Here is a 262,592-nt window from a genome sequence, read left to right as displayed (position 1 = left end):
ATTAACTTGTTTGTATAATATGATTTGAGAAATAATTAAATTTGGTTTCCTTTATCATGTCAATAATTTAAGAATTTAGTCGATTATAATATATTTATTTCCTAATGGGTGATGCAACTTTTAGTAAATAATTATTTCGAATTTCATTTTTTAAATGAAAACAAAATAAATAAATTAAGAATAAAAATTAAATTATTTTTACTTGTTGAAGTGGGTTAATCTCTTGAGTTACTTTTTACTCATTCCTCACCGAGGTAAGTGTTTAAAGGATTTAGGAGGGAACACCAAAGATACGTAGATTCCCTACTTTTCCTAAAAATAAAAATTTTATTTTTTAGTTATCTAAAGTTTTCTTTATTTAGATTTAAATCTAAATTATATTATAGTTGTTTTCATATTATTGATGTGGTGTTTAGTTTATGATGCTAATTTTTTGAAGCATTATTACTTGATTTCTTTTACATTTTAAGTCAATTAATTTATATGTTATTTCCTTTCTTAATATGCAATTTCACCATGTTTATCTACGACCATTAGTTATGTTCAATGATTTGATCTATATAAAACTAATTATTTAAAATTAAATTAAACATAAAGAGTTAGTTGGTTCTTAGTTCAACCCATAAGTCACGTCCAACCCGTAAACTGCAAGTAGGCCTTACTCGAGTTCGGCATACAAATCTCGTATGGTCATAAGCAATCCCAACTCATAAACTAATCATAACATAGCCCATGTCGTAGTCCCTTTGCCTAGCCAATTGCACCTCAACTTAGGCTACTATCAAGGCTATGAGGTGGACTGGTCCAATCTCAACTCATGAACTAATCATAACATAGCCAATGTCGTAGTCCCTTTGCCTAGTCTATTACACCTCAACTTAGGCTACTATAAGAGGTGGAGTGGTCCTATCTAGACTAGCATTATGCAATCTAATCTAATTTATTTTTATTTTATTAATTTAAACTCATTAGCTAATTAAACTAGGCTAGTTTTACTAGCTCAAATCGATTCAGAGCGATTTTGAATTAATTTGATCAATTCAAGCATATTTGATCAATTAAAGTTGATTAAATTCAAATTAGACTAGTCTATAATGATTTTAAACTAGTTTAATAAAAATTAAAAGTTGATTCGGTTAGGTTCTAGTTGAACTCAATCTTATTGAAGTCAATTGGCCTATTCAAATTAAGGTTCAGGTTGAGAGGTGTTAAAGATTGATACATAATTTTTTTATGATTTGATAAAAGTTAAAATCTTAATTCGAAGTTATGATTTAGACATAATTTGTGATTCTCTATTATTTTTTAGATTTAGTTGATGATACTAATATGGTAATTATCATATGTTATATATGACTATACTAAGTGGTCCACATTAAATAGTGTATCTTATCGAAAAGGAGATATAAGTCTATTATAATGAATATAGTCTAGCAAATTATATACTAAATATAGTCTCTCATGATATTTTATCATATTACTCTATTTTGATATATATATATATATATATATATATATATATATATATATATATATATATATATATATATATATATATGTGTGAATAAATAAATGGATAAATAAATATGAATGAATGATCATTGATAATTATGTATTCCTACCGAAGATAGGTCCGGTGATTTCCTTTGGGAATCAAAGGACCTTCAAAAATAATAACTAAAAGGTTCATTCATTTGTTGTTAAGATGAATTTGGTATTTGGAGGAATCTATCATATGAAGTATGCATCTTTGTTCATTTTTGAGAGAGTGTATCATTGTGATGTATGCTATTATTACTTTACTATAGTGTATGTCATCCAAATGCATCGCATAAGACTGATACATGAATTTATTTACTGTATAACACGTATCATTATTTATTTAATATATAAGTTCTATAATGAATTTAAATGTTGTCTTTGAATTATTAAATTTGAATATGTTTCTTGAATATAATTTTTATAATTTTTTTCAAAATTTTTATCAACTTGTAAAATTATTGATATGTTTTTATTTTATATTTGATTTTAGAGTGTCATACTAATTTGTAATAGTTTTAATGTCTAGATGGAGAATATTTTTTTATCATTTATGACATTCACAAAAGGTTAAATCTTTTTTCTAGATAAAAATGTTTAATATTGTAAAGGCATCAATTTTGAATTAAAAAACATTTTATAAATTATAGATTTTTAGATAATGATTTAATTTTTATAAATATGAGGTATGACAACTTATGTTTGACTAACAGATTGTCATAGTAGATGTATGGTGGCCTCATCTTTGGTCCACCCATACCTCACTTGAAATAGAAAAGGAAAAGAGATGAAACAACCAGCTTGTTTGATTTAGAATTCCAGTAACCTCCCAGCTTGTTTCTCATCCTTCTTCTCTTCACCTCTGTCAGTGTGCGTTTGTAGAACGAGTCCGTTGTGAATGTGTTTTGAGGTCAAGAATCGGCTTGTATTTAAGTTGAGAGGTTGGTGATTCTTCTGCATGCTCGGTTGGGGAAGAGATGACGAGAACCGGAAGGAGTGTCGCGCTTCTGTTCCTTGTGCTGATGGAATTCCTTGGTTGGAAATCCTGCGTGGTGGATGCGAATCCTCGCCGGATTCTCTTGGACACGGACGTGGATACCGATGACTTCTTTGCGCTTCTGTACCTGCTGAAGCAGAACCAATCGCAGTTCGACCTCAAGGTATGATTCCCGCCATTCATCCAGTAATGGCATTGCTTGTGTCAGTGATTTCCGATCAAAGGGACTGTTTTCTCATCCGTACCTGCAGCCGTGATCTCCATTTCCGCAGTGAAGAATAGAACTCATGAATCAAAAGGTTAAACCTAATCCTCATGGAGTTGTATTTGCTTGCATAATTCTGGGTGGCGTGCATGATCATTTCAGGCTATTACGATTAGCGCGAATGCATGGGCCGATGCAGGGCATGCTGTCAATCATGTGTACGACATCCTTTACATGATGAACCGGGACGACATTCCCGTCGGAGTCGGAGGTGATGGTGGAATACTGGACGACGGCACCATACTCCCACATGTTGGTGGCTATCTCCCTCTAATAGAACAGGTACATCTACATGGTTCTTCTTCATATATATTATCGGCTTCTGCGAAACCAGGCGCTAACCGTGGGCAAATCTCAGGGCATGTCGACGGCAGGCGACTGCCGTTATCGACAAGCGATTCCGGTAGGTGGTCATGGAAGATTAGATGTCAACACTAACTATGGCTTGCGTAGGAGCTTCCTCCCACAGGTACTCGATCCAACTAGTAATGGTTGAATTCTGATAGTTCATGATCATGCTCTTCGACCTTTCATGGTCTTCTCAATGATCTGATGCCTACATCCTGCTTGTGCCTGAAAACACCAGGGCAGAAGGCGTTACATTCCTCTTCAGCAACCCACAGCTCAAAAAGTTCTGATTGACACAGTCTCTGCTGGCCCTACTGTGCTCTTTGTTATTGGATCTCACACCAACATTGCTTTGTTTCTCATGACAAACCCACAACTGAAGAAGAACATCGAGCACATCTATATTATGGGAGGTGGTGTAAGGTCGAAGAACCCTTGCTGCACAAACAATGCAAGCACTTCTTGCGATCGTCAGCACTGTGACGATAAGGGGAACCTGTTTACAGGATACGCCAGCAATCCTTATGCAGAGTTCAATATATTTGGAGATCCTTTTGCTGCATACCAGGTGAATAGTCCGTCATACATGGATCTGTTTTGAGTTGAATACAGTTCTGCTAGAATCAATCATTACTGCTTGTGTGCAGTGCAAGTTCTAATTTAGTTTCCATAGACACAGAAAGATTAGTTCATTTGATGTCTACTGCATTGAGGCAGGTCTTTCATGCTGGGATTCCAGTTACTCTTGTTCCACTTGATTCAACCAACACTATCCCCGTCAATGAGGAATTCTTTGATGTGTTCCAACAGCAGCAAGAAACATTTGAGGCACAATACTGTTTCAAATCTCTAAAAATCATTCGGGATAACTGGTTCGACAACCAGTTCTACACAGTGAGTTCTTCATGAGGTTTCTATCAGTACTTGCCTGGTGCAATGCTTTCTGATCACGGGCAGCTTGTCATTTGGACTCTATTTGCAGAGCTACTTCATGTGGGACTCCTTCGCTTCTGGTGTGGCCATATCGATCATGAGCAAAGCGGACAACTATGATGGTGAGAATGAATTCGCAGAGATGAAATATCTGAACATAACAGTCGTTACTTCAAACGAACCGTATGGTGTGCGTGATGGCTCCAATCCCTTTTTTGATGGGCGTGCCGTTCCAAAGTTCAATCTGGAGAAAGGTGGAGTGCACAGTGGTCATGTTCAAACTGGCCTTCAAGATCCATTTTGCATTGTGAAGGGAAGTGACAGAGGGATATGCCAGGTAGCTCCAACCTTTACCAGTATGGGAATCCATATGCCGCATTCCATGGCTACAGTAAAACGTTTGCATGCCTCATTGTTTCTTATGTTGAACTACCACGACGAGAAGAAATACAGCTATCACACAAGCAAAAAGTAAAAATAAAATAAAATATTTTATATCTCACCCAAAACTTTTATTTCTTTCATGATCTAACACTTAGGGTTTACATAGTCCTCATGATACATTTCATTCATTACATTTAATATGAATTTTTAATTTTTTTTAAAAAAATCAATAGTCAATTTAATTTATTCTTTTATATATCATTAACGTATTTCACCTCTTGATATAATAAATATCTTTATAATGCCTTGACAAATTTAATTTCAATATTCTTTTCCCTTAAACTTATTTCATCTAACATATCAAGATTCTTTCGAAGTTATTGAAATAAGTCAAATTTGAGAGGTTTGTAAGTATATCAGCCACTTATTCATTTGTCTTATCATGAAATAACTTTATTTATTTGTTTTTGGCATGATCTTTTACAAAAAATCTTATGTCGTTATGCTTCAATTTTTCATAATAGACTGAATTCTTAGAAGGAAATAGTTGACTTATTATCAACATAAATCTTAATTAACTTCTCTTACGGCACACGAAGTTCATGGAGTAGTTTTCTTAGTTTATATCTCATAACAAACATAAGAAGATGTTCCTTCACAACTTGATACAACAATGATAGTTTTTTTATAGACCATATGAATACAGCTTCACCAAGATAAAATACAAATCCGATTATACATTTCCTACCATCATAGTTTTCGACCCAATTACTGTCATTATATCCAATGAGCTCTAACCTTTTAGATAATGAATATAATATATCATAATCAATTGTTCCTTTAATATATTATAAAAAATTTTTAGCGACCTTTAAATGAGATGTCTTAAGAGATTATATATATATATATATATATATATATATATAACTTATTAAACCAACTCCAAATAATATATCAAGTCGATCATAAGTTGGATTAAATAATTTACCTTTACTTTTGTTAGTCAATTTAGTGTCATATTCCATAAGTATATTTGTAGGGTGACAATCTTCTATAGAAATCTTCTTTAGAATCTCCTTTGCATAATTTTTTGTGTGATAAAAATTTCTTCATTATCTTTTATAGCTTCGATATCGAGAAAATAAATTATTAGTCTTAAGTCAATCATCTCAAACTCTTTCATAGATTATTTAAAATCTTTAATCATTAAAACAATACTACCTACAAAAATTACATCACCTACATACAAGCATATAAATACAATATCTCCATCAAAGTTAACTTTTGTATATAGAGCATGTTTATGTGGTAATTTAGAAAAAAAATATTTTTGAATAAAATAAGTCTATCTGAGAATTTCATAGGACTTGTCTAAGCCCATAAAGAGCTCTCTCCAACATGTATATCTTATTTTCTTAGTCATAAATAATTAAACTAAGGGATTTTGAACATATACCTCTTCTTCAAAAAAATTAATCAAGAAATACAGATTTGACATTCATTTATAATTTTTTTAAATTTTATTTAGGGAGATAAATAATTATATTATCTCTAGTCGAGCAACTAGTATAAATATTTTTTCATAGTTAATCTCATATTGTTGTTTGTATCTCTTTACAACATTTCTCCACCTCCCCTTATCGATTTCTTTTTATTTTAAATTCACTTAACAATGATCACTTGAAAGTCTTCTAGAGGTGACATTGCTTGCTCATATATATATATTTTTATTAATAGCATGAATTTTCTCATTCATAGCTTGTGGTCATTTTTCTTCTTTATTAATTTTTTCAAAAGTTAATGGATCATAAAGATAAAATAAAGAAAGCTTATCATTATTATTATCAATCCCCTGAGTTACATCATATAGTTCTTTAATCAATTTTGTTTTTCCTACAATTGGACTTAAATCATATGACCTAGTCAATCTAAGTGATGAATCAGACAAAGACTCTTTGGTACTTACTTATATTATATCATTCTCTTTTCAAGCTATACTTATTATTTTTCTTATTCTAAATCTATTGTTTATTAAACTTAACATCTCTTTTTTTTTCACAAAATTTATCTTATCACCTTTATTGTTAGGATTATAATAATATTCAAATGAGCACTATCCATATATTTTGCAAACAGACCTTTTATAATTTCTATCATGTTTTACAAATGAAGAGTAAGGATAAGATAAAATATTTTATGTTTTACTTAAAAACTTTATATCTTTCATAACCCAGATTTATATAATCCTCGTAGATATATTTTAATATGAAAATTTCTTTCTCAAGAAACTTTTCTCGATAATCAATAGTCAATTTGATTTATTTTATAAATTTTTAATATATTTAATTTTTTTGAAAGAATGAACATCCTTACGATGTCTTCACAAATTTAGTTCCAACATCTTCTTCCTTCCCGCACTATCTTCTGCACTTTCAATTAGTGATATTTGAGGGTGTTGCACATACAGGATGGGTATACCAAGGAAGTAGCCGGTCCAGATGCAGTTCAAGTACTTGTTGCACAGGAAGCAAAACCTAACCAAGATGTTCACAGTCCATTAAACAGGCAGTTCTTCAAAAGCTTTCTGGATGTAAGTGTTTGGAACCAGTGATTGTTCATGTTACATCGACCACCATGCGAATAAATGATCTGTATTCCAGATGCAAGAAAAGCTTCATTTCTACATGCTTTGAAATGCCAAATTTATCATGTCACAGACTTAAGATGATTCCATGTCTGCAATGAAGTATACCTGAAACATAACAGCGTGCTCACTTTGTAACGCAGGTTCTCAATGTCCACCACCCATCTGGACGTTTCAACTTCACAACAGAGTTCCCTTTTTACAGAGAAATCCTCTACAAGCCAAATCGTACAAGTCGAACGCGGGGAAGGCCGGTGGTGTTGGACATGGACATGAGCGCTGGAGACTTCATTGCACTCATCTATCTGCTCAAAGCTCCTGTGGAGATCGTAGACCTCAAGGTTGCAGTCTGATGCATGAACTTAAGGAAAACATGAATACCAATTCTAATCCTTGTTGCTGTCATCGTCTTTGTTCGTAGGGAATACTAGTGAGCGGCAATGGATGGGCAACCGCTGCCACCATAGACATCATCTACGATGTGCTGCACATGATGGGCCGTGATGATGTTCCGGTTGGTCTGGGAAATCTCACTGCTTTAGGCGCACCAAGTCTCGGATGCAAGTACGTGAAGGCCATTCCACAGGGCAGTGGTGGACTTCTCGACTCCGATACACTCTATGGACTTGGTCGAACACTGCCCCGGAGTCCCAGGAGGTACATTTTCTTGCATCCTGCAACGGCTGTTGGATCCAAAGGAAATATTTAGATCTTTATGTCGAGAAGGAAATGCATTACTAACTCTGATGTTTATTCTTTACTTGTGTCTTTCTAATGCCAAGTATGTTGCAATTTATTCCAGCTACACAGTTGAAAATCCTGTGAGGTTTGGAGCACTAGGAAACACTGATCAGCCTAAACTTAGACAGGCATTAGCTCTGGAAGTTTGGCAGTCCATCTCGAGGGCACTGCAGCCAGGGGAAAAGCTCACTGTACTGACAAATGGACCTCTTACTAACTTAGCCAACATTATTGATCTGGACAAAAGTGCAGCTGAAGTTATACAGGTCAGTCGAATCTGTTGATAAGTTTATAGCTTCTTGAATCGATCTGAAAGGAGAAAATCTTGAACTAGAGAGTTCTTGCACTTCTTCTCTGATTGCAGGATGTTTACGTAGTCGGTGGGCAAGTGATCGATGGGAAAAACAAGAGAGGAAACGTCTTCACGGTTCCTTCGAACGAGTTCGCTGAGTTCAACATGTTCCTTGACCCTTCAGCTGCGAAGAAGGTTATGGAGTCGAATCTTAGGATCACGCTTATTCCTCTCAGTGCTCAGCAGAAAGTGAGCTCCTTTAAGAGGACCTTACAAAACTTAAAGATTGCAGAGAAGACTCCTGAGTCCATTTTTGCACATAGCTTGCTGTCATTGCTCGACAAACTGCAGCAGAAGCAACCAAAACTATACAATCACATGGTAGTTTACCAGCATTTCTTTGCCGCTTGTATCCTATTGTGCGCTTACTGTTTGTTCTTTTTCTTGTGGTGCTGCAGGAAATATTTCTGGGGGAAGTCCTTGGTGCAGTTTTCTTGGTTGAACATTCTAAACTAAACGCAACGATGCAAACGGAGAAGATTACTGTTTTAACTGGGACCTTGAGCCTGGACGGGCAGATTACAGTAGACAAAAGATATGGAAAGTTAGTGAACATAGTGGATGAATTTGACAGCGAGGCATATTACAAGCTGTTTGCAGATTTGTTAGGTGATAAGCAGCAGTCTGCAGTGATTGGGAGCTTTGATGAACAGCAGAAGATATGGAGGACACCACCTAAATGAAGCGGTGGAACATAAGGCATGATACCCTATAGGAAGTTTCTTTTGCATGCAAATGCAACAGAAATGAAAGTTATACTATTTGTAAAATGCCTGTAGGCCATACTAAGATTCGTGTATTTGCTTCCAATGCAACACAAAACATCTACATAGTAATGTTTGTGATTTTATAAGCAATTGAATTCACTAATCCTTCTGGGACTAAATAAATAGCTAACAATAATCCTATTTTCTTTTCAGACATTTTTCTAAATTTATAAATGTTACCATAAACATTATTTTTTTTTCCCTAAGAAATTTACAACATTTGCCAATTAAAATACCCTAATTATATTGTTTAATTAAAATTTCATTGTCGATGTATTATTTACGGCTATATTTGTGTGTGTGTATGTATGTGTGTCCAACATAAAACCAAACACTAACCTTCCGCGTCCTCTCCCCCGAGGCTCCTGCAGTCTCCGCGCCTCCTGCTGATCCCCCCTCTACCACCGAAGTTCTTTATGTGGGATCGACGGAGGGGGAGGAAGAATTGGGCTGCGGGTTCTGCCTCTTCATGAAGGGCGACGGTTGCAAGTACGGCTTCATCGCCTGGGAGAAGTGCGTCATGGACGCCGAGAGGAGCGGTGCGGATACCTACGGCGAGTGCTCGGAGGTGACCCACTCGCTCAAGAAGTGTATGGCCGCCCGCGCCGACTACTACGAGCCCGTCCTCCGCGCGGAGCTAAGTCATGACCAAAGCCATCGCCGCTTCCACCGCTTAAGGCGATGATCCCTCCTCGGAAAAGAAAAGCGAAGAAGGATTCTTGAACTGCAACCGACTGTTCGTTTTCTTCGAGAGTGGATCGGTTAAGGATAGTGGTTAATGTCTGAAGCTCTCTTTTTGTTCCACAGCTTTCGTTTTGGAGATGCCATCGCCTGTTGAACAAAACACAAGATTTGGAATAGCAATGAACAATTTTGATTCTGAGACAGCTTCATGGCTTTCTGTACATGCTATTGACCCACCTATGGAGTTGGAAGTTATGAAGTGTTGGGAAGAAACCTGTTAATGCGGAATAATTCTTTTCCCTCTTTGTGTATCAAAATAGGTTCCTCATCAAAATACCAACTTGATATCAAAATACTAATATCAATCAGCACAACATAAACAATAGAGCAATAAATCAATCACACAGTGAGATCAAATCTTTTTAACGTGAAAAACCCAATGTGAGAAAAACCACGGGACCGTAGTCCACCTCAAACTTTCACTATTAATAATAATGATAACAGGTTTACAGTAGGTCTTCTCTAAAATAACTAGAGGATCAGAATAACATCAAGATCGTAGATCTTGGCTCAAGAATAGCATATCTTCATCATGTACGATGGATCTCCTCAAAAGAGAATTCTAGGTCTCACATAATGGATATCGTAGGAAAGTACCTTAGAGAGGGTAAACTGTAGATCAACACCGTTAGGATTGTAGAGTTTGCTGCAAGGATTCTCCACATAAAATTTGGGCCGAAACTGACAACGTTTGGCCACCGATCGTCAAGCAGAAAAACTCAGAAACCTTACTTTCTCTATCTATTTCTCTCTCCTTTTTTTCTGTGCACAATCTGATCTGTGCACACTGCCCTCTCACTCAATTTTACCTTTTCTCTCTTGATTTCTTTCATTTGGGCTGATGGACCATCCGGGCTGGACCCAATAATTCTCCCCCTCCAGCTCATATGGTGGATTATACCAAACCCGCTCTTCACCTACATGCTTCAAGCTTCTCCTTAGGCAAAGACTTTATCAACATATCTGAACCATTCTTATTGATATGCACCTTTTCCAACCCGCCTACGGAGTTGGAAGCTACGACAGCAACTATGTATTAAAGTTGATGGAAGACCTGAAGTACAATGATGTTTCATGATTTGCCATGCATGATGGTGTCATTTCTGTCACAGGTACGTTATATATGTGATACACACTGTAGACCTCATACACCTGATACTGGCAACATCATACCACCTTATATTTGGCATCAGATAGACATGTAGAGAGAATACTATCAGACACAACACCTATGTTGACAATAAACAAAAGAAACAAAATCTCCTATAAGTCAGTCAGGTGTAACTTCATGTCGCAAACCATACATAAGAAAGCTTCGCTAAGTAACGAGGAAAGAAAATCATATCACTAAAGATATCATCGTCTTGTCAACATGGTCTGCTATAAACTTTTCTATAGGATCTCCTTCAGACTCCTTTCTCGATGCTCTCCCTCGAACTACTCTTGCTTCGTCCATCAGTTGGGGGGCCGAGTCAGATTGGCAAAGGCTAAAGCAACAGCTGCACAATCTAAAGATGATATATGTTCGATAAACAAGTATTTTTGGAGACATTTTGTAAATCGCATGATGGCAAATCTTTCATTCAGATTTAAACAGAGCGAATATGCACAATCTAAAGATGAAAATGATTGTAAATATTATTTGAGACACATGAATATAAAAAGGTAAGAAACAAGAAACTAGTAACAAATAATAAAATTGGCATGACAAGTTCTAAAACAAAAAACAAGAGAAAATGTATGACACATCACCAGTCAATATTTACTATTAAACCTAGATACACCTTTCACTTTAAGCCAGCTATTGCTATTCTATGAGCAAAATCTTCTGTCCCATTTGTTGACCAGTAGAACCAAGATACCTGAAATTTTTATCCTTTTAATATCAATTTTTGATACTAACATTGCATAAAAAATATAGTCTATCTTGGTCATAATTATTCTAAAACCATTAACTTTCATCTTTTGCAGACTTATAAGATATACAGTAACCATACCTGACAAATATATTATCAAAACCAAATTTCATCTTTTAATAACATCTTTAAATGCACATCAATTCTTCTCAGAAATTTTCTTTGATCTCATTATCTTATACGACCACCAATTGTTCACCTTGTATGTATCCATCATCTATCCAGAAAATTTACTTCTGTTGTTTCAGATCACCTGCATATGCATTTATCTTCAAAACCTAATATAATTAAGCCTTAGGTGACCTCATTAAAATATTTGGCCTTTAGTCTCTTTCACAAGATATGACATGGCAATCAAAGTAATCAAAGTATTTTAGATTTTTTGGCCAAGCTTTATAGTAAGCTCACTATATATTTCTGGCCTCATTCTTATAGAGAAATATCTCCCAAAGGACAACTCAAGAATCAAAATCTAAGAACAAACAACTACAAGCAGAACTTGGAAACAAGAAATTGAAGACAAATATATTAATAATAGAATTGGCTGATGATGCACAGGACACATGAAATTTCAAATCTTTAGTTGGGGAAAAAATAGAAGAAAATAGATGATAAGTTCAAGCAATTTGTAAAATACCATACATTCCTGATGCGTGTAACCAAACGAGACACCTTCAGGTGTATATCTCTGAGAACCAAAATGATGCATCCCACAGTTCTTCCTTTAACCGCACAACTGTTGCACACCATAATGATCGGAAGGTTTCCATCTGGATAACTTGGGAGGAAGTCGGCGGAGATTATCTATAGAAACTTTGTAGCCAGGTAAATGGTAGAAGCTCTCTTCCAGGCAACATAAGAGTAAAACACAATAGAACCAAATCAGAACAGGAAAGCAGCAAACAGTGAACAAATATAAACAAAAAAGTTGACACTTTTTATCTTCCTTGGGTATATTTTAATCAGCAATGCAAATGGAGAAACAATTCCTAGCAAAGCAGTGCATGTTCTCCAACATGACAAGCATATTATAAGCTGGACTACTGGCAATTCAGTTGGTCCAAAGATGCTATAAATTCACAAAGACATCATAGAGAATCAGTTGAGCACTCATAGAGCTATAAACTTCCAACAGCAGAAAAGAATAGCATCCTTTGTACATGTCAATACAGAAACACTAGAATCCAGAGAGATCAATTTAGTTTAAGAAAAGAATCTTGAAAACAGCCTTTTTAATTATTTAAATCTAATAGTGTGTCTATTGACCCTCCCCATACCTTGCATTGGTGGGAGCCTTGTGCACTGAATCCACCCTTTTTTTTTTTAAATGACTGGAGATGAAACCAATTTGATATATCCTAGAAAGATTTAACTTCTGCCAAAAAAATGTGTGTGAAATCACCAAGAAAGCAACAAAAGATATCGAACCACATAAAACAAGAGTTTGAACTAGGAGAATACCTGCTCTTGTAGAGTAGTCCAATGGTCCGGTTATAGGCCACTGCCTGAGATACCTCCCAGACTAAATCAGATCCACAGTGGAGACCACCTATCAGGAATGGACAACCCTAGTGACCTCCTGTATCTCCATCAACATCCGCTTCATGAACTTCCAATGCAACAGCCACCTAAATAATCCTTGATAAGAAGAAGAGATGAAAATAGCACTGAAACAAACAAACAAACAGAATAGAAATCCCTAACAGAAGGGATGACAAATCAGGCACCTGTATTCATGAAGTGTTCATCCTGGAGGTCATTGAGCTTTTCAAGGGTGGAGTTGTCAATCCAGGCCTTGGATGGGGCAAGGTCAGGGTCGTGAGCACTCACTCGCATGCACATGCACATGTAGACGTAGATGCAGACACACACACACACACACTCTGACTATTGAGAATGGAGACTTTAGACAAGGGAGGTAAATTTACATCAGCTCAGCAACTAAAACTAAGAAATTAAATCTGAAACAAATATGAACCTGCAATTCAATGAGTTGGCAGTGGTATCTATTGTTGATATCAACAAAGTTTCATGGTATAACATGTAGTAGATACAATGATAGATACCCTTCAGCTGGAATTTCCTGGTATAACAGTTGGTATAACATTACCAAAAATATGGTATTCCAATCATATGGAATCAAACATATGATAGATACTTCAGCTACCACCATCAGAATCCAAGAACAGCTCAAGTAGACTTTAAATGCCAAAGAGGTCATAAACAATTCAACTGGCAACAAAGTATTATGAAACTGGCAATAGAAGATGTCTAGGGACTAGGATAACCAACATTTGGAATGAACAAGTTGTATCTCCAGACAGCATAAGGTACCATACTTCAGTTTATGAAGAAAATATTACAGTAGTCTGATGAGCAACAAAGGCCAGCTGATGGACACGTAAAACAAGTTTGAAAATAATTTCAACCATTGAAGACCAACAGAAAATAAAATCACCATGAATCAACCATAGAACCCATTAACAGTAAATAATTCTGTACAAGTAAAGATGAAACAGAGCTCTGCCTCTAGGAAGCATGTCCAACTTCATAAATTAAAATTCCAAATCTACAGAATGTACAATAATGGTGAAAGGACAGGTGACCCGATAAGCAGACTTTTAGCTTCCATCTCTCACACTTTCAGCATTGAGTTATGGTTCTCTCAATCAGCTGTGCCCAATCATAAGGTAAATACCTTTGATTGCCAAATGGGAATCAAATAGAAAGAGAGTTGTTACTCTAGTACATGATGACAGCTTCCAGTTCGTATGTAGAGTCAGCTATGAAAAATAGAAATTTACTCCTACAAAGGTTTTGAAGCCACTATCTTCTACAGTGCATTATTGAAGGGAGAGAACACAAACGTAAGAAGATAAATACAATGGTAAGCGCTCCATCTGGTATCAAGGCAAATGTACCAAGCGCCATCAACCTGTTTCACATCATAAGAAGATAAAATATTTGATGCTAACAGAAAATAGAAGAAAAAACAAAATCTATTGATGATTACAAAATTGTAATATAGAAATACAGGTCCACACCTTCTTCACTAAAGGCAAATACACCTCCCAGCATATTGAAATTGTCCCCATCTTCTTCGGTCTTTTCTATCTCGCAATGGCTGCTGTTGCTGTCTGCATCATTAACAGCTTCAGTTAACTCACAGCAGTCATCAAGTCCTGATACTTTACAAAAGCCCTCATCAAAATATTGACCAAACTCTTGGGAATCAGCACTTTCAGCTTGTTCCATATGGGTGTTGGTAATACATGTCTTTGGAATTTTTCTACTGCCATTATTGTTCAGAGAGTAATTATCTACAGCCAGTCTACCATTATATGACAGGCCACTTGATCTTGTTGACACACCATTGTTGACTGAGTCATTCTTGACAGGATAGTTATCAGTGTTTTTCAAATTAAGTTGGATGCAACTTTTGGCAGAGCACTTTCTTGGCATTACGGCTGATGCTTTAAATTCTGACAATGCATCAACGTCATTTCTGATAACTGAAGACAAACCATGACCAGATTCATTAGGAATAGACTTCTCCATCAACGGCAAGCTAACACGTTCATTAGGCCTTGTCTCACTTAAACCAAGCAAACCTTCTGTGGTTCTTGGCCCTAAAATAAACATATAGGCAAAAAAAATAGCTTCTGATTACCAAATTCCATATCAAAGTTTCAGCAAATTTAGAAATTTTTCTTAACAAAATATGATCCACATGCAAAAGAAGTAGGCTCAAAGTTACCATTGCTTGGATCAAGCAAACCTCCTGATGAAGTTTGGTATCTACCACCAACCCTGCAAAGATGTAACGGTCTGATTATACAACTATGATGGTTAGTGTCCGTTACTTATTCTGATGTTGCAACAGTTATTTCCCATTTTGCTGAGTCAATGTTCAACCCAGATTTCTCAGATGGTGTCAAACCAACAGATGCATGCATGCAAATAGTTTCCTACTATGGTTTATGGACTTTCCAGCATTCACATTCTGCAATTATTTTTGTATTGCTCACTAGCACTGTCCCAATGCTTTTAGGTTATACATTTCAAATACATCTTTCTCTTTCAGACATCAAATGTGAAGATGTCCGCATTACCCTATTGCACGACCATCTAATTGCAGCTAGAAAGGATGCAGCAGCTTCAGGTGCAATGTACTGCCTGTGTTAATGAGAAAAACAATATTTCAGATCTGAACCTTCGAAAATCTGGTTTCTAAAGACAACACTTTGTCTTTAAAGTGCTGCTGCAGAAGCAGACAGATATCACAAACTCAGAAAAGCCTCAATCGAATCCAAACTTCATATGCTCACAATATTTGAAGTGCTAAATAACATGCCCAGCATTAGATAAGTTTAAATTTTCATCTAGCCGTGATGCAACTGGATGACTGATCTCTACAGATATAGGGATCAAGAGTTTGCTTTAGTGGGCTTATGTCATAAATACCATGATTGAAACTGATGCATATTGTGGTAATCAACTAGTCATAATGAAAATTGTTACTATAAAACACCAAGAAGAGATGAGTGTAAGGAAAGAGATAAACCACCGCAATAATATGAAGGTTAGAAGAAGGATGAATTATTCAAGAAAGAGAAATTAATCCTTTTGAAATCAAATTTGAAGGACTTGAGAATAATAAACCCTCTCACATATTCTTGACGTATGAAGGATTGTCATTTACATTTTACAATACAAAAAGCAATGGGCTATTTCCTGTATTTGGATGGAACCAAATCCTAAGGACAAGATTTAATATAGAACTGTTTTTCACAGCTAGATTAGGACAGTATCTTCATTACTGTGAGACAGTATCTTCATTACTTTTAAAGTCCCTGGTAACATTTGGACTTTCAAAGTAATGAACTGAGAAATTAATCCTTTACAATACAAAAAACAATGGGCTATTTCCTGGTATCTTCATTACTTTTATAGTAATGAACTGGTAACAGTATATTCATTACTTTTAAAGTCCCTGGTATCTTCATTACTGTGAGACAATATCCTCTTGATGTATGAAGGATTGTCATTTACATTTTACAATACAAAAAGCAATGGGCTATTTCCTGTATTTGGATGGAACCAAATCCTAAGGACAAGATTTAATATAGAATTGTTTTTCACAGCTAGATTAGGACAGTATCTTCATTACTGTGAGACAGTATCTTCATTACTTTTAAAGTCCCTGGTAACATTTGGACTTTCAAAGTAATGAACGGAGAAATTAATCCTTTACAATACAAAAAACAATGGGCTATTTCCTGGTATCTTCATTACTTTTAAAGTCCCTGGTATCTTCATTACTTTTATAGTAATGAACTGGTAACAGTATATTCATTACTTTTAAAGTCCCTGGTATCTTCATTACTGTGAGACAGTATCCTCTTGATGTATGAAGGATTGTCATTTACATTTTACAATACAAAAAGCAATGGGCTATTTCCTGTATTTGGATGGAACCAAATCCTAAGGACAAGATTTAATATAGAACTGTTTTTCACAGCTAGATTAGGACAGTATCTTCATTACTTTTAAAGTCCCTGGTAACATTTGGACCATCTAACCAAGCCAAAATTCCTTGAGGCAGGATGAGGCAGCAAAAAAGGGTGCAAAATGAGGACTTCATAAGAAGAAAAAATATTTGAGGAAAGGTATTGCCTGGCTTCACTAGTAAAAACCTTTACATGTCATCGCAAGGTCCAGAGATTGAATTCTGTCTTTTATTGTAATATGCTGGTTAGCTTAACTTGTAAAGATCTTAATAGGTCATTGCAAGGGCCTGGGCTCAAAACTTGTCCTCATCACTTAACCTTTGCAAAAAAATAAAATTCCTCGAGAGAAGAAAAGCATAAACTCCCTTCATAACTTTCCTATTCATATTTCATCATGTTAATACTACCAAAGGTTTTTGTACATGTGAGAATGAGCTAATTCTATCAAATCTGTGCCACTTTGCAGAATTAAGAGAATTCATAATCCGAGCATCTTTAAATGATACATTACAAATTAGTTTATTAAATTGGTTTTGTCAATGCTTTTATTCTGGTCAAGATCAAGATGTACAAGAGCAAGCATATAGGTACAAAGTCCATGCTTCATTGCAGAACTCAGTATGTTCTTGATCAAGCATCCCAATATGAGACTTTGTCAAAAGTATAAACTATAGTAATTGATTCGTTCATACTTTAGTCTGGTCAGATTTGTGACTTTCATGTTGAATCTGTTCTTTTTTTTTTTACTCCTGCTGTGTTGTGGGAGCATTACTTTTGTGCTATACTACTCAATACAATAGAAACTGTGCTGCACTCCACTTCAGTTACATATATTTTGTGACATCCAATTTTACATAAAAGAGTAAAAAAACAATCAGGGCAAAGGCCCTTGAATTATGTCTATCGTGTTGTATTAAGTCTATAAGGATACTAGCAGAAGACAAGCCTTATAGTTTAATTAGTAACAGCAGTATTCTATAGAAAATACCTGTCATTCCAGTCTGACTGGAATCCATGAAATTGCTCAAAAACAGGAAGTAAATCCTTTTGCCTTATTTCCACCTCATTAAAAGATAATTTTTCAATCTCAATTTCTCCATGAGTAAGATCTTCTGCACAACCTTCAAAAGCTGGTAGTGGATCCAACAAACAGAAACAAGTCTACAATAAAAAATAAAATAGAAGATATATGTTATCCACCTTTAAGAATTGTCGTCTTTATGAACTGCTCAGGAACAAAAAAGATTAATACCTTTGATTTCTGCCACACTGGGACCTTTCCTGAGCTAATCTGTACTTCTGCATTTGAAAAGTACCAGGACCTTTCACTTCCCATTGACTCTGTTCCAGGTACACCATTGGCACTTGACAGGATACATGAACTTCCATTATCTTTACAATCTCCTGAATCGATGACAGTCTCACTATCTTGTTGATTATGAAAGATACTTATGGAAACATGTTCCTCTCTTTGAGGCCAATTTGATCTTCGACATGCATCCCACCACTGAACTGGCTCAGCATTTACATGTAATTCTTCATCTTGAAGTTGCAACAAAGGAGCAGGTAAAGCTTTCAAGCTGCTATCACAAGGCTCCACAAATGAAGATAAAAGAAGTTCATATTGTATGACAAGACCAGACGGAGAGTAAACTAGAAGATGTTCCAAAGAGTTGGCCTTGGGGGGAACCGGTGAAAGATCATGGTAAAGAGAATTATGAAACATAGCAGCAACAGCACCTGATGGTCCAAATGTCTTTCCTGCTGCAGAAGCAGCAACACTGCTAACAGTACTTAGCCAACTGGAATTAACATTTTTAATCCTACTAACTACAGAATAAGTAATTGGAGGTGGATGTGGAGGTGCATGTGACTGTTGATGCATCATGCAACATGCAGCTGACCACCATGGCGATGTTAGATTAGGAGTTAGAACCGGTCCTTCACCATTCACATTTTGTAGTTGAAGGCTAGCATCACCACCAAAAGGCGATAGAACATATATGTGGCAGGTACCCTTAGATGAAACAATTGAAATCCATTGACTATAATGGCTAAACGAGATATCCTGGATGACCTGGTACAAAAAGAAAAAACTATCAATCAAAGGTATCAAATAAATGATTTGCCTTAGAAATCATGGTAAAGAGCATCTTAGATTCATACAGCTGCTGTTATCCCACGACATAGTGTGTAAAGATGCACATGCGACGATGTCCAATTGTAACGTGCTGGGCCACAGCCATTTAGTACACGAGTTGGCATGATTCGGAAAATATTTATCTTGTGCCCGTGTACTGAAGCTGTGACCAAAAGAGTACCGCTTGGGTCAAAACATAGAGCAGATATCGGACTGGTATGGGCCCTAAATTGTGAAATGACATCCGTTGAAGTGAAATCTGTAACAACCACCTGCAGGGTCACAAAAAATCATCAATTTACCTTGTGAAAGACTAAATGCATTTAAGATCTGTAAATAATTAATTAAAAATATCTCATTTAAGAGTGTTTGCAAGTATTAGTTTGTAGGATGATGTGTCCAACTCTGGTAGTATACAGACCATTCCTGCATTATCAGATTCACTTGGATGTGAAGTTGGTGGATGTCTTCCAGATCTCCTGCTCAAATTTGATGACAAAGGAGAACTACAGCCATCAGGAAGTATCTCTTGGCAATATTTTGACCAAGTTTTGTGAGTCATATCTCCAAGATTTCGAATTCCAGCAGCCAATGTTTTACTAGATTCCATTGCATAACGAGCAACTAAGTTTCCACTGCTGGGTGAAGTTGATGGGCTGACACCTGGAGAGGGAGTAAGATTTTGTGGACTAAGGTGGCCTGAATTTGGTACAAGAGGGTTATCAGAAGCATAAGCTAACCACCTAGAGCCAACAGCCATTGGACCATAACCAATGTTAACACCAGGTGCTCCTTGTAATGGATAGGTAAGTACGCTGAACTTTTGCTTAAGAGTAACTGCATCGAAACACAATATCTGCCAAAACATAATTCAAGCAATCAGAAGGAAATTGTAATACCCCAAATCTACTGATGATCAAAATAAAATAACTTATCCTGCTTACTTGTGTAGCAAATAACACAGCAACAATTCGGGGACTGCTTCGAACCATATATACAGCAGACTTGAATTTCAGAACATGAACATAACTGTGAGATTTGAGTGAGTAGAACCAGACGGCTGTAGGAATTAAGATGCTGTTTTCTGCCCGAGGTTCACTTTTGTTCTCTCTCATTGATGCACTCAGATGACCACCTTGCACCACACCAGTGCCATTGGTTTCATCACCAGCAACAACCAAGAGCAAAGGATGTGATGCTCTGAGTCCTTCAATAGATTCAGTTTTGATCGGCATGGGCTGCATTTGTAAAAAAGTAGCTGGGCCATCACACTTGGAAACCAGTTCGCATACACTTGAAGCATTCTCCACGTCAAACACTTGAAATCCATTTGAATAACCAAGAAGTAGAACATGCTTGAAGGAAGATGGACCAAGCTCTATCTTATCAAAGCCAGCCCATAAAACCTGTTAGAGCAACAAAAATTTATTATCAAAATTTGTATTTTCTTAAACCAGAGATATTAAGTGTAGAAATGTAGCATACACGGAGATCTTCTGTGAATGACTGGTGAATACAAAAAGAGCAAGACAAGAAAGACTTGACCAAGGTTCTATCGAACCCATGTCGGTTCAAGCCGGATCGGTATGGGTCCAGCTTGTGTTGGCATTGTGACCCAATATGCCGATACATACCATCGTACAAAGAAGCGGGGAGGGGGTTAAAGAATTTTTTTTTTAAAATAACAAACAATAAGCCCTATACCGAATGTGGACCGTCCAAAGTTGGAGGTTTATGATGGTACATACTGGTCCAAGCAAGAGGCAATACCTTGGACTTAACAATACCCAATAAGCAAAATGTATACATTAACCAATATAAACACTAAAAAATGATTTAAGTCAAAGAGATGCTAGCATAGTAACATCCACCTCATGGAACATTTTCTTATGCATGAACCATATTGTTTATATAATAATAAAACTTTTATACTAAGTGAATTGCACCTTCATAAACCTCCCTGATATCTGTCACTCTCTTCACTTTCCAAAAAATCACAGGCACACAAATGTTCATTAATCTGCTTCTTTATCTTCTAATATCTCATAGCATTAACCAAGGACCACTATATCTATCTTTCAGTTACCAACTTAATGAAGCCCGCTGGCTCTGAAAATACACACGAAAAAGATATAGTGACACTTTTGCCCATTGACGCCATAGATAGAATTATAAAAAATCCAACTATTGGAGAAATGAAGAAAAATCAAGGGTGAAAAATGAAAATTGTGCAGGTGCATTTTGGATTGATTATCTACTGGCTTGAACCACTTGGCTAATAACTGCTCTTTATCTCCTCCTGTGGCTCACATACCAAATTTAATCATATGAAATTATTCCAGCCTCAATCAATTAACCTCTTCTAGCAGAATCTACAGCTTGTATGCAGAGAGTAATAGTTCTGATAAATTTTAGCATTTTCCAGTAAGATCAGTCAAAGATCTTTCTGTATAGTTTTGGCTCAATCACTAACTTTTTCATGTACATATGACAAAGGTAGGACCTTCCACTTACATAACTTATCCTAGGTCTTGTACCAGAGCCCATTCATTCTGAAATATAGACTGGCTAGGAAGCTAGCAGTAAATCTTAAAAAATCAATCATAAGTCAAAAGTGGATAATGTACATTTCTCCTTCAATTAACTTCTCAGCTTAGTATTCTTGTCCTCTATTAATGTACATTTCTCCTTCAATTAAGAGCCAGAAATTCCAAAGCGTAATAATTTGAAAAGAACATCAAGAATAACCAGAATGCAAGTGTTTTTTCTTCCCAGACATCAAATAAAATACCGTTTTTTTCAAGATAAATAACTATTTTCATTCTCTATAAATCTTCCAACCCCTGCATTCTTCCTAACCGAAATCTAGGTATTGAGGAAGAGCCTTTTTTTTTTTTCTTCTGAATAGCTAACAAGTACGTCAGTTGAAATTAAGTAGTCTGAGCCATAAATTTAGTCAATCAAGAAGCTCAAGAACCATGAACCTAAACACTGTCAACTACCTGGTATGCATCACAGTTCGTCCCCTCTTATAAGAGACAACACACAAATCAAATTGCAAACCAATCAAATTAAATGAACAGACTTCCATTTAACACCGATCTTCGGCCCAATAGCAAGAAAGGGGAGATTATTCTGTTTTTCCAAGAATAACCTGGTCCTTGTCATGTTCGGGCGGAGCGGCGATCGACGCGGCGATGGACGCCCCGGCGGATCGGACGCTGCTCACGACGGACCCCGCGTTTGACGAAACAGTCTTCAGGCAGGACGAAAAGATGCGCATCGACTTCGGGAGTAGCCCGTTCTGACCTTTCCCCTGCTCATCCTCCCCGACCCACCGCCCCCTGCCGCCCATCGCGGGATCCCACCGCAGCAAAATGACTTCCAACGTTCTTTTCGCCTACTTCAGCTCAGAAATAAAACCAAGCCAAGAACTCAATTTTACTCTTCTCTCCTCGCCGTTACCTTCGCGATCGCCTCACCCTCTCCCTTAAATAGGGATCGTGAAACCGGTTCTGCCGGGGCCACCAAATAAGCCAAGTGCACAGGATAAGCACCGTACAACCGCGGCTGACTGGAACGAGATTCCTTTTATGATTCGGTCCCAAGACACCATCTAATGCGAATCCAACACCTCCCTCTTTCTTATTGTGAATATTTATTCAAGAAAAATATTAGTAAGGAATTGATATGAAACATAAGGAATTAATTTTGTTTCTGTTAGACATAAAATGCATTGGATAAATGGTCTCATATTCGAATTATATTAAAACAAAAAACACATGGAATTGGGAGATCAAAGCGTGCTGATGATGCGTGGATGAGAAGGGTGCGGGGGTGGCTTGTGGGGTTCGTGTGCCGACAATTGGAGTGTCTTAAAAGAAAAAGAGTATGGGAGGGTAGGCCTAATAATTGCTTATTTTGATCAAAGATTAGCAGATGAAATAATACCTACCAGGCACTATAAGTGATAGATCATTTTTATTATTTAACATTTTAATATTATCTAGTTAAGTTCGAAATTTGTTTGTAAATTTAATATGTTGTCACGTAGTAACATTGGAAGATTCTAAATTTAGTTTCCTAGATTGCTTGAAGAGAAAAAAAAATAATAAACGCGGAAGCCAATTTCATAAGTTAGCACATGACAACACTTGACATTTTTAATTTAGCTTCCTGTAATTGCTAAATGAGAATAAAATGGAAACCAGTGCAGAAAAAAAATGAAAGAACAACTAAAAAATCACCTCTATAAATATGAGGACTTATCGATCAAGAATATACTATTTAAATCAAATAGTAAAGGCTATAAAAAAAGAAAGAACAAATGATTCATTTGATATTTTCCCTTCTTTTTTTTTTGTTACCTAGAGGTCCACAATAAAAGCAAATAGAATATAATAAAACATCATAATGGATAACGAATTAGCTTTGTTTCCCACACTATATGTTATTGGTTCAATGTCATATATGTTATGTTTTTGGATCATATGACTAGGCGTAGAGATAGTTATTTTTTCTACTATTATACTTTTATGGTTATTACCACTCTTGTTCACTTCATTTATATCCAAATGGACAGTTAAAACTCGTCCTACATTGATAAGTAATCCAAATATGGCAAGATTTGTACGAAAGGAGAACAAACTATAAAAATTAATATTTAATTATTCTATAAATATCATTTGTATCCTTGGTTTTCTTTTCTTTTTTTAATAGAGATATAGGAATATATTGCATGTTCTTAAGATTTTTCTCTGATAAATCTAGAGAGGTTGTGGGTGAATAAAGGAATCTATATTTGAGCCCATATTAACATAAGAAAACTTAGTCTCATCTTCAGGTTAAAAAAATAAATTTTTTTTTCTTTTCTATGGACATAGGTCAAGATTATTGGATCATGTGAATATCGCATCGATCATTTGATCTGTATTAGATTGTTGATCTCTGAATTTTTTTTTTTTACAATCATTATCTTCTCCCCATAACACTTACCTTTTATCAATGTAGAAATCATAAGTAGAATGTCGAGCAAAGTATTTATCAGTAACAAATAAAAATTGTTAATCCTATCATTATGATTAAAGAATAAAAATTTCTTGTATAGATTAAAAATATAGTCATAATTAATATATATATATATACATATATAAGTTTTAAGACATATATGTATTAGTGCGGTAATTAGAAGGGGACACTGTTGTGTGAATTCTCCTCCAATCCCAATATGGAATGACATTTGAGAATAATAAGATACCCTTAAAATGTAAAACGCTATACTTCTCTATCCAAAGCTTCACAAAGACTACTGTACTAATAAATATCACAAAACTAAACCTGTTAAGGAAGATACTGGATTAATGGAAGAATAAGAGAGAAAATGATGAGAAGTGGAAGAAAAATGATTGCATTTCTTGATAATTCTGCTCATATTATAATTTATAAGGTTGATAAATGTAGTACTATCAACTTCAACCTAAATATTATGACTAGAAAAGCCACCGTTGGATTGCGTCTTACATGTAGATTTGATCTGAATTAATCTGGGCTAGAGTGGGAGAAATTATAATGTCCCACTTAGGTTCACATTAAAAGTGGACAAAACTAAGGGTTTGATGAGTATACTATTATCAACTTTAGCTTAATTATTTTAACTAATAATTTAGACTTAATCCACCGAGACCAAGCCCGAATCATGATGGTGATCGACAGAATTGGCAGAACAAATGGTCAAAGTCAAAAAGACACAGTCAAAACGGACCTCACAAACCCATCATGTCAGTCACGATATAGCCCGCAGCCTGCAAATGGTTTGTAGATATGCCCCATAGACTGAAACTATTCAGGTATAGTTTGTAGCAATGATAAGAGAACCTAATACATACTGCCACCAGTTGCTCCCCCATAGTGAGTTATATTGCTGCCAGTAGAAACAACTTATTATTTGCAATTGCCCCAACTTGTTCTTCTGGGCTTTGAGGGTATCTGGGCCGGGCATGACAAACCTTTCGACATGTCCAATAACAACAAAACGTGCAACTAGCCTAATGCTCACTCGATCGCATGCTCATGTCGACGGACATCCAAGAAAGAGCACAGTTATCAGTCGATTAACTAATCCCAAATCGTAAACCAGTGAAAGATGAAAGGACGGACAAAGCTAGCGCACCGAATCTGTCACGCATTAACGCAAACAGGTTCCCGGCATCTTATTGCCCAACTTTATCTAAAGAAAAGAAGACTCACCATCCAATTAAAAGGTCTCCACCGGAGAAAGGCGTAGGTCCTCACAAGCAGTCGCATCAACCAGGGGTTAAAAGGTCCCGCTAGTGGAAGGTCACACTGCCATTTAATTAGCTGCACTTTCCGGTTGCGGGTCCTTTAAACGGGAAAACGCTAGCTCCGCAAACGTCCTCGAGCCCTTCAAACAGGGACCCTCCGTTTATAAATGCCGCAAGCTATGCGAAACAAACGGCGACCTAACGGTGCTATGGAGATAAAACCGAGCTAACCCTCTCATATCGAACAGCTGACGCGGATGCGGATCTTGCGGTACACGCGTCGCCCATCCAACGACCAGAAATGATGTGGGCCCGACGCATCGCTCGCCTTTCCCCTCCATAAATGAACGCCCTCCGGCGACCCCTTCCTTCACTCTTAATTGCCCGTCCAATAGGGACTAAATAGCAAAAGGGTTCGTCTTCCTGCCTGAGGAGGAAGAGCACGGAGAAAGACGTCCTTGATTCCGACTCGTTGCCAAAGATTAGAACTTTGCCAGCATCGAATCGGTCGATGCCATGGGAACCGAGGTGTTGCGCCCCCAAGACTGCCTCCTCCGCCCATCCCCTGGCCTTCGGAGCGCCAAACCCCTCCGCAGGAGGAGGGAGGGATCGCCCAAACAGCCCGCCAAGCCCCGTCTGGCCATGGGGCAGGTGACCATCCTCAGGCGAGGTGAGTCGCTGGAGGCCGCAAAGGCGAGGAAGGGCGGGCCGGGCACGGCGGCCATTCCCTCCGCCAGCGTCGGGTGGGATCCGGCGTTGTTCGGCATGGGGCGGCTAGGGCCGGACCCGGTCATGATCCCGAAGCAGATCCGGCTGAGATCGCCGGCGGCTGCGATGCCGCCGGACGTGTACGCGGGGTCGGCGTTCGATCTCTCGCCGTCGCCCCGGGCGCTGCCGCTGCCGAGCTTCTCAAGGAGGAAAGAGGATCTACCGCCGGCGGGGGCGAAGGCCGTCGTGGATTGTTCCGCCACCAAGGATCTGAGGCGATTGCTTCGGCTGGAATGATACGATCTGAAAGTTAAATAGTTTAAGCAAAGAAAAAGGGACGAATAATCCGAAAGATGGCTTCTTTCCCCTCTTCCTCTCTTTGATGGGATCAAATCCAACTTTTTCTTGTTTTCCGTGCGATTTTTGGAAGGACGGATGAATCACAAGAAGTTGGATATGATCTCTGCGATCAAAGGATGAACAGAGAGGGACAAAAAAAGGAAAGACTCAGATGAAAACAATGGGAATTGTGATATGTAATTGCTGTGAACTGATCTCAAATCCTATTCTTCTCTAGCATGGAGAAGTGGTTTCCAATCCAAACATAATATGATCACATGTATTAGCCAAATCTTTTCTCCTCTGTTCTTGTTCTCCTCATCTGTGTTCTTTGTTTTCCATACAAGTTTTTGGTCATGTGGCAGATGTGGAGCCATTCCTTTTCCTTGGAAGAGAGATGGGTTGCTGGCATATGCTCTTGGCATCTGCCAAGTTGCAGTTGTCGGTCTTCCTAATTCCTAATTATAATCAACTTTTTTTGGAACTTAATGGCAAGGATTGCAAAAGCGAAGCTTCCAAGCAAAGGATGTAAACAGTTTACACTGCTTATGTTTACTTCAACGAGATTTTATCTTCTTACTGCAAACTTTTAAGTTGTTGTTAGTTTGGCAAGTCCCATAGTCCCACATCGAGAAAATCAGACTTGTTGTCTCTTATGGTTTGAAGTCTTCTTGTTTAGGAAGCTGAAGGTGTTTTATGGCCTAGGAATATTTACTAAGGCATTTGTAAGTGTCCCTCTTTTATAATAGTAATTTGCTCCTCTTTCTTCCGTGGATGTAGGTCAAAGTCATTTGACCGAACCACGTATATCTGGTGTTCTGGTGTTTTGTTTGTTCTTGTCGCTTTATTCTTTCCGCTTTATTGTCTTTGTTGTGTTGCCAAAATTACCCTTTGGTAAATATCCTGGGGCTAGCTCTAACAAACTGGTATCAGAGCCTGGTTCTTGGATCTTTTGGCAACAATGACAATATCAAAGATCGTTGTCGAGAAATTCGACAGAAATGTCAACTTCGACATGTGGCAACTCAAGATGGAGGCCATTCTGGTTCAAGACGGAGTTGATTTGGCACTTCAGGTGCTGAGAACATTCCAGATGGTACGTCAAAGGAAGATCTTGCAGGTATGGATAAGAAGGCCCGATCCAGCATCATTCTAAACCTCTCTGACGAGGTTTTACGGGAGGTAGCTACGGAGACTACGGCTAAGAGCATGTGGGACAAACTTAAAACCTTGTACATGAAGAGGACAGTGGAGAATCGTCTTTACTTGAAGCAGAGTCTGTATATGCTTCGGATGGTTGAAGGTACATCTATACTCTCGCATCTTGATAAGTTTGATTCTTTGGTTATGGATTTGGAGAATATAGATGCAAAAATTGATGATGAGGATAAGGCTTTGTTGCTCTTGTGTTCTCTTCCCCAATCTTTTAAGCATTTCCGTGATACTTTGATTTATGGAAAAGAAACAGTTTCGTATCAGGAAATTAAATCTGCACTAAAATTTAAGGAGCAAATAGACAGAGATATCACTGGGGAAAGTAGAGGAAATCAGGTTGAGGGTCTGGTTGTCAGGGATAAAATGGATAAAAGAGAATTTGACAGTAGTAGATCTAAATCTAGATCTAAATCCAGACATAGAAATTTGGAATGCAAATATTGTCATAAAATGGGGCACATTAAATCTGATTGCTTTAAATTGAAAAATAAATTAAAGCAAAAGGAAAAATTTGTTGAGAAAACTATTGAATCCGCTGAAGCTAGTGTAGCATCTGATGAGAATTTTGGAAATATTTTCTTTGCTACTGATGACAGGACAAAGTCTAAAAATGAATGGATTTTAGATTCAGGTTGTTCTTATCACATGTGTCCCAATAGGGATTTGTTTTCCACATATGAATCTTGTAATGGTGGAATTGTTTTGATGGGCAATAATGCCGCATATGATGTTGTTGGTAGAGGAACAATCCGAATTAAAATGCATAATGGTATTGTGAGGACGCTCACTAATGTTAGACATGTTCCTGATTTGAAAAAGAATCTCATCTCTTTAGGCACCCTAGAGGCCCTTGGGTGTAAATACACAGCTGAAGGTGGAGTTATGAAAGTTTCTAGAAATGCCCTTGTTATTATGAAAGCTTGTAGGTCTGGTAGCTTGTATATTCTGCAGGGAACTACTGTCACAGGTTCAGTTGCAGTTTCGTCATCATCATTGTCTGATTCTGACATCACCAAATTATGGCATATGCGTTTGGGTCATATGAGCGAAAAAGGTTTGAGCATATTGAGCAAAAGAGGTCTACTTTGCGGACAGAGTACTGGGCCACTGGACTTTTGTGAACACTGCATTTTTGGAAAGCAGAAAAGATTCAGCTTCAATTCTCCGGCAGTTCACAAAACGAAAGGTACTCTTGACTATATTCATTCAGACCTTTGGGGTCCAGCTCAAGTTCAGTCTAAGGGTGGTGCCAGGTATATGTTGACTTTCATTGATGATTATTCCAGGAAAGTTTGAGTTTATTTTCTGAAGCATAAAAATAATGTTTTTCTAACCTTTAAACAATGGAAGGCTTTGATTAAGAAGCAAACATGTAAACAGATTAAGCGGCTTCGAACAGATAATGGCATGGAATTTTGTGAAGGTGAGTTTAATGAATTTTGCAAAAATGAAGGAATCGTTCGGCATCGCACTGTTAGGATGACGCCTCAACAAAATGGTGTGGCCGAACGTATGAACAGAACACTTTTGGAGAGAGCGAGGTGTATGATCTCAAATGCAGGGTTGACAAAGGACTTTTGGGCAGAGGCGATTAATATGGCCTGTTACGTTGTCAACCGCGCTCCTTCTGCAGCACTTGACTTTAAAACTCCGGAGGAAGTTTGGTCAGGTACTCCTGCTGATTATTCTGATTTTAAAATTTTTGGGTGCCCAGCATACATGCATGTAAATGAAGGAAAATTAGAGCCTCGGGCTAAAAAGTGCATTTTCCTTGGGTATGCTTCTGGGGTGAAAGGATACAGATTATGGTGTCCTGATCCCAAATCCCCAAAATTTATAATCAGTAGAGATGTTACTTTTGATGAATTATCTATGCTATCTTCTAAAGAGGAATCTACTAGTTGTACAAATGATAGTGCGCAGAAGTAGGTGGAGCTTGAGATTGGTAATTCAGATTCTTTTAAGTCGAACTCTTCTACTCAAAGAATGCCAGTAGGTGGTCCTGAGTCTACTGACGCAGATGATCCAGAGGAAGAGCAATATTCCATAGCCAAGGATAGACCACGGAGAGATATTCGACCACCACAAAGATATGCAAATTTGGTTGCATATGCTTTGTCTATTGCAAAAGAGACAAGTGAAGTTGGTGAGCCTACTACCTATTCAGATGCAGTTTCTTTTGATAATTCCGCTAAGTGGTTGATTGCTGAAGGAAAAGTCCTTGTTCAGAAAATTTATACGAAGGACAATCCAGTTGATATGCTTACGAAGCATGTTCCGATTTACAAGTTCAAGCAGTGCTTGGACTTGGTTGGTGTTCATTGTTGGTGATTGCCCGTTGGGGCTTTTGTGAAGAAGGTGGAGCAAGTTTTGTTGGGACATGCCAAGGTGGAGATTTGTTAGTTTGGCAAGTCTCATAGTCCCACATCGGAAAAATCAGACTTGTTGTCTCGTCTTGGAACTATAAATAAGGGCCTGGGCTTTGAAGTCAGAAGTACCACAGACACCACAAGAAGTACAGCAGGCATCACAAGAAAACCTGCTTATGGTTTGAAGTCTTCTTGTTTAGGAAGCTGAATGTGTTTTATAGCCTAGGAACATTTCCTAAGGCATTTGTAAGTATCCCTCTTTTATAGTAGTAATTTGCTCCTCTTTCTTCCGTGGATGTAGGTCAAAGTCAATTGACCGAACCACGTATATCTGGTGTTCTGGTGTTTTGTTTGTTCTTATCGCTTTATTCTTTCCGCTTTATTGTCTTTGTTGTGTTGCCAAAATTATCCTTTGGTAAATATCCTGGGGCTAGCTCTAACAGTTGTTTTGTTTCACTCATATAACTATCTGGTTTAACTCATTGACCCGAATGATGAATAAAAAATAAAATACCTATTCAATACATTACATTCAACTTCTTTCCTTTACCTTTGATGGGTTGGTTTGCTGTCAATGTAAGAGTAAAGGCGAGGTGACCATCCTCAGGCGAGGTGAGTCGCTGGAGGCCGCAAAGGCGAGGAAGGGCGGGCCGGGCACGGCGGCCATTCCCTCCGCCAACGTCGGGTGGGATCCGGCGTTGTTCGGCATGGGGCGGCTAGGGCCGGACCCGGTCATGATCCCGAAGCAGATCCGGCTGAGATCGCCGGCGGCTGCGATGCCGCCGGACGTGTACGCGGGGTCGGCGTTCGATCTCTCGCCGTCGCCCCGGGCGCTGCCGCTGCCGAGCTTCTCAAGGAGGAAAGAGGATCTACCGCCGGCGGGGGCGAAGGCCGTCGTGGATTGTTCCGCCACCAAGGATCTGAGGCGATTGCTTCGGCTGGAATGATACGATCTGAAAGTTAAAATAGTTTAAGCAAAGAAAAAGGGACGAATAATCCGAAAGATGGCTTCTTTCCCCTCTTCCTCTCTTTGATGGGATCAAATCCAACTTTTTCTTGTTTTCCGTGCGATTTTTGGAAGGACGGATGAATCACAAGAAGTTGGATATGATCTCTGCGATCAAAGGATGAACAGAGAGGGACAAAAAAAGGAAAGACTCAGATGAAAACAATGGGAATTGTGATATGTAATTGCTGTGAACTGATCTCAAATCCTATTCTTCTCTAGCATGGAGAAGTGGTTTCCAATCCAAACATAATATGATCACATGCATTAGCCAAATCTTTTCTCCTCTGTTCTTGTTCTCCTCATCTGTGTTCTTTGTTTTCCATACAAGTTTTTGGTCATGTGGCAGATGTGGAGCCATTCCTTTTCCTTGGAAGAGAGATGGGTTGCTAGCATATGCTCTTGGCATCTGCCAAGTTGCAGTTGTCGGTCTTCCTAATTCCTAATTATAATCAACTTTTTTTGGAACTTAATGGCAAGGATTGCAAAAGCGAAGCTTCCAAGCAAAGGATGTAAACAGTTTACACTGCTTATGTTTACTTCAACGAGATTTTATCTTCTTACTGCAAACTTCTAAGTTGTTTTGTTTCACTCATATAACTATCTGGTTTAACTCATTGACCCGAATGATGAATAAAAAATAAAATACCTATTCAATACATTACATTCAACTTCTTTCCTTTACCTTTGATGGGTTGGTCTGCTGTCAATGTAAGAGTAAAAAAAAAAGTACTCTTGATGATTGAATTTTCTTTGAGACGGGACCAAATTGAGCAAAATAATGTTCTTATAATATCGAATTGTTTTTGTTATTGCTTGGAAAAAGCATCTGAATAAATCCTTCCAACAATAATGTTGATAATGATTAAAAATTTATCACCTTCTTCCACCTCAAACCACCACCAATTAATGCGATTTAATTGCATTTCTCTCTTTGTCATCAGGGGATCCGACAAATAATGTGGGTCAAACATCGATTCGTCTCTAGTAAGGCTTAGTTCATCCCCATGATCACGTGCATAAGATTACATCTAGTAATGGAAGCATAATTCCATCATCTCTTGTACCACACCAAGACTTCTTTGCCTATTTCAAAATTCTAAATTAATCTTTCATTTTCCTTTTTCTACTTCTAAACTAAACAAATGTATTCTTTTGATTGATGTCTCAAAGTTATTTTTCTCTACCGAAATATTGATTATCAAATACGTTCAATGAAAATTTTGATAAATAAATTGAATTAAAAAGACTTTCCCGCAATAATACAACTTCAGTAGTAATAGAATGATAAGAGAATAGAAATAGCAGCAGAAAGAAAATTACACAAAAAGAACGTAGATTGACAGATGAAGTGTACATGCAGATTAAGAATTTGGTCCCAAGAAATATTATATAACGTCATAGAGATAAACTTAGTAGAACAAACTCATCAATGATTTAAATTAAATCCTAAAGTTTTGAATCACTTGCCAAAATATAGAAGTTGGTTCTTCCTTGAACAACAAAGACAAGACTAAAAGGGCAAAAAAATTGTTGAAGTCCCCCAGATAGAGATACCTTATTCATTCGTTCACAAATAAGTGGGGTGGTGACAACCAATTTATTGTCATTTCACTTTTCATTGTCAACTTCAATATAGCCAAGTGAAGCAAATTATGCAAGTCTCATTTCCGTTGCAATCAAAGTGTGCAAATGGTTTTCCCTTTGCTAATGAGAACTCATGAAACAAGCAAACAACTCAGTAGTGTTTCATGTGGTGAAGTCCTCGAAACAAAAATTCACAGAGAAATCTGCTGCGAGTCAGAAGAATAGAGCTTATTATAAGTCAGTTGTATGTTCATATTTGCGAGTGCTCATGATGTTGTGAGGCTGCAGCTGGGTTATTCACTATAGCTAGTCATCACTTCTGCTCACTAGGGTTTCTTCTTGTATGGCATGCTTTTAATGCTTGAACATCTGGTTTAAAAAAAATGAAAAAAGATACCTATTTAAAAACAAACTAATAAAACGTCTAGCAGCATATAATTTTTACCCCACTATTATCTCATCAAAGCACTGATGGAACACAAATTTGGCAGACAAACAACAACATCGTACATATTAATCATCTTGCATCCTTGATATGCTATGCGGCTTGGGAACATACTAGGTTTTACGCATAAAATAAGATTGCCTAATGAGAAAAAAAAATATCAAGTGCAACAGGCTCCAGATTTTTTGGTTTCTTTAAAAAAAAAAATCTATCGTCTGTAGAAACAAATGTAAAATAATCAAAATAGGAGAACTTACAGGTTAAACAGAAAAATTAGGAAACAAATAATACAATTCAATTGGACTAGAACTCCATTTTTTAGGTAACTAAAGGCAACACTTCTGATTTATCATCCTTACCAGGAATGTACAACGACCTATCTGACAAGATGTTATGCATGTTACACATCTCCAGAGTCTGCTGTTGTTTTCTGGATTTTCTACTATTTCCCTATCCAAAATCACATGATTGACTTTTTCTCTCCATTCCTGTCATGATTGACTCTAAATTAGTGTTGCATCTTCTGTCATCATTTCTAATATATTCTATAAACCACCTAGAGAATCCCCACTTAAACACCTTTATACAGTTCTTCCCATTCCCAGCATCCACTGGAAACAGATCATTTGACGTGGTCACCCTTCAGTTCTGAAATTGCTCATGACTAAATTTACCATCCATTCTGGAATCACATACACCAAAGACCAGCCCAACAAATTCAGAACATAATGCCCCCATCACATATTCTGATTAACTCTTTACTTCAAACAATTTCTCTCATTGTTAAATTTACACTCACCTACAAACCATGCTTTACAAGCCCATGTGACCAATGATCCAGCGAATACGGAAGTAAAAGAAAGCATTATTTTGTGATAAAAAAAACAAAAGACCAAAATCATTTTATTTGTCATATTTTTATTCTGGTTAGCAAGGTCTTTTCAATTTTTTTGATATTCCGTTAGGTGATCAGAAAGTATTATGCTTCAGGACTATAAATGATTGAAATAAAAAACTCTAACATAGTCCTATCTTGATATACTGATTTAGTTTTGCTTTGTCCCAATTCCCAAGTTCTTATGGACACATATTGACATTTAATGCAATTAATTTACAATTGAAACTAACATTTAAGCATTAGCATCACACTGTTGGCTATTATTTATAGCTTGCAGCATTCCGGCTAGTCAGGTCCTAATTGTCACCATGGCATGAGCTTTTAGGATAAGTATAGCAATAGTAGCAACCAGTATATTTCACGGAAGACGAAAACTGGCACCAAAGTGGAATTTTCGTAAGTCAAATTCCACGGAACTTAACTTCGACATGAGTGTTCAGTTATCCAAGGATTTCTCTGAATTCAACTTAAGTAACTGTCTTCCCTTCCAACTTTTCCGTAAGTAACCTTGGTGCTCTCCACCGAAGTCCACTTTCTTCAAGTTTGGGACCTTTTGGAACTCCACTTCAGAGTCGGCATCAATTCATGGTGAATCAAATATAGGCAAATTTTGCCGCAAGTACACTTCAGGTCACTTATAGTGAAACAAAATAACCCTTGATATATTTAACAGTTCATTAATGTCGAGTAATCCATGAGGCAAGACGTCATGTGTCTTGGCTATAGTAGAAGTTACGTGACTTCTCAGACTCTTAGGCTGAGAATGTCTCTCACCATTTGTTAGGGGCTGTTGCAGTCTTCTTAAATTCTATCAAGATCATGGTTGCTAAAGCATTGTCTTCCAACTGAAATTGGTAAATAAATATCTGGCGACCGAAATTGGTTGGAGACCTGCCTCTACAAGCGAATAACTCCTATGTGCCTGTAGATAAAAACCATTCCAAGGTATACTGCTTCTTATTACCATCTCGGCGATCGTTAGTTAGGTCAACATCTAACTTGAGCATTCGAAAGGACCCACCAGAGGCAAGTTTGGTTTCCTTCTGACTATGCTGATATTGCAGATTTGCACGCCTCATATCTTAGCAGACTTAAACCACTCCTCCCCCCACCCTCTAGCTACCGTTTAAGTTGACTTGTATGGAGAATCACAAATATGCAAGTCTTCCTTTACCACACTACCAAGGAGAAATACCTAACTACAACTAAATATCTCGATCAAAATGTGAAAATTGTTTTAGAGAGAGCAATAAGTAAATCAAACCAAAAGGAAAAGAACCAGGCACGTACAGGATTGGCAGGACTTCCAATTCCTGTTGGTCTCGGCGAGGCACTCCTGTTTCAGAAGACAACGAATGATATGGGTACCATCCAGATCAGAACAAAGCGGCAGCCTATTAGAAGCGAAGGAAGCCAGGAAAGAAGGAAGAAAGGAAGTGTTTGCCTGAAGGGACAAGTAGAGGGTGGCGCACTCCTTAAGTTGCTTCACGTTGTCGTCTTCCTCGTCGGCGTCCATGGCGTGGAGCGGAGGAGGAGAAGAAGCCGCCGGTGGGAGCTGCGCTGCGCCTGAATCTCTCGGAGATGCCATCAATCGATTTCGAATCCCTTTCTTCGTATGTCAAGGGGAAGAAGGAATCGGCAGGGTTTCGGGTTCTTAGCTCCGCCTGGGAACACCGAAACGCTCCGCCATGGCGTGAGCCACGAAGTGGGAACCAAGGGTTTTAGGGATTGGAACCCGAGATTCCGATCTCATCCGACACAGGAAGACTCAACCCCAATGACACGGTATGACTCGAGTCTCCTCTGAACTGGGCTCGGATTTGGTACAACCTGTTCAAAACAAGTGACATTGGCTTGGGTTGCTTAGCTCATTCATTTATTTTTTCTTTGTGGAAAATAATAATACATGAATGAGCTAAATTGTGCGATCATAACCATTGATTACTGGGTATTCCTCCAAAACATTGGTTATTTTTTCCACAAAAAATAAATTTTGTTCCTCCCTTAAGGCCTCATTGTCCTTTTTTTTAATTAAAAAATATCATTATGTAGCCACTACCGCTATTATACTGTTACCAGATACCAAGATAACAAGAGTCCTAGAAATATTTTCAAGTTTTTTGCTTCTCTCTGGTTCGATAAAAGATGGTAAAGCTCACATCCAGCCAGCCACCAAGCGATCAATTCAAACTCATATTTGCAACCCCATGACTTCGCCACATTCTTCTACGAATGCACCTTACCATATTGCAGGCCTCAGCTACCCGATCTGGCATCCTGCTATTTGTATCGCCTATGCTGACAGAATTAGCTGGTCATAGACAATGAAGATGCCAAAGCAAGTCCTTCTAAAGTTCAGGGAGTTTCATTTTGCTTGAAGTGGCTCTGCCTCATTTGCACAGTGGAAGAGATAGCAAAGTCCATATACAGAAGGGCCTAGAATGTCACTGAAAATGTCACCGACGAAAGAGTGTATGGGTCTTTTTTTGTGCATTCTGATGTAAGTGGAAGAACACATTTAATTATCCTGCACATTGTGAGGATTGGATAGAGTTAGCAATAGTATAGTAAACAAATTTCTCTGACAAATTCTAAAACTATGGATGTGCATGATTATGAAATAATCAGGTGGTATTTAACTCCTAACAATGAGATAAGGATGGCAATATAACCACTTACGTTTAAAATTTTACAAGTCATTAGTAGAGTAGTGCTTCCCAGTACCAAAATTGAAGCCATATATAAAGTACCATTTAACTCCAGTCAGTCCGAATTAATCGCTGCCATAACAAAAAAATATCACAACTGAAGTGTCGGAGAAAATAAGAGAATTACAGCAGAAAAACATAGGAAACAGAACGCGTACCATTTAAATGGAAAGACTGAGTTGAAGGGGCAGCACGTGCAGAACTTAGATCCACTGAGCAGTCAGGAAGGCACGACTGCAGCTCGAGACAGCTGCTTTTCCTTGAGAGATTAACTTCTGATCGTGAGACTATGTACCTCTCAACTTTTAATTTACCTGGATCTAGAGAAGCATTGTTGTTGTTGGTTTGGATAGCTCCATCATTTGCAGCAGCATATGACTGATACAATTATTTTTGAAATGTTGGAAGCTGTTACCAAAACAATGAAGAAAATGCAGCTAATGTTATCATCAGGTAATAAAAGGTTGAACTTACATCACTGATGTTTCTGATCTGCACAACAATAACTGTTATATCATCTGTCCGGTTTTCATTCTCTAACCACAATTTGTAAGATTCAGAAGCAATTTCCAAGCAGGCATCCTGAGGATCAGCAAACCTGGAAACCTGAAGCCAAAAACAGGTCTCTGAAAGCAGCAAAACTGGTGTAAACTTATTAAATAAATAGATTCAGCGCTCAAAATGTATAACAATCAGATATAGCAAAAGAGGATGTTGTGAGCAAATAAGATGAGTCAATCAGAATTAGAAGTGTGAAAAGAGGTAGAGTGAGACATTAAAAAATACTAAAAATAATATGAAAAGAGTGAAATACTCTTGATTTAACTAGAGATATTGCATGACACAAAATGATAGAAAAATATTCATATATCCAACTCCAAATAGTTGGGACATGAACCATTGTAATGCAAAACTTTTCATGTTTGTGAGAAAGAAAGAAACATGAGGAACTTGAAAGAATCAAAATATATATTTTTACATTATCTATAAAGAAAATATACAAGAAAAGTTTATGCCCAGAAGAAATTGCAAGTGTATATACCTGCACAAGATGAGCTGATATAATAAGGATTAATGGATGAACATATACAACTCAAAGAAAAAAAAAACAAGAGGTTAAATTGACCATTAAAGTCAACCAATTGATGTTGTTCCATCCCATCAAGTCTTCTAGTACAAAATAACATGAGATTGACAATCTCATGCCTAGTTCATTCTTTTATTCAACTATAAGATACTCCACAATGAACCAGGCTCTTAATTGTCACTGGCTCTTAAGAACCTCTTTCTGATTTAGAGTTTTCATATAGGGTGGATGGTTATTATCTTTGATGTCAGCATTACACAACCATGTTAGAAGTTGGACCCTTCATTGCCATCTTCTTGCCAACATCATGCTTTGCTTAATGAAGGCCAACAATATTGGAATTTGAAATCTTGTGCTTCCTATCCGAATAAAGTCCTCAGACACGAACATCTGATGCTCATATTATCTGGACTAAAGAGGCAGAATATAATTCTTTATTGTTTCTTTTTATCTCATTCCAATATGTGATAAGGAATTTACCCTCATACAACATCTCTAACAAAACCTCTCATACTTATTTCTTGTGTAGGAAACTCAACTTTCATCAGATAATCTACAGGACTGTAGCAATTATCCACTGGTGAAAGTCATTAAAGTCAATATCATCTTTAAAGAAAGTCTTTGTTCAAAATTATCAGAAGCAATATAAAGAAATTTGATTCAACTGTAGAAAATTACAGATCATAGTAGAAATCAAAGGATACAAACTTAGGAAGACATAATATCCAAACTCGACAGGGCACTGAGGAATTATTTGTATAGCCTAGTCTTCTATCAGACAAAGAGTCATGCCAGAAGAGTAAAAAAAACATTGAACTTGATTGCCAAAGTTCAATTACATTCACCTATTGCGTAACAGGAAAAAAGATCCACTAAAGAAGGAAGTTCACTAGAAAAATAACTTTAGGTGTATTCTAGAGAAGTGTCAACTGCAAATTCATTATTGGCCGTCTCTTTACTAATTCATACACTTATACTATCACATTCATTTTAGTATAGATCTGCAAAAGTGTATGTCAATTAGGTTTGGTAACAGTATAAGTAAAGAAATCACAAATGAATGCACTAAGCAAATATCAAACAAAGCAATCCTCTAGAGGAGAAATGGAGACTTACCATATCTACCACCGCTTGACTTGATAGAAACTCAAATATGCCATCACTTGCCACAACAAAGAAGAGATGGTTTGGTGTGATCTTCACAGTCTTAACCTCCGGATCAGCGATCACTCCTATACTCTCTGCCGTCGAGTCTCCCACACTCCTTGTGAAAGCCGTCCCTGGGTACATGCCATTTTGCACCCACAGCCTTGGTGGATCCCCGTCACCATCCTCCTCATCACCCCAGCTCTGTATATCAGGATCCACAATGCCCTCCACTTGATCAACACTCAACACTCTCGCCCCGCAGAGCTTCACCCTCTCGTACTCATCCTTCCTGTACGGCGTCTGATCACTCGATAAGTCCTCGGCCATGACACGATTACCATTCCAAACTCCGGCCACAGCCCGTGAATCCCCCACATTCGCAACATAGAGCGTGTTCCCATCTACAAGAACAGTGATCGCGGTCGTGCCGCTCATCGAATCATCGATCTCGCTGTCATGAATCGCCGAATTGGCTGCCAGGAAAGCGGAGTGATAGGCTTCTACGGGATCCTCCGACAGGTGAGCATCGCCGGACAAGATGTCTGCGAGCTTGTCACGGACGAACACGGAGCACTGGGTGCCGAACTGGCCGTGTCCATCGAAGACGCCAAAGAAGTGGAGATCGGGGTTGGCCTGGAAGCCGGTCTTCACGCAGAAGCTGTCCTGGTTAGCGCGGTCGGGCGAGTCAGGATAGTGGCCACGCTGCGTGAGGGAGGCGTACCGTAGGCAGATACCGGCGGAGGGGACGACCGCAAAGCCGCCGGAGAGTGCGTGGAGGGGGAGACCGCGCGAGGAGTCCGTTTCGTGGATCCTGAAGGGATCGGTGGCGTCGGTGGAGATGGAGGAGGGTTGGTAGTGGCAGCAGCTGCTGCTGCAGCGCTTCTTGTAGCGGCCACAGCGCTTGCCCTGGACACACCCCATTCAACCTTTCGTGTCCTGAACCTTTCGTGGGGGATGAGGGAAGCAAACGGGCGATCGCCTCTTCGGCTTCAGTGAGAAGCTGAGATCGTACAAAACCAAAAAAAAGTTCGATCAGATCGCCGAAGGAAGCAACGGCAGTAGCATTCGAGAGAGCAGAAGGATCGGAGAAGGGTTTGAAATGGAAAAGATGCGGCCGCCTCAAAGTGTGAAGTGGACGGAACGGGAGTACGGGGGACTCCTGCAGACCAAGCTATAATGACGGGTGGGTTCGCACCATAAAGGGGCAAGTCTACAGTGATGAACACAAAGGGGGAGGAGGGAATGGCCCAGAAAGCCAAGTGTGGGTGGAAAGACGATATCAAATACTTTTTGCGTGTCTTTTTTAGAACTTTTAAATTCATTTACTTTATCATAATTGTGAATGGTGAGATATTTATTTATAAATAATATAAAATTAAATTAAATTAAAATTATTTTATAATTATAAATTTAGGACAGAGGCAGCCAACGAGGCAGAGATTGACAATGTCCGAATGGGTAACGATGGCGAGAGATATTTAGGGTATTAGATAAAAAAAAATATTAAATAAAAAATTAAAACCCGGTGATACGTTAAAAAATCCAAAAGGAATGATTTTTTTTCAAGAAAATCGTCTAAATTTTTTTACCTCTAAAACATTAGTATAAGAACCGTGATTCCTCTTTGTATTGCAAACACCTAAAAAAATTAAAATATATTTTACTATTTACATTTCATCTATTGATGATCTTATCCTTTTTCCTTTTTCTCATAATCCCATTGTGTTTCTCATAATCCTTGACATTGCTTGTTGTCACTTCATTGTTATTGGTGGTCTTGATCCAATGTGAAGGCGAGTAAGTGTGTGGTCGTTGTCGTCACTTTCACTTGCTCGATCCATTCCTCCCCTCTTTGTCCTCCCTCCTCAATTACTCACTACATTATAAGCCACATCGACTTTATTATCAAAATATATATTTATCTGTTATGCTTCTTCTATAATCATTTTCTCTTATATTATATTATAGAAAAAATATAGAGACGACATCATATACGTAACGAAAAAATAAAAATCTCATATTTCTCAAAAAGATGCTTGGTGCGAAGATTCGTGCGTAAAAATTCGTAAAATTAAAAATCACATGTGAGATAGTTATGTTACATGGGGAGATCGTATATCCCTGAATTCCTACAGATCTATGAGAGAGATGAAAGAGGTCAAGTGTTCTCCTCTCTAGCGGTGATCCACACGGTAGGAGCTATGAAGGCGCTCCTCAAATCACTATCCAAATCTTTATACTTGCTGGCTTAAGAGGAGAAGGAGAGAGGAGAATAAGAGAGGTAGCCAAGAAGTCCCAACCTTTGACCCTTTAGTTCCCTCTTATTTATAAAGGTCCTCTGTCAACATAACCCTAATATATCATGTCCTATTGGGTATTGAATTTCTATCTAATTACCAAAGCCTCTTAGATTAGTGGGTCTCTATCCAATAATCTCTTATTAGCTTTTATTGGATCTCATCTATAGGATCCAATAATTCATAAGCTTAATGGATATTTAATAAAATAGGGGCTTCGGTGGATATCTCATATCTGAATCTCTACTCGTCGTAACATCTATCATATGTATATGACCCCCTAGGCCCAATATTGAGCCGGTCGTGAGTCATACATATCAAAACTCTTTCCAATTCAGTGAATTATTATCTCTATAATAATTCACTCGACTTATCAACTACAGACGTACTATGCCACTACGCCGTAGTCCCTATACGATATAGGGCAATTCAATCCTTTGGACCTATTTATCCTCAGTTATCATGTACATATAATCTCTCATTCATCTAATATCTCACAAACCGTACACCAGATATGGTATTGTTAGGCTCATACGATTTCTCCTCAAGTCTCGCTCTAATCAGATTCTTCTGAAGAACACTTTCTCTCTTAATCTGAATAACCTTGGCTAAGGATTTGTCTAAGCAAGAACACATATAATATTTGTCTTATGATACCGAGAGCGGATGATCCTCTATTAACACTCAATAGTCCTCATAAGGTTGGTTGCCACTCTCGATGACCGGTTGTGCTAGATCTAGAACTTTCAAACATATAAGTTTGTTATCAAAGAGTGGAGTACTCATATAAGACATTCTTGGTATCTTAAGTCTAAGAACCAAGTAAATCGTTAAGATGACGTAATCGTTATCTAACAATGAGGTATTATTAACCATCGAACATTTCGTGAGCGGACAATCAGTGAACTCATTCTCCAATGAGCACCTGCATTGTAGCCTACATTATAGCCCTAGTGTCCCCACATGAGTAGCTATGAGACCAACAGCTTCCATCATATGGACGGGTATACAGTGTTAGTCATAAGTGCCCAGCAAGCCAATCACGTGAGTGATGGCACGTGTGACTTGATACAGAATCTTTTTGCTTATTATATTTTTGGCGTATATCACTTTATAACTATTGCATAAATGCATATGTATTGTGATGTCCTTGGATTTGTGCAATGGGAATCGGATCGTGATGAGATCACGATAATGAGATCGATTCACCTTTAAACACATATCCTAAATAATCCCGGTCATAGGTTACTCGAGAGGGACATCGTGATAACCGGATAGACTGGTGTGCTGTATACCCGTCCATATGATGGATGCAGCTGGTCTCATAACTGCTCGTGTAGGGACACTAGGGATACAGTACAGGTGCTCATTGGAGAATGAGTTCACTGATTGATCCGCTTACGGAATGCTGGATGGTTGATGATGCCTTATTGTCAGACAACGATTCCGTAGTCCTAGTGGTGTATCTGGTTCTTAGACTTGAGACACCAAGGATGTCCTATATGAGTGCTCCACTCTTTGATACCAGACTTATAGGTTTGGCTGTTCCCAGATCTAGTACAGCTGGTCATTGGGAGTGGTAGTCGACCTTACGAGGGCTATTGAGTGTCGATAGAGGATCATCCACTCTCGGTATCATGAGAGGAATATCCCATGTGTTCTTACTCAGACAAATCCCTGGCTAGGGTCATTCGGGTTGAGAGAGAAAGAGTTCTCCGGGAGAATCCGATTAGAGCGAGACTCAAGTAGAAACCGTATGGGTCTGACAGCACCATGCTCGATATACGGTCTCTGGGATATTAGATGGATGAGGGACTATAGGTACATGGTAACTGAGGACAGACAGGTCCAATGGATTGGATTCCCCTGTATCGTCTGGGGACTACGGCGTAGTGGCCTAGTACTTCCGTAGTCGATGAGTCGAGTGAATTATTACAGAGATAATAATTCACTTAGTTAGAAGGAGTTCTGACAGGTATGACTCACGGCCAGCTCGATATTGGGCCTAGAGGGTCACACACATATGGTAGGCATTGCGATGAGTAGAGGTTCGGATATGAGATATCCGACGGAGCCCTTGTCTTATTGGATGCAGATCCAATACCCACTAGGGAAAGGACCCATTAGGGTTTTGACACGGGATCTCTATAAATAGGAGGGATTCACGGCCTCATAGGCTAGAGTCTTTGCTTGCCCTTCCTATTCTCCTCTCCCTCTCCACCTCAGAGTAGGCCTAGAGTTTTGAGGAGCGTCGTCGCAACCCTGCTGTGTGGATCACCGCTAGAGAGGAGGACGCTTGACCTCCTTCACCCTCTCCTGAGGATCTGCAAGGAAACAGGGATATACGATCTCCCTAGGTAACACAATCTCTATACGCAGTTTTGTGTTTTGCGGATTTTGCGCACCAATCTTCGCACGACGACGAACATCTTTTTGGGAATCGGGGATTTTTGTTTTCTTGTTCTTCCGCTGCGCATATGATGTCGCCCCCCCATGATTTCCCAACATACAGTATACTAATATGTCCGGTTATCTCGATGTCTCTCTTGAGTAACCTATGATTATGATTATTTAGGGTATGCGTTTAAATGTGAATCAATCTCATTATTATGATTTCATCACAATTTGATTCTCATTGCACAAATCTATGAACATCGTAATATATTTATGTATCAAGTAATATAAAGTGAGAAAAAATCATAATAATAATAATAATAAGCAAAAGGAGTGCATATCATGCCGCATATGTCATCACTTACGTGATTGGTTTACATGACAACTGTGACTAGCAATCTCTCACTTGATCTAAAGTCAATCACATATGTATCTAACCCCTATGACTAGCAATCTCTCTCTTGAGTAACCTATGATTATGATTATTTAGGGTATGCGTTTAAATGTGAATCAATCTCATTATTATGATTTCATCACAATTTGATTCTCATTGCACAAATCTATGAACATCGTAATATATTTATGTATCAAGTAATATAAAGTGAGAAAAAATCATAATAATAATAATAATAAGCAAAAGGAGTGCATATCATGCCGCATATGTCATCACTTACGTGATTGGTTTACATGACAACTATGACTAGCAATCTCTCACTTGATCTAAAGTCAATCACATATGTATCTAACCCCTATAAGATACTTGTGACACTCAAAGATAATTTAAGACAACAGCTTTGTTAATGGATATGTGATATTAATTTCGAATTAAACTCTTTCCACTACTACATCTCATCGGGCCACGATCTCTCTAATAAGTTGGAATCTCCTCAGAACACTTTTAATAAAACCCGAGTTCCCAAATTTGAGTAATCATCTTATACTTCTCACAATATAAGGGAATCAGTTTAATCGTTGTCTGGCATGACTACTAGATTTGTAATAAATTTCTTTATCCAGACTCCCTCCTTTGTTGCCTCTACTGTAGTAATGTAGTTCACCTCTGTAGTTGAGTTAGCAATTGTATCTTGCTTGGAACTCTTCCAGTATACTGTTCCTCCATTTGGGGTGAACACATACCCTGAGTTAGACTTATTATCATCAATATTAGACTGAAAGCTCAAGTCTGTATAGCCCTTAACCCCGAGGCTACTTCCATACATCGGTAAAAGTTTCTTAGTCCTTCTCAATTACTTAAGGATACACTTTACTATTTTTCCAGTACTCCAAGCTTCGATCCGCCTAATACCTACTCGTGACACTCATAGCATGTGCTATATCAGGCCTAGTAAATAGTGTAACATATATGATAGACTCTATCATTGAAGCATAGGGTATCCTATTCATATCTACCCTTTCTTCAAGAGTCTTTGGAGATATACTCTTAGAGAGCGATATCTCCTATCTCATCGGTATAAGACCACTCTGGAAAATTTTCATACCAAACTTTTTAATATTAAAGTCTATGTACCTGGATTGAGACAAGCCAAGTATCCTCTTGAATCTATCTCTATAGATATGAATCCCTAATATGTAGGATGCTTCCTCTAAGTACTTCATAGAGAAGTGTCTAGATATCCAATTCGTCACCATAAAGAGCATTCTTATATCATTCCCAATAATTAAGATGTCAACCACATATAACACCAGGAAGGTATAGTGCTCTCACTTACATTCTTGTATACACAAGGCTTATCTTTATTTTTAATAAAGTCATAAGATCTGATCGCCTCATCAAATCTTATGTTCCAACTTTGGAAAGCTTGCTTCAGTCCATAGATGAACCTAAGCAACCTGCATACCTTATCTTAACTTTCTTTGGACACGAATTTAATAAAGTCATAAGATCTGATCACCTCATCAAATCTTATGTTCCAACTTTGGAAAGCTTGCTTCAATCCATAGATGAACCTAAGCAACCTGCATACCTTATCTTAACTTTCTTTAGACACGAATCCCTCAAGTTATATCATATACACATCCTCTTCGAGGTTGCAATTAAGGAACATGATTTTCACATTCATTTGTCAGATCTCATAATTATAGTGTGCTACGATAGCCAATAGAATTTGGATGGATTTTAGTATGACTATATATGAGAATGTTTCATCATAGTTAATACATTGTCTTTAACAATACCCTTTAGCCACTAGCCTTATTTTATAGGTCTACCTTTTCATCTATTTCGATCTTCTTCTTGAAGATCCACTTTCAATCAATGGATATAATACCTTTATGTGCATCAACTATGTTCAAAACCTCATTGGAGTACATAAAATTCATCTAAGAATTCATGACTTCTTGCCACTTACCGGAGTTTATACTCGTAATAGCCTCATTGTAGGTCTAAAGATCAATATCTTCAATGTTCTCTCCTTTAATATGTCCCACATATCTCTCAGGAGGATGAGATACTCTGCTAGACCTACGTAAAGTTAGAACTTATATGCTAGGTATCATAACAGACTCAGGTTGTGGAATGGTACTTGAGCCAGGTTCTCCAACCTTGCTCAACTCTATCATGCTCTCACTATCTCCGCCAAGAATGTGTTTCATCTCAAGGAACACTGCTCTCTTGGCTATAAATATTTTTTGGTCCTCTAGGTAATAGAAATAATACCCACAAGTTTCCTCAGGGTATCACATGAACTTACAATGCTCCATCCTGGATTATAACTTATTGAGGTTATGTCTCTTAACGTGAGCAAGGCAGCCCCAAAATGAGATAAGTAGATCAGCGAAACTCATCATGTACTATATCATGTCTAACAGTGTGTGATTCCTCCTCTTAGATGCACTATTGAGCTAAAGTGTATAATAAGGTGTCAATTGGGATATAATATCATGGTCCTTGAGAAACTGGGTGAATACTATGCTTCATTGCCCATCCAATGCAATAATAGCTCAAACAATTTACGGAGATGTAGCAATTTTTGCTCAATAATATCATATATGCAATTTGTTGCAGGTTCTAGCAAGACCTAGGAGATTGGTGAGAGACGAGATGAACCTTAAGATGGACAATAGAACAAAACTTACTACAGTGACTATTAGTGAGGTTACCCTTATGGAGATACATAAGAATGAATTTGACATCCACGTTTTTATATTATTTTTGTAACTCATGAGTTATGGAGCCCAACATGTAATACTAAGCAAGAGTGGAGTCATATATGTACTTCACGTAACAAGCGATCTCATCATCGCTTACCACTCTCTCAGGAGTAGGCATCACTATATCAATGACGTACATGATTTTCCCTATCGTGAGAACAATTCTCAGGTTGTGGAGTCAATCCGTATAATTTAGACCAATAAGGTAGTTGACATCAAGTATGTCACATAAGAGATTTGAAAAAGATATTTTTTTTTCTGAAAATAAAGATGCAGTAGAAATAAATAATATATAGATTTTATAAAAATAAATAATTAAGATAAGGACTTTTATCTTAATATACTCCTGCTATTTTTTTACGAAATACACAACTCCCTCCGGTATGTGAATCGGAGACCTCCTATCGGATCTCTAGTGGGGATCGAAATCTAGTTGGTGTCTAAATGTAACCTCGAGGGACTCGACCAATCATACTAAGCCTAAAAATGTAGGCAACTCTTGTTAATCACAACATCTTATAATTCCTGTCCTGTTCGGCCTCCAAACCACGATGGCCTCAAGGGATTAGACTAACCATGATGTCTAGATAAGTCATCACTATCGTTATAGGATGAGTATGATTCAATGATATATCCTCAAGGGACTCGACCAAGTATACCATATCCTTAGGTCATTGGTGACATCTCTATGTCGCAGGTAAGATATCGAATCGTGATATAGGCAAGCCTTGAGGAACTCAACCAACTCAACCTACATCGAAAATTAATTTCTACCAATAATGATGGAAGGCCACGTGGGTCAATCTAATTATCTCACGTTTACCAACTTAATATTATCAAGAAAGGAGATTTTGATTCGATCTCATGTTAAGTTTCACATATATACATATTTAATATATATATATATATATATATATATATATATATATCTATATCTACATAGTATACAAATATATATACATATCTAGTAGGTGTATAAGTAATTATACATCGCATGAGCAATCACACCAGATAATCATAGACCATAGCCTAATATGATCAGGCTCAAGTCGGTAGGCTCAATTACTCACATCACGATCTATGTATGCATCGACGCATCTTTATGCCTTGTGATCGTCTATCTCATCCCTGTCGGTTTCGTCGATATCTTGGCGCATCTTCATACGTCGTGATCATCTGTCTCAACCTCGTGGGTCCCGCTCTCACTGCACCTCCTCGTGTAATTACAATATAATCACAAGTACACAAACCTGATAATAAACGAGAAAAATAAAGACTCGCATGCCTAAATAATAATAATAATAATAATTATTATTATTATTATTATTATTATTATTATTATTATTATTATTATTATATTACACACATATATCACATCACACGGTTCATGATCATCTATTCACATCATACATTAGATGTACATATTAGGACTACTAGATAAATAATAATTGTGAAAGGTATTTAGATAAAAAGATAAAACTTAAAATTTTTAAAATTATGAGGGGCAAAACTATTATTTTTCCAAAAATCCTAATTCTTCCTGCCTTTGCCTACTACGTTGCGGTCGCCGCCACCCTGCCCGCGGGCAATGTTGCCCTCGTAGGCACTTTTCTCGCGAGCGGTGCTGCCCCCGCAAACGCTTTTGCCCACATAACATAATATTTATTTACAAGCCTAAGAGGGCTACCGAAACTAAAGAAAATGAGGCTAGTAAACTTACTGTCAACCCTTTATATATTGTGTAAAGGATGAACAAATCTGAAAGACCCGAACATATATGAGTATTATATCAAATACTCTATTTATTGTTTTGTCTATGACAGTCTCCTCCACTTATTCCTTTGACATCATTATCAAAGCTTTTGTAGACGCTGCATCTTCTCGCCTTTACTTAGTCTTTAATCTTCTGCTTCAATTGCAATGTATCTTTTAGCTCCCAACTATATTTCGTCATTATTTTTTAGTCGAACATTGATCCTACTAATTATAGGTGCCTTGTAAGCTAATCATGTGAGTGATGACACGTGTGACATAACACACACTCCTTTTGCTCATTATTATTATGGTATTTTCTCACTTTATATTGCTTGTTGGATATATATTGTGATGTCCATGAATCTATATAATAAAATTGAATTATGATGATATCACGATAATGAGACTAATTCACCTTTAAACACAGACCATAAATAATCATGGTCACATGTTACTCGAGAGAGATATTGAGATAACCAAACAAACTGGTGTATTGTATACTTATCCATATGAAGGAGGTAGTTAGTCTCATAGTTTTTGAGAATATTGATTATTTAATATTATTAGATGATAAAATCATCACGAGAGGAATATTATATAATGGTTTATTTATATTAGATACTGCTCCACATATCATGAATGTAAGTGTTTAAGAGGAAACAAAATGAAGTGAACAATGTATACATGTGACATTATAGGCTAAGTTATATCTATGAGGGAATGATTCAAAAGTTGTTGAATGATGGATACATTAATCCATTCGATTATGAGTCATATGCAACTTTCAAGCCTTGCTTTCGTGGAAAGTTAACCAACTCTTAAGCCATAGGTGGATACCTTACTCCATTTGACTATAAGTCTTACTGAAACTTATACATAATGATGTATGTGGTCCCATATCAACTCAAGCTATAGGTGGTTACTCCTACTTCATTACTTTTACAGATGATTTCTCCATGTATGAACACATATACTTGATGAAGTATAACTCTAAAGCCTTTGAGAAATTCAAGAAATATAAGAATGAAGTATAAAATCAGACTCGAAAGAGTATCAAGACTCTTTGATCAGATCGAGGAGGTGAGTACTTGAGTATAAAGTTCACTTAGTTTCTTAATAACCATATTCTATCCTAGTGGACACTTTCTTATATACCCTAGCTCAATAGTATATCCAAAAGGAGAAATATCACACTATTAGATATGTAGGGAAATCTAGGGGCAACATCACATGCGCAATGAAAGAATATAAAACAAAAAATCTTAAATTTCCTAAAAAGGAGTTAATTGTCGTGCGAAGATTAGTACAAAAAACTTACAAAAATCGTAAGCTGTATATTAGAAAGATAGTTGTGTTTTACCAAAGGAGATCGTATATCTCTGAATCCCTATAGACCTGTAGGAGAGGATAAAGGAGGTTAAACGTCCTCATCTTTAGCGGTGATCCATACGGTAGGGCTATGATGACACTCTTCAAATCACTATCATAATCTCTACACCTACTATTTGAGGGGGAGAGGATAATAGGAGATAGAAACTAAGAAACCTCTGGCCTATGAGTCTTTGGTTCACTCCTATTTATAGAGGTCCCTTGTCTACTTAACCATAATGGATTATACCATATTGGATCTTCATCCAACTACCTAGGTCTCTTAAATTAATAGATCTCTATCCAATAATCTCTCATTGGCTATTATTGGATCTCATCCATAAGATCAAATCATTCATGAGCTTATTAGATATCCAATAAGATATAGGCTCTGACGGATATATCATATCCGAACCTCTACTCGTCATAACGCCTACCAAATGTGTGTGATCCTCTAGGCTCAATATCGAGCTGGCCATGAGCCATACTTGTTAGGACTCATTCTGGCTTAATAAATTATTATCTTCATAATAATTCACTCGACTTATCGATTACGGACATACTAGGTCACTATGTTGTAGCCCCCAAACGATACACAGGAATCCAATCCTTTGAACCTATTTGTCCTCAATTACTGTATATCTATAGTTTTTCATCTATCTAATATCATAAATACCATATATCGGACATGGTGCTGTTAGACCCATACGGTTTCTATTCGAGTCCTGCTCTAATCAGATTTTCCCAAAGAACTCTCTCTCTCAATCCGAATGATCCTAGCTAGGGATTTCTCTAATCAAGAACACATATGATATCAGGTCCTTAGACATAAGACACCAAATATGTCCTATATGAGTACTCTACAATTTTATACCAAACTTATAGGTCTAGAAGTTTCAGATCTAACACAGTTGGTCATCGGGAGTGATAGTCAACCTTACAATGGTTATTGAGTATCGATAGAGGATCATCCTCTCTAGGTGTCATGAGAGAAATATCTTATGTGTTTTTACACGGGCAAATCTCTGCGCTATAGTCATTCATATTGAGAGAGAAAGAGTTCTCTGAGAGAATCCAATTAGAGCGAGACTCGAGTATAAACCATATGAGTCTGATATCACCATGCCCGATATACGGTCTTTGAGATATTAGATAGATTGGGTGTTGGGAAATCATGGGGGCGACATCACATGCGCAGCGGAAGAACAAGAAAACAAAATCCCCGATTCCCAAAAAGATGTTCGTCGTTGTGCGAAGATTGGTGCGCAAAAATCCGCGAAACATGAAACTGCGTATAGAGTATATTGTGTTACCTAGGGAGATCGTATATCCCTGTTTCCTTGCAGATCCTTAGGAGAGAGTAAAGGAGGTCAAGCGTCCTCCTCTCTAGCGGTGATCCACACAGTAGGGTTGCGACGACGCTCCTAAAAAAAAAAACTCAAGGCCTGATCTGAGGTGGAGAGGAAGAGGAGAATAGGAAAGGCAAGCAAAGGCTCTAGCCTATGAGGCTCTGAATCCCTCCTATTTATAGAGGTCCCCTGTCAAACCCTAATGGGTCCTCCCATAGTGGGTATTGGATCTGCATCCAATAAGACAAGGGCTCCGTCGAATATCTCATATCCGAACCTCTACTCATCGTAATCCCTACCATATGTGTGTGACCCTCTAGGCCCAATATCGAGCTGGCCGTGAGTCATACCTGTCAGAACTCCTTCTAACTCAGTGAATTATTATCTCTGTAATAATTCACTCGACTCATCGACTACGGACGTACTAGGACACTACGCCGTAGTCCCCAGACGATACAGGGGAATCCAATCCATTGGACCTGTCTGTCCTCAGTTACCGTGTACCTATAGTCCCTCATCCATCTAATATCCCAAAGATCGTATATCGAGCATGGTGCTGTCAGACCTATACGGTTTCTACTCGAGTCTCGCTCTAATCGGATTCTCCCGGAGAACTCTTTCTCTCTCAACCCGAATGACCCTGGCTAGGGATTTGTCTGAGCAAGAACACATGGGATATTCCTCTCATGACGTCGAGAGTAGATGATCCTCTATCGACACTCAATAGCCCTCGTAAGGTCGACTACCACTCCCAACAACCAGTTGTACTAGATCTGGGACAGCCAAACCTATAAGTCTGGTATCAAAGAGTGGAGCACTCATACAGGACATCCTTGGTGTCTCAAGTCTAAGGACCAGATACACCACTAGGACTACGGAATCGCTGTCTGACAATAAGGCATCATCAACCATCCAACATTCTGTAAGCGGATCAATCAGTGAACTCATTCTCCAATGAGCACCTGTACTGTATCCCTAGTGTCCCTACACGAGCAACTATGAGACCAGCTGCATCCATCATATTGACGGGTATACAGCACACAAGTCTATCCGGTTATCACGATGTCCCTCTCGAATAACCTATGACCGGGATTATTTAGGATATGTGTTTAAAGGTGAATTGATCTCATTATCGTGATCTCATCACGATCTGATTCCCATTGCACAAATCCAAGGACATCACAATATATGTATGCATTTATCCAATAGTTATAAAGTGATATACGCCAAAATATAATAAGCAAAAAGATTCTGTATCAAGTCACACGTGCCATCACTCACGTGATTGGTTTGCTGAGCACCTATGACTAGCAATCTCTCACTTGACCTAAAGCCAATCACCTATGTATCTGATCCCCATCAGACCCCTGTGACGCTCAAAGACAAAATGAGACAACGGCTTTGTCAGTGGATCTGCAATGTTATCTTCGGATGGAACTCTTTTCACTGCTACATATCCTCGGGTTACGATCTCTTTGATAAGTTGGAACCTCCTCAGAACACTTCTGATGAGACCCGGGTTCCCTTATTCGAGTAATCACCCCATAGTTGTCGTAATATAAGGAGATCGGCTCCTCGCTACCCGACACGACTCCCAAATCTATGATGAACTTCTTCACCCAGACTCCCTCCTTTGCTATATCTAATGCAGCAATGTGCTCCGTCTCTGTGGTCGAGTCAGCAGTGGTATCTTGCTTGGAACTCTTCCAACATACTGCTCCTCCATTCAAGGTGTACACATACCTTGAATTCGACTTGCTATCATCGATATCAGACTGAAAACTTGAGTCTGTGTAGCCTTCAACCTTAAGGCTATTACCTCCATATACTAGTAAAAGATCCTTAGTCCTTTTCAAGTACTTAAGGATACACTTTACTGCTTTCCAGTGCTCCAAGCCTGGATCTGCCTGATACCTGCTCGTGACACTCAGAGCATGCGCTATATCAGGCCTAGTACATAACATGGCATACATGATAGACTCTATTGCTGAGGCATAAGGTATCATATCCATGTTCACCCTTTCTTGGAATTTTCTATGCCAAAACTTTTGACAATGGTTTCTATGTACCTGGACTGGGACAAGCCAAGCATCCTCTTGGATCTATCTCTATAGATTCTAATCCCTAAGATATAGGATGCTTCCCCTAAGTCCTTTATGGAGAAGTGTCTAGATAACCAAGTCTTTACTGTGGATAGCATTCCTACGTCATTCCCAATGATGAGGATGTCATCCACATATAACACCAAAAAGGTGATAGCGCTTCCACTTACTTTCCTGTACACACAAGGCTCATTTTCGTTCTTAACGAAGTCATAAGATCTGATTGCCTCATCAAATCTTATGCTCCAACTTCGGGAAGCTTGCTTTAGTCCATAAATGGATCTAAGCAACCTACACATCTTATCTGGGCAGTTCTTGGACACGAATCTCTCAGGTTGCATCATATACAATACCTTCGGGCGCATCAACTAGGTTCCAAACCTTATTGGAGTACATAGAATCCATCTCAGAATTCATGGCTTCTTGCCACTTCCCGGAGTCTATACTCATAATAGCCTCCTCGTAGGTCTAAGGATCAATATCCTCAACATCCTCTCCTCTAATATGTCCCACATATCTCTCAGGAGGATGTGATATCAGACCTGCGTAAAGTTGAAACTTGTGTATTAGGTACCTGAACAGACTTGGGCCGTAGAGTGGTGCTTGAGCTTGGTTCTCCAACCTCGCTCAACTCTATCATTCTCCCACTGTCTCCGCCAAGAATGTGTTCCTTCTCAAGGAACACTGCTCTCTTAGCTACATAGACCTTTTGGTCCTCGAGATGATAGAAATAATACCCATAAGTTTCCTTGGGGTATCCCACAAATTTGCATCGCTCTGTCCTTGATTCTAACTTATCGGGGTTATGTCTTTTAACGTGGGTAGGGCAGCCCCAAATCTTAACAACCTTAAGATCATGCTTCTTCCCTTTCCATATCTCATATGGTGTAGACACTACCGACTTAGTTGGAACTCTGTTCAGAAGGTAAGCTGCGGTTTCTAGGGCATATCCGTAGAATAAGATGGGTAGGTCAGCGAAATTCATCATGGACCGTACCATATCTAATAGCGTACGATTCCTCCTTCCAAAGACACCATTGAGCTGAGGTGTATAAGGAGGTGTCCATTGGGATAATATCCCATGGTCCTTGAGGAACCGAGTAAACTCTGTACTTAAGTACTCACCTCCTCGATCTGATCGAAGAGTTTTGATACTCTTTCCAGTCTGGTTCTCCACCTCATTCTTATACTCTCTGAATTTCTCAAAAGCCTCGGACTTGTACTTCATTAAGTACACATATCCATACCTTGAGAAATCATCAATAAATGTAATGAAGTAGGAGTAACCTCTAATGGCATGAGTTGACATGGGTCCACATACATCACTATGTATGAGTTCCAACAGCTGAGTGGCTCTCTCTCCAGTTCCACTAAATGGAGAGTTGGTTCGTTTTCCACGAAGGCAAGGCTCGCAAGTTGCATATGACACATAGTCAAATGGATCTAGATATCCATCATTTAGCAACTTTTGAATCATTCCCTCATGGATATGACATAGCCTACAATGCCATAGGTATACACTGTTCACCTCCTCTCGTTTCCTCTTAGACACTTACATTCATGATATGTGGAATAGTGTCTTGCATAAACAAACCTTTATGCAATATTCCTCTCGTCAATCTCCCCTTAGCTTTGCTAGAATTTACAATAAATTGTAGATGTGATAAGCAATATTGGTATCCAATACCAATGCACTATCACAAAAATCTAACAATTGGAGATTGATCATGAATGTACCTAAAGCTTCTCCAAGCTTCTATTTCGCCCTTTCTGCAAGGTACTCTTTGCAGTTCCTCTTCCAGTGCCCATCTTTACCACAGTGGAAGCATTGGCCTTTGTCCTTTACTGGGTCTTTCTTAGCAACCTTTGCTTTACCTGGTTTGCCCTTGCCCTTTCCCTTCTTAAGGGACCTTTCTGCTTTCCTTTTCTTTCTAGTCTCACTAGTGTAGAGAACTAGCTTCTCTTTCTTAATAGTACTCTCTACCTCCCTCAACATATTGAGGAGCTCTGGGAGAGTCACCTCAAGCTTGTTCATATTAAAATTTATTATAAACTGTGAAAAGGAATCTGGTAGGGACTGAAGCACAATATCCACACACAAGTTATCCTCTAGGACCATTCCTAGACCTGTGAGTTTCTCTATCCACTCAATCATCTTTAGGACATGGTTCTGAACCGGTGTCCCCTCAGTCATCCTAGCGCGGAAAAGGCTCTTGGATATCTCATATCGTTGAGTCCTTCCCTATTCCTCAAACAATTTACGAACATGTAGGAGAATGGATCTGGCATCCATATTTTCATGTTGTCTCTGTAACTCAGGAGTCATAGAGCCCAACATATAGCACTGAGCAAGAGTGGAGTCATCAATGTACTTCACGTAGCGAGCGATCTCATCCTCGTTTGCCCCTTCTTCGGGCGTAGGCATCACTGTATCAAGGACGTACACGATTTTCTCCGCCGTGAGAACAATTCTCAAGTTACGGAGCCAATCCGTATAATTTGGACCAGTGAGGCGGTTGACATCAAGTATGCCACGTAAGGGATTTAGAAGCGACATTTTTTGAAAATAAAGATGCAGCAGAAATGAATAACATGTAGATTTTGCAAGAAATAAACTATCAAGATATGGACTTCTATCTTAATATGCTCCCACTATTTTACTAACGAGTCACGCGACACCCTCAGCACGTGAAACGGAAGTCTCCGGCAGACTTCTAGTGGGGATCAGGATCCAATCAGCGTCTTAGTATAACCTCGAGGGACTCGACCAATCACACTAAGCCTAAAAGGTAGGCAACTCTTGCCGATCACAACTCTTTGTGATTCCTGTCCTGTTCGGCCTCCGAATCACCATGGCCTCGAGGGACTCGACCAAGTATACCATGCCCTCAGGTCACCGGTGACATCTCTATGTCGTAAGCAAGATAGCGAATCGCGATATAGGTGAGTCTCAAGGGACTCGACCAACTCAACCTACACCGGGAATCGGTTCCTACTCATAACGATGGAAGGCCACGTGGGTCAATCTAATTGCCTCACGTTTACCGACTTAATATTATCGAGAGATGTTTCTAAGATTTGGTTTCCTAATATGACATGCCACACATATACATATTTAATATATATATACATCGCATGCAAATATATATACTTATCTAGTATGTGTATAATCAATTACACCAGATGATCATAGACTACAACCTAATGTGATTAGGCCCGAGCCAGTAGGCCTAATCACTCACATCAAGATCTATGTGTGCAACGGTGCATCTCCATGCCCTGTGATCGTCCATCTCGTCCTCATCGGTTCCGTCGACATCTTGATGCATCTTCATGCATCGCGATCGTCCGTCTCGTGGGTCCCGTTATCGCATCCACGCTCCCGTTGCGCCTCCTCATGTGATTACAACTTAATTATAGGCACGCAGGCTTGACAATAAACGAGAAATATAATGGAGGCTCGCAGACCTCAATAATAATAATCACAAGTACACACATCACACGGTCCATGATCATCCGTCCACACATCATACATCACATGTATAAATAATCATCATCATGTAGGACTACTAGATAATAATAAAAAATAATAATCAACTAAACCTTTTAATTAATTAATATTTTCTAAAATCAGGGACATATAGGGAATTTTTGAATTTATAGGGGTATTTTCATAATTTGGACAAAAGACAGAAACTGGAATTTCTCAAATTCCGAGGGGCAAAACTATCTTTTGCCCAAAAAACCCTAATGCCCTTTCCCCCTTTCGCCGGTGCCGCCGCCGCCACCCTGCCGGCGACGGCCTGTGCGGCGAATGAGGGCACTGCCCTCGCGTGCAAGCGGCACGCCTGCTGGCGACGTTGCCGCTGCGGGTGGGCGCCCCCTTCGGGCGCCGTTGCCTCCGCAGGGGGTGTTGTCCCGCCGGGCGGCCGCCCCTGTGGGGGGAGGGTTTCGCCCGCGGGAGCAGCGGCGGTAGGCGTCGCTGCCCTGCGGCGACAGGCGCTGCTTCCTTGCGGCGGCAAGCGCCGCTGCCCTGCGACGCCTCTGCCTGTGGGCTGCCAGTCCCGCCGGCAGCAAGCCTGCTGCAAGCAGGCCGCCGGTCGGCTGCTGTAGACGCAGCCCCTGTGCTACCCGCGTTCGGTTGCGCTTCACGCACGCAGATCGAGGGCAGCAACTATTGCTGCCCTTTCTCGCTTTTGCGTCAACGATTTTGACATCAAAATTCTTCCTTAAACACAACACACGCAGTTCAAAACCAATCATTCGCACGAACAACCTGGCTCTGATACCACTGTTGGGAAATCATGGGGGCGACATCACATGAGCAGCGGAAGAACAAGAAAACAAAATCCCCGATTCCCAAAAAGATGTTCGTCGTCGTGCGAAGATTGGTGCGCAAAAATCCGCGAAACATGAAACTGCGTATAGAGTAGATTGTGTTACCTAGGGAGATCGTATATCCCTGTTTCCTTGCAGATCCTTAGGAGAGGGTAAAGGAGGTCAAGCGTCCTCCTCTCTAGCGGTGATCCACACAGCAGGGTTGCGACGATGCTCCTAAAAAAAAAAACTCCAGGCCTGATCTAAGGTGGAGAGGAAGAGGAGAATAGGAAAGGCAAGCAAAGGCTCTAGCCTATGAGGCTCCGAATCCCTCCTATTTATAGAGGTCCCCTGTCAAACCCTAATGGGTCCTCCCCTAGTGGGTATTGGATCTGCATCCAATAAGACAAGGGCTCCGTCGGATATCTCATATCCGAACCTCTACTCATCGTAATCCCTATCATATGTGTGTGACCCTCTAGGCCCAATATCGAGCTGGCCGTGAGTCATACCTATCAGAACTCCTTCTAACTCAGTGAATTATTATCTCTGTAATAATTCACTCGACTCATCGACTACGGACGTACTAGGCCACTACGCCGTAGTCCCCAGACGATACAGGGGAATCCAATCCATTGGACCTGTCTGTTCTCAATTACCGTGTACCTATAGTCCCTCATCCATCTAATATCCCAGAGACCGTATATCGAGCATGGTGCTGTCAGACCCATACGGTTTCTACTCGAGTCTCGCTCTAATCGGATTCTCCCGGAGAACTCTTTCTCTCTCAACCCGAATGACCCTGCCTAGGGATTTGTCTGAGCAAGAACACATGGGATATTCCTCTCATGACGCCGAGAGTGGATGATCCTCTATCGACACTCAATAGCCCTCGTAAGGTCGACTACCATTCCCAATGACCAGCTGTACTAGATCTGGGACAGCCAAATCTATAAGTCTGGTATCAAAGAGTGGAGCACTCATACAAGACATCCTTTGTGTCTCAAGTCTAAGGACTATATACACAACTAGGACTATGGAATCGCTGTATAACAATAAGGCATCATCAACCATCCAACATTCCGTAAGCGGATCAATCAGTGAACTCATTATCCAATGAGCACCTGTACTGTATCCCTAGTGTCCCTACACGAGCAACTATGAGACCAGCTGCATTCATCATATGGATAGGTATACAGCACACCAGTCTATCCAGTTATCACGATGTCCCTCTCGAGTAACCTATGACCGGGATTATTTAGGATATGTGTTTAAAGGTGAATCGATCTCATTATCGTGATCTTATCACGATCCGATTCCCATTGCACAAATCCAAGGACATCACAATATATGTATGCATTTATGCAATAGTTATAAAGTGATATACGCCAAAATATAATAAGCAAAAAGATTCTGTATCAAGTCATACGTGTCATCACTAGCGTGATTGGCTTGCTGGGCACCTATGGCTAGCATTTGGGACTATATACACAGTAACTTATGACAGACATATCTAATATATTGGATTCTCCTATATCATCGAGGGATTATGGTGTAGTAGCCTAGTGACCCTTTAAGCCCAATATCGAGCAAGTCGCGAGTCATACATGTCAGAACTCATTCTAGCTTAGTAAATTATTATCTCCATAATAATCAACTCAACTCATTGATTGCAGGTGTACTAGGCCACTACACCGTAGTCCTCAAATGATACCGAGAATTTTAATCTATTAGACTTATCTGTTCTCAGTTACCATATACCAATCTATTTTATATAAAACTTAATTAAAAAAAAAAGCTTTCATCTAGTTAATCTCTTCGTTATTAGATAAAATATATAAATCCCTAAGAAATGAATATCTTTGATATTTATTTTCTTAAAGCATATAGCTTATAATGTGTATATATCCATAAAGATAAACGTGATTGGTATCCAATATTTGGGGATAGTTTACTCTTAGTCGATTGCCCATTTCATAGTCTATTATAGGACACTTTGGTATAACAATATACTCCGTTAAAATGATTTCACATCTCTGACAAATCACCCCTTTACTATATTGTCCTAACCTCACATTTCCCATTTCATCAAAGAGATAGCACATATCTCTAGTAGTAATAAATCTGGCCCCACATGATTTACCTTAGAGATGGTTTTTTAAAGACTTATATTTTGACCCATAGTTAGAGAGTCCTTTTTAGACATAATTATCATATATGAGGTGAGCCCTTAATAGGTTTACCAATTTTGGTAAATCCTAAAAAAGTGTCATTCACTCTTGGACTCTAACTAAAATATTATTAGATATAATCCCATTAAGCAAAAATAATCTATATCCTTACTGTTCTCACATTTTTTATTTTTTTAATATTATTCATAACGTAACTATTTGTGTATTCATCATAGGATAGGATGAGACGTGGTCGAATGGTTAATCAACTAACTAACCACCAAAGAAAACAGAGATCATATGTTACTAACAAGTGGTTGTTGGATTAGTCCGATTAGACCAAACCTAAGAATTGACTTGATCAGTAACTTTGAGTGAGAATCTATCGATAACTACGCTCATAGAATAATTATTTAAATAAATAATAATAATAAAATTATATATAGTAACGTTATTTTGAATTATGTATATACAAAGCCATTTATACCACAGTTTAAATCTCAAAACCTATCAACACTCCGCTTTTTTATCTAAATCGAAAAAGAAATGTGTGATCCAAATATAAGATTATCAAGCGTCGTGCATTAGGCTCCTGTGCAGCTTTACTTGCGCATGCGTTACACTTCGTTCTACCTTTGTCGTGATTCGATGAATTTCTGGTGGACCCCACATAAACCGTGGACTAGGGTTACTACGGCTTGGGAAAGCATGATACATTCCAGAGAAGGTGCCGTTTCGCTTGGAAAGAAAAAGACGAAATTTATCAGAGTGAAAAACCAAGATAAAGAGACGAAGAGAAAACCCTCGCGAGTGGCCTCACCATAAAACTCCGACGGCACTAACTCGCCTGCTGTCTTGTCCGCCACCGTCTCCTCCTCCTCCTCTTCGAGCAGATCCGGCGAGCACACGATCCAGGTACGCGTCCCGTTCTCGATCTAGCCCCTCTTAATGTCTGAAACCCTAATCTTGACCTTCAGATTCAATGATCCCACAGATCTCGCTCGGAGGTCTCCGATCTGAATGAGTTCTGCCGAATCTTTTGCCTCGATTCTGTTCTAAAGACTGGATTTCTTGATCAATTTCAAGGCCTGAAGGAAAGAAAGGATGGCGCGGTACCAGGTGGACGGGAAGGTGGTCCAAGGAGTCGACTTGCTGAAGCGGCGGTACTGGGGGTGGCGTCTCGACGTCTGGCCCTTCGCGATTCTTTATTCGATCTGGCTCTTTGCGGTCGCCCCCAGCATCGATTTCACCGATGCTCTGATCGTTCTCGGCGGGCTCGCCCTCTTGCACATTCTGGTGCTGCTTTTTACTGCCTGGTCGGTCGATTTCAGATGCTTTGTCCAGTTCAGTAAGGTGTGTGCAAATTTGTTATTTTTACATGTTTAGAGTAGCGGTGCAGCTGAAACGTTATGCTGTAGTTGTATTTATCTGGTCGTTTGGTTCGTCGTCTGCTGTTCTTATCTTCATGTTGAGTTTCATTTTTTATTATTTATGGCCTATTTGATCTACCTTCTGTCCATGCATCATAACGTAATGACTGTCGGAACTTTGTTGACTCCAATTGTTAGAGGTCCACCTGCAAGAACTTATCTTGCACATCTCGCTCAAGCCTTGGAAATTGCAACAAACTAACGATTGCATTTCTATACGACAGAGGCGCATTATGTCTCATGGGCTTTTTATTATCAAATTGATGATTGTTGTCAATTGCATTTTGATTACTCTAAGTTCAGTGTAGCAGTTTTCTATACTTTACGTTATAGTACTAAGTTTGACTTGTGGGAAGTGATTGTCATATGCATTATTTTCCATGATGATTTCTTGTTGCTTGGATGCATCAGGTAAATGACACTCGTCTGGCAACTGCATGCAAAATAATTCCTGCTAAATTTTCTGGTTCAAAAGAAATCGTGTCACTTCATACGAGGAGACCTGTAAGTTTGTTGCACTTTTGAGAATGCTTTCATTTTTGTTTATCTCATTTCTGGCTTACCTGCAATATAGCTGTAATGTTGTGGCATCCTTCAGATACGAATACTTCTTCTGAGAATAATTTCTTCTCATATTACTTCTATGCCAAAATGTTAATGAGATAATTTAAGTGGAAATGATTGCCTTGAGTGTAACAAGGAAGTATCTATTTTGAGCCAAAAGCAACTTTGATGTAAAAAATGAGGATAAGGTAACCAATTTTGGAACTTGCTGGACTTGCAACTGAACAACATGACACTTTTTTCTTGCTAAATGGTCTCTGCTAAATAACGTAGGATAAGCTGAGTAGGGACCTTAGGGAAGCAAAAATTAACATCCAATTCCCACAAGTAAATTTGTGTTTTCATCCACAAGGTTTGTGATCCCCTGTAGTTTCTACACCTAAGTATGATCACTGCAGGTTGTTTCCTAAGAATTTAATTAATATCTAAAATAGAGTTATATTGCCCTATTGTAGATTTTAAATTTAAAATGCTTCATGAAGCCTTTAGTAACATCCTATCAGCTCCTTCAAATTTTGGGTAATTGCATTAATGAGCCTTGCCATGAAGTTTTGCATGGAAGAGAGATTGAACGAATGAAGACTATTGTAGGGGATGAACAATCTCGAAAATCAACTGGGTTTCCCATATGGATGATCAACTATCAAACACTATTTATTTGGTAAGACATTTGATATAGTTATATATATAGTGAAGAAGAAAGAAATGCATACTATTTTGTGAAGAAAAAAGATATGATAAGAGTTCAAACACATAATAGTATGATGGATCTTAGGAAAGCAATCTGAACTCAATAGTAAGGATTGTTGCACCACCCGAAATGATATGGTACGAGTGGTATATATCAGTCCGGCGTGGATTGTATTATCACAAACAAAATTGTAAACAAGGTGTTCGACGTAATACTTGTGTATGTTCGTGTCTTTTGATTTTGTTCATAACTTGCACAACATGTAGAGGGTTGGCAGTAGGCTTGATAGTCCCATTTGGTTGGCTTTTATGGTTGTCTCAGGCTTGTAAACACAGGTTATGTGTGGTCATCGCGCATAGGCAAAATTTTTCGAGAAACAGGTCATCCAATCAGCCATTTTAGGGGGTTTTCTAGCTCCACAAAGTTATATAGAGTGTCAGCCAGCACAACACCTAGGAGCTACCCGGGTGGCACATGGCTAGATGGGCTTCTGGGGTAGTGTTTATGGTTGGTTCGTTGTCTCGTTCCGCAACAATATTATGTGGGCACTTGTGGAGATTTTTGGTTATGGTGGACCACCTTGGACCCTTTGTCGTGCGACCATTCAGAGCTTGTGAAGTTTATATTTGTAATTTGCATTGCTTATCAAGTGTTTGCTGAAATGATTGCTTATGAGATAACGCTTCCTCTAACCCGTCTTCTCCTTTGTAGGTCCTTAAAGGACCATAAAAGGTTTCGGGGAGGTTGACCCTTTGTGGACAAACACGCAAGGGTGTCGTACGACTTAGGCAAAACCAGCTAAGTCCGTGATAGTACGCAGGCCACCTTCGTTTCTGGTGATCCACTTAAAAATAAAAAAACACAAAAAAGTGATGGGGCTCGTCCAACTCGGCGTTAAAAAAGAAAAAGAACCAAATTAGGACTCACAAACGTGAGCCCTCTTCTTGCATATGATGCCACTGCCCTTGTCACTGCCTTGCTATTGTTGCTTCACCACTATTTTTGTTCCTTCTTCTTCCCTGGTACTCTCCCATCTCTTCTCTTATTCCTTCTTCCTTTTCCTACACTGCTTCTTCTTCTTCCTCCTCCTCCACCGCTTCCTCTTATTTATTCTTCCTTCTTCCTCTCTTTTTTTTTCCTCCGCTGTTCCTCCATCGCCCTTTCCTCTTTTCCTTTTTTTTTCTTCCTTTGCGAAACACTGGTACATATCGGTGTATCATATGTCGGTATATTGTTACATACCGGTATATCATGTGTCAATACATTGGTACATATCGGTGTGCGATGTGTCGATACACCAGTACTGGCCTATACGTATCGATCTGATTGATCATCGAAATGGGTCCGATACCCGAAACAGTGAAGCTTGCTCAATAGTTATATATTTTTTTTTATATTTTTGAAAAAGAAGAAGGCCCTTATGATTCTCAAGTACATCCTTAGATCCTTTGTGAAACTTCTAGGGTGATATATTCTAAGAATTATTACATTTTTAAAAATTTAGGGCAGTTCTGATTAAGGGTAGCATGGGAAATATTGTTTATATTTGTTTGAAGTACGAACATAATTAAGGGAGACACGTAAGTGCACTAGTAAAATGCTTTGAGTAAATTAGGATTAGTGGCATGGGGAAATGTAGAGGACCAAAGTTCATCAGAACAATGAGAGATTTGGTGGCTTCTAATTTGACTAGTGATATTGCCCTCAAGATATCCATGCTATTGAAGTGAAATTGTTGGGACTTACAGCCTGTTCCTGTTTTTGTTTGATACTTGCTATCTTGTTCTTTCAATCAATATAAGTTGATACAATCCCTTGGTTACCAGAGACCTATTATAGAAAAAGAGTGATATTATAATATTAATCGTGTAGTTTTAACCATTTTTATAGTTGATTGCCAAACATATATTACATAATTTTAGGATAGTTGGTACTCTTGTTTAAATGTCTAGATCACTGCTATTAAATAATCTTTTGTATCTGGGAAGTATTTGTTCATATTTTCTTCTTTGGTTGCCAATTAAGATGTATGTTAACTGCTGGTTGTTAATTTGCAATTCATTATCATGAAAAACAAATTTCCTTGCTTATTATGATAAATGATTGAAAATAAATTTGTCATCATGCAGGTGGCAGGATCATCAGCATCTTCAGTTGGGAACACTGATGAAATATATTTTGATTTTAGAAAACAATGCTTCAATTTTTCAGTAGAAAAGAATACATTTGCCAAACTTCCATATCCTACAAAGGAACCATTTGGGTATTACCTCAAGAGCAGTGGTCATGGATCAGAAGCTAAAGTAGCTGCAGCAACTGATAAGTGGGGGCGAAATGTGTAAGTTTTACTCTGTTATCCAGCTTATTAAATAGTTGATGTCGTTTAAAATCAGTGGTTGCTATGTTGTCTCTTCTTTACTTGTGCTGTTCACAAGAATGCTTAGATGAATTTAAGCAGGAAAAAGCTTGAAATGAACCAAATGAACCATCTTTTGCACTTCATCCAGAGGAGTGCCAGTTTTGACAAGAAGATGTCTGAAGATCTTGGAACTTGGAAGCATTGTGAATATATATCTATAATACATATTTTACGTTTGTTGATCACTTGAAGGATTCTATCGATTAGATTAATAGTTTGTTGCAGAAAGTAAGTAGGCTTATTGCCTTAGCTTTTGCAATATATTCTTTTTTCTCACTGGTAAGTTTTAACTTAAGGGCATGCATGTGTCTTTTTGCTTGCTTGGCACAGATGAAATGTCTGAAAAAGTTTTCAAAGCTGGTTTTGGTAGCATTTCTCTTGTCATAGGTCTTGTTTACACAAATTTTGACAAATGAATGATAGTGGTTCATATATACCTACAACATTCCTTGGGAGAGCCATCATTGCTGTTTGTTGGGATTTTACTCGGTTGAATCTTATAACTCTTCTACTGACCTAGTGATCTCTTGCTGGCGGCTGTTTATTCACAACTTGCTCTTAATCATGTTAGGAGAGGAGAGGGTTAATCGTGCTCTCTCACTTGCATAGTAGTAAATTAGTAATATGCCTATATTTTTCTATTATTTTCGGGTGTAATTTGACATATTTTTTAGATGACATTTTACAGAGTCTTCTAGAGTATAATTTTAAGTTTATATTGGTGTTTAACAGCTAATATGATTATAGAAAGGTTAGGCACGTTGTTTACTTTATAGGAGTTGGGTTTGGAGAGTCTTAAAGCTCTCTTTTGGTGGATTTTGGGGAGTGATATGATTACTAAAAAAGAAAGCTTTCTCTAGCAAGGCCTTTAAGTAGGCTATTTATATGAGTGAATGGTTTATAACTTTAGAGCCCTTGAGACATGTTTGGAAATACTTTTTTCTTTCCTACAATTAATTTAGCAGTAATATAATAGTAATCTAAATATCTTTCTTATGTAAATAGCCTCTCTACTTACAGGGGTAAGGCATGCTGCATATATTGACCCTTCTAGACCTCGCATGATGCACTAGGATTCCCTTGTTTTTCATAATATCATTCATTATCTTTTCTTCCCTCTCTTTTTCTCTTGGGAGGTGGATTCACCTCCTTGAATTTGAGAATACCTTGATAGGTGGCTCACATCCTATAAACTTGTTATTAGAGAGAGATGGTCCACCATGACCACCATAATTAACTGCACCTTTAAAAAGGTTCCGTGACAAGCTTGCTATGGTAACAACTAGTTTAGTGGAGTTAGTTCAGATATCATCCTCAACGGCTGGGAGGAAGTTGAAAACCTGAGACTAATGCAGCATTGCCAGGTGTAGTGTCTTCTTTCGTATCATCATATTAGCCCCTAAAAAGTTCTTATGTAATTGATAATAATATTGAGCATCAGAATTGTGGTCATTTTACACTCGAGCATTAATGAACATCATCGATCGGTTATTCTTTTACCTTCTCCGTGCCATATAGTGTTTCATAGGTTCTTTAACAGTTCTAATTTTTGCTGAGAAGTCACTGCAAGATGCTGAAAATATCAATCACACTAAAATTATCCTATACAACCTCTGACTGGCAATTACTTCACCTTTTTCAAGCCATAACCAATCAACTGTCGAAAGCTTATCAAATCAAAGTGAGATCCACAAAATTGAAACCTAATTCAACTAAAAGATCGATTATTCTAACGATTCTCACCGATCTATCAGAATTGATTGGGACCTGTTGGGATTAGCCCAGAATCAGTCAGCATTGTTCTGGAATCAGATGGATCTATCAGGACTGATGGAATTGGAATGTGCAGAGGTGAACTTGGATTGGTGTATGTGGAGTGTGGACCGAAATCTGCTGGATCATGAGCAAGGATTGGTTTGCCATGTACAACTCTGGAGTTTGTGGTTCACGTAGGCATGGTTCGCATTATTGGTCCATACCGATATACCAACCAGCTGTTCGAGTTGTACCGAGTGTGTTGACATATGGTACATTGGGGTGTACCAATATACCGCCCATACCGATCCTCTATCGGACCATTACATACCGCTCATACCGAGCGGTATGCTTCGGTATGTCAAGCCTTGCACGTAAGTTGATCTTGAGCCGGATATGCCATCTAGTTTGTTGTTGGATAGTTTTTTGAGACCTTGTTTTAGAAGTATGTACATTTCCTGTGGTTTTTTTTCATTTTGTGTTGATTTAATTTTTTAATGTTTGTATTCCTTGTGAAAGCATATACAACTAAATGTTTAATTTGGTCCAGTTATTATATTCTCAGCTAGTGGGATTTGTGATTGTCTTAATTTTGTCTACTACACGGATTCTCACTCTGCTTTTGTTTACTAATTTATTTATAGATTTGACTACCCACAACCAACGTTCCAGAAGCTGATAAAGGAGCAAGTTATGGAACCATTTTTTGTGTTTCAGGTTTCCAACCTTGTCCTGATTCTGAATGCCAAAAGTTCTAGTGTTCTACTACCTTAAAGTTTACTTAATCCCAGCTCTCTGTTGGTATTTTTGATGTAGGTCTTCTGTGTTGGACTCTGGTGCTTGGATGAATATTGGTATTATAGTTTGTTCACACTTTTTATGCTATTTCTTTTTGAGTCAACAATGGCCAAGAGTAGATTAAAAACTCTTACTGAGCTCAGGCGTGTAAGAGTTGATGGTCAGATGGTGATGGTGCACCGCTGTGGGAAGTATGTGTTCACTAATTCAAATGAAGATTTTTTTTGTCTGAGGCATCAGAAACTTAGTTTACTGAATTCGTGGATTCAGGTGGGTAAAGCTTTCTGGAACAGACCTCGTTCCTGGAGATGTTGTCTCCATTGGACGCACCACGGGTCAGGATGGGGAAGATAAATCTGTACCAGCAGATATGCTTCTATTAGCCGGAAATGCAATTGCAAATGAAGCTATTCTCACAGGCGAGTCTACTCCACAGTGGAAGGTGGTTATTATCTCTCTGCCTATGACCTGAGTTAGTGCAGAACACTTCATTGATTGTTTTAATTGAACACTGTTTGCTCCTATTGCCAATTCATTTATTATGTTCAGTTTAGGATGATGGTTTTGCCAGTGACCTTGGCTGAGTTTTGGAAATCCCTAATAGATAACTGCTGTTCTAAAACTTTATTTACTCTAGTTTTGAAGATGAGATTAGAGGTTTTGACTCGAATCTGCTGATATGTAGTGAAAGGATGGTATCACTTAGATGCAGGATAATTGAAAGGATTAACTCTCCACTCTTGAGGTCTGTTACAAATATCACATTTTGTGAGGAATAGTTTAGTTTTTTGTGAATTTTCAAAATGTTGGAAGAGAAATCCAACTAATTCCAAGCAAAGATTGGGAATGTGTTTGCTTCCAACAGTGATTGTATATGGTTAGTTGGTTTTCTCTTGAAAAGTAAAGGTTTTCATTTATTTGGAAACATGATCGTAATGGTTTAGTTAGTAATTGGTATGATAGTTTTATCATACACTTACCAGATAGCAAGGTTTTTGAGGTTACAATCTAGTACTGTATTGGAAGATATGTAATGATGTGGCAGAGTTCCGTACCTGTATAGGATTGGTGTTCTAAACCTTGCTTGAAAAGCAAAATTTTGTTTCCATTGTGCAATGAACAATAATATAAAACCTTATGTAAGATGCGATTCTTCTTAGAATGAGTTTTAGCTTAAGGTTGTTGAAGATTTTCCTCTTTGTTTATTCACTAGTCACTGATCACTTATGTGCAAACAAGAATAACTCATCTTTGCTTTAGGATGGTGAATCATTTTTGGCAAAAAAAATCAAGATACTATTCATATTTGATTAAAGTTGTTGACTTCTGTTGTTTGAAGCTTGTAGATCTACACAACATTCCTAGTCTGATTTATTATTTTTGTACCTATAAGCATTATTGTCTAGGCATGTTTCCCACGTGGTTGGCCAATAACCTTTGAAGACTGACTATAAAGTTCAATCTTCAGTACAATGTAAATGTCAAATTATACAAGATAACTGGGAAACGTGTTGGCTACTAGTCTGGGTGCATTTGGGAACACATTTGAAATATGTATTGAGGCCCCAATGCATATTTTAAATGAGAATTGATGTTTGATAATTTTTTTTTCAAATCGTATTTGGCAAATACTCAAATGTTGATGCTATTTCAAGGTAGCATTAGCAGGATGCTAATGTAATTTTTTAAATTCCGAAAGAATCCTTTAACGAGCTACAACGGCGTATTGTGGTGACCATAAAATTATATTCTTATTTTTTTCCTTATCGAGATAGTTTAGGATTTTGTTCATTACTTCTACAAGAGTGCCTTTTGACAATAATCTCCAAGCGTCCTTTGTCGACTTTCACAATTTTAAGTGGCATGATACACCACTTGTGGAGTACCAAGGGTTGTTACCATTTGTTATATCGTGTTCATATGATAAACAACTGGTGTAATTGATGTTAGGCAGAAACCCTTGGGTAACTTGATGGAAGAACGCATAACAAATTTGTCCTTTAATTGTTACATTACATGAATATTGTATTTATAGGATATACACTCTTTTTGTATTTAGGAATTCCTCTAAGTAATATTATTTTGTGTATTGATGAATGATTATGCTGTCATGAGTGCTTTTCGGCTGGAAAGAAATATATTGATATCGAGATTCTTACTTTTTCAAAGGACTATGGAAATCTAAATAATGATCTATGAACTTGTTATTAAGTTAAATGTGTCTATCAGTGCTTCTGAATCAATAGATGGCGATCTTAGTTAACTTGGAGTAATACTTTGAGAAAACGAGCAGCATTTTTCATTTCAAGGTTTACTCTCCTAAACTTGGAAAATGTATAGGGATATAGGGCATATTGCATTGAGGAGGAAACAAAAATCTTATGACTGAAACTTGAGAGAAATCCATTAGATCTAGTTAAGGCTGTCTTAGAATAATTACGAAACAAACATGATTCAGTTAATGCAGCAACTTCTCTTTTCACTGTTCATAGCTTCTTTTTTCTTATGATGATAAATTAGATTAAATTTTTAGGATCCACCACATATTTACAAATACTTGTCGCAGTTTCTTCTTCCACAAGCAAGTGCCCAAGTTTTTCTTGCCTATATTATTTAGTGAAACTCAGAAGTAATTCTACAATCTCTAAAACTTATTGTTTAACCTACTCTAGGATATTCCTTGTGGGATGCTGTTGTGCACTCTGGCACTCAGTGGAATTTAGAGGTGTGTGTCTGTCACAAAGAGAGAATTAAATGGTCGGTGAAGGCTTCACACTGAAATTAAACTTTTTTTTTCATCTGTTAATTTGGTCAAATTTATATAATAGTGTATTTGTTTTGACTTGGCAACAACTTGTGCATGTTTATTGTTCGTGTATGATCACAATGGAGAAGATTGTATGCTATTACGAGGTCTATTTGCTATTCTGCAGGCTGAGTTTTTCATGTTTTGACTACTTGTTCTTTGAATTTCAAATTTGTTTCTAGGTTTCAATTGCTGGTCGAGGTCTTGAGGATAAATTGTCTATTAAAAGAGACAAAAATCATATCCTCTTTGGTGGAACGAAGATACTGCAACATACTCCAGATAAAGTATGTATTGGTTACAATGCAATTATCTTTGCTTTCAGTGAGAAATTTTATCACTTTATTTTTCTTGATTAGAATTCTTTGCCCTTTTCTTTGCATTTTAGAGTTTTCATCTTAGAACACCTGATGGGGGATGCCTGGCTGTTGTGCTGCGAACAGGATTTGAGACAAGCCAGGGCAAATTGATGCGAACAATTTTATTTTCCACTGAGAGGGTAACTTCTGATTCTCAGTTAAGAATCTGCCATGGGTTATAAGTGGACTATGCATGTTTAGTCTAAGGATATTCTTTTTTCAAAATTGGTGTTTCAGGTAACTGCAAATAGCTGGGAAAGTGGCCTCTTTATTCTATTTCTAGTTTTTTTTGCAATCATTGCTGCGGGCTATGTTCTTAAGAAGGTACCATAAGCTTTTATTTACCTAGTTCTTCGTGCAATGGAACTGAAGTTAGTTTAGTTTCTCTTTTTACAATTGTAAAACCTATTGTTGTTCCTTATTTGTGATGCTTCATTAGCATTTGTCTAACAAAGGAACTTCTGCATTTAGGGATTAGAGGATCCAACAAGGAGCAAGTACAAACTTTTCTTGAGTTGTTCGTTAATAATCACTTCTGTGATACCCCCTGAACTGCCGATGGAGCTATCTATAGCTGTTAATACTTCTTTGATTGCACTAGCAAAGCGTGGTATTTTTTGTACAGAGCCATTCAGGATTCCATTTGCTGGGAAGGTCAAAACGAGTACCTTACACAATTTCTTGCATGCCAATGGTATTCTTTCGATGATTGCTTTGTTAACAAACTGAAAATTGCTGTAGGTTGACATATGCTGTTTTGACAAGACGGGAACTCTTACGTCAGATGACATGGTATGACAAATGAATAGTATGTCTTATTTAAGCTGTTATCATCTGATTTTGAAATACTTTGATTGAGTTCCAGGAATTCCAAGGTGTAGTTGGTTTGGATGATACTGAAAATTTGGAGACTGATATGGCTAAGTTGCCTGAGCGTACTGCACAAGTTTTGGCTGCCTGTCATGCTTTGGTCTTTGTAGAGAATAAACTAGTAAGTTTGGAGTGAAAGCTAGAGTCCAGCAAAATGATGATCCTGTGTACTGATAAATTATCATCGAGTATTACCTATAATCTTGATTTATGCTTAAAACATGGTTTGCAGGTTGGCGATCCTCTTGAAAAGGCTGCACTAAGAGGAATAGATTGGATATACACATCTGATGAGAAGGCCATCCCCAAAAGGTAAGCTTCATTTATATAAAAAATTATAATGTGGGAGGATGAGAAACCTAATTACTTATTCAAACAACTTATAGAAAAAGCCTTGTGTTTTTTACATTCAGCTGTTTGCTACATGTGGGAGTACTTAGATGGTTTTTGGTCTGAGGTTAGGACTGAACTAAAAGCCTATATTTGGTTCAAGCAGGTTTCTATATGCTGGAACTCTGCATTAATTTATTAGTTTTACTTTGAATTTCATGAAAAGTTAGTTGATCTGATTGGAGGACATATCCAGTGACATTGGACCTCAGTTATTTTATTTTTATTTTTCAATTCTTTCAGGACATTTCTTTTTAAATAAGCTGGCTAATCTAAAACACTTCTATCATGAGATCCAGGTAATTGACAATTAAATCAATTGGTTTGGTCTTTTTGGTTCGATGTGAGTTGGATAAGGGCTTATACTAGAGATGACTTCTATCATGATACTAGAGATGTGGTTTGGTCATTTTCCCTAGGAGCTTGGTGGGTAATTTTCCTTCGGAGCTATATCGTGATTTCCAGAGTCTAGACAGACAGTATAGTGCACCACCAAGTAGTCATATCAAATCTTTTTGTGAGGAAAGATACAAATCAGTTGATAATGAACATATACCAATGATTGCCATCTTGTGTATTGGTCCTTGGGACAATGGGTAGGTATTGGTCAGTAAGCGTGTGTCTGCACACCTTTGGATAGGGATGAGATCCTGACAGCTGTCCAGGTCTGACTGATGCATATGGAAACATTAATAATTCTTTGGTGGGAAGATTACTGTCAAAAGTCTGTTAAGGGCTTTTTTTTTCTGCTTGCTGCATAATAATTACCAATATATACACAGAACTTGAGCATATATTGGATGGACAATCTGTACTTGAACAATCCATGAATGTATCTCATTATGGTTGGCTATTTTGAAATTTAGGAGCTATATCTGAGGTCTCAGTCACTGGTGACATGAGCTTGGCTGCACAAGTATTATTCTAATTTCAGATAGAGAATTCTATTGTCAGATTGAAAACTGCCAACCTACAATGCATCTGCTACAGCTTGATTCAATGTTACTTATCTGAGCCTAGACTCTGTTTTTCCTAGGTTGTTTGCAGCCTATTCTTTCGTGCCAGTTGCTGCATCTTAACAAGGCAATTGGCTTGAAATACATGATCTCCATGTAACGATATTTCTCACTTTGATTCACCAAATATGTCTTCCCTTTTCTGCATCCTTTTTATGCTACAATTACAGTAGAGATCTCCTTACCTGGTTATGAATTTTAACGTACCAAAATATACCAATAGAGACATTTCCTGTTTAATATGTATTGCCACTCTTGCATTCTCTTTTTGCTCTTTTGTGCTTCACCTTAACAGTTTCAGCACTCATGCTCTATTTGCAACCACTTCTTGATGGAAAGGGGGCTAGCATTATTTGGTCTTGTGCTTACACCCCTGCTTTCCAAGCAAATAGTTTACTAGACGAGGCAGTAAGTGGAAGCATTACATAGTGTTGTTGCATATAGTGTGTGTTTCATTTTGTGACGGCATTTTCAAAATGACATGTTATCGACAGCACTGGAAATTTTGCTAATTCCAGCTATAGGATCATGTGCCATTAAACTATATTCCAGTTTGACTTGAATCTTAAAAGTTTTTTGGGGATGATGTGTCAATTTAATATTTTGTCTTCACTTGAATTCCAGGTCTGGTGGTCATCCTGTGCAGATTGTACAGAGGCACCATTTTGCCTCTCACTTGAAAAGAATGGGTGTTATTGTTTGTATTCAAGAACAGTTTTTTGCATTTGTGAAGGTTGGTACTACTTTAAAATAATTTCTTATGTTCTTTTCCTTTTGGATCAATTTATGATGACTTTGTTAGTGCCTATGTATATTTGTTTCACTAATGTGTACGTGGTCAAAGGTTTTGATGAAGCTGGTTACTTTTACTTCATGTCCATACCTCATAAATGATTTCTTGTTCTGTAAAATTTAGTTATTTTTTCCCACTTGTCCTTAGGAATTATTTAGTTCAAAATCATATAATATTTCGTTGCTTGTTTCTGAAGACTGTAGAAGCTGAATGAGTTTTCACATGGTTGCCTGAAAATCTTTTTTCTATGGAAAGAACAATCTGATTATGATGATTAACTGTAGTCGAAAGATCACTTACTAGTGTCTTCTCTCCCTTCATCATCTGTCACTTAATTGTATGTGATTCGCTACTTAATTAGTGTCTATTCACTTTGTGTTAGGCAGATGTTTGTAGATGTTATTACAACTTCTGTTATTAGCCGAAACTGTGTTAGAATCTTGAAGCAGAGGCTAATTGTTAATGACAGGGTGCACCAGAGACTATTCAAGATAGGCTAATCGATGTTCCTGCAACTTATGTCAAGACATACAAGAAGTATACACGGCAGGGGTCGCGGGTTCTAGCTCTGGCATACAAGACGCTTCCAGAAATGACTGTAAGCTTAATTATGTTGTATATTCTCTGTTACTTGTGAGATAATAATTGCATCTAAGAGATGTACTTTTTTATCTTAAGATGTAAACTGTTGAGATATTTAGGCATATATTGGTTGTCAAAAAAATCATCATATATAATGACTCTTTTTGAGTTATTGTACTGATCACTATTATATTTTTCTTTACAATTTCCTTATTATTGGTTATCTTTGCTACTTTGAGGTTGTGAAATAATATACAATTATTATATTTATATCTTTTGCCACAAGATGGGAAACTGAATCAAATAAGTGCTAATACGCCTTGACAAGGGTATTAACTTATGGGGTTGTCATTTCCAAGGCATGAAATCCCTTGCAATTTCTCCACTATAAATAAAACTTAATTGAATGAACCATTGCCATGTGCTTGATGGTCTACTACCTATATGTTATGAAACTTGTGCAGGCTTCTAGCATAGTCAATATCGAAACTTGCCATGATTTATCCTGAAAGCACAGGCTAATGTGATAATATTGTGTGCTAACATATTATATAAGGGTAAAGGCCCATGTGAAACATAGAGGCATGTGGATTAGTTGTTGGATTAGATTCTTTGTTGAAAGGAACTCATATAGCAAAAACTACAAGTAATGGTAGTGCCACATGAACATTGTGTACTAAATTGCTAGTGTGAATTTAGTGGGTATGAATCCATAAGAATCAGAACAAGAACATGGGGTTAGTCTTGTCATCAATGGTTGGTATTTTTTTCTTGTAAACCTTAATGGTACATCATTGCTTGAAACTAGGTTTTCTGCCACAAAACAAACATCTTTGACTATTTGCGCTGTCCAGCGGCATGGGGTTGTGACAGTACATTTTTTCATGATATGGTTGGCTGAGTTTGATATGACAATGGAGTATAAGCCTGGAAAGGCAAATGTCGTGGTCGATGCATTGAGTCGGAAAGTAGAGCGTGTGAATGCCGTATAATTGAAGGGCAGAGGCCACGCAAGTCAGTTGCACTCCAACTTCCTTTCCAGGATCAGGGATGGTCTGTACAGTGATTCCCAGGCAGTAACCCTGATGCAGCTCATTAAAGAAGGCAAGGCATGACGGTTTTGGGTCCAGGAGAGACTCGTTTACACTAAAGGGAATAGGGTTTATGTTCCTCGAGTGGACAATCTGAGGCGTGAACTCTTAAGAGAGTGTCACGATTCCCTTTGAGTGGGACACCCAGGCATTCATAGAACCTTGGCTCTTGTGGAGAGGGCCTTCTACTGGCTGAAGATGGGGACTGATGTGGAGGAATATGTTCGAACGTGCCTTACTTGCCAACAAAACAAGGTGGAGCAGCGGAAGTCGGTAGGACTTTTGGAGCAGTTGCCCATGCCAAAAAGGTCGTGGAAGAGCATTTCCTTGGACTTCATATCAAGCTTGCCGACAGTAAGGAGACTCGGATCGATACTCATGGTGGTCGTTCGATTTTCAAAGTATGCAACTTTCATTGCTGCTCCCCTACACTATTCAGCAGAAGAGGCGGCCAAGCTGATGATAAAGGATGTGGTGAAGTATTGGGGAGTCTCGCACAATATCATCAATGATCAAGATGCTCGATTCCTGGGACGATTCTGGACCGAGCTATTCAAATTGTTGGGGTCGAAGTTATACTTCTTCACAAGCCTCCACCCCCAGATGGATGGCCAAACTGAAAGGATAAACTCGCTTCTAGAGCAATATCTTCGGCACTACGTGAGTGCCAACTAACGAGATTGGGTGAAGTTGTTAGACATTGCCGAATTCTCTTACAACTTGCAACGGAGCTCTGCGTCCAACAAGAGCCCCTTCGAGATCATTACAGGGCAATAACCATCAACTCCTCACACTATGGTAATCGGGTATACTAGGAGTAGTCCGTCAGCCTACCATTTTGCAAAGGAGTGGCACTGAAATGCAGATATTGCGCGGTCTTACTTGGAGAAGACGGCAAAAAGAATGAAGATGTGGGCCGACTTGGGAAGGCGACCGCAAGAGTTCAAGGTCGGCGATTTGGTGTTGCTCAAGCTCCAACCAGCATCACTCCAATTCTTTAGGAACAGAGTACACAAAGGATTGATGCGTAAGTATGAAGGGCCCTTCTCGATTATCAGCAGGGTGGGCAACGTCTCCTACAAGTTGTAGCTGCCGGCGTGGTTCAAAATTCACAATGTTCTTTACGCCAGCAACTTGAAAGCCTAGCACTCGGATCCGCAAGATGCTTCCTGAAGTGTTCCAACTCGACTACCCCCCACCAGAGCCTCCTACGAGAAGCGAGTTGAAACCATTTTAGCGGACCGCAAGATAAAGCTACCCACTGGAGTTGAGCAGACCGAGTACTTGGTGAAGTGACGAAAGCTTCCTCGAACTGAAGCCAGTTGGGAGCCCGAAGACGCCCTACGACATGAAGAAGCAATCATTAACAACTACCAACAAGCGTTGACGAGGGCGTCGACAGTTTGAGTGGGGGAGAATGTCACGAACGGTCATCGCGCGCCAGCAACAACTCTGTTCAACGAACCGTTCGTCGTTTGTGTTTACATGTACAGCTGTGTGGCAACATGTTTTGGCTTGGTTTTATGTCCGTTTGCTTGTAAAAATGTAAGTTCGAACAAGTTGCAGCGCTATAGTGCGATCGCTCACCGAACCGAGCAAAACAACCCAAAACAGCTTCGTTTTCGCGTGCCACGGACTGTTTTCTGCATCCCGCTGCTGCACGCGAAATGTTAGCCATCTCAGCACCCTGGAACCACCTGGGTGGCACCATGGGGGATGGTGCTTCGATATAGTGTCGGGCGTTGAACAATCTTTCACAAGTTCGCACGTTACCTTGACGGGAACTTGTTGTCGCGTCGGGCACCCGGTGAGTAGCTGTTTGTGGACTTGCAGCTGTTCGTTCAATCTTCTAAAGTCCTTGTTTTCCTCCTCTCCCTCTTTTCTCTTGTGCACGCAAGGTGCTCGCTGATTTGCTTGTAAAGTTTCCCCTTTTCTCGAGATGTCGGGACTTGTCCGTCGCTCTGTCATGGACAAAATTCTAAACAGGATGTTTGATGTAATACTTATGTATATTCGTGTCTTTTGGTATCTTCATGCTTTGCACAGTATGTAGAGGGACGGTCGAAGGCTTAAAAGCCCTATTTTAGTTGGGTTTGGTGGCCTTCTTAGGCTTATAAATAAAGGTTGTGTCATGTGGACACTTGTGAGAGATATTCGGTCTGTAGTGGGCCATTTTGACCCTTTGTTGTGCAATCGTTCAGAGCTTGTAAAGTCTATTTGTAATTCACATTGTCTATGAAGTGTTTCCTGAAATGTTTGCTTGTGGATCCCGAGTGAGGCGCTTTCTCTAACCCGTTTTCTCTTTTGTAGGTCCTAAGGGACCATGGGAGGTTTCGGGGAGGCTGACATTTGCGGACGGACACGCAAGGGTGCCGCACGACTTTGGCAAATCAGCTAAGTCCGTGACAGCTCGTTCTTTGAACTAATCAACTTTCTCTTTTACAGGTCCTTCGGGACTTGCGAGAGGTTGCAAGTGGGCTGATCTTTGCGGACGCATAGGCGCGACTTTGGCAACGCAAGCTAAGTTCGCGTCTTTGCTGCAAAGGTGCCTCACGACTTAGGCAATTCCAGCTAAGTCCATGACAATCCTCCAAACTACATGACATAATTTCTTTTTACTCTAAATTTTATCGTAAAGAACCTAATAGTTCGTGTCTTGTAGTTTGCTTGTCTCTCCAAAGTATCCTTACCATATTTGATTTACACCTAATGAAATAAATATGTATCACAAAATGGAATTATGGAGAAAATCCGAGGGTAGTGACATTGTGCAACATATGCAGTGAAATAAGTTCTTAGATTATGTATCACAAAATGGAATTATGGAGAAAATCCGAGGGTAGTGACATTGTGCAACATATGCAGTGAAATAAGTTCTTAGATCGTGTTTTAATCACCCTGCATTATCCAAGTGAATTGATGAATGTTAAACAGTTAAAGTATCCTAAAATTTTAGGGTTTAAATTTGGACAATGAATTCTTTATCAGTCCTAATCCCATTACCTATACGGCAGAAAATGTATAAGGTTCCTGCCAATGCTAGGTCTGACAAGTGTCAATGTGTGCAGCCTTACTTCTGCGAGCTGATAGATTGTTTCCTTGACACAAGCAATATTACTATGACAGGAACCCATAGTTATGATTCATAATATATAATTTTCTCCTGAGAATTATCTCCTAGAGTGGTTGAGTACAACACATTATTAGAACTACACCAACAATCCACTTGAACTATTTGGATTTATTTGTCATTCTGCTTTTTTGGTATATAACCTTTTATATATTATTTGGATAATACGGAATCATTCTTTTTGATAAATTGGATGCGATTACTGTCCAGTTATATAGTGTAGTGACCAACATAAATATTAGATTTTTTTAATACAAAGCACTGTTTTGTTAAAAGATTGTCAAATCTTATGACATCATCTTATATTGACATGACAGGTAAGTGAAGCTAGAAACCTCGAAAGAGATGTGGTGGAGAATGGTTTGACTTTTGCTGGTTTTGCGGTAATGAAGCTTACAGACTTGCCATTTATGTTTCCATTTCTTGTACTCTGCCCTTAAGACAATTTTTTGAAGTACTGATGATGATCATAATGCCGTTCAAATTACTTGTGGTTTGGTCTTGATGCTTAACAGGAATTGTCTATCTACAGGTTTTCAGTTGTCCAATTCGTTCTGACTCTGCCACTGTTTTATATGAACTGAAAGGTTCATCACATGATTTGGTATGTCATGCATTGCCTGGTTTGATAAGCTCAAATCTTCTGATTTATTTATTATTATACTATTGAATCGTTTTTTCCCTCTAATCGAATCATAAATCATCTCAATGGTGGCAAAAACCATGTAGTCAACTCCAGATAGTTGGGAGTTTATTTTTTACTGTACCTTGGAACTCTGTGAGTTGTAAGTTGAATTGAGTTCATCCATTATGAATGTAAATAGAGTAGCTATATCTTGTTGTATTTTAGCTTTTCTATCTGACTTTTTTCTTTCAACTTCCTGTGAAGTTTATTGGCGTCAAATTAGTATAGAGAACGTGAATTAACATCTACTATACTATAGATGTTTGTGATTAGTTAAAATGTGTCATACTGGTTAAAACCCATTTCTTAGAGAGAGGATGAAAAACGGAAAGCTCTTAGATGATTTCCTGTTGTCGATTCTGTTCTATCCCTGTAGCTATCAGAAATTAGTGGACTTTGTTTCTCTGTCAGTATTTACTATTTCAAAGGAGGATGGCACCTACAGTGCACAAGAGGACAAAATGGAGAAAGGAAATAATGAAAACCATGCTCAAGACTTAATTAGGAAATTAAATTGACATCTAATGATTAAAGAACATTTGCGATGAACAAGAATATGTTCTAGTGCATTATAGAGAGAAAAACTAGGAGCAAGAGAAAGGGAAGCAAGAAGTGTTCCTCTTGTTTTCCCAATCCTTGCTTATTGTATGATAGTTGTTGATTTTGATCATACTCCAGAATGTTTTGTCAGCATTTGGGTACTCCTTAAGTGATTGCTATAACAATTGATGCAAGAAAAGGACTGTATCTCTTATAGGAGCAAGAGTCCTTTGCATATGGTGGTGGGCTTTTTATCTTAGTATCTCAACTTTCTACTTTGATTTGTCATCATGGTAACAATAGTCTTCTTCAAGGCTTGGTGGAATGGAATGGTAGAAAGTCATGGTGGGAATAGAAGTAGAAACAATCTTGACGAAGAAGAAAAGTTATCTGCAGGCCAATTGGCCAGGGAAACAACTTCATTTTCATTATAAGTAAATTACACAATCATTGTCTTTCTCTAATGAGGATACCTGTAAATATTTTTAGACTCAGCAGTACAACTTACAGGAGAACCACAGACCACTGAAAGAAGAAATAATATAAAGGAATAATTAACCTACCCTGCTACCCATCCTTTCTAGAGTTTTACTTATTCTTGGACTTATAAATTTACCTCTATTAAATATTATTAGCTGTGTTCTACCTTCCTGTCTGATTAAGAGTTTAAGACATCTACAGAACTGGCTTGCCCTTTGCATAAATAGCCCATGCCACTTGTTTGAGTCTTAATAGGACTCTTGAGACTATATGTTAGCTACTTTAATGCCATGCCATCCATCTATTTTAGAGAAGAAACTGGAGTCTAAGTCTCTCTAAATGGAGGTTCTGAATCTTACCCATAAATGAAATCTAGACCATACTGTAACTTGTTTGGTATGTAGCAGTTACCTCCACCAATATTAGGTGGAAATGAGCTATCATTTCCTACTAACAAGCCGTAATGGCATTTCGTGTTATAATTAGGACTATACTTTTTTTAAGTCAGGACTTAGTGAATCTGATCTGAATTTTAGAACTATTAGAACTTATTGTAATTTGACTCCAAAATGGATCTACACCTGAACATGACTAGCTTTACAACTAGATAAATACAACACAATGTTGATTCAAACTTTATTTTTATCATAACTCTTGCATCTTTCTGGATCATTCATCTAGTAGAATTGGAAAAGAAATATTCAAAATCTTTGTATTAAAAATTTGATGTTCTATATGCTAACAGATATATTTGTGTCAGGTGATGATTACTGGTGATCAAGCTCTGACAGCTTGCCACGTGGCCAGCCAAGTTCATATTATCTCTAGGCCTGCATTAATTTTGGCCCGAACAAAGTGTGGCACTAGCTTTGAGTGGGTGTCACCTGATGAAACTGAGATGTTTGCCTACAGGTAAAAAATTTGGTCAAGTATTGAGTCTGAGCTACTTGCACTTTTTTAGGTATCTCAAGTAAAATTTTGTTCAGTCTTTAGCAAAGGATTACCTTATCATATAAATTTTGCTTTAATATCTTGTTTCTATACACAATATCTTGTCAGTGATACTTGCTTTAAAGAAATCAATCTATGATCTTTATACATCTCATTTGGATTTTCTTGAGATAAATAAATCTTGAGTTTGTGGTTGTTACAGTGACAAAGAGGTAGAAGCGCTGTCAGATACACATGATCTTTGCATAAGTGGGGATTGCTTTGAAATGCTGCAGAGAACTGGGGCTGTTTTTAAAGTTATACCTTATGTGAAGGTTAGTAATGTCATCACAGTTTTCATCCCAACTTACCATATATGCGTCTTTTTTTTTTGCAGCTGATGCCACTGCTATAATTTCAGGTTTTCTCACGGGTTGCTCCTGAACAGAAAGAACTTATTTTGAATACTTTTAAAGCAGTTGGTAGGATGACACTGATGTGTGGAGATGGAACCAATGATGTCGGAGCACTGAAGCAGGTAAGATGCCTTTTTCCGTTCCATTTTGTTAAATATGAAACTGGCACTCAGTATGTAGTCCCTTGTTGAACCGAGAGGCAGGTCTTACTTGTACCAGAATACTGGCACTCAGTATGCTGGTACAAGCTGTGGTTTCAAGAAGGATGGGGGAGGAGAGGAGAAGGAAGAGGAGGCAGTGGAGAATGAGGAGGTTATGGGTGGGCAGGCCGGTAGTGGCCAGCAAGAAGGCAAAGACATGGGGTTGTAGAGAGATCATTTTCTTGGCACATCATTAAGGAAAAATGAATCAGGTGTCTCATTGTCATCTAACCACATTGTTATACTTAAGCATCAAAGGCAACTAAATTTAGAGAATGTAAAACTCATCTGACAGATGTGAACCAAAACACAGTACAAGAAACATTAGCAGTTTGAGAAATAATGTTACAATTGGGGTTTGAAAACCTGCTTGCACTGACATGAACCAGGTAGTAAATAGTAAATACCAGTTCGATGGAGACCCAGGCTGCAGACCAGCCCATTTTGGGCGGTTTGGGTCCAGTTCAAACTTCAGGATTATTATAAAAAAAACCCTGGCTATTTGTTTATAACGTGCAAAGCTGGTTTAGTTCTCTCTGTGAAATGGGCCACGGAAAAATTGAACTATTAATTTATGAAACATTTGCTGTCATCATTACAGTATAAGCTATGCTTTTAAGTTTTACGAAACCTAGATTGATGTCTCCTAATTCCATTCTTCTCTTTTTAGCCTAAACACCATTGAATTTTTTTCTGATGTTCAGGCACATGTAGGTATTGCTTTATTGAATGCCGTACCACCAGCTCAATCAGGTGATGCATCATCACAGAAGCAACCATCAAAACCTGAAAATAAAGCAGGAAAAACTAAAAAGCCAAAGCCAACAGCTGAGTCATCTCATTCCGCTGAACCTGCCAAAAGTATTACAGCAACAAGCAACCGTCATCTCACAGCGGCTGAGAAACAGCGTCAAAGAGTGCAAAAGATGATAGATGAAATGAATGCAGAGGGTGATGGTCGCGCTCCAATGGTTGTCAAACTTGGTGATGCCTCAATGGCCTCACCTTTCACAGCAAAGCATGCCTCTGTGGCCCCCACTCTTGATATCATTCGTCAAGGTCGGAGTACCCTTGTGACTACCCTCCAAATGTTCAAGATTCTTGGCCTGAACTGCTTAGCAACTGCTTATGTGCTGAGTGTCATGTACCTGGACGGTGTGAAGCTTGGAGATGTTCAGGCTACCATCAGTGGGATATTCACAGCTGCTTTCTTCCTTTTCATCTCCCATGCTCGTCCTTTGCAGACACTCTCCAGTGCTCGACCTCATCCCAACATTTTCTGCGCCTATGTCTTTCTTTCCCTCATCGGTCAATTTGCCATGCACTTGTTCTTTCTGATTACATCTGTCAATGAAGCCTCAAAGTTCATGCCAGAGGAATGTATCGAACCAGACTCCGACTTCCACCCGAACCTAGTGAATACTGTATCGTACATGGTGAACATGATGATCCAGGTTGCAACCTTTGCTGTTAACTACATGGGCCATCCATTTAACCAGAGCATACCTGAGAACAAGCCTTTCAAATATGCATTATTTGCTGCAGTCGGTTTCTTCACAGTAATCACTTCAGATTTGTTTAGGGATCTAAATGACTGGTTACAACTAGAGCCGTTACCGGAGGGGATGAGGGGGAAGCTGATGCTATGGGCTACCCTCATGTTCCTGGGTTGTTTTGGTTGGGAGAGATTGCTAAGGTGGGCATTTCCAGGTCGAATGCCATCATGGAGAAGGCGGCAAAAGCAGGTGGCAGCTAGCATGAACAAGAAGCTTTTGTAACTAGTTTTTCTAATTAATATGGTACAGCCACAGGATGTTCACTTTGATAACTGATCAAGAGGCGCAGACACATTTGATGAGTTATGAGGGTGTTGCTCTGCCATTTCCAGTATAGCCCGACAATTTTGCTATAGATTTGATGAAATTGATGTTAAACAAGCATGCATTGATCTATGTCAAGGTCCAGATTGTTTTGCATTCTCTCACAGACATGCCTGCGATTTTTTTTTTTTTTTTTTTGCTTTGCATTCCCACTGTTGCGGGAGGTCTGAATTAATGGTTAAACATTTTGTTGCAAATGAATGGTGCTTAATTGCCTTGTTAGCAGGAGGTTGCTTGCAGATATTGATTGCGTGACATAGTTTTGTTTACTTTCCGTTTTAGACCTAATTGAGCTTTCTTGACAGGATGATTCTAACAGACAAAGATCAGCTTGCATGCATGGCTTGGCTATTTTCTACCTTCTGCCTGTCAAACGAGTAAATTGCTTTACCTGAAGGGCTCTTCTATCTTTATACTCTCCTCAACAAATTATTGTAAAATCATGTTTCTTATCTAAAATAATCTCTAATGGATATAAATTTAATGACCATAACAAAGTTACATGCACTTCAAACACAAAGTTAATGAATCCGAGGCACAAATCAATCTCCAAGGAGGGAGAAAAAATAAAGGCACTACGAGAGTGGCGTCCATAAACTACACCGTTTCGGAGAGGATTTGTCGCCTGGAAATTTGGGACCCACAAAATTGACATGAGCTGCGATAATTGAACGTGCCATCTCAGCACGCATCGCGCAGGCGTAGAATCTGCACGCACGAGCAGCATTTTGGGGAACACGAAAGTAGATCCTTCGTCGCCCCAACTCTGCCAACCCGACCTCGAGGTCTCTCGCCATGGATTTCTTCAAATCCGTCTTCTCCGCCGACCCGGTCTCCCCACGGGATCAGCATCAATCTCAGCCGGAGTCCCCCCACCGCTCCCCGGAGGCCGATGAGCAAGGCGATGACGCCCGCGGAGCAGGCGGTGGCAGTGGTTGGAGAGGGCTCATGAAGACCTTCGCCACCAAGTCCGAGTCGGTGATCCAGACCTACCGCCGGGATCTCGAGGAGTTCGGGTCCGGCCTCAAGAAGGAGACGGCGTCGATCCGGGAGGCCGCCGCCCGTGCTGTCCTCGACCTCCCGGGCTCCCTCGAGGCCGGCGCCTCCGCTGCCCAGGAATCCCTCGAGTCCGTCGGCCACGCCTTCGACGACTTCGGCGGCTCCGTGTGGCGGGGAACAGCTGAGATCCTGTCCCAGGGCAAGGAAGCGATCCTCTTGATGGAGGCCGAGGCCGGTGGCACCGATCAGTACCCAACTGACCATGGTTCGCAGAGCGCTACTCCTTCTTCGAAGAGGTACAGCAGATTCGAGGCGCAGGTGCTGGCGATCCAGTCCGACGTGAATACGTTCTCTGAGGAGCCGGAGGATGCCCAGGATTTCAATAACTGGAGATCAGGGTTTGATTTGGCTGAGAAAGAGGAGGAGATCGATAAACTGTGCTATGAGAATGGGGCTTTGGAGGGGTTTCTTCAAAAGCTTGTGCCTCGATTGGTGGATTACGAGGCATTCTGGTTCCGGTACTACTACCGTATTCACAAGCTTAAGCAAGCAGAGGATGCAAGGGCAAAGCTTGTGAAAAGGGTGATTTCGGGGGAAGAGGAGGAGGATTTGAGCTGGGAGGTAGATGATGATGCAGACGAAGAAGTGAAGAAGGATGACAAGAGAGGTGAAAAGTTGAGGGATAACAAAGAAACAGAGGTGGAAAAAGAAGAAAAAAAGGATGAGATTAACACAGTGGTGCAAAAAGAAGACATGAGTCCTGAGCCCATGGAGCTGCCCAAACATGTTGAATCCCCGCATGTTGAGAACTTGGAAGCTTCAAAAGAAAAAGATGATGAGGAAGTGACTTCGAGTGCAGGAAAGGCTGAAAACTCTGAATTAACTACTGAGGGGATGAAGTCGAAACCGGACGACAAGACGAATGAGACTACAGTGCCAGAAGGGAAGACGGATGCCGCAGGGACATGCGAGGACAGTGGCACTTCCATTGTCTCAAGCCAAACTTCGGTGCAGGAGGAAGATGATTTTGAGTGGGATGAGATCGAGGATCTTGGTGAACACAATGAGAAGAAATCTGGTGACACGAGCGGGAGTCCTCTTAGGGTGGATTTGCACAAGAGGCTAAATGTCGTCGAGGATGATGAGGATCTGAGTTGGGATATCGAAGATGATGATGATTCTACCAAGCATTGATTGAAGGGTATTGGAATGCTAAGAACTTCTCGTAATTGTTTGTTCTTTGCATTTATTATGCTTGGTTTGCCGTTTGGCTAGTAATATTTCTCCTCTCATGTTGTGGATTTTAATGTGATAAGTTTTCTAATATATTGAGATACTACTTGTTATCTAATAATCTATTTGCATATTCAAATTTGGAGCAGTTGGTTGTGGCATCCTTGGCCTTGAATTATATTTTCTTATATTGCATTCTTCAAATAAAAAAATGAAATATTTTCTTCAAATTGTGATTCCCATACTATTCCTATCACTTACATGGTTGCCAGTTAAAGATTGAACTAGTTATTGATGTTTCAGTGTGCTATTTCTTTTTTGTTGCACATTCATTTAGACAAATTTGGACTTTTGCCAGAGCATTAGTTTGTTTTAGTTAATGTATGTGTTCTTGAGCATGTTATGACCACTTGTATTCAAAGATGTTCCGACTTTCTGTTGATTGTAGTAAATCTCTGAACGGTTGCCACAAAGTTGTAGCTATTCATGTTCGTTAAGATGAGGCTCATGTATTCTGAAAGCATTATTATGGTTGTTGTTTAAGCATATGTTTAGCTTTTAAATAATCATCATGGAATAGGTCATGTATAGCAAAAATTCTTTATGTCATCCATAACCTAAAATGCTTGCGGATTAGTGTAGCGATGTGCCTAAGCATATATTTATTAGGACATTTTTCTAATGCATCTGCACTTTGACTACCTTAAGTGTTGGGAGACTAGTCTATGGATGCCATATTGTGTCATGGAAGTTTCTGATTAAAATCTCCAGTAAGCAGCCTTAACCTCAGAACCATAATGACTTTGACAGGATCATACAGATCAAATTAGGAAGCATCATCAGTCTAGAATGGCGCAGTTGGAGCGACCTCGTAAAATCTCCAACTTTTAAGGTTGAAAAGCTATGAGTAGTAAATAAAGACAATTACCTACTACACCCGGATGTTAATGGAAGATGTTAGTTCTTCCTTCATACTGTAAAGAAAAGTGATACACTAGGTTTAAGCTGTAATAAACAAAGGAAACCACAAACTGAGAAGCCTTTAATCAGGTTCTGACATTGGTTCTGAATTGCTTTCAGCCTTGTGATGGAAACTTACAACCACAGGTTCCAAGACTAAGAATCAGGAGCTATTATGATGTGGTATTATTGCATGCTTGCTTGATCAGATGAATGGCATGGGCATGTGCATGGTGGTGAGTTGGTTCTACAAACTTATCACAACACTATATGATTTCAGAACCATCATATGAGGTGAATTGCAATGGTCTTATTTCATGACAGCTTATGACCTCCCCCAGCACTAGAGATGTTGCTTCTTTTCACCATAGCTTGTCTCCGTCTGAGTTGATGCTAAAAATATATAGCTGTGTCAGCCAGAAGTAGTTTGATATATGTAAAAATTATTACCTCTCCATCGCTCCTTAATGCTCTCAAAATCTTGGAGATTAAAGCGATATCATACATGCTCGTGCAAACTCTCTTTAATGGAATACATATTTTTCTTATTAACTCTTCAGTAGGAATATTACAACAAGCTTCAACATGTAAACTAAAGAAATGACAATTACCACTTACAATATAGGAAACTGACTGCTGACCCTTGGTAATCTGAAAGGATTCAAACGTGGCATTTCATACAGTTCTTGTAGCACATAAAAACAGAACTTGCATAGATTTTCATTACGTTGACATACAATTCCTTCAATATGAACATATGTTAGATCATTAGTCGACACAAATAACTCTAAGGATTCGTCTAAAACTTTAGTTTCAGAGCAAATGGCATCTTGTCTGCGAATGGTGGGTCGGCAAATTTCCCAGTGAGTATTTGAGATGATACATGATGATTCGCAGCCTCCGTATAGTGTATGCCATCCCAATTAACATATTCCGTAGTGTCATCGCATGCTTTAGCCGTCACCGAGCCTCCGTCCAGAACCTTTGTTTGTCCGCAAGAGATTCGACTATCATAGTTTAAAGGCAGTCCACCATACCCACAGCATGCAGTTATTGGATTCTCAAAACCTGAAAAAACATTGTGAAGCAAATTAGGTTCTTTTCTTAAATCTACAAATGCTTCTGATAGAACTGGAGCATGCATACACACAAAGTACAGTAACAAACACAAGATTGTTCAAGGAACTGTAACTAGTTACATGATAGGGTAAACCAGAATGCAGCTACCAATCAGTGATTGTTGCTTTTGAACTTGTCCACTTTACTCTATAGAGAAGCTTACAGTTTTATGGCTGGCGATCATATTTTCCCAGGATTCCATAACAAATTGAAGAGCACACGCTTCTCCTCTTAATAGTACAAGAACTTGAGATGGCTCAGTGCAGCATTATTGAAGATGTAAGTATAACTATTTAAGAAACATGTTGCTTTGAATCACTAAGAAAATTCCACACAAGTAACATATATACATTTTCACACAACATAAATAAAGAATGATTGATTGCTTTAGTACAAGAACTTAAGATGGGGAAGAGGTAAGTATAACTATTTAAGAAACATGATGCCTTGAATCATTAAGAAACTTCCACACAAGTAACATAAATACATTTTCACACAACATAAATAAAGAATGATTGATTGCTTTAGTACAAGAACTTAAGATGGGGAAGAGGTAAGTATAACTATTTAAGAAACATGATGCCTTGAATCATTAAGAAACTTCCACACAAGTAACATAAATATATTTCCACACAACATAAATAAAGAATGATTGATTGCTTTAGTACAAGAACTTAAGATGGCTCAGTGTAGCATTACTGAAGAGGTAGGTATAACTATTTAAGAAACATGATGCCTTGAATCATTAAGAAACTTCCACACGAGTAACATAAATAAATTTTCACACAACATAAATAAAGAATGATTGATTGCTTACCATAACGAGAATAGTTTGCTATGAGGTTGAATTTTATGGAGAACACATCGATGTAGGTTATAGAAGCATCGCCGAATACACCTTGCAGCTTCGTGCAAAGTGCATGAAGCTGTAAATTGAAAAGCCTAGCAGCTTGATTGTGAGAGCTTACACATCCGATCTCATCAAGCTTTGATGGATCCTTGGCAAAAAAGGCTATGTTTTGAGCTAAGCACCCAAGTGGACCAGTATTATGAATCCAGAATCTCCTGGCACCTTGTTCATATAATTTCTGGCAGCATAACCAGAAGGCTAGGTTAAAACCATCACCACTAAATAAATTAAATCATTCACATCACAGATCAAGTACATTGAACTCAAGATGTATAAAAGCATAAAGTAGATGAATTGACAAGATAGAAGAGATATAATAGTTTCAAGTGTTAATTAGGACAACAAGAGGCAAAGTTTAGTATACAATTCGATACAAACTCAAAAGACTGCTTCTAAATTAGACTATTTCACATAATAAAAGAGCTACTCTGGCAGCAAAAAGTTTCTTGAAATAAACATAAAGTGAACAACACCTTTAATCCATTTTCAAATTCCAACAATATTGTTGGAATAGAAGCAATGACTTGGTCCTCGGTTTTGTAATAGAATGCACCAGCAAGATCATTTTGGCCAATATCAAACATGTAAAGCCCTCGACTAAAGTAATCTGCTTGGGGAATGTACTTTTTGAACTTTTTGCCTGCAACAGGTAAAAGAAAATAGCTGTTATCCCAACAAGTTCAAATGCCTCTGTCACTATTCATTAGTGTTTAGGAAACGCATGAAGATAAGGGATTTTGACCAAACAAAATAGTAAAGGCAAGAAAAAAAACACATTTATCATTGACTGAGATCATACAGCTACTGTAGTTCAGATCAGAGTTCATGTTTTCCCAGATTTCAATCTGGTATTCACCAATACTCCATTGGTTAAATATAGTGTAATGATTTGAGAACATTTCCGCGTACCTTTGGCTAGTAACTGAAGAACTCTGTCTTTGAACTTAAAGAATTGAGCAACCTGCACCCCGAAAGAGAACGGGCTGATCGAATTTGCTGTTGCTGGAAGAATAGTAGATCCAGCTGCAGCAAAGTTGCAACCTTTGTGAAAGATTGGTGCACCAATCGAATCCAAATATGCATTAAGCAGCGGCATATCCATAGCATCCACTGCAGAATTAAGAATGAATTTGATAAATCCAAGCACCAAAAGACTGTACAAAGAAAACAGCTTGCAGGTTGGCACTATAAATGGCAAATATAGTTAGAAAGGTCGAACATTCATCCTGTGTCCCAACAAGTTAGGTCTTTCAACACTTCAGCTGATCAATCAATAGAGGCAAAAGGACTTCTAAACCTAACCAAAGAGTCAATTAAATTGCTCACGATATTAACACATACGAGACTGAATTGACTCCACATTTTTGGTGCAAACTTTGAATTCTTAGACCTCATTAAGCAATTAATGTATCCTAACTTCTGATGACTTTTGATAGGGATGAAGAACACCAAGAACTTCTAATCTTGTGAGAAATCAGACTTTAACAGCCCGTTGTTATCAATGTCTCCTTGAATTATCCCTTTTCTTTATCTAACTAAAACCCTAATTTATGCCTATAGAAAGTTGCCGACTTATTAAAAGTTTAATCCGAACTTATGAACAGGGAAACGGAAGGGCGGAAAGAGAGTAGTTGTTACTGAGGAAGTCAATGATGAGGCGGCCGTCGCAGAACCTCCCAGCCGGCCTGGAGAAGTAGGTCTGCCCATTCGGCGGCAGGAGGGGTTCCCCGATGCCGGCGGCAACGAGGTCTCCCGTGTCGGAGTTGGAGTCCCCGAAGTTGAAGACGGCCGGGTAATTGAAGTCCACGGCCGAGGCCAGGGAGAGGAGGCAGAAGGCGCAGACTGCGGCGAAGACGGAAGTAAGAGCAGCCGCCATCGTGGCTCCGGATGAAGGATGAGCAGGAGGAGGCGATGTCGCGATCTTTATAGTGAGGCGGTCACGGTCGGTGGCGAGTCTACTGCCCACCCAACTGCTGCTACTGCGAGCGCCAGTGTATTGGCACGAGGGGGGGTAACTGGCAAAGCCATGCTTGTAAGAAACAGGTGTCAGCCCGAAGTAGGCAGCACGGCAAGGAAGGCCAAAGAAGAATCGCAAATGAGAAGTTACTGCAGTGGGATAACAGACTTCAACAACTCCGCGCAGGCGTCACATTTACTTCATTCGTCTCGTGTTCCTATCGAACAAAGAGAATAAAACCAGTGGATGTTGGAAAGAAAGCGGATGGTTTCGACAAGAACATCCCATTTGCTTGGATTTCGTTACCGTCTGCGCAGCTGTCATGCAAATGTCGGACGGAGACGAGATTGTCCATTATATCACGCAATTATCTTATATATATATATATATATACAATAAGAAAAAAAAACAGAAAATTAGCATTAAAGGTATCAATATAAAATTGGGTTTCGGGTCGACTCCCGCGAAGAATCCGTCGCTTCGGCTCCCGTCTTGCTGCCGTCGAGAGATGGAAGCCAGCGTGTTGGTGCCGCGTGTTCCCTTCCTCTTGCGCCCGCCGCTGCCGCCAAGACCGTCACCCCGACCGATCGGTCTCAGCTCATGTCGGCCCGCTCTCAGACTCAAATCACCTTGGTTCGCAGGTTCTTGTGACCACCCATCTAATTGCTTGGCTTCTCCTCCCCTTCTCCTTGCGCCGAGCTTGGTCATCTTCGTTCACACTGACCTTTTCGTGTTTTTTCTTCTTTAATCCCTGCAGCTGCGCAGAAGAACGCGGAAGAAGCGGTTGGCGCGGGGGATGGTGAGCACGCTGGCCTCCCGGAGGAGTTTAATGACGATGTGCGTGCTCTTCTGACCTCGTATTTCTCTTCCCTTCCTTCATGATTGAACAAAAATTCAATTGGTGAGCTGTTGGTTTGGGATTTTCTTGTTTCTTCAGTCAGGCATTTCATCAACTAGATTGAAGCTGACTCACCTTTGCGACCTTTGGTGATGATATTGTTTGTTATGTTTTTTTGTTAGAAATATCCTCTATATTGCACCTGCTAAACCGTTAGATGGTGTTAATGTGGTGTTGCATAGCGTGGAGCTTTTGCTGCTAAAATATTTTAATGATAGTTGGAAATTTTCGTTAGGAATTTTCTTGTTTCAGAGTTTTCTTGTGATGTTATGTGTTTGACTTTGCACTAAATACTGGAAGGTCGTTGGCTCAAATGGTTTAGCATCATAAGAATCAACTTTGCAAGCGTATGTATGAATTTATAGTTATAATAATCGTTTGGCTACTTGCATCATTATATTAGTTATGTTACAAATCATAAAACTTTCTACATAGATGTACGTTGTTCTGGTTAGCAATTGCATAGGTTTCTAAAGCTTCCTATGGATCAGCCATCTAGCAACATATGATCACCCCGGTTGAATTGACCAAGTTAAGATCCACCATTTCTGCAAGTATTGAAATCTTAATAAACCATCTGTGCATAGATAGTGTGGTCCTTTTCATGCTTGATGGATTTTCAATAAAGAATTTACTTGTTTTAGTCGGAGTATTTTTTTGCTGTAGAGGACAATCTGTTCTGAAGGTCTTGTTTCTCTCCATCTTGTTACTCCAGTGCTTGGGTTCTGTTTTGCAAGCTGCTCCCACAAATCCTTCATGCCAGTCATTATAGAATGACACAAGCTCGGATTGGCTAGCACATTCTTTGTGCTAGCTAACACAGGTCGACTTGGTCTCTATCCAGCTGGTAAGGGTGTCTAACAAAGTTGTATTCTCAATTGGCACACTTTTTGGAATGACATCAAGCCCCATGCTGCAGCTATGCCAGTAGGAACTGATTGGCATGGTTGACACATACTACTCTTTATCTAAAGTGATCTAGACGTTGAAATCCTGTGTCACTCTCTAAAGTTAGTGTCAAGTGTTGATCCATCATTATTTATAATATGGTTTCTTTGCTTGACACCTTTAAACTGAGATTTCAAGGTTTTATCTGTTTCACAATGCTGGACATGGAAATGACCTCTTCTGGTTTCATCACTTGTCATGCCCCATGCTGCTACTTTTCTGGTGAGAATTGATCAACACTTTCTACCTTGATAAGTAGAAATGCAAAGTCCATATTTTCTGAGCCACTCTCTAGTATTGGTGTAAGTGATGATACATCTGCTTCATATAACATGATTTCTAGTAATAAAATCTGGCAAATGAAATCTCAAGGACTTTTTATTGCTCGAAGCTTGACATGGGTAAAAGGCCTTCTATTAGTTTTTGATCATTATTCTCCTTACAACCATATGGATTATGATTTACTGAATTTGACTGTGTTTCGGATTAGCTAGTCAGAATTTTTTAAAATATATTTTAATTATCCTTTCACATTTATATTCCCAGTATTTGTTATTGACATTGTCTTCACTAGGAGTGGCAAGCACGCCAACGAGAAAAAACAAAAGAGTGGCATGCTTACCGACAGAAGGAGGAAGAAAAAGAAAAGAGAAAGACCAACGAATATCGGGAAATAGGCATGCGCTTAAAGGGATACCCTGAGGAAGAAGTTCGCAAAGCAAGGAAGTTAGTTTCATCTTTTATAAGATCAGCCGAAGAAGTTGAAGAGGTAATTTTCCTCGTATAAGTAATTATTGAACATTATTTTCGTGGTCTCATATATTTTTATGCCAATAACTGTGAGTTTTGACTAGAAAGAGACTTTTTATAAAATCTTGTAGTATGTTAGTGACTATATCACTGCAATTAGTACTGAATTGTCTTCAGGTTTTGGCTCACAGATATAAGCTATCATCTTGTAAGTTTCTATGAAATAATGTCTATGAAAGCCATAGTTGTGAAGAACAATTTTTAAAGCCTTTACATTCTCCTTTTCTCATTGCTGAAAGATTTTAAATCGTGAACATGTTGATCAGTAAATTGTGGTTTTACTACAGTGTTGGTTATTTCGTTTCACATCATATTTCAAATTGGTTTCCCCTGGTAATATTTGCATGTACTTTTTTGGATTAAATTTGTATAATCTTGATTGACAAATTAGGTGAAGGGAGATGTCCACTCATAATTCTACTCCAACTGTTGAGAGGAATTTTGCTAATATTACTGTTCACAACTTGTGTTTGGATTTTTGCATTAACTTTTTGGAGTTGGAAAATGATTGATCCTGTAACTTGCATATTCGATTATCATATAAACATAGAACATATGGAAGTATCTTAAACAATTGTGTTGCTTGAGGGTGTCTTTAGTAGAGATATAACCAAAAGTCTGAAGGCAAATTTTTCTGGGATTTGCATTCTGGGTGTTGATTTAAGTATTATTGCAGGCATAAGCATTATCTGCTTTGAGGGAAACAGTTCGGAAGTGAATCACAATGTTCCGAGTTAGTTCTTTATGTTTACATCTTGCTAGTCTGAATCATTATAGCAAATGCACAAGGACTGAAAATCACTATGGATCTTACCTTATTGAAAACACCCGATCATCTTGTATTTTCTTTCATGAAATATATGACAAAATGTGCTAGAGCTTTTGTGCATATTAACAGAGGCTGCTAGGTTTAACTTGACAATTGCTATTCTTAATAGCCACAAAAGTATTCTGTTGCTGCTTTTAGTAATTCGCCTTCTAATTTCATGTCTTGATATTGTTTTATGAAAAATCGACATGTTATTAACTTTATTCTCTTGTTAAACACGGAATTTATTTACAAATAACTTGACTTCAATTTTCATTCCATCTGTTCTGCTTTTATTTGAGAATAAACTTATTTTGATATGTCAATACATTGTACATTTTCCTGAGTCTAATCTCAATTTGACTTTCTGGATTTATAGTTGTCTGTGTGTTCCTGATGTCTTCATAAATATAGGATTAGGTTGTGATATTCAGTCTTTTTTAAATATTTAGTTGAGCTCTTATTGTTTATTTGCATAAGAAATCTGAAAATTTATGTATGTATATTAGTAATATCAATTTGACTTATGTGCAGAAAATTGAGGAGGCTGCTGAAAAAGGAGAACTTACAGAACTTGTTCTTATGGTCATTTGGAATCGGCTTGATCTTGCTCGAAAAGATGTGTGGGCAGTTTTAACTGTTTCTTTTGTCTTGGCATGACTGCTGTCCTTTGTTCGGGCATAGTCATCTGCTGAATATAGCATGATATTGTTAACATGAAACTGAAACCTGACCTATGTCCTTCCCCTCTTAAGAAGTTTCTAGTCTTTGTTGAACTTAACAATCATGATTTTGTGGACATATGGAAAAATATCAGTATGCAGAATCTTTTGAACACTATCTTGGCTGAAAGACAACGTTGCTGAAACATGTTTCAATGGTTTATACATGAAATGTTGATAAACGGGTCCGATTTTAGTGCTATTTATGATTATTTTAGACTGAACAAAAGTGGCTAATCTTACCAATATTTAGTTTTATAGATGCTGCTCTACATACATATTGCAACTTCTATCGTTCTAGCCTATTGTATGCCCCTGCTCAAAGAACAGAAAATTGGCTGATCACCCTGGTAGCTAAAGTTGAATCCTATTTCTCCACACTCCAGTTTCCGATACTACTAATAGGGGTTGACAAAAAACAGATGTGCATGTTAGATAATATTGTTGAATTAACCTTTGAGCATGCACATGGCATCATATTTTTTCCACCTAATGGTTTATGCTGTTCAGTTTTGCCTTATTCTGCCAAATGGCTGCAGTAACTTATGCTTTGTGCATTTGTTGTTGTGTTAATATAATCAAGCATTATTCTGTTCTCATTTCCAGGATGAAAAGGATGTGATTAGAAGCCTAGACCTGTTGTACAGAAGGATAGAGGTAAGAACCATGCTTGAAGATCTTCTCCATGAATCAATGCACATAGTATAATTTTACCATTTTCTTTTTCTTCTGTAGCATAGTTCCTGTTCATTTTCTTATTCCAACCAACAAATTCTTATGTTAGTTATCTGTGTTAAAGTTATATTGCTTTGCCTAGGGAATGCTTGATTCTAAAACCTCAAAATATTAACATATGCAGACAGAGATTTTGAAGAGGGAATCTACACCTGCTATGAGATTGCTCAATGACCTCCTGAATCTCCATGATGGATTTGATGATGAAGGGTGGCTTAAGAAATGCAGGAAGTGCATGATCGACATGTTCCCAAGAGAAGATCCTTTCAGCATGCTAGTGCCTTCTGGGTTCGACATGGAAAATGTACGTCCCTTTAAAGTTCATAGAGCCTTTTACTTGATCCTGTTGGCTTGTTTTAAGTTGAATCAGCCCCTATTTAGTGAGTTTTACATATATGAATGTCCCATATGGAAGTGTTCTTGTATGAGTGCTTAAGATTAGTATGTGCAATGAAGAACCTATTTCCACAAGTAGCACAACAAACTGTTTTCATCTTCTTATGTCTTTTCATCTTCTTAGATCTTGGATCTTAGATATTACATCATGTCTCCCATGGAACATGACTCTGACAAAGAATGGTTTGATGGTTCCATTGAAAATTAAACTTTGAAAATGTAGAACAATATATTCTTCCCCTGATAGATTTAAAATGAATCTCCAAGTATCAACTAGCAAATCGTGCCTAGTCTACAAGCTATTTCGTTATTTATTTTGAATAAATCTAGTTATCCAGAATATATTGTTGACTTCAATTGCACACTGCAGGCCGTAGTTATGCATGTATGTTGCAATCAAGTAGACTTCCACATCATTTGCTTCATCAATTTCTGTGGAAACTAAGCAGCAATACAACATCGATAACTTTTTTGGCTGTTTGACGCATGCATGACTGGGAACTTATAGTTTAATTGGCAAGTGCTTCTCTCTTCTTTTGATTTGCACATTCTTTATGCTCCATATATATTCTGGTAAACCTACTATTGGTTGGAGCCTTCATTCTAGCTGTATTTTGTTTTAAGCATTTACATAATGCTGTCCCCCCTCCTTTTATCAGCATCAGGGCCACATAGGACTACCACCTGAGGATGATGATGTTCTACTAAGGGTTGATTTTGTCAGAGAGGTTGATTTACTATTGCAAGAGGTCCGAGCCGAACAGCAAAATTTCCAACCTCCAGAGGGATTCGATCCTGAAGCAGTTGCAGCCAGATTGAGGCAGCAGGAGAAGCAGACGACTATTCAACTAGTAGAGGCACTGCTGGAGTTGGCAATTTCATTGAAGTGGTGAAGCTGCGAGGAGATCACAGCAAGTCTTTTATGTGCCGACCAACATTAGGTTCACCTCAGATGCTTCGTGTCAAGAGCCTTGCGGAGAATTGGATCTAATTTATGACACCATTCATGTTCTTAGACAAGGGTGATTCGATTGGTGGAAACAAGTGCTCAAAATTCATCTTGTTGCTGTTTCTCAGTTTGTTGGCATTCCCTGATCTTAATGCCTGCAGAATGACTACAAAAGCGTGGATTCTTGGTCTCTGAGGATACATTTCCAGTGATTAGCGCGGTATATATTTAGTGAAGTAGTTGAGGGTTAGATTTCTGCTGTTAGCATCTGGTGCACACTGTTTTGCAATACTTGTATCAAACACTTAAGGATTATTGAATGTAATGTTTGGGGGCATCATATTGTAATAATTCTTGGATCCTAATCTTTACTTGGAACTTCTATTTCACAGGTATTGTCACCGAGTGTTCTATACCAAAATTCTAAATATGAATGCACCGAATACAAAGTTTGGCCTCCAGAGATCGGACTTGCTGTGGTGAAACGTATGGAATTAGAAATAACAAAGAACAACCAGAATGTCTCCTCTCTATATCTTGTTATTGTAATCCATTTTTGCTCATCCACTGTCAGCAAATCAACAAGAACCTTAACATTTTTTAGGTTAAACTCGTAAGCCATTTTTACTAAATTGTTTAATAATGAGATTTACTATGTTCTAAAAATTACTTTTCCTTGTAACTTAATTTTTACTGGAACATCGAAATTTACATTATTATTTTTTTAAGACAAATTAGACAAACGTAAAAGCAACATGATACTGGTCTTTTTCATCTCATATATAAGGAAGATTTTTTCTGAACCAAAATAAGGAAGATTTTAATACATGCATTGCATGTTTGGATTTTCAACATTTGATGCATACTACTATTACTTTATATTAATCACCATACAACAAAAAATAACAACAATCACTAAATCTTATTATTCTTCACCAAATATAAAAGGTGTATATTTATGTAGCGATCGTAGTCTCATCCAAATGAGAATGCGTAATTAATTATCTGAACGAAAATTATTTTATTTCTATAAATATGAATTTTTCGGTAATAAAATAATACAGCAGTCTTTAGAGTCCGCTATATTTGACACACTGGTTTTTTTGTTTTCTATTTATAACCATTTATGTATATTTATATTTTATCCCGTATTTATCGCGCACATTTGTACAGTACCAAAGTGAGCGTATGCGTCACCCGTGTCCATTAACAAGTTGACAAAATGGCAAGGAAAGATCCCCTCGCCGCTCCGCCTCGGCGCACAAAAAGAAAGGGTTGGTACTCGGTCGGCCACTATCGGCACCGAAACCCCTCACTTCCTCCCTCCGTCGCCGTCGATTCGATGCCTGCGCGCCCCTCCTCCGCCCGCCGAGCCGTGTCGCCCGTGGACAGCTCTCCTTTTCTCCGCGAAGAGAGGAGGGGAGATCTCCCCCGGCAGCCCCAAGACCCCCTCTTTAGATCCCGGAATCGCATGACCTAGCCCTAGGCGGTTGTGTCGGCGGCTGTAGTCCTCTCGATGGGGTCCTCTCGGAGGAAGGGATCTGGAAGAACCGCCGCTGCCGCCGCCCAGCAGCAGTGGAAGGTCGGCGATCTCGTCCTCGCCAAGATGAGGGGATTCCCTGCGTGGCCGGCGATGGTACCGTCTTGGTCCCTTGATTCCTCCTTTTTTGTCCCTCCGAGTTTAATCCTTCTCGTTTTTTTTTCTGCGCGCCATTTTCTGGATGTCTTCGCGGTGACGCATCTTTTATTTAGTTTCTTGATCGAATCAAGGGAAGAAAAATGATAAGCCGTCTTTCGGGGCTATTCTTAGTTTTGATTAGAGATCTGGATGAAGCAAAATTTGCTTTTGTTGCCTTAATGCGACACTTGCACTTTACGGTTTTAACTTGTTATGGAGATAAACCGGAGTTTCTTGTCTAACCAAGACGCTTTCGTCTTTTTGTGACTACGAAGTACCTTCTGTGGAATATATTCTTTGTTTCTGGTCTAATTTGGATGTTGCTCCCTTGTTGTGGATAACGATTTTGTTAATTCCTTGTCGATGACTACGAAGTGCACGCTGATGACTGTACTGTAAAATCTTACAGTAATCTTTTTTTGGTTCTTTATGTTCGTTGGGTGGACATTGACATACTTTGCTCGTTGACGTATTTGATGGTTGGCAGGTTAGTGAACCAGAGAAGTGGGGCTTCTCCGCTGTGCGTAAGAAATTGTTTGTCTACTTCTATGGAACTAAACAGATGTGAGTACTTTCAAACCTAATCTTTGTATTTCTGTATGTCATTTAATGATTTGATAGAAGTTTACTGGAAATACGTCATTGAATTATTTGATAAAAGTTTCCTGGACAGTTATGGTTATAGACAGGTTTTAGTCTACATGTTACTGGAAAAAATAATGACTGAATTATTTTGTTTTTCTAGTTTTTAGTACATGAAATGATTATCTTAGATGGGTATTGTTGTGTTTTAACATCGACCATATCTTTTATGTAAAAACCAATATAACAAATATCATGATTAGATTTAACTGTCTGGTTCCATGTATTCCGATACTATAAGTTGGATTTTGTTTTAATAATTGTGATCATGTGGGGCTTGAACTGTTCAACTTATATACCTCTGGTAGTTTGAAGTTTGTGTTGGTGGAAGAGTAAGACAAGGTATTTACCTATTGCCTTGTTGTAAAATGTTTTTGAAGTTTGATGGAAGCTTTAAAACCTTAACATCATGGTTTTTTTTTGAAAGGAACTGAATTAGGCCCCAATTTTGGAATTTTGGAAAAAAATAAAGATATTAATATTTTTGTTGGTATGAACATTTTTTTTCTGTTTATTGGTCATCTTACACATTTTGATGGCATCTTTTTATGTCTCAACTTAATAACAAACCTAACAAATATAAGGTGTTTGCAATATCTGGTTTCAAGGAGCTAGTTTCATGCATAAGCTTCTATTAGCTTATTTCTTACTTAAAGTGGTATAAAGTAACATAATGATTTGGAAGTCTAAAAACTTTAAATTATATTTTTTGACAAAGTTTTCAAGTAACGATTACATTCTTCATGAGATTATAATACTACCTGCCCTAAGGTAAGAACTAACTCAATTACTGATGAATCATGTTTCTTGCCGTTAGACATTCCTTTTCTGAATTTTACTGTAGTCCAAATTGTCATCTCAAACACAACAGCCTTAAAGTGCTCACTCCCAACAAAATAGCTGCACTTGTGAAACTGAGACTAGCCTTTACACAACAGCCTTACAAGTTGTCTGTTATTTAATGCTCTGGCATAAATGACTTGTTCCTTGTGGCATTATATATCATTAATCTTGAACTATTAGCTTCCTTTGATTGTATGTTGTCATCATATACTATTTATGGTTTAATCACTTTTTTAATGCCAATAAATGTTTATGATAATTGCATTATGTACCTAGTTGCTTGTAGCTCTGTGGTACACTTCTTTGCTGTGTTTGGAATAAATATTTTTAGGTTATCATCTTGTTTCTGATGTGGAACATCATGTAGTGCCTTCTGCAATTATGCTGATATCGAAGCTTTCACTGAGGAGAAAAAGAAGTCCCTTTTGCTTAAGTGCCACGGTAAAGGGGCTGATTTTGTGCGAGCAGTTGATGAGATAATTTATATCTATGAAACTCTAAAGAAGCAGAATCTTGATGAATTTAGTTCAGGGGATGATGAAGTCAAATCAAATGCAGAAGATTTGGAATTTGTAGGAACTAGAAGCAATTCATCTAGCTTTAGGAACAGTTCAGAACTTGGCTTGCATACAGATGCCAACCATAAGTTAGAATCTGCATGGGTCACAATAGAAACCAATAATAGGGTGGGTTCACAAGAAGTTTCAGCAACCTCAACTGCTGATGAGTCTCAAAAGAATTTAATAATTGATGAGCCAATTCAAATGCTGACCATCCTTAATCAACCTAGACAGAACTCATCAGCTACTAATATTACTTCAACGAAGAAAAGATTAAGTGGTGCTTCCCAGCATAACTCAATTTTACAGAAAAAGGTGCTATCACTTCGGACATCCAGGAGTTCATTAATTTCAAAAACTCAAGTGTCAGCTTCAGTATGTGATTATGATATATCAAGTGATTTGATTTCTGATGTGATTCAGAGTGAGAACACAGATTGCAGGAGTAAGCAGAACATGTCATATACACTTAATTTTCATCTTATGGATATTCCTTGTACTGCTAGTATGCCTTTAAATGGTTGCAGGGAGGAAGTCAGTGCTAAAATAGCAGAAAAAGATCATGAAGCCTCTACTGATGAAGATAGGGTGAAACAAAATCTCAAACTCCCCACAAATAAGAAGAAAAGGAAATTAAATAGAAAACAAGTAAATGATGCTTCAGAATGTGCTGTGTTGAACAAGGACGATGACTTACAAGTTGTGCTTAGTAGCAGTCGGCCAAGTCCTTCCAGTGAAGAAAAAGAAGATGTTCACAAGACAGACGGAGATGAGTATCTTCCTTTGGTGAAGAGAGCTAGGGTTCGGATGGGCAAACCAATGACAGAGGTGGCACAATGTGGTGGAATCGTTTGTGGTGATGAGAAATTGGAAACATCATTGATGATGAATAATTGTGATGGACATCATACATCTACTACTGCTGGAAATAATATTTTTCTCAATGAGAAATCATTAACAGCTAAAAAAGACTTGAATTCATCATCACTAAATAATTGCTCTCCACCATTAGGGGAGACCTTTATGTTCTGGGAGGCCAAGTATAAATTGAAGGGTTGTATACTGGATGTTGAATCAGCTTTGCCTCCATCAAAACGCCTGCATCGTGCTTTGGAAGCGATGTCTGCTAATGCAACTGAAGCTGCAGATACTTGTGCTGAATCTCCAAGGGTCATTGACACTAGTGTCCCCATGGACTCTTCTAAGATGAACTTCCTGCATCTTTCTTCTGATACAAAGTCTGAAAGCCCTGTAAGATTGCAGAGTATACACTCTTCTTGTAACACAAATGTGATTAGTCAACTAGGATCGCCCTTGCAGAATTTGGACATCCCTTCATTATCTTGTTCAGAAGTGAAAATTGATGATATTCTTACTGAAATTGTTAGGAGCCCAAAAAATAAGGACTGCAATAAAATATTGAAGGATGTTGATGAATGCAATGGTCTTAGCATATCCAAAGCCATACTTGGTACTGCTCAGAACGGAAGTCAACCTTCTTCTTCTAAGTTCAGTAGTAGTACTGCTGAAGGCATGGGTAATAAGGTATGTTCATTGTTGGATAAATCAAATAACAGTATCATAGAAGACAAGGATGAAAGTCACCATGTTTGTGTGGACCATACTGGTAGAGATGGAACTGTTGAACCCATTAAACAACGTAAGCAGAATGCTTTCTCCAAAGCTGAAGGTGGTGTTCTCTCTGAATCTCCTGATGAAGGTGTTCTGTCTGTATCAGCTGCAGATATGTTTTCAGTAGCAAGCAGTACATCTGGGGCCACTATGTCTTCTTTTCAGTCTGATGAAGACAGTCAAACTTGTGACAAGTAAGCTTTTAATTTTTGAATTATGTTAGCTAACGAGTTTTTGTTTAAATATGTATGTTCATAAACTGTAAATAGTTTCAATTAGCTATTTATGTACAACATCTCTCTAGTTTAATGATTGAGTTTCGGTGTGTTTGAGGTTTCTTGGTAGTGCAACATTTTAGAGAAAAAAGGCTTAGAGAAAAAGGAGATAATGTGTGGTAGTCCATTTCAAAGTTGTTTTTAGGTAATAAAAAGCCAACAATGAGCTTAGAATAAGCTAGAAAGTTTTGGAATTAGTGTATACTTCCATTTACTTGCTATTTCATTGTATACAAGTGCATTCCAAACTTTTTAGTTTTACCCCCTTAAAAATATATTTTTGGGAATTTTGTTAACTGAAGTTTCTAGATAAATTTGATATATTTTGATCTGGCATAAACTCATGCGTGGGTGAGATTTGAATTGTAGATCTCGACACAATTTTGGTGAAGTGTCATTCACTCCATGTTAAATGCTAGAACTAGAATGCCAAAACTGCAAAGAGTTTGGTCGACTTTTCAAACGTTTAATACAGTTTAATGATGTTAGTTACTGTCCTTAATTAACCCAAGTTTGAGCAAACCATGTCAAGTTTATGGCAGCTCTGTGGACTGTTTTCTCTTGGATGTTCTTTGTTTACAATCATAAAAAATACAGTGGTTCAGCTAAAGATCAAAAAACACTTCTAAAAGAAGTAGCATGTTAACACAACCTGTGCCTATTTATTCACTCAGGAACTCATTTTCTGATGAAGAAATGGAAATGCCACTTTGTAAATTTCTGGCAATATTATTTTCATTTTTGGTCTCAACCGTACAGGATCCATATAAACCAATTATCAAACTATTCTAGTCTTTTGTTAGTACCTAATATGTAGATAACTGCATGAATTATTATTACTGTTAACTCTTTTTACAATGAGCCGCCTACTATTATGCTTTGAAAGTTGAAACTACTTTTTTATTTCAAACAGTTCATCTCTTATGGTATCCATGGGATTGTTTCACAGAATCTGTTAATTTATTTTTATTTGGCTTAAGGACAACTTGAGTTTCAAATCTATACTCAGCATGAAATCTGTTTCATGCATGTAGTAGTCCCAAGTTCTTTAGCTGACGACACTTGTAATTTAAGTAGATCCAGATCTATCAACGAGGTATTCCAGGAAAAGATAAAACATCGAGCAAAATGTTAAATTGCCAGCCACTATTGGTACAATTTAATGGGAATCTCAAACGAATATGAAAACATGTGACAGTGTCTACCAAAATTTTCATGATCAGCTTGTATTTGTTGCCATTTTGTCCAAGCATGTTTAAATAGGAAACAAGCATAGTTCAAGTGCTCATTGAAGCTTAACTTATGAGTAAACAACATGAAGCCGTGCTACTTACCAAAATGCTGGATATGAATTTCAACTTTCATATCCTTGCTTGTTGTGAGCTTGAAATCATAAGAAATTAATGTTCAAACTAAAATTGAAATAATAATCTTTTAGATGGTGATTTTTTATCTGGGAAGCATGGACACATCGTTTTGGCTAGCGGACACGTGTCGAACACGAATACATCACCGACATGGCTTGTCTCATCTTATTTATTTATTATTATTATTTTTTGGGACATGGCATATCCTTGTTGTAGATCTCTCACGTTTGTGCCCTGATGCTTGCATGCGATGCTGAGTCATGTGGTCTTCACATGAGGACGGGGAGGATGGAGGAATTTGGCGAATCCGATGAATTTGGGGATTTCTCGTCGAACCTAGAGGATCGACGCCGTTAAATTGCAGCCTTCTGGAGTTTAGGGAGATGTGAAATCGAGGAATTCTTATTGGAAGGCAAGGTGTGCGAACACTAGCGATAAGCGGAAGCAAATTTAAAATAGCTAGATTGTAGTGGTAGTAGTAGAATGCCATATTGCAACTGCAATGGTGCCGCTGCAGCTCTGCCCTAGTGCCCCAATCTTGCTTTCGTCGTCCCACTTGTCATGTGGCGTGCGCCCTCAGTGACGTATACGGCCGCGCCCTAGACGACCCATCGCTTAGCACTGCATGCGCTTGATGTCCCTCCCACCCTCAAGAACCCATTGCCTATCACCAGCGGCCTCGCTTGTGAGTTTCTCTCGACATCCCTCTCATTGATCCATTGCCGGCAACAAGGATCGTGGGTTCCCTCAACGTTCCTCTCGTCGACCGTGTGTAGAATAGGTGACCCATCGCTCGTGATTTCAATCCTTCCACTTGTTTTTAGTATTTTTTTAATCAATTGATCACCTTTTATATTTGTATTTAGATGCCTGCCTAAATTATATGTTAGAGATATAATGTCTTACTATTATAATGTCCGCCTACTATAATAAGCCTAAATTATGAATAAGACATAATAAGCCTCCTATAATGTCTGCCTCTTACTATAGTGTCTAAATTATAATGTCGGCCTCTTATTCATAGTAACTCAGTGTATAACAAGAGTAAGGTCTTGCTATTATGCTTTTTTATTACTGCCTCTTATTTATAGTAGGTTAGCTCTTATTTATTATGTTTTTTAGCCGTGATATATGTTACATTGTGAATATATAATGATTATTGCAATATAATTTTATTTTATTTTTGCTTTTATGAAAATACATATAAGGCATATATTGACATGAAAATTCAACCAGAAATATAATTAGATTTATATGATTTTAATTATTTAAACTTGTGTGATGATATTTATTTGTTCACATTGCTAAGTCTATAAAATTTAAATATAAATGCTATAAACTCATGTTATAAATATATATATATATATATATATGATCCTCACCATAACCGTATCCTAATTTTTTTTTAAATTGATGCGTCACCGTGTCCATGTCATGTTGTATCCGTGTCCATGTCCATGCTTCTTAGTTTTTTTGTAGGATGATGTGGTTAAAGATTTATCAACAATTAATTTCTATAAACAGCACATCACAAAGAGTACATTAGTTTTATTGTAGTTGCATGGGATCAAGGCCGAGTATTTCTTTTGGGGCTTTTGGACTATTTGTTGTTTTGTGGGCTTATATTCTGTTGTCCAGTTGCATTCTTTACATGAATCGTTTAGTACCTGGTTCTCTGAATTATGAGGGAACATTGCTTGTCTTGGCATTTAGGCAAGGTGCTGCAAAAGAAGCTCAACACAGACAAACTTCAGATGCTAGGTGCATCTCTTCTGATTTGACACCCATGAAAGGATTGATTGCTGCAGCTCATGCCAAGCAACTTTTGTCTCATTCCATTTCTTTTTCTCATAATTATTTAGATGGTAAGTTTGTTCCTGATGCATTGATAAGCCCATCTATCGTTCATAAAGGAGATTCTTCTGGGCAAGGCTCTGCTCTAAATAGTTTGGTCAACCACACATGTACTATCAATTATAAAAATGGTGCTCTTCAGAAAGATCGCAGAAGTCCTCACATTGGTTTGCAACTAAAAGGCATAAACAGATCTAACCATGCAGAAGCAAGTGCAGCATGGAAAACTTTCCAAGCATTGCTTTGTACACTGTCAAGAACAAAAGAGAATATAGGCAGAGCAACACGGCTTGCAATTGATTGTGGCAAGTATGGAATGGCTGGAGAGGTTAGAGCATTATCATTTTTCTGTCCTCTGCTGCTGGCCTGCTGCTGGTTGAACAGTGTTTTATGTCTTTCTATTTTTATGTTTCAGCTTCTCCTGCTACAATTGTTAAATTTATTTTATCATTTACTTGTCTGTAAGTATTACCTCTTGTTCTTGAAGGATAATTACACGAGTTTTGCTGATTAGATCTTGTTCTAACTTTACATTAGATTATACAGTTTGATATTTGCATTTTTTTTCCATATAGGCCTAACTTTACATTCTATCATTCTAACTTTACATTAGCATAATAATTTATCATTGTGAAATAGATTGTGGACTAGTACATTTGTTAATGTAAATAATTAAGGTTTAGTGTTTAGTTTGAGGAACAGTAGTTGAGACCATAGTTTGCAATACCGTATCGTACCGCTTGGTATGGGTGGTATGTACCGATCTGATAGAGGACCGATATAGGTGGTACATCGGTACACCCAGTGTACCTTAGTGTACCATGTGTCGATATGCTTGGTACAGCTCGGTACGTATCGTACTGATAGCTGATCGGTACACCAATATGGTACGGTATTCAGAAGTCAGAACCTTGGTTGGGACATGACTTCTTCTTCTTCTTCAGTGAACTGAGTACACAATTGAGGAACTATGTACTAGGAATTTGCAAGTGCATCCCCTTTGGCTTTCTGCAGATTTACACTCCTAGTAAAAATAACTCTGATACAAGTTATCATTTTTATAATTTAGGAAAAGCTTTTATCATGAACATTTCGTAGCATGATGTTTGGTTTTTTGTTTTAATGCATATGCTTGAATAGTAGTGAAAATTCTTGCATGCCTACATGAGCACACTGTTTGTTGCACTGTTATGTGCTATAAAACAGGGAATGGATAAACAGATTTTCTGTGTAAGTACATGATCTCTTGTTTGTTTTTTTTATGGTGTTAATAACGTGAGCATATAAACGTCAGAGAAGCTAGGGAACTCTGAGAAACAACATGCTTAATTTTTGAATTTAATGGCTTTATGATCAGGAATTGAAGAATGATTGACCTTATGACCACAGCCTAAAAAGTAGTTGAAAGTTGAATGCCAAAAAGTTATCACCTAATTACTACTTTCTAGAACTGTCGATTTTTGCATGATCAGCAGCTGGTTTGTTGTCCTAATAAATTCTTAGCTAATGCAAGTTGATTTAAGCTCATCTCATATGATACAATTCGAGCTATAAATTTGAAGTTTGAACCACTCTTTTGTTGCTGATCTGATGTCATCTTTTGGGGTCACAAGTTCATTATCATGTTCAAGGTATAATTTGAAATTTGAAATAATTCTGAGGGACTCTGCTTATGAGATTTGTCCTTGTTGTCATGGGCGTAGTTGCTCGCCATATGTTATTGCATTAATATTGACAATATCTCATTTATTTACGTTAATATTGATACCAGGTAATTGAAATTCTTCTCCAAAATCTGGAAAGAGAACAGAACTTGCACAGAAGGGTAGATCTTTTTTTCCTTGTAGATTCAATTACTCAATGTTCTCGGAATCATAAAGGTACTTGATTGAAGCTATTCTTTCTAAATGACTTTGTTTTTGTGTTTAAATAGCCATACATCTAACATTTGCATCTCTAAATTTCTAGTTGGAGCAGGAGATGCCTACCCATCTCTTGTCCAATCAGTGCTTCCACGTCTATTGTCTGCTGCTGCACCTCATGGAAATGCTGCATCAGAGAACCGTAGGCAATGTCTTAAGGCAAGAACATTAAGCAATTGCATTTTGATTTTGTTTACCATGCAATGCTATTGCTCATCATTTTTTATTGTTAAATAAGGTTTTGAGATTGTGGCTTAAAAGGAAAACTCTGCCAGAATCAATTGTTCGCCATCACATGCAAGAACTGGACTCCACTTGTGAACTATCATACAGTAGTGGTTCTTCTCGATGTCCATCAAGAACAGAGAGGGCTATTAATGATCCTCTTAGGGAGATGGAGGGAATTCTTGTTGATGAGTATGGAAGGTACAGTTCTTATGTATTTTTTGTCAACTTTCCCTAATGTTTAGGATATAGAGAGATTTTTCTTGTTCTGATTCATGCAAAACTAAGTGAACTTTATTGGAAAAGGGAATAAAAAAGGTGAATACTGGTGCGCAGCTCCCTATCTCGTTCTGATGCTACTCAAAATTGCTTTGAATATACACCTTCAAGGATACTAATGGCAAGGATTTTGGTACCAAATTGGACCAACGTAGTAGTGAACTTCTATACTGATATTGTTTCACCACTGGTGGGTATCAATTAAAACTAATAAAAATGACCAGAAACAAAATTTCACACACAGTCTCTCTATATTTGCATATCTATACATATATATTTTTGCTTGCATGCTATCTATTTACACTAAAGGAATATGATTTTGGTCAGACGTCAGATCATTATATGTATGGGACCAGACTGTTGTGTAGCAGATGTAGAACTGTATCCCTTCTCTATTAATGATTTATCTTGTAGAAATTATATGATTACCTTATCAAATAATATTCTTACAATGCAGTAAATTGAAAGTTAAGCAAGACAAGAAACCAATATACTTTTTATTATTATTTTATGCTTAGATTTGACTACTAATATCCAACATAAATCACTAGCCTGTTAGAATAATCTACATCATCAGCAAACCATTCAACTATCATCTAACATGCAGAATAGGATCCTGGTTGTGATTCTTTATTTAAAAGTTATCCATAGTCTGATGCTGAAGCTGTTCACATGGTTTGGCATGGATTACTGGTTGTCAAGTGACTAGGTAGAATAAGTTTGCTACTTATGTTTAATATATTACTTGATTAAATTTTGTGTTTGTTGTTTGTTGATGGTAAGCAGATGGACATCAGGTTAACTTCGGGGACATGATACTTTTAAGGAAATATTATCTGTTAAGGATTGCTGAGATGAGATATGTAACATGATTTGCTTGTTGGTAGGGGTTCCCTGATATGGTCCACACTGAATGTATTTGGTCCTTGGGTGCAAATTTAATATTATTTTAAGATATATTTCTTGAAATATGTTTTCAAAGAGAGCCACTAGAATCATTGTTATCCCCATGATGTTGTCATTGTTGCCATCATATTTTCATCATTATAGTTGCTTTCTTTTAAGCCTTTTTTCAGCTTGTGGCAAAAAAATTCTCTTTTCGACTCAAGCAGGCTTTACATAATAACTAGCAACAAGCCCCATGCTATGCATGGAACAAATTGTCCTAATTTACTTGAATCAAAAGGGATAGAAGCAGTATAGGATATATATTGTATGGGAAGCCTGGCTTTTCAAAGGTTTTGATTATGAAATACCCTAGACATGGTTCTTTGTGCTAGCATTTTAAGGGATTCTAGTGTAATGTCCCATGCAGAAGATACACTCTGCAGATACTTCTAAGAGATAGTCCTTATAATTGCATGGCATCATGATATTTAGCCTACTTTAGTTTGTTGCAGGCTGTAGTCCAATTGGGTGAAGTAAGAATATTTGGAAAAATGAACAAGCTATCTTATGATTGAACTTTATTACATGAAGGATATGATATTTGACATGTTTGACTTGTAAATTCTGTGAGCTAATAATTTCATCAGAAACATCATTCTTAGTGATAATTACTCTGATTACATGTTTTATTTGGGGCTATTGGTTCACAGTTATGGTTGCAGACAGAGATGTAACTTAAAATGTGTGCTTGTAGTAGTATATGTCAGTAGTGTGGTTTGATGGTGTATTGTAATTTGTGTTGGCAGGCTTCACATGCAATTTATTAATATTTTTAGGGGCTATTATAGAGATTATTAGTGTGTTACAATATCATTTACTATGATGTTCTTTGCTTTTTCTTTTTTTTCATGTATACTTGAACTGCTAATCTTTTTTTATTTCACTCCTGCATCTCAGTAAGACAGATTCTTTATTTGTAATTCATTGTTTCCTTTAGATATATTAGTTCTTTGATATATGCAGAAAGATCATTTACACGATCTTTTTCTTTATCAACATCAGTAACACCAATTTTCAACTTCCGCGCCTGCTGCATACTAATGTGCTTGAAGATGAAGGAAATGCTTTTGATGATAAAAGTTTTGAGGCTGTTACTCCAGAAAGATGTACCAAAATTTATCATGAGATTGGGGCAACTCAAACTTCTACAGAGAAGAATCGGCATGTCTTGGAAGATGTCGATGTTGAGTTTGAGATGGAGGATGTTTCTCCTCCATCTGAAGTGAATATGAACTCCACATGTCACGTGGCAGGAACCGAGACCATCAATTCCCATCATCAAATTGATCAACACTCAGTACCCTTTGCTCCTCCACTTCCAGAAGACAGGCCACCATCTCCACCCCCTTTGCCATCATCTCCTCCTTTTATTTCCCCCTGTTCAATTGCACATGCTGTTGTTCCACAGTGGCGATCAGGACTGGATGCCCTTGCTGATACTGCTGATTTGCACGAGCCGGAAACTGTCCCTGTGAGTATTATGTGAATGCATTATCGAAGGAGATCTTATGGTCACAGTACTAGTTGTCATTGTTTTAAGCATTTTTGTTGTGTGCAGAACATGCAAAATCTACAATCTAATTCATTTAGGCAGCGGCCTGCTAATCAAAATGCCTGTTTGATGTCTTGTAAGCCTGCTCCATACTATGGTCTCAGTTACGGATGTCTGCCTGGCCAGATGCCACCACCTCCTGTTTCTTATGCCAACATCTCTGCTTCTCATTCGTCTATTCATTCTCGGAATGATTTCCAGTCTTTAGCCAGCACTTCTTTGACGGATACGGGTTATCACTTGCAGCCACCTCCACCAATAGTTTCGAACCAATTTTCTTATGTTCAGGCTGAACCTCAACAAAGAGCACAGCCTTGGGGTAATTGTTCCATCCCTGAGAGATTTCAGTATCTACATGACAGCCATAGAGTCAATTTGCATGGTGATCAAGGTACAAGGGGGCCAGTCCATAATGAGATAGTTGCAGAAAACATGCAGCCTGGTAAGTGTGGTTCTCTTTAACCAGTTCCTTCAGTTTGTGCTTTTTGTTAACACTGTATTATTGCTAACAACGAACTTTTCCTTTTTTAGGTCCATCTGTTAACAAGATTGATGCATCACCTGCTTCACTGCCACCTTATGGCTGCCAACCTGAACCCTCATTCATGCGATGCAATGGCTGGTCACTTCCTCCAAGGATGTCGAATTACTCTATACTTGCTTCAAGACCATCAGTAGAGGGTACAACTCCAACGATGACCGGAGGTGAAATAGTTGGAAATCACCTTTTCATTATTTTTAAAAATGTTTTTTTATATGTCTCATCATCTGACATTCAAATCATCTTATCTTTGTTGTGTTAGTTTATATCAAAAAAAAAAAATCTTCTGAGAAGATTCAGTAATCTCTCTCTTTTGCAGCATGCGACTATTGGAGACCAAGATAAGCATGTTGTCCGCACTAAGTGGTATGTTCAACACGACCATTACTTTGGCACATGTGTATTACTCATATTGATGCAGTTTTTATGTCATTTTTTTTAATAAAATCACATTGATGTAGGTGTCTTGAAGTCTCAGATGTGAACTCAATACCCTGCTAGTGAAGCAAATTCTTTTTCCTTGGAAAAATACGCCAACCGAGATTCTGCAACTTCTGGAAGTTGAGCTTAGTGATCAGTCTCCTTGTACATACTTATTTTAGCGTGTTATTCTTCAAACTAACGCAGAGGTTGGAGGACACCGGCATTGCGGGCCGAGCTGTATCATCTCTCGGTAGGTTGCCGGTTATTCTTCTATTTATTGGTATATTTAGTTGGATAGTCATATACATATTCGTAGAAGGATCATGTACTATAGCAACTGTGATTTTGGCCTATCAATATGTATCATTGAAAGTTCTGCGCCAACACTTACTTTGATACTGTCAATATTGTGGTGGTCAAATCAATACCAAATTCAACATTATAATTAGTGCCATATGATGTTTCTCGACAAATGCTATATATAGTGTCTTCTTTGAAACTGTCAAAATTGTGATGGTCAAATAAATACCAAATCCGACACTTTAATTAGTGCCAAATGATGTTTCTTGGCAAATGCTATATGTTTAGTTCAACAGAAAGATTACGAGAGAGAAGAAATGGCCATATGTGAAGCCCTGATGACTTGGTTGCAATGGGCATGGTTGTTGCGGAAACTAAGATTTTGACCATGTGGTCAAGCACAATATCAAGCACTGGTCAAAGTCAAACCGTGACCAGACAGAACTCATTTTGAAGTTACTAAAAATTTATAAATTTTTCTTAAAAAATTAGTAGGTATGTCACGTTGTTTTCGAATAGAAATTCAAAATTAATATATTCAGGTCTTCAATTTAAAAAAAAAACTTAAAATTAAAAAAGCACAAACTCAATCTTGCAAGGACTGGAATTATTAAAAATATCTATTTTAAAGGCATAAAAATAAATAAAAAAATATTTTAATCCTTTGTAATTTATTTTTAATTTTTAATAAAATTTGAGAATTTTTAGAAAACGCAAGTCGGATTACTAAAATTCTTTTTTCTTTAAATCTTCTGTGATAATATTCAAGTGATTTTTGATTCAAATGATTGTAAATTCAACTTAGATCGGATAAAGTTAAATAAAGCATAAATTTAACCTTTTAGGCTAAAATCAATGAAAATATTTATTTTAATAAATAAAATAATTAACATTTAGGTATTTGTAAGCAACGTTTGGTTTGGTTCAAACTGACACCGAACGAGCCCGGAAAAGACAAGACAAAAGTGTAACTGAGAATAATTTTGTCCAACAAAAAAAAAGGAAAAAACTATAATGCATGCATATAATTATAAACTTAAGTTCCCTTTACAGGAAAAAAGATAAAAATATAAGGCTTTCTACAAAATCATCCTATATAATAATAATAATAATAATAATAATAATAATAATAATAATAATAATAATAATGTATGTATCAAAAATAACTAGAAATAAGAAAAAAATAAATAAAAATCTTTTCTACATCAGCCCTAAGCTAAAACGAGGGAATGGACCGTGAGGTCGAGACTAATATTATTTCAATATTAAAATAATTTTTATTTATTGCTATATACATATATACAGGTTGCAAATGGTATTTACACAAAAAAAATAATTATTAATTATATGGGTGAAGGAATAGAATTATATGGCATTTACAAAATCACTGGAATGGTGAGGAGATATCTGACAGGTGGATGGTCTGATCGGGTATCCGATTCACGATGGGATTTCCCGATGCATCAACATCAAGCATAAGAGTGTCTTCAGGCTTGTAATCTCCCGTAAGAATTGCCTCACTAATCACATCCTCGACGAGCCGAGTGACAGCCCTTCTCAAAGGCCTTGCGCCGTAGCTTCTGTCAAAACCTTGTTGACACACCAAATCCTTGATGGCATCAGATACTTGTAGACCAAATCCGAGAGACAAAAGCCTACTCTTCACTTGTTTCAGCATTATATCGAGAATCTCCATCATCTGAAAAAGGATTGTGATAAATTGAGTATATTATAATGACAGATAATGCCAACTTGACAAATCTAAATCTACGTGTTGTAGTAAATCTAAAATTAAAAGTAACATTGACAAGCTAAGAACAAACCTGAGTTCGCTCAAGAGAGCGGAAGACAATGACCTCATCAATTCTATTAAGTAGCTCAGGCTGGAAATACGCCTTTAACTCTTCCATCACTAACGCTTTCATTGCAGCAAATGAGTTAGACTGCTCGTCTTTTGAAATCAAAAAACCGATGCTCCGTTTGCCCTTGGAAATTGCTTCTGACCCGACATTGGATGTCATGACAACCAATGTATTCTTGAATGAAACTCTCCGACCCTATTGAACATGGAGAAGTGACTACAGGCAGAATATATTTCATGCAACACAAACAACTTCTTAAATTTCAGAGTTCTTAACTATCTCGAAGAAAATGATATAAGACCTTTTAGATACAAGGGTGAAGTATAGGAAAAACAATCAGAGGATATCACAAGATATTGCATGGCAAAGAAGGGTGAAAAACTTAGCAAGCAATGAATACTTGGAACCACATGCCCATAGTCAATGGCACCTGGTAAATTCAATTGACAAAAATAGTAGTAACTAAGCTATTCATGTTCATCAAAATAGAGAAAAAGAAAGAATAAAGAATTTCTGTGGGCATCATAAAGATAATTCACAAAGATAGCATCATGCTATGATAAGATATATAAAGGGAAAATGCCTATTTGAAATATATGACAGATGCTAATTATCTGTGGCGAGAATTAGGGAACAAACATGTGGGCTTTTGTCATGAATTCATTCTGATAGTATGCATCAATATCATTTAGGACCTAAAAGCACCAGCAGATAGCAAATAAAACTAGAAATGTATACAGTGTCATATACGTTAGTGTCTCCTAACTTAAGGTGATTTGACAAATTATGCAACAAAATGCATGACAAGTGACAGCTAATTAAAGACATCCATGTCTGGTAGTATAAATGACTTCCATTTGTTGCGGTAGTCAACTAGTTAAGATGTTGGTCCATTAGACAAGATCAATGAAGCACACGGTCAGATGTCCGATAATAAAATTAAGGTTCAGAAAATCTTCATGCTATTGTCGACATTCAACAAGATGCAGAAGGATCACAATACTACTGTCTCAGGATTTATAACTTCATAACTTCACACACAGTATTGAGATCCTGAGAACCTCACTATGCTGTTGTCGTATAAAGCGGTGAAGTGTGTTTTGTTATGCATGAAAGTATTTTGTAACAAGTTTCAACTGTTATTATGTCAGTTGTTGATCAAGTAAGTCATAAACGTAGTTGCAGGTAAAATATTGGACCTATCACATGGGGACATAGGAAAACAAAAAAACAGGACATGAATAACTGTGACATCGTGCTAATTACTGCAAAAATTAAAAAGCAGCTTCCGCTTTAATTTTTAATCAAGAACACATTAATATACTTGACAAGCTTTTGTAGATAAAGCCAAAAGTATAGAGCAGCAGAAAGACAACGTCAACAAATCATTAATTAAATTTATGGTTAACAATCTTTAAGCACCAACCTGAGAGTCAGTCAGGTGACCATCTTCAAACACTTGGAGAAGGATATTAAATATAACAGGGTGAGCTTTCTCTATTTCATCAAGCAATATTACTGTGAAAGGTCTTCTCCTGACTGCTTCAGTCAAGGTACCACCATCTCCATACCCAATGTATCCAGGCGGAGATCCTATTAGCTTGCTCACAGAATGCCGCTCCATGTATTCGCTCATATCCAAGCGGAGTATGGCTTCCTCCTTTTTTGTTAAAACACCATATCAGACCATAGCCAAGACGCAGCAAAGTTTAAATGGATGGAAAAACTCGCATGGCTATTGCAACACAAAATGATCATCTTAAATCTGTTTTTTTTCACATAAAAACAGAAACCATACAATTTATTCAACTGCATATTCGACAAGGCTACCTACTACATATATTATGGAACTCATCTTCCATTTGAAGGATCCAATGCCTATATAGTAATCCAAATGGTAAAAATAACTAACTCGCTATTCTGATATGCATACTGATAGATGGTAGAGATGAGGGGGAAAGGACAATACCGATCCAAAGTAGGATGCCGCTAAAGCTTTTGTCAGCTCGGTTTTACCGACTCCAGTTGGGCCACAGAAGAGCAATGCAGCAATAGGTCTGCCAGGATCACTTAGGCCGACACGTGACCGCTTAACAGCTCTAGAAATGGCACTAACAGCATCATCCTGGCCGATTACCCTCCTTTTAAGTTCTTCATCCAAGCCAACTAGAAGCTTTCTTTCATCAGCATTGAGCCGCTTAACTGGGATTCCTGACCAGAGAGAAGCAACTGTGGCTATTTCCTCTGGTCCAACGGTAATCTGTCTGCATCATAGACCCAAGGGAAATAGTTGTGGACTTTCAGAGGATTATGGCTGCCCATTGTGTCACAAATATAAAAAAGTGAAATATCTCACTCATCATAATTTAGCGAAGAGGAAATAGAAGACTCTGAAGCATCCTTCACATCACCCATAATTTTCGATTCATCTGTGACTCTAAGATCCGTAGAATAATTCAGCTTATTTGTCAATACCTGAATGGTAAACAGAATTTCACCATTTACCATTGAACAGCAAAACACAACTCGAGGAAGGCATGGTTTTTAATTTCATCAAAATGATCTACCACAAATGTACAAATTGAAATTCAAATCAGGATAAGGCTAACAGAGATACCATCTCAATATATTCACTAACTCGTGATACCATAGCATTTACTTGTTTTATTAAAGTTACAAGGTAATCATTCATACCACTCCAAATGAAGTTGTACTTTTGGTTTATTTATGTCTGCCATTCAGATTATACTATTTTAAGTTTATAATATATAGAAATGCCATAGAATTCAATTGGATGGTTGTATCACCTATAATGCATTAAAATTTACTTTGTTTTACCTTTTTTTCTAGTATTTTCTCAAATCTGAGTTTTACTAGAAATCCTTACTGTCTATGACACAAGAATGACCGAAACATATCCTGAAAACATTGTGACTGTTGAAACCAACTAAAACCAAACTGAAATTGGAACTGATCAGTAAACTTACCATTTCATGTAAAACATGACTTGAAAACATTTCAACTGTCGAAACCAACTAAAACCAAAACTGAAACTGGAACTGATCAGTAAAGTTACCATTTCATGCATTGCCTGGACAGCCCTAATCTCTTGCCAGTATTCTTCTGGTGACTTCGAGAGCACAGAAATCTGCTCCTCCTTCTTCCTCTTGAATGCATCCATGCGAGCTCTACTACCGGCTTCATCTATCAGATCAATTGCTTTATCAGGAAGATGTCTGTCTGGAATATATCTAGCTGAAAGATACACTGCAGCATTTATGGCTTCCAAAGTGAATCTGCACTTGTGATAAGTCTCATATTTCTCACGCAAACCCAATAAGATCTTCACAGCATCCTCCTATAGCATATTAAGTGAAAAATAAATAAATATTGGAGAAAGAAAACAAAACCAAGAAGATTAAAAAGGAAGAACACCTAGCATACCTGGCTAGGTTCATTTATAAACACTGGCTGGAATCGGCGAGCTAAAGCTTTATCCTTTTCAAAGTGTGTCTTATGTTCGTCTAAAGTTGTGGATGCAATGCACTGGATACATCAACTGATTTAGTATCAACATACAGGAAAATTTCAAAATCAGACGACTATAAACAGATTGTCAACAAATCTACTTCTAAGATTTTCTCCAGTGGAGAAAAAAAAATGGTGAGTCCCCTAAAAAGCTGCAACACTTTATAGCAGGTGCACTTTTGATTGATACAAATATAGCAAATACAGAACCAAATTCAGGTTAGAAACACAAAGACCACATAAGAATGAGTTGAAAAAGAGGTTCTTTTATCCAGATAAATGTGGTCCTCTACTGATATTTCGTTTATCTGAATTAAAATGAATGTGGACATTAGGTGGCATCAACATGAAAATTTTTGGTGGTAATAGTAATTATTGTGGGGAACTATACCTGCAATTCACCTCTACCAAGGGAAGGCTTCAACAAATTAGCAATATCCAGACCAGAACCCTTGTTTCCTCTCCCAACAATCCCAGAACCAATAAGTGTATGAACCTCATCAATAAAGAGTATAATGTCACCTGCATTAGGCCAAACATTTATAATGATCTCAAAACACAAGATTCATATAGCCAAGATTCATATAATGATGCTCGAGCTAACCTGATTTTCGCACTTCACGAATCAAACCAGTAACCCGGGATTCCAATTCTCCCCTCTCTTTAGCACCGGCCATCAATAAGCCCACATCTAGTGACAATATGTGTTTTGCCTGCATAAAAGAAAAACCTAGAGTTGTTAGTTCATGTAATTTGAGCAAAAAAATTTAAATTCTTATCATAAAGCAAGCCCACCGCAAGAAAAGAAGTAATCTCTCTTTTAACAATACGAAGAGCCAATCCTTCAGCAATTGCAGTTTTTCCAACACCAGCATCCCCCAAAAGAATTGGGTTGTTCTTTCTTCTTCGGCATAGGATCTGAATAATCCTTTGAATCTCTGTATCTCGGCCAATTACTGGATCAATGAGCCCTTCACTAGCCCGAGCAGTCAGATCCACACAGAATTGAGTTAACAGACTTTTCTCTGGGAAAAAAAAAAAGAATGACAAGTTGAATGACTTTGTTTATCGCAGGATATTCAAGAAGCAATTATTATGAGACATCATATGTCTATGGCTCTCGAAGAGGACCAGCAACCTTTTGTTTTCTCTGGGTACTTCAAACTCACAGGCTTTCCAGCAGGAGATTTCTTTTGTATCTTGCCAGATGATGCCAATGGTTCTCTACCATCCTTGGCAAGCTCCCCTTGGAGTCTAGAAAGTGCCACCAACGCTAAGCGACTGGGATCTGCTCCCAAGCTAAAATAATAAACCATTTATTAAATCATGATTCAATTATATGGAAACTGGTGCTTCAACTATCGAATCTATTTGAGAAAGTTTGGAAGAAAATGTTTCAAACATTCAGTATGAAGTATCTTTATGAAGCAATTGTTTTTTAAGAGAAATTTTAGCACTAAACATCATTGTTATCATCTAAAGTAAAGGAATATAAAGAAATCCTACACATAGGATCAATGTTATGTATGTTATAAGCTCGACTTAGTACTCATGATGTTTTATCACAAAATACTGACTTGCGGATCCGTTGCCACAGTAATATTCTACCACCATGAGCTTAGTGCAACTTCAAATGAGTGTGCTTTGGTTTATTTGTTCTTTTGACCAGGTTTCTACAGCTCTATGCAAAATTATCAAACTTACAGTATCCATCTATGTGTTCTTGTGCTGCAAAATTATTTAGGTCAACCACATTTCCACATACAAGATAAGTACTATCTCTTCAAATGAAATATAATTCATTCTTCTATTCTGACATAGACACCACAGTTCTGCTTTTTCACTACAACACTTTCCTCAAACAGTAAACTTGATTAATTGCTTGGCATGGAATAAACATCGCTAAAATTACTTGGTTAAGTGAGCTTAAATAAGGCGGAACACACGAAAGAATCCATTCCTTTGATTGTGAGGTGGAGTTAGTCAGTGATGATCTTAATATGAAAACTTGGATATCTAAGGTTAGAAAAAATAATGGTTCTTGATAATCCTTCTACTCCATGTCATCAATTGATATGATGGTGGTTGGCACTGTGCAGGCGAGGTAGGAGACTGTACTACCTTCTGAGCACCTGTGCAGCGCTGCCGTCATCGGCGTTGAAGAGACCGATGGCTATGTGCTCGGGACCGATAAAATTGGAGCCCATGTTCCTGGAGCACTCGACCGCGGCCTCGAACACCCGCTTGCTGCTGATGGAAAAGGGCACGTCGGTGGCCAACCCGGAGGAGGGGGGCCGCATCCGCGTCGGATCAGCGGCGGCCGCCTCGGTCCAGATGGTGCGGACGGCTTTCCTGGCGCGGTCGATGGTGATTCCGGATCCGAGGAACCCACCAGGGCCGCGGTCCTCGGCGACGAGGCCGAGGAGGAGGTGCTGGTTGAAGACCATCTCCTGACCGAGTGCCCGCGCCTCCCGCTGGGAGAAGATGACGGCCTTGATGGCGCGCTCCGTGAACCGCTCGAATACCGCCGAGATTGCCTTCCTCGGCGGCCGGCGCTGGTGGCATCGCTGGGAAGAGGGCAAGAGGAGGGGGAGGGAGGTGGTACGGCAGCGGCGGAGGTCAATTAGAGAGGAGGCCTTGAATCCGTCAACGGTGGGGGAGGGATAGAGATGGGTGGCGGCGACCGCGACGGCGAGTGGGTGGCGGTGGGCGGAGGACGGGCGTAACGTGTGGCGTGTGAGGAGGGAGGCAGCGGAGGAAGAGGCGCACGCCGCCTCCATTACTTAAAACGTTCTTTTCTCTGTTTCTTTTGGAGGGGTAAAGCAAGACAATTAATTAGGCGGGAGGCGGGCGGGCAGAGTGGATGAGCAGCGATGGTTGGAGGAGAATACGATGATTAGTTTCGCTTCGCGGAAGATGATATTCTCATGACAATAGATTCTTTCTTTCGCTTGGCGTTACAGCCTCCCTCCTCTTTTTGTTCGCATATAGTTCTGAACGTCATATACTTTGCTGTCGATCGGCGACTCGTTCCAAACAAGTTGAGAAGAGAAAGCGAGTGTTCTTTTCTCCCGTATAACTGATATGCTTGTCTCGTTACACCTTACGTGGGTGGAAGAAGAGGAGTGGAGAGGAGGGAAGGGCTTGCAGTGGGAATAAGGGAACGAAGGTCGGGAGCGATAAGGAACCGTCGGGAGGAGGGGGATCGCACGCCAGGGATAGTCATCGCGCGTAGGTTTGTTTCCTTTTTCTTTCTTTTTGTGTTTTCGTTGGGCCGCCTCCAACAAAAGCCAGTGACCGGCCGTATCTTGTGTAATTTCTGGCTGGATCCACATCAGGGATCGGACCCATTTAGGAGGCAATCTAGGGTTCGTGGTCGCTCGGATTAAAAGCCCAGGCCCTGACGGACCAGGCCACGCCGTAGCGGCGATAGCCCATGGAACTCTCGTTATCTTGCCATGCCCTGCACTCTCCCCTCCGGTCCTGAACGAAGACGCACGCAGATCGTCCTTCCGGCAGCCACCCACATGATCAGAAGAACTACTTAATCTTGTGCTTGCATGGACACTTTTCCTTACCTCGTCGATCGATGATGGATGGATACTATAACCGAGTTGTTCTTCTCCGATGTCGGCAATCGCATTTGAGGAAGATGGGCCCGTCCTACGCTAGAAGAACATTAGAGGTTGCGCTTCACTTTTCACTTTATCATTCATCTCAGTGTACCTCTCGTGGTGGAAGAAGAGTGAGGAGAAAGAGTCTGACGTTGGAAGACCATGCCTATTATCCACCTTTATTTCTCGTATTTTTCTTTTGTTGGTACCTTATATTTTTTATGATATGATAATGGTTGTGTGAGTGGGAATATTTACAGTTTATTTAAGAATCTAATCAAGCATTATAAGGGCAGTGATGAAGGCAAGATAACATCAGGAAGCATCTTGCAAGTGCTCATGATGTGCGTTAGGTATTATTGGTTGTCTCGAAAGGATCAGGTGAACATCATTTAAACTTGAAAGAGATATTGAGTCTAGAGACCAAAACTCTCGTTTATATAGATGTTTTCTCATCAAGAACATTTATTATCATCAATTTATAATGTTAAATTTTTTTAATAATATTAAATATAATATTTAATAATAAATAATTATATTTAGAATAAAAAATTAAAAAATATTTAAATCATAAAAAAAATTGATCATAATGAATAATGAACTGAGAACAGTTACATTATTATTAAATAAAATATTTATTTAATGAATAATGATTACAAAGATATCATCCGCCATCCGAATCTGTCGAGTTCTTCGCCCACCCACAACCATGGCTATAGGTTACACGGTTCGATTAGAGCAGCGGCTACTTGAGCGTTGCTTGCGGACAACCTAACTATCCTTCTCATGCAGTGGAGAGCAGCTGCTCTCAAGGCCGACCATGGATGGCGATGCGGACAATAAAACCAAGAAACCAATGCCGGTACGCCATAATAAAGCATATCCCTTTTGTCCAACACCTGCCAGCCTCATATGGATTGCTGAACTCCAATAACATCTGCCGATTGGTTTCTCCCAACTCGTGCCATCGCCATACGATCCCACAAACCGGCGCCGATTCACCATGGAGCAGTTGTGAGAGTAGGTATGTCGGTTCACCTCGTGGAGCATTCGTCGACGGTTCGATCGGACCGAATCAGATCGATCTATCGAGGATTGTGTTCAGACCTGACGTCTCTGGATTTATGCCCCAACATGCTGCCACCTCATCCTACGGTTGCCGATAGCTGGACTCCGAGTTGACCATTTTGGGACGTCCAACTGCCTGCTAATTTCGCAGAGACATAGTCAATCTAAATTTGGCGACAATACAATAGTCGCAGATGAGGCAGCTGAGATCGTCGTCAAAATATTATACACAATTCCGTCGTTTCCGTATCGACCTAACAAATGATGTGAACATTGAATTCTGTAGATAATAATTACAGCCAGAAGAACGAAAGATATATAGCATGAGTTAGTTAATCCTTCTTTTTTTCCCTAATCGGAACAGAAGATACCTACCATTTGAGGTAAGCTTAATTGGTAACACTCTTATGACCTTTTGATTAGAGTTCCAAGAAGATACCGGTAATAGTCAGACAATTGATATTAGAATAATTTAAATCAAATCCTGTCTTCGAACGTAATAAAACCACCAATAACTGCTTCTTCGTGCTCGTGATGCACAACGAGAAGGATAAACACGGGAATAAATGTGATCTCTGATCACTGAGAATAATGTTGTAATCCCACGATCGAGACAAAAATCATGTGTCTCAAACCAAGTCGGAGCGAAATGAGAACGGGCGCATGCCGCAAGTTATTATTCTTGGGTGTGAGGAAACCCGGGAACTTATTCGCTCGGTCGAGCACGACGTGGACGACTTGCCGCTCTTTTGTTTTAGCCCGCATGGAACATAACACCGACGTGACAGGGTGGGTCGGCTTCTCCATCGCCCATGTCCACACGTGTATTCTATCACACGGCGAACGTAATATGGCCTAACTTCTGTCCTTAATTAATCATTAGACAATAAATAGCAACGTTTGCTAAAACTTGTTGTGACGATAAAATGTTAGTCACATTAAAATTTCACCATTATCCACAGGTAGGCCACCTGCGGGACAAGAATGACAGTTGATCTAAAGCTTGATGAATATATAGTTAGGTTACCTAACTTGGGGTTTGAAATAGATAATTTTTGCGTCGTCATAAAATTTCAGTTTCCCATCTCATAAAAAACAAAATTGACTTGACAATGCGACAGCTTTTTCAAAAACCGAGCATATATTCTCTCCATTATTATTAACAGACGCTTCGCTTACCATCGGATGCTAGTGGAGTGATGCCCATCAATGATGGGTGGGCCTCCTCGCTATTTCAAACATCTATGATGGTGTTAGCAGAAGCCTTTAGGGGAGAAAAAGATCCGATTGGCATTCAAACTGGTCCCATAATTTTCTGTGTCTTTCCCTTCTTCTCATTGCGACCCGCTCGACGTGCATCGATTCGATTCCCCTGACATCGATCAAGTGTCGTCAGAGCTGTTTACTTTAGCTGGAGATGGCCTTCGTTCATTGTATTCCCAACAGTAAGGTGCACTGTGGTTTTCTATTTGGGCCGCAAAGTCCAATGGTCCTTTGCTACAACAAATGGCATATGAAACGATATGTGCGGTATATCAATCTGTCTTACGCGTATCATTTAATACGATTTATATATATCACCTTAAAATACTATTGGTTTGTGTATGTATATACATATAAGACAAGGAAATGATGGTGGGCTCATGCGGTACAGCTCCTTATAAATGGCAGGGAGGAGGAAGAGGAGCAGGAGCAGGAGCAGGGAGGTCTCGGCATCCGACGACCCACGCCAAAAAAACAAAACAGAAAACGAGCGGTTAGGAACAGAGAAAGCAGAGGATCCCTTCGCTCCTTCCCTTCCCCTCCACTCCTCGCTCTCCTTAGACCTCACCTCTCCTCTCCTTCAGGGAGAGATCGAGGGGAACTGCTCAGTCTCTCCGCCATTTGTTCTGTTTCTCTTCCTCCGATCCATATCCCAAGAGTCTGAAGAGAGATATGGGGGTTTACAAGCTCATCAAGAGCGATGACGGCGTGGCGGCCGCTCCATCAGCCGAGCCCAACAAGCTCGTCGTCGACGACGTGCTGTTGTCTCAGCACAGGGATATCGAGGCCGGCGGCAAGCACAGCCATGGAGCCCCGCCAGAAAAGGAGGCCTCCGCTTCCGGGAAACGCGGGCAGCGCCTCGTATCGCTTGACGTCTTCCGAGGACTCACCGTCGCGGTAAGTTAGCCGCTCGCTCCGCATTGTTTGGTCTCGGCCCTATTTCTTAACGCCTATTTAATCTTTACTTTAATTCCGAATCCTCCTTCCATTTATTGCTCATCAATTAGGTTAAAAAATAACAATTATTGCACGATTCGATTCGGATTCTCAGCTATTTCTCTCCATCAATTTTATTTCGGTTTTCCTGATTGAGGACGTCCCTCCCGCTTCCGTTCTATTTACTATATTTTATGACACTCATCCTATCAATGCCTAGAATTCTTTCTGTCTCTACAGAGTAATCCCTAAGAATATTTGTGCTTCTCTTCGGTGGACTTCCCTTTCGCATTTAGTTTTCCTCACTGTTACTCGGTGCCATTGTTTTCATGGGTACCATAAAATATGGCAACTAATAATTCATGTCATGTCACTTCTCATCGAATCGAATTCCACTCGTGGATAGCATTACATCCCTGGGAATTGTATTCTCCTCCTTTTTCGGCCTCGCGCTCATTGTCCATCAAACCAGGGATATGGGAGGTGGGCGCACACAAGAGGAAACTTGTGCGTGTTAAAATGCCCGCTCCCTTCTCTTCTTGCGTGGCTTTGAATCCATTGCTTCCTTTCCGCGTCCATGATCCACAAGTGTCGGCTCCCAACCTATTCGGCTTCCAGCTTCGTTGCAACAACGAGGAGGAGGAGGAGGAGGCGAGAAGTTTCTTGTGTCGTCTCCTATCGTGTTGTTTTGATCTGCCGACACACATCTTGCGTTGTTCCAAGTGGTGTCAATCGGAGGTTTGATCGGAGCCGATCGATCTCTGCGTCTCAGCCGCTGCCCCCATCTACGGCGTGGGTCCCACCATAATCTTAGGACACGAACGCGATTGAATCGGTGCCACGAACCCGTGGACCCACCGGTTGATCCATGGTCCCCGTCCGTTTAGGTCGCCTCTCAATTCTGGCCACCTAATGGAGAGAACATAAATCATTTCCATTCATCCTTCAATTTACATTCATTGCATGCACTTTAATCTATGCTGTAAGTAGTTAAACTATACATGTCCGTATGTACTTCATCGCGACCTCGAAGAGCCAACCAAGCTCGAATATGACGCGTGTGGACGAATCCATTGGATGTAGACTTGGTCATGTGGTCTAATGTTGTTCTTGCTTTCTCGAATGATTGAAACACTAATTGGGAATGTGGAAGTCATGCTATTTTTTATAACATAGAACAATAGCAGTGACGGCATCATACTCAGAATGCAGAAGCGGCGTGTCTGAGAGTTCATTTCTTTCGGAAGGTAACTACTGACCGCTGCAGCAAGCTTCAAATTCTGGGGCAGACCTCGATTGGATGCGCGGTCATGTCATAGAGGTTGGCACGCAAGTCATCAGTGCCGACCATTGGAAAGGAATCTCGCCAGTACCATATGTCCACTCCAACTAAGAATCGACAGCATCAGAGCTGCCCTTCTCCTGCTCTGGTTTGCTTCCCGACGCCCCACCTTCAGTAAATAATCTGTACGTATAGCAGTTGCAGTGCTATATGTTACAGAACTTTCCTTCCATGTACTGTTTCCCACAGTCAACCTGTTCAGGTATCTGGATGCGTGGAGTGCTTGGCACGCTTGTATCATGTTCTGGTTACGGTCGGTGCTTTCCCTACCTAAATCCTCTCTTTCCATAGGACGTATGAGTTCTGGTGTAGAGTTTCGGTAAGGCAGAGGACCACTAGGGCAAGATCCTTTTGTCTGCAGAGGTGGGTAAAGTATATGGCTGCTGCAGACCTGATCTCAACCTTTTCTTCTTCTGGGCGGTGGCTGTGCCCATTAAAAAGTGGAAGCTCCATAAAACAATCACTCTTCGATACCTGGATCAGGATTTGGCTTAAGGGCTCCTGTACCTCCCATCCCTGAACTTTCCGCCGCGTGATCTGATGGATGTTATTGCCTTTACTGTCGTTGCACCGCCAAAACAAAATCCTGGTCCCGAAAATGAATACGAGTTCGTCAGAATTGCTTTTTGAGAAGCCTTTCTGAGAGAGTGGTCCCTGGTCCTTCGGTGAGTTTGAAGCCTCAGTTTGGTGCATTAATTGAGATTTTGACATTTTTCAGGTTTTCTATATTTAAAATAATTAGAAAGCTAGAGAAATAGCGAAAACATTCTCATGCATTGTAGACCTTAAAACACAACCAAATAACTATCAATTAAATATGAAGTCTATGATACCTATTTTTAGGATTTCTGTCGGGCAATGGAAAGTTCATAGACATGAAACTATTTCCTAATCCGACAAACCATGAAAATTAACATGTACTTTGAGCCTTTGATCTTTGTTTCAAGTGGCACTTGATAAAAATCAACAGGATGTTGGACAGTGTCCCTTGACCTTTTTTTAGCTGAAGGTGTTCCTTTAATAGCAGAAATTTTGGCTGAAATGATACTATCTATGAACAATGCCGAATGAGCCTCATATAGGGAATACTCCCATTTACTTTTTTATGTCTTATGATATTGTTTCCTGTTTTTCTCTTTTGATGGAAATTGTGATATAATTCTTAGTCACATATTTACTGCAGCTGATGATATTCGTAGACGAAGCTGGATCATTTTTTCCTGCGATCAATCATTCTCCTTGGGATGGTGTGGCCCTTGCTGATTTTGTCATGCCATTTTTCTTGTTTATAGTTGGAGTTGCACTTGCACTTACATACAAGGTAAGCTAATTGCTTGACCAAATGCTTAATCCTATACTGGAAATTCTACATTTTAGTGGATTAAGTAATTTAATTTGGTAGTTAGAAAAGAATGTTAATGGATTATAGTTACAGCATGCATCTTGAGTACAAGAAAGATGCAATTTACACTTAGCTTTGTGCTCAGAGAGTCACAAACCAAGCCGTAGCAACTTGGAAAGCATTACTTCGAGCACTGAAGCTCTTTGTTGTAGGTCTCGTTGTTCAAGGTATACAGCCCTTCCCCTTTACTACTTCAAAATACACTAATATTTCTGTGAACTTATTTGAGGAAATTTGGTTCCTTTTTTGTTTTTGTTACCTTATTGTGTATTTGGTTACTTCCTAAATTCTTATTATTTTCTTAGGTGGCTATTTCCATGGTCTTCACAATTTAACTTATGGAGTTGATATTTTGAGTATTAGATGGATGGGCGTACTACAGGTAGGAGATGCACCCTGATGCTCACAAATAATGTGTTTTACACAGTGTCATTAAGCTTTATGATGATTTGTACACAATCATTGTAATTTCAATTTTGCTGTCAAAATTAAGCAGTTACGTCGATTTCATCCCAAAAAGCCTTTTTTCTTTTTAAATGGATGAATTTAAGCACATTGTAATAATTTGCATTAGAGATGAACATTTGTTGTGCTCATTAAAATCTTCTTCAGACTCAGCTAGATTGGAGCCACCTATTTGATTTCTCTAAACAAGTGAAATCTAAACAAACAGTGTGAGATGAAATCTCTCTGAACAAGAATTCTCTGTAATCTTTAGATGCTCCAATTAAACTCCTTAAGAGCCCACAGCCATCGGTCTAATATAAACCTTATAGAGTATATACAAGATATCTGCTGATAAGATGCTAATGATCATATCCACTACGTTGCAAATAGTGAAATTTGTGTTGTTCACTAATTATTAGGCAATCGTTTTATGAATTACTCTTGTCTTTTGTAGAGGTTATCTATTCAACTAAATAATCTTCCTTGCAGAGGATAGCGATGGCCTATCTGTTAGTTGCAATATGCGAAATCTGGCTTAAAAGTGACGATGTTGTTGATTCTGGATATTCCTTGGTCAGGCGATACCGATTGCAATTGTAAGTATGTCAAGTGTGTTTGATCAATCTTTCTAAGTTACTCTCCAGTCAAGCATCATGGTGACTGTATCAACAAAAGTGTTTCAGAAAGCTAAAAGGCTTAAATAAACAAATGAAAAAGAAAGGAACAGATACAGAGAGAGATTATTGGAGAGTCGAACAAAATAGGTAGAGAAGCATTAAAGAAAGCTAGATAGCTGGACCAGTGTATGATTGTCGCATGTATTAATGATGCTGTAAATCGATTCAATGCAAATTCCTTGTTTCATGTAGGCTGGTGGGTTTGATTCTTACGATCATGTACATGGTTCTTCTCTATGGTTCGTATGTTCCTGATTGGGAGTACCAGATTCCAGGGCCAGGCTCCACGCCAAAGACCTTATCAGTAAGTTGCACACAGTGTTAGATCAATGCCTAGACTTTGTCATTTTGTACCTTGTGATCTCTTCCAATGATGAGTTTCTCCCAGTATATATTCCATTAACATTAATATTTATATTCATAAACTCTAGGTGAAATGCGGAGTGAGGGGTGACACAGGACCTGCCTGCAATGCCGTGGGAATGACCGACCGCCAAATTTTTGGCATCCGACATCTACATAGACGTCCTGTTTATGAAAGGACAAAGGTTTCACATACGCTGCATCTACTTCAGTTGATCAATCCGTGAGGTTTCCCCTCCATAACTTTTTGTTACTCTTTCTTCAGCAATGCAGCATAAACTCACCAGCTAGTGGCCCACTACCACCTGATGCTCCTTCATGGTGCCAAGCTCCTTTTGATCCTGAAGGATTACTTAGGTCAGCTTTTCTTTTGTCTTCCTTGCTGCCAATCTGCAGTTTTGTCTTCGTCTTCTTTTGATGTCATGGCAACTAAAGCAAACAAGTTGATGCTGCAGTTCTGTGATGGCAATCGTGACTTGCTTGATCGGTTTGCAATTCGGACATGTTATCATACATTTTAAGGTGCTGATAGTTGATATTTGTACACTATCTTTGGATCAAGAAATTTTTTGTTGCGGTGAATACTTATCACTGTTGAAACACTGCAGGATCACAAGGACAGAATCGTTCAATGGTTGATTCCTTCCTTTTGTCTGTTGGCCTTGGCCTTCTCATTGGACTTCTTTGGTATCCTCCGGATTACCTTCCTTAACGTCATTTTGGTTGTGATGTGTACAATCAACTAAACTCATCTTTGTTTCAGGAATGCGTATGAACAAGGCTCTGTACACATTAAGTTATACGTGTGCCACTGCTGGAGCTGCTGGGATGCTCTTTACTGGAGTATATGTGCTGGTTGGATGTCCAAAACTTTTTTTCTTCTTTCCGAGCACTAATGTTCTCTGCTTATATCTGTAACGCTGCTTAATCATTACCATTTTTGATGTCTACAGGTTGATGTCGGTGGCTATAGGAGGCCAACCTCAGCTATGGAATGGTTGGGGATGCATGCGCTTATGATCTACATTCTAATTGGCTGCAACGTCTTCCCAGTTCTTATCCAGGGATTCTACTGGAGGGAGCCTCAGAACAATCTTGTGAGTAACCTACTCCGGTAAACTCTTCCCTTCATGCCAGCTTCTGCTTCCCATACGTACATGCTAACCACACAAGCAATTGTTTCCATGGTCTGTCTACGAACAGTTCAAGGTCATTGGCATTTCCTAGACCTCCTCAATAATTGACGAAGGAATCAGATTGCTGCCACATTCTGTCGAGGATCGTGATCTGGCTTCTAACCCTCGTCTTCACCAAAGTAAAAGCTATCTCAAGCGTCTAATGCTTGGGAAACAAGACTCTAGATGTTGTAGGCTCTGCTGTGATGAGCACAGAGGTCCATCCAACAGTGCCCTTTTCTGAGCCTATTATGTGGCGCTTGATAACTCGAGTTGCAGACTACCAAGTTTTGTCATGTAGTACCACCAGTTCTGGCGCTGACCAATTTCATGCAGTGCATGCTGTATACACAGTAAAACCAGATGTTTACTATTGATAGAGATCTACGTGGACGAAATTATTAATGTTACTTGGAGACCAAAATTATCCATGAAATTTTAGCACTTGATGGCAGCAGAATGGTACCACCAGCGTAAAAGTTGCATGCTACTGAACAAAAGGAGGGGCAAGTAGGGGAATTAAATAGGGGAAATTAACTCAGTAGACTAATCATCTGGAGCAACAAAGATCAACAGCTGCTTGTTTTTTTTCTTTTCTTTTAAACAGAAAACAATTTAATTGAATCAGCGAAAAGATCCAGAGTCCCAAATAGTCCGGACTTGAACTGGAGAGAACCCCGAGAGAAAGACTTCTCTTGAGTAAATATATTCATATTTCTACTAATGTGACAAAAAATTATCATGACCCTTGACATGTCCTTGAGGATCTATTACAAGGACCAAGGAGGATGATGGTTAATATGGTTGATGATTTCTATCTAGCTAGCACATCGGATCGGGACGATCACCTTCGTCCAACTAAGGTTTATAAACCTTTAAGCCTGTTAAGCCTGTTAACTAATATCTTAGCTAAAAGTTTATAAACCATATTATACAATACAATCGGCTGATAATCATTGGTGTTAGAACATTTGAGTTTTTTTAAATAAAAATAAAAAAAAATTATTATCCCAACTTAAAGAAAAACTAGCTTGATAATGAAATTTGTTAAAAGCTTCAATAATGCTATCCTTGATGATGTCCCAATAAGCTCAAAAGAATTCCATAGTGTTGAACCCGTCACACCCCAAACTCTTGCCGAGACCTAGGTACTAAAATCTCATCCAAGGAAAAGCTTTCGGACAAATCCCAATAGACATCATTAGATAAACAGAGGGGAGCATGCAAGTGCTTAGTATCCCAATGGACAAATCCCACCCCTACAAGTAGCATTAGTATTACCTCCCAATGGATTTATGTACTAGTCAACAAAACAATTAGATATTTTATCCCCGTTCTCCACCTTAAAACCATCATCTTTCGTAAAAATGCTGATGTAATTTCTGTAAGAAAATCTAGGGGTAATATTAGTGGAAGAATATAAAATAAAAATCTCAAATTTTCTAAAAGGTGTTTATCGTTGTATGTACGAAGATTTATATACAAAGACTCACATGAGTGAAAATCTAATTATGTTACCTAGGAAGATTGTATATTCCTGAATTTCTATATATCGATGAGAGAGAATGAAAGAAATCAAGTGTCATCCTCTTCAGCGATGATCCACATGGTAACGACTACAAAGATGCTTCTCGAATTGCTATAAAATTACTTGAGAAAGAAGAATAGGAGATAGCAGCACAAAAAAGATTGATCATTTTGGTTCTAAGTTAATAAACTTATGAAAAAACTTAGATGTTAGGTCTCTTTTCATAATCCATTGGGTTTTAGTCTTATTCGGTCATTTATGATGTAGTTGACAATTGAGAGCTAAGACTTTATTACAGAGATGAATCAAGTTAGTTTCCTCCCGCTTATTTAAACACTTTCGATCAGCCTTGTCCTCAAGCTTCTCAATCTCAAAACTTATTTCCCTATGCTTCTGCTCAATCTCTTTATACCTCCTCCATCTTATAGTCGAGGCACTCAAACCATTGAGAATATTGTAAACATGGTCTCTATGTTCCTATTCAAATCCAAAAATTTTGCTTCTTTTCCCCTTCTCAACCCTACAAGGAATCTGAAACTATAGGCATCCAACCAGCTATCATTCATAAAGATCCAATCAAATTTGACAGAAATTGTTACACCATGTAAACCTAAGACCATGAAAGTTGACTTCAATTAACCCAAAAGTAGAGATAAAATTCCTAAAATCCATAATAAAAGGAGAGTCAAAGAAAGGTTTACTCATCATGTGAGGAGATTATATTCATGTCTCCACACAGAATTCATGGCACATTATTAAACTCATAAGAAGCAAGTAAATTCCAAAGATTCCTACGATAAAAGAAGAAAAAAAAAAAAGTACTTGCATAAAATTATCGTAAGAATCCAAGAGAACTTACCTGTGTTGTTGAATACTATGCTAATACATTTGTGTTTACTAACCATCTTTGCCTGAAGTCGCTCCTCATCCCATATCATTAGAATCCTTTTTTTATCATCTCTCTCAGCCTCAATGAAGTCACTCTTCCATTTTTGGCGTAATAAGTGCATAGCAAAGTAAACATAACTAAGTTATGCTCTTTTATGAGATATTTAAGATGGGCTAAGCAATTTTTCTTGGTCGCACATTTGCAATTCCAAAACAAAAAATTCATTTCTTCTTTCACCTATGTTTAAATGAGATTACGAGAGGGTTGATACTTCCTAGAGGGAGTTTTTTTCTAGCTTTCCTTCCTTGACTTCGGGATCATCAATTTGGGTTTCAGCTCTTTAGCTTCATTTGTCACTCTTCGGAAGACTTTAGCTGTCATTTTTTTTATCAGTACTAGGAAGGGGATGATGATGATCCTCATCACTAGCTTGGAATTAGTGTCCTCTTGTCTTTTCCATATGCTTTGCTGCTTGGAACCAAAAGTTGTCAGCACCAAGGTTTCTTTCCTTGCTCCATCACTGGGTCAGGATGATGAGCCTCATCTCACTCTCGTTTTTTCTCTAGAGAGTCGTCTTACTTAGGGATATTCTTCTCGAGCAAGAAAAAATATATTTATTAATTATATCAAGAATGTAGTTTGTCTCTATAAATACATGATAATAAAGATAATAAAAAATTGAATTTTGTCAATCCTACCTAATCATTTCATGCACTTTCCTGTCATATATAAATAAGAATTAAATAGAGAAATACTACATCTCGAATGTGATGTGGTAGATTGCATTACATGGGATCACCTGCTCTATCTAATCAATCATCACGGGCTTCTTGCCAAGCCATGCAATTTTTCACTTGCAAGGTACTGAAATCATGAAATTAGTACATATGGTGCCACAACCATTGAAGATTATATGGTAACCAATTTCATAACTATATCTACATCACGAGGACCCGAGTTCTAACCCTTTCACTAATTAATTCATCAGAAGTTTCAAAGCTAAACAGCTAAACTACTCTAGCACTGTAACATTTGCAGCAGGAACCACAGTGACAATGCTCCCACACATATGTTTACTCTGTTAAAAATTCTCCTGGCAGGGCAGCAAAAATATCCATGTACATATACGATCACATAAAATCACACCATAAGTGTGTTAACGTTCAAGAAAATCGATGATGCCAATTATTTTTACTAGCAATCACGGAGTGCGATTAGTTGGTCCACGACACTGGGGTCAGCAAGTGTACTGGTATCTCCGAGCTCGTCCAGCTGCCCGGATGCAATTTTTCGTAGAATCCTTCTCATGATCTTTCCACTTCTCGTCTTTGGCAGTCCGGGTGCCCAGTGAATTTTGTCAGGGGCAGCAAATGCACCAATCTGACAAGAAATCCTTTTTGGTTAGTAAATCGACAAAGGAGCTCATTCATGCTTGTGTTAGAGACAATGATCCATAAGTGAAATAAAAAAAATAGTTGTTACCGAGGTGATAAGGTGATACTGTGCATCCATATTCTGAATGTGAAAAAGTGAATAAAGCAATTCTATTGTCGTTCATTAACAGTATGATATATAGGCACAATCTTCTAAGAAGTTGTTAGTTGGTGGTAATCAAATAGTTTTTGGCCACTTTAATTTTGAGCTCAAGTACATTTTAGATTATCGAAACTATACCCGTAGTTGTACTTTTCTATCACATAAGTTTTCTCGATTGGTAAGATACAAAGATCTACAAGAAGAGTGCACCTGGTTTCTGACTGCCAAAACAAGGCTTTTCCGGAGCTCTTCACCGTATGGAATGCCCTCCACCAAAGTGACAAAAGCATAAATGCCCTGCCCTTTGATCTGATAACAAGAATGGTTAATGAATCAGAGGATGACATATGAATGATGCTTAATGCTTTCTTTGTTGTAGCCACCACAAGGAAGGTATTATCATACCTCATGTTCAACACCAACTACGGCAGCTTCTGCACACTGGGGATGCAAGACCAGAGCAGATTCTACCTCTGCAGTGCCAATACGGTGTCCACTGAAAAAGAATTAAAACATTATAATCCATCAAGGTCATAAAATACAGCAATAGAGAAATTGTCGAGAAATGCTGTGGCTTGATGAAAATCTGTCTAATTGTAGTGAATATGCTAAGCATGTGTGTACCTCACATTGATGACATCATCAACTCTTCCAGTGAGCCAAAAGTAACCATCCTTGTCTCTACCATAATAATATAATAATGGAACATTATAATAATCAAAACCAAGATTTTTTTCCAAATTAAACTATGCAGAGATCAGCATTCATTAAACATATATTGGTGGAGATGAAAGAGGAACTTTCGATCAACTGACAGTCTGGGGAAAGTTACCTTCTGCATCCATCGCCAGAAAAATAATAACCAGCAAATGGTTTAAAATATGTGGTTTCATATCTTTCATGGTCACAGTAAAGCGTACGGAATGCACCAGGCCATGACTTCTTGATGCAAAGATATCCACTGCATTCACCTTCTATCTCATTCCCTTTCTCATCAACTATGACTGGCTGCAATAGTATCTCAAACAGTATTGGAAAATTTAAAAAAAAATATTTCACATTTAAAACCCTTATTTCCATATGTGAATTACATTAGTACATACCTCAATTCCGAAGAAAGGAAAGGTAGCAGAACCGGGCTTCTGGGGCCAAGCACCAGGTAAAGGCGTAATCTGTACACAAACCATAGAAGTTAAGCCATCGGACTTCGACTGAAGGAAAACAATTAAGTTGTGATTTAAATAAAAATTCACAGAAAAGCATACACATATTACATCAAAACAGCTACTGGCCATCAACAAATACAAGGACGGGAACATTCGCTTACCATGAAGCCACCAGTCTCTGTTTGCCACCAGGTATCTGATATAGGGCATCGTGAATCCCCAACAACATTGTAAAACCACCTAGTTTGATGAATATAATACATTTAAGAAATCTTTTAAGCTACAAAAGCAAGACACAGAAAGGTAGTCCAAGGAGTCAGGGCCGAACCTCCATGCACTAGGATTAATTGGCTCGCCTACACTACCAAGAACACGCAGAGACTTCCGGTGGTAGCGAGTGACATACTGCATGAAAGCACGTGTCAGTGGGATCAATAAAAATACATACTCGGATAGTTAAATGGTTGAGGAAATATGTATAAAGAGAGTAAGTATGCTATTCCGCACAAGAAAATTACTTGTATACAATTCTTGTTAGTAGGGTAAATATACCAAAAGAAAAAACATTTACCTTTTTGCTCCAAACAGGAAAACAAATAAATATACAGAAGGTATAGCTATCTCTGTCATTTTCGTAGAATAGGTTATTCTGTTGGAAATGACAAATAACTTGTCAAACATATACCTTTGACCAGTCAGAACAAGTTCCAAAAAGATAAGGTTATTTGGCAAGTTATTACAGGTTATTCTTATTACAACACCTATTCCACAATCAAATGGCCCCCCTATTGCCTAAATAATGGACAGAGACACGAAAGTGTGACTTAAGGGAACAAATTCAACAAAATGGTGTTTCTTGAATGCAGTTTACAATATAAATGCTGGCGAAGTCATGCGAGAATGTTATAAGGAAACACATGCACAGTAGATGGCATGGTTTGTGGTCGAGGAACTTCACAAGAAATTATAAGACGAGAGGAGGGAGGTAACTTATGCAGGAACTTCCAGGGTATTAATGAAATGCTCAAGAACCTACTTTAGTTTATCGGGCATGTAATAAGATACACATTTAGGGTACCATTGGACAGACATAGCATTCACTGGAACAGGTGAATGTCGAAACTAAGCAGATATTAAAGTCTGAAGCAAAATGGACATAAAAAAGTTGAATATGAAACAAACCAAAAAGTGCAATCATGATAGATGAAGTACACCCCAAGGTTATTACCTCATCACTCTCACGCATCAGCGAACGCACCAGGGTTGGGGCTGTGTAAAATATTGTCACCTTGTATTTATCAACAATGTCCCAACAACGTCCAGAATCGGGATAGTTTGGGGCCTGCAGATATTATTCACAAGGTATTAACAATATCAGAATACCTCGTTAACATGAAAAAATAAAAACAGTATTGAGGGCCCAAACATCTAGTAAAAGATAAGAAAAAAGGTGAACAAGGTTCTAAATTTGCAAACAGCCAATGAACTGAATCTAAAATTTTAGGAATCAAAACTGGGGACATTGCATTCAGAAAGGACATCTATTCAACTTCTTTGTCGTTCAAAAGAGGAAAGGACTATTGCAGATAGTTACCCCTTCAAATATCACAACAGTGGCACCATTCAAGAGAGGGCCATACGTAACATAGCTGTGCCCTGTTATCCAACCACAGTCAGCAGTGCACCTGAGTCAGAAGGATAAGAGATAAGAAAGCGTTGCAGAACATATTGCCAAAATTACATTAATAAACATGCTCTGGAACAACCCGTGAACACAAACACCAGCATACCAGTATATATCTGATGGCTTATAGTCGAATGCATACTTGAATGTTGCCGCAGAATACACCATATATCCCCCAGTTGTGTGTAGAACACCCTGCATACGAAAGCATAAATAACCCACATTCAGCATTAAAAAAAAAGGCTGAAAACAATTAAGATAAGAAAGCTCTGTAACCTTTGGTTTTCCAGTGCTACCACTCGTGTACAAGAGAAATAGTGGATCTTCTGCATCAACCCATTCCACAGAGCACTTTATTGGAAATTGTGGGACAACATCCTGAATATTGCAATATGGAAGTGAAAATGGTGTCTCATGTACTAATTGCAAATCAGAGAATGTAATCAAGATGCCAGTTTTGTGCTAAGCATTCAACGGTAACACATTTCATCAAATAACTCAAAGTTCATCTGAATTATGCTGATACTAAGCAACCTATCGGACTGACCTGCCACCATACATCTCTTCCTTCCTGCCACTTGCTGTCTTCTCTCTTCATGGCCGACTTGTTTTCAAAAGTCAAACAGAGGCCTGGTCAACCCAAAAGAAAAAGACACGAGTGTGATCAGTAAAAGGAGAAAAGAAGATCACTCAAAGGTGAATAATGCAACGTATAGAGAACAAAAGCCAACAACAAAAGAGAATTCAGCTCGAACAGATAAAAAATCTTTCTATCATGTTGCACACAGAACATCGAGATTCCTAATCATAACAGCTTGACGAGACTAGATACACTTAGTTTAATCCCATGGCAATTCCAAAGGACATAAAGGACATGTAATAATGTCATTCTCCATCTTTCTTTAAAACTTTGCATTTGATACTCCTTGTATACATCTTAGCCAAAATAGATAAATCAATTTGGTAGTAAATTAAATGGATTATTAAAAAAACTCGAATATGGATGTAAGTCAACAAGGATGAGAAAGAACTGTCTATATTCAGAGGCAGACAATTCAATGACCTGCCATGATATACATGTATTACTCCATGACATATTAAAATTACTCATTTAAAAAAATAACATACCTACGGAGACTCCATTTTTGACAGATTCAATTAGAGCACTGTCAACTATCTCTTTGAGGTGAATTGCTTTGGAACCTCTCCTCACAGCATTGCAGGTAATTACAACTTTGGGTTTGCAGTCAATAATCCTTTGTGCAAGGGCCTCCGCAGAGAAGCCAGCGAACACAACCTTAACAGAGTCTCCAGCATGTCACTTTACCAACACAGATCTCAACTCCATTGCTCCGAAGGAAAAATCCATCAGCTTACCGAGTGGACTGCACCAATTCGCGCACATGCTAGCATTGCAATTGGCAACTCCACTAGCATAGGGAGGTAAATTACCACGGCATCTCCTTTCCGAACGCCAACATGTTTTAAATAATTGGCAAGCTATCACAGCATACACAGATGATCAATTAAACAGGACAAACCCATGGTTCTTTCAATCAAATTTGGAATGGTTCACAGCGTACCTGGCAAACCTTCTCCAAAAGCTCTGCATAGGTCAGCTGCCCATCATCACCTGGTTCATTGCCTTCCCAGTATATAGCAACTTTTCCACCATTCCCTGCCTCAATGTTCCGATCCAAAGCATTATAACTTATGTTCGTACTGCCTCCTTTGAACCACTGCGATCAGCAACGACAATACCACATGAGGTCTAGTGCAGACGATCATTTCAAATCGGCCAAGCTTAAACATCACACGCTTACCTCGAACTTTACAGTCCCCTTCCTCACATCAATGTTCTCGCTGTAGACCTCCGGATCCCACTTGTTATTCCAATAGAACTGCGAAGCAATCTCCGACCAGAACCCCGCAGGATCCTCTATCGAGCTCTCGTACATTTTTCGGTACTAATAGTTCATGAAATCAATGCAGAGATCATAAGCATGCAGATTAATTGGATTTGCCATAATAGAAGATATCATAATCTCTTTGTTCTCCAAAAAAAAGAATATTTTCTTACGGAAGGAAAAAATCTTCATAAAAAAAACAGGATCTTTAAGCCAATAACCACCCTTTTCCTCGCGACAGCCCGGATCGAGGGCTTTAAAGGGACGGGACGCACCTGTTCGGGGGAGGAGACGAGGGCCTGGCGGGAGAAGTCGTGGGAGGGGAAGACGAGGTCGTTCTCCTCGGAGGCGAGTGACTCGGCGAGGATGACAGCGTTGAGATGGGAGATCCGTCCGGCGCCGGACGGCAGCTGGGCCATCGACTCCACGTGCCGGAGGCGGTCAAAGGACGCCACGTGCATAGATGCCGCCTCCGCCTCCGCCTGACGTGCCGTCATCGCGGAACGAAACGGTCACGTCGACCCGCCGCCTCGGCGGAGACCAAGAGACGTACACGGGAAGAGTGAGGAGGAAGGCCCCGACGGAAGGAAGCAATGCCAAGGAGAGGCGATGTCCATTCGAAGCAAGAATTATTTATTGCAATCGTGATGCACCATTCCGCAATACAATTCAAATATTGGTAACATTCATTTACCTATTTATCTTTGAGATTTACTGGATGGGAGGGGTAGATCAGACAAGACAAAGATTGGGTTGGTAGTTGACTTCACATTGGATCACACTACTTGGTTGGCACCGCAAGAACCGGAAAGTCAAAGAGGATTTAGGTGACGGTCATGGCACGGACTTGAATCATCGTTGGGTAGTGGTAGGAATAATGTGGACATCTTGGATTCCGGTGTTGAACGTTTGGGTAAGCGACGAGCGTCGTAGCGAGGATTTGCTGATGCGAAAGGGAAATTTGCCGGATACTATCTATGTTTGGTATTCATTGATGATTGGTTGGTTGTTTGTTATTTGGGTATATTTCGCGTTGACAGAGGAACTAAAGGTCAAATCTTTCATTTGACTATGTCAAATTTTGTTTTGCGTATGTGAGCCCGAATCTAAGCGTAGGGATCGGATGTGTGCATGCTATCTTTCTACTTACCTATTGGCGTTAGGTGGATCCCGAAACCTTCGACTACTCACCACGCAGAATGCCATCATACGAATCCTTATTTTCAAGTGATTGTGTATGGTGTTCTATAGCTGACAAGAAAATAGTTAGTGTAATCATGTGATGCCCGAAGCGGTGGGGTTATTGAAGTCTTTGTCACTGGGATCGTTGAAGCTGGTGACATCCAATCATGACATGGACAACGTTACAAACACTACATCCAAACATGGCAGAGGAATATGGGCCTTCATTGGGCCGTAAAGAAGGACGTGTTGATTTGGGCCAATTCGAGAACAATGTCTTGAATTCCTACGTCCATAAATCCCGATAGGACGTGACGTGCAATCCGACCGTGTCTTGTAGTAAGAACACCAACACATTTTGGGGCTGATGATCGGGTTCAATGGTGCATGGCATGGATGATCGGGTAAAGCCAGCCTACTGACGAATCTTTGCACAGAAAAAAGTTCTGTACAATGTCAGAGATGCACAAAAATCTCCTGCAGGTGCAGGTCATGGCCACACTGGACTGAGTATTCTCTTGCCTCTTGGCAAGGTTGTAAGGCCACTTGGAAGGAATGATAGGATGGCAATTGGATCCGAAAGAGAACCACTAAATATTAGTCACCATCAGGTCTGAGCTGATACTTTTTGTCCTATACGTGCAACCTGTCTGTTGTCTCATTATCCAGGAAAAAGGATTCTGTCTGAAGCTACTTATGTAAGTCCATTAGCTCATGTCTTCTACTGTATGGTCGGTCGATTAAGCTGTTGCAGGGGCTGTCAGGAGATCACATCCTTCCTAAACCATGCCATTGACATTTTATGTCTTTTTATCGAGACAGAATAATGTCATTCCCACGTTGATAGAGTCGAAAATAGTACATGAAAGAAAGCCTTTAGTAATGAGTTTTTAATGCATCTGTATTTGATTTTTATCCAGAAGACATTCCTTCTCGAGGTTGAATCTTATCTTCTTACCACCTACGAATGGATTCACAATACATGTTTTAATCATATACGTATAACCATCAGAAAAGTTTTCTTAAGAACAAGAAGGAATCGTGTTATATTGTCCACATTCAATCAACAGTAGTATAATAAGGAAAATTTCTATTCTTCTCACGTAGATCATAGCATTGAGCTGTGCTGGTCCTTTCCCATGTTTCCTTAGTTTTATGGCCATCACATAATTACACCCACTCTTTCTATATAAATGAAGAACAATTAGTGGAATCGAGTGAATATTATTGATCATCCAAGTCCGTAATTACGCCAATTTATAAGCAATCCGAGTCTTACTCCTTACCTGAAACAGTCTGTGAAGGGGAGTCGGCCGGGAATTGACCCGTCGACGGAGTCACGGCCAGAAAAAGTCGCTGAAAGCAATAGCGGATTGCACCCATCGAGGAAGCTTTCGTTACTCTGTCGTATTCGAAACGATACCTTTTATATCTCCTTTCTATTACGCACCAAAAGACAAAAAAGAAAAGCAATCCCATTTCCGATGAACCATGTAACATACGCAAATTATACCTCGAAATGTGTTATATGAAATAGAGTGACTCGATGTTGCATGTTATTCTCTATAATATTATAGTTATATTTAACATCTCGATTTTTATATATATATTTTTAAATTATATTTGTTATTTCTATATTTATTATAAAAATAAATTATTTAATTATATTTATTTTCACATCATTAATTTTACTGATGAAAATATTATAGGATTTATCACTAGAATGACTCTAACTTGATTTATCATCAAGTATTGTGTACGTGTGATATTTTCTCATGTACGAAAAAAGAAATATTTTTATTTTTATAAATATAAAAATTTAAATATAAATGTTAAAAATAAAAAAAATTAAATATAAATGTTAAAAATATAAAAATAAATAAATATAAATGTTAAAAATATAAAGATAATTAGTTGCTGGAGATCATATCTAATTAGCTCGGTTCCGAATCCATGCGTGCACGACGTTGGTGTTGCAGTTACGGTGCGTCACTCTCCTCTGCGTGGGCTATCCTCGGCCAGTCGCGGAGGTCGTCGGGTGGCAGAATTCGCGGCTTGCATGTCGCGGTGTGAGTGAACGCGAAGCCGCGCCCCGCCCTCGAGCCTCGCTCTCTCGTCTTCTCTTTGGCCTCCTCTCCCACCACCTGCTCGCCTCACGCAAAAAGTCCACTTCTTTTTTCTGATTCTGATGGATTCCCGCGGCCCCGCGACTCAATCATTCTGTCCCGACGCCGAGAGCAACTGATGTGTTCGATCCCATAATCTAATCTCAAGTTGATGGGCTTTTTAATCAATCAATATACGCAGTGGAATCCAACACGCATCTTGGGAAGCTGGTCAACCGGTCCTTCTTCTCCTCTATATCTTCCTCCCATCCGTGCCCTCCCAACCACGGACTCAGCCGAAGCCTCCTTCAGCCTCCCAGAAACCCTGTAACGCAACTCCAGGTTGGCAGTCCCTGCACAGCGTCTCCTTTTCGTCTGCGCATTTTCCATCATCAGGTGAGTCCCTTGTGAGCCTCTGTACCCTTGCGCTTGATTTCTCTGGATACCTTGTGATTTATAGCGAGATTTGGTTTTGGAAGTTGCTGTATGCCGATAAATTTCTCTTCTTTTTTTTGGAGATTACGTCTCTGAAAGCTAGAATTTTGCTCACTATGATAAATGTTTCCGACTCAAAATTTCATGTGCCTATAGAAGGAATGGTATTCTGGCAAGGTTTGCTTGTATGTCGTATTTGTAGTTATCGGAATCAAGGAAAGCTCCTCCTGGCTACCACTTCGATCTGTTAGAGCGATATACCATGGGGCAAGCAGGGCATCTCCATCGTGTAATGATGCGTGTGATTTGAGTTAATGGAAGCAGTGGTACATGTCTCGAATCTGGCCTCGTTTCCTTTTCGCACCATGTGTTATGGTTTGGCTCTAAAGTCCCTCTCTCGCTTTGATTGCAGAAGGTGTCTCTTAAGAAATCAGGTGTTGGGACTGTTCTTGCTGGATCTTACCCGTGGGTTCATTCGTTAAGCAGAAGACCCCCCTTTAGTTGGCAGGTGATGCCTTTTGCCCCTTATCTGTTCGTGTAATTTCCCGTATGGAGAGGATGGATTTCAGGGAAGCAGAGGTTTTCTTTGAGGATATTGTAAAGGTTTCATCATTGCTTTTATGTTACAAAAGATTGAATTTTAAAAAATTAATATACCATTATCCTCATCTAGGAAACATGTGTTTGCAATATAGAGAACAATCTTGCCACTTTCATTGTGATGAATTGCACGATTCATCAAATTTACACATTGGAGGAGTCAGTTTAATTTTATCTCGGACTGAGGGATACTTTGTTTCATATTACAAGATTGTACAGCAACATATATGTTGGCCTCTTCATCCACTTTCCTACATATTTTCCCTTCCTTTCAATAGCTCGTTGAGGAACATAAAAAACCGATACAGTAAGCTTCCACCAAAAACAAGGTACTTTTGCAGGTTACCTATTGAATCCATATGTTGACATTATTTTGCAGGTTATGTGTGTTTTTGAGTACAAGTGTAGAAAATTCTGTCATCTCAAGAAAAATGGGAGCAGAAATTTCTCTTGAAGAAAGAGCCAGGCACAACCATCAATGCACGAGAAGCCTCCCATTTCTATGTTCTGAGAAAATGGAGGAATTTGAGAAAAGTCCCAAATCTTCAAGTGACCTCAATGTCAGCTTTGGCTACCAGTGCAGTGCCTATCAAAGCAGTCTTTGTTCTTCTGAAGTTAATTATAAGTTTGAACTCTCTTCTGGTGTTAATATCCAAGAATCTAACATCAACAAGATGCGGAATAGTTCTTTCTCTTGTTTGTCTGGTGCTGCGCTCAGTGCAAATCATACCTTGGCAAACACAAATATATGCAATGGTGTCATTGGAGAGGAGATTTTACCTGAGCTAGATTCACCACAGTCTTTCAAAAGGGTGTTATCTTCTGCATCTCTTTCAAGGCTGGACTTGCATTCACCATCTTCTCCCTCTGACAGTGGCACACTTGAAGGGGTTCGATCATCGAGCTTTTTAAATGCTATGGATGTACAAATGGCTGGTGGAGCAGCCGGGGAAGACCGCGTACAAGCAGTATGTTCTGAAGAGAATGGATGGCTCTTCTGTGGAGTATATGATGGCTTTAATGGACGGGATGCTGCTGATTTTTTAGCTGGAACACTTTATGAAAACATAGGCTATAACCTATTCCTGTTGGAGTGCAAGATTAATCAACAAAATAATGAGAAAAATGTTCAACATCCATCCGGAGGACGCACCACTAAAAGTGAGCTATCTTTGGCCATCGAGAGCTTAAACAACAAGTTGAAGCCAAACTTGTCACTGAATTCTACAGAAGAATGCTCAACTGAGTCATTTCGGCTCGGTGTCCTGAATTGCCTTACTAGCGCCTTAGTCCAAGCTGAAAATGATTTCATGTATAGGGTTGAGCAAGAAATGGATGATCGCCCTGATCTAGTTTCTGTTGGCTCTTGTGTTCTAACGGTGCTTCTTCATGGGATGGTCTTGTATGCTATGAATCTAGGAGACAGTAGAGCTGTGTTGGCTACAAGTAGTCTCATTAAAGATGATCCACCTCGAGCTATTCAATTAACTGAAACTCATACACTTGATAATGAGGAGGAATATAGAAGAATTTTAGCTGATCATCCTGATGAGCCTTCTCCCGTAACTGGCGGAAGAGTGAAAGGAAAGCTGAAGCTTACTCGTGCATTTGGTGTTGGTTATTTGAAGAAGGTAATTTGGTATTGTTAGCGATTTTTTTTGTCAGTTTAAAATTTTGGCCAAACAGATGTATCGGTGTAAATCCTTTTTATGTCTTGTGCAGAGAAATTTAAATGATGCTCTGATGGGAATTCTTCGTGTTCGTGACCTGCGTAGCCCGCCATATGTTTATACTCATCCATTCACCACAAGCCACGAGGTTTCGGAGAATGACTTGTTTGTTGTTTTGGGAAGTGATGGATTGTTTGATTTCTACACAAACGATGAAGTTGTGCAACTGGTTCATCAGTTTATAGAGGATCATCCATTTGATGATCCAGCAAAGCATTTGATCGAGCAGCTTTTGCTAAGAGCTGCAGAAAATGCAGGTATTTCACAGTTTATAATGTTTTTTAATTAATTATTCATGTACATATTCATGATATACTAACATATGTTGCAAATCAATAATTATATATACATTATTGTATAATTGATTTGATATCGAACTGAAGAGAACATGCAGCAACAGACACGAGTTTCGATACATGTGCATCAAATTTATGATTTACAGTTTTGTTATTCAACCTAACTTTATAATTTTAAAATTTTAAGCCTAATCATATGGTTTGTAAGCTTCATTACGATGTTAAATTTTAGATTTCCTCTGTCACTAGAAAAATTAGTTTAAGGTATGGGCTTATGTAACTCTGTTATTATTTGTTTTTTCTTTTTTGTCCTTTTCGACCAGCCATATAATCGCCTCCTTTGGATAAACCACAACAAAAGCTGCAGCGAGTAATAAAATAATCTTTCAGATTTTCTTTCTAATAAACATGGATTCCTTTCATGTATAATTTTCTTATTTAGGTTTATATTATTATTTCATGTAATTTAGTAACTTCTTTTGGCAAACAGGTCTTACGACTGAAGAACTGATGAACATTCCTCTTGGGAGGAGGAGAAAGTATCATGACGATGTTACTGTCATCGTGATCATTCTAGGTAATAAGCAAAGAACTTCAACGGCATCCACAGCAATTTAGATGAGCATTTTAGCGTGTTAGTGTACGTTACTATTATCCTCGAGACAGTTTGACGGAGAAGCTTTAGCTGATGAATAAATGTTGTCGTTGCGTCTATATCGAGATGTCTGGCGATTAGTGCCCTGTTGCGCTGTTAATAGGTCTCATGCTCGATACATGTTACAAGTATCGCAAGTATTGCTTTGTTTTCCAAGACAAGTTATCCATTGGTATTTAGTCTTTGTTAGTCCATATGTTGATGTAGCGATTGCTCCAGCCAGTGTTTAGTCAAGTGTTACTTAAAAGATTTTGTCTTGATTGTGATGCTGCCAAGGTAAGGGCTGGATAGGAAAGGCAAGTACTCATGGAACGGTTGATGATGATGATGGTAATGTGTGAGTGGCAATCCATAAACAACACTTTCTGGTGCTCAAGCTTAAACCTTCAATAGAAAATCCACAATGGCATGCTCACAACCTGAAACGAAAAATCCAATGAAAACAACTGAGAAAGGTAGATCCACGGAGCGGTGGCCACTTTACACTCTCGCGAGTCTAATGGTTGTTGGCTTCACGATGATAGAATTAGAAGAGTGCTGCACGACCTTTCAAGTTGCCCATATGCGCCACATCGTTGTTGCTAGAAAGGCACACATACAAGCTTTGAGATAAAGGAATCCAGCAAACATCAAATGACAGGTCCACACTGCCTTTGGGTTAATCATGGACTAGCCCGAGTAGATAATTTAGAACAAGCGTTAGTCTGACATTCTTTTGAAGAAAATAACACCAGATTTGTGTTCGGGTGCTCCAAGTTACATAAATGACAGAATTTGCTTCACCATCCAAAATGAGGAAACAACTGCATGAAAGGTAGAACTTTTCCGGAAGCAAATCTCCTCTACGAAGCTTGATTTTCATCAGCAGCTGCTTCAAATGTCTCTCCAGGCACCAGTTCAGGGACATCATCCTCATCATCATCCTGCTTTGCTGTGGGACCTGTACCCGGTGCCTGTTTCTGCAAGTGCTCTGCAAGCCTCTTCAGGTTCTCTAAGTTATCGGGCCCTGAAGAAATTAGAATATTATCATAATGTCATAACATAACAATCTGAGAAAAATGAAATCTTTTGTAAGTGTGAGATAGCAAGTGCAGCAATTTAGATAAGCTGTTCGCCAGTCCCATACAAACAAATGCAAACAAAGTGGAAATAACCACACAAAATAGTTAGTGAACGAGGAAATTTTTCCAGCATTAGCATTCAGCATTTTGAAAAGTAATAAACATAGTAAACGTGAAATCAAAACAATGCAGCAAGATCAGACACAAACAGTTCAGCAAGGTCCCTATTTATCAAAGATATATAACTTGAAGCCATGATGCATGTGCATTTGCAAATTAGTAGACTAGCAGAGATGCACAGGTTGTGGTGGAAACCGAACATAAAGTCCAACCCTTCGAAGAAAGAACGGCAAAAATGGGCTGGTGGGAGTAATAGTACCGAGTTGGTTAATGATCCCAGGTAGCAGATCTTGAAGTTCTGTCACCAGAAAATGCCATGTGTAAGTTGTACCCAAGAATTTCAGAAGAAAACATTTCAACAAAAAATAATAATAAATAAAATAAAATAAAATTCTGTTAACTATCTCTTAACATAAACCAAAATCAGACTATTACGAGAGATATTTATGTACTTTTTGTCTGAGGAGAGCCACTAACAACCCATGTATTGGCTGCAATAGAAGCTTGCACTGAAAAAGAAATAAAGTAGGAAAAAATCATTAGGTCCTTATCAAATAATTCAGTGTTTTTTTAATGCATACAATGTTCATTACCCTTAGGGTTAACAAACTGAATAACAAGATCATCCTTAAAAATGTTGACTTCTTCTATAGCAGGAATGGCATTTACGCCTATTCTTTTCAATGTGCTCTGTAGCCTCTTATCGTCTGTTGTTGTAGTCTTGTGAACTGCCTTCTTCTTCCTAGTCAAAATGCAGGTAAAAAGAAGACATTTACAGCGTTCTCTAATCAGCCTCTAAAAATAATATTGCAAATTGCAGAGTAAAAAGTTTCAGCCTCCTAACTATACAAAAGTAACTAGTGAAGGTGTTATCATTCCAAAGAAGGTGCCAAAACAATTAAAACCTGCGCATACTGCCCTTTCCACCAGTGCGAACAGCACCGGCCATCTTCATGAGCTTCTCCACATTCATCTGCCAGAAAAAAACATCATATGATGATGGAACTAGAAGGTGATATTGTCAAGCCCTGGTGAAAAGACATATTCCAACTAAAGCTTTCAGCTCTCAAAGCCAGCAAACAAAACCAAGTCCCTTTCACTGACTGCGTATGATGACCATTAGTATAGGATCAGGACGATCTTTACCAGGAATGAAAAGCTCGAGTAGCAAAAGCAACAATAAGGACTTTCAGATAGGGATTAAACATGACAAGGTGAATGATTGAGAAGTGGTCATCGAGCAGCTATATGAGTTTTTTATTACATTACCATTTATAGCATCTCCATTTGCTTCAATTTTTTTTCAGAGAAAAAAATAACAATGATAACGATCTCTGCTGCTGACTTTTAATTATTATTATACATCACAAAGCTTAAAAATCTTAAGGTATACATATACGCAGCAAGAAGATTAATTTGGTTGACTGCAAAGCACTCTACACACTCGAGAGGCGCCTTTTGCCTACGCCTGTGAGATACTAGCCCTTAATGCACCAGCTCAGATAAAATGGATTGTTAAAGAAGCCCGAACCATCTAACATTCAGCATCTCGAACAGAGGTAGGACACATCTATGCATCAAAAAACGACCAAATAAAGATCAACATGCATTCCCCATTCATAAGATGGCATCAAAAGTACTAGCCCTAAGAGAGAGGCTCTGGAAACAAATTCCACAGGCAAGAATGAGATGAGATCAGAATTCAGACACCAAACCTTTTCCAGATGGCTAAATAACCTGCAACATCTAGTGAAACAGCTAAAACCCTGAACCCTAATAAATGAGGAATCAGTCAACCCTTCGAAGCAGTCGTTAACTTAGCGGGACGGGGACATTTGAAGGTGAGATGACAGGAATCACCTTTGCAACGGAGGGAGGGCAAGACGCGAAGGAAGAAGAGGAGGTGGTGTCGCCGGTGGACGCCGACGCCGCAACTGCGCTACAGGAGAAGGGTAGGGCGGACGGAGCATAAATGCTTCGTCACTCGACCAGATTACTGAGGTGCCCCGGTCCTTGATTGGAATTACGAAATTGGTCGATTAATTCATCCAAACCCGACCCGATATATATATATATATACATATATATATATATATATATACATATATATATATATATATATATAATATTCCTCATCTTATTTATATTCCAGTTAAAAAGGGAGGGAAAACACTTGCGTTGATATAAATCGGTGCCTTCAATATTTATTGGTGACGGGTGATACGTCCAATTGACATATATAACCACATTTCCCTGTGCTTATATAAAAAAATAGTCTTTTATCCTGGGCCGGGTCGAGAAACATCTTTTGCAGACCGGCCCGGTCAAGGTCGGTGCCGTCGCATGGAAACACCTTGGGCCGAGGCGTGGCGCATTCAAATTCTGTAGGTCTTCCAGGTAGTTCATGAGGCCATGCTTCGTCTTGGGGACAGAGCGGGAAATGGCGCTACGGAAAGGTTTCCCTCTTCCCTTCCTCTATTTCTTTTCTCTCCGACGCCGAAGGTTTTTTCCTCTAATTTACTCCACGTTTTTTCTTCTTTTCTTGATCGCTTTATCTCTATCTCTGTTGGTTGTGGTTTATGGATCTCTGTAAATCTATATTGGTTTTGATATGTGAGAAGCCGATTATGACGAACACTGTTGGCGCGCGCGATCTTGGATCAGTCGCCTTTGGTGATGGTGAACTCATGATTCTTATGATTATATATGGCCCTCAACATAGATCTTAAATCAATTGTATCTTCTCTTCGATGTTTCGTTTTCTGGTCGTTATAAGGCGATGGTGGGGCAGCTTGGATGGTCGGCATGGGAACCGCAGCAGCCATGTTTAACTCTTTGGATGGGATTCGGTGGAAGAGAGAAGAAAAAACCAGATCGCTTCTCCTCCGCTGATAAGAGAGGAGAAGATGCAACATCACTTCTCCTCCGCTGAGAAAACGGAGAAATGCAAGATCGTTTGTCCCCGTGATGAACAAGTAGCGAATCTGAACCTTCCCTATTTATTATTATTGTTATTAGATCTAGAGTTATGGCACTTATGTTGGAGTTCAGTCTGCGTCCACTTCCAGCAGCTGCCTTTCTCCAAGCCTAATTTTGGCACCCATGTTGGAGTTTAGTCTATTTGCTCAAGTGATTGTTTAAGGTAGCATTTTGCCCGGGAGCATCAAAAACCCTTCTGTTTTTGCATTTTGTTGAAATAAAGCTTGGGCATGAACCTGGGAGTATCAATTAATGTTGTAGAATTGTTTTTATTTTTCCAAGCTTATTAAGGATTTAATAGGTTTAGACCAGGATTATCCTATCTAAAGTATCCATTTGCTCCAAAGGTTGTTCTATTCATTAGGAGCTGAATCAGATTTATAGGAATCCCTTTTGTTACTCCACTCAATAGTTTAAGTGTAATACTCTGTTAGCAATGGTCGACATGAACCATGTTGATTTAGTTATTATTGCCTAAAACATGTGATGTTTGAAATGGAAGAAATATTTAAGCAATCACCTTTTGTGTCTTCACTCTTAGGCAACAGAGTCTTGATTCTGTAGAAGTATAAAAATTGTGTTGGCTCTGGATGCTGTCACACTGTTTGTTGTCACCCTTAGACTAGCAGAGTCTTTTAGTTTTTCTGCATATATATGATTTTTGCTTGATTCTTAACAAATTTTCTGCATTGATTTCAATTTTTTTTTAACTCACCACTGCTCCTTATCATGTTGAATTTCTCCATACAAACGATTATTTTAGGCAGCATTTGAATCTGGGAGTGTTAATTGGTCGTTAAGAAGTTTATCCAGCATATTGTGGTAGGGAGGAATTATAAGCCAATCAAAGTTATTAATGATGATAGTTTTAGTTGAAATAATATGCCAAAGTATGGTTGTATTTTTAGCATGTTTAGAAAACACTTCATGTATAATTAAAAGTTTCCTTTGAATCTTGTTGGTGTATACATTCATCGTATTGGAAATTTTTGCTGGCTGTACAGTAGATTGTTGCATTGGTGTGCAACATGTTCAAAAGATTTACTTCCAGTGTCAAATGTAGATTCTTGCACATAGGATTTGGCATTTCCATGGATAGTATCCAGAGATGTTTTTGTTTGAATAATTATTAATGGCATGTTTAATGTTTATGTTTATGTATATATCTAATCAGGTGCATATATGGGAATCAACATGTTTGCAAGATGTCACGTTCTTTATTACTGTCGGAGCAATCTTGTCTTAAATTTGCTTTATTGTTTTTACACATGGTGTGTCCTTTGAAATTGTCAATGCGATGATAATGGGTGATACCATGCTTCATGTGTTTGATCCATGTCTGTCCCTCACATTAGGTCTTTGCAAAGATGTTTTAGCAACTAAGACAAAACATGTGTTATCAAAATGTGTCAACACATTTTGATATTGGTTAAGTTTACTTTTTCGTTCCTCCAGTGTATGTATGTTATCACAATTTTTCAGGAAATAGAGCTTTATTCATGATTAAAGTCTAATTATCTTGTGTTGGCCATGCATGCACTTCATCTTTTTGCTAAACAAGTCACTGGCCTCTTTTCAAGTTTAATTCCTGGCACTCATGCCAGACTACTGGCTCTAAAAAGATTGATATATGCATTTGTTGGATCTAGGAGCGTTAATTACTGGGTTAGATATTTGTCTATCATAGAGGTTGCGAGGGATTTGTCAATCGAAGTAACTTGATGAGGATGATTTTGCTTGAAACAATCCATCAGGAAGTGAGGTATTGTTAGTATGTTTACTATGAATTTCTATCATCATAAGTTTCTCAATGTTATAGGTATATGTATTCGGTATATATGAAATATTTGCTGGTTGTACATGCTTCTGCAATCAATTTATTCTCTTGCTGAGCAAGATTTTGACATTTATATGGATAATCTCTTTAAAAGTCATTTGTTTGTATAGTGATACAAGATTAGTGTGAACAGATGCAGAATTTAGTTAAAATAATTATTTTCTTGCTGTTCATTTTCTATGGATAACCTCTAGAAATGTTATTCGTTCATATGTTCATATATAGGATTAGTGGAAGAACATGCACATATCTAATTTTGATACTTGGCTTCTTTTTCTTTTTTATCGCCTCTCTGTTGTAGTTCTAAGAAGAATATGCACTTCATGTTCTGTGAGTAATATTCTCTTGTAGTAATTTCTACAAATGTTGTTTGTTCGAAGGATCACGTTGGATTGGTGTAAATGTTCTTAATTTAGATATCTAGCAGCTTGCTTTTTCTTTTTTCCCTTCACTTTTGGGGGCAGTTTGTTTGTATATGATGTCTATCAAGGTTTTTACGTACACAATTTAGTCTAAAATATAGGAACTCTTGATCTTAAATTGCACAAGGATGACTTTATGGTAGCAAATTGTTTGGGATTTATATACAGATCTTAAATTGATTGCTTTATGATGAACTGTTAGTAGGGTTTCTTGCTATCTCAAACTTAGTCATTATCATCAGACACGGCATGTCTTTTATATCAAATAATGCAGTGTTAATTGTTGATTCTTGTTTACAGATGTTTCGGCTCATTAGTACCTCAATTCAAACTTCTTTTTCAGCTTTGGTGCATTTTGCTTGAACAACACCTATGCGTATTGTGTGATAATATTGGCTCCATATGCTGGCATGAGTTGACGTTTGATATTAGTCTAAATTTATACAACATTTTAATGAGAATGTGCTGTCACAATGCAGCCTGCATGCTACTTTAGTAAGTACATGCTACTTTAGTAATTAGTCTTATGTAAGTACGGCTGCCATTGTTTATAATAATTTTAATTTTCTTAATTTAGATAACTAGCAACTTGCTTTTTCAAGCAGAAGAGATGGGATTTTGGATTGCCCATCCTGCAACGTAGGGCTGCGAGCCCGCCTCCGCCATTACATCAAGCAGTGTAGGGCTGCAATGCCGACACAACTTGGAGCCAAAAGTATCATTGATTGGTCGTGGTTCACCGCGCCACGTTGGGCTCACATATGTACATCTCTGGCTGTGGTTTTCCGCAGCGAGATGCGAATGACAAGTGCTTTTGAGGGAACAAGACAAATTCTGATGAATCATTAGTACTATTATGATACATCCACAAAACGACTGAGCCCAATTACTTGACAATTCAAACAATTGCATCAAATTTGTAAGTTATTGATTCGATCAAGATCCTGCGCTCTAAATTTCATAAGATATGATTTGATCCAGCGTCAATAGCAGGGCGATGTACTAATCGTGTTAGGGGCTTGCGGTAGATCGAGTTCAATTGTGATGTGTTACTAAGAGTCTAAGAGTACATGTCGGGTCAGGTCCAACCTCATCTGGCGTGCGAGATGAGTCAGGTCAGCTTTGTCAGGGCATGGCTGATCCATGGCTGCCTGTTCGAGCCCCGATTGTATCGTCGAGGAGCGAAATGCTTGACCCGAGTGGAGAACCCGACTCGCCATAGAATAACTCCACCCGACAACGCAATCGATCGTCCAAAACATGTCCAGGTAGATTCCGCCTGCCAGATTTGCGTTGAGATTCGCGCTCGGGGTCGTCTGCTGCTGACGCTGTTTCCATGTCCTGCATCAGTCGCGATGTCGGTGGCCGAGCGGCTCGATGTATATATAACTCAGAAGGCCGGTCCCTTTCGGGTACGATCGGTCGTCCGTTCCTTCGTTCTTTCCTTGCATCAATCCCCTCTCGTTGCTGTCATCCTCACATTGAAACTTTCTTTTTTTGGAATTTCTAGTACTTTTCTTGTTTCGGAGAATTAGGATTCCATCGTTCTTTCAATTCCTTGTCTGTTTCATCGGTTTCTTGTGTCAATCCCCTCCCCTTCCTACCATCCTCGCATTGATTCTTTCTTTTCTTGTAATTTCTGGTGATTTTCTTGTTTCTTTAATCGGTTTCCGTTGCTCTTTCAGTCCTCTTTGATTCCTATTGCTTATTCCGATGATTCTTGGCGTTCTTTGTGCTTCTTTTATTCATTTCACTCATGGAATGCAGTGAGCGCAACAGCGATCGTGGACCGAAGCGGGAATCCCAACCCTCTCGTTTGGGCTTCGTTCACCTTCAACCCCTCGGGGACCCGCCTGCGATCCGACCGGGTCTACACCGTCGGCCGGAGGCACCGCAATTGCGATCTTGCGCACTAAATTACATAAGATATATCGGGTCGGAGTCTAGGGAGATGACGTGACACAGTGCAACTTCGAAGCTTCGTCAGGGAATTTGGCTAATCCATGGCTGTCTGTTCGAGTTCCACTTTTATTCGAGGAACCAAATGTTTGACCCGAATGGAGAACCCGACTTGCCGTAATTCTGACTCGACCCAGTAACGCAATCGATCATCTAAAACATGTCCCGGTAGATTTCGCCCGCCAGATTTGCGTTGAGATTCGCTCGAACCATCTGTTGCTGGCTCTGTTTCGATGTCCTGCATTGGTCGCGATGTCAGTGGCCAAGTCGGCTCGACGTCATATAGAATTCATAAGGCCGGTTCCATTCGGGTTCGGTCACTCGTTCTCAAGAAATAACTAGCCGAGCGGGAATTAAGGTACCATCATCCTTCCAATCCCTCCGTTACTTCGTTCTTTTCTTGCATCAATCCCCTTTCGTTGCTCCCATCATTACATTGAATCTTTCTTTTCTTGGCATTTCTAGTGTTTTTCTTGAGTCAGGGAATTAGGGTTCCATCATTCTTTCAATTCCTTGTCTGCTTCATCGGTTTCTTGTGTCAGTCTCCTTCCCTTGCTACCATCCTCGCATTGATTCTTTCTTTTCTTGAAATTTCTAGTGATTTTCTTGTTTCTTTAACCGGTTTTTGTTGCTGTTTCAGTCCTCTTTGATTTTTATTTGTTATTCCGATGATTCTTGGTGTTCTTTATGCTTCTTTGATTCATTTCTCTCATGGAATGCAATGAGCGCAACAGCGATCATGGAGCGACGCGGGAATCCCAACCCTCTAGCTTGGGCTTCGTTCACCTTCGACCCCTCGGGGAACCCGCCGGCGATCTCATCTGCCTGCGATCGGACCGGGTCTACACCGTCGGCCGGGGGCGCCGCTATTGCGATCTTGTCCTCCTCCAACGCTGCATCAGCAACCGTCATTGCCAGATATTTCTGGATGGATCCGATCGTAAACTCCGTTTGATCGATGGCTTCCTTTTTCCCCGTCGTTCCCATATCTGCGAGATCAGGCGAGGCTTTCAACCCGGAAGGCAGTGCTCGAACGCTAGGGTTTCTCTCAATGGCGTCTTCGTTAATGGTCGCAGGGTCCGGCAAGGCGCGGTAGCAGAATTGTCGGTCGGAGATGAGATATTGTTTTCTTGCAGAAGTGGATCGAGTAATAGTTGTAGAATTAAGCGTGGGTTTGCCGTGGATAGGGTCTTTTTCTCTGAGGTTAAGATTGCTCGTGTGAATCGTTCACTCTCCACGTTGGAACACAGTCCTTTGGCCCCAAGATCATTCATTCTGCAGAGCCAGCTGAAAAGTATACTTGCCAGCTCCGATCCAATATCCTACCTGAGGAATTTTCTTGATTTGCAACAAGAAAAACATGTAACACTTCCATTGGCCTTGGAAATTGGATCCCCTGCTTCTCCGGACTCTAAGGGATGCTGTAAGACAGATGGTTTGCGGATTAATGTTGCACAAAAGGTGGTCAGTTCGAATGTTCTGAGTGATGAGCACAGTAAGTCCTCGGTAAATGCAGTTGAAATCATGGAAGTCGATAATTGTGAACTCCATCCAGATGATGATGGGGTAGTCAGTTATTCAGATGGCAGCACATTCTTTCTGAACCGTCTCAAGCCCACTGGTCCTGGCACATCTGTTCACTGTGATGGAGTCACTCTGCCTGAGCTGTTTCATCCAGTGAAAACACTGCTTCGAGTTTTTATTGCAACATTTACATGTGATGTTTCTTGGTGTGTTATATCTCTCTGCCATTCACAAATATTTTAATATGATCTCGCAATTCTATCATATGATTTCTTTTGTCTCTTGTGCTGATATTTAACAAAAATGATAGTTTGACAGGTTTTTGTCATGTTGTCGATTACCAAACCACCTGCCAATAACAATTGCATGCCATGACAGTGTAAGATGTTGGAGTGCTTGCCATGATAGTAGGACTTCTGCACCATATATTAGTTATCCAAACCTATTGTTGGTGTATGTATCTTTCTATGATTGCACTTAGTTAAGTTCATTGCATTTTTTATGAGAAGTATATGTTATTTAGTAGCTCAAATTGGTTTCATGTTTATTGCCTTTTGTTTGCAGTTATCCCCCTTTTCCAGATGTAATAGCCTTTGGAAAAGATCGAAAGAAAAAAGGTGTTGCATGTCATCATCCGAAGCTTATTGTCCTGCAGAGGGATGAAAGTCTTCGAGTTATAGTTACTTCAGCAAATCTAGTTCCAAAACAGGTAAGTATAGATATATTCATGTTTGCTCACCATCTACTAAAATAAGCATTGCTCTCTGGACATTGTATTATTTGGTTTCCTCTTCCCATTCTCACTCATTTTCTATAGGGTACTAGCAAACGTGGTTGCATTGTACTCTTCAATGTGCATGTCAATCATCCACTTGTCCCAGTTCATGTTAATTGACAATAGTGTCTTGTACTTCCTTCTAGACGATTGATAATGTTTAAATTCTAGTGAAGCTTCCTCTGGTAATCATGTTCCTTTTGACTTTGTTGTAAATAGATAGTTATGATCACATTGGTTGGCATTTGTAAATGCATGCCCTAGTACACCATATGAAAGGCAATCTGTAGTGTGCATATGCTATCTTTCTACTTTGGATTTCCTTAAAGGTTCATTGAAAATGGTTTTCCCTTTTTCCCCACTTTTGGTATGCCGTTCACCAAACTATGCAGCTTCTTCAGATGTCTTCTCCAGACAACATTGCCCTTTAATTCTTTTTAGTGTCATTATACTTTGATTCCACGTATCACGTCTCTTTTTAATATATCTGGTTCTGTATCTAGCTCTTTTATTTCAATGTTGACTAGGAATTTCTTCCTCTAGTTTATTATTGGAATTTGTACTTTTTAATCAGACAAATATTGTTCATCAGTTAAGATCTCCGATTATCATAACCGTGCTATCGTACTTAGAATACCTGCAATCTTGTCCAACTCTAGATGTTTAACCATTTCAGTTATGATGAATTATTTGTATTTTTCCTGTTATCACTATTTGCTGCATTCTTATTTGAACATAGGTGTTTTCTTGACAGTGGGACTATTCAATGAACATTGTTTGGTGACTTATTTGTTTTTTTTCCATTATGATTTCACTATATTCTTATTTGTAAGTAGGTTTTTTCTTGACAGTGGGACTATGTGACGAACACTGTTTGGTGGCAAGATTTTCCTTGTAGAAGTACTCTAGATTATTCAGCTTTTTTTGGATCAATTGAAGATTTAAAATCTGACTTTGCTGCTCAGTTAGCTGGGTTTGTGGCATCACTTATTGTTGATGTGCCCAGCCAAGCGCACTGGGTCAATGAGTTCGCTAAGTATAACTTTGGACAAGCTGCTTGCCACCTTGTTGCTTCATTGCCTGGAGTCCATACACAGAGCTCTTATTATCTTGCGGCTGATTATTGCTTATCGGTGAGTAATTGTAGTACATCCTGATGTAAATTCAATGTCTGGTGAACTGCAACTTGTTGGAGCATCTTAAAATAACTTTTCAGATATGGATAGCATTATCTACATTTCATATCAGGTAATGTAATGGCTGTTCAAAGGAAACGTAAGATAGCAATAAAGGATCATTTACCATTTGAAAGTATGAGAAAGAACTTAGATGATAAAGCATTTGGGAAAGTATGAGAGAGAGCTTAGGTGATAAAGCATTTGGAGCAGCCTTTTTGTTTATTTTACAAAGGTGATAAAAGGTATTCCATGAGGTTCATGACAATTATGGAAGACAGATTCTTAAAATTGCCTGCCATAACTGAGATACTTACATGATACTTCTTAGATAGGTTGAGGTACTTTCTCAGAGCATCTGTTATTAGAAGAAATTAGTAATATTTTTGGATACTTTTAGAATACATTGGAATACTTTTTGGAGAACTTGATTTTAGGCAAAATGGATGTACGATTGGACAACTGTTTAATGTCGTTTCTATTGATAATATATTTATGATTAATGATTAAACTAATGAGCCTACACCACTTATCAGAAGTCCTTGTTATTTTACATTTCTTTAAATTCTGTTTGTTGAAATAATTTTTTTCAGTTTGCATGCTAGTTAAGTACCATCGAAGTATATGTTGCTATGTGATTTAAGTATCTTTTCATGCTATATTTTATACTTTCTTGAATCAAAATTGAATATGTTGGCATGTTCAAATTGTTTTATATCTGATCTGATATCCATGTCCATGCATAACAAATAAGTATTAAAGGGTTTAACAAAATGGCTTTAGGTACTTTTTTATATGTAGTTAATATATTTATGCAAGTGCTTTACCATGGTAAAAGATTTTTTTTCTTATAAATGAAACGAAGTGTGAAACGAAGTATCATTTATATGTGTTCAGAAACTGATATCCAAGGTCATTTACATCAGACTATCAGAATAATGTTTTCTGTCTCAATGCATATATCAGTATTAAATTAATACACTTTATGTTTGATGATCACCTCAAGTTGATAGAGTTTGTGTATTTCTTTCTGTCTTTTAAACTAACTAGAATATGCAACATTTGGTTAAATGGGAATTAAAGGTGTTGATGTTAGCTTTCGTGTATCTATTCCTTGGCAAAATATATTAAGTTCAAAAGATGAAATAATTTTGACAATCTTATTGGACTGAAGGAGTGTAATTTCCTCCTCCATTGATTCCCTTGTTCAGGCAAATTATGTTTTCTTATGGATGCTTGTACTTTATGGTTTCTTTTATATACAATGACTCCCCATGTATAAAGCCAGTATGCAAGCAGAGCATGTGATTTATCAGTATCTATTCCTTTCTCCTATGTGTTGAGCCTTACAATCCATTTCAGATCACATGAATTTGTCACGAGTGCTTTCTTCAATATGCTTTCCTCCTCTTTACTACATCATCATTCTTAGAATAGTGCTTCTTGAGTTTGATTTGTTCATGCAAGACTTAAATCCAAAATTTACTTCCTATTGCATTTGAAATTTTGATATGCTCTGTCTCAGTTATCTAGTAATCACTTTTTTTTCCCTAACAACCACTGAAATTAGCCTTTGTTGCAGGCTAAACAGATCATGCAATGTAAGACTTCTGGGCATTTTTTTGGTTCAGTTCAAGCGACTGTAGTTGGTTTAAGCCATCGATTTCATGCTTCCCCTGACCCAAATGGTGGTCAATTAAAAGTTTTAGCTTCACTTTTAGGAAAGTGTCGAGAGAACACTAGTGGAATGGTAGAAGTTCTCCTGAAAAGAGCTACAAACATACCAGCAGATACTAACGCAGTGAGTGTGGTTGTTACTGCAGATCTGGATAAATTTTCTGTAGGAGGTAAGCACTTTCAATCTTTTTTACAATCTGGGTAACTTTTCTACTTGGTCATGCAACAAATGGTTACAGAGTCTGAAAAGCATATCCGACTCCAGATGTCACTGTTAGTGTCTGATAGAATTGAAGTGTCTTGTGTATATCAAGCAATCTTCTTGCAATTGATTTATGCCTGCATTTTGAGATCAAACATGTTCTGTCACATCTTCGAGATATAATTACTGACTTCATCTTTACTGCCCCAATAACTCCAAGATTCAACTGTTACCAATTCATTCAACAGATTCTGTGCAACTTGGTTTTCTGCCTAGAGATGTTGCAAAATGGTTGTCTCCTCTCAGTGACATTGGGTTTTTTAGTTTTTCGGCCTTCATCTATGCAAAGGAAGCCCTTGCAGCTGCATTTGGTGGAAGCAGCACTAGAGTACAGTTGTTAGTTTCTGTCTCAAAGGCAAGTTAGTTTAACATAATTTTAGGCATGTCAACATTGATAAGATGCTCTTTGAAACTGAACTGTTTTCATCCTTAATGCGCTTTGACGAAATTCTAGATACTTTCTCTGACTACTACTGTTGTCATGTGATGCAGGGGCCAACATTTTCTGAAATACCAAGATTGATCTGTCCTGAGCATTATGTGTCTTTGTGCTCACTTGTTGCTTCTGTGCAGAGGTGTCTTGGACTTTGGCGTTTAAGAGAGGTACTGATAGTACCTTGAAGCCTTTCATCCTAAATCTATGTGATATCTAGTTCATAGTGTTTGAGTTGTGCATAATTGTAGCAAGGAAAGAAAATTAAGTTGCTGCAATGTTGATTTCTGGAAAAATCTTAGTTTTAATAGTTAATTAGGAGGGAATGCATGAGTTGCAATTTTAGAAATGATGTGAATGGAAGAGAACCAGTTAAATTTAGAAAATATCAGATATGAAAACTGTGGACTGATAGATTTTATTTTTAAAATGTTTGATCTAGATGACTTTTTGTAGTTTAAAACTATATTGAAATACATGCAGTAGTTATGGAGAAATTAATTATTCAATCTTTCTTTTATATAATATGTTGGTAATAGGAGGAATGGGACAAAGTTATGAAAAAAAAAGTTTATATGGATAGTGGACATTGTAGTATTTTTTGGTGGTTGTTTCTGTTCAAGAGGTTCGTGGTACTGATCTTCATAGGTAGGGGTGGGTAGGAAGGTAGACAAGTTTTCTTTATTCCTCCTTGGCAACCATTTCAGAAGCCCTGGGAGTGGCATGTGCCCCGCATCTCAGGTTTCCTCTGGCCTTGATTACTATATTGAAGACCTACAGCTGTTGGGTAGATAATTGATGATTGTTAAAATTCAGCAGGTCATGAATAGTAGATCTATCTGAAGTTCATCCTAACATTTGTAGATTTTCAGTCTCCAGCTGATTGCTAGTTGATTATCTCGGCCCTTACAGATGATAGGCAATTAACACCACCGTTGGCAGACTATTGTTGATTGACTCTTTTTTTGCAAACTGAGATGATCAACAAACCGCTAGAGGATATCAGTTTTTGGCTGGTAAGTGGTTGATTATCAGTAGCTAATAAACCTGGGCACTGTCCAATGATTGGCAATTGTCAGCTGCCTAGTGGGCATCTAATAACTGCAACCTACAAGTGGTCGCCACAGCCTGCTGCCGTTTGGCTGCATGCAGCCACATTCTACTTTGGATGACTCTAAATTCTCCATTTAGGAATTTTGAATGGAAGTGACCTTTAAGTTGACTTGCATATGGTCTTTAGTCAAAACTAATGGTTTTACTTTTCTTATTTTATTAAAGTATACAATCATCACATACAGTGACCATGAGCAGAATTATCATGTGTGTTTTACATCCGTACTTCTTCCTTAGGCTTGGGCAGAATAGCAGAGCAAATACATTTATTAGTAATATGACAAATGTGTTTTGTGTTATTGATGTTTGCTGACCGACGACCACATGCTCTTAGATGTTATTGGAGAAGTTGCAGTGGTTGAATTGACCAGTGTGGAAAGTTAGTATTGGAGAAAATGGTTTTCAATTAAGTGTTGTCAACTTGCATGCATGTTGAACAAATGAATCTCTAGTTGAAATAATAGCTGATTGATCAGCCTTCTCTTTGCAAGTATATATGTTGTTGCACCGGCAAACACAATTGACAACACTTATCTTTTATGCTGAGACAAGATTCATGTTGACAAGGATTTTTCCTCTTTTCTGTTCCCATCTGCTGCAAATTTTTTGTAGTTATCCATGAACTTTCTGTCAGTTGGATTCTCACCAGCTTTTGGAGCTCTTTGACAATTCTCCTTTTTCTGGACAATTTATGAGAGTATATGGTGTGATCAGATAAGCAATGTAACTCTTATATTTGTTTTGCTTCACTGTAGGTCTTGTCGCGATACAAGTGGCCTGAATCACTAGAGGTTGATTTTGTGTATGGTGAGATCAGATAAGCAATGTAACTCTTCTTTGCTCAAGTAAATAATAAACAGTGCCTCATCTTACTAGTGTGTTTTCGTAATGTAAAGGTTCATCCTCAATTGGAACTTCAGTCAATTTGCAATTTTTTTCTGCTTTCTCAGCTGCAGCTGGGAAAAAGTCGTGTCAGTATCCTGATTCTAACGAGTCTGACCCAGCGGTAATGTACCCTTAGTTCTTCTGTTGTGATCTGGTTCTTGTTTTTCTGCGACCACTTATAAGCAGTTTTTTCAGTGGGGTTGCTGGACTTCTGCTGATGAGCTAAATAGACCATCAATTAAGATCTTATTCCCCACCATTGAAAGAGTGAAAAATGGACGGCGTGGCATTTGGGATTCTAGGCACTTACTTTCACTGTCAGAGGTAAAAGTCTTTTTCTTTATCTATTTGTCTGCCACTATCAGTTAATGACTTGCTAGTAGTATGTCTGCCAAAGTACATGTTGATTTTCTTCAAGGAACTCAATTTGCTGCCAAATAGTTGTTGACATGATGAATTTCTAGGTAACTATGTTTTTCTTGCAAGGGCTTCAGAAATGTCGTCCTCTCATGTTATGGTCATGAAAGAAAAGCCAAATAGTTAATAATGCTACGTTTCTCAAGATAACCTGATCTGTTACGCAGAGAACCTGGCAAAGGTTGACAACTGCTGGTATATTTCATGATGCCATTCCTTATCCATGTGAAAGGCTAGGATACCCAATGCATGTCAAGGTATCTTTTCCACATCATGAGTTGACTTCTGATTTCTGTAGTGTTACATTATCTGTGAGCCTGTGATTGAGGTATTTTTTATTAGGTAGCTCAGAGACGTTTCCAATCTGGAAATGGTATGTTCTCATTTGGTTGGATATATATTGGGTCACACAATTTCAGTCCTGCTGCTTGGGGAAACACATTGCTTTCATCGTCAGAATCAAAGGCTCCAAAACTGCATATTTGTAACTATGAGCTTGGTGTCGTCTTGATTGTGCCCCCGCCAGATCTTTCGGATGCAGATGGTAGAAACAGATTTAATCTTGATGATTTCGTTCTGCCATTTGTCATGCCTGCACCAGAGTACCAAGATGGTGATAGACCAGCTACAGCACAGGCCATGCGAGAGGCCTGTGTTGAAGTCACTTCATCAAAGGTATTCTTGTCAGAAGATGCAACGGAAGAACTGAACGACGATATCCTAGATGAAGAAGTAACTTTTGAGGAATCCGACTTTTCCATCCAGGAGAGTGAAGAAGAGAAAATTTATGCTGAGATGCTTTGGGGTCAAGTGGACTCTGCTGGAATCTCTTTGTGAAGTAATGCAGTTTCTAAATGTAGAAATCTGTGCAACTTATTCTGATATACATAGACAAAAAAACACACACATATACTGTGTTTGTCTATATATATATATATATATATATATATATATATATTTTAATTTGTGTTTTGAGTGACGCATGATGCTTCGATTAGGATGAGATAATTAAAGTAGGAAAAATCATGTTGGGTCGAAGGAACATGTCAGAAGATTGGATGTCGGGCCGATGAATTGGTCGATGTATCGATAAAAGGTTTCGAGTCGTGGATTCGGGTATCGGGCCAAGAAGAGCGGAAATTACGCCAAGGATATCAGAGTTACGGAGTCAATTGGTCGATTAGGCAATAGGCCGCAAGAGAGGACGATGCGTCGAAGAATCGGACGAAGCGTCGAGAGACCAATGACATGCCGAAAAACTTAATTAATGCTTAGTATTAATTGTCTAGATCGAAGTTTGTTTAGCAAGGCATGAAGCAAAATGAAGTCCCGAAGTTAAGGACGCGATCACGTTGGGAGTTCAAGAGTTCGTCAGAAGTTCTAAAGGAACCAATCGAGAAGTCTCGGAGCTTGCCAAAGAAGCTCGTTAAAACTCGCCAAGAAGATCGTCGTGAAGTCCAGGAGTTTAGCGGGAGTCCACCGGAACATTGCCGAGAGATCGTCGGAAGTTCGTCGGAAGCTCGTTGGAAGAATATATTTACGAACTTTGTTTAGCTTAGAATATGTCTTAGGAATCGTAGTTAGCACGGGCTTGGATTAGGCTAACCCAATAAGGGTTGTCTCCTAAACCCGTGAAAAGGAGAAGAAGGGTGTAAGGAGTTGGTCTTCGCCTACTGAAGGAAGACTTCCAGTGGACGACGGTGACCTCGTCGGAGGAGGAAGCCAAAAGTGGATGTAGGTCAAGATTGACCGAATCACTCTAAATCTTGGTTTGCATTTACATTCTGCGCTTTATCTTATCTGCAAACTGCCTCCTTTTGATCTTAAGTTAAAGTTCTTTACGAAACAACTTTTACGTCGGAATCGGTTTTCAACATACGAGAGATTTAACAAAGTTGACGTTTTTATCCATCGCACTAATTCACCCTAATCCTAATAATTGGTATTAGAGTCACGATTTTCTAATTTGGTTTAACACCGAAATAGAAATGGCTCTTTTCAGCTTTTAAGAGGATCACTCTCCCATTCGTCCTCCGTTTTTCAATGAGACGGACTATGGAAAACTCGAATGATAGTTTTCTTGCTTTCGATTAATTTGAATTTATGACACACAGTCAAAAACGGATTTGAAGTGTCTTTTCTTTCAATGAACCAATAGAATGTTTTGGAGAAGAAGACGTTTTCTCTAAATGCAAAGGCTATGAATGTCTTATTTTGTGTCTTAGACAAAAATAAATTTGATGCACTATTGAAATCACACACGAAGGTACAAGTAGAGTAAAAGATTCTAAAAGGAACTTTTTAATGCACGATTTTGAACTTTTTTAATGCTGTTGACAAATATTTTTCGGATTTTGAACTCGTAAACAAGATTTTGTGTTCTCTTAATAAGAGGAAAATTTTGAACAATTTTCCTCTCGAAAAACTTATCGGGTCCTTGATGACCTATGAAATGATGTGCAATGCACGTAAAAAACTTGAGAATCACCTTCCAAAGAACATGAAGGATTTGGGACATAGAACATTTGAAGACCACTCGAGCATAAGTCAAGTGATGGTGAACTTAAGCTCACGAAGAAACTTAAAAAGTTCATGAAACAAAAATTAAAGAACAAAAAGAACTGACCTACTTGCTTTGAACATAAGAAAAAGAACACAAATTGAGATAAATCGAGCTCCTCTGAAGACAAGAAGAAAATCAACAAAGGCGAGATGGCAAACTACGCCTTAACGACATTCAACGATGAGGTAATCGAAATCCCCCGAATTTACTTCAAAATTACATGATGCTTTTCATGATGTATTTTTTTTGTAATTTAGTTTTGAATTAATTTTCTTGAAAATTAAATGTTTAAAAATAAAAATACAAAAAATATGATCATTCTTGTAAGTTTGAAAATGATAATGAAAATTATATATTTTATGTTAATATAATAAAATGTTAGATATTAATCTAATGATTGTACACTTAATAAGATTAATCTTATGTATGTTCTTTAGAAGCAAGAATGTGTATTTTGATGATTTCCATATTACTTTTCAATGATGATGCATGGCTTTTGTATGGAAGGCTTAATATTTTTTTTATGAACCTTGTCTTTGTTTTTTAAACATGATGTATGGTTTTGACATAAGAACAAAAATTTTAATAAGTCAATCATATAAATTAAAACTAAAGAAGTTTTAGATATAAGAATCATTCAAAATTATGTTCAATGAAACCTTACTTGATGTATAGTTATACGTAATGATTTTTGTGATTTATTGGTCTTTGATAGTTTTTATGACGAAATTTATTTTTCAATCCTAAACTTTGATGCACATTTTTATTTGGCATAAATGAAGTAAATCACATGAATTGAAACAACAAAAAAGAAAAAAAAAAGTTTCTCCTAAAAAATATATTTTTCCTACTTTCTCGATTTTTTTAAAAAATGAGATTAATGAGTTTGATGATTTGAATTTAAAATGAGTTTTATCAAAATCATGATATTGATTTCTTGAAATCACATTAGATTACATCATTTTGATTATTTTGATTCATGAAATTTTGGATTTATGACTTGGTGTTACATTTGTTTATAACCTTGTACCTTTGAATTATTCCCTTCTCTTTTCAAATTTTCAATTTATGCATATTATATGTCAAACATTTGGAATCATGTTTTGGTATCATGCATATCTAAAAAATGTTGATTTGATAAATTGAATGAGTTAAAAATGAATAATAATTTTTCTCTTGAATATAACTTGTGATATTTTTTATATAAATCATCATCTTGATTTCTCGATATTCGATACATGAAATTTTTCTATGAATCAAGATTTTTTCATGATATAATTCTTCTTGATAAATGATTTGAATTTTATTATGTAAAATTCCTTGCATTCATGAAATGTGTATCTCATCATCAAAATTCTCTTGATATTTTGAATGTGATGAAATGAAATTATGCATGAAATCCAAATGAGAAGTTAATGATCATGCATGATAAGATGTAATGAATTTTGACATTTAGATACCATCATTTGAATAGCTATGATCATAATGCCAAAATGATATATCATGAATGCTTGAAAATCATGTATGATATGCTCATAATATTGATTGATTTTTCGATATCGTGCATAAAAAATAAAATGTAAGGTTTTAAAATTGTGCATGTCTTAATTTGAAAATATAATGATGCACAAATAAGATTGATACTTACCTTTGTCATGATTTAGATATTGACATAAAAGTCTTCTCTTCTTTTTGCCGATGACAAATGGGGAGAAAGAGTTGCTAATGTGCACATCTCAAAACAAAAATTACTAACTTGCTATATTGAATGAACATCACCAAAATTGCTATCTTGCCTATCTCAAGAAACAAAATATGACAAAGGGGGAGAAAGAGTTATTATCTTGAACATTATAAAGAAATGCTATCTTGAACTTCTCTAATTTGTTAGCTAGCATGATGTAGAACTTATTATCTTGAACATTATAAAGAAATGCTATCTTGGAAAGAAAAGCAAAGATGCTAACTTGCACATGCTAACTTACTACCTTGCATATCTACAACTTGATAGCTTGAATGTTTTAAGCATGATGTAACACTTGCCAAATTTTTTAGCTTACAAATTGCACGATGATAAAACTTCATGTTTTTCATGCAACGATTTGAATTTATGTTTAAACACATGAGAATTGTACTTCTCCTTTTTGTTGACGATAAAACTCGATATTATGTTTTTGAGTTGAACTTATATTCCAAACACATGAATAATTGGACTTCTCTTTTTTATTGACGACAAAGGGAGAAAAGTATGTTGATTTCATGCATGATTTGATCATGACATGTTTACTTAGATTTTTAAATCCAAGAGTTTCTATCAATAAAGCATATTGATAGGGGGAGTTTGGTTAAACTCCGGGAGTTTTTAACTCTGTCATCAATTGGTTGTCATCATAAAAAAGGGGGAGATTATTGAATCTCGTATTTTGATGATGAAACCAATTGATAATTGTGTTAATGTTTTAATCTGCGTTTTGAGTGACGCAGGATGCTTCGATCAGGATGGACAATTAATGCAGGAAAATTCATGTTGGGCCAGAGGAACATGTCAAAAGATTGGACATCGGGCCGATGGATCGGTCGACGTATCGACAGAAGGCTTCGGGCTATGGATTCGGGCATCGGGCCAAGAAGAATGGAAATTACGCCAAGGATATCGAAGTTGCAGAGTCAACTGGCCGATTGGGCAATAGGCCGCAAGAGAGGACGATGCGCCGAAGAATCGGATGAAGCGACGAGAGACCAATGACATGTCGGACAACTTGATTAATGCTTAGTATTAATTGTCTAGATCGAAGTTTGTCTTACATGTGCAAGATTAACTACGATAGCAAGGCATGAAGTAAAATGAAGTCCTAGAGTCAAGGACGCGATCACGTTGGGAGTTCGAGAGTTCGTCGGAATTCTAAACGTTCGTCGGAAGTTCTGGAGGAACCAACCGAAAAGTCTCGGAGCTTGCTAGAGAAGCTCATCGAAACTCGCCAAGAAGATCATCGTGAAGTCCAGCAGCTTGCCAGGAGTCCGTCGGAACATTGCCGAGAGATCGTCGGAAGTTTGTCGGAAGTTCATCGGAAGATCACCGGAAGCTCGTCGGAAGAATAGACTTACGGACTTTGTTTAACTTAGAATATGTCTTAGGAATCGTAGTTAGCACGTAATTGGGCTTGGATTGGACCAACATAATTACGGGCCAACTAGGCCCATGTAAGAACTGTGTTGGGCCTAATAAGAAGCCCAAACAGTGCCCCAAGAAACTTCACCGTCATGGCATAGTCTTCGAGACTGTATTAGGAGATGGTACCACCAGTCTAGGCAATGGTATCGCTAGTCTAGGCAGTGGTACCACCCAGCACTGGCCCCCAAGCGGTGGTACCGCCAAACCTAGGCGGTGGTACCGCCCAAGGCAGTGTCAGCGTCAAACTGACACCGGGCGATGGTACCGCCCGTGCTTGGGGAACCCGGGATGAGATGTTTTTAGGCTCCAAGTTTGAATCAACTTGAAGCATATAAATACCCCCTCTCATCCCTGGTTAAAGCACACAAACACAGAGAGCAAAAAAGAAAAGAAACATTGTAGAAATCACTTTAGAAATTCCCTCCTCCATTCTAAGTTTAGAATTTTATAAGAGGAGTGTGAGTGTTTGTTAGTGTTGTCTCCTAAACCCCTATGAAAATGAGAAGAGAGGTGTAAGAAGGAATTAGTCTTCGTCTATTGAAGGAAGACCTCTAGTGGACGATGGTGACCTCGTCGTAAGAGGAAGCCAAAAGTGGATATAGGTCGAGATTGATCGAACCACTCTAAATCTCGATTTGCATTTACATTCTGCACTTTATCTTATCTACAAACTGCATTCGTTGCTTTACATCAACTATACTTCTGTTTTGAACTTAAGTTAAAGTTCTTTAGGAAACTTGTATATGTGTGTGTTTGTTTGTATACATATATATACGTTTCATCATCTCAGTTTGCAAAAAAGAGTCCATCAATAGTCTGCCAACAGTGGTGTTAATTGCCTATCATCCATGAGGGCAGAGATAATCAACTAGCAATCAGCTAGAGACTGAAAATCTACCAATATTATGATGAACTTCAGATAGATCTACTAGTCATGACCTGCTGAATTTTAACAATCATCAATTATCTACCCAAAAAGCTGTTGACACCAATCTAGTGATCAAGGTCAGAAGGAAGCGAGATGGGGGGCACTTGCCACTCCCGGGGCCTCTGAAATGGCCAAAACATACCACAAACCTCTTGAACAGAAACAACCACCAAAACATACTACAATGTCCACTATCAGTATAAATTTTTTTGTTCATAACTTTGTCCTGTTCCTCCTATCGACAACATTATTATATAAAAGAAAAAGTTGAATAATTCATTTCTCCAAAACTACTGCACGTATTCCAAAATGGTTGTAATCTTCAAATAGTCATCGAGATCTAACATCTTAAAAATAAAATCTATTAGTCCACAGTTTTCATATCTGATATTTTCTAAATTTAATTGGTTCTCTTCCATTTACATCATTTCTAAAATTGCAACACATCCGTTCCCTCCTAATAAACTAAGATTTTTCCAGAAATCATCATTGCAGCAACTTATTTTTCTTTCCTTGCTACAAATACTATGAACCAGATATCACATAGACTTAAGATGAAAGGCTTAAAGGTCCTATCCGTACCTCTCTTAAATGCCAAAGTACCTCTCTTAAATGCCAAAGTCCAAGACATCTCAGCACAGAAGCAACAAGCGAGCACAAAGAGATGGGATGCACAGGATCGATCAATCTTGGTATTTCAGAAATGTTGACTCCTGTATCACATGACATACGTAGCAGTCAGAGAAAGTAGCTAGAATCACGTCAAAGCGGATTATGGATGAAAACTGTTCCAGTTTCAAAGAGCATCTTATCAATGTTGACATGCCTAAAATTATGTTAAACTAACTTGCCTCTGAGACGGAAACTAACAGTTGTACTCTAGTGCTGCTTCCACCAAATGCAGCTGCAAGGGTTTCCTTCACATTGATGAAGTCTTGCATTAACAAAATTTCAATGTGAAGTCGTGGATTGAAGTAAGCACCATTCTCAGAATGATGATCATGTAGTAAAGAGGCGGAAAGCATACTGGAGAAAGCATTCATGACAAATTCATGTGATCTGATATGGATTGTAAAGGCTCAACACATAGAAGAAAGGAATGGATGCTGACAAATCATATACTCTGCTTGCATACTGGCTTATACATGGGGAGTCATTGTATATGCAAGGAACCACAAAGTATAAGCATCCATAAGAAAACATAATTTGTCTGAACAAGGGAATCAATGAAAGAGGAAATTACAATCCTTCACTCCAATAAGATTGTCAAAATTATTTCATTTTTTCAGCTTAATATATTTTGCCAAGGAATAGATACAAGAAAGCTAACGTCAACACCGTTTCTTCCCATTTAACCAAATGTTGCATATTCTAGTTAGTTTAAAAGACAGAAATACACAAACTCTAACAACTTGAGGTGATCATATGCATTGAGACAGAAAACAATATTCTGATAGTCTGATGTATACGACCTTGAATATCAGTTTCTGACCACATATCAATCATACTTCCTTTCAAATGAATGTCAACATTCACACTTTGTCCCATTTATAAGAAAAAAATTCTTTTACAAAGGTAAAGCACTTGCATAAATATATTAACTCCATATCAGAATTGTACCTAGAGCCATTTTGTTAAACCTTTTAAGACTCATTTGTGATGCATAGACATGGGTATCAGATCAGATATAAAAACAATGTGAACATGCCAATATATTCAATTTTGAATCAAGAAAAGTATAAAATATAGCATGGAAGTAAAAGATACTTCAAACACATAGCAACATATACTTCAATGGTACTTAACTAGCATGCAAACGGAAAAAATTTATTTCAACAAACAGAATTTAGAGAAATGTAAAATAACAAGGACTTCTGATAATTGATGTTAATGATTATCAATAGAAATGACATTAAACAGTTGTCCAATCATATATCCATCTTGCCTAAAATCAAGTTCTCCAAAAAGTATCGCAATGTATTCTAAAAGTATCCAACAATATTACTAATTTCTTCCAAAAACAGATACTCTGAGAAAGTGCCTCTACCTATCTAAGAAGTATCAAGTATCTCAGTTATGGCAAGCAATTTTAAGAATCAGTATTTCATAATTGTCATGAACCTCATGGAATACCTTTTATCACCCTTGTAAAATTAACAAAAAGGCTCCTCCAAATGCTTTATCACCTACGTTCACTCTCATACTTTCCCAAATGCTTTATCACCTAAGTTCTTTCTCATACTTTCAAATGATATATAATCCTTTATTGCTCTCTTACATTTCCTTTGAACATCGTTTACATTACCTGATATGAAATGTAGATAATGCTGGTTGATATGGCAAAAAATGGTAAACCCCACTCCCGGCAACGCCCCCCGCACGTGGACAGGCGCGGCGCCCCAGGGAGAGCAACGAGGGCAACGGTCTGCGTCCGGACGTCAGCCTCACTGAGCCCACAGCCCCTCAGTCAACCCAGCACAGTAGGACGAGACAGAAGTAGGTAGCGGTTGAAGCTCGCCCATGCCCTGCGATTCCCCGATCCCATACGCAACATCCTCGGCGATGTCGGACGCCATCAGAGATACGGCCCCGACCGACGAGATGGCGCGCCCGATAATGCCGAGTTCCCCTATAAACGTCCTTGAGCCAGAGGGAAGAGAGCAGACTGGACGCCCAGAACAACCGCCACTTCATCTCTCTAACTTGATCGTCGGAGGGGTCGGGTCAAACCGACCCGACCTTTGTGCAGGTATCAAGCCGAGGTCTCCCGTTCGGGACACGCAGGCAAGGAGTCCCCACCCGGAGGAAGTCGCTGCATCGCCCCGAGTCCGAGGCCGCACCCGACCACCCCGGTGGAGACGAGCATCGCCCCAGGGAGATCCCCGCCATTCGGACCCCCGAACGAGCCGAGACGACCTCCCGGGTCACGGCTAAGAAAAAAAGGTGTTTACACCAACATAATGGCGCTAGAAGGAGGGCCGGTCCGAATGTCAAGCGATCAACAGGCTCACTCCGACGAACCCCCAGCCGTCCGGTCGCACACGACCGACGCAACGGAAGAACATCCCCAACAGGAGGGGGTTCGGGACGAACGCCCCGCTGCGATCTCGGAGCGCTATTGGCGATTGTTCAACGATCCGGGTCTATCGCCACCCATCGCCAATCCCGGTGGCCCGACACCCGTGCCACCCGAAGCCTTCTACGACCTCACGCACCAGGTCCGGGCTCTTACGGGAGTGATGCAGACCATCATCCCGCTGGTCTCTCCCCCGACGGCTTCACACTCAACCCTACCTCCACCACGGCAACGGCCCGCCGCTCAAAACCCCGCACCGCTCCCCGAGTCTCCCGCTTCGCCTCCGGACCAATCGACCCAACCCGGGAGCCGAGGAGCGGAGGAACCAGCGGCGCACCCGACGCCCGTGGCCCCACTTTCAGACTCGGCGGAGGGCCTGTGGGCCCAGCTACGCCTCGTAGGCCGCCGGCTGGACGAGGTGCAGCGTGAGGTTCGCCGGACCAGGGGAGACCCGGGGGCCGAGCGACACCAGGGGTCCCCCTTCACCCCCGAGATTCAAGAGCAAGCAATCCCGCCGCATTTTCGGCTCCCGTCATTGGATGCCTATGACGGTGCCACCGATCCGGCGGACCACGTAGCTGCTTTCCGCGCCCAAATGGCACTATACGGGACATCCGATGCCCTGATGTGCAGGGCGTTCCCGACAACCCTGCGGGGCCCAGCCCGAGCGTGGTACAGCAATCTGAAGACCGCGACCATCGCCTCTTTCGACCAATTGGCCAGAGACTTTGAGCTTAACTTCCTCGCTCATGCCAAACCGAAGCCGTCGGTGGCGATGCTCCTCGGGCTCAACCAGAGGGAGGATGAGCCCCTCTCTCACTTTGTGAACCGCTTCACCACACAAATCCGCGGGCTGTCTGATGCTCACCCTTCTTTAATGATGCAGGCATTCATGATGGGCCTGCGCCCTACCCGATTCTTTTGGTCTCTGGTGGAGCGACCCCCCACTTCGTTTCCCGAAATGTTGCAGCGTGCGAACCAGTACATCGCTGCTGAGGCATGGATGGTCGGGAGGCGCGACGAGCGCAAGAGGGTCAAGCCAGAGCAGTCCCAACAACAATAGCCCGCTACCTCCCGGCGTAGGGCCGGCGGCCTCAACGATGCGGCACCTAGGTCCCCTCCCCCGGGCCTGAACTCCTCTCGGACCGAAATATTTCTCCACATTAAGGAGAAAGGCCTTCTCAAAGACCCCTACCCGATGAGGAGCCCGCGCGAACTCGCGGACCGCTCTAAATACTGCCGTTTCCACCGACAGCCCGGTCACGACACCGAGGAGTGTCGAGAATTAAAAAGGCAAATTGAGGAGCTCATCCGCCGAGGGCACCTCGGCTCATACCTCCGACCAGACAAGGAGCTCTCGCCACGCCCGGAAGGCCCCATCGAGCGGCACATAGATGTCATAACCGGCGGACCAGCGTCCGGAGGGAGTTCCATGGCGGGCGGAAGGGCATACGCCAGGGCCTCCCGGGCTGAAGCCACCAAACAGGAAAAAGGCCCCGAAGTCACCTTCCCGACCGGGGGACCTGAACCAGCCGAACATGATGACGCGTTGGTAATATCAGCCAGAATCGCCAACGCGCAAGTGAGAAGGATCATGGTCGACACTGGAAGCTCGGCCGATATACTTTACTGGGACGCCTTCCAAAAGCTCGGTCTGGTAAAGGAGAACATGAAGCCGGTATACTCAACACTCACGGGGTTCACCGGCGCCTCAATCTCGTCACTAGGGGTCATCACCCTGCCCCTAACTTTGGGAGTCTTCCCGAAGGCAAAAACAGTGATGACCTCCTTTCTGGTGGTCGACCTCCCCACGGCATACAACGCCATCCTCGGACGGCCAACCCTCAACAAGACCCGAGCCGTCATCTCAACTTACTACCAAACCATCAAGTTCCCGACCCACGATGGGGTCGGGGAAGTGGCGGGGAACTCCTGGGAGTCCAGGCGCTGCTACTTGACCGCTGTGTCACTAAACAAGAGAGCGAGGATCCAATCCCCGCTGGAAGACCCCCGGGAGGGAAAAAAACCGACCCCCCGCCCCGAGCCGAAGGAATCCACCATTGACTTGCCACTGATCGAAGGAAGGCCCGACCAAACAGTCAAAGTCGGGTCGGGACTGCCCGAACAAGAGCAACAGCAGCTCGTCGGCCTTCTGCGAGCCAACGCCGACATCTTCGCTTGGACGCCGACTGACCTAGTCGGAGTCCACCCGGAAGTCGCGCTGCACCACTTGAACATCTCGTCCGACGCCCGCCCGGTAAAACAGAGACCCAGGCGGCAGGCCCCGGATCGGCAACTGGCCATCCGAGAAGAGGTAAACCGACTTCTGGCGGCCGGTTTCATAGAAGAGGCAAGGTACCCACAGTGGCTCTCCAATGTAGTCCTTGTCAAAAAGCCTAATGGAAGCTGGCGGATGTGCGTTGACTACACCAGTCTCAATAATGCTTGCCCAAAAGATTGCTACCCCCTACCGAAGATCGACCAGCTAGTTGACGCCACGGCCGGCCACGCCCGTCTTTCGTTTATGGACGCATTCTCCGGGTACAACCAGGTCAGGATGGCACCCGAAGACCAAGAACACACAGCCTTCCTCACCGAGCAAGGGGTATATTTTTACAAAGTCATGCCGTTCGGGTTGAAAAATGCCGGGGCGACCTACCAGAGGACGATGAACAGGATATTCGCCCACCAGATTGGACGAAACATGGAGATATATGTCGACGACATGATCGTAAAGAGCCGAACGGCGGAGGCCCATCCTTCCGACCTAGCTGAAACATTCGACACCCTGCGAAAGTTCGGCCTGCGCCTCAACCCCGCCAAGTGCGCCTTCGGCGTGACCTCGGGAAAATTCCTCGGATTCATCATACATGAGAGAGGGATTGACGCCAACCCGGAAAAGATACAGGCCATCGTTGACATGCAGCCTCCTCGGACGATCAGAGACCTGCAACGCCTTAACGGGAGGCTAGTCGCGTTATCACGTTTTCTTTCCCGATCGGGAGATCGCTGCCTCCCCTTCTTCCAGGCCCTGAAGGATCCGAAGAACTTCCGATGGACGACGGAATGCGAGAGGGCCTTCGAGCGGATGAAGCAACACCTGGCCAACCTCCCCCGACTCGCTTCAGTCTCCCCTGGGGAGAAATTGAGTCTCTACCTCGCCGCCTCCCAGCACGCGGTCAGTTCGGTTCTGGTCAAAGAAAACTCCGGCGACCAACTGCCGGTCTACTATGTCAGCCACATGCTGAGCGGGCCAGAAGAACGCTACCCGCCAATCGAAAAGCTGGCGCTGGCGCTCGTTCTGTCGGCGCGAAAGCTCCGCCCTTATTTCCAGGCCCACCCGATGGAGGTAATAACTGACCAGCCGCTCCGGCTTGTCCTGTCTAAGTTCGACGTTGCAGGGCGTCTCCTCAAATGGGCAGTAGAGCTCGGCGAGCACGACATACAGTATATACCACGGACCGCCATCAAAGCCCAGGCCGTGGCAGACTTCATTGCAGAGCTGACCCCGAGCACAGGCGAGGAACTCGAGCCACCGCGTGAGACGTGGACCCTCCACGTAGACGGGTCGGCCAACACAAAAGGCGCCGGTGCAGGGCTGGTGCTGGTGACGCCTGACGGCCGCTCGATCGAGCGCTCCTTCCGCTTCGGGTTCAGGGCCACCAACAACGAGGCAGAATACGAGGCTCTCCTAGCGGGGCTCCAGTTGGCACTGGAAATGCGGGTGACCGACATACGCGTCATCACCGACTCACAGCTGGTGGCTAGGCAGCTCGACGGCGGATACGAAGCCCGGGACCCGACTATGGCGAAATATCTGGCACAGGTAAAAAATCTTGCCACCAAGTTTGCCCATTTTGAATTGTCGAATGTTCCCAGGAGCGAGAACCAGCGAGCCGACACCCTGGCAAAATGGGCGTCCGGCTCGGCCCCCTGGGCTCTACCCGAGACCGAAGTGCTCCCCCACCGAGCCATAGAGGTCGTCGCGACGGTCACGGGCGGCGCGCCGGCCACTTGGGTACAAGAGATGCTACGCTTCAAGCGGGATGGGGCCCTACCCGACAATGAAACCACGGCTCGACGCTTGCGTCGGACGCAGGCATGGTACATCGAAGAGGAAGGACGGCTGTACAAGCGGTCCTTCTCGCGCCCCTTGTTACGCTGCCTAGAGCCGAACGAAGCTCGGACCGTTCTGTCCGACATGCATGAAGGGGCCTGCGGGGAACACATAGGCGAACGAGCCCTGGCGCACAAGATACTCCGACAGGGGTACTACTGGCCGACCATGCGCCAGGACGCGAAAGCTTTCGTGCGGCGGTGCAGCTCGTGCCAGGAGCACGCCCGCACCGCCCGACGGCCGGCGGTCCTGTTCACCCCTGTCGACTGTGCCTGGCCATTCGCGCAATGGGGACTGGACATACTAGGGCCTCTCCCACCCGCCTCCGGCCAGCGGAAGTACATCATCGTGGGAGTGGACTACTTTACCAGGTGGGTCGAAGCCGAGCCTCTAGCGACCATTACGGAGTCACAAGTGGAAAGGTTCGTGTGGAGAAACCTAATAACTCGGTTCGGCCTGCCCCAGTCCATCGTCACCGACAATGGACCTCAATTCGCCGACAGGAGATTTCAAGAGTTTTGCGCCAAGCACAAAATACAGCTGAGGTTCAGCTCGGTGGCTTACCCCCAGGCGAATGGGCTAGCTGAGGTAACCAATCGGTCCATCGTCGACGGCCTCAAGAGAAGGGTATCCGCTGCCCGATCGGCTTGGATCGACGAGCTCCCGAGCGTCCTATGGGCGATGCGCACTACCCCCAAGACCCCGACCGGGGAGTCTCCCTACAGCCTCACGTTCGGGACCGAGGCCGTATTGCCATCCGAAGTAGCCATCCCGACTCCGCGGACGGCAGACTACAGCGAAGAGGCCTCGGGAGAAGGGCTCCGATCCAACCTGGACCTACTCGAGGAAAGACGGGCTAACGCACACCAGAAAGCTCTTTCTTACAAAAGAGCCGTAGCGAGGGTCTACAACCGGAGAGTACGACCCCGATCAATAAAATTAGAGGACCTAGTCCTGCGCAAAGTCGAGGTCAGCCGCCCAACCCAAGCAAGGGGGAAGCTGACCCCAAAGTGGGAAGGACCCTATCGGGTCATCGGAGTATCCCGACCGGGGACGTTCCGACTCGCGACAATGGATGGCGACCCCGTGCCCCGGACTTGGAACATACAAAACCTTAGGAAATACTTCGTTTGAAGGTGCAGGCACTACGCAAACACAGAAAACGAAAAAAAATCATTTTATTAAGAAGGAGGGGAAACATAAGCCAAAACCCATACAGAAAACCCCTCGCACCCTCGACCCCGACATACAAAAACGACCCTCACTACTCTTCTGGAGTCTTCGGGCGATCGTCGAATGGCACGTCCTCCGGCATGTCCACCTCCAGGTCCACGGGGCAGGAGGCGAACGGGTCCTTTTCCACCTCGCAACCAGGAGGACATGAGCGGAAGCGACCCAGGGCGATTTTGTATCCATACTCGTAGGATACTCGTCCCATGCGGGTCAGCCCGAGTTCGAAGTTCTCGGACCTCTTGTAGGCTTCAATCGCCTCCTTGTCCTTCGACGGACGGAGGCGAACCTCCTCGGCCAGCGCATCGGAGGCAGCGTGGGCTTCGGCCTCGGCCTTCCCCGCCCTCTTGGTAAGACCAAGCGCCTCCGACTTCAACAGGCGGAGCTCGGCCCGATCCAAACGGAGGAACTCCTGGAGCTCCTTGACTGAATCGCCCGACTGCTCGAGCTCTGCTCTTAGGCGCGCCACCTCTTCCTCGGAATCGGTCGCACGTTTTTCCGCGGCCGCTACCGCCTCAGGGCCCGACCCGGCCCGAACCTCCTCTAGCTGGCGGCACAACTCGGAGTTACGCTCGCTGAGGTCCCAGATTGCCTGGCCAGCGTCGCGCACTCGGTCCATTAGCGCCGTCGAATAGTGGAGGCCCTGCCACAGGAAAATAAGAGTCAGCACGCAGTCGCGGGGATGCCCGGAGTTAGCAAAACGCTTACCAGTGTTAGAAACCTCCCCGCCTTGTTAAGCATGGTCTCCGAAGGCAGGGTGTATAGGTCCCGAGCCAGGTCGGGGTGGAGCACGCCTCGAAGAAAGGCAGCAGAAGGATCTCCCCCGGCCCATACCTTGTCCCCTCGGGACAGCCCCTTCCATCGGGCAACCAGCGGGTCGGAAGCCTCCCCCGGCGGAAGCTCGCCCATCACCGCTGACCATAGGGGCTCGTCGACCCCCGTGCGTAGCCCGCACAGATCATCCACCGTGGGCAGGCTCGACCTCTTCCCGGCCGTCCCCTGGCTAGGCCCTTCAACTCGGGAAGGCCCCTCGTCCCGAGTGGTCCGCTTGGCGCCCACGATTGTTGAAGGAGTGGTCCCCGCCTTGGCTTTCCCGGGACCCGTCGTCTTTGCCTTCTTTGACGGACATCCCTCTGGGATCTCTAATGGGGCACCCGCCGAACCGGGCAACGGGTCGGCTGGGGAACGCGGAGAGGAAGCAGCGGACTGGCGCGGAGAAGAAGCCGACGAGGAGCGACCACCACGAAGGGACAGGAGCTTCATTCCTACAAAGGAGACAAGCAAACCATCACAAACTGTGGAAACAAACAAGGCATAGAGAACACCCTCTACAAACATACCCCCGAAAGCCGGGCTAAGACCCGCCTCGGCTAGCCACTCCTCGGTCATAGCTCGAATGGCTTGAGAACCGGGAAGGATTGCCCGAAGCCTCTTCAAGTCCCGACGCTCCTCGTCGTTCAAGTCCGGGACTGTGTTATCTATCACCCTCACCGCCCACCGAACTCCGAAGCCCCAGTCCCTCGGCCAGCTAACGTAAAAAAACCGCCCTTTCCACCCTTTGTTATTCGAAGGGGCTCCCCCGACGCGAAAGCCAGTCCGGGCTGACACAAAATAGCCCCCCGGCCCCTTGAGAAGGCGAAAGCAAGAGAGAAAGAGGTTTCGGGTAGGGGTGATGTTAGCATAGTAACATTCCCCCAAGAACGCTACCAGGTACCGCCATGAGTTAGGCGCCACCTGGGAAGGCGAAATCCGCCATAGAGATAGGCAGGAGACGATGATGGGGTGAAGGGGAAGGCGCAACCCAGCCTCTAGGGCGTCTTGGGTCAGCGCGAAACCTCGAGGCACCGGGTCATACGACCGCTGCCCCGGGTCAGGTGCGACCAGAACAAACTCCTCCGGGATGTGATAACGCCCCCGGAGCTTCTCCAGCAACGACCCGCTCACCGCCGAGTCGAGGTCGTGCGGCCACATTAGAGCCTCAAGGGCTCGCGCCGCCTCCTCGTCCGGGGAGGGCGGAGGCGTGCGCTCCCGCACTCTATCAGGGGACGGAGATGAAGAGACAGGTGAGGAGGGCATCCTTACCGGCTTTGGGACGAACAAGAGCAACTGGGGAGTGACGGCGTAGGAAAGGAGAGGATGTGATGACAGAAAGGGCGACGAGGTCCAAGACTCAGCGACCAGAATCGTGAAACGGGTCGAGTGCACCGTTTATATAGGAAAAGCCCCGCCAGGAGAGACGTCCCTTCGTCTCCCCATAGCGGCCAACAGCTCATCCGCACACTCGCTCGTCGCACCAGGGAAGGCCAACGAACACCCCATCATAAATGCGGACCCAAGGTCGCTGCGGGGAACAACACGGAGAACGGCCACTGCGACCCCTCCGACGTCTGATAAGAACGACGATCTTCCCGCGTGTCCCCGAGACCACATCCTCGGCGCGGCCGGCCCGCCCGAGACGTGCTCCTCGGCCACATGTCCCCGAGACCACCTCCTCAGCACGGCCGGCCCGCCCGAGACGTGCTCCTCGGCCACATGTCCCCGAGACCACATACTCGGCGCGGCCAGCCCGCCCGAGACGTGCTCCTCGGCCGCATGTCCCCGAGACCACATACTCGGCGCGGCCAGCCCGCCCGAGACGTGCTCCTCGGCCGCATGTCCCCGAGACCACCTCCTCGGCGCGGCCAGCCCGCCCAAGACGTGCTCCTCGGCCGCATGTCCCCGAGACCACCCCCTCGGCACGGCCAGCCCGCCCGAGACGTGCTCCTCGGCCGCATGTCCCCGAGACCACCTCCTCGGCACGGCCCGCCCGCCCGAGACGTGCTCCTCGGCCACATGTCCCCGAGACCACATACTCGGCGCGGCCAGCCCGCCCGAGACGTGCTCCTCGGCCGCATGTCCCCGAGACCACATACTCGGCGCGGCCAGCCCGCCCGAGACGTGCTCCTCGGCCGCATGTCCCCGAGACCACCTCCTCGGCGCGGCCAGCCCGCCCGAGACGTGCTCCTCGGCCGCATGTCCCCGAGACCACCCCCTCGGCACGGCCAGCCCGCCCGAGACGTGCTCCTCGGCCGCATGTCCCCGAGACCACCTCCTCGGCACGGCCGGCCCGCCCGAGACGTGCTCCTCGACCACATGTCCCCGAGACCACCTACTCGGCGCGGCCAGCCCGCCCGAGACGTGCTCCTCGCCCGCATGTTCCCGAGACCACCTCCTCGGCGCGGCCAGCCCGCCCGAGACGTGCTCCTCGGCCGCATGCTCCCGAGACCACATCCTCGGTGCAACCAGCCCGCCCGAGACGTGCCCCTCGGCCGCATGTTCCCGAGACCTCCTCGGCGCGGCCAGCCCGCCCGAGACGTGCTCCTCGACCGCATGCTCCCGAGACCACATCCTCGGCGCGGCCAGCACGCCCGAGACACATTCCCCGACCTCATGCCGCACTAAGCACCTACGCAGCGCGGCCTACTTGCCCCGGACCTGTGCCTCAATCGTGAACCGCGAAGAACACCGCCGCTTACCGATCAAAGCCACGCCTCGAATCCCCACCGTCCGGTGCCGAGCCATGGCTTCCTTTGGGGGGGGGATATGATATGGCAAAAAATGGTAAACCCCACTCCCGGCAACGCCCCCCGCACGTGGACAGGCGCGGCGCCCCAGGGAGAGCAACGAGGGCAACGGTCTGCGTCCGGACGTCAGCCTCACTGAGCCCACAGCCCCTCAGTCAACCCAGCACAGTAGGACGAGACAGAAGTAGGTAGCGGTTGAAGCTCGCCCATGCCCTGCGATTCCCCGATCCCATACGCAACATCCTCGGCGATGTCGGACGCCATCAGAGATACGGCCCCGACCGACGGGATGGCGCGCCCGATAATGCCGAGTTCCCCTATAAACGTCCTTGAGCCAGAGGGAAGAGAGCAGACTGGACGCCCAGAACAACCGCCACTTCATCTCTCTAACTTGATCGTCGGAGGGGTCGGGTCAAACCGACCCGACCTTTGTGCAGGTATCAAGCCGAGGTCTCCCGTTCGGGACACGCAGGCAAGGAGTCCCCACCCGGAGGAAGTCGCTGCATCGCCCCGAGTCCGAGGCCGCACCCGACCACCCCGGTGGAGACGAGCATCGCCCCAGGGAGATCCCCGCCATTCGGACCCCCGAACGAGCCGAGACGACCTCCCGGGTCACGGCTAAGAAAAAAAGATGTTTACACCAACACTGGTCATATCTGAAAAGTTATTTTAAGATACTCCACCAAGTTGCAGTTCACCAGACACTGAATTTACATCAGGATGTAAGACAATTACTCACTGATAAGCAATAATCAGCCTCAAGATTATTAGAGTTCTGTGTATGGAATCCAGGCAATCAAGCAACAGGTGGCAAGCAGCTTGTCCAAAGTCATACTTAGCCAACTCATTAATCCAGTGCGCCCTTGGCTGGGCACATCAACAATAAGTGATGCCAAAAACCCAGCTAACTGAGCGGCAAAATTAGATTTTAGATCTTCAATTGATCCCAAAAAAAGCTGAATAATCGGAGCTCTTAACTGATGAAGAATATTTGTCTAATTAAAAAGTACAAATTCCAATAATAAACTAGAGGAAGAAATTCCTAGTCAACATTGAAATTAAAGGAGCTAGATACAAAACCAGATATATTAAAAAGAGAAGTGATATGTGGAATCAAAGTATAATGAGACTAAAAAGAATTAAAGGTTGGGGTCAACTAGAAACCATTTTCAATGAACCTTTAAGGAAATCCAAAGTAGAAAGATAGCATACGTAACCGACAGATTGCCTTTCATGTGGTGTACTAGGGCAAGCATTTACAAATGCCAACCAATGTGATCATAATTATCTAGTTGCAACAAAGTCAAAAGGAACATGATTACCAGATAAAGCTTCACTAGAATTTGAACCTTACCAATCGTCCGGAAGGAAGTACAAGACACTATTGTCAATGAACACAAACTGGGACAAGAGGATGATTGACATGCAAATTGAAGAGTGCAATGTGTATGTCTATGAAGATGAGAAAACAGGATATAAATTACTTGTGTTCACCTATTCTGCAACCATGTTTGCTAATACCTTACAAAAAATGAGTGAAAAATGGGAAGAAGAGGGAACCAAAGAAGACAATGTACAGAGAGCAATGCTTATATTAGTAGATGGTGAGCAAACATGAATATATCTATACTTACATGTTTTTGAACTAGATTTGCTGAAGTAACTGTAACCCAAAGACTTTCATCCGTCTGCAAGACAATAAGCTTTGGATAATAACATGCAACACCTTTTCTGTTTCGATCTTTTCCAAAGGCTATTACATCTGGGAAAGGGGGATAACTGCAAACAAAAAGAAATAAACATGAAAACCAATTCGAGCTACTAAATAGATATATACTTTTCATCAAAAATGAAATGAACTTAACTAAGCATAGTCATAGAAAGATACATACACCAACAATAGGTTTGGATAATTAAGAAATGGTGCTGGAGTCCTCCTGTCATGGCAAGCACTCCAACATCTTTCTCATATTTTCAAATGGTAAATGATCCTTTATTGCTATCTTACATTTCCTTTGAGCATCATCTACATTACCTGATAGAATTGCGAGATCATATTAAAATATTTGTGAATGGCTGAGAGATATAACACACCAAGAAACATCACATGTAAATGTTGCAATAAAAACTCGAAGCAGTGTTTTCACTAGATGAAAAAGCTCAGGCAGAGTGACTCCATCACAGTGAACAGATGTGCCAGGACCAATGGGCTTGAGACGGTTCAGAAAGAATGTGCTGCCATCTGAATAACTGACTACCCCGTCATCATCTGGATGGAGTTCACAATTATGAACTTCCATGATTTCAACTGCATTTATGGAGGAGTTTTTGTGCTCAGCACTCAGAACATTTGCATTAGAACTAACCACCTTTAGTGTAATATTAATCCGCCAATCATCTGTCTTACAGCATCCCTCAGAATCCGGAGAAGCAGGGGATCCAATTTCCAAGGCTAATGGAAGTGTTACATGTTTTTCTTGTTGCAAATCAAGAAAATTCCTCAGGTAGGATACTGGATCGGAGCTGGCAAGTATACTTCTCAGCTAGTTCACCAGAATGAAATGATCTTGGGGCCAAAGGACCGTGCTCCAACGTGGAGAGTGAATGATTCTCACGAACAGCCTTGACCCCAGAGAAAAAGACCCTATTCACGGGAAACCCACGCTTAATTCTACAACTATGACTTGATCCACTTATGCAAGAAAACAACATCTCATCCCCGACTGACAATTCTGCTACCGGGCCTTGCTGGACCCTGCGACCATTAATTTAGACGCCATTGAGAAAAACCCTAGCGTTCGAGCACTGCCTTACGGCTTGAAAGCCTCGCCTGATCTCGCGGATATGGGAACGACGGGGAAAAAGGAAGCCATCGATCAAACGGAGTTTACGATCGGATCCATCAAGAAATATCTGGCAATGACGGTTGCTGATGCAGCGGTGGAGGAGGACGAGATCGCAATGGCGGCGCCGCCGGCCGACGGTGTAGACCCGGTCGGATCGCCGGCAGATGAGATCGCCGGCGGATGAGATCGCTGGCGGGTTCCCCGAGGGGTCGAAGGTGAACGAAGCCCAAACTAGAAGGTTGGGATTCGTTCTACGCTCCACAATCGCTGTTGCGCTCATTGCATTCCATGAGAAATGAATCAAAGAAGCATAAAGAACGCCAAGAATCATCAGAATAACGAACAGGAATCAAAGAGGACTGAAACAGCAACGGAAACCGATTAAAGAAACAAGAAAATCACCAGAAATTACAAGAAAAGAAAGAATCAATGCGAGGATGGTAGGAAGGCGAGGGGATTGACACAAGAAACCGATGAAGCAGACAAGGAATTGAAAGAATGATGGAACCCTAATTCCCCAAATCAAGAAAGGCACTGGAAATTCCAAGAAAAGAAATATTCAATGTGAGGATGACAGCAACGAGAGGGGATTGATGCATGAAAAGAACGAAGCAATGGAGGGAATTGAAAGAATGATGGAGCCTTAATTCCCGCTCGTCTGGTCTTTGTTGAGGTGCTCTCTTGGAAGTTTTGGGCGCGCCTAATGGACGACCGATCGGACCCGAAAGGGACCGGCCTTCTGAGTTATATATACATCGAGCCGCTCGATCACCGACATCGCGACTGATGCAGGACATGGAAACAGCGTCAGCAGCAGACGACCCCGAGCCCGAATCTCAACGCAAATCTGGCAGGCGGAATCTACCTGGACATGTTTTGGACGATCGATTGCGTTGTCGGGTGGGGTTATTCTATGGCGAGTCGGGTTCTCCATTCGGGTCAAGCATTTCGCTCCTCGAGGATACAATCGGGGCTCGAACAGGCAGCCATGGATCAGCCAAGCCCTGACAAAGCTGACCTGACTCATCTCGCACGCCAGATGAGGTTGGACCTGACCCGACATGTGCTCTTGGACTCTTAGTAGCTCATCACAATCGAACTCGATCTACTGCAAGTCCCTAACACGATTAGTACATCGCCCTGCTATTAACTCGATCTACTGTCGGCATCGTGTGTAAACATCAACGGAAGAAACATTTTTCACCATCACGGAGCCAAACTAACTTACAAATTTGATGCAATTGTTTGTATTGTCAAGTAATTGGGCTCAATCGTTTTGTGGATGTATCAGATTAGTACTAATGATTTATCAGAATTTGCCTTGTTCCCTCAAAAGTCACTTGTCGCTCGCATCTCGCTGCGGAAAACCACAGCCAGAGATGTAATATGTGAGCCCACAGTGGCAAGGCGAACCACGACCAATCAATGATACTTCAGGCTCCAAGCTGTGTTGTCATTGCAGCCCTACACTGCATGATGTGATGGAGGAGGCGGGCTCGCAGCCATACGTTGCAGGATGGGCTATCCAAAATCTCATCTCTTCTCCTCCTCCGCTCGATCACCCACTGCGTCCACGCACCACAAACTTCCCTCCTCTTATCTTCCCCTTCTTATAAGCTCCCCTGTTTCACTTCTGCTGCTGCCGCTTCCCATCCTCTCACCGGCATGGCCTCGGCGACGCTCACGGCGGCCAATGCCTGTCTTCAGGTTCTCCTTTCCTACTGCTCTCACTTAAAAGAATTCAAATTGCAGATTAGTTCCAGCTTCTGAGAGCCCTTACATGTTGCATCTGTGGTTGTCTTCTGTGGCGGCAGGGCAAGGGATTCTCGGACTTCTCGGGACTTAGGAGTGCTTCCTCTTCGATTCCCTTGAGAAGGATCAACTCCTCCGATGACTTCCTTTCCGTCGTCGCTTTTAGAACCTCAGCGGTGAGCTATTTTTCTCTTGCACTTCCTCGTATGTTTCCTGCACGGCTTAACTACTACTTCTTAGTGTTCAACATATCGTCCAGTGAATTCAATTTGAAGTGACGATTGCCATGGTGAATAGTAAAATCGTCAGTATCACCGATTGTTCTAATGAGTTTCTACCTCACTGTATATCTCATGTAAGAAGATGCAACCTTTAGGGAATGCTGTGTTAAGGTATCGAACATAGGGGGGGGGCGTAAGAGCGATGCTTCACGTACAGAACTGAAGTCCCAATTAGAGGATGTGGGGCATGTCACCCGGGCACGAGCGGGTTTGGAGTTGGAGAATGTGCACTACTTGGGACCCGAATCCGAAATCGAGTCAGTACAAGAAAGCATTGATCAGACAAGACTATATATATATATATATATATATATAATATATAATAATTCTGGCGTACGATTGTATCTTAATGTTAATTTATGCAGTGTTATAGGATATGCCGATGATTGTAGGATATGGAATAATTTATTAGTAATTGCCACGTAATTTATACATTTGGTCCAAATCTTGGGCTGCTTCAGTCGTTTAATTTGTTCTTCTTTCCCGGCGGGAAGCCTGACGAAATGATTATGGGTTTCTCTGGTGGCGGTGGTGGTGGTGGCGGCGCCGCAGGTGGGCAGCAGCGGAGGGTACCGGAAGGGCGCGGCGGAGGCGAAGGTAAAGGTGGCCATCAACGGGTTCGGCCGCATCGGGCGCAACTTCCTGCGGTGCTGGCACGGGCGCAAGGACTCGCCCCTGGACGTGGTGGCCATCAACGACACCGGAGGCGTCAAGCAGGCCTCCCACCTCCTCAAGTACGACTCCACCCTCGGCATCTTCGAAGCCAACGTCAAGCCCGAGGGTGACTCCGCCATCTCGGTCGACGGCAAGGTCATCAAGGTCGTCTCCAACCGCAACCCCGCCAACCTTCCGTGGGGGTATGTTCTCGTCCCTTCCTCTCACTGCGTGCATGCTCATTCGTAGATCGTTGCAGTAAGTCAATACTGTTGGCGTTGTCTCTGTCTCTCGTGTGTGTGCAGTGAGTTGGGAATAGATTTGGTGATCGAAGGGACGGGGGTGTTCGTGGACAGGGAGGGAGCAGGGAAGCACATCCAGGCCGGCGCCAAGAAGGTGCTCATCACCGCCCCGGGCAAAGGTGACATCCCCACCTACGTGGTGGGAGTCAACGAGGATGCGTACAACCCCGATGAGCCCATCATCAGCAACGCCTCCTGCACCACCAACTGCCTCGCCCCCTTCGTCAAGATCCTCGACCAGAAGTTTGGTGAGCCTTTCATCTTTGCTCTGCTAGCCTGCTATTACGAGATGTCATGACCTCTGTTTACAGTTGGATCCGAGGTTGAAACTATAAGAGGTCTTTTTAGTTTCTTCGAGTAGTATAATAATGACAGAAAACTTCCATTAATTCATTTCTATCATGAAAGGTGTCCTGTTCGTGTTTAAAGCATAGCCTGCTTTTGCTGCTTCTAAGAAACCTGCTCGTCATTCCTCTACATACCTTTCTTTATGATGAGATGCAACCTTTGGTCCAAGAATTAGAAGCTCTGTAGATATATTTCTACCGATTTGTTCCTTTAGAGAGGTTATGTGCATGAATCCATTGGATGTATTCTTCTTGAAGATATTGCGTATTTGTTTCTTCTGCATTGCTCTGCACCTTCTGCTGTCACACTCACATTCCCACAAAAGATGATACAGGGGATGGACACTAGAAATTTGAACTCTTCAAATTTTAAGTGTACAGAGGAACTTCTTAAAACATTCTTTCGGGAGCATTAAATTCATTGCATCACATGAAACCATAAATCCCATATTAGATTAACAGATGAACTACAATTACTTAATGCCACTACTGTTTTTGGAGCCCCTTTTTTTGGGGCAGGTGAGCTACTGTTTCCTCTGAAGACACTCCTAAATTTTCTGTATAGATTAGGAATGGATTTCTTAGTTGTGATGTTAGGAAAGGATGGAGATAGGTCTGCTCACTAGGGGATAAATGAAATGGCTCATTTCCAGTGGGCAATGGTCTCATCAGTTAAAGACAATATGACAAAAAAAGACATTGTGATATCTCCATAACGAATCTTAAAGCTGTCAAAGACAAACACAATCAAGCATCTTGCAGAACATGTTCTGATTACTTACTACATTTCTGTTGTTATCAAGTTAAACTTGACCCTTTGCAGCTCACTGAACATTGGAATGGAGAAGAGATGTCAAATAACTATGTTTATAGCTTATATAACCTTGTCCTATTCTGCATGAGCATCAGGTAAGCTTCCATTAATGTCACTACACCAAGCATAGGATGATGCTAGTTGTACAAGACTCATGGTTCATATTTCTTGTCTATCAGAAATGTCATATAGGAACTTCTTCATGCCCTCTAAGCTCTTAATAGAAGAAGATAGGTAATCGTCACTCGACGAATTCATGCAGTAGTGCATTTGAGATTGACAGATACAGTATTGATCGACTCTCATGGTCTACTCATGCTTGTGCTAATTATATTGGGCTTCGTGTTTTGTGATCTTCATAGGGTATATTATGTGGTTTCAAATGTGGGATTCATGATTGCTGTTTTGAGTTTTCATGATGATATATAATAGCTAACTTATGAGATGTGCTATCGTTAGCTTTTCTTGTTGCATGGGAACGTAACATGGTTTCTGCCATCCAAACCCATGACAGGAATCATCAAGGGAACCATGACCACCACTCACTCCTACACCGGGGACCAAAGGCTGCTTGATGCGAGCCATCGCGACCTCCGTCGTGCGCGAGCCGCTGCGCTCAACATAGTCCCCACCTCCACCGGCGCCGCGAAGGCCGTCGCCCTGGTTCTCCCCTCCCTCAAGGGCAAACTCAACGGAATCGCCCTCCGTGTGCCCACCCCTAACGTCTCGGTCGTCGACCTTGTTGTGCAAGTATCCAAGAAGACCTTCGCCGAGGAGGTCAATGCCGCGTTCCGAGATGCTGCCGACAAAGAATTGAAGGGCATCCTCTCCGTCTGCGACGAGCCTCTTGTCTCCGTGGACTTCCGCTGCAGCGATGTGTCGTCGACCGTCGATTCGTCGCTGACCATGGTGATGGGCGACGACATGGTCAAGGTGATTGCTTGGTATGACAACGAGTGGGGCTACTCGCAGAGGGTTGTAGATTTGGCTGACATCGTAGCCAACCAGTGGAAATGATCGGGGCGCATCAGAAGGGACGATTAAGTTGCCAGCTTTTTGCTTCTACTAGATTTCCTGCTTTCCCAAACACTGTGATGAGAAAGAAATCCATCTCTTTTCGTTCTTTCAGTATATTATCCTTGTACAACTCCACCTCCGCTCTCAGTAATCTGTATCACATAAACTCATCACCCATCATGGAACTGTAATGGGCTATCTCGGCTTTGAAAGTCCATGTCATGTTCTATGTGCTGCATTCAGTTTTATCTTTTATAGCTTGTTTCTCAGTCTCTTACATGATCGATTTCGAAGTAGACTTTCTTCGATTACCAAAAGGAACCTAATGATTCTCTACAAAAACTTCCTCCTAAAATGTCCTCTATATATACATACATTTGGGGGTATAGATGCCATGATTCGACATCGATAAGTATAGAGTTCGATGTTGATGTTAGATGATTGCTTTTGATTTGATTAGGGAGATTATCCTACATGCAGCCGATCCCATCATAATCATCTTTGTCGTCAAATGCATGCATCCACAGGTTTACCAGATCGTGTGGAATGAACCAAACGAATACAGACTTGCTTGATGCTACCAGCATTTTCTGACACAAGGCCAGATCTCACCTAACCTTGAGCGAAGTCAGAAGCAGGAACCTAACATTCCTCTGAATCAGATAGCAGTTTGAGATAGGTCAAAGCCAACCATGTAGTTAATGGGTGGACGAGCTGACTTGATCCTTTCTTACTAGCAACAATGGTCAGGCATTGCGGCATCACAAAGACTCAAAGTCAGGCAAAATTTTCAGCCTGTCTGACTTCCCAGCTCCTTGGGTTTCACTAGTGTTCTCTTCTGACTCTTTCCACTGGTCTTCTGCCTAGTTTCAGAGCTGCGGCTCTTGCCGCTACATTGCCTCTCCTCTGGAAACACTCCGTTCCTGGTCCATCATAAAGATTCACGAATCTCGACGATTAGCATTGCCTAGCAATTCAAAGGTCAACGTTCAAGCTTCCTTGTGTTTCTCCTGCTCTGTCATACCATATATACAAATCACTATCAATTTCTGAAAGGTAGCAGTAGGCGTGCAGTCTTATAGGACTTTTCACAGGTATTGGCTGGATTTCTCACAGGAATGGAACAATAAATGGCCTTCCTTTACTGCTTCAACGTTGCTTACGACTCAAATCTGTTCAGAACGCGTCATGTACAAATGGTTTGCATCTGGAAAAACATGGGGTCTCAGATTGCAGTCAGCTGCCGTGGTTTCTATGTTGGTTAACAAACTGTACAAGTAAGAGAGATGTAATAATCAGTTCTACAAACTTTCTGCATCAGATGGTGCACTGATTCAGAAACATCTTCTTTCTACCGTAACCTCAATCAGAGGGATCATAAACTGGTGAAAGTTGACTCCGATCCATGTCCGGGTAAAACTAGAATTCATAGCAAAAGGAAACATATCACATTCAGCGAAATAATTTGCTGTTGACTATGCACTGCAAAACTCCATTTCTGTTTGCATCCGGCACCGGGAACCCACCCCACTGTACACCATTGACACCTCTGCATCACTGGAATTTATTGTAGGAGCCACCATGGACCATCTCGTCCTACACATACATCCACCCTCCTCAGGTCCTGTCTACAATGGTGACCTCGGAGGTGGTCCTTGGCATCAGCCTTTCATGAAGGCAGCCTATTTATTGCAGTCTAATCGACAGCACGTCTGCGCATCTTTCCAACTGTTGTGGGCTGTGGCGGTCCTCTCCGCTCTCTCAGACGTCCGTCCAACTCCTCCAACGCTGCAGCTTCCGCCCCTGGCTATCGTCCAAATGACCCTCTATAGGTAGCACGTCTCTACCGGGACGAGCTTGCATGCCATCATATTTTAATCCAGTGACCAGTCTCCATCAGTGTTTTCTCCCTTGCACACTGGCCTTGTATGAAGTTTACCACTGCCTTCCTTTCTCCTCTTGTGCTGATAGGACGAAGTTTCACAAGATTAAGGGTCAATGAGAAGTACTCGTGTATAGGAATTACAATTTGCAGGATGGAACACGGGATAGGACGTAGTTTGGTCCCGACTGTGATGCATTAATTCTCTGGAGAAAAAGTAAATGTCCATGAGAAAGAACACATCGATGAGGCCAGAAGTCCGGCTGATTGAACGCTCAGAAACTAAAGGACATATGGCTTCTGTTGCATGATAATTATTCATGAGGGAGACGGATGTGTTTGATACGTACGCACACTGTTCTCACTACAGCCACGTAATAGAAAAAAAGAGTACGAAAAGGCTCTATCACATGCATGCATTGAATCCTATAGCAATCAAATACAGCCCGCCCATCTTTTTGTTTCTTTTTCTCTCTCTTCTTTAGCGAAAGATGGAAACGATGAGCAGAAAAGAAAATTTATGTAATGGATGTTCTCAACCTAGTCCCCCTCTCACTACAGTTGATGTCATCTTCCACATTCCCATGCACCGTCCATGGCTTCGTATTAAACCCCAGTTGGTGTCACACTGCATCAACCAACTGCTAAGAGTAGATAGACTCCAGGAAACATAGATATTCCCTCTCTCTCTCTCTCTCTCTCTCTCTTGTTAGAAGATTTTCCATCACATAAAGTCTAGTTTGGGTGCTGCAAGAACTTTTAAAAGAGCCCTGTAATGCCCGTAAAGGAAGCTGCCTTGAAGAGACGAAACAGAGCAAGCTTGCCTCCCCAAACAAGTGTCTGCTCTTAAAATAATAGGAGAAAGGACGTCCCACGCACCAAGGCAAGTAAACACTCACAGACTTTGGGAGGGGAAGAAAAGGTGGACCTTTTTCTATTGACAAGGTTGTGAGATTCGAGGGAGACCTCTTGCATTAGTTTTTTTAGGCTTCTTGGTAGCGGATAGCGGTACCCAACTGTAGCGAAGGGGAGGCGATAAAGAAACCCAGCAGCACTCCGGCCTAAGCTTCAATGGCCAGAAACCTGAGGCAAAGCTACAGGACATAGAGCTGGACAGGTCAACTGATATCCACGTTCAAACAACCTCAGCCGAACCCCCGTGGACCCCCACCACCATGCTTGAACACCACAGGAAGCCAAGGGTTTCGATGAGCATTCAGTACCCCCACCCACTGAGTGCAGGAAAACCTGTTCATCTGTCTTCTTGTCAAGGCGTTTTCCATTCCCCATGCAACTTAGGGCTCCATTCACTCGCTCAGCGTGGGTCAATTACCACCACCTGTTAAGCCAAGGAAACGGCCAGAAGAGTGTCGGACGAAAGCAAAGTGCTGCTTTAATATATTGTCACGAGGACACCGAGATATGGGTGACAACCATATATGCCTTTTCCCTTCATCTTCTCCACCGAACCCAAGACCGAGAGGACGAAGAGTTGGTGGGCTTAATGGGATGGAGTGGGTTTTAGCTTTCACCACTTCACATGCCATGGGGCATTACTCTAGTGGAAAATGACATAATGCATGCATATGGTTGGGCGAAAGAAACATGTATCGGTAGTCTAAAGCAAGGCATGTGAGAGCTTTGCCGGTGGCATCTGATGCCATAAATGTGATGCACATCACTTTTCCTTTTGTCCTGCTCCATAGCCTTCAAGCTTAGCCGAGAAAAAAAAATTAAAAGGAACAAAGAAGAGACGAGCAAAAGAAAAAGAAAATGTTCTAAGCCATGGAAGGTTTCCACAGATGCTTTATTATCTCTCTGCTCTGCGCCCTCTGCGGCCACTTTGATACAGTGTTTCAAAAATGGTTCTGTAGGGCGATTGCCTGCAACTTTACGTCGAACTTTTCTCAGTGCTCAGAACAAGGTTGAATGATACAGTCCAAAACTATCCAATATCGGCACCACTGCATACAACTTCTGAGGCGCTGATTGAACCCCATGTAGTACTAATTGCCAACACGATTCAGGACCTCTGTACGTCGGTAAACGTAGATGAGGACAATCGACCTGTGAGTTCAAGCATGTACGAAATTTTCACGTCCAGTACATGGTATTAATTGTGCTTGGAAGAAGGCAATCGCACATGGCGCGTGAAGAACAACCAGCCCAAGTTGCGTACCCCATCATGTCACATGCATCTCCCGCGGTTGCTTTTATTTCCGCTGCTTCATGCACCAGTAGCTACTAATGGTAACTGTTCATGTCGACCACTGCGTCTCATCCGGATGAATAGAGAACGTTCCCAGGGTTAGACAATGAACAGTGTGGTCTCGCAGTAAAACTCCGGGGGGTAGGAGATCAAGGTGAATCGATCCTACAACTCGGGTGCAGGAGACGAACTCGTACCCACATGCTGCACAGTTAAATACTTCGAATATGGTGTCTCTACGATGGTATATTCATATATATGTAATCATCTAGCTTTGACCAGATTCATCGCAATCAAATGCGCTTCCCGATGAATATGTATGAAGCGTTAGCAACGAGCGGAAACGTCATTGAAGCTCCTGCAGATGTCGCAGGCATCAAATCTCGGGGCTCATTCTGGATTTGTAAGTCAAATATATCTATGTATGTATAATATTATATATATCCTATAGAATGACTCAAGATTACCATGGAGAATTCATGAGACCTCTTCCACCAAACAAACAATCCGATCACCAAATTCATGAGATCCTCCCTCCACCAAATGCCCCCACCCGAAACCTAAAAGCAAAAGAGGAAGTGATAATGGCACCACGGTGCGGAAATAATGGATGGCATGAGATAAAAGGAAGTCTCCCCATGAAAACACCACCCAACACCTTCTTCCTTGGTTGTCTCAAACAAAATTAGTGGCGGAGTGCAGTGCATCCCATCTGTCGGCCTGCACGGCTTAGCCATGACACTAAGCATCCATTAACTCCTGACCAAATCACATGAGGCGGCATCATATAATACAACCAGAATACTGCCACTTTTGGTGTTTCCCCCCATGTCATTATTCTCTGCTATAAAGCCTATATAATAATGGAGCATATCCTGAACCCACCATCCATTACTTGTCTATAGTACACAGTCCGTGACGGGCCCCACGAGATCTTTCCCTTTCCCTTGTGTGCCCTGCCCCACCGCCGTGGCCATCTTTAGTAGGGTCATCTAAACGACAATAATAATTATCGACATATAATAATCTTGCTGCAGTCTTCAAATAATTCTCCATAAAAACACCGTAATCGGATACGCAACAGCTGGAGAGGCTAAAAGAATCCTCCTACAGCAAAGAAAGGGTTCGCTCGGAAGAGATCCCTTCAAATCCCAAATTTGAAGGCAGAGACACAAATGCATCATGAGCTAATTTTGTGATAAGAAAACCACAGAACATAAATGCTTTAAATCTAGAAAATCTTTAGCAAGAAATAAATGTGCAGGTCTTACAAAGAGAAGTCCATACATAACAGGACTCATAAAAGGGACCGAAACGGACGGCCGAGATTTTCACGACATCGCGATCTGAAGGCACGCGTTCTTAGCGGAACCACACGCTGGACACGCGTCTATCATTGACTCGCAGATCTTGCATAAGCAAAGGTGCCTGCAGGGGAGCAGCAGAACGCACACGTCCCTTTCGCCGCACGACCTGCACGCCGCCCTCGGTCGCCGGCGGACCTCCTCCGCCTCCGTCGCCGGCGACGAAGCGTGCCTCCTATCCGCCACCGCCGAACGGCATGACTGGGCATCGTCGTCGGTGTCGCCGTAGCCCTCCTTGACCTGGGCGGCCGCGGCGTTGTGGAGGAGGACCTGCTCGAGATTAGCCCGCAGGCTGGCGGCGACGGACTCGTTGTTTTTGGCAACACCGAACCACAGCTCTGTCTCCGCGGTCAGCTGGCGCACCGTCTCCTCCAGTTCCGCGTTCAACCGCCGCGCCTTCTCCAGCTCCGCCTCCTTCTCCCTCAGCCTCTTCGCCACCCGCTGCTCCACGCACCATAGCAGCGCCTTACAATGCCTATTCCGCACCTCCTCCAGCCCACTCCGCAGTCGTTCCCTCTTCAAAGGGATATAGATATTGATAATTTTGGCACCGAAAAAGACAAAGAACAAACAAAAGTACTTGCAGAGACGGAAAATAAGAGGATAAGCTAGTCGTAATACCTGAAGGCGGATGAGTTCATCGATCTCGGCATTCTGGTAAGAGAGATGGGAGACGAGATCTTGGGTGAGAGGGGACGCGGGCCGACCGCTGGTGGAGGTACCGCCGGAATCGAGCAGGCGGGTCTGATGACAGCCGGGGGCGGATAAGGCGGCAGCAACAGCCCTCTCCGGGACAGCTGTTACCGTCGCGAGGTTAGGGTAGCAGAACGGCGGCAAGACGGACTCGAGGTTAGATTGCAGCACCACCGCGGGCGGCTCTTCCCGCGCCCGCTTCCTCGTCCCGGAGGCAAAGCATGTAAGCTCGCTCTGGGGATCACTGAACACGGTGGCATTGTTAACGCCACCGAGGTGGGTGCTGTACCGGCCCAACATATCGTGATGTTCCAGCAGCATCTGGAGGTCTTCCATTACATTGTTCCCGGCCCTGCATATATATTGAAGCAAGGAACCAAGGTAAGTAATAGTACGGAGAAAAGAAACTGAAACCGAAACGCTTGGAATTATATGATCGACGCAATTACGTAATAAGCCTTCCTAAACTGAGCAGAGGTACACAGGATGCAGGATATGGAATCCCATGCGACAAGGAATGAATCGCTCGATAGCAAGTAAAAGTGGGAAGGCAAGGTTGGCTCACCGGCCGCGGAAATCCGGGGAGAAAGCAAAATTGGAGGGATACTGCGCTTGCACGGCCATGATCTTTTCTGTACGTGGTCGATCCAAATCAGGCTCCCACCACCACCAATAGGTTATGCCTCGCCGCTGCTATAAGCTGTAGATAGCGGAGGAGGAGGACAGATTCATTCACGAGCGAGAGAGAGAGAGAGAGAGAGAGAGAGAGAGAGAGAGAGAAGGGGGGAGGGTGAAGGAAAAGTATGAGATGGGAGATGGACGAAATGGCGTAAGGAAGGCGTGGTGGTGCACTATTTATACACTCACGAGACGAGAGAAAACGGGCAGAGTAATTGTTTACTGATAAACCAAGTAAAGAAAATGAAGTTACGAGTTACTATTTTGATTATGAATTTTCCTCGTAGTTTGGGTACTGACAGTCGCACGTTGCGGACATCAATGAAGACGCCGGAGAGAGGCGGTCAAGCCAACAGCGAAGAGACGATGCACAGGAGATACGGAGTTGGCGGGTCGCCCATCTCCCACACCCTTCAGCCATTGCTTTTTCCGTATCCGGTCGATTAGAACGATGAATCCTATCCTTGCCGCCGAGAAGAAAAGGCGGATTGTTAGGAGAGGGATCGCAGTCCATTATTATAATTCACGCTGCCCGTTTTTGTCAGCTTCGTGCAGGTAATACTGGGCATCTATTTTTCAGCTTTGTCTGCCGGAGAGAAGTGCCTGAATGGATGGGAATTCCCAGACGAGCTGTGTCGTTTTCTACTGAAGTTGAGTGGCGTTCTGTCTCATTACAAATGTAAAAGACAGATTGTAATATAGAATACATGTTTGTTTGGATCGCTGGGACAAGTAAATCCGTGGATGCTTTCCATCGCAAGTTATCACAAGTCACAGGGATGATCATTTTAATTACCGCATTATGCGGAATAATCGAGAGTTTAAATCACAAAATCATATTACACATATTAAATGGAGAGTTTTAAGCTCTCCATTTAGACAAAGATCATGATTTTTTATGTGATTGAGTTCGTTAATGAAACAAAATAATCAAGCTATCGGATTGGATGCCTTCTGTAACCTTTCGTACTAAAATTTGTCTGTAATCGGATTGGATGCCTTCTGTAACCTTTCGTACAAAGATCATGATTTTTTATCTGTTCGATCAATATATTAGATTTATTTTTTGAATAAAAATAAAAAAAAAAGTATAAAATATGATGTCAGCAGAACAGAGGGTCTGCCTTGATGCATTGTATGAAGAAATTCAAATCAAATCAAATCAAATTAATTATCATTTGGGAACTTAACCAAAAGAAGCCAAATCAAGCGAACGTAAGATATTATGATTTGGTCTGATTTATATAGTAGAAGAATAAAGTCGAAAGGTTGGGTTTTGATAAAAAAAGGAAAGAGAAAAATGGAACGCAGGTTGTCGCAGGACAGCAATTACAGAGTTCCCGCAAACTCAGTCGGTACGGGCAAAAGCTAATTGAAGTCCGTGCAGGAACCCAACCGAGCCACGTCCACATCACGTCGCCGGCGGGGACGTGTCCGTGCCTTGGCCACCACGGAAGCGTGGCGGTGCTGGGGGTCCGCCATCCCCAGTAAGTGGTGGTCTCAAGGAAGGAAGGAAGGATGGATGGATGGATGGATGGAGGATGATGATGATGCGGTGGTCGCTGCACTGATCGCTCGCCCTTTTAATGCTCCCCTCTCTTTTCCTTTTTCTTTTCTTTCTCTCTCTCTCTCTCTCTCTCTCTCTCTCTCTCTCTCGTTGACACCGCTGAATAGTCTTGTAATGATGATTCGTATGCTTCTGCTACCCACTGACCACCATTTGTACGGACGCCAAGACCAGGAAATGCATCAGAGAAAGATACAAAGTTGTGTCCAGAGAGAGAGAGAGAGTGAGGGGCATCTGCCATCACTGTTCTTGAGCTCCTGCTCTGTTTGTGTCTGCTGCTGTACATAGTTTATCTGTCCATGAATAGTATTAACCATTGCCATCGATTCATCTGCGGGCATACCAAGTGGGTGCTTTTGTTCTTACGTTAGAACTGCATCTGGAACGGCAACTCCGGCAGAGAGCCGTGAGTAAGGAAGGTGGGTACTGTTCCCGAGTCCTTTCACCTGTTTCCCTTTGCTTTAACTGCACACCTGCTCTCCTCGGGACTCGTAAAATTCCGTGCCTCCAGCAGCATCAGCCCTTCTTTTTTTTTTCTTCGTCTTCTTCGGCTTGCATGCAGTAAAAGACTTTGGAAAGGAGGGATAAAAGAAAGTATTCATTCATGTGCATGCATGCATAGGATGAAAAAGCACAGTGGACCAGGATTCATCAAACGCAATGGAGACCTGTCCTTCACGCTGTATATGCTCAACGAAGAAGCCTCAGCCACGACAATGCAGTGCAACGCAATGCAAATGAAGGATCATGAAGTTTCACCGAATTGTCATGTTCTCCCTCGCCAGTTTCTGGTGACACAGCATCAATACTTTTCTTCCGGGAGACAACCTCTCACGTCTCGCCGGTGAACCCAGCAATGGATTGGAAGGGAGGGCTCGGATTGGGGTGGCGTGGCTTAGCGAGCAATGGCTTTTGTCGCCACCGCCCACGTTGCATTCTATTAGAAATCTACTTGTCTCCTTTCCCCTAGTGTATTCTTTCGCAATCGCTCCATCACATGCGAGGCATGGTCTCCAAGGCGTCACATGTACGTCCATGCCGGAGCCAACCAAAGAGGACAACGTATCTCTTCACCTCACCTGTCTCTTTCCGGTCTTACATATCATCTAATCCAATCTACTTGACACTGCTCATCCTTGCCAACTCCGCAAGCCTTCCTCCTTCAACCAACTCTACTACGTGGGAGTTGAACCTTTGTGGTCTGACACTGGCCCTTTCCCCGACCTAACACCGAACGAGAAACACGATGATGCATAGACCTAATGGATGAAGGAAAGAACAAGCAGGTGATATATCATTTAGCTCTTTGGAGATTAGGATGCCACGAGCTCCCCTCATCCACACGGCCTTGTATTCGATGGGACGGTCAGTGACATCAACGGGAATGGGAATCTGGAGCCAAGTATATGTCAGCTTCCATGGTCCGATGCCTTGAGTGAAGGGGCAATGGAGGATGGACTTGGGTAGAAGAAGCATAGTTGTTCAAGCAATTAAGAAGGATTAATTGTGATGGATCCCGTAACATCTTCCTAGGGGAAGAGTATATATAACCTTAATACTCGTGATAATGGTAGCCTGATCTACTGCTAATCACAACTTATTGCAAGGAAATATATTTATTCTTCTCGGCCATTGACTATAATTTTCTTTAGATATAAAACATCTTTTAACAATGCATGTTAGCTTAAACTATGATCGAGCACGTTGATGACGATTCGATTGAGATGTTTTGTACGATTGTATAATCCACTGACGTGGGGCCCATAAGGTGGGTTTGGGGTCAATTAGCAATGAAATAGAAAGGGGTGGGATGCAATGAACAAATATAGCCTTCAATGGGGCTGCAATCTTATAGCGAGTGATCGCAGCCTCCATGTGAAATATCTGCGAAGCAGAGGATAAGGAGAGATAGAAGATTGATGAGCGCAGGGGCCACATAAATTGAAGGGGATTGATGACCTGCTTCACCACGCGAAATCGTACATATCCATCTAATGTCTCTCACTGAGTGGTGCTTTTGCCTCCAAATGTCATCAAGATCTCTCAATCCGGCACTTGCCATGCTGTTCCTGCTCTCGATTGAGTTTGACTTCCTTTCCAGGCAAGACAAGAAAGGTATACAAAGTATAGTGACTTCAGAATCAGGCAATATAAATCTACCCTACAATAATGAAAGTGCCATAATGGACTATCAATATAACAAACAATAAACAAAGGTACCAATTCCTTGGTAACCCAAGAGTCAATCAATCTGTCATCTCGTCCAGCCTCATCACAACCACTGGATTGATTCATCGAGCGAGCAGACCAAATAAATATCGAAATACGCGATGAAGATAAATAATGATATGTGGTTTCCTATTCTTGGATAATCAAAACTTGGGTAGAAAATTGACTTCAAACTATGTGGTTGGTCATTGCTGGTTATATGGTATATGCGTCACGTTGAATTATAATCTACGCTAAGATCCAATCGGAAACACTGTCCAAAATTAGGCCTAACTTGCCGCCCAGACTAAGAACTGCATCTGGAAATAAAATTCAACCTTCACTTTATACTATCTATAATTTAGTCAAATATGCATACTAGCGATCTTACGTTATATAAGAACAAAAACGAGATTGTCGTAATAGAATTAGCTGCTGGATCGGAATCTTATCATGCATGACTGTACTTCTTCTTGGAATTGATTGTGTATCTTATTCACTTTATTTTAAATCTGTGCTTATTCTTTGTCTTATTTCGTCTTCAAATTAGCTATGATGATAGCTTTTATGACATCCTTTTGACTAAAATAAGCTAATTTTATCTTAAATCGAATCCTGGTGGCATTTTCTTTATAGCGGTTAAATTTCTCTGATGATCTTTTGAGTTGATACGATAATTATGTTATTTACTTGCATATACTTATCTTGAAGGAATAGTCTATTGCAACAAAGGGAAAATTTATTTCTTGTCATGATTAAAGAGATCATTAGATGAAGGCAAATTATGCCCTACTTCAGAATGGAAATTCCTAGCTGGAAAGATCAAAATTTGATTCCAATCTCAAGGGGAATTATAATATGGTTCGATTGGTCCTTCCGTAGTACCACATATTTGTTGTCTCGGTTGGAATTATCATACACTCATATATATATATATATATATATATATATATATATATATATATATATATATATATATATATATATAAAACCAGGTCAGGTTATTGTGTGGTAACTTTAGAAGTCTTCATGCGGACTTGTCCCTCTCTAGCCATTCTGCGTTAGCTGTTCACATGAAGACCGGGCAAAGCAGTGGCCGCCTGTGGTTGGCTTTTTGGTAGTGGATTGATGGCTTCCTTCCATGTATTGGTTTGCCCAGAAGGTGACATCCCCAGAGAGAGAGAGAGAGAGAGAGAGATTTGCTTTAAATTTATGTATCGCACCACCCATCACGTCACGTAGGGCCGGACATGACCGCCTCCTCTCTCTGTCTCGCTCTCTGTACAAACACAGAGACGGCATGGGAGAACAGAAAGTGATGGCCATGGCTGTCTGCTTTGTCTTGTGGTGGTGACGGAGTTCTTCCCCGGCATGCACTTGCGGTGGTCCTCTCTCTCTTCCAACTTTGATCAAAAGTGACAACATCTACGTCGGTTTCCTCGTGGATTCCGTCCTTGGGAAACCCATCGAGAGGGCTTCTTTACCATCCGGACTTTTCCTTTCGACCTGATGTGTATACCCTGCGGCCTTGCTCGGAACGGACTCTTGGGTGGCCACAGACGCCGAGTCCAAGACGTAGAAATAATCCATGGTAGATGAATGTCCTTGTTCTCTCGTGATGTACACATCAAAGAAACTAATGCTAGCAAAGATGTTGGATGCGTTGACAACTCCACATTGGCTTCCACGGCACGCATGTCATTGACCTTCTCGCTTGCTGTATGTATATCTCCAAACGTCAGCAGGGAATTAGCAGTAAGATTAGGGTTAGGAGTAACTGATAGGGAAAAGAACAAAGACTCATGCAACCTTCGTTTTTGACTGAAACAAAAAACAATCCATCTCCATCGTCCTGCCTTGAAACGGTAGTAGACTTCTTTGGTGGACTTGACTAATGATTTTTCAGCAAGTTGATTATAACATCATGGATTAGTCGTCTGCTCCAACCACAGCTCATGGCATTCTCACCCTGCGTCTTCCTCGCCATTGATTGTGCCACTTTCCATACCAATTTGGCAGCCCATAGGAAATAATGACAAACCTCATCTGTAATCCCCACCGAGGAAGAAGAGTACAAGCGTGCAAGAATGCTTGATTCCGTTTATATTGCTTACACCATATCCATAATGAATCCGACCATGAGAACAGCAAAAGGATAAAGAGGAACACGCAGCGTCCCTCCCTCCCTCCCTGGGTCTAAAATGGATGACTTAGAATTAGCATGCTTAATCTCGCTAGATCTTTCAGATCCAACATGCGAATCCATCATGTCACACCAGGAGGATGGGCCATCATGGATCGCAATCACCGCACGTCAATCGGCACGATCGCCATCCTTGTCTTGATCAGCTTTGGACCAAAGCACGAGAGTAGGTTTGGACCTGCGAAGGCTATCGGTTTCCTTCTTACCTTCTTGTGGTCTCTCGAGATATTGTATGACAATAATACACATAGCCTCCGCATCGGTTTGGTTTTCCGATTGAGGTGTAATGTTGTTTTCAGTTCACAAACTTTGACCACTGTAGTGGGCTGCATCGACTTCCGAATGAGACCATTGAGAATATGGTTCCAATCAATGAAGGAAATTTCGTAAATCCTTCTCGGCTGGACTTCATCAACAATGTTATGATTGTTAACACGAATAATATCTGGTATGATTTCCAGCCGCCTGCCTGCCACAATCATACAACACTATTCTTGTTGTTCATCATCAATACAGCAAATATGTCGAAAGAAATGCTGGTAATGGCCTCCTGTTATTTCATCTTGGTGCATGCTTCTCTAGCATAGGGTTGGTTGTCATGGTGCAATCGTAGTCTTCTCGACCAAAATACGATTCTTCTTATCATGTTTGCAAGCATATCCTTCATGACGTAATGCATTTTTTTTTCTTTCAAATAATTTAAAATATTGCACAAATATAAATAAATTAATATGCATGCTAAAAGAGTATGCACAAGTCGCATGGCTGTTATATTCCCCTCCTGTATATACGTGCACGACGCATGCAACGCCATCGTAAATGTGCAGGATATGCGCCGTGAACACATGCGACATCACCTAAGCCAACCCCTTCCTATTGATCTTAACGCTGTTTGGTAGAACATCGACCATCGAGAGGAACCCTAGATGTTAAAAACAAGACAAGCAACAAGAAGGGAACATAACGAAGCCATCAGTGCAAGAAGTCATTAGGTAATCGCCAAACAAAAGATACAAGATCGAGGATTGATGAAACGATGAATCGTAAGAAGGGAGGCGGCGACCACGACCTTAATGGATCGGGACAACGAATGACGGCAAATCGTAGATAATTCCAATAGCAAGGTGCCTCGCAAGAACAGTATACAATGATCTAACACGCTGCCTAATCCATTATGTCACGTATCTTATTAGTCGTAACGACGTCTGGGATTTGCTAAGCAAAGATCCTCATCTGAGAAGATTAATTCAAGCTTCATAAGCAAAAGGCAATGGTCTCGCTTACTAAGTTTGGTAGAATGAATCGGTGGTTGAGGTAAGAACGGGTTGCGTCTTAATCAAATGACGAACGCATCCTCATCAAACAAATATTTTGAGGATTGCATCAGTGAGAAGGAACTAAGCCTTACAACAAAAGTCACGAGAAGGAACTGGGCCCTACAACAGAGGTCACACGAGGCTAAAGAACAAGTAAAAGAAGCGGAACGGAATAGTCAACACCGCCGCCTTTGTTGTATTTTGCTGTATGTAATGGCAGTTCTGGTGGTTCACCTAAATGTCGTCTTCCAATCCTTGTCGTCTCGTTCTGCAATTTTTCAGGTTGTGTACAAGAAGGAAAAAGAAAGGAGACAAACCATGCTGGGAATTCCTCGAGTTTTACTATGATGGAGGGGAAGTGTTTTTTAGGCTTGAAAAGAACGGAAGAAAGGAAAAGCATATAAAGACACTTCCATCCCTTTCTCCACCCAACCCCACATCACCCGCAACATTTCACATCTCCGTCGCTTTCCACAACAAACGTCTCTGCCTCACAACTGGCCACCACACCAAATTCAAGGACCCATCAATTACTCGTGAGAAAGAAAGAACAAGAGAGAACGATGTGCATATATATATATATATATATATGTGGGCGTCTATTTTGGAACACTCAGCACTGCAGCTAAATGTCCTCTCTTTTCAATCTTTCCTTCAAAGAGAAAAAAGGAAAAGTAAAAGAAATCTCTTCCTCCAACACTGCAAGTGACATAAACATGTTTTGGTATATAGACTGATTCATTAAGATTTAACTTAGAATAAGACACAGTGTACTTTTTTTTTTTACCACAAGTCATGGCGGTGTTTGTTCCTACAAATAATTTCTTAGGCGTCAAATCATCAGTGTCAGCACTGCAATCTCCAGTACTAATTACATTAGAATTTTGGACCTTCAAAAGATAATTCTGCATAATCACATTATTATTTACGATTCTTAATTTCTGCCGTAAGAGACTTTTGGACTCGGTGGCACATGGTCAAGCTTGGATCACAGGCTGCTTTCCAGGAACGTATCTATCAACCAGTGCCCGTCTTTGGAGTTGTCTCTCTCTCTCTCTCTCTCTCTCTCTCTCTCTCTCACAGTTCACAGACCTGCCAACTCTCGTCGCTGTTGAAAGTTCTCTTGATGGCTGATGCCATTTCCGCCGCGTCCACGGCCATCTCTAAACTGTTCATTTTGCGCACACACAGATAGACCGATGGCAGCTAACATCACACACAGTGCCATATATATATATATATATATATATATATATATATATGATTTATCTTCCATGGAAGTTAGCTGGAAGAGGGGAAGTTCATCCTTCTCCCATCCGAATCTTCTTTGAATGAATGATACGTATCTGTTTCTTTATCGCTCAATTAATCTAGTCTCATCTAGATGGATATGTATAAAGATCGACCTTTCATCAGTGCACATAAAATAATAGAGTGGATGAGCTTTTGTGGTGGCGGGCATCACAAGGAGTACTCTTGGTCGAATCTTATGACTTGCAGAAACAAGCACAAACGTGGAATGATGCTCCATGACTTTCTATTATTGTTTTTTATCGTAGCCTGAATAGGTCAGCCCCATTATTCTGACTGCCATTTCATACGATGACTTGCACAGGTCGCCCCTACTGTTTAATGGATCGATGGGCATGTGTTTGTCACATCTTGGCGTTTTGAATGCTAAACAAGACGTGATGCATCAACTAGTGATTCTTGCAGGAGGCAAAGCAGAACCAAACAAGTATTAGTCGAACAGAAACAGGTGGCCATGTTTGCCATCCTTTCAGCCTCCGGTCCTTCCACACCAAATCCAACACGATCGTGATGGATTCTAGAATTCATATCATATAGCATACATGTCATGGATCGATCTTTTAGATTCCACCTCCACATCATGGATCGCAGAATGAAATCAGATAAAAAAATTCCATCCATAAAGCTTCAGACACACAAGTCAACGACCGGGCCGAGGGATTCCCACCACCACCTCCGCTTTTCAGCTCTCCTCCGCCTTTGGCAGCAGAGGATGTATCCTTCTTTTCCTTTTCCCTTTCCCTTCTGACCATTATGACGCTTTGGATGGATGACTACAAAAGATTTGTTCGCTTCGGATGCTTCTGATGGCTAATGGTGGTCGTATAATCTGGTTGAGTTGGACACACCACCAACGGAAAGCATTATTATCAGTGCTCCTAATCGTGCTTTGTGGATTAGAGACCAGCGGTCAGCACATCTCCAGTGATTGTTCACATCATGTTCGTAGCTTAAGTTGCACTAGGCATAAAGCCGATCTCCCACAAACCGACAGCGATGACAGAATCGCAGTGTTGAGGAAGAATGGGCCCAAAAGATTACGCCCAAAGAAATCAAATGAAGGTGGTGGAGAGGTATCTTTTTTGACTTGGACTCGTGGTTCCTTCGAAAGGAACGGATCCAAGGAGTTGGTGGCAAGCAAAGCTTTTGGTTTCACAAATCTAATGTCATCTTCATTGTAGTCTCTGCATCTCTCGACCAAGTTTAGATATGGCCTCTACATGTGCTGCTTATACGACGAGGTTAACTACGGGCCACCACTGTGATGATTAACGCGTGGTGTTCCGCACTTGCTGTGGTGGTCGGAAAGAGCGCGAAACACGGAGCTTCTTTGTGTGGAGGTCAAAAACAGACGATGGGAGAAGGACATCAGTAAAAAGTGGTGGTCATTGTGATTCCCCATCGCGTGGTTTTCAGTAGGCACTGATGACTGAGTGCACTCCTACTTCCCATGGTCATGCCGTGTGGGTGGCGGCGCATGGTAACTACGAATGCGTGATGCCGTGGTGTGTTGAATGAAGTCAACATGCTGACAATTATTAGCAGGATGGGCTGTAACGCCACAGCCATGTAGAAACATCACATGCTGTACATATGTAAAGCAATTACCAACCGTACAAGCTTATAGCCAAGATGAAGCTACACATAAGCAGTCTTCTCACAGTGAATTATGTATACAGATGATATACGTACGTGCATCTACAGGGATCGAAGACCCTCTACTCTACAATAGCCAGCCGATGCTTCTTTCAAAGGACTCACATCCGGCCTTTGTCGAACAAATGCACCTCGGCCTTATCTGATCCAAGCATGGGCCCATAGGCCCAGAAAAAGTCCAAGCCCAGGCCTGCGAAGAATCTCTCTCTCTCTCTCTCTCTCTCTCTCTCTCTCTGCAACTATAGATTGAAGTGGGCCATGGAATTGTGAGGTCAAGCATTCGTAAACATTGCATAAATATCCAGACAAAAATGATGATAAAGCGTTGGATTCGGAGGACAGTGTTTCTTGTCTTTTGTCGCCGATGCATGACCTTTGCAGTGACAATGATCCGTCGGTACAGGCTTTTGCCAGTTTCGTCGCGACTCGGTGATCCATTACTCGAGAATTTTAGGGACACAATAGCGTGTAGCGAGGAAATCGGATTTGTCGTGGCGACATTGCTCGAAGGTTTTCCGTGTCGAACGGGATTCTGGAGTGATGTCGAGAGGATTCGTCTTCATTTGTTATGTTGGTATTTTTGGTCCAAATGAACTAAATATGAAGAAAACTTATAGCCGTTCATATATAAATAAATAAAATTAATATAAGAATAATGAAATGATTGACACTTCGACATCATATGATCGATATAATCGACATCATATGATTGATACCTTGTTGTCAAGTCGATTACTTCCAACACCTTAGTTGCTGGTTGCATCATACCCTCTAGATTTAAGATGATATGATTACTTTTGAAACTAAATAAAATATTTAATATTTGATATTAATTTATTTCTTAACTCTTATTCTCAATTAAGCTTTGATAACTACTAACGAATATCAAACACAGAATTAATTTTCGGAAGAGATATATTGAATATGCTTTTGACATAGTTGGTTCGACTGATGGAAATCGAATAGATTTGATAATTTCGGTCTCTAAGTTGAGACAAATACATAATAAAACTTTGATTGATTTCGAATTAACATCTCATTTGAATAAAAAAAATTTATAAAAAAATATAATTACTGGCATCTCATTGTTATATTTAATAAATAAAATAAAATAGATATCACAACAGTATGGTTGCCACCACATCACACGAGTAACTTGTCATTGTTACTTTCGACACTTTAGTTGCCGGTGGCATTATACTTTTTTAGATTTAATATGGTGCTTTTGATAAAGAAGACGTATAAATATGTGACATTAAGTCATTTCTTAACTTCTTAGACTTTTTCACCTTTGAAACATTGCTTTGACATCCAACCAATACCTTGCACTCAAAACTAATTTTCATAAGGGCTCTATCATATGTGTTTTTGACATAATTCTTGTAAGATTAACACCTCCGAATCGAGTATATTCGATATTTTCCGTCTCTAAAGTTGAGATAAACTTAGAATAAAATTTTGTTTGATTCCGAATTAACATCAATTGAATAAATAACTTTTTTTACAAAAGTACAATTCTTACTCTGATAATTATTCCAAAGACATCAGGTCAAAGGCTAGACGAATGAATCATTAGATAGAACTTGCGCTCAAAAATCAAAGTTTGAACATCTCATGTCTCTAGTCTCTCCATTAATACACTATTGACTTCGTTCGAGAGCTTATCTCTTACTATTCTAATTTTTCTTCGTCTTGACGTCCTTTACTATAGTAGATACATATCAAGACCTTCCATTTATCCACTTTTTATAGTAAGGTATGTTAAGAATACAAATCTATATATCGTGTCTCATCCTCGTCTATAAAATTAAGTTTCTAGATGCAACGTATTAAATGATATTATAACACAAGTCACATATAAATATATATAATATAAAAGAGGCTCTAATTAAAAGTAATGACATTGATGTATAACATTTCATAATACGTTTCTCCCGAGTATCTTCTTTTTCATGAGGACCCATGATTTGATGTCCATATGAGCAAGAAAATTATTTAGGTCGACTTCATTCTGACTCGACAACGCCATTAGAGCTGAATATGCATTTTAAAGTGACTTAAAAAAGAAAATATTTGATTCTTAATTCATCTACTTGGAAGGTGAGAACCATGGAGGATACCCTTACACGACACCAATGAGTGCAAGCATGCAAGTCCACCTCCTTCACCACGTGTGTTTCTTCACCTAATCCTTCGAAAGCCAACCAATGTGATCAAACCCCCTTTGCGAGAGTTTGATCCTTCCAACGCATCTTCTTCCTCAGAAGGTATGACATCTCACCAACCATTGACTAGTGAGAGGGCCGTCGCTTTTGCGTCATGAAAGTGCCCATCGTTTACTGATCGTAGATTACGCTCTAATGTCGCCACAGCAGGACACAACCCGTAGAGCATCGACCATATAATTCATTCAAGAAAATAGCACCGGTAGCAGCAACATCATCATATAGGCGTCAAAGACAATTAAGGTTCAGTTGTAATGGAAATTTCCTATAGAATCATCCGCCGTGTGCAGCTCTCGCGATTGAGGTATCGATACACAGATAGAAACTACAATGCAGAATGGTATTCCGTTAATTTTAGATCACTCTCTATCTACCAACTTTGCAGGCATACGTGTTTCGGTGCGGTAGCCATTTACTCTGCAGTCAACTCGAGCATCGAAGCAGGTAGCCATTCCATTCAACGTGTCGAATGGAATGTCACACACACACGCATTTTGATGGGACAACTTTGGTCATCTCTTGCTACAACCCAGAGAACATAATTTCCCTGCGTAGGGAACCGAACGACGCGAATGGTGTCTCTCAAAGTACATGATATGTTTTGTGAGCACACTCCATTGCTTCCTCTCTTTGTTTTCGTGGACAAGCAAACTAGTCAAAGTTGATCGATATGGACTAATCGAAGGTGTCCTTTGTTATCCTATGACTATATAATAATAATACGAAACAAATGGTTTATCCATAAGACGGCGACGATGACGATGATGATGATGATGATGATGGTGGAAAGGTCTTTGTCAACGAAATAAAATTAATGCTACCACGTCTGATTCAATAAAAAAACTGAAGCTAAGTTTGAAGGGATTACCTCCGAAATTAATGATTGTATACATCTAAGAGGTTGCTTGTCTAACCTTCCATTTACTTTCTCCTTGAAGCAGGTAAGGACTTGGCGATGGCTTTCATCTTCGACTTGTTAGAGTAAAGAATGAAATCGAATCTAGCGATTATTCTTAGTTGATAGTGATTCCTTCAGGCTTCGAGTTCAGTATTTAAAGAGTAGTATTACATCCTTTTATTTTTGAAATATTATAGTTCTTTTAGTTGGCTTATTAGCTTTGGCAGATTACATTAGAAAATATTTCTTTTGCAAAAATAATCGCAAGTGTTCAATTTAGAAGTCACACATGCTTAGATTTTTTTCTATATATTTTAATGCTACAAATGCGTAGGTGGAGAGATTAAAGTGACTTTCTTCAAGTTTAGTTTATTGTATGATTGTTCCGATGCTTGTCCCAAAGGTATTTCCAACATAAAACTTAGAGTGGTCAACGAGTTATAATCGACCTTTGGATCCTCTCATAAATCATCCTGTCCACATATCGGTCCGCAGCCTTTCTTTTCTATGGACCTACCAATCCCGACCTTAAAGATGAACCCGAATTAATGACATGAGACTTGCACAAAACAATTACTTCTTTTGTATGTAAGCTCGGGGTCATGATTCTTCCGTTCCAACACAACCCGAATACGTGCAAAACGAAGCAAGAAGAGAAGGAGAGAAAGAGCAGCCTCCTAATATATTTTTTCATTATTTTTATATAATCTTTTTATTATTTTGGATTAGATCGCCGAGATGATATACATTCCAATACGATATTGATTAGATATCGATTCAATTCAAAAACTTAAAATTTTAGATTATAGATATAAGCTAATATATATAAATTACTCTTTTAATTCTATAAGGCATATTTCATATTTTGGCTACGTCATGATTCACGTCACGATCCATCTCTGGCATTAGCACAAACGCGGGTTCTCGGGACATGGACCAGATGCCACATCGGATACACCCCTACAAATTCAACGTAAGGGCCACCTTCCCCTTGCGCCAAGCTGAAGCTCGTATGGGGAGGCATCCCCTCAGCAAGCCCCGTTTCGAAAAACTCGAGACGACACTGTAAGTTGTCGTTTCATGCATATCTAAAGGCAGCTACACGAAGGTACGTATATGCCACTCGAGGGTTTGACCGTCATGCTAAATCCGCGTACGATCGACCCTCAGGCACCAGTATAAAAGCTCATGACCGGCAACTGGCTAGGAGAGATGAAAAGAGAGAGACAAGAGACAAACCACTAACTTAATTTATGAGGGACCTAAGTCAGGAATCCCCCAACCTGGGTTTGTGTTTAGGGATGCGACCACTCCCAAGTCAACTCAATCCCGCATTGAAGATGCGACCACCTCGACTTTTGGTTGAGCCCGATCTCAGAACCGCCTTCGATTGACCGAGAGACACGCTCCAAAGCGTTGACGACATCGGACATCGACCCGTAGTCCTCGATCACGACGCATGAATTCGTTAAAACATATCAATTATCCTTTTCGGTGTATATATATATATATATATACCATTTGCTATCAGTGTATATATATATATACCAATCATCGACCCGTAGTCCTCGATCACGGCGCTCGTCAGATCAGTGAAGGTAGTGTTAGGAGGCTATCGACATCAGCAAGGACGCGACGAACGAAAGGCCGAGTGCATGCATTACCGATCAAACAGTGTTGGAGAGAAGTTCTGTGGATACAAGTGAGGGTTTCCTCCTCGTGAAAACTCAGCATCGCATTGACTTATGGTGCTGAGAAAGCAACGCGTGTTGTGCATGATCTTCCCGCACCTTCCACGACTTGCAGAAACGAGCAGTCTTGCTTGCTCGATTCATCAATTAGATGCGGGTAAGATTTCTCTTTTGAGAACGGAAGTCTAATCCGGTAAAAGTTGACTAAGAGAACTTCAAGTGTCTCACGTACGCTGCAAGAACATGAGATGAGTCAAGAAGAAGACAACCCAAGTGCTATTGCGCTGACTGAAACAAGAATCGGGGTGGTCCGATTCACACATAAGAACGTGTTACAACCTCTCTTGTGATGATGAGCGGGTGGGATCATCGTGGAATTGTCGTCGAAGAAGTGAGCCAAAGCTCCAAAGTTCCAAGTCTCTTATCTCACGTTTTGGTTCATAGCACATAGATTATGGATAGAGTCCGAGGTTGTTTTCCCTCCAACATCGCAACAGGACATCACACAGGAGACATGAACATAGATGAACGTGATCATAAGAGAATCGTGATTGGACATTCTGTTCGATATGTGTGGCTTTCACATCACAAGCCGCCAATGATTTTGTATTTATCCCTCTAGCAATCAATATATATCCAAATAACAATTATATTAGATATTTTGTAACTTTAATTGACATCAGTATCATTTTGAAATTCTTTAAAATGCTAAAATAATATTTAAAATATTCTAAAAAAATTATTTTTCTGAAATATTTTCAACTCGACTTCAATATAATTTTTTTGATATATTTTCAACTCGACTTCATTTTATCTTGATTTTTGGAGGGACGTATAATATTACTCCAAATTTTGTAATGATATTTTCGTTAAACCTTCTGAGAAATTATTTCTTTCTTTCTTTCTTTGTTTTGTTAAGCAAATACATGATGGTTTTTTTGGGCTTACTAATTCGTATTTCATTATACAATAATAGTACACCAAGTTATTGAATTTGGTAAACACTTTGCAAGTTCCTTAATGTATGTATGGCATCAAATGTAGCATGGATTAGTTATAAACTTTAATACATAATAACTTTAAAATGATCACATGAAATATGTATTATAAGATATTCATAAATGTATTAAACAAATATATATGATAATTGACTAATAATGCTTTATGGATATAAGTACCGAACAACTAAGAAAAATATATACAAAAAGTTTATGTGATTGAGATGAGAATATTGAAATAGATGCGTAGAGTTATTAGGAAAGATATGAAAAAAAATATTTTTATTTATGACGAACTAGGTATCACTTCGATAGAAAAAAAAATTATTTAAGATGATATTGACATATATAAAGGAGACTTCGGGATGAGACAATCAAAATGGATGAAATAATTAATAGAAACTATTAATTATTTTAGTGATATTATGGTAGGTAGAGAAAGACCTTAAATTTTTTTAATAGAAAATATAAATAAATTTAATTAGATAGATAATTTTTTATATATCTTAATGACGATAAGGGATCTATATAGTCGATATCAAATAATTAAGAATTATGATTATATTATTATTATTACGGTAATAAAAATGTCAAGTGATCTAAAACTAAAAGTGAGTCAATTTGAAGCCGTGGAGGAAGTTAACCACATACGAGCCAACACGTAGAAACACAAGTGATGAGGAAATTGAGTTGTCTCACAATTACTATACGAGAAGATAGGAGAATGCGATGATTGAAATATGAGAGCAATACTTTATAGTTTAGTCTATCCATCTAAGAGGAGACAAGTGTTAGGCCATAGTCCAAAGGTGCAGAAATAATATATTCTGAATCAACCGATGTTGTCCGATAGATTCGAGTAGGCCTTCGCAGGGGATCCAATCGCGAGTCCAATCCTCTTCCATCGTGCTCGCATGGATACAGGCATTCGAGCATGAGTTGTGAGTCACTATGAGCGGCTGCGGTTCAAAGCATCGATCACATCACGCGCAATTGCAAGCCACCGGACCACCACCCCAGCTGTTATCCCACATGCACCGCAGTAATTGTAATCCCATTTTATCGCCTCCAATCCCCGTTGGCTGGTCGACCCGACGTACATGCTAGATTGGTGGGCCCTATCAACCTCACGAAGGATAAGAGATCGACATCGAGGCTAATGCCACCTAAGCATTCCTCATGTTTGGTAAGCGGTCCACGAACCGAACCACACTCCTTTTTCCAATTAAGACTGGAAAGCGCGATTGATCGATCATACAGTAACAGTAACCGAACCATCGAGCCGTTCCGTAGCGTAAAGCACCCCATTAATATCGCTGACATCGTAAGACGGTATGAATTATACGAGCAACATACGATCCGATCGTGCGGTCTAAAACCATCATGATTCCACGCAAAGCAAATAGCGGCTGTCTCGACCGCGAGGAAGTAAGCCTGAACCGGTCGTCGGTCAGCACCCTCCAACTTTGATCCTTGACACGTCGAGGAATAATAAATCGAACGCTACATTTCGATACCCGCATGTTTCCGTCCGTACCCCCACCCGCTGCGGGACCCGTTACCGGGGGCCCCTTGCCTTCTTGCCTCCTCTCCGATCGCCTCTCCGCACTGCACGTGGGTGGGTCGCGCGTCGTCCTGTAAAATCGTTACTCTTTGAAATTTTATTTTATATTTTAAACGTATTTTAGAGTTTTATAAATAATAGATAAAAACTATAATTTAAATGTGCTAATATTTTTTTTATATTTATTTAAAGAATATATATTTTTATATAAAATAAATGTAATCTTATAAAAAAAATTATATGACCCAAATATATAATATAATTTTAGATAAAATCATATGATAATTTTATAATTTTAAAAATTATGAGAGCATCTTGTAAATTATGAAATATATTATAATATTTAAATTAGATATAATTTTATTTTAAAAAAAATATTAAAGATTAAATTATATTTAAAATATATTTTGAGCACACAATTCATATCTCAACTATGTTCTTATCGCACTCTGTGACCCGTCTGATGGTTGTAGCAGGCGAGTGGCGAAGATAAGCTTGCACCGGGAAAGGTCATATCGCTATGGGTCCCAACTATCGTGGTTTGTTTCGACGGATGGGGTTCACATGGAGCGGAGAATTACATCGGAAAGGGAACGGTGGAACATACACACACACACACCCGATCGAGGATGATTGCCATCACCAACCGCCGACTCTCTCTCTCTTCCCTTTCCCAACCATAGAGGCGTAAAAGCTCCGTCGCTTACTCTTTCCAATCTACAGCTATTTATTTACAGAAAAAAGTGGGATGAGCAGCCATTCCCTCCTTCCTTCCCGTAACTATAAACCCAAGGCGGGAGGATAAACCATGATTTAGCTGCTCCTCCACTTCTTCCCCGCCCTCTTGTTGTCTGTTCTCTGTAAATTTGAACGTCATACTTCGTTTGTGTAATCCGTCAGTGGGATTCTTCTATTTTTGGTTTTTGTCGAAGTCGGATTGGAGATTTTGGGGCTCGCAGATCTCTGATCGGGGATGAAGAAGATGGGCCCGACCGAAGAGGGGAGAGGGGGCGAAAGCCCGACGGATGCGATCGAGGTGGAGAGTACCGGCGGCCGCATCTCCTTTAGTGGCCCCTTGAGCGGGCCTCTCAACAAGAGGGGGGAGAAGAGCGGCGCCCGGGTTAGCTTCCCGGGCTCGCCTTCGTCTGTGGGGTCGGTTAAGGGGAAGGAGCAGGAGGAGGAGGACGACGATGACACGTACGTGGAGATCACCCTGGACGTGCGCGACGACACGGTGGCGGTGCACAGCGTGAAGGCGGCGGGGGCCGGCGGGGACGCCGCCGGGGACCCGGAGGTGGCGGCGCTCGCGCGGGAGCTGGAGAGGCGGTCGGCGTTCGGGGCGTCGGTGATGCGCACGGCGTCGTGGAGGTTCCGGCAGGTGTCACAGGAGCTGCGGCGGCTGGCGTCGTTCGGGCGGCGTCCCGGGGCGGGGAAGTTCGACCGGAGCAGGTCCGCCGCCGCGCAAGCCCTCAAGGGCCTCAAGTTCATCAGCAAGGCCGACGGCGCCGCCGGATGGGCTGCCGTCGAGCGCCGCTTCGATGAGCTCGCCGTCGATGGCACCCTCGACCGCTCAAAGTTCGCTCAGTGCATCGGTCCGTTCCCCTATCACTCCGATCGTTTTCCCTCTTCAACTGCCTTCACATCTATTTCCGTTTATTGTTTCCTTTCTTTTCCTGCAAAGCAAAAATCGTATTGTTTTCTATGCTTTTACAATCTAAAAAAATTGAAAGTTGGGATCGATAGGAATGAAAGAGTCGAAGGAGTTCGCAGGCGAGCTGTTCGATGCGTTGGCGAGGAGGAGACAGATCAAAGGGGATACTATCACAAAGGCGGAGTTGCGAGAGTTTTGGGATCAGATATCGGAACAGAGCTTCGATTCCAGGCTCCAAACCTTCTTCGATATGTAACGATTCAAACCAGTCCTCAGTTCTATAGAGATTACAAACAGAAAAAATCATGCCATCATTGATTTGGCGTCCAATGCACAGGGTGGATAAGAACGCGGATGGAAGAATCACGGAAGAGGAAGTCAGAGAGGTGATTCAGCTAAAGTCTCTGTAGCCTTCTGATGAAGACAAGCAGATTGCGTATCACTTATTACTTAATTCTGGCACCATTATACTATTGAATTATACTAGTTTTTAGTCTTAGCATATACGTGGTTGGCAAACAGATCATCTCGCTGAGCGCTTCAGCCAACAATCTCTCCAAGATTCAAGATCAGGCGGAGGAGTATGCGGCGCTCATCATGGAGGAACTGGACCCCGACAGTCTTGGCTACATTGAGGTAAAGGATTCGCGCGGGGCACCGGAGAAATGCTCGGGTAGATTGGGTTATGTTGGCTCGATGATCTGGGGAACCAACTGACGGTGATCATGGCCTCAGATATACAACCTGGAGATGCTCCTGCTGGAGGCGCCCGGCTACTCGGCGCAGCTCGGCACCACCAACAGCCGAAACCTGAGTCAGATGCTGAGCCAGAAGCTGAGGCCGACCCGTGAGCCAAACCCGCTGGTCCGGTGGTACCACGAGGGGCGCTACTTCCTGGAGGACCACTGGAAGCGAGTGTGGGTGATGGTGCTGTGGCTGTGTGTCTGCGCCGGCCTCTTCGCGTGGAAGTTCGTCCAGTACCGGCGGCGCGCGGTGTTTGATGTCATGGGTTATTGCGTCTGCGTCGCCAAGGGCGGCGCGGAGACCCTTAAGTTCAACATGGCCCTCATCCTCCTCCCGGTCTGCCGCAACACCATCACCTGGCTCCGCACCAAGACCAAGCTCGGCAAGGTCTTGCCCTTCGACGACAACCTCAATTTCCACAAGGTACGACGACGACCCCCCCTCGGAATTGCTCTACGGCCTCTTGTGCTCCTCCTGAATGCAAAATGAATAGGACTGGGATTCGTGTCGTTGGCTGCGTGATGCAGGTGATCGCGGTGGGCGTGGCGATCGGTGTCGGGCTTCATGCGATCTCGCACTTGACGTGCGACTTCCCACGCCTCCTGCACGCGACGGACCAAGAGTACGATCCCATGAAGCACTTCTTCGGGGACACCCGGCCCAACAACTACTGGTGGTTCGTGAAGGGCACGGAGGGGTGGACGGGGGTGGTGATGGTGGTCCTTATGGCCATCGCCTTCACTCTCGCCACCCCGTGGTTCCGCCGCAACCGGCTTAACCTGCCCTGGCCCTTGAAACGCCTCACCGGGTTCAACGCCTTCTGGTACTCTCACCACCTGTTCGTCATCGTCTACGTTCTCCTCATCATCCACGGCACCTTCATCTACCTCTCGAAGAAATGGTACAAGAAGACGGTTCGTGATCGATAACCCACATAAAACAACGAGCAGAGTTCAGCTTCCTCGAGCGACGATCCACTGACACGCTCTCTCTATGTTAATACGTTTGCAGACATGGATGTATTTGGCGATTCCGCTCATCCTCTACGCCAGCGAACGGTTGATCAGAGCGCTCCGATCGAGCGTGAGGGCGGTCAAGATATTGAAAGTGGCGGTGTACCCTGGAAACGTCCTGACTCTTCAAATGTCGAAGCCACAGGGCTTCAAGTACCGAAGCGGTCAATACATATTTGTCAATTGCGCAGCGGTCTCCCCGTTCCAGTGGTAAACACCGCACACTAAATTTTCCATACCGTACCTGTCAAATTTAACAGCGACTTCTTTCGTATGAGCTTAATCAAGTCTGTTGTTTGATTGTTTGTTTTTCCCAAACGACAACAGGCACCCATTCTCCATCACGTCAGCCCCGCAGGACGACTACATCAGTGTTCACATACGGACCCTGGGGGACTGGACCAGGCAGCTCAAAGCTGTTTTCTCTGAGGTATACTGTGCTGCCTTTTGTCTGCGCTATGCCGGTAGAATTTTAGTAGACATGGCAGGATTAAGCGCTTTATTTAGTGATCTGCGAGCGAATGTTTCGCGAACTAGGTATTCTATTTGTTCTTTCTTTTGGGGGGCGCGAAGATGAAGTGGGTTTGGATTTGGTGTTTGTAGGTGTGTCAACCACCAACAAGTGGCCAAAGCGGTCTTCTTAGATCAGACTACGACAGCAACAACAACCTCATGTAAGTTACTTGCTCGCCTCTTCTGGCTCTCTTTTTGCCACCATGAACTGTGCTTGTCGTCCTTTAGCCTGGTCTATTGTAGGTAGGAGTAACTAATTGATCCTTCACGTTGTTCAGTATCCCAAACTATTACTGTAATAATCATTACAATGATGCTTGTAATGATACTCACAGAAACTAGCACATGGTACTCGTGCTACCACATGTACCAAAAGTCGTTTATCTGTCAGCCTCGCATCGCGAACCTAAGAGGGCCTCCTGCGATGAGAAAATTACTGGAAGAAGCTCTTATACGGAGCATTATTCTGCGTTGCTGTCCATGTTTGATGTTTTTTCATATTATGTTGTCATCCATTGTATGTTGATTAATTTACTAAAATTTCAAAGTGGGTTCCCATGAATTATTAGACCCATTTACGAATTGTTACATCCGTTTAATATGCTTGAGAAAAAGATATTAGGAGGTACCTAACGAATAATTGGATATGCAGCTTTCCAAAGGTGCTGATCGATGGGCCGTATGGAGCACCAGCCCAAGAGTACAAGAAGTACGAGGTCGTACTGCTGGTGGGGCTGGGAATCGGCGCCACCCCTTTCATCAGCATCGTCAAGGACATCGTCAACAACATGAAGCAATGGGACCCCGAAGAGTCGTCCGACGGCGACGACGTTCGCGACGCGTCGGAGGGCGGCGGCGGCGGCGGCCACAGTAGCAACCACCGGAGGACGGTGACGTCGTCGACGTCGTCGTTCAAGACGAGGAGGGCCTACTTCTACTGGGTGACGCGGGAGCAGGGATCGTTCGAGTGGTTCCGAGGGGTGATGAACGAGGTGGCGGAGACGGACAAGAAGGGGGTGATCGAGCTGCACAACTTCTGCACCAGCGTGTACGAGGAGGGCGACGCCCGGTCCGCCCTTATCGTGATGCTACAGTCCCTCAACCACGCCAAGCACGGGGTGGACATCGTGTCGGGCACTCGGGTCAAGTCCCACTTCGCCCGCCCCAACTGGCGCAACGTCTACAAGCGCATCGCCCTCAACCACCGCGATCAACGAATCGGTACGCTTCCTTCTCGACCTCCACCGCATGGAAACCCACAACATTGCTTTAAATTAATTCCGCCCGGCTTTCATCCTCCACGCGCTTACACATTTTTTTAATCCTCAAGTACACAAACGGTAACGCAATCACCACAATTTGAGACTATTAGCCATCCAAAAAGAACAGATCCTGATAAGAGTCGAAGGTTTTGGTCTTGTATTTCAAGTTTTTAGACGAATCGAATCTAATAGTTAATTCCATTGAGGTGAATTGACGATTCCTTCACATGGTACACCACAGATATAGTATCATGCAAGTCCTAATTCGTTTCTGATATTTGCAGTTAGGTGGTACTCAACGATTTCTCCACCAACTCTCATCTCCATAAAATAAGCCTAATAAAACAAGGAACTTATTCCATTTTCTACTCCCAATTATGACTATGCCATGTGGACCAAATCACGTAATTATGGTCCTATGGTTGGATCTTGTGTAATATAAAGCTAGAATCCTGATAAACATACACATTAGTGCCTACCTGTGTTATTGTCCAAGTGGCTCACGCGCATGTACATTTTTTTCTGCTGCTTCTCGCTATAAAATATCTGGTAGAGAGAATCTTGTCCTGGGGTCAACCAGATATCCTAGTCATATTGGTTTATTGCCACTAATAATACCTGTTCTCATCTTTAAACAGGTGTATTCTACTGTGGAGCCCCGACCTTGACGAAGGAGCTGCGCCAGCTAGCCACGGATTTCTCAAGGAAGACCAACACCAAGTTCGACTTCCACAAGGAGAACTTTTGAAACCATTCGATGCCATCACACAGTCACCTTCTCCTCCTTGTATAGCTATTTACCTGTTGGTTTCTCCTTTAACATCTGAGGGCAGTGGCTGCGTAGATGAACACAACCGCAGACACTGGAGAGTATGTAGGGTAGGATAGTATTTGCCAGCCCCATTGGGTCTACTTTCTTGTTGTTTCCATTATTTTTTTAAATTATTTTGGCCCCTGTTGTATTACTAGCTATTGTTGTGTTGTATAATAAGACATGTCCTACGCTTTTTTTCAATCTCTAATAATGGGAGATATTCTAAGTTGTTGTTCGATGATATGGAAAATAATTCACGCGCACAGCAGAGTAAGCAGGCGAAAGGAAAATTTGGCTGGCAAAAGATACTTTTCGACAACGTGTTCACTGTTTCAATCGGTATTCAAAGGCTAAAGGTGACTGACTACATAACGGTGAATTGTATCTATTCATCTCCTTCAAAGAACGGAAAGAGATGTCCACATTCAAAGAAAATCCAATGGGTGCTTCAAGGGAACATGGCAATTGTCTATGGCCCATTGAAGGAATGCAACATGTGAAGGAACAATATTCCCCAACTTTTCCACAGACTCGAAGGAGCACTACATGTCACACAATGGCTTAGTTAACGCTTACTGGCTATAATCTATTAATCTAAAGGAAGTTGGCGTCATGATTGGGCTGTATCTGATCACCCGACTTCACGCGTTAGGTTGAGCACGATGTACTACTCAACTCAGTCAATAATTTAAACTGACTCGCTAAGGCAACTAGGTTATAGTACTGTTCTACTTTGGCATGACAAAACCTAGTTTAACTCTGTTTACATAGTTTTCAAAATCATAACCTTATCCAGCATCAACTTATGAAATGACAAGATTCACCTTAAGCTCAGTTCAGTGGTTTCCTAACTGAAGCTGGAACCAACGACAATGACAGGCCCACCGGGTGCCGAGAAATAATAACTTATGTCGAGGTCAAAGCGCAAACCAGTGACCATCAAGTGGCTCTAAAAATACAACGGAGTTAGGAAGCATATTATGACCTGCTCCACATGTAGTAGTGCATCCTAACCTGGAGCCAGATCGTGCACTCAATCTGCGTCATACAAGACCTACAGCGATACTGCTCCACGACGGTGACAGCCCCAATGGACCAAGCACCGCGTGAATAAGAGCACTAAGAACAGACAATGAAATCGTTATAAAAAGATCACGGCTGATGCTAACACGCACTGCCCGTAGCAAAAGCCAATTGCAGAACGCAAAAAGTAACCATGATCACCAGGATGTATCAGGTCATATAACTATGCTTTTTTAATCATTTTTTGATGTTGAATCCTAGGATTTGTTATCATGGATGGATGGATATGAAGCAGGTAAGATATGGCCCGACATCTTTGTCAAGCAAAAGAAAAATAATTTACCTGAATCTTGAACTCCAGTAAATTGATGTCAAGCTGCTTTCCATAAAGCTTCAAATCATCTCTTGGAGATAAGTGGAGGGCCAAAACCTACGTGAATAATGGATTGCTTTAGACCAAATAACAAAGGGGGTAAATTAACTAACTCCAGGCTCACCTTCCTGGGTAATCTCCAAGTGGACCAGGTGCCTTGTAGCAACAAAGAAAAGTAGAATTAGTGAACATTGTTATTTTTTAAAGAAGAACAGCAATCTAAGGGAGAATTCCACAATCAAAATTTGAAAACATCATTTGTGGTGAGGAAACATTCTGCCCATTTTGGAAGCCATGTAGTTTCTAGGAACCGCTCACCCAATGTGGAGACACATGAGATTGGAATCTGCACCAAGATCACCAACCCTTGTGGATACTACTTTTTGAATGCCCCACTGTTAGACATCAAGCTGCAATGAGAAGCGCAGGCAGAACTGCTTAGCATGTTCGATGAAATAGGCTGTAAAAACTCATTCCTAATCTACTCCAAGTTCTGGTGGACATTAGGACCAGCTTGTATAAGCATAAACATTACATAAACTAACGATTCCATAATTCATATTCAGCTCCTCTCAAAGTGGCATGTAGCTGAAATTTTAACCTTTGGACTTAGTGGCTGACCAAAGCTTGAGTTGAAATAATGTTATGTTTTTATATAATTAAGAACAGAACAAAAGAAATAGAAAGTTTGGTTCATCTAATGAACAATATTGATGCCTCTTACACCAATAGCTGTTCCTTTCTAATAAAGGGACTCCATGGAGGTGAATCCCTTCAGATGAAGAAGCCCCATAAAGGAAGTATATTGTTGGGCACACCAATGAATAACTTCAAATAGCCTATTAAGCCACTGGTGTGAAAAATAAATTTTTCTTTATGAATCTACAATCTTTATGCTGTTTTTCTTCATTCTGTACTAATTTTGGTTTACAAATAAGGTTGAATTGAAGATATTATTACTTCACATGTTAGACAAGCATTCTGAAGATAAAATTTTCCTGTAATCATCTCCAAAGATAATTTTCTAGAATCATTTTGTCTAAAACTTCTAATAATTTTATTTTTCTTCTCTAATTCTTAAAAATCGATATTGATTTTCGTTGTTTTTATAGTTCATAAATTCTGCATAACAGATACAATATATTTATAATAGAAAATACAGCATTTATAGAATAGAAAAGTTTAACCACAACAAGTAGTACAATAGCTTATTTTATCTTCACACTTGAGAAGTTGCTCGATTAGATTGTGGCACTTTTTGTATGTTTTTGTTGCTTCAGAGCTTCCAACCTCTAGAAAAATCTTGACTTTTCAAATATGGAGATCAGTCTGATCTGACAAATTTGAAGTTTGAATATTAGACTTTGAAGTGCATCATTTGTCTTCATCTTTAAGGATAAACTATACTTGGACACGGACATAAGAATCAGATTATGATATGATATGCATCCGAGCTTTCAGCATATGGATTACAGCACATTAAGGACATTTGTCTTCAGTGGACCAAGAAGGCCAAAATAAAAATTTGAAAAATAAGAAAGAAACAAAATTTCTATAGATTACAGCACATTAAAATCAATGTCAGGGGAGTCAAGATTTCAGCGTATGGATCCATAGGGGACCTTAAAGGGTGAAGAGAAGTCACTCATTTGATATATAAGATATATAACCAAAGATTTAAAAAATTGTCCAACTCAGGAATATATACATGCACTCATATATATACAGATATATAGACATCAATGCAAAATGCCATATAATTATAGTTTCTTCCACACCATGATGCAAAAAAAATTCTTTTCTGATCCTGAGTTGACTGTGATCATGGAAGATCATATAGTTGGACTGGGTATCCCACAAACCAGCTTATATGCATGTTCTATCATCCGACAAATCAGTTAAATAGCCTAAGATGCCTTTAACACCAAAATTTGAATTCCAAGAAGAGGTAAAAGGGTTTATTTATTGGCCTCAGACACTGGACGATTCGTAATGTCTAAGATGTTCCAGTGATGAACCACTTTGACTTGGAGAAGTATGACACGTACCTTGTTGAGTGTTGTAATCCCTTGGCCAATTCGAAGCAATCAGGCAAGTTTTAAATCAAGAAGAAAGAGCAAAATGTAACCAATGAATAATTTTGACATTGGAGAAATAGTTGTGAAACAGAACTATTAGTTGGATTAACGATGAAAAATAGTATCTACCATTAGTTGGACACTTTACAACTAATGCAACTAATATCTGATATAGTGCGTCCATATTGCACAAGTTAAGCTTTCAATATTAACGATTCTCTTAAACTTGCTCTTTCCTCTTTAAGAAGTTCTTCCTTCTCCTAAGTATATAGATGGGTTTGTACTGTTTAATTTTCACATATATGAAAACGCATTGGATATTCAAAATAACAAAGGCACTTTAGGCCATGCTCTCTGTTTCTCTTTGGATTAAAAATTAAGGACACCTTGACAGATCCAAGTGTTAAGAGGAAATGAATGAGTTTAGCCCTTTGCATCAGCTAATTAATTTTCCAACACCATGTATCCTATTAAAATCAGACTGCACAGTCGATCAATCAATGACGTAAGTTCCCTTTTGTCCCCGAACACGTCCTCGATAGACTGATTGCAAATGTAAGAATCCGAAGATTCATATGAATCAGGATGACGATCTCACTCTACAATGACCTCGATATAGCCAGCAACACTCGATCGTACATTCTCGCCTTCCGCTCAATATCCTATAAAGAAACTAGTGTATCGAGTCTTTATATTTCAGTTTTCTCTTCAAGAACCAAACTCATGTCCGATGATCTTACGAAATAGAGATCATGACATTGTTTAACTAGTTGCATACTGACAATATGTAGTTTTGATTGAGATTACAAACGCATGGAAACAGAAAAAAATGATCGGCAGTGCACAATTTTTTTCTAAGATACAAGAAGCCAAACCGTAGTATACCTCCATAAAAGATTCGGTCACGGGAATCCATGGCAAGAATCGGAAGTAGGAAGCCTTACAGCATCGACGGCATCGAAGATCACGTCTGAGTAGGGGGAAAGATCGTAAAATCTGATCGGTGAGATGGAACGAAACGATCAAAGGTTCGCAGCGAGATAGGTCGGATTACCTGCTTCGATCGCGGAGCAGCGGAGGGCATACGACTACAGAACGGCGAAAGAAGGGGCGAAGCGCCATGGATTCCTTTACTCGCAAGCCTCGACCGCGAGATTCAACTTTCGAATTCGATCTGTCTGTCTATTTATATAGCACCTGCCGCCTCGACTTGAGATTCGTGTACATTGCGTTTGACACAGGCACGAGAGATACAATCTGTCGGCCCATTGGCCCAAATTCGAAAAGAGTAGCCCATTAGTTCGGATAGAAATTTTATTTTGGGCACAGACAAGACCTCAAGATTAGAAATCTTCAAGCAACTGTATCTCCATCATGATGACGCAAACACAAAAGAAATCTTCAGCTCCTGTTCTACGGGAACAAAAACCTCACACCAAATCAATCAGAACACAAAGAAATCCTAAATACTTTCAGCTAACATTCCTCTACTATTTAGCTGGAGATACAATTGCAAAGCATCCTTCACAGTAAAGACTAGCTTGCAAGGCAAGACGATATCAGATTGGAAAAAAAAAGGCTCAATAAAAGCATGAAAACTGCCCTTGATAACTTTTGTTCTTAAGTCCAGACACTAAATATTATGAGCTCTGGATGATTGCAGAAAATGTGAAAATGAAAATAAAATTAATTCATTTTCTTCTTCTTCTTGGTTTTTCAGTAGCCTTATTGGATGATGACTGCACAGAATTGATCCCTCCTCCGTCGGTGCTCTTAGCCAATACAGGTTGGTTAAATTCTTCGGCAAACCCAGATGAGTACTTCTTTATCCTCAAGGATATGAGAATACTGGAAGCAATTCCAAGCAACGGAAAAATGTATGAGTAGACCTGAGACTTAGAGCCAGTTGTTGAGGCTACAGCAGCACCGGCAAGGCTGCCAAGAGATGTGTTCTGGAGGATCATCGGCAAACAACCGGTAACAGTAGGAAGAAGGAAGTCAACAAGAAAACCAACTTCTGTGGCGGCCAAACCATAATTGATGACATAGGATGGCAAGGGAGAAAACCGGGCAAGAAGCACAAATTTCCAACCGTCGCGTTCAACTCCTCTAGCGAGGAGATGGAAGTATCTGCTGCTATGTGCCCATTCTGTTGCTGATTTTGAGCTCCTAAAAATTGCCCTGGACAACAATTAAAGAAAGCTCACCATTAGGATACGAAGGCCATTACTGTAGATATCGTGTGATCTAAAATGGGAAATTGGAATTTTTACTTAAGCGGTATATCAGGTTCAATCCATTCAGTGATATCATTCACAAATGCAGACTCAATGTTAAAAATCATCTGATGGGCTTCTTTGCAAGGCACTTTCTAAGTCCAGCAGAACCCTCAATGATTGGCTCATCAGGGTCTATTGGCACCAGTCCATGTCAGGAAGTTGTAATGATTACAGTGGAAAGATAAACAGTATATAGATTAATGCAAGAAAAAGATACATAAAAAAAGAAACTGAATGCACAATATAACAATGAAAAATCTGATTAAGATCAAGAATTTTAGACATTTAAAGACAGATGGTACATAAGCTATCGACAGGAACTAATAAAAAATAGGACCTAACCATCAAAAATATCATTTTTTAAAGATTATAAATAACAAATTATTAAAGGCTCTTTCACCAGCTCAACAGGATTAAAAGTTCAAAACTTGAATATTTAGCAGAACAGTGATCCATCAAAATTGCATCCTCCGTTTCTCAATGCCTTAAGATAGGATGATAAATATATTCAAATATGCATCTGAAAGCTAATAAAATTTCTCATGCTGCAAGGATGGTATCAAAGAAAGCAACCAACAAAAGAAAACAAACATTTACCAAATCTTTTCTTATGAAGAAAATTAGACTAAAAAATGTAATACAAGGCATACCGATAAGTTCCATTTGCCAATGACCAATTAACTGTGATCATGCCATCACCTGACACTTTGTCTGCATATTGAGTATCAAATCACCGAGGATCAGACCCAGGCAGAGGACATATTCTGCCACTGCAATTACTGAATTCTAGAGATCTTAGGTACAGGAATCAGAATGATTTTAAATTCCTATCTGGCATTCCATTAGAAGCTACCTAGACCTAAGTATTCATGCACAACTAAGAATACTGCACCATCATGAAAAATATCCAACTAATGAGAACAAACTCTACCAAGTAACAGATCTTCAAAAGTTTCCATCCCTGAAATCTAGTTTTTGGTACACTCTTCAGATGTGTATTTGCATAGTGTAGCATACTTTTCTGACCTTATATTGGCTCACATATCTTATGATCATCCAGCAGATTTACCATGTCACAAAGTAGGCCGCCTATGATCATTTTGCATATCACTTTAAAAGAATTCAGGGATATTAGTGATCAAATCCACATTATAGAGGAGAAGAAGACCTTCAACATATTCAAGCTCCTGTGAAAAGACGAGTAACAGTGCGATTGCTTCAATTCTTTCTAAACAAGCAGTCATTGTGCCACAGTTCGGAAGGTAACATATGCACATGGACAAACTCCTCAATGGCAAATCTTGGAATGAATAGCTTTAATTGAATAAACCAATGACCAAAACATATTTTATATATCAGGAAAATTATTCAAACCACCAAGCTAGGTCACCTTTGTTCCCTCTTGTTCAGCAAAAAACAGGTTCAAGATTCTACAATGAGGCGGTAATTTCTCTTGATGAGTTGTGCAAGCATAATGTCCCACTAAACCCTTATAATTTCAATATAAGAGAGGCCTATTGCACACAAGAAGAATAGTAAGTTTGGTCACCGAACAAGGAAGCTTCATTCTTTTCTTATCAGTGGCATCGAACCAAAGAAAAAGATTAAGAGAGCGCCAAGCATTTGTAGATCAAGACCTCCCCTTCATCTCAGATACCAACCAAATCACGGATCAAGACAAAGAAGGCAAAGAAAGAATGAAACAAAGGGGGCTTGATGACAAACCGTCCGATCCAGAACGATAAGGAGGCGCCGAGGACTTTGGCGGAAAAGACGCAGAGGACGGCGGGAAGGAAACCGAAGAGGAGGGAAGCGCCGGCCTCGAAGAAGACGGCGTAGGGGAGGCAAAGCGCAAGGGTGAGGGTGTGGGCCGCCACGTACACCGGGATGGCCCACATCCCGAGCCGCTCCTCCAACTGCCGGAACGGCCGGAGCGCCGCCTCCGCGTCGAGCCCGTACCGCCGGCCCGCTCCCACCAGTAACGCCACGGCTCCCACCGCCACCCCCAGCCGGATCCACCCCTTCCCCATACCCCTCTACTTTCCTCCCTTCCCTTCGATCTCCTCGGTCCGCTATTTCTCACGCGCGATGGCCGTGCGAAGTTCCCCGTCTCTTCTCCTCCTGCCGCTGCTTCTTAACTTGCATAAGAAAATAATGTTTCCCGTTCCGGTGAAAGGTACACCATTTATCTCCATGGTTCTGATTGGACGAGATCAATGGGACCCGACAAAGGACGTTATTTCATCCAATGAAAAAGCAAGTGGAACTAGTGGAGATTTAATCCGGGTACGAAAGGGTATTTCCTCATCACCGCCGCGGACCTATGTACACGCATATCGAAGTGAAGGGGACAATAGAAGGGCAACACGTAATTGAGGTCATGTCAAATGACTACTTTACCCCCTGTGATTAATTCTACCCGTTGTCAGTTTCGATAGACTTTAGGCTTAACCACTGACATTGGCGTGGCAAACGGTGCTCATTGGTTGGTCCACCGTTTTGATCGTGCTCCGGACATCGATAACTTGGTGAAACGAGCCGGATAGACGGTCGAGCGAACTCCACCCGTAAACATATGATTAGGTCAGGTCAGGTCATCATACTCCCACCGCACACGCACCCCGACGCACCACAATACTTTCAGTTCAGGTCCATCCGCACACCCCAACTTTTGTTCTTTCTCATCTCCGGTCCATCCATCCAGGGATCATTCTTCCAGCTTCTATTTCATTTTTGGAAGTTGTAAGGACTGTATCTCAAGTGGAATGACGAAAACAGAAGGTTGGATATCGCAAGTCAGGTGAGGGTTGTTGGTGTCAACAACTTTAAGTCATGGCCTCGAGGCCAACACGATTAGGTTCGGGTCCGAATGATTGAGGATTTTCATGAGCGACCCTTGGGACTGTTAAGGTGGTCGATTACGATGGTCCGATTGCGACGGGACAACCGTTTCCTCTGGAAGGGAACTCCTCGCCCGGGCACGCGGTGGGAGGTGCTCCGTCTTCGTCCCTGCACACAGGTTGGGTCGGGAGGCTCAGTCCGACCCCTCCGACGATCAAGTCAGTGGATAGTTACAAGGGTTTTTGTCTTTGTTTTTCTTCCTCTCCTCTTTCTGAGCGCGAGAGATAGAGAAGGTTACCGTTGCCTAATGTGCCCACTTGCATGGAGCAGGATCGTACTCCTAGTAATGTCTGACACCGATATTGATGTGACGTGAAGGACCGGACTCGCGCAGGATATTAATGTGTCTCAGTTGGCATTCTGATCTGTTTTGGTCATGCGCTATCGATCAATCGAGACGCGAGGCGTCATCCGGGTGCAGACGTTAACCTGCGTCCCATCATCATTATTGCCCTCATCAAGGCTGATGGAAGATAAGGTTTCTTTTTATCTGATCTTGCTGTTGCTTTCTTCAACAAAGATACGCTGATACCTTCGGCTGAGAACTGGGGAGCGCGCCACCTTCAACACCGTCGCAGATGCCGCTGAGACCCACCTGCGTGGTTTGGTCTCGCATGCGTCACGTAAACAAACAAAGCGTGCCTCCAAAACTGTCCGTTTCATCCATCTTGTCTTGTCATTTTGATTTTTTTATAATAATAATAAAAATAATTAAACGAACGGTTCAGATTAGAAGGGGGAATGGATGGACGTTTTGAATATTTTAAACGTTTTTATAGTGCACGATTCAAAATATTTAAAGCTATACTAATAATTATAAATGCATCTCAACTGTTAACTCGCTTCTGACAATTAGCATAGACTGCAAATATTTTAGAGTTGCAGGAACATATAAGGATGATTTTTTGAAGGAATATGCATGCATGTTGGTTTTTATTTTTATTTTTATTCAGCCAATTAACATAGATTGCTTGCTTTCTATGATCGTACCATCAACAAATTAGACTGTTTTTACCAGCTTCAAAATTTATTCGATTAAATTTTGAATGTTAAATATTTGGGAAGTAAATTTAGTACATTATAAATATTCTAAATTGACAAATACTAACCCCCAAGATTATTTGATTAAATTATTCATGAGAATATCATTTTGATTGGTTCCATTACAATAGTTGTCTACGTGCGCATAATGTGTGTATATATATATATATATATATATATATATATATATATATATATATATATAGTGCAAAACATACGTCATTTAAAACTGAAAATTGGGAGATTCATCCGATCTTTTGAGAGGAATATAAATGCCATTTGCGAATTTGGGTAAATATATATACACAAAATTTTCCGGACCATCGTTCGTTCGCATCTTCGTCGCGGCGGAGTTCCCAGCGAGACCATCCCCAAGGATCACTAGCATTCGTATCGGGCTCTTCCGATCCGTCGGAGACCTGCCCTCTGTCGAGATCGGATCGAGGTAAGCCTCCTCTCTGGATCTTATCGATTGTTACGAAATGGATAGCGTTTCCCTTCCGGAAAAGACTAACTTTTTTTTTTTTTCCTTTGATCGCGAAGAGATTTCTTCTTTCTCCGAGGGGTTGACAGGATTTACGTTTCTTGCGATTCTTCTTCTTTTTGTTTGCGCTGTTTTGCTTCCACTGGTGCCCATCTGCTGCTTCACTGCTGGTTTCTATTTTTGTTCGTTTTGATATCCCTTTCAAGGGTCCATGGATGGTTATTTTTTTCGATGTTATGGAGATCTGATGCGATTTTGTATCATATCGATTGAAATGTCATTGTCTTCTCCAGATCTGTGAAAAGATCATAACTTTATGCGCGTCTCATGCTCCTATGAAGATGTTATTGGTAGACGTTGGACACGAAAATGAGATCTTTTTGAAATACACGAGAGCTAGTTACTTAATTAAGTATTATCTCCAGCAACACTACATTTTGGTTGACTTAGCATGATTTCCCTGTCTTCTCTTCTTCCCTTCTTTGGCCTATAATTACAGCAGATGAGTTGTTGGTGCTATCTTTTGGTGGTTGTTTGCTAAACAAGAGAATTTTATGCCGGGTTATGATTGCATGATTGAAACAAGAATTGTGTTATGAATAAAGAGGCTTGTCGGTCGTTCTTGGATCATATTCTACTTTCCTTGTCGTGAAATTGTGTATATTGATTCTAGGGCTTAGCTCTCGACATGGCGTCCACAGTAGGAGCAACAGGATGGCTGAGAGGAAAAGTCAAGGCCGTTCCTTCAGGGGATTCTCTGCTTATCATGGGAAGCACAAAAGCAGAGATCCCTCCCGAAAAGACCGTCACTTTGTCTTCTCTGATCGCCCCTAGACTGGTATGAGTGTACAGTATGGATATGATTGTTCTCTGACCATTAATTATGAGGACAAACAGACCAATCTGTGATTTGTTTGGTTCTCAGCGCATCCTGATTATGGTAACATACATTTCAGAGGAAAATTTTCAGTAATTATCTTACAAAGAGTTTTGATTCTTTAAATCAATGCCTGAACATGTCATAGTTTTCTTTTTTTTTCCCCTTAATATGGAGAAGTACTACTTCTGCCTAATGCAATATTGGATTGTGAATTAGGCTCGTCGGGGTGGTGTGGATGAACCGTTTGCATGGGAGAGCAGGGAGTTTCTGAGAAAACACTGCATTGGAAAGGTCCTTGATTGGAATCTTCCTTGATTTCCGAGTATCTTATATATTCTTCAGAAGTAAACATACACCTCATAGTCTTGATTTCTTCAGGATGTCACTTTCAAGGTGGACTACACAGTTCCATCTATTGGGAGAGAGTTTGGCACTGTTTTTCTTGGAGATAAGAATGTTGCCTACTTAGTTGTTTCTGAAGGATGGGCAAAGGTACTAGTAACTTACACTCTTTGTTCTTTGCTTTATATGCTGTTCCAACAATTTCACTGCTGATATCTTATCTTTATTTTTTTCTTCATCAGGTTAGGGAACAAGGCCAGCAGAAAGGTGAAGCAAGCCCATATTTGACAGAGCTACTGCATTTGGAGGAGCAAGCCAAGCAACAGGGCTTAGGTCGCTGGAGCAAGGTTATCTTGCTTTTTATCTGGTTCTATTTGTTGTTTCTTTTGACTGTTTCCTGTAAAGAATAGCATCTTTTTCTCTTCTCACAAAATACGTGTTTGCATCCTTTGGCTTGTTTATAAGATATTAATGTGGATATTAATGTCTCTTGAAATTCAAACCTTAAGGGTCTGCTTTTTTTTTTTAAGTTTAGTTTGTGTTTATAAGATATATGACAACAACCAACAAGCATTAAAACATGTGCATGATAATTAAAGATTGGAGGAGTATCACACGTTTCTTATTGATCAACTTTTTTAGGTACCTGGTGCTACCGAGTCAGCTGTAAGAAACTTACCACCTTCAGCCATTGGTGATCCTAGTAATTTCGATGCAATGGGGCTGCTAGCTGCAAACAAGGGCAGACCCATGCAGGGCATTGTAGAGCAAGTCCGTGATGGCAGCACTCTTCGTGTCTACCTCCTTCCTGAGTTCCATTTTGTTCAAGTTTTTGTTGCAGGGGTTCAGGTATGTTTTAAAACATGACCAAGAATATTTTATTTTAAATGTGATTTTCTGAACAAAACTGTGGAATAAATGTTTACCTTTTGCCCTTCTTTTACTTATGTGGCAAAATTGTTTTTCTTAATTATAGGCTCCTTCAATGGGAAGAAGGCCCACTAATGACACAATTCCTGTGACTGAGGTGTCTACTGATGATACAAATGGAGAAATTTCAGGTGAATCTCAGCAGCCACTAACATCGGCCCAGAGGCTTGCTGCTTCTTCGCTGTCAATAACTGAAGTTTCACCAGATCCATTTGCGAGGGAAGCCAAACACTTTACAGAAATCCGTGTTTTGAGCAGAGATGTAGGTTCTTTTTGTGTTTTTAGCTACGTCTTAGTACCAAAAGTTCTATTCAATTTTTTCTTCATTTGTTTTCTATGATCTATTTTCACTGAATTTCGAACTGTGCAGGTCAGGATCGTGCTAGAAGGTGTAGACAAATACAGCAATTTAATTGGCTCAGTTTATTATCCTGATGGTGATACTGCAAAAGATCTTGCTCTTGATCTTGTGCAAAATGTATGTAAGGCTATGCAATCATATAGCAAGCAATAATTACTGCTTATGTGAGAACACTGAAACATTGTGGCGCAAATTTGACTTTTCTAGTGATAATATTACTAGGGATGGAAATGGATCGGATTCTGGAAAGGCCAGTTCTTTATTTTCTTGTAATTACCAAATGCTAATTTGTATATGAATTTTAGACAGACACTACATAAACAGTAATCATGTTTGCTTAAAATGCATATGGTAGATATGAATAACACGTGACATTTATGGATTTAACGTGAATGTTATATAATCAGCCACAATATCAACAAATAGTTAAGAAAATTACTTGAATATATTTTTCATATTGTCTGGATAGGATACATATGTGAACAGAAAAAATAAGAATGAAAAAAGAGAATACACTGAATGAAAGAACAAATCAATTAATGTCTTTTGTGGATTAATATAGGTAAATTCAACAGCTTGAGATATATTTGGATATCAAATATGATAATTTAAATATGCATGTGAATATGTCATACACATTTATGCAATCACATAGTGAACAATTGTGAACGTATATTATCCCACCTACTTTTACCCAAGATATTATACATTTTTAATGTTGTGTTGTTTTAATTCTCTTCATTGACTAATTTTCTTTTAAATATCCTTGTTATTTAAGTGCATCCTCCCTATGGTCTCTAGTTAAACTTGTATGGTACCATGGAGTAATAAGGCATCTATGGTAGTTTCTAAACCTGTATGTTAACATTTTTTGTTCATGAAATAATAATAAGGATATCTGCAGCATTAGATGCTAGATTGTTAGCTCGGAATACAGATATAGAAAAAAATCCGTCTCTTTTTTCCTTCTTTTGTGTGGGTTTGTTGCGAAGGAGGGGGCATTGAAAACTTATAAGTTGTTTTCTGTTATGATACTTAGATTGCTAATTATGGGGCTTGACTTTCTGATGACCTGTAGCCTAGTCAATTCCACTGTTGATATTGTCAACCCTCGCCAATGATATCATACCGGGCCAAATAATCTTCCCAGATGATTTCAAGCTCGGAATTGAGGCCTCTAGAGGCAACGGAGTGTGCATACCCATTTACACTTCTTGGAATTTCCTATACTTAACAGAAATTTAATAATAATACAAAGACTAGTCTCATCACCTGAATGGCATTCATTTTAGGCAGCTTATTCTTATACAAGGTTTATGCCTTGTTTTCTGTCTGAGTGCTTTTGTTTAGGTGATAAGCCATTGTGCTTTGCTATTCATTTAACTACACTTGGTATGCATACTTCTTTGCATTTTGCAAGAACCTGTTGTTGAAGCTGCAAATAAAAGATGGTACCATGATCATATCAGTTTTTCTATGCATTGTCTTGTTTTTTTAATCTTGTCATTCTGTGGAGTGATGCTTTGGGCATTTCCTTTAAAGTCTGGTTAGGAAGGTAACTGTTGTTTGCGTATGAATTTTCTAGTTCTGCGTTAATATATTTACTCATACATCTGAACATTTTGATAACAGTTACTTCTATGCTCGTTATATAATACAAGCTATGTCCTGAATGCTAACATTGTTTTCCTTCCTACAAAGGGTTTTGCTAGATTTCTGGAATGGAGTGCAAACATGATGGAGGATGAGGCCAAACGAAAATTGAAGGCTGCTGAGCTTCAGGCGAAGAAGGATCGCCTTAGAATTTGGACAAACTATGTGCCTCCAGCTTCAAATTCGAAGGCAATTCACGACCAAAATTTTACAGGAAAAGTATGCGTTTTTTTACCCAGGTCTTCTTGAAGCCAATTACATATCATTCTTGTGCTTGAAGTCTGCAATTGATTTGTCAACTTTAGGTAGTAGAGGTTGTGAGTGGAGACTGCATAATTGTTGCTGACGATGCTGTTCCCTACGGCAGCCCCTTAGCTGAGCGTAGAGTTAATCTTTCAAGCATCAGAGCACCAAAGATGGGAAATCCTCGGCGAGATGAAAAGCCAGTGCCCTATGCCCGTGAGGCCAGGGAATTCTTACGTACACGTCTTATTGGCCACCAAGTATGCTTATTTGCTTGATGTATTGGATGGAGAAGATATATAAAGTTAGTAGTCTCATAATGCATTTGTTGCCAGGTAAATGTGTCAATGGAATATTCTAGGAAGGTTGGTGTGGCTGATGGACCTAGTACAGTAGTATCTAGTTCAGCTGATTCTAGAGTCATGGATTTTGGGTCAGTCTTCCTTGTGAAGAGTGAGAATGATGAAACCTCTTCTCCATCTGTTAACCAACCAGGAGTAACAAATGTTGCCGAGATGGTTGTCTCACGGGGTTTTGCCACTCTAGTCAGACATCGAGATTTTGAAGAAAGGTCAAATCATTATGATGCTTTACTGGCTGCTGAATCTCGTGCGATTAATTCAAGGAAAGGGATTCATTCTGCCAAGGATCCTCCAGTTATGCATATAACTGATTTGACAATGGTCAGAAATGGAATAATTGTTTATTACATGACACAATCTTTGTTTGTCATGGTATGTAATAGAAGTTTCATGTTATCTGTACAGGCATCTGCAAAAAAGGCACGAGATTTCTTTCCTTTTCTGCAACGGAGTAGGAGGCATGCTGCTGTTGTTGAATATGTCCTCAGTGGTCATCGATTTAAGTTACTGATTCCTAAAGAAACATGCACTATTGCATTTTCATTTTCTGGTGTTCGGTGTCCTGGTCGGGAGGAGCCTTTTTCAGATGAAGCTATTGCTTTGATGAGAAGGAAGATATTGCAACGGGATGTTGAGGTGCCAATTGTCCATTTATTTAGCTTGAGGCATACCATTTTCATTACTAAGATAGATCTCATGGTTATGTTGGACAGATTGAGGTGGAAACAGTTGATAGGGCTGGGACATTCTTAGGCTCCTTATGGGAATCAAGGACCAATATGGCTGTTATCCTCTTGGAAGCTGGATTGGCTAAACTTCAAACCTCCTTTGGCTCTGACAAGATTCCAGATGCTCACCTCCTGGCACAGGCTGAACAGTCTGCAAAGCACCAGAAGCTAAAAGTAAGTTACGGTTGCTGAGTTATTTGTTATTGAAGCTTTGTATATCATGGTATATAACTTTTATCTTTCCTTTGCAAGATCTGGGAAAATTATGTTGAAGGACAAGAAGTTTCAAATGGTTCCTCTACTGAAGCAAAACAGAAAGAAATGCTCAAGGTGATCTTCAAGAAAGAGTATCTAACTTGCTTGCTATTCTGACACCTAACCTATAAGATGAACAGAGCTTTCCTTGTTGATCAATGCAGGTCGTAGTTACAGAAGTCCTTGGTGGTGGAAAATTTTATGTCCAACCTGTTGGTGATCAAAAGGTGGCTGCCATTCAACAGCAGCTTGCTGCATTAAACATTAAAGAGGCTCCAGTAATTGGTTCTTTTAATCCTGCAAAGGGTGATATAGTTCTGGCTCAGTTCAGTGTAGACAATTCCTGGAATAGAGCCATGGTACGTCCTAAGTATTGCTATGATTTCTTTCATCTATTTGTTAGTCGGACTTAATTGTCGTGGTAGTGTTATTTAAGATTGTTTTAAGTGAAATATTGTTGTCATCTTTGCTAAGATTGGTCAATCACATTTTTATTATCTTGTAGCGACAAAAAAGTTCTAGGGTCAAGATACAGGACAGGGCGGCAATACAAAATAGCAAGATGACAGGACAGTGTGAAATTTGCATAGGTCATCCTATAACCTGTATCCATCGATGAAAAAGATAAGACAAGCGTACCTGTGATGCTAGATACAAAACCCCATGTAACTTGGGTTTTTTTATCCTGGCTCAGCCTCTGTAGAACCTGAGATCAGAGGGAAATCCTGATTTTCAAATTTGTTGTGCACTTCAGAAAAGGTTCCCTGAGACCCATGGCCGATTTGGGGTATCAAGATAAGAATTGTCATATGCTAACCCCTCATTGACCTCTATGATGAGGCCATCAAAGAGGACCTGTCCTCGAGCACTGTAGTGTACAACATTGGTCAGTGTATGTAATGGCATTGCCACAACTATTAAGCATTACATTGTTCCATTTCGTTAGCAAACTAACCAGCAAGTTACAGGGAGACATTAAATGGAAGCTACATCAAGAGCATGTTCCTTTGTAAAGGTCAAAAATGAGTTTAGTTTATTAATTAAGTGCTTCAGTTCTATGTAAGAGTACGGGCACTTGTCAGTTCTTGCAGTTCTATCTTTTTGGCTCTTCTGATGGTAAATACTCTTGTTTTGCAGTTTGCAATATTGATTGTTCAACATTAAGCTTTTATTTTAGAAACATGTGTCACACCCTGTATTCTAGTCCTCGACTGTATGTGAATGAAAATTGTGCTTCATTAGAATTTTTTAATTGGTTTCTTGATGTCTGCCTCTGTAATTACTTCAACGCATGCAGATTGTAAATGGACCACGAGGGGCCGTGAAATCACATAATGACACATTTGAAGTCTTCTATATTGATTTTGGAAACCAAGAAATTGTCCCATATAGTCTCCTACGACCTCTCGATTCTTCAATACCATCAGCACCTGGTTTGGCTCAACTTTGCAGCCTTGCATACATAAAAGTACCTAATTTGGAGGACGATTTTGGTCAAGAAGCTGCAGAGTATTTGAGCGAATGTACATTGAACAATACAAAAGAGTTTAGCGCTATGATTGAGGAAAGAGATGCCTCAGGAGGGAAAGCAAGAGGACAAGGAACTGGAACGGTGTTGGTGGTGACTCTCGTTGATGTTGGATCTGAAGTTAGTATTAATGCTGCCATGCTACAGGTTTGAGCATCTGATCTTATCTGAATATATTTTTTTCATTAACTTGATTTTTAGTCATCTTATTAATTAACTCCAGTAGAAATCGAAACTAGTTCAACCTTTAATAAGTCTGTAGGTTAATAATTTAACTTGATCTGTTGGTGTCAATCATGGATTGGATCTTGTACTTATCTGATGCTGTCTACGGAAGAACATTTATTTGATATGTTTGGTCTGGTAGCAACTGAAATTGCAAATTCCTTGGAGTTCTTTGCGGTTCTGTATGACAATGTACAATTGATCTATGGGAATGTTATCTTCTTGGATTTTAATTTGTACCACGAATTACTTCCTTTTCTAGAGAATAATGGACTGCATGGTCCCATGTCTAAAAAAATACTTGGGCGCCATCACCTCCACAAGCATAGAATCTCTTCAAGATGATACAAACCAACCAGTATGCCAAGGCCTGGTCGGCGGTGCTATGTCGCTAACCAAGTTTCTACAGCAGAAGCAACAAATGACTAGAAATGCAATTTGCATTTGCACTCCCCCTCTTCTAGATATATAAATTCTCCTACTTGACTCCAAAAGACATCCATGTTTATTTATTGCTTTTTACAAATTGAAACCGAACATATAGGACTTTATCTCATCCTACTGGCTTGTTCTGATCCGATGATCCTTGTTTGTGCTTGATATTCGACCTGTTTGTTCTTGATTACTCCAAAATTCTATTATATCATGCACATTCAGCTCGAGTTTTGTTAGTATCCTGTTTCTGATCTGTTGAATTGTACGAACACAGGAAGGGCTTGCTAGACTAGACCGAAAGAAGAAATGGGACACTAGAGAACGCAAGGCAGCTCTTGATGGTTTGGAAGAGTTTCAAGCTAAAGCAAAACGAGAGAGGCTGAAGATTTGGCAATATGGTGATGTCCAATCTGATGACGAGGAGTTAGCGCCACCACCTCCAAGGAAAGCTGGCGGCCGTCGATGAGAGAACTGATGCGAGCGAGGGTAAAAATAAGGTTCCGAGATATAGGGAGAGAGTTTGTAGTTCATAGTTCGCTTTGAGTAGCCATTTATACCTCTATATTTCTCACTTTGGATTTTGTTTTCCTTTTTATCCCAAGACTTGAAGAAGTCATTTTTTCCCCCCTAGCTTTAAATAAGGTATCACCCATAACTTATCTCTATTTGGAAACCAAGCTTGTATGTGCCCATAGATTTAATTAAAACTCGGCTTATGTTGTTTCCATTTTACTTTGTGGAAAGCAGGAACTTTTCGTTCGATCTATATTTGTGACTTTTCATGTCAACCTTGTTCATGTTCTTTACTATTACGACTGCCGCCGGGAATAATTTCTCTGGAGCTACAGAAAGCTTCTTGTTTGAAATCTTCAATGTTGTCGAATGTAATGTTTGTTTTATGACGACGCAGATTCCCTTGTCTTGCATATTACTTGAACATTTTTGTCCAGTAGAAAAACTATATTACTATTTGGCGTTGTAATACATAGAACAAGCACTGATTCATGATGGTTTCATAAATTGGTATTGTCTGATTCTTCTTTTTTTGGCAACTCGGATAATATGCACTCTGATCAATGATCAGGTCAGGTCTCATGTATGTAAACCCAAAATAAGAGGAATATTTAGATTATTTAAAATTAACAAGTCAGCCCAAAATAACAATCCGAGAATATTACAAAAATGATGAGACAAAGACAGTAGAATATTTTGTTTATATCATAGAATATTTTTCCCAACTAACCCATTATTATACTTTGATTTGATATAATAATTGAGATCAATTATTGTTTATTAAAATTATGTTATATCTGTCGGTTACCAACTTAAGCATCGATCTTGATCTTCGTACATGTTCATCAGTAAAAATCGAATAATCGAAACCATATTAATTTTAGATGATTATGGTTCTGATTATGAAATTGCCGATTAAGATTTCAAATCGACACTGTCATTTATTTAAAGATTTTTATTATTAATATTTAATTTTAATTTTTAATTTTAGTCTATAATGAGTTGAATCGAACCAAAACCGTGAAATCATTGATCGGTTCTGATTTCAATTTTTGGCCGATTCGATTCCGATGTCGTTGGTGGTTGGAACCGCCATTAGTTTAATGTGCAGGTACAGCAGAAGAATGAAGCGACGTGTGTGCCGTCCACGACCAAGCGAGCGAGTCCGGTCTGCTGCAAAGATTCGCAACTTCGCACGTACTCCCCCGCACGTATACGAGTCCCAGGAGTACATTCCTGCAACTCCTCCACACCACGCACCCTCGCCCCCTCTCTTTTCTGCCCCTCTTTGCGTGCCTGTTTCACCCATACCAATGCGTGCATGGGTAAGGGTGCGACGCAGAGACCTGCCGTTGTTGCCACCCTCCCATCGGACCAAAGCAGGCACAAAAGACTATTCAAGTGGAGAGACTGGGAATGGGTTCCCCAAAGATGCCGTTTGCCTCTGAAGCTTTGAACGCTTCGGGGTTTTGGGACTTTGTGTCGATGTGTCGTGGTAATTTTCTTTCCAAGGCTTCTCCTCTGGGGATTATTCTATCTTGGACTTTGGGCGATGTGATGATAACCGGTCAAATCCCGCTTTCTGAATCCAACCATCGTCTTCATGTGATCCGCCATTAAGAATCGACAGCTCCAAGCTGCACCGAACTCGTGGTCAGATGTGGTGTGCCATTCGGACGTGCAAGTGGACCAAACACACCATAAATATATAATCACATTCGGTCTAAGAAAATAAAAATGATACGAATGGATTTGAATTAAAATTAAATTAAGTTAAAATCAAAAATAAAAAAATCAATCGATTCAATTCGCTAGTTCTAAATTGAATCGTAATCGGACATAGATGGTTCAATTATGATTTTTAATTTTTGAGAATCGAAATCGATCGTTACTGAGCCGATGATTCATAATTAAAAATATATATGAATTTTATATATAATTTTTTATTTTTTATTTAAATATAAAAATTTCTGTGATCGAAATCTACGATACTGAAATCAAACTTGTGGTCAAATGTTGTACCTATGTAAGCGAACAAAAGATATCTATCACAAAACGAAAATGATGTATATAAATATTTGTATTAATCGAGTTAGAACCAAAATTCTAAACCGAAATCGAATAGAATTGTTCGGATGATTCACTAATTCTAAACCGAATCAGAATTTTTGCTAATTCTAAATCGAATCGAAATCGAACCTAGATGGTTTGATTATGATTCTTGATTTTTAAAAATCAAAATCGAAATCGATGACTGATGATTATTTATATATATATATATATATATCTATGATTTTAAATTTAAATTATTTTTAATTTTAAAATAATAAAAAAAATCGGTGGATTGGAATCGACGATTCCATTCGGAAACGTGAGTCTAAGTCTACTCGCATGGTTTGACACGGCTAAACCAAATTCGAGAGACAACAGCGGAGTCTTTATCACTCTCACGTTGACCGAGTCCATTCTCCTCTGACCACGCAGTCTTCGGCACGTGGATAGAGACAGTGGAGTCGCAACTACTAAATTCCCGGCCTCAACCGGCGTCATAGAAAAAGTGAAAGAGAGAGAGAGAGAGAGTGTGTGTGTGTGTGTGTGATGGGTTTCTAGAGATTCACATCCTGTCTCATCCAACGATGTGTCCCAGATAAAAGATCACAAATCGAACGGCGGAGGTAGAAAGAGGAGAGAGAGAGAGAGAAGAAGTCAGTCAAAGTGTCAACCTGCCACCAAACCAGAACGAGAGGTCCTACAGAACAAAAAACTACTGTGCAAAAGAGAAGAGGAACAGGAAAGAGAGAGAGACAGAGAGAGAGATGGCTCAATAGTTGGACAGAGATGCCAGTCTTCTGCTGCTGCTGGACATAAAATAAAAGAGCTCTTCCCACATCTCACGCTTCTCCTCTCATCCCCAGCAGCCCAAACAAAAAAGAAAAACCAAAGATGCCAATGCCTCACAGACTATTCTGCCAACGCCAGAGTACAGCCTTCGCTTTTTGTTTGAACCCTACGCTGGTCATACTCGCATCCATTATATAAATCCTCCCCCCCACACATGCCTTCTCTCCTCTGATCTCATCCTCATCACCCTCTTTCGACTCCACCCATCACGCCTTTCTCTCACTCTCGAGTGCTTCTCTTACGCACCTTTTGTTCTCCGACTCCGTCGAGCATAGACGAGTCGTGCGTGCGGTGTACATATGAGGAGTGGGATCGTAGCAGCATAGATGGGACTCAAGTCTCTCGGCCTGCAGATGATTCCATGGTGCTTCCACGTGGTGGCCGGCAGTCGGACCAGCCCGTCCCCTGCGGCGCAGGCAACGGGGATCAGGCTCATCGGCTGCGACGGCCGGGTCAGGGTGTACCACCGGCCAGTTGCGGCGGCAGAGCTCATGAAGGAGCACCCCTGCCACCTCGTCTGCCGCTCCGACGCCTTCTTCATCGGTCAGAAGGTCCCACCGCTGGCCGCCGGCGACCAGCTCCAGCCTGGCCACTCCTACTTCCTCCTCCCCGCCCACTTCTTCCGCTCCGTCCTCTCCTTCGTCACCCTCGCCACCTCCCTCATCGGCCCCAACGCCGGCGTCGCGGCGAGGAAGACCGCCCTCCTCAGGCCGTTCGACATCCACAAGACGGCCTCGGGGACGCTTCAGATCAGGGTCTCCGACGAGTTCCTCAGAGAGAGAGTCCGGGAGGAAGAGATCTGCCGCGGTAGCAGCAAAGTTGTCTCCACGGAGGCGTTGGAGAAGGAGTACAGGACGTTGGTGAGGTGCAGGTCGAGGCGGTGGAGGCCGAAGCTGGAGACGATAACGGAGTCGGAGAGGCGGAGAGTAGTCGGGCCATTCGGTGGCTTCAGGAGGAGAAAGACGACGACGACGACGACGAAGAAGAAGGAAGAGATCCAATTAGTTCGGTAGTAGAGCAGCAATCTCTTATGTCTTGTACATTGTAAATTATGATGAATGGTGTCCTAAGCCCGCCCTAACTATATATTATTAGGATCGAAAGAATCTTTATCCTTGAAAGAAAGCAATCTCTTCCGTGCCGGTCGGTTGGGTGTTTTCACAGTTGGATTTGATGTTTGAAGTTTCTCGCTTAGCCGTTCAACCTATTATCCAACTATGTATGCTTCAGCCCAATGAATTCCTTAGCGGGCTTATGGGCCACAACTAAAGGCATTTAATCTATCACACATCATCAAATCAAACTGCAGAGACACACTCGCTGATTTCTGGACTCCTGCATCAGTGCATTATTCTTCCAGCACAGTTTCATTTGTGGAATAGATGCCATATATATATGTTATATTTTAATTATGTGGAAAAATGAGTGCCACCTGCATATAATATTAGAGCTTATTAGGTCCGATGTAAGTGACCGAAGGATGATGCCACCCATATGGTAATGGCCGAGCATTATTTTCGACACTCGATAGGATGAGCAGAACCACGAGCCATTATGATTGATTGATACCTTTGTCTGTGGCTCCTACACGCTCCTCAGCAGCATCTCTTGATACCTTTTGAAGGATTCCAGCTTCTGCAACCTCATCTGCCTGTGAAACCTCTTGATGAATACGTCTGCTGCGTGGTCGATCTCGTCCTCCAGCCTGAACTCAGAACCATCCTCCTTGGAGTTCTTGACGAGATCAATGACGGATCCGGTGGTGTTCCCAAGCTCGTCATCATCTTCTTCTTCTTCTTCTTCCAAGTCAAAGAGTGAGTGCCTCAGATCTGGATAGTCGTCGTCGTCGTCGTCATAACAGTACATCGGTTCCGTGTCGGTTGGGTTCGTCAGGGCTGCGTTCTTCGCAGCATCGTAGAGCACGATCGCCTTGTCGTGATCCTCGGCAGAATGGGCACCTCCTTCACCTTTCTCTTGGCCCATCAGCGCATGGATCTTGTGGTTGATTGCCTTCATGAGGAGCTTCTTGTTCTGAAGGAGCCTCAGGACCAGGAGCCTGGTCCTCAAGGCACTAGTTTTGCTCTTCACCGCCATCGACTTGGCCTTCACCATGGCCACAACCGCGGAGCACATCTGCTTCAAAAAGGAGGAAGAAGCCCGGAACTTCATCTTTGAGGTGGTAAAGAACTGAAGATAGTCGCGGATCAAACAACAGTTGGGAAGTGCATGAAATGCTGATCAAGAGAGAGAGAGAGGGAAAGAGATCTGAAAGGAAATGAAGTGCTGAACGTTGTGTTTGTAAACGGATCAGAATAAGTGGAAGATGTGGGGAGGAAGAAGAGAGTAGTAGCGTTTGGAATAAGAACCAAGAGAAGGAAACATCGGAGAGTGTCGCAAGTGACTGTTTTTGCATGGGCTTTGTCTCGAGGGATGACATGGGTTTTTATAGAGGATTGAGGCAACGTCTATGCACTTTGACTGGGACTAAAGAAAGAAAACTTAATGGCTAAGTAGTGAAGTGAGCAACCAGGAAAGTGAAAGCTCAAAAAAGCAGGAAAAAAAGTGGAAGAAAGCAACCATGGCATGTGAAAGAAACCAAGGCGTGGAGGAGTCGTCGTCGTTTGCCGCAAAGGACAGTTGTAATAGTAGGTTCTTTTGAATTATTTGGTTGCTTTGGTGGTCATCCACAGACCGAAATATCTGCTGATCCATCTTTTTCTTTTGCAACGTTTCTTTGCGCTCTTTGAGTGCACTGATGATTGTAATGTCTCTGAGGTAGCCTTTATTGCTATTGCTTTTTCTCTATGCCTTTTATGTGATGATAAATATCTGCCTATATCGTCCATAATTTTCTTAAATCTCCGCATTATGTATGATAGTAAATATTAGTTTATATTTTCTTACTGGATTCTTCATATTTCTCATGGAATATTAATCTTATGATATACAGTAATTTTGACTACTTGTTGACAAGCCATCTCTAACGATCAAGCACTTGGAGATAGAGATTAAGCAAAATCACATATCGCGCCTGCACAGTTACGTACATAGCAGCCATGAAGTATATTAGTACAAACAATACAGAATAAAAGAAGCACACGAGTAATTCTAGCAGTAGTGGTATGGCGCTTAAAGAATAAATTTGGATGGTGCTCGAAGACCATAAGTTACGTGCTCAACCTCATCTGACCAATCTATCGATTGACTTTTAGGCGTATAGTTCAGAGAAGAAAAGCCACAGTTCTGTTAAATCAGCATATGAATCTGAATGCCAAATTGGGCACAACACATTTTGAAACAGTATCCAACCACAGATCATTCTCGTTACACACTAGACAGTTAAATGGGGGAAGATTAATATATCTATACATTCATGTTACAAGGAGATAATGAAAGAAACATTTGAAGGAACAACAAGATTCGCTTCCACCGGTCCCCCCACACCGGCAAAATTAAGGCAGCAAAGTCCTCGTGTCCCTCGTTTCTGGATCGTTATCATCTATTGAAGGTTTACCCCATTCTGTGTTTCTAAGAGGAATGAACTTTGCTCGATCATAATTAGTTCCTCTGAAACCTGTTGTTCTTGAAGACACCATAGGCATTACAAGTACCGAAGAAGCGCTAATTGACTCATCACCAAGACCGAGTGAGAGAGAACCAGCTGCCTGCAAGAGGAACATTAGAAAATGCTAACAAAATATCTTATATAGTTATAATACCGTCTCATTGTTTTCTCAAAAGAATTTACAAAGCCAAAGTACCTTTGCCTTCAACAGAATAAACTTCACTTTAGTAAGCACTGCTTGTGCAAGTGACCTCACATCACTTATTTCAGGATCTTCTAATGGTAGTAGCATGGCGCCCCTGCAGTTCCAGTTATCAACACTATATATCAGCTAGAGTAGATTATATACATCACCATAATTGCTTAATAACTTCAAATGGAAATCATCTCAATATATGAAACGTGTGAATCGGCCGCAGAGAAAGCCAACATGTAATTTGAAGTAATGTACAAATTAATATTTAATATCATACAGTTAATGGAACATCAATTTTATGACAAGCAAGAAGATAGAGAGGGGATGGCAAGTACCTGTTCATATCAGTTGGAAGGTCTTGAGCTGAAGAAGGCAAAGAAGAATCCTTTGTTTCACTTCCTAAAAGTTGTTGGCAAAATTACTTTAGTTGACACTAATGATGCATAAAAAGAAGAACCATTAACGATCTGTAGGTACCTTTAGAATCATCAGGTGCTAATAAAGAAATGCCAATAAATACAAATGTCATCCCCACTACAAACATAGTTATTCTTAATGTGTTAAATACCTGTTAAAGCACTTAAGTTAGCTTCATTTAATGAATATATATATATATATATATATATATATATACACACACATAGATTTCTATGGATAAGGCTCACTTGATATTCTTGAAAATACACAAATCCTGTAAAGATAGAGAAGAAGGTCCATGCAATCTGAAACATGGGAACAATGAGGATTGCATCGAAAAGAGACAACCCTTCATTCAGTCTTGCCATCTGGAATTTAAGAAAAGCTATATCAGACATCTCAGAGTAAGGAAGTCTCAAGGTACAGTTTACTTGGGGCTTTGTTCACATCATTACCCAAAATCCTGCCGTGCTAAAGAACAACAACAGCATACAATATGTAAACCAGCTATGGAACTGATAGTTGCTGCTCATGGTCAGTCTTAGCATATTAGACCTGGAAAGTGTACACATCAAATATATAAATAGAAGAAATCAAAAGTATGCATAGAGATCAATTAAAAAATATTGCAGCTTATCCTGCAGAAACAAGGAATGAAATTCTTAAGATGCCAACTTACAAGGATTTTGCAAATAACACTGAGCAAGAACCCACAGCACCAGAAACAGTGGCATAAGAAAATGGAAGCAAAGTCCGCCAATAGGAACTCACTGGATCAGAAACTGAAAGATATGCTTCTCCTGTCCTGATTGTTATAGTAATTAGGATAACTATAATTTGTTGCACAGGGATTGGATGATAAGGATAAGACAAACAAGGAGGCTGGCTTCTAACACTCAAAAATAAACTGGCTCGACGTGCTAACAATTTTAGAAACTATTAGTCTGCTCACCTGTAAAAGTACTGGTTAACACCAACTATCAATAACAAAGTCAAGCAATAGAGAAGAAAAACCATGCTGCTGTATTTTGCAATCAACTCCTCTGGTGTATATACTGCAAAGAAAAAAGAAATATCATTTAGTTGATTATTAACTATTCCTTCCCTCCATTAGGTTGATGTTAATACCAGGTGACTGGTGGTTTCCAAAAGACACTAAGAAAATGTTGCCAAAAACAATAAAAGTTGTTGCTACCATGACCCTGCAAAACAAGTTGTCATATGAAATCATATTTCTGCATTAAGCATATGTCCTTTTTAAAACAATGTCAATTCTGAAATGACTTACTTGACTGACACTGTCTTACTGAGCACAAAGTAAGCAAATGCAATATTAGATATGAACTGAATTGATCCCAATGCTGCAAGAAGTGACTGCAATCGCAAAACACAAAATAGCCTAGTCAGGGAAAAAACTAATCGAACTGGTCATGATTATACAATCCTCAAAAATAAAAACCAAATTTTAAAAGCATTTCCCACCCTGTGAACCATCCTTAAATTTTGGACCGTGAATTACCCACAAATTTCTTAACACGATGGTGATACGTAAAGCCTTAAGAACTTAAACTTCGATCTAATAGGTAGGTAGTCATTGACTAGCCAATCAAGAGCATCTTAATGCCCTGAATCATTGTGAACATAGCCAATACATTAAGAATCAAAGAATTCTTGAAGAGATAAATGGATTAATCAAAGAATACATTCAAATCCTGGGCGACACAAATTTCTACTTCCCATCACTATCATTGTGGACAAAATGCCAATAAAAAAACAGTGTACATCACATTTACAACAGTAACATACATGTTTGTGAATAATGCTCTTGCTGAACCCAGATTTGAGTAGTGAAAGCCCATGAAAGGCACATTATATCAAGATTAACATTTTATACTAGATGATATATTCCATCAGTAGCTCATGAACAAAACCAAAATATTTAACTTGACCTGTGCAGCATATGCAAAGGAAACAAAGTTGAGGCAGTTCCCGAAAACAAACAAAAGAATGCCTGCATTAGAAGGTACACCATTAGATCAGCTAAAATATATTTTTTTCAAAATAGAAGATATCACAATGTAAAGTATCACCAATTCTCCAGGTCTGGAAATGTATAATTGATTTCACATTAACTTTGCTATTGGTTCCATCACAGCTAGGCATATAATGCTTCTCTCGCTGCAAACACAGACACACACACCACAGGAAGAAAATTGGCATGTTAGTACATTAAGTAACAGTGTATGTAGTACAGTATTTATTCGCAACAAGCTATGACAGGAGAAAAAGACTGCGGATTTTCACACTGGAGCAAACAATAACAGGAAATGGTAAAGTTACAGGAAAGCATGAACATGTAACACAAAAATACCTGATCATGACCCAATTTTAGAAGGTTAGTCCCAAAGTTTATAGTAATACTCCCAATTATATTAATAAATGCTCCAATAATCCACTCCCCCATGGATCAATGATGATGAGGAGCTCTTCTATAGCGAGATAAATCAGTTCAAGACTTTTTTGAAGGTCGACTCTTGCACATCATTGTTTTAGTCATTGGCGTTCAGGTCTTCTCGAACTGTAGGCAAAGCCCATAGTGCATATGCAAACTCTTTATACAGTAGAAATGATTGAATCAAGTTCTGCACTCCTGAAAATATCAAAGTTATCCACGAATGCAGTGCGTATAAGTTGATCACTAGAAGGGTCAAGGATAACATCAGATTATTAGATTAGCCAGAGAATAATAACAAAGACATCCAATGATTGGAAAGAACAAATAATGTGAAAAGATAACAACATGTGATGGCAATATCAAGGTTCTTGCTTAAACATGCTATGCCACTCCACAACCTGCATAACATTTAATATTTGTTTTAAGAAAATTTGCCAAATACATAATCCATAACAAATTTATGGACAATATCGACTTGAACATTTCAGATTATGATATCAACAATTCAGGTTGAAAGAAGTAACTAAGAAAAAGAACAAAAAGACTACAAAGTAAATTAGTTTATGATTTACTGGAATCTTATTTATCTTAGAAAAAGCCGCCATATCTTCCATACTTCAGTAACAACAAATGACATACAAAAGAAATAGAATAAGTTCAACTTAGAAACATATGGCTAGGTTCAACAGCTTGTTCCCAAAGGCAAAGTTGAAATGTTTCCTATAATATTTAAATGCCTTAACCCTGCTATCCAAGACTCCTTTTCTATTTATTAAAATCCCCAGGGAGTGATTAGCATTAGAGCCACATAACTCTTTAGCAATCATTCTCCTGTTTAGATAAATATAGCAATTTTTGAATGCTCAGCTTGCCACGTAGCAATTGCTCTCCAGCATGTTAAAACAACTATCTCCATAGAATCTCAGAACTGTGAAAATTGATATTGCAAAGATAGAATTTAAGGCCATGGCTCAGATAATAACTATGATTCAGATAAAGCAGTGTTTGCTCCGTCTTATTGAAAATCCAGCAAAAATACTTCCAAGTAATGCCTTCATACGGTATGTGGTCAAGAAAAGCTTCGAGAACTTCGCTGGTCAATAAAAAATGAAGTTTTCTAAGTGTTCCAAGAAGTCTATGTGGTTCCCACTTCCCGATGGTACAGTAGGTCTGCCTATATCTAAGACAAATGACCATACTTCAAAAATTTACCAAATCCATTCCATAGAAAAAAAAAAATACCACACCTGCCGTACATTGTTCTTCCATAACTAGCCTTTTAATGTATGACTGCTGTACATTATGAATCACGCCTTGTAAGCCAGTGACTTTGATAATAATTCTGATATGCCTTGCTAGCAATATCTCCAATAAAAAAAGGCAATAGGTGCATGATGCTACAGGTAGGGTTACGAGGAGGAACAATGTAGGCAGCCCATATACTATTGAATTTCCCCTTCAGCAAACAATTGCAAGCTTTTGTTAAAAGAAATTCTCTAAACCCTGAATAAGCAACATATTTTAGATGTTAATCCTCATGGTAGGTACACACCAACAGTTTCTTTTTCCAGCCTCAACTCTTTGTCTTCTATACCATAATTCCCTTGAAAGAAGGCACAAAGTCCACGACATTTGTCTTGTCCAACTATCAAGCCTAAATTCACGAGATTGGATGACGGAGCTGCGATTAGCGATCATCCGATAGGACGGGGAGTAGAAAACCCATCGCCCAGCATAAATAAGCTCCAAATTATAATGATAAGATACAGATAGTGTTGAGAAAATTCATGGGCTAAGAAGAAACAAAAACACATTATATTCCCAAAGAGATTCTTTAACAAAATAAAAGAAAAAGAGAAAGAAAAGGAAAATCGTTCGAGAACCTTATTTGCTGTCACGTAATCTTCCAGCTCAAGATACGATCACGAGCACCAGATCTGACAGACAAACAAACGCATGAATTGACGATAAATTAGGATCCTATCTACCTCATCCGCACCGAAGCGGAAATGCTTAGTAGCCAGATCCATAATCTAGAGTCAGCGATTGACACAAGAATGTATAGATCGCACCGGATCTTGAAGCATTGACCAAGGAAGAGTAATTTTCCGGGGGCTTTACCTCGCGGGAATGGTCGCGGAATCCCCCTCCGGCCGTAGCCGAGGCCCAAGAAGAACGAATCGATCGATTCGAGACGAACAGGAGAAGAAGATGAACCCTTGAAACTTTTCTTGCGACGGAGGAGGACGAGGAAAAGGCGAGAAGATCTGCAAAATTAGGGGCGCAGATCACCGATCACTTTTCCCCCGTAGTCGAACGTCACAAAAATAACAAAGAATAAGAAGTCATTTGCCGAGGCTTCTTTTTATATTGGCCAATTCGTGAGTTCCCCGATCCCTTTCCCGCCTGGTGAGGATCTTCTGTTATGGCACAACGACAAGAACCAATATTTCCCAATCATGCTACTGCAGGGACCCACAGATGGAAAGAGAGCGCACGCTGATTCTATTTTTCTGGTGGATAAAAATGCTGAACTCTGTCTCGGATATGACAACTGTTAAGCCATTGTTCGATTAGTACTTTTTTCGCTTTAGTATCATTACAACTTTTATTTATTTCGAAGAATGACAAATAAGGCGTTGGGATCCCAAAAAGACGAAAGCCACGACTGAACGCTATCACAGCCGTGGCTGATGACCTCATCAGCATCGGTGTCTTTTCTCTCGGGTGTTTTCTCGGGGGAGACTCCTGAGAGTGTCTTTAAGGCGTATCTCGTCGTCTTAATCTCTGAATGGTCTTCGTTCGGTCCCACCGGTCCACGTTGGTGGTACAAAGTTTCGCGTTCCTTTTTCTTCGGCACCCACAACTTTCTCGCCCATACACCCAGTGACACGTAAGGCCACAGAAGCGGTGGACCCCGCAAAGCATCTCTGCATGCGGGGAGGAACCAAGGTTTGGGGACGATTGTCGGGCGGAGTCGCTTACTTTAACACCTTCATACGCGTTACGGTCACCTAAACCGTACGATCGGCGTTCACCACCATCTCACGTGGCTCTTTAAGACGGGGGAAATCACACCTGGCCCCACCATCCTCAATCACCATTACGTTCGTTACAGCAAATTTAGATGGATTCCATTCGATGAAGAGTAATTGTTCATCCTAGTGACTGATACAATCCAATCTTATCTATCCTGTTCCTTTTTTTGTGACCTTGTTTTGCAATGGTACAAAGAATAGTGAGTGCATTGTAATCATGACAATGGAAATGACAGTATCAATGGTGACCATGACAGCCCTCTTCATATCTGCTACCATATGTGGCCACAAGTTGAAGGATGGCAAAGCTGCAAAAGCAGCATTAAGACCTTTATTGTTCTGCAGTCCCTATCATCAGATCATAAGTTTACCAGTTCAGGACACAACAACTAATCATTCATTAAGAATCACAGAAGTTTGTTCAGGAGAAGAATTATCGATTGACTTCGTAAGATTCACACTCGGATAATATAAGAAGGTTTACTTACAACTTTGGATCTGACACCAGCATCCAAGATACTACTTTTAACGTCAGAAATATACACAGAAACCTCAGGTATGTACAGGACCAAAACTCTCCTTGAGACTGATGATTAAGCAGGGTCAATACATTATCACAGACAGCGAGATCGGTTTGAGTTGTGAAGAGGTCAAGCAAGAGCAGGGACAGCACAGTGGGATTCTGAGTTGCCACAAGCAAAGCCTTCAATTCTTACTTCCGGGGAAGAACCACAGCTTGGAGACCCTTTTTCGACTCTCCCTGCCTGCTTCATGCTGAGGGAGACTCCAATTGGGGAAGGTAAGAACTGGCTATGTTTGCCAAACTCTGCATCTCGGACTACGGGATTGTTAGTGCGCGCAGGAGGTGATCCACACAAAAGGCCCACCTGGCTGCCCAACTCTCCATCACCCTCAGGGCATTCCTAATAAGCAACAAACTTGTCACTAGGACCATAAAAGAGGATCAATGAAAAACAAACTTTCTCCCAAAATACGTATTCACATTGCAAATGTAAATCATTACCCTTCTTTGGAGAAGATCAAGAGTTTCAGAAGCATAATCCACTCTATGAATTTGCAGAATGCTGGAAAACAATGATAATTCGGAGTAAGTGATAAAGTGATGCCATAAAGAAAAATAATTGATGATTTTAAACATTTCCGCTGCAGAGATAATAACAGTGGTTAAAAAGGTTCATTATTGCATGAGAAAATGGGCACCAAACTATCCATCTTATGCTACCAAAATGCTGTTAAACTCCAGACGCAAAGCATATAATTGACTGACACAGAACTGGAAGCATATTGTCATCCAAAAAGAATTTGCTTGTTGGATGTCATTACCAAACTAACATGTCCTATGGGGCTATCAGTGAGGAACTTGGTTAACTTGCTACAGGTAAGAAAATGAAAGGAATTAATGTTTCTAAATAATTAGAAAAAAAAACATACCCTTTTGGATTGGGACCGATTCTATTGCAATATTCCATGAAATAAGGAACCCTAGTTACCCAACGAGGTTGAGGACAGATAACTTCAGATCTAGGAAATGGCTGGTCGTTGATTTGCCAAAACCTCGACTTCTTTTCAGACATAGGATCTTGACATAATTGGTTTGTTGTATTAAGTCTCATTGGGCACTTTTCCATTTCGACAGTCTCCTGGATCATCAAAAGAAAACAAATTAAGAAGCAAGCAAAATGAGAGGGATCTAGAAAGTAGTTCTAGAAGACTAGTCTAGGCATAGTTACATAGAACAATGTTAGAATAGAACCACCAATCACAAGCATTTGTAGTTCTGTGAAAAGTATACAAATTTTGACTCATAATCAGGGGGACAACAGGTGATGAAGTAATTTAGCATTCTGAATGGTGAAGGCTGAAAAAAATGTCTGGTTAACTTAGCTTTCTGAAAAATCCAAAAGAAATGTAAGAAGGTCAATAGCACCAATGAACTAAAATGTAAAAGAATAAACAATTATATCCTATGATGTTAAATTTAAGAAAATATAGCAAATATTTAAGGACCACCGGATACTTTATGAAAATGAAGTTAAAAGCAGACCTATTAGATAAACATAATTTTGACAAAACCAAAAACTAAGGCCGAATGTACTGGCACAAGTAAGAAAAGTAAAGGTTATTGGTGCTGCAGCAATGTATCATCTATCTTAAAGATTCTAACATTGTAATTTTGAAGCAAGAAACTGTCAGAATGACAGTAGGCAACTACAAGCCTTCATCACGCAAGCAGTGACTATTTTATAGGTTAAAATGACTAAACAGTAGCACACCAGTGCGGTACAAAGCTCCGCAATAGTAAAGAAAATAATGAAACTTCTGAAGCTAAACATAATCTTTATAAGGCATGCAATCACAGCAAGCAAAACTGCCTTCATCTCGGAAGATTGGCATGTACATCTATCATGGGTTCATGAAACAGATGCATAAGTATGATAATTTTCAGGCATCACTGCGACAGTAGCAGCATATGCAACATACATCAGAATAACTAGAACCAAAGTCTTGATTTCACATATACATTTACTTGAAATCCCCTTAGCTGAGTCCAGAACTGATTCTTTCCGACCGGTTTTGCAGTTCAGTTCAGGACACTCTTCACTTTTGTTTAGGAAGTGGAGGGACGGCAGAAACCTTACTTTTTACAAGAACTGGAAGTAGCTCCAAAAATGAGCAGAAAGCATTCGACGCGACGATCTTTTGCGAATCCAAATTTGTGCTACAGCATGAAATAAAATAGTTCGGTCAAAATATTAAAACCCAAAGGGTATTCTCTCTTCCGTAGTGTGAGAGAAAAGGAACGATTAGGTTGGCTTAGAGCCATAAGAAGGCAGAGGAACCAGCAATGTCAGATTAGCAAGCCGAAGGTCGAAACTTTCGGCGATCAAACTCGCCAATCCCCATGTCTAGATCTCAATTCGACCCCGCAGGTTCCCAATTACAAACCATATCAGAAACAACATCATGGTCCAACCCATACCTCACAACAGGGAAGACAGAAGTATTTTTGCAGCTAAAAACACACAAATCCAAGGTAAAAGCTCATTCACCAGACTCTGTATCCATACCATCTGGAAACGGGCGGATCCGACGCGACAGCTCTAGACCACCTCCGAGCCGCCAGATCTAGCTCGTCATCACGGCCTACGAGATCCCCCTCATGATCGAAGCCACGGATAAAACGCAGCAGGCCAAGATCCCACCATTATATGCTGCTGCGGAAGAAGGGAAGCAAGAGAACCAAGGCGCGAGAGAGATCTTTACAACTCGCGTCCACCCTCCTCCCCTTCTCTTCTTCCCGCACGGCCTTTTAACGCGGAGCGGGGAGGATGGTGGTGAAGCGAAGCGAGTCCCCGCGGTTAGGTTAAAATCCCAAGCCTAATCCGGAGGTTACGCCACGTTATTAATCTCATTAAGACTCCATTAATTTTGTTCCTTTCTCCAATTAATACACTTTAAGAAGTAGCAAATAAAATCGAGAACAAAATATGATTTAAAAAAATAATTTTTTTTGTTATAAAGAAGTGCTATTTTTTATTTAAAATAATAATAATCTTAATTTTTAAGAGGGCAATTTATTTAAATTCAGGTAAATTAAAATTAATTTATTTTATAAAAGAATATTACGCGGAAATTGTCGTTCGCAGACGTTGTTGTTCGTCGACAGTGATGGCGTGCGAAACGATCGGTAATTGGGAACCCTGTGGCGACACGTGTCGAGCGGATTGTAGACCTGAGGAGTCAGCGCTTGGTCAGCATACTAAGAGGGCGAGGTTAAGCTTATCAGCTGCTACCGCACTCGTGACGTACGGTGTCGACATGTGGATCATACGAAACCCTCGACCGCTGATTGCATGAAGATGATGTGGCGTCAGAACTAGAATTAGTAATTGTACTATTCAGTAAAAATAATAAAAGTATTTTGGAATTCTCATAACAAAGGAAGAGAAAAAAACGTGGTCGGCAGGATTCGAACCTGCGCGGGCAGAGCCCACATGATTTCTAGTCATGCCCGATAACCACTCCGGCACGACCACTTGGTTGTGGATTAGGGAAACTAATCAAATAATATGGAAGATAAAACGTCCTGCTTCATGTACAGAACAGAAATTGCTGCTTGGAAACTAATCAGACATGTCTATACAATGCTGAACGATTAGAAGTCTGTAAGTTGTTAGCTTCTGCTGTATCAAGTTCGGATAAGATGCTTCACCAAGCTTCGTACATGGTGGCTAATAACACATATATAGTTGCATGTCTTTATTGGTTTAGGCTCATAAGCAATTTCCTACCTTATCCAATCATCCACCCACACCACCTTGTTTCTGATATCTAATTAATCGTCACTCGCCTTGCTTTCTAAAAGCATCCCACCTCGCGTTGTCCTCCAAAACCTGCACTTTGTGACTCGAATGATCTTTAGCTTTTGGTTATGGGAGCCATGTGTGCTGCTTCGATGGTCTCCATCGCAGCTCCCCGTGCTAAGTAAACAAATCTTGACCATGTTGTCAGCGTCGCATCGTCGTCCATTATCCAAGATCAAGTGGGTGACGAGATCCACGAATCCACGGCTGTAAAGTAGTTGATATCCATCGTTTTATGATGCGAAGAAGTATAAGGAGTGTGTGGAGGATGTAGAATTCATGACAAAGAAGAGAGAGAGAAGGAATGGGAACTTGAGCTCGCCTGGTTCCTGTTTTGACTTCGTCCTCTCTAAAGATGCGGAGGAAGAGGAAGAAACTGATCCATAAGGAGCTTGTCATCCTCTAGCTCCCCAGAGAAAGAGGAGGCAAACATGAACTGAAGCTACAGAGGCAAGTCATATAGGCAAAAGGGAGGCTAAGCCTCTCTCTCTCTCTCTCTCTCTCTCTCTCTCTCTGCTGTTGATGTTATGGTGCTATAGGATTTCAGTAAAGACGGTCCCTGAGACTTGTAAAGAGCTCTGTTCTTGTTGGGACATGGTGATGCTGTAGAAGCATCAAACATGTTACAAAGTCTCATTCTATTGTATCAATAATGCAACTTTGTTTGTACTTCGTGCTTGAGATATGGTACTACTATGTTCCTATTGTATCAATAATTAATGTGCTCGATGTGTTTGTTGGTTGTTCTCTTCCTTTCCTCTGTTCCTTTCTAATCTTCCAACCTACAGATTTATTTGGATGAAGTAAATTTTTGACGAATACCGAGACTTCAGATAGATTGTGACATCATTTATGTGAGGTGTTGCACTAGGAAGAGGGCTCTGTAGAAGAAGACGAAGTATGTGCTCTGTAAATAGGTTTTGGATATGTTCTATATGCAGTAGAAATCAATCTCTTCTTATGGATCATATCTTTGTTTTTGTTGATAAAACTGCAATTTTTAGCTGCACACCAAAGCAAGTCAATGCTCTATGGAATTCGAGCAAATTCTAGGCAATAATATTGGATTTATGTCAAGGAGGGTTGATGTGCTTTAAATATTTAAGAAGCACAAACAATTACTGATTGCCAATAAGCACATGGAACATAAACGTATTTCAGCCGTAGGATCGGGCTACGAGCGATCACACGCGTTAATCGGACTTCATCAAGAGTATGGAAAACATGTGGGCTCTTCCCCGGATCACAGCACAGGTTGACACGTGCTGTGCACGGGCCAGCGGCCTGTGACGCGCTACTGGGCCGGCGCACTCCAGCCTGTGTCGGCTCGTTGTGAAGCTTACTTAAGTTAAAAGCATCTCTTTTTCTCTAAAGCAAAATTAATCTCAATTTTGTAATGTCTTCTAAAGTTCTACAAAAAATACGTGTAATTTCAAAAATATATGTTTTATTTTAAATTATGATGATTGTATCATGTACACAAATAGCTCCGATACGAATGCGATCGATACCAATTGTGATGAAATAAAAGGTAGGTAGCAAAATTAGGTACGGACGACCAGTTGTTATAGTTAATTAGGTAGCTTCCCATGTTTTTCATTAGTGGGTGGCTAAAGTTCTGGCTCCTGTCGGGTCTCCCACATTCTTCATCAAAAGCACCTGGCAACCACCTGACACTTCCAACGTCATGAATTATCTGGCCTTGGGCAGTCATGGGTGATTTGGCGTCCAAGGCGGATTAACCAAGTATGCGTCGTCCAAGTCATTCGACTAAGTGGATGCGGAGGATTTATTTCAAGGCCCACTTAGCAGATTTTACGTATGAACGACGGACGCGACGCACACCGGTGGAAGGGAGGCGAAGTGCCTTCCCCTTGCGCGGTGTCACTGCTTCTCGAGTCTCGATCCGACCCTTCACGGCGAAGTGCATCTTCCAAGATCAGAGAAAGAGGGGCTCTTCCTCTACCCGTTGACGGGGCGCTCGATCGCCTTCTGGTCTGCGATAACCAGAAGGCCACGAGGTGTGCGCGCGGCAGATGAGAGATGAATAAATGCATGGAGTCGGAGTTTACAGGTTAAGTTTTCAGCTGACGGAAAGAGGAGGTGGTCACCCGCGTGGTTGTCACTGTGCCTAGCCTCCCACCAATCATTCTCTGCTCCTCGTCGCTTCCCATCTGCTCGTCCGTTCAACCCAACCAGCCACCGCTATATATCTCCCGCCTCCTCATCTCCGGACCGAACCATCAACTCTTCGATCGACCTAGTACTTGGTCCTGCTCCCACTTCTAGCTCATGGCCAAGTTGGCGGAGATCAGGCAATCGCAGAGGGCAGAGGGTTCGGCGACGGTGCTTGCCATCGGCACCGCCACCCCTGTCAACGTCTTGTACCAGGCCGACTACCCGGACTACTACTTTCGCATCACCAAGAGCGAGCACCTCACTAAACTCAAGGAAAAGTTCAAGAGAATGTGTACGTGCCGTTTCTTTAATCTAAAGTGCCATTCATTTCTTAGGTTCCCCTCTTCCCTAACAAATAAATTCGTCCTGCGCCTTTATATATGTTACCAGAGAGACGAAAAAGAAAAGGCCTCCTCTGACTGGTTTAGTTGTTCCTGCGATAATTACAACTGTTCAATAAATAAAAGAATAAAACATGAACATGATACGTGAATTCGCATGACATAGTTAATAAAAGAGACGAAGTTGTTCTTGTGTAATCGTGGTCTTTGCACTGCATGCTGGTTCAAGGGACAAGTGTGTGATCCAAAGATGAAGTCCTAGTTTTGATCCCTGTACTGCATGCTTGTTCAGGTGACACGTCGATGATCCGCAAACGTTACCTGCACCTCAACGAGGAGATCCTGAAGGAGAACCCTAACATCTGCGCGTACATGGCGCCGTCGCTGGACGCTCGGCAGGACATCGTGGTGGTGGAGGTGCCGAAGCTAGGCAAGGAGGCGGCGGTCAAGGCCATCAAGGAGTGGGGGCAGCCCAAGTCCAAGATCACCCATCTCGTCTTCTGCACCACCAGCGGCGTCGACATGCCTGGCGCCGACTACCAGCTTACCAAACTCCTTGGCCTCCGACCCTCCGTCAACCGGTTCATGATGTACCAGCAGGGCTGCTTCGGGGGCGGCACGGCGCTCCGCATGGCCAAGGACCTGGCCGAGAATAACCGCGGCGCCCGGGTGCTCGTGGTTTGCTCCGAGATCAACGCTCTCAGCTTCCACGGGCCCTCGGAGTCCCACCTCGACAACCTTGTCGGGCAGGCCCTGTTCGGCGACGGCGCCGCCGCCATCATCGTCGGCGCCGACCCCGACCCCGCAACGGAGCAGCCGATTTTCCAGCTCGTCTCCGCCAGCCAGACCATCCTCCCCGACTCCGAGGGCGCCGTCGACGGCCACCTGCGGGAGGTCGGCCTCATCTTCCATCTGCTCAAGGAGGTGCCGGCCCTCATCTCCAAGAACATCGAGCGGAGCCTGGTGGAGGCATTCAAGCCGCTGGGGATCAGCGACTGGAACTCCATATTCTGGATTGCGCACCCCGGAGGGCCCGCGATCCTCGACCAGGTGGAGGCCAAGCTCGGCTTGGAGAAGGAGAAGATGAAGGCAACGCGGGAGGTGCTGAAAGAGTACGGGAACATGGCGAGCGGCAGCGTGCTGTTCATCCTGGACGAGATGAGGAAACGGTCGGCCGAGGACGGAAAGGCGACCACCGGCGAGGGGCTGGAGTGGGGCGTCCACTTCGGGTTCGGTCCCGGGCTCACGGTGGAGACTGTGGTCTTGCACAGCATTCCCATCGCTGCCTAGTGACGCAAGCTTTTCCTACTGTCACGTGAATCTCCCCGTAACTAGTTGTGATGCTACTGCTATTGATATCCGTCGTTGTGGATTTATTTGGCTATGAAGGTGTCTGTAACGGAGATCAAACCCTACTATTTATCCTGTTGAAGGCGTGGGAGAAAACGTCATGTAGTGTTATGTTCCATGGTGCTTAATAAACTCTCTTTCGTCAAACACGTTATTGTCTTACTTCCTCAGTGTACATGTCTTATGTGGGTCCCATAGGTCAGGCCTACAAGGGAGCCACGAAGGACGAGGAAGTCTATGGGTTAGGGAACCTCTGCAAGTGTTTTTGAACCAAATATATATACTCAGTGTAATTTTGACGTAAAGTTTGTGGTTAATTATATATTAGTTACATTTAAGGTTAAGGTTTCTTTAGTTAGCAAAATGAAATATCTAACTTCGTATTTAAGGTTAAGGTTTCTTTAATTACGAAAATGAAATATCTAACTTGGTTTCTCTTCACGCTTAGTGGTTAAGGTGAGATGACTTTAAGTTACATTGATTTATTACGTGATCATTATATTGAAAAAGATCAAAATCACACTATTTTCTTCACTCTAGATCTCTATGTCAAGTGTTTTGCCCGTGACTATAGGGGGTATTCATGTTTGGCACATGACTGCTTTGACCGAAATCTTTGTGGATGATTCCGTAATACAATTTGACAAATGAACTTTAGGGCATCCTTGGGGAGAGTGTAGTAGCTAATAGGATGACTTTAAAAATGTGTGTATAAACTCGTAATGAGGGACGTGATCTTGCTCGTGAATGTAATGAAATTATCCGTGAAGCAAACAAATGGAACCATGAACTAGTCGCTATTTGTGTATAAGCTCGTATTTGCATATATCTCTTATATGAACAGATGTACAAATCATATATATATATATATATATATATATATATATATATATATATATATATAAAAGATCAAATACTAAACAACTCGATACTTCTATTATTTGTTATTGGATCCATAGGATTGGATTAATTATGGATCCTTAGGATTGGTGGACTTTTCTATATCTCCTAATTTCAAGCCATAGATCAAGATCAAGCCAAGCGAAAGGCTCCTTTATCCATCCTATATATTGTATTTTTCATTCCATGTTAAAATAGAAACTTAATTATTTGATTATACGAGAATAAATTCTTTATTTTTTATTTATAGAAATAAAATAACTATCAATATATATTGAAGTGATACGTCCGCTTTCCACAAAAAAGAATCATTTTTTTCAATATTTACTCATTATTAATTAACAATCATAATGATTAGGATTAGATTCGTATGCATAATTCTGTGAAAAGACTCTATGGGAAAATGATGGTTCCATTCAATGTTGTCTAAAGAGAAGTTAGAACATAAGTGTGAGCTAAGTAAATTAATGGATAATCTTGATGGTATTGGACGTAGAAGTTAATAACATATTCTAAATGACACGAAGAAAAAGATTCTTAGTTAGAATCATAATGGTAATTATAGTTTCACTAATATTGAAATCAAAGATATTTGGAATTTGATCTTTGATGACACTTTTTTAGTTAGGGATAGTCATGGTGACAATTACTTTATATATTTTAATATTAAAAATTAGATTATTGAGGTTGACAATGATAGTTCTTTGATAGTGAACTAGAAAAAAAAACTTTCTAATTATTTGAGTGGGGGGTCTAAGAAAAAGAATCACTATTATTATCATTATATGTATGATACTCAATCTAGTTGGAATAATCATATTAATAGTTGCATTGATAGTTATCTTCATTTTGAAGTCAGTATTAATAGTTCTATTTCGGGTAGTAGCAACAATTACAATGACAGTTACTTTTATAACTTTATTTGTACTAAAAATAAAAATAATATTGTTAGTGATAGATTTAGTAAAAGAACTAGAAATTTTTTTAATGATTTTCACGAAGAAGTATAATTTGATTTCCCTGAAGAAGTAGAATCCAATGGCTATGATATAAATAAAAAATATAGACATTTATGGGTTGAATGCAAAAAATTATTATGAATTAAATTATAAAAAAAATTAAGCCAAAAATGAATATTTGTGAAAAATGTGGATATCATTTGAAAATGAGCAGTTCAAATACAATTGAACTTTCGATTGATCTTGCAACTTGGATCCTTTTGATAAAGATATGATATCTATAGACTTTATTCATTTTCATTCAAAAGAGGAATCTTAGTGAGATCGTATCGATTTTCAATCGAAGGAGGACAGCTAATGCTATTCAAACTAGCATATGTCAAGTAAATGATATTCCCATAGCAATTGGTGTTATGGATTTTCAGTTTATGGGAGATAATACGGAATTTGCAGTAGGCGAGGAAATTACTCATTTGATGAGTATTGTGTGTGCTACAGGAGGAGCACATGCAAGAAGGAAGTTTGAGCTTGATGCAAATGGCTAAAATATCTTATGCTTCATTTAATTGTTAATCAAATAAAAAGTTATTATATGTATCAATTCTTATATCTCCTATACAACGGGTGAAGTAACAGGGATATCATTATTACTCAACGTAACGACTACATTACATTTGTAGAAAAGAGTAATTGAACAAACATTATAAAGGATAATATATGAAGTTCACAAGTGTCTGAGTATTTATTTCAAAAAGATTTTTTACCTAATAGTACCACATAATCTTGAATTTAAAAAATATAAAGTATAATACTAGATTTAATTATTTTATTTGTAGCGAACAAGTATTTAATTCATCGTGTTTTCTTTGGTCACATAAGTTCTCCTTATAATAAGAGTCAAAGGTTTTGGATAAATTTTATAATATATTTTATTTTATTATTTATTTATATTATTTTATAATTTTTATATTATTTATAATTATAATAAAAAATATAATAATATATATATAACATAAAAATATAATTTTTTTAGAATATTTTAGAATATAGAATATATAGTTTCTATCTAATCATATAGAATTATAGTTGATATTACTTATTACTTATGAATAAAAAATATTTTTTTTATATTTTTATAATATATTTATTAATATAATAATGGCTTGATATTTCTTTTGCAGATTTATCATAAGTAATAGATATATCATAAGAAAATATCTTTCTAATAGATAAAAATATTAAAATGGATAGAAATATTAAATTGAGGCACAAATTCAGATCATACCTTACCCTCTATTTTTATGTTTTTAGCGGGCTTAGTATTTGCAACAATTGCAATGATTTTTTTTATTTCTTCATGTAAAAAAGAATAAGATTGTCTAGACCCAGTGTGACTTACTCTTCCATGGATGTGGTGGACGTGCGTTCATTACTTCCTCCCTGTCATCGCTTTGGCATGGACTAGGCTGACATGCTCTGTTTTGACATAGTCAAAACTAGCCAAAGTGATGATTAGAAGTAACGAAGCTAGTTTTGGCATGGGAGTGATGACTGGATGATTTACCCAGTGGATTGAGATGCTCTGTTTCTTCATGGCAAACTTCATGGCACACAAGTGATGCAAACTACTGTTAAATGGAGGAGGTCCCAAGTTGTTGCTGTTGATTGAACATGGAATTCCGTGAACTTTTCGTCCATTTTTGTGACAGCAAACAACACTAACCAAAGAAACAGAGCATCTCATTCCACTGGGTAAATCATCCCCTTCTTCCTCACTGACACCCCCAAACTTGTCTGCCGAACCGAAACTGCTGCA

The 262,592-nt window shown here is 40.5% G+C and overlaps 27 protein-coding genes, 1 long non-coding RNA gene and 1 other non-coding gene across 60 annotated transcripts; 15 read left to right on the top strand and 14 right to left on the bottom strand.

Annotated features, from left to right (window-relative positions):
• Positions 1-2,523: 2,523 nt before the first annotated feature.
• LOC135650908 (nucleoside hydrolase 3-like) lies at positions 2,524-8,893 on the top strand. The gene is made up of 12 exons (XM_065170589.1): positions 2,524-2,699; positions 2,904-3,083; positions 3,160-3,270; positions 3,388-3,717; positions 3,867-4,043; positions 4,132-4,419; positions 6,934-7,056; positions 7,254-7,451; positions 7,532-7,767; positions 7,913-8,117; positions 8,216-8,524; positions 8,602-8,893. Exons 1-12 carry the CDS (start codon positions 2,562-2,564, stop codon positions 8,884-8,886), a joined length of 2,580 nt encoding a protein of 859 aa, XP_065026661.1. The 5' UTR covers positions 2,524-2,561; the 3' UTR covers positions 8,887-8,893.
• Positions 8,894-14,074: 5,181 nt separating this feature from the next.
• On the bottom strand, positions 14,075-22,735 carry LOC104000619 (autophagy-related protein 18g). Of its 3 annotated transcripts, none has more exons than XM_009422703.3 (9): positions 22,435-22,735; positions 20,225-20,686; positions 19,702-20,136; positions 19,307-19,552; positions 18,393-19,217; positions 18,129-18,301; positions 15,388-15,440; positions 14,675-15,259; positions 14,075-14,565 (listed from the first exon to the last, which is right to left on the bottom strand). In XM_009422703.3, exons 1-9 carry the CDS (start codon positions 22,633-22,635, stop codon positions 14,561-14,563), a joined length of 2,985 nt encoding a protein of 994 aa, XP_009420978.2. In that variant the 5' UTR covers positions 22,636-22,735; the 3' UTR covers positions 14,075-14,560. The 3 variants fall into 3 exon arrangements, with proteins under 3 accessions (XP_009420978.2, XP_018674277.2, XP_018674278.2); XM_018818732.2 differs by having other exon boundaries at positions 14,675-14,767; XM_018818733.2 differs by lacking the exons at positions 14,075-14,565; positions 14,675-15,259; positions 15,388-15,440 and adding an exon at positions 15,461-15,806.
• Positions 22,736-25,895: 3,160 nt separating this feature from the next.
• LOC135650493 (uncharacterized) lies at positions 25,896-26,900 on the top strand. The gene has a single exon (XM_065169883.1). The coding sequence runs from the start codon at positions 26,078-26,080 to the stop codon at positions 26,564-26,566; it is 489 nt and encodes a 162-aa protein (XP_065025955.1). The 5' UTR covers positions 25,896-26,077; the 3' UTR covers positions 26,567-26,900.
• A 3,881-nt stretch (positions 26,901-30,781) lies between these two features.
• On the bottom strand, positions 30,782-35,878 carry LOC104000621 (uncharacterized). 4 transcript variants are annotated; one of them, XM_065171317.1, is made up of 3 exons: positions 35,573-35,871; positions 35,419-35,464; positions 30,782-31,145 (listed from the first exon to the last, which is right to left on the bottom strand). In XM_065171317.1, exons 1-3 carry the CDS (start codon positions 35,714-35,716, stop codon positions 30,925-30,927), a joined length of 411 nt encoding a protein of 136 aa, XP_065027389.1. In that variant the 5' UTR covers positions 35,717-35,871; the 3' UTR covers positions 30,782-30,924. The 4 variants fall into 4 exon arrangements, with proteins under 4 accessions (XP_065027389.1, XP_065027390.1, XP_065027391.1 ...); XM_065171318.1 differs by having other exon boundaries at positions 30,782-31,130; positions 35,573-35,869; XM_065171319.1 differs by lacking the exon at positions 30,782-31,145 and adding an exon at positions 31,243-32,991 and having other exon boundaries at positions 35,573-35,878.
• A 170-nt stretch (positions 35,879-36,048) lies between these two features.
• LOC104000622 (probable protein phosphatase 2C 35) lies at positions 36,049-40,306 on the bottom strand. 2 transcript variants are annotated; one of them, XM_009422706.3, is made up of 5 exons: positions 39,040-40,306; positions 37,311-37,442; positions 36,995-37,214; positions 36,808-36,908; positions 36,049-36,655 (listed from the first exon to the last, which is right to left on the bottom strand). In XM_009422706.3, the coding sequence occupies exons 1-4, from the start codon at positions 39,991-39,993 to the stop codon at positions 36,892-36,894; spliced, it is 1,323 nt and encodes a 440-aa protein (XP_009420981.2). In that variant the 5' UTR covers positions 39,994-40,306; the 3' UTR covers positions 36,049-36,655; positions 36,808-36,891. The 2 variants fall into 2 exon arrangements, with proteins under 2 accessions (XP_009420981.2, XP_065027388.1); XM_065171316.1 differs by lacking the exon at positions 36,049-36,655 and having other exon boundaries at positions 36,813-36,908; positions 36,995-37,086; positions 37,151-37,214.
• A 20,430-nt stretch (positions 40,307-60,736) lies between these two features.
• LOC135583110 (probable manganese-transporting ATPase PDR2) lies at positions 60,737-83,925 on the top strand. 3 transcript variants are annotated; one of them, XM_065170956.1, is made up of 22 exons: positions 60,737-60,911; positions 61,083-61,349; positions 61,838-61,930; positions 64,811-65,019; positions 67,500-67,572; positions 67,672-67,844; positions 67,924-68,095; positions 70,642-70,746; positions 70,848-70,958; positions 71,056-71,142; positions 71,290-71,472; positions 71,560-71,610; positions 71,684-71,809; positions 71,921-72,000; positions 73,719-73,827; positions 74,357-74,485; positions 79,008-79,073; positions 79,223-79,294; positions 81,156-81,307; positions 81,549-81,660; positions 81,747-81,863; positions 82,646-83,925. In XM_065170956.1, the coding sequence occupies exons 2-22, from the start codon at positions 61,101-61,103 to the stop codon at positions 83,717-83,719; spliced, it is 3,543 nt and encodes a 1,180-aa protein (XP_065027028.1). In that variant the 5' UTR covers positions 60,737-60,911; positions 61,083-61,100; the 3' UTR covers positions 83,720-83,925. The 3 variants fall into 3 exon arrangements, with proteins under 3 accessions (XP_065027028.1, XP_065027027.1, XP_065027029.1); XM_065170955.1 differs by having other exon boundaries at positions 60,991-61,349; XM_065170957.1 differs by having other exon boundaries at positions 60,974-61,349.
• A 574-nt stretch (positions 83,926-84,499) lies between these two features.
• LOC104000624 (uncharacterized) lies at positions 84,500-86,201 on the top strand. The gene has a single exon (XM_009422709.3). It carries the CDS (start codon positions 84,617-84,619, stop codon positions 86,012-86,014), a length of 1,398 nt encoding a protein of 465 aa, XP_009420984.2. The 5' UTR covers positions 84,500-84,616; the 3' UTR covers positions 86,015-86,201.
• A 1,459-nt stretch (positions 86,202-87,660) lies between these two features.
• LOC135650423 (GDSL esterase/lipase At1g54790-like) lies at positions 87,661-91,117 on the bottom strand. Its single transcript, XM_065169742.1, has 5 exons — positions 90,681-91,117; positions 89,952-90,152; positions 89,516-89,682; positions 88,950-89,220; positions 87,661-88,081 (listed from the first exon to the last, which is right to left on the bottom strand). Exons 1-5 carry the CDS (start codon positions 90,916-90,918, stop codon positions 87,813-87,815), a joined length of 1,146 nt encoding a protein of 381 aa, XP_065025814.1. The 5' UTR covers positions 90,919-91,117; the 3' UTR covers positions 87,661-87,812.
• A 204-nt stretch (positions 91,118-91,321) lies between these two features.
• LOC104000626 (protein PALE CRESS, chloroplastic) lies at positions 91,322-97,654 on the top strand. Of its 3 annotated transcripts, none has more exons than XR_010501525.1 (8): positions 91,322-91,640; positions 91,757-91,836; positions 93,420-93,614; positions 94,998-95,084; positions 95,792-95,842; positions 96,045-96,224; positions 96,687-96,832; positions 96,976-97,110. XR_010501525.1 is itself a non-coding variant. In XM_065169741.1 (8 exons), the coding sequence occupies exons 3-8, from the start codon at positions 93,044-93,046 to the stop codon at positions 97,207-97,209; spliced, it is 771 nt and encodes a 256-aa protein (XP_065025813.1). In that variant the 5' UTR covers positions 91,457-91,640; positions 91,757-91,836; positions 92,613-93,043; the 3' UTR covers positions 97,210-97,654. The 3 variants fall into 3 exon arrangements, 2 of the variants coding, with proteins under 2 accessions (XP_009420986.2, XP_065025813.1); XM_065169741.1 differs by lacking the exon at positions 96,687-96,832 and adding an exon at positions 92,613-93,067 and having other exon boundaries at positions 91,457-91,640; positions 96,976-97,654; XM_009422711.3 differs by lacking the exon at positions 96,687-96,832 and having other exon boundaries at positions 91,384-91,640; positions 96,976-97,654.
• Positions 97,655-98,505: 851 nt separating this feature from the next.
• LOC135650919 (protein HUA2-LIKE 3-like) lies at positions 98,506-112,460 on the top strand. 2 transcript variants are annotated; one of them, XM_065170613.1, is made up of 13 exons: positions 98,638-98,901; positions 99,431-99,507; positions 100,796-102,648; positions 102,727-102,814; positions 105,976-106,444; positions 107,888-107,996; positions 108,085-108,197; positions 108,277-108,464; positions 110,493-110,961; positions 111,049-111,484; positions 111,574-111,747; positions 111,903-111,949; positions 112,045-112,185. In XM_065170613.1, exons 1-12 carry the CDS (start codon positions 98,782-98,784, stop codon positions 111,926-111,928), a joined length of 4,122 nt encoding a protein of 1,373 aa, XP_065026685.1. In that variant the 5' UTR covers positions 98,638-98,781; the 3' UTR covers positions 111,929-111,949; positions 112,045-112,185. The 2 variants fall into 2 exon arrangements, with proteins under 2 accessions (XP_065026684.1, XP_065026685.1); XM_065170612.1 differs by having other exon boundaries at positions 98,506-98,901; positions 100,796-102,814; positions 112,045-112,460.
• A 1,129-nt stretch (positions 112,461-113,589) lies between these two features.
• Positions 113,590-120,909, bottom strand: LOC104000629 (chaperone protein ClpD2, chloroplastic). Its single transcript, XM_009422714.3, has 12 exons — positions 119,818-120,909; positions 118,835-118,995; positions 118,492-118,721; positions 118,301-118,409; positions 118,088-118,218; positions 117,613-117,714; positions 117,245-117,526; positions 116,525-116,643; positions 116,138-116,432; positions 115,595-115,828; positions 114,130-114,363; positions 113,590-114,005 (listed from the first exon to the last, which is right to left on the bottom strand). The coding sequence occupies exons 1-12, from the start codon at positions 120,474-120,476 to the stop codon at positions 113,691-113,693; spliced, it is 2,871 nt and encodes a 956-aa protein (XP_009420989.2). The 5' UTR covers positions 120,477-120,909; the 3' UTR covers positions 113,590-113,690.
• Positions 120,910-124,082: 3,173 nt separating this feature from the next.
• LOC104000630 (uncharacterized) lies at positions 124,083-130,393 on the top strand. Of its 6 annotated transcripts, none has more exons than XM_009422716.3 (13): positions 124,083-124,538; positions 127,103-127,240; positions 127,407-127,488; positions 127,627-127,703; positions 128,258-128,364; positions 128,638-128,749; positions 128,877-128,993; positions 129,074-129,165; positions 129,264-129,330; positions 129,417-129,495; positions 129,572-129,663; positions 129,762-129,905; positions 130,012-130,393. In XM_009422716.3, exons 1-13 carry the CDS (start codon positions 124,314-124,316, stop codon positions 130,033-130,035), a joined length of 1,356 nt encoding a protein of 451 aa, XP_009420991.2. In that variant the 5' UTR covers positions 124,083-124,313; the 3' UTR covers positions 130,036-130,393. The 6 variants fall into 6 exon arrangements, with proteins under 6 accessions (XP_009420991.2, XP_018674444.2, XP_065025909.1 ...); XM_018818899.2 differs by having other exon boundaries at positions 124,175-124,538; positions 129,762-129,922; positions 130,012-130,199; XM_065169837.1 differs by lacking the exon at positions 124,083-124,538 and adding an exon at positions 125,811-126,172.
• Positions 130,394-133,278: 2,885 nt separating this feature from the next.
• LOC104000631 (acetyl-coenzyme A synthetase, chloroplastic/glyoxysomal) lies at positions 133,279-139,319 on the bottom strand. Its single transcript, XM_009422719.3, has 18 exons — positions 138,969-139,319; positions 138,610-138,753; positions 138,370-138,525; positions 138,164-138,286; positions 137,915-138,083; positions 137,334-137,416; positions 137,063-137,164; positions 136,893-136,981; positions 136,697-136,787; positions 136,331-136,444; positions 135,431-135,507; positions 135,264-135,342; positions 135,040-135,108; positions 134,769-134,944; positions 134,561-134,617; positions 134,342-134,432; positions 134,147-134,245; positions 133,279-133,780 (listed from the first exon to the last, which is right to left on the bottom strand). The coding sequence occupies exons 1-18, from the start codon at positions 139,188-139,190 to the stop codon at positions 133,595-133,597; spliced, it is 2,127 nt and encodes a 708-aa protein (XP_009420994.2). The 5' UTR covers positions 139,191-139,319; the 3' UTR covers positions 133,279-133,594.
• A 2,552-nt stretch (positions 139,320-141,871) lies between these two features.
• On the top strand, positions 141,872-145,890 carry LOC104000632 (probable protein phosphatase 2C 39). 2 transcript variants are annotated; one of them, XM_009422721.3, is made up of 6 exons: positions 141,872-142,376; positions 142,618-142,741; positions 142,828-142,923; positions 143,395-144,646; positions 144,738-145,002; positions 145,532-145,890. In XM_009422721.3, the coding sequence occupies exons 4-6, from the start codon at positions 143,447-143,449 to the stop codon at positions 145,657-145,659; spliced, it is 1,593 nt and encodes a 530-aa protein (XP_009420996.2). In that variant the 5' UTR covers positions 141,872-142,376; positions 142,618-142,741; positions 142,828-142,923; positions 143,395-143,446; the 3' UTR covers positions 145,660-145,890. The 2 variants fall into 2 exon arrangements, with proteins under 2 accessions (XP_009420996.2, XP_009420995.2); XM_009422720.3 differs by having other exon boundaries at positions 142,572-142,741.
• Positions 145,891-146,314: 424 nt separating this feature from the next.
• On the bottom strand, positions 146,315-148,887 carry LOC135651580 (nascent polypeptide-associated complex subunit beta-like). Its single transcript, XM_065171770.1, has 6 exons — positions 148,738-148,887; positions 147,783-147,850; positions 147,471-147,619; positions 147,330-147,386; positions 147,137-147,175; positions 146,315-146,702 (listed from the first exon to the last, which is right to left on the bottom strand). The coding sequence occupies exons 2-6, from the start codon at positions 147,848-147,850 to the stop codon at positions 146,539-146,541; spliced, it is 477 nt and encodes a 158-aa protein (XP_065027842.1). The 5' UTR covers positions 148,738-148,887; the 3' UTR covers positions 146,315-146,538.
• Positions 148,888-149,091: 204 nt separating this feature from the next.
• Positions 149,092-150,296, top strand: LOC135650930 (uncharacterized). Of its 2 annotated transcripts, none has more exons than XR_010501665.1 (2): positions 149,092-149,333; positions 149,654-150,296. It is a non-coding gene; the product is annotated as an uncharacterized LOC135650930 (long non-coding RNA). The 2 variants fall into 2 exon arrangements; XR_010501664.1 differs by lacking the exon at positions 149,092-149,333 and adding an exon at positions 149,347-149,556.
• Positions 150,297-154,438: 4,142 nt separating this feature from the next.
• On the top strand, positions 154,439-163,241 carry LOC135650473 (uncharacterized). Of its 7 annotated transcripts, none has more exons than XR_010501540.1 (12): positions 154,439-155,804; positions 155,917-156,051; positions 156,163-156,307; positions 157,225-157,506; positions 159,119-159,395; positions 159,676-159,842; positions 159,980-160,090; positions 161,789-161,840; positions 161,930-162,039; positions 162,114-162,242; positions 162,383-162,592; positions 162,678-162,740. XR_010501540.1 is itself a non-coding variant. In XM_065169841.1 (12 exons), the coding sequence occupies exons 1-12, from the start codon at positions 154,786-154,788 to the stop codon at positions 163,170-163,172; spliced, it is 3,000 nt and encodes a 999-aa protein (XP_065025913.1). In that variant the 5' UTR covers positions 154,439-154,785; the 3' UTR covers positions 163,173-163,241. The 7 variants fall into 7 exon arrangements, 5 of the variants coding, with proteins under 5 accessions (XP_065025913.1, XP_065025912.1, XP_065025911.1 ...); XR_010501541.1 differs by having other exon boundaries at positions 162,682-162,702; XM_065169841.1 differs by having other exon boundaries at positions 159,131-159,395; positions 162,503-162,592; positions 162,678-163,241.
• Positions 163,242-169,346: 6,105 nt separating this feature from the next.
• LOC135650991 (uncharacterized) lies at positions 169,347-184,536 on the bottom strand. 4 transcript variants are annotated; one of them, XR_010501699.1, is made up of 4 exons: positions 182,877-184,536; positions 182,619-182,763; positions 169,850-169,932; positions 169,347-169,711 (listed from the first exon to the last, which is right to left on the bottom strand). XR_010501699.1 is itself a non-coding variant. In XM_065170763.1 (3 exons), exon 3 carries the CDS (start codon positions 178,038-178,040, stop codon positions 177,456-177,458), a length of 585 nt encoding a protein of 194 aa, XP_065026835.1. In that variant the 5' UTR covers positions 178,041-178,686; positions 182,619-182,763; positions 182,877-184,536; the 3' UTR covers positions 177,357-177,455. The 4 variants fall into 4 exon arrangements, 1 of the variants encoding a protein (XP_065026835.1); XR_010501698.1 differs by having other exon boundaries at positions 169,850-169,915; XR_010501700.1 differs by lacking the exon at positions 169,850-169,932.
• An 844-nt stretch (positions 184,537-185,380) lies between these two features.
• Positions 185,381-189,252, top strand: LOC104000636 (glyceraldehyde-3-phosphate dehydrogenase A, chloroplastic). The gene is made up of 5 exons (XM_009422724.3): positions 185,381-185,537; positions 185,645-185,758; positions 186,416-186,720; positions 186,823-187,067; positions 188,495-189,252. The coding sequence occupies exons 1-5, from the start codon at positions 185,496-185,498 to the stop codon at positions 188,995-188,997; spliced, it is 1,209 nt and encodes a 402-aa protein (XP_009420999.1). The 5' UTR covers positions 185,381-185,495; the 3' UTR covers positions 188,998-189,252.
• Positions 189,253-194,305: 5,053 nt separating this feature from the next.
• On the bottom strand, positions 194,306-195,979 carry LOC104000637 (probable BOI-related E3 ubiquitin-protein ligase 2). Its single transcript, XM_009422725.2, has 3 exons — positions 195,711-195,979; positions 195,074-195,497; positions 194,306-194,968 (listed from the first exon to the last, which is right to left on the bottom strand). Exons 1-3 carry the CDS (start codon positions 195,767-195,769, stop codon positions 194,420-194,422), a joined length of 1,032 nt encoding a protein of 343 aa, XP_009421000.2. The 5' UTR covers positions 195,770-195,979; the 3' UTR covers positions 194,306-194,419.
• An 18,118-nt stretch (positions 195,980-214,097) lies between these two features.
• Positions 214,098-219,658, top strand: LOC104000638 (respiratory burst oxidase homolog protein B). Its single transcript, XM_009422726.3, has 11 exons — positions 214,098-215,052; positions 215,204-215,363; positions 215,449-215,497; positions 215,634-215,747; positions 215,847-216,278; positions 216,383-216,769; positions 216,867-217,078; positions 217,196-217,298; positions 217,472-217,542; positions 218,034-218,602; positions 219,282-219,658. The coding sequence occupies exons 1-11, from the start codon at positions 214,434-214,436 to the stop codon at positions 219,389-219,391; spliced, it is 2,826 nt and encodes a 941-aa protein (XP_009421001.2). The 5' UTR covers positions 214,098-214,433; the 3' UTR covers positions 219,392-219,658.
• Positions 219,659-224,511: 4,853 nt separating this feature from the next.
• On the bottom strand, positions 224,512-227,296 carry LOC135650797 (uncharacterized). Its single transcript, XM_065170395.1, has 2 exons — positions 226,936-227,296; positions 224,512-225,112 (listed from the first exon to the last, which is right to left on the bottom strand). Exons 1-2 carry the CDS (start codon positions 227,238-227,240, stop codon positions 224,623-224,625), a joined length of 795 nt encoding a protein of 264 aa, XP_065026467.1. The 5' UTR covers positions 227,241-227,296; the 3' UTR covers positions 224,512-224,622.
• Positions 227,297-229,458: 2,162 nt separating this feature from the next.
• LOC104000640 (ribonuclease TUDOR 1) lies at positions 229,459-238,366 on the top strand. Its single transcript, XM_009422728.3, has 17 exons — positions 229,459-229,597; positions 230,310-230,474; positions 230,733-230,807; positions 230,895-231,008; positions 231,101-231,205; positions 231,501-231,707; positions 231,835-232,050; positions 232,159-232,266; positions 233,851-234,021; positions 234,108-234,305; positions 234,381-234,728; positions 234,813-235,043; positions 235,121-235,309; positions 235,388-235,465; positions 235,555-235,749; positions 236,688-237,065; positions 237,853-238,366. Exons 2-17 carry the CDS (start codon positions 230,325-230,327, stop codon positions 238,042-238,044), a joined length of 2,955 nt encoding a protein of 984 aa, XP_009421003.2. The 5' UTR covers positions 229,459-229,597; positions 230,310-230,324; the 3' UTR covers positions 238,045-238,366.
• A 2,807-nt stretch (positions 238,367-241,173) lies between these two features.
• On the top strand, positions 241,174-242,239 carry LOC135651160 (uncharacterized). The gene has a single exon (XM_065171029.1). It carries the CDS (start codon positions 241,319-241,321, stop codon positions 242,003-242,005), a length of 687 nt encoding a protein of 228 aa, XP_065027101.1. The 5' UTR covers positions 241,174-241,318; the 3' UTR covers positions 242,006-242,239.
• Positions 242,240-242,390: 151 nt separating this feature from the next.
• On the bottom strand, positions 242,391-243,419 carry LOC104000642 (uncharacterized). Its single transcript, XM_009422731.3, has one exon. The coding sequence runs from the start codon at positions 243,159-243,161 to the stop codon at positions 242,577-242,579; it is 585 nt and encodes a 194-aa protein (XP_009421006.2). The 5' UTR covers positions 243,162-243,419; the 3' UTR covers positions 242,391-242,576.
• An 832-nt stretch (positions 243,420-244,251) lies between these two features.
• On the bottom strand, positions 244,252-249,941 carry LOC135650511 (probable magnesium transporter NIPA8). 3 transcript variants are annotated; one of them, XM_065169919.1, is made up of 15 exons: positions 249,747-249,941; positions 249,509-249,562; positions 247,542-248,023; positions 247,261-247,348; positions 247,120-247,181; positions 246,459-246,544; positions 246,299-246,372; positions 246,123-246,225; positions 245,850-245,975; positions 245,626-245,725; positions 245,419-245,538; positions 245,231-245,321; positions 245,089-245,152; positions 244,754-244,856; positions 244,252-244,657 (listed from the first exon to the last, which is right to left on the bottom strand). In XM_065169919.1, exons 3-15 carry the CDS (start codon positions 247,632-247,634, stop codon positions 244,445-244,447), a joined length of 1,323 nt encoding a protein of 440 aa, XP_065025991.1. In that variant the 5' UTR covers positions 247,635-248,023; positions 249,509-249,562; positions 249,747-249,941; the 3' UTR covers positions 244,252-244,444. The 3 variants fall into 3 exon arrangements, with proteins under 3 accessions (XP_065025991.1, XP_065025989.1, XP_065025990.1); XM_065169917.1 differs by having other exon boundaries at positions 247,542-247,820; XM_065169918.1 differs by having other exon boundaries at positions 247,542-247,812.
• Positions 249,942-251,079: 1,138 nt separating this feature from the next.
• LOC104000644 (uncharacterized) lies at positions 251,080-254,043 on the bottom strand. 3 transcript variants are annotated; one of them, XM_065170717.1, is made up of 5 exons: positions 253,665-254,043; positions 253,324-253,403; positions 252,116-252,324; positions 251,688-251,748; positions 251,080-251,586 (listed from the first exon to the last, which is right to left on the bottom strand). In XM_065170717.1, exons 3-5 carry the CDS (start codon positions 252,310-252,312, stop codon positions 251,314-251,316), a joined length of 531 nt encoding a protein of 176 aa, XP_065026789.1. In that variant the 5' UTR covers positions 252,313-252,324; positions 253,324-253,403; positions 253,665-254,043; the 3' UTR covers positions 251,080-251,313. The 3 variants fall into 3 exon arrangements, with proteins under 3 accessions (XP_065026789.1, XP_009421013.2, XP_009421012.2); XM_009422738.3 differs by having other exon boundaries at positions 253,753-254,043; XM_009422737.3 differs by lacking the exon at positions 253,324-253,403 and having other exon boundaries at positions 253,753-254,036.
• A 596-nt stretch (positions 254,044-254,639) lies between these two features.
• TRNAS-AGA (transfer RNA serine (anticodon AGA)) lies at positions 254,640-254,721 on the bottom strand. The gene has a single exon. It is a non-coding gene; the product is annotated as a tRNA-Ser (tRNA).
• A 2,559-nt stretch (positions 254,722-257,280) lies between these two features.
• On the top strand, positions 257,281-259,066 carry LOC104000773 (chalcone synthase 2-like). Its single transcript, XM_009422906.3, has 2 exons — positions 257,281-257,518; positions 257,860-259,066. Exons 1-2 carry the CDS (start codon positions 257,341-257,343, stop codon positions 258,855-258,857), a joined length of 1,176 nt encoding a protein of 391 aa, XP_009421181.2. The 5' UTR covers positions 257,281-257,340; the 3' UTR covers positions 258,858-259,066.
• Positions 259,067-262,592: the final 3,526 nt, after the last annotated feature.

The sequence above is a fragment of the Musa acuminata genome, chromosome BXJ3-10 (assembly GCF_036884655.1).
Source record: "Musa acuminata AAA Group cultivar baxijiao chromosome BXJ3-10, Cavendish_Baxijiao_AAA, whole genome shotgun sequence".
NCBI lineage: Eukaryota > Viridiplantae > Streptophyta > Magnoliopsida > Zingiberales > Musaceae > Musa > Musa acuminata.
This window is presented reverse-complemented; position numbering and strand designations above follow the sequence as displayed.

Bases quoted from the DNA above. Each gene is read 5' to 3' on its own strand.
- LOC104000638 (XM_009422726.3), top strand. From the start codon at position 214,434: ATGAAGAAGATGGGCCCGACCGAAGAGGGGAGAGGGGGCGAAAGCCCG. The intron at 215,364-215,448 runs GTAACGATTCAA...TCCAATGCACAG, and splicing joins CTCCAAACCTTCTTCGATAT to GGTGGATAAGAACGCGGATG. The intron at 216,770-216,866 runs GTTCGTGATCGA...ATACGTTTGCAG, and splicing joins AGAAATGGTACAAGAAGACG to ACATGGATGTATTTGGCGAT.
- LOC104000644 (XM_009422737.3), bottom strand. The intron at 251,749-252,115 runs GTATGTTTTTTT...ATTGTTTTCCAG, and splicing joins ATCGGTCCCAATCCAAAAGG to CATTCTGCAAATTCATAGAG. The intron at 251,587-251,687 runs GTAATGATTTAC...GTTGCTTATTAG, and splicing joins TTGATCTTCTCCAAAGAAGG to GAATGCCCTGAGGGTGATGG.
- LOC135650493 (XM_065169883.1), top strand. From the start codon at position 26,078: ATGGGAACCGAGGTGTTGCGCCCCCAAGACTGCCTCCTCCGCCCATCC.
- LOC104000632 (XM_009422721.3), top strand. From the start codon at position 143,447: ATGGGAGCAGAAATTTCTCTTGAAGAAAGAGCCAGGCACAACCATCAA. The intron at 144,647-144,737 runs GTAATTTGGTAT...TGTCTTGTGCAG, and splicing joins GTGTTGGTTATTTGAAGAAG to AGAAATTTAAATGATGCTCT. The intron at 145,003-145,531 runs GTATTTCACAGT...TTTGGCAAACAG, and splicing joins AAGAGCTGCAGAAAATGCAG to GTCTTACGACTGAAGAACTG.
- LOC104000619 (XM_009422703.3), bottom strand. From the start codon at position 22,635: ATGGGCGGCAGGGGGCGGTGGGTCGGGGAGGATGAGCAGGGGAAAGGT. The intron at 15,441-18,128 runs GTATTTTCTATA...ACATCTTTGCAG, and splicing joins CAGTCAGACTGGAATGACAG to GGTTGGTGGTAGATACCAAA. The intron at 15,260-15,387 runs GTAACTTTGAGC...TGTTTATTTTAG, and splicing joins TTTGCTTGATCCAAGCAATG to GGCCAAGAACCACAGAAGGT.
- LOC135650473 (XM_065169839.1), top strand. From the start codon at position 154,786: ATGGAATGCAATGAGCGCAACAGCGATCATGGAGCGACGCGGGAATCC. The intron at 156,052-156,162 runs GTATGTATCTTT...TTTTGTTTGCAG, and splicing joins TATCCAAACCTATTGTTGGT to TTATCCCCCTTTTCCAGATG. The intron at 156,308-157,224 runs GTAAGTATAGAT...TTTTCTTGACAG, and splicing joins CAAATCTAGTTCCAAAACAG to TGGGACTATGTGACGAACAC.
- LOC104000636 (XM_009422724.3), top strand. From the start codon at position 185,496: ATGGCCTCGGCGACGCTCACGGCGGCCAATGCCTGTCTTCAG. The intron at 185,759-186,415 runs GTGAGCTATTTT...GCGGCGCCGCAG, and splicing joins TCGCTTTTAGAACCTCAGCG to GTGGGCAGCAGCGGAGGGTA. The intron at 187,068-188,494 runs GTGAGCCTTTCA...AACCCATGACAG, and splicing joins GATCCTCGACCAGAAGTTTG to GAATCATCAAGGGAACCATG.
- LOC135651160 (XM_065171029.1), top strand. From the start codon at position 241,319: ATGGGACTCAAGTCTCTCGGCCTGCAGATGATTCCATGGTGCTTCCAC.
- LOC135650797 (XM_065170395.1), bottom strand. From the start codon at position 227,240: ATGGGGAAGGGGTGGATCCGGCTGGGGGTGGCGGTGGGAGCCGTGGCG. The intron at 225,113-226,935 runs GTTTGTCATCAA...ATTGTTGTCCAG, and splicing joins TTATCGTTCTGGATCGGACG to GGCAATTTTTAGGAGCTCAA.
- LOC135583110 (XM_065170956.1), top strand. From the start codon at position 61,101: ATGGCGCGGTACCAGGTGGACGGGAAGGTGGTCCAAGGAGTCGACTTG. The intron at 70,747-70,847 runs GTATGTATTGGT...TTTGCATTTTAG, and splicing joins TGCAACATACTCCAGATAAA to AGTTTTCATCTTAGAACACC. The intron at 71,810-71,920 runs GTAAGTTTGGAG...CATGGTTTGCAG, and splicing joins TCTTTGTAGAGAATAAACTA to GTTGGCGATCCTCTTGAAAA.
- LOC104000631 (XM_009422719.3), bottom strand. From the start codon at position 139,190: ATGACGGCACGTCAGGCGGAGGCGGAGGCGGCATCTATGCACGTGGCG. The intron at 138,287-138,369 runs GTACGCTGTGAA...ATGCTGTGATAG, and splicing joins TTTTGGAGAAGGTTTGCCAG to CTTGCCAATTATTTAAAACA. The intron at 134,433-134,560 runs GTACACACATGC...ATTCTTTTTCAG, and splicing joins GATGATGTCATCAATGTGAG to TGGACACCGTATTGGCACTG.
- LOC135650423 (XM_065169742.1), bottom strand. From the start codon at position 90,918: ATGGCGGCTGCTCTTACTTCCGTCTTCGCCGCAGTCTGCGCCTTCTGC. The intron at 89,683-89,951 runs GTACGCGGAAAT...TACCTGTTGCAG, and splicing joins TCTTCAGTTACTAGCCAAAG to GCAAAAAGTTCAAAAAGTAC. The intron at 89,221-89,515 runs GTGTTGTTCACT...TTATGCTGCCAG, and splicing joins AATTTGAAAATGGATTAAAG to AAATTATATGAACAAGGTGC.
- LOC135650511 (XM_065169919.1), bottom strand. From the start codon at position 247,634: ATGGGGGAGTGGATTATTGGAGCATTTATTAATATAATTGGGAGTATT. The intron at 247,182-247,260 runs GTGATACTTTAC...CTTCTAATGCAG, and splicing joins TTTCCAGACCTGGAGAATTG to GCATTCTTTTGTTTGTTTTC. The intron at 245,322-245,418 runs GTGAGCCTTATC...GTGCTTTAACAG, and splicing joins TGTATTTTCAAGAATATCAA to GTATTTAACACATTAAGAAT.
- LOC104000629 (XM_009422714.3), bottom strand. From the start codon at position 120,476: ATGGAGGCGGCGTGCGCCTCTTCCTCCGCTGCCTCCCTCCTCACACGC. The intron at 117,715-118,087 runs GTATAGTTCCCC...TGATGTATCCAG, and splicing joins TTGGTAGAGGTGAATTGCAG to TGCATTGCATCCACAACTTT. The intron at 116,433-116,524 runs GTGAGATATTTC...TCTATGATGCAG, and splicing joins TCTTCGCTAAATTATGATGA to ACAGATTACCGTTGGACCAG.
- LOC135650919 (XM_065170612.1), top strand. From the start codon at position 98,782: ATGGGGTCCTCTCGGAGGAAGGGATCTGGAAGAACCGCCGCTGCCGCC. The intron at 110,962-111,048 runs GTGAGTATTATG...TGTTGTGTGCAG, and splicing joins ACGAGCCGGAAACTGTCCCT to AACATGCAAAATCTACAATC. The intron at 111,485-111,573 runs GTAAGTGTGGTT...TTCCTTTTTTAG, and splicing joins TGCAGAAAACATGCAGCCTG to GTCCATCTGTTAACAAGATT.
- LOC104000640 (XM_009422728.3), top strand. From the start codon at position 230,325: ATGGCGTCCACAGTAGGAGCAACAGGATGGCTGAGAGGAAAAGTCAAG. The intron at 232,267-233,850 runs GTATGTAAGGCT...CTTCCTACAAAG, and splicing joins CTCTTGATCTTGTGCAAAAT to GGTTTTGCTAGATTTCTGGA. The intron at 235,044-235,120 runs GTGCCAATTGTC...TATGTTGGACAG, and splicing joins TATTGCAACGGGATGTTGAG to ATTGAGGTGGAAACAGTTGA.
- LOC104000642 (XM_009422731.3), bottom strand. From the start codon at position 243,161: ATGAAGTTCCGGGCTTCTTCCTCCTTTTTGAAGCAGATGTGCTCCGCG.
- LOC104000626 (XM_009422711.3), top strand. From the start codon at position 91,508: ATGGAAGCCAGCGTGTTGGTGCCGCGTGTTCCCTTCCTCTTGCGCCCG. The intron at 91,641-91,756 runs GTTCTTGTGACC...TAATCCCTGCAG, and splicing joins CAAATCACCTTGGTTCGCAG to CTGCGCAGAAGAACGCGGAA. The intron at 91,837-93,419 runs GTGCGTGCTCTT...TGTCTTCACTAG, and splicing joins CGGAGGAGTTTAATGACGAT to GAGTGGCAAGCACGCCAACG.
- LOC135650908 (XM_065170589.1), top strand. From the start codon at position 2,562: ATGGAATTCCTTGGTTGGAAATCCTGCGTGGTGGATGCGAATCCTCGC. The intron at 3,084-3,159 runs GTACATCTACAT...GGCAAATCTCAG, and splicing joins ATCTCCCTCTAATAGAACAG to GGCATGTCGACGGCAGGCGA. The intron at 7,057-7,253 runs GTAAGTGTTTGG...TTTGTAACGCAG, and splicing joins TCTTCAAAAGCTTTCTGGAT to GTTCTCAATGTCCACCACCC.
- LOC104000773 (XM_009422906.3), top strand. From the start codon at position 257,341: ATGGCCAAGTTGGCGGAGATCAGGCAATCGCAGAGGGCAGAGGGTTCG. The intron at 257,519-257,859 runs GTACGTGCCGTT...ATGCTTGTTCAG, and splicing joins GGAAAAGTTCAAGAGAATGT to GTGACACGTCGATGATCCGC.
- LOC135650991 (XM_065170763.1), bottom strand. From the start codon at position 178,040: ATGGACCGAGTGCGCGACGCTGGCCAGGCAATCTGGGACCTCAGCGAG.
- LOC104000622 (XM_009422706.3), bottom strand. From the start codon at position 39,993: ATGGGGTGTGTCCAGGGCAAGCGCTGTGGCCGCTACAAGAAGCGCTGC. The intron at 37,443-39,039 runs GTAAGTCTCCAT...TTTTGGCTTCAG, and splicing joins GTCAAGCGGTGGTAGATATG to GTTTCCAGGTTTGCTGATCC. The intron at 37,215-37,310 runs GTAAGTTCAACC...TAATTGTATCAG, and splicing joins AGATCAGAAACATCAGTGAT to TCATATGCTGCTGCAAATGA.
- LOC135651580 (XM_065171770.1), bottom strand. From the start codon at position 147,850: ATGAATGTGGAGAAGCTCATGAAGATGGCCGGTGCTGTTCGCACTGGT. The intron at 147,176-147,329 runs GTACATAAATAT...TTCTGGTGACAG, and splicing joins TGGCTCTCCTCAGACAAAAA to AACTTCAAGATCTGCTACCT. The intron at 146,703-147,136 runs GTACTATTACTC...TAATTTCTTCAG, and splicing joins TGGGATCATTAACCAACTCG to GGCCCGATAACTTAGAGAAC.
- LOC104000621 (XM_065171317.1), bottom strand. From the start codon at position 35,716: ATGGCATCTCCGAGAGATTCAGGCGCAGCGCAGCTCCCACCGGCGGCT. The intron at 35,465-35,572 runs GCAAACACTTCC...CTTCTGAAACAG, and splicing joins CCCTCTACTTGTCCCTTCAG to GAGTGCCTCGCCGAGACCAA. The intron at 31,146-35,418 runs GTACGTGCCTGG...TTTAACTTTCAG, and splicing joins TTGGAAGTCCTGCCAATCCT to ATCGTATCATTCCAGCCGAA.
- LOC104000637 (XM_009422725.2), bottom strand. From the start codon at position 195,769: ATGGCCGTGCAAGCGCAGTATCCCTCCAATTTTGCTTTCTCCCCGGAT. The intron at 195,498-195,710 runs GTGAGCCAACCT...ATATATATGCAG, and splicing joins TCCCCGGATTTCCGCGGCCG to GGCCGGGAACAATGTAATGG. The intron at 194,969-195,073 runs GTATTACGACTA...ATCCCTTTGAAG, and splicing joins ATGAACTCATCCGCCTTCAG to AGGGAACGACTGCGGAGTGG.
- LOC104000624 (XM_009422709.3), top strand. From the start codon at position 84,617: ATGGATTTCTTCAAATCCGTCTTCTCCGCCGACCCGGTCTCCCCACGG.
- LOC104000630 (XM_018818899.2), top strand. From the start codon at position 124,314: ATGGGGGTTTACAAGCTCATCAAGAGCGATGACGGCGTGGCGGCCGCT. The intron at 129,496-129,571 runs GTATCCTCCGGA...TCTTTGTTTCAG, and splicing joins CTTCTCATTGGACTTCTTTG to GAATGCGTATGAACAAGGCT. The intron at 129,923-130,011 runs GTAAACTCTTCC...GTCTACGAACAG, and splicing joins CTTGTGAGTAACCTACTCCG to TTCAAGGTCATTGGCATTTC.